General features: G+C 50.9%; 8 protein-coding genes across 40 annotated transcripts; 1 reads left to right on the top strand and 7 right to left on the bottom strand.

Moving 5' to 3' along the window:
• Positions 1-13,819: 13,819 nt before the first annotated feature.
• On the bottom strand, positions 13,820-32,849 carry LOC129210861 (uncharacterized). Its single transcript, XM_054837164.1, has 9 exons — positions 32,770-32,849; positions 31,496-31,568; positions 25,997-26,258; positions 17,049-17,094; positions 16,703-16,915; positions 16,202-16,378; positions 14,927-15,081; positions 14,628-14,707; positions 13,820-14,265 (listed from the first exon to the last, which is right to left on the bottom strand). The coding sequence occupies exons 1-9, from the start codon at positions 32,847-32,849 to the stop codon at positions 14,050-14,052; spliced, it is 1,302 nt and encodes a 433-aa protein (XP_054693139.1). The 3' UTR covers positions 13,820-14,049.
• A 15,460-nt stretch (positions 32,850-48,309) lies between these two features.
• On the bottom strand, positions 48,310-65,862 carry KIF23 (kinesin family member 23). 6 transcript variants are annotated; one of them, XM_054837467.1, is made up of 24 exons: positions 65,744-65,862; positions 65,548-65,617; positions 65,294-65,422; positions 63,788-63,893; positions 62,978-63,114; positions 62,199-62,308; positions 61,438-61,608; positions 60,455-60,496; positions 59,897-60,009; positions 59,631-59,752; positions 58,928-59,030; positions 58,517-58,596; positions 58,307-58,426; positions 57,589-57,748; positions 56,966-57,133; positions 56,580-56,737; positions 56,028-56,201; positions 55,147-55,326; positions 54,468-54,773; positions 52,336-52,566; positions 51,212-51,294; positions 50,847-50,928; positions 50,655-50,725; positions 48,316-49,112 (listed from the first exon to the last, which is right to left on the bottom strand). In XM_054837467.1, the coding sequence occupies exons 1-24, from the start codon at positions 65,752-65,754 to the stop codon at positions 49,097-49,099; spliced, it is 2,943 nt and encodes a 980-aa protein (XP_054693442.1). In that variant the 5' UTR covers positions 65,755-65,862; the 3' UTR covers positions 48,316-49,096. The 6 variants fall into 6 exon arrangements, with proteins under 6 accessions (XP_054693445.1, XP_054693442.1, XP_054693443.1 ...); XM_054837468.1 differs by having other exon boundaries at positions 65,548-65,614; XM_054837470.1 differs by lacking the exon at positions 54,468-54,773 and having other exon boundaries at positions 48,310-49,112.
• A 1,652-nt stretch (positions 65,863-67,514) lies between these two features.
• Positions 67,515-82,563, bottom strand: PAQR5 (progestin and adipoQ receptor family member 5). Of its 5 annotated transcripts, XM_054837359.1 has the most exons (10): positions 82,353-82,370; positions 81,858-81,935; positions 79,392-79,444; positions 78,804-79,022; positions 78,404-78,531; positions 78,068-78,273; positions 77,163-77,289; positions 71,782-71,878; positions 71,103-71,244; positions 67,515-70,095 (listed from the first exon to the last, which is right to left on the bottom strand). In XM_054837359.1, the coding sequence occupies exons 4-10, from the start codon at positions 78,852-78,854 to the stop codon at positions 69,848-69,850; spliced, it is 999 nt and encodes a 332-aa protein (XP_054693334.1). In that variant the 5' UTR covers positions 78,855-79,022; positions 79,392-79,444; positions 81,858-81,935; positions 82,353-82,370; the 3' UTR covers positions 67,515-69,847. The 5 variants fall into 5 exon arrangements, with proteins under 5 accessions (XP_054693334.1, XP_054693333.1, XP_054693330.1 ...); XM_054837358.1 differs by lacking the exon at positions 81,858-81,935 and having other exon boundaries at positions 82,353-82,563; XM_054837355.1 differs by lacking the exon at positions 81,858-81,935 and having other exon boundaries at positions 82,349-82,408.
• Positions 82,564-90,436: 7,873 nt separating this feature from the next.
• Positions 90,437-147,061, bottom strand: GLCE (glucuronic acid epimerase). Of its 13 annotated transcripts, none has more exons than XM_054837032.1 (6): positions 146,974-147,061; positions 129,800-130,025; positions 128,433-128,532; positions 100,902-101,464; positions 97,279-97,524; positions 90,437-94,324 (listed from the first exon to the last, which is right to left on the bottom strand). In XM_054837032.1, the coding sequence occupies exons 4-6, from the start codon at positions 101,449-101,451 to the stop codon at positions 93,300-93,302; spliced, it is 1,821 nt and encodes a 606-aa protein (XP_054693007.1). In that variant the 5' UTR covers positions 101,452-101,464; positions 128,433-128,532; positions 129,800-130,025; positions 146,974-147,061; the 3' UTR covers positions 90,437-93,299. The 13 variants fall into 13 exon arrangements, with proteins under 13 accessions (XP_054693007.1, XP_054693009.1, XP_054693005.1 ...); XM_054837034.1 differs by lacking the exon at positions 146,974-147,061 and adding an exon at positions 145,674-145,717; XM_054837030.1 differs by lacking the exons at positions 128,433-128,532; positions 129,800-130,025; positions 146,974-147,061 and adding an exon at positions 145,674-145,769 and having other exon boundaries at positions 90,437-92,716; positions 93,259-94,324.
• Positions 147,062-154,844: 7,783 nt separating this feature from the next.
• On the bottom strand, positions 154,845-203,491 carry NOX5 (NADPH oxidase 5). Of its 10 annotated transcripts, XM_054837302.1 has the most exons (19): positions 203,287-203,465; positions 202,181-202,291; positions 201,832-201,906; positions 164,310-164,440; positions 163,652-163,802; positions 162,608-162,818; positions 161,901-162,135; positions 161,690-161,692; positions 161,384-161,537; positions 160,303-160,478; positions 159,761-159,943; positions 158,913-159,045; positions 158,283-158,431; positions 156,852-156,896; positions 156,382-156,500; positions 155,877-155,961; positions 155,587-155,686; positions 155,272-155,438; positions 154,845-154,976 (listed from the first exon to the last, which is right to left on the bottom strand). In XM_054837302.1, exons 4-19 carry the CDS (start codon positions 164,427-164,429, stop codon positions 154,845-154,847), a joined length of 2,163 nt encoding a protein of 720 aa, XP_054693277.1. In that variant the 5' UTR covers positions 164,430-164,440; positions 201,832-201,906; positions 202,181-202,291; positions 203,287-203,465. The 10 variants fall into 10 exon arrangements, 1 of the variants encoding a protein (XP_054693277.1); XR_008578666.1 differs by lacking the exons at positions 154,845-154,976; positions 155,272-155,438; positions 155,587-155,686; ... (11 more) ...; positions 163,652-163,802; positions 164,310-164,440 and adding exons at positions 172,110-173,505; positions 173,853-173,991; positions 175,339-175,698; positions 175,812-177,368 and having other exon boundaries at positions 202,181-202,296; XR_008578664.1 differs by lacking the exons at positions 154,845-154,976; positions 155,272-155,438; positions 155,587-155,686; ... (11 more) ...; positions 163,652-163,802; positions 164,310-164,440 and adding exons at positions 172,110-173,505; positions 173,853-173,991; positions 175,339-177,368 and having other exon boundaries at positions 202,181-202,296.
• A 168-nt stretch (positions 203,492-203,659) lies between these two features.
• On the top strand, positions 203,660-226,360 carry ANP32A (acidic nuclear phosphoprotein 32 family member A). 3 transcript variants are annotated; one of them, XM_054837307.1, is made up of 8 exons: positions 203,660-203,869; positions 219,589-219,738; positions 219,888-220,010; positions 221,495-221,693; positions 221,900-221,998; positions 223,556-223,653; positions 224,676-224,736; positions 224,953-226,360. In XM_054837307.1, exons 1-8 carry the CDS (start codon positions 203,816-203,818, stop codon positions 225,012-225,014), a joined length of 846 nt encoding a protein of 281 aa, XP_054693282.1. In that variant the 5' UTR covers positions 203,660-203,815; the 3' UTR covers positions 225,015-226,360. The 3 variants fall into 3 exon arrangements, with proteins under 3 accessions (XP_054693282.1, XP_054693281.1, XP_054693280.1); XM_054837305.1 differs by lacking the exon at positions 203,660-203,869 and adding an exon at positions 214,946-215,466; XM_054837306.1 differs by lacking the exons at positions 203,660-203,869; positions 224,676-224,736; positions 224,953-226,360 and adding an exon at positions 214,631-215,466 and having other exon boundaries at positions 222,818-223,642.
• LOC129210924 (uncharacterized) lies at positions 204,010-205,700 on the bottom strand. The gene is made up of 2 exons (XM_054837304.1): positions 204,986-205,700; positions 204,010-204,405 (listed from the first exon to the last, which is right to left on the bottom strand). Exons 1-2 carry the CDS (start codon positions 205,669-205,671, stop codon positions 204,210-204,212), a joined length of 882 nt encoding a protein of 293 aa, XP_054693279.1. The 5' UTR covers positions 205,672-205,700; the 3' UTR covers positions 204,010-204,209.
• A 7,501-nt stretch (positions 226,361-233,861) lies between the features above and the next one.
• CORO2B (coronin 2B) lies at positions 233,862-273,239 on the bottom strand. The gene is made up of 14 exons (XM_054836353.1): positions 273,055-273,239; positions 271,689-271,778; positions 265,492-265,558; positions 256,300-256,500; positions 243,799-243,915; positions 239,015-239,164; positions 238,452-238,616; positions 237,774-237,890; positions 237,568-237,672; positions 237,323-237,419; positions 236,674-236,786; positions 235,863-235,953; positions 235,620-235,759; positions 233,862-235,102 (listed from the first exon to the last, which is right to left on the bottom strand). The coding sequence occupies exons 1-14, from the start codon at positions 273,066-273,068 to the stop codon at positions 234,971-234,973; spliced, it is 1,599 nt and encodes a 532-aa protein (XP_054692328.1). The 5' UTR covers positions 273,069-273,239; the 3' UTR covers positions 233,862-234,970.
• Positions 273,240-281,581: the final 8,342 nt, after the last annotated feature.

Genomic DNA, 281,581 nt, shown 5'->3' with positions numbered 1-281,581 from the left:
TTTGGGATGGGGAAGAGCTCTGGAGCAGCAAAATCACTCGTGGGTTGGGAAAAATGTCCCAGCTGGTGGGAGCTGTCACCCCCATAGCCGATATTTCCAGACTGTGCATTTCTGAAGATTTTTTATATATAAATTAATGCAGGAAAAGACATTTTAATGAAGAATTCTTTTTTCCCCCCTATAATTTCTGGACGTCTCTGAGATAAAATTTCAGTTTATAGAACAAACGAGTGTGCTCACACATTTACACACCGTCCCCCCCAAACCGCCCCCATCCCCGCAGCCGGCAGAGGCAAAACGGAGCCATCACTCCTCAGCCGGCTCCTCTGCAGCATCCCCTTCCCAGCGCTGCGGAGGTCACCCTGGGCAAGGACCTCTCTTTCCCGGTCCTAACCTCAGGGCAAGTGTCGGGCTGGGTGGATACATCAGCCGTGAAGATGGCTGCAGGATCAGGCCCCGCTCTGGAGCTTGTCCCCGGCACGGCCACGAGCTCGCAGGGCACGGCAAGGAGCAGCGGGGCAGGACAAAAATCTCAGCGTGGTTTTTCTCAATTAAAGTGTTTCACAACCGACTTCGGCAGGGCCGGGGTTTCGCCGTGAAGGCGGCGGCACAGCCCTCATCTCGAGAGCTCCGACGAGAGCTAATTAGCAGCTGCTCTGTTGTGCGACCCTCGGAAAGAGCACATTTGGGCAACACCAATGCACCTCGCCTGGTGAATGCAACCCAGACGCGGAGCCGGAGCAAAGCTCTTCCCGCTGGATGAGGGGCTGGGGGAGGATGGCAGGGGGGCTGCGGCTCCCGCGGGGTCTTACAGCCGCTCTCGAGGCCAGCTGAGTCACCTCTCGTCCTCTTGTGCAAGCTGCGCCCCAGCCAAATTGCAAAGTTCGGGGCAGAAATCGATGGGTGGCTTTCTGCCCAAGGCGTGCGCTCTGCCCGGCCAGGCACGACACGGAAACCCGCTTTGCTCTCACGGGTGCCCGGTGGCCTCCTCGCTCCTGCCTGCTGCACTTTCTCATGATCGATGGATGCTCAGCACCTCCTGAACCCAGAGCATCCAGGTTAATTGCTCCACAGTAAAACACCCTTTCCGTTCTCCAGGAAATGTGTTCTAAATGGTACGAAACGAGATGCAATGCTCCGGTTCACCTTGTTGTCTAGGAAGGTATCGCAGGAAGAAGCTGGTAAGGAAAATCAGACCCTATGCAGCTGATTTTCAACCTGCAAATTAGAGCAGTCTGGATATAAACTATAACAAAGTTCTCATTAGCGCGTCTGGGGCTGAGGTCAGGGGTTCCAGGTGAGTATTTCTTCCAAACCCATCCACGGGAGCCTCTGACCTGCGGTTCAGGGCACCTGCACCACCATCGAGGCATGCTGCGGGCTCAGGTGATGCTTCTCGCTCCTCCCTGGGACCCTGGGACATGCTGTGTGGGAACACGGGGCGTCACCTCGGCTTCCAAAGTAGCTGACTCCCAGCCCAAGCATCCCTCCATCCTCTGTACGCACGGCGTTGGAGCCAGCCCAGACGTCCCCCATGGAGCCAAAGCCCAGCAGCGGGGGCCACAGGGTGGGCTCAGCGGCTGTCGAAGCAATTCCCATCTCTCAGCTGCGTGGTTTGGGCTGAATTTCAAGGCCAGGAGCTACGCTGTTACATGCAAATCTTTCCACCTGACATTAACCTAAAAGGAGAGAGTTCATTCCAGGTCCCCAAAGCCCCAAATCTTGCAAAACTCTGAGCACTTAATACGTTAATCCGCTGCCGGGGGCTGTCCGGGCAGGCAGCGACACGGTGCCACTGCCGTCTGCTGCCACGCACCGCGCCGGCGGGGGCTTCTCCCGAGCTTTGGCTCCTTGGAACCTCCTGAGTTTTGTATCCCTGCGCGTGCATTTCTGCCGCGCGTGGCGCACGCGCGTGTCCGCATGTGGCAACTCTCCACGTACGCGCTGGCACGGCTCTGGGCAGCAGAAGGGCTGTTTCCAAGGCAGAGGGATGCTCAGGGCTCGCAGCCACGCCGAGCGCACGGTCCCACGGAGGAGAGCGGGCAGCTGCGGGTCCGGCGCGCACGGGGCCGAGAGCTGAGCTCGAACCCACGGGATTTCTGCAGGGAGGAAGGGGACGGGGGTCAGAAACACGAACGCCCCGAGGCCGTTTCAACACAGCGCTCACCCACGCACTGCAACAGCAGCGAGCCAGGATGCGATGCTGGCACCCTCGCACCTCTGCTGAAGGGCAGCGCGGGGGCTCATCCCGCTGTCACGGTCCCTTCGGATCTCTCAAATTTACAGGACAACGTACTCTGTGATTTGAACTTTATTTCACAAGCTCATTAAGAAATACAGCAAACAAACACGGCAAACGGGCTCAGTCCCCTTTGCCCACACCAGTCTATCACGTGAATTCATTTATTCACCGTTCAAGTCGTACGGTTTCATAACTTGCAACCCGTAACTGTCGATATCGTGCACCTACGCGCAAAAAAATAAAAAGAATTAGTTCCCCAGCCGGGGGTGAGGGTGCCCACCCTTCCTCCTCCGTCACGGTGCGGAAGTCCCCCGTATCACCCCGGGGAGCGCGGAAGCCTCCGCAGTCCAGCTGCCGTTGGATCGGCTTCAAAGGCTGTCGGGGTGAGCCGATGGTTTATACCTTCCAGCTCGGGGGTCTGCACCATTCCCACGAGTTACCAGATTCTGACGGAAGTGCCAGACAAAAGCTGCCGGCTGCAGGAGACGGCAAGGCGCGGGTGAGCACGGTGCGGTTGTTTTCCCCTACAAAAAGTGTTCTCTAAGTACCATTATCTAATATTTAGGAGCGCGCCGCAATAAACAAAGCGTTAGAGATGCGACTACACGTCGTGAGTATTGTTACTCTGTGCATTCAAAATGAAACGGCTGTTAGCTGGATAAAATATTGTTCTCTGCATCTTTTAGGTATTTTCTGCTCTCGATCAGAGCTCAATTAGGTTCCTTTCCCAGGGAAAACGACGCTTTGAGGCAGCGGAGCTGGAGCGCCTTACCTGCAAAGAGGAGCTCTTAGAATAATTGTCACTTATCACAAGGATATATTTGGTTACCAAAAAGGAAAACTGTGCGATTCGTTACCTGTCCCACTTATTCTCCTTCCACAATACGATGAATTAAAGATGAACTGTGCCGTTACAATCCGCCTCCCAGCCAGCACCACCCGGCTAGGAGGGGTGGTGTCACTTTTTGGGGACCCCTGTCCAGGGAGCGGGGACCAGCACGAAGGTGCTTCCATCCCCGGGCACGGCGCAGTCCCCGCTCGGGTCCCCGGCTCCCCACCGCGGGCTGGATCCTGCCTCTGGCCCACGGCCCCGCTCACGTCTGGGGCATCGGTGCTGGCCCGGCTCCCATCTCTGTCGGCTGCAGATGAAAAGCATCTCCTGGTTTTATGGAGGAGACTTGGGCCGATTTTTGGCTGGCCATCCCAGCCTGGCAGTCACTCCAGAAAAACATTTGGCTTCTATTGTTCCTCTTTGTTTCAAGCAGGAATTCAGATTTGCTTGGAGTCCTCCCAGTACTTTTCCTTTTTTTTTTTTTTTTTTTTGCGTTGTTTTCGAGTCAGGTGTTTTCCACCCCGATAACATCGCCCTGTTCGCTCCAAGATCACCTGCACAAACACGCTCTCAGCCCAAGGGGCAAGGTTCAAGAGTTGAAATCTGCACCGCTGTGTGCCCGCGAGCCTCAGCCAAACCCCAATTTGGTCCCTTCTAATTATCCCCCGCCATATTAACAGATAATAGCTGTACATTTAAGCAAATTATCTCAAATAAAAAGGGGACAATAATTACACTGTTTGTTTTTGCTTCTTTCATTGCTGGAATTATTCTCTGTTTGCCCAGAGTTAAATATTAGCGAGAACCTTTCTGCACTAATGTCTGCTCAGTTGCCTTTTACTGTTTAAAACCAGCAAGAGTCAGTAAAAGTTTGGGCAAATATTAGATTTGGCAGAGTTTGCTGTTTGTATCAGGAAACCGATTGGTGTTATTGATTGACAGATGTGACCAAATGTTTAGAAAGTCTGTCCTCTATTGGATTCTGCTAGGTGTTTCAGCAAACAGCCCTAATACAAGGCAAACAGAGTTATTGGAAGAAGTACCAGGCTGTGTTAGCACAGTAAACTGAGGGCTATGCAAACAGCTTAAAAGAATCTGGCCACCTTCATATAACCTTTGATGTAGGTATTGATCCTTCTGAAGGTGGCAAAAAGTTTGAACAGGGAGCAGATTGAGTGGGATCAGATATATATAAACACCGTCAGAATGTAAATGTTATCTTTAAGCTACACTGTCGGTTTGGTAATGGATGTCTGTTTGGAATTTATCTTCTTCCAAATCTCTAAATCCATGCAGCAATAAAAATTAATAATAACTTTTAGACAGACTGCCTCCTAAGTCTCTCTCTCCTCCCCGGCTAAGCACAGCATCAGGCATCTTTAATTCTTCTAAGCCGAGGACGGGGGCTTGCAGCGAGCAGGACCCGCGGCCTCGAGAGCTGCTGGCCCAGGGACGCGCTAACAGGGTGGCCCGTGGATGCCCTGGCGAGGTGGCCCCTGGATGCACCAAGGGGGTGGTACAACCTGGGGTGAACCCCACCTCCAGCAGGTTCCCGCAGGAGCCCCAGTTCAGCAGCGGTCTCCGTGCAGAGACAGCGCCGTGCCGTCGCACGGAGCCAGCTCTGCAGCCATCCCGCACGCTCTGTGGAGCAAACCGCCTCGGAAAAGGTATTTGAAGGCAAATTTGTCATGCAAAAAGGGGCAGACGGGGTGATGCCCCATCAGCACCAGCCAGGGCACAAAACCAGCACCACCCCAGCCTGCGGCCGGCTGCCCGTGGCGTTTCCCAGCCGGGACGCGCCGCCTTACGGACCCCCCCCTGCAGCCTCCTTCCAGCTCTCTGCATTATTGACCAAAGTGCCTGAAACAGCCACCCCGACCGCAGAGCGAGCGTCTCCCGCGGCTCCCGGAGGCCGGGCACCGGTCTGGCACGGCCGCCCGCGGTGGCAGCCCTGGCCCCGGTGCTGCACGCCGTGCTCTGCAGCGTGGGCTGCGCCAGCCGCGCGTTCGAGTTGCGCGTGCAATTACCCTGGTGCGGTATGCGGGGAGGTTTGCCGTGCACAAGTGACCATTCATGCATCCAAACACCATCTGTGGTGACAATTACCACAAGCACACATGTAATCAAGGTAATTACGCACACAAATTGGGCGTGTGATTGCATGGGCATTTCTATGATTTTTATTTTTTTTTTTTTAAGTTAGGCCTCTAAAAACTAAAATAGATTCTAAGTTATGTTTTAAATTATCTGCCCATCTGGCTATACTTGCAAATAATGACTGTTTATAGTGAGAGATATTAAACAGACGCTGCTGATAGATGGGTTAATCATTGCGAGAGAAGAAAAGGGATTGTTTTATGCCTGTGTATTGACCCACGATACACAGTAACTAATGACGGGTTTGAAGACAAACAGGTAACGACCAGCTTTTTGCTTTAGAAGTACCTTCTAATAAAAATTACAGTGTACACATTGTAAGAACGTATCTGATGAATCATTACTGCAGCACAGTGTAGCGATGGACTTAAATAAAGCCACGATTAATTATTAAACCCGAGCAGCGTACGTTTCCAATTGCACAAAACCCGGGAAGAGCTGGCAGAGCTCATGGCGTGCCAAGCCCTCGTGTTTTGGGAGGGTTTCCACGCTCAAAGCTTTGCCCACCCTCTGCTCCCAGGAGCTCCGCTCCTTGCTGTGCACCGTCACGGGTCGCATCCAGCTCCCTGAAACCACCGGGAAACTTTCCAGCGGCCCCAGGGAAAACCCAAGGCAGACGCAGTTTGACGAACGCGCCGTGCAAGTCAGATTTATGGCACTGTTTGAGCAGGGGTGACCCATCCTTGTCGTCTGAAAATGCCGCCGCAGAGCGATGGGCGAGGGCATCCCTGCCCCTTCCCCTCCTCCCGCTGAAGTGCTGCTGCTTCCCTTAGGAAGTGTCTGTTCTTCGCTGGCCAAGCAGAAGAACAAAGCGTGCAGTGTAATCAAAAAAGCCATTAGCACTGCCAGCTCTTAAGGCCAATTAACATTACTGTTTAATGCCAGGCCCTACTTAGGTAGCGCGCAGCAGCGCAGCGGGCTGCTCCAGTCACACCAGCTTATGAAACCAAGCATAAAGCAAAATGTCTCTGGAAGGAAACCCGATAATGCCTCTCCCCCGCTATCTCCTTCGGCAGCAGGAGCTAAGAACAAGACGATTTGCTATTAAAGCATCGGTAAGGTATTTCGGCGTGTGCTAAACCCCTTGCTGGGCTATCCAGACCAGTCCCTGTGCCGATGCTCCTGCAGCCGTGGGATCTGTGTCGGGACCCCCGATGCCTGGAGAAGAGCTCTCATCACCGGCCATCCAAACAGAACTTTGCTCCTCTCAGGAAATCACTTTCTGGGAGTTTCAAACCGAAGATGATAAAAGTTTTGAGCCAAACTGCTCAAACTAGGTGAGCGTTTTGCAACTGGTAGCTGGAGGAGAAGCGCGGAGCAATGGCCAGGAGCCGCATCACGGGGACCCCTTCTTCCCAATGTCCCCAGCAAAACCCTACGGCAAGCAGGAGAGTTTTGTCAGCGTGAAACGGTCAAGAGAGGTTCAGGATGTTTCAGGAAATGAGCTCAGCAGGGCACGGACACCACGAATGGGCAAAGGAAAAATGAGGAGCCACGAAACTCTGGCTCCAGCCATGGAAAAAGTCTAGTGGGACTCACAACACACGCGTGGTCTTCCTTGCTCCCGGCACGTCCCGTCACACGGCGTGAGCTCCCAGGGCTTTGGCTGATGTCTGAGGATGCGGGTGCTGGGAGCCGTCCTTCGGGTGCCGAGGAAGGACCTTGCAGGTTGGGCAGCAGGGAGGAAAATAAGGGAAATTTCCATGATTTGGAGTAAGAGCGAGCTGGGGACACCCCGGGAGGCACGTCAGGGAGCTTGGGGTACCTGCCAGGGCAGGGTGTGTTTTCACAGAGGGCTGCTGGGGTTTTAAGCACACTCACCTTAGGGGAGATGCCAGGTAAAGCGCAGCACCCATTGCTGCTGGGAGAGACGAGAGCGAGGAGGGAAGGAAGGAGGGAAGAAAAGACGCACTAGAAATACACTGCAGCAGCAGCCGGTAGCGAAACAGGAGCAAAGGTTGTCCTAGCATTTCTATTATAAATCCATTTTCCATGGGTTTAGTGTGTAACTAAGACAGACAGAAAAAGAATGTGTGCTGCACTGGATGATGCTCTTATGTTTCCTAATCTGGAGCAATTTTAAATCTCCCTGGCCATTTCGAGAGCAGCCATATAGCAAGAAAAACAAATAGAAGGCAGATTATTTAAATGCTTCCTTGGCGCAGTAAAGCCTCCAGAAAGTTCAGGCCATTTCCAGTGCTGCTGTCACGTGCGAACGTCTCCCTCGGCTCTGCTCCGTCTGTCCGCACCTCCCTGGCTGGTGGGACGGCTGCTGCCGGGCTGCTCCCGTCCTGCCCCGACGGCCCTCGTGCAGCCGGACAAAGCCAAGGGCAGCATTTTCGGTAGGACCTGGGAAGGTTGCCGGCCTCGCTCAGCATTCCTGGGACACACGGATGGCCACGCTCGTCTGTCTGCTGCCCTCCTGGACGGGCAGAGCTGCTGGAGCAGGACATGCCCTGCTGCAAAACCCAGGCGGGCACCGCGATGCAGCCCATGCAGGTGCCGAAATCAGGTTACTGCCTGCAACGGTGAATCGTGGTAAGCTTCTCCACGCGGTTACCCCGCTGGCATATGTGATTGTGGCAATTGCGCACGCAGATCAGCCGGCCAACTGTGCATGCATTTTGCTAGCAGAATTTGCATGGCTAATTCCCGGTGGATTCGAGGCAAGAGCAGTCCCAGGCGCCGGTGCTCAGTGCCACGGATGGTGCTGCCGCCCCACGCCGTCCCCAGCCCGAGCTCAGGCTCTCACCATAAGCCCTCACTTCTGGAGACACCAAAAGGGCAGAGAGAAGAGAAAAAACTTATCCACGTGCTGAAGCCGGTGTGGGATGCAGCCCGATGAGCATCATCTTTGTGCCCGGGGCCGGTGCGTTCCCAGCCGCACACACAGCATCCGCAAGTCACGAAACAGACAAGATGCTCCAATTCTGAAGGTTCATTTTCTTAACAAAGCTCAGAATGAATAGAAAATGGCAGGAGCCGCAGGAACCTATTTACCCTGAGAGAGATTGGGAAAGAAAGCAAAATGGCAGCAAATGAATTCAATCCGCTATAGAGTCTGCAATTGTTGCTTACAGCTGCCTTCCAAAAGGTAGCTGGTAATTACCCTGTTTTATCATATAACAACAACTTATTACTAGAATAATGAGTGAAAATAAGCAGCAGGAACACGTTGCTGGTTCCACGTCACGCTGCACTTGGCCGGCATTGTGCCGCGGCGTCAGGTTGAACCTACGGCACTTCAGTTATAATAGAACAATAATTTATTAATGCGCGCGCTTTATGTTCTCGAAATATCATACGTACATTGATTAACTCGTGTCTCATCTTGTCTGGCAACTAAATAAGTCTTTTAAATCTTGATTTTGCAGGTAAGCAGAGAGAGCAGGAGGGAAGGAACCTTCTGCTGCAGGAAAAGCCACCGGAGAGGCCGGTCCTTGGGAGAACAAGGACTAAACACGGCAAGTTTTACCGGCAGCGGGACGGGGGTTTAAAGACATTCACGGCATTATCCAGCCATGCCTAGCTTTGACATGAACACCGGCTCCCAACACCGCACCAGGAGCAGATGGAAGCAGACATCACCCCGAAACCACAGGGGTTTTTTTTGGGGGAAAACCCCCTCGTACCACTAACGTCGCAGGCAGGCGGAAAACCGAGAGCGGTTTCAGCGTTTCGCAGGTGAGGCTCTAACCGTGGCTCGCTTTCTTCCAGCGACACTCTTCGTCTGGCGGGCTAATTCTCCCAGAGCCATAAATAAAGCCACGGGGGACAGCTAAGTTAGGGTTTTACAGCGTAAGCTCCAAATTGCACATGCTACCAACTTCTATTAGTTTAGTCTCAAAACGTGACATTCCAGTAAAGCTCGGAGCGCGGGTAGCGCTTATCACCTCGAGGGGGGGAAAGAGAAGCTAAATTTACCTTTCTGTCTTTATTCACCTTCTCAATGCTTTCATTTTTAGCATCGCTGATTGATGCAGCACTGGCCCCTCCGGCTGCAAGGTGACGTGAAATCCCTCCCGAAAAATATTTCCCTTCAAAAGCAGCCGCTCCGTTTCACCGGAGGGACCCACCGTCATCCTCGTACACACAACCTGCACTCTCTTGCCAGGAATATAACCCCCTTTATATTTGCTTCTGTTAAAAAAAAAAAAAGAAAAGCAAAAAAAAAAGCATAACATCTGATTAGTTCCTGCTCATCCTAATTGTCAGACGGGGATGCTTTGGAGGGGGTTGGGGACCACCTTCATTTTGCTGTCGTGCCAGACGTGGCAAACTCGGGCACAACTGCAAAATTAAGACTGTTTCAAACTTTCCCACTTTGGGTAATTCATCACGCGCTCTCCGTTGGGTTATAAAATCAGGAAATCGTCTGAGCGAGCAGGAAACTGTGGAGCCACGCTTGCCTGGAGCGATGCAGGGGGGGTTCGTCCCCTGTCCCCCCCCAAACCAATTAATCAGATGGAGGGGACCCCACAGCCGCTGCCCTGTGCCTGAGCTGGCTGAAGCAACCCCCCGGCCCCCTCCTCCTGCCCACGGACGGGTTTCTACCAGTATTTACCAACGTTTATCACGCATTTCTTCGGGATACCGGGGTTCAGCTAGGATGCTTGCCACGGACAGTGAGTGCTGGGACAGATGGGGTTTTCTTTCTCCCCAAGACACCCTCTCCGTATGGATCGAGGTGCCAGGTCGAGTCTCCAGGGCAGGAACGCTGCAGCTGGCCCCACGGCGGCTCAGGCAGGACAAACCCCATGACTTTGGCCCAAATTTACCAAGAACTTCTGTTCCTGGGCTTCTCAGTGTAACCGTGGCCATCCTGGCCGGGGCACACGGACACACTTTGGGTGCAGCGGGGGTTTGCTCCTGCTCCTGCTCGCAGGACAGGGTCTGGGCAGAGCACCCCCCCCCGCCCTCCCGTGCGTCCCTCGGGAAAGGCTCAGCTATTGCTAATCGCATCGCCCATGTACGAACATCCCCAGGTGTGCTCTTCAGAAACCACTGCAGGCCCGAGGAGTCCTGAAAGCTCTGCAAGGCTGAAACCTTTTAAGAGGGGAAAATAACCCCATGCTCGCCCAGCCTCCTGCCCCCCGCCCCGGGGGGAGGACAGCGAAGGCACCGGGTGTGCAAAGCCACCACCGGCCATCACCCCCGAGCAGCCCGGCAGCCCCGACCCCAGCGGCTGGGTGCCCCCCCCCATGCCAACCGCTAATTGCACGCTGATTGATTATTCAGGCTCAGCACTGAACGTTTTCTGTGGGTCAAAGCTGGGCTGAAGAGTCTCAGCCCCGGAAGTTTTGAGCAAGGATGCTCACAGATGGTGGGTGCAGGATCCGTCCCTTGCACCGCTGGCCCCACAGGACCTCACCCCCCAAAGCTCATTTCATCCAGCGCTGGGCACGCCACCGTGCCCGGCCACACCAGGGGACGGCTAAGTGCCAGGCTGAGCTTTTTAAGTCAAATCTCCTTCCTTTTGTTACTTTTTTTGTTTTACTTCATGTCATAAATTCAAACATTTAGCGTACTTTTTGTGCTCCTATTAACGTGAGCATGTTTTTTAAAGGATTATATAATAATGCATATTTATGAGACAACCGTGAATCAAGAATACTGATATTTAAAAGATGCAATTATCTGTTAAAAGTTTGGCTTTATTTTCCTTCTAATGAATACAATGTTTTAAAGCAAGCTAATTGGCTTGCCAGTCATTTAGTTCAGTTGCCTGCTCATTACAACTCCTATATTTCCTTATAAGCAAATTTAAAAGCAGTCTGTTACTCCAGCTTTAAGTATTGGGCCTCCAAGGAATTAAATTTTTTTTTTTATACCATACAATAAAAATAATGCTTCCTAAACACTAGTGGCATCCTCATTAGATGAAACATCCCTTTGTTTTGATTGGGAAAGCCTGAATGTGAGATCAAAAGGAAAGGGGGAGAAAGTCTTTTATAGAAGCTGCTGCTAGAGAAGATAACGCATAACAAGTTCTAGTCTGAAACACAGGCTCACTAATTAATATTGTGAATTCAGCCAGAAACTGGCCTGTGCCTAAGATAAATTTCACCGTAGCGGGGTGAGTCGGGGATGCGCTGCGCTGTGCTTCGAGCAGCAGCTTCGTGCTCCGTCCCACGGGCAAGAAGAGTTCTGTAGGGACTGGCCAAACCACTGGCTTGGCCGGTGTGTTTGGAAGCAGGATTGGATTTAGCTTTATCAGTGGAAATTTGATTATTTAAGAGATTTTTTTTTTTTCCTCCCATTGAGTAATTACGTTCTGCTGAATTAGATTTCATTAAACAATGCAGTCTTGATGACAGAAACAAATGCATTATTAATTTTAAAATCTGCTAGCTATTTCATTCCATTTGCAATATCAATAAAGAGGTTTGTGGTGGAAAACCAAACACGGACGGATGGAGGCTCGGCCTGAAGGTCTCCATGGCAGGAGCGGTGGGTGCTGGAGCCCCCACGGAGGGGTGACGCCCAGACCCTCAAGTACCACGGATGCGTCTGGGGACCCCTCGTCCGCTCCTTGGGGGTGCTGCTGATGTTAGAGCTGGCTCAGCCAACCGATCCTCTCTGTCCCAAAGTGGCTGACGGATTGCACGGCCGCCCAGTTGTTCTTTCCGGAAATAGAGGAGCACAAATCATCGCTGCTATTTGCTCGGGCAAATCATTTTGCCATCACTTGAAGCCTTTAAATCAGGGCTGGGTGTCTCCATCAGCGCTCAACGCCCCGAGCACCGGCTGGAACGGAGGAAGGTGCAGGTGAGGGTTTCCTGTACGCCGCAGGTCGGCTGGGAGGTGCTAGCCGGACCCTGCGAGGTCTCAGCGCTCGTCGGCTGGAAATCGTTATCCTCCATGATTCCCATCAGCTGAGGCAGAGATCTCAAAACTGCTCGCGCTCCTCACCAGCCCCGCTCCCTCGCTGGGGGTACTTCAACATCCTCCCGTGCCCAGACCCCCGCGGTCCCACCAGAGCCGGCGGGATGCTCGGCGAGGTGTTGGCGTGGGCAGGCAGCCCCCGAGGCGGGCTGCAGGCAGGAGCGCAGGCAGGAACAGCCACAGGCACAGCCCGCTGCCGTCGGTCGGAGGTGAGAGGGATTCACTGGGCTAAATGAAAAGCTGCCAGCTTTTAGCAAAAGTCCAGCTCTTGAATTCAGCCCGTGCAAAAGGCCAGCTGTCGGGGATATCAGGCTCATCCCAAAGAGCTCTGAACATTTACAGATGCTGAGAGACACCCAGCGCTCCCCCATGCTCGTCACACTCCTCGGCAGCCCACTGCCGGCTTTTACCCCGAGGCAGCTCCCCCATCGCCTCTTTCGTACAAATAGTTACGCTTTTTGGACTGGCATCAGCAGCAGAGGATAAACGGAGCTTGCTCGAGAGCCCACGCATGAGAGAGGGCCGAGGGTTTGCTGGAAAGGGAACGCGCCCCGGTGTGAGCCAGGAGCCCCGTCCCAAGCAGACAGGGAGCAACGCTCGCGCTGGCTGCGGTTAGGGCAACATCCCGAACCCGTTAATTACCGCAGCCCACGTGTGAGATGCGTGAGCCCGCTCGCTTGCACTTGGCCGGGGTCAACGTCGCGCTGTATCAATCAACGCGCCTTCGTGCAATTAAAAAGCGGCAGAAAAAGCAGCGGGGGTTGGCTGGTGCTGCTGCTGCTGCTGCTGGCGACGGGCTCCGGGGAGGACGAGGGTTTCCCAAGGACGCAGCTTGCTCCTGAGCAGGGCTTTAAACCCAGGCGAGGTCTGCTCATCCACGGGCATCCCGCCCCGATCGTGTACCTTGAGACCCAACCTCTCTGCCCTACCTACGGACATCAGCATTCCTGGTAAAAGAACTATTTAAAAAAAAAAAAAAATCAAGACACTTAAATTACATATTAATTTGATTTTCCAGAAGGTTACTAGGAAATGTTTTCAATCAAGAAGTAAATTCAGATTGTAATAAAATATTACATAAATATTTACATCAGCCCTGGCTTTACTTTAAAAGGAGGGATTTTTTTTTCCCCTTGCACATGCTGCCAAAGTAGTTAGCTGGCAAGCCAGTGAAAAAACAAGGTCTGAGAGTCACTTTTTCCCCTAGCAGATCCATCACCGAGCGATCAGAAGGTTTATTTTTCCCATGTTTCCCCCAAATTCCACCATTTCCCTTCCTAAAAGATTCCATGTGTATCCCGAGCGCGCGGACGCCCAGGTAAGGCAGAGACATCAGCTATTTATACAAATTAGATGGGGGGGGGGGGAGGGAAAACGTCTTCAAAGCTGCAGCACATTAAAAGGAATTTATTAGATGTGTTGTGTGGGCAGGATGCCAGCTAAATTTAATATGGATCTATATACAAAGAAACTGTCTAGTTACACAGAATGAATATTTAATCATGCATGGATCAAGCAATTTCACAGAAGTAATTAAAAGCAGGCTTTGTTTATTGCTAAAAATTATAGCTACCCTATTGACCTGGTGCTGGAGTTCTTTTGCCATATTGAACATGTTACCTGCTGATATTATGTTATTAAATGGGGATTAAGACTATTTTTTTTTCCTTTGCAGATAAGAGCTCTTAAGCTATCTTGTCTGTTTGTGCACAGAGGGGGGGGGGGAAAGCCCCTCAGTGGCAAAAACAAGCCTGCATGAATTAGAAGGGTTAGGAAAACTCTCGTACCTATAAGGGGAAGGCAGAAAACGATGAATCAATTAAATACTCAATGGATTAGTTTGCTCCCAGGGGAGCAGCCGGGGTGGGGGGAGCAGAGCATCCCGAGGGACGAGCTTGACGCTGCTCGGCTGCGGGGGGGGGCATGCTGGGGGTCACGGCTGGGGACTCAATCCGGGGCAGAGCCAGGCAGAAGGATGCTCAACCGGGACATCCATCGGAGAGAACGGGTGGAAAACCAAACCCCACTTCTGCTGGAACGAGGGGTTTGTATCCCAGCCTCTCCCCGGCGCCGCGGGGAAGCCGGGGCTGTCGCCACTGTTTCTTATGGCTCGTTTGACATTAAATCCCGCTTCCACGTGCCGATGGCTCTGCATATCAAGCACACACCGTAGATTCGCTCTGAAGCAAACTGACAACCGGGGATTCGCTGCGTGGCCTTAAACGCTCCCGTATTGTCAGAAAGGCACGCTCCCAGCCCTAACTGTCCCCAAAACCCGGGTCGCTCTGACCTTGAGACCAGCCAGAGGAGCCAAAATCCTCCTCCAGTTTTGCTGAGCACCCGTGGGCACACGGCAGGACCGGGGCGGGGGGGGTTCCTCGCACAAGCGACGGCCGCTTTTGCTGGTACGGTTTCAAACAAGCGCGATAGCATCACCCGTAGCAGATCCCTCGGGCAGTGGGGAGCCAAAGAGCTGTCAGCTGAGCCTGGAGACAAGCAAATACTTCTTACCTGGAGGAAACCCTCTGGGGAGATCCGAGCCAGAATGGGCTGGAAACGGCCAGGTGCAGCCTGCGTGGTGCTTGCGATCCCTGGGGGGGGTAGGTCAAGAGAAGAAGTAAGAAATTCAGTGTTCCCAGGCACCTCCTCCTCCCCGAGCACAGGGCAGCTCACCAGTGCACGCTGACACCGCCGAGGGAGCAAACCCCTCGTTACTTAATGAGCCGCGTACTAAAGGGCCGTGTTCGGCGAGGGTGCCCGGTAATTAGCTGATGCGCAGGGTCCGTTTGGTCTCAAAGTCCTTGCCTTACCCTTTCCTCCTCCAGCATCTCTGCCTCGATGGAGTGTGAAGACCAGGACCTCCCCCAGCCCGTGGAAGAGGCTGGGGGCATCGATCCTGTGCCGGCTGGGCGCTGTGGCTTGGGGGTACGCGTGTTTGAGAGCAGACCGGTGACCCCGAGGGCTCCTGCAGGAAGAAATAACTTCAACATTTGCGCGTTAAGCACCCCAAGCAGTTTTGCAAAACTGATAGCTATAGACAAACCGCTCATTAAAGCAAAGCGGCTTTAACAAGCTTTAATATAAAACTGTCCCTTGGAATAATAACTTCATTTAAGAGCGTAAGAAAAATTAGGAGCCCAGGGTGCAAAGGGTTGGGGAAACAAATGAGGCAGGGGAAACACAAGCAGCAAGGAAACACGCCTGAGCGGAGAAGTCTCAAAAGCTGCCGGAGCCCACGGTGCCAGACACGAGGAGTTTCGGGCTCCTTGCAGCCCTCTGCACCTCTCCCCGGCTCCGCGCAGCCATTTCCCCTCTGACGAGCCGCTTGTAAGCTATTAGCAGATGAGGATATTACTATTTTACCCTTACTTTGCATAACTATAAATGACAGAGCAAATTGCCACTCTGTGAGAAAACAAGCCTGATGTATTTAAGCTGACAGCGTCTCTTTACATTATGATTATTTATAGTGCATTAGCACCGGGGCGGCTTCGCCAGGCAATACCCGGGGCCGGCAGCTCCCGACCCGCAGAGCGGCTCCTTATAACAATAAACTGCCGCCGCTTCCCAGAGTCTGCGAGAGTTCATGGAACAAAATAAAAGCCAGGGGTGATGACATTTATAAGCACTAAGATCTTAAAGACAGAAAAATTACTACCGCGGATGAAGGCTTTGAATCAAATTTTAATGAAAAGCTGGAATTCTGGCCAAGAGCTGCTTTGCCGGAATATTAAGAAAATTCACGCCCTTTACTGGATCAGTTTTTGCTATGGGACACTTAAAGACACTTCTAATTACATATGTGCATACATACAGATACATATATGCGTAGATGTGCGTATATATCTGCACACACACGGAAGGAAGACCGTGCATATATATACACACACACACATATATATATATATTTACATACACACATGAAGGGAGAGTTTCACTCTGTATTCGAACAGCATCTGTCTCAACATCAGCCCAGGACACAGCGCAGTCCAGCTGCCCCAGTGCTTGCCCAATAAATCCTTCTGGCCCGTCAGACCAGCTGCGGAACGAAACCGCGATGCTGTGCCTGACTGCTGGCTGCTCACCAGCCTTGTCCTCTCCGCGGTTTCCCCTCGCCTGCAAACGAAGGTGGGCTCGTTACAGCGCGCCTGGCTCTGCCCGGCTGCGGTTGCACGGCGATGCTGGAGGAGGTTGGTTGCTCCCGAGGGATGCAGGTAAAGAGCTGCCGTGGGGCACCCCAGCCGTGCGCCGAAGCTCCAAACCTAAATAAAACACCGTTAAAAGTCCCTTGGTGCCTGCTACCCTCCTTCACCGCTCTCTGTTCAGGCAGACAATTATCCTAACTGCTATCAATAATATTAACAGCGCCCTGAGCCCTGCCGCGCCGGCTCCCAGCTCCCAGCCCAGGCTTCCCTGCACCAGCACGACGCGGTACCGTGGGTGACATGCCGACACCTTCCCCATCGCCGCCGCCGAGCGATGGCTCTTGGCTAAGCAGGAGGTGACGCTGCGGCATTCCGCAGGGCGCTGGGCACCTTCCCGGGACGGAGGATGCTGCCAGCCAGCACCCTGCGCTGTGCCCAGACCTGCAATAGCTAAATGCCACCGCTCGTCCCCGGTGGGTGCGATACTGCTGAGTCGGCCGATGCGGCCTCACGAGGCAGCTCCACGGTGATGGAAGGAGAAGCTGGCGATGGTTCCTTCTCCCTGGGGCAAAGCGACTATCCTGCACCAGGATCCTTCCAGGGCTGACCCGCAGGTAGTTATCTTGTCTATCCCACGTGTTAACATTCGCTAATCTGCGCGTATGAAAGGGAACTCAAATCACAGAGCGTAATTAAGATGTGAATTCTGATGTGTAGGAAGAAAGGGTGGTGGGGCGGGGGGGGGGGGGGGGGGGGGAACATGGCCTCTCAAGGTCAAAAAACAAACCTAGACAAAAGTGTTATCTCCAGTGTTGCACAGCTGATTGCATCATCTGCATATGAAATGAAATATAATTAATATTTGTCATGCACAGACTGCTGCTGAACTCCCCTCACCCCCGCCCTCCCTTCTTCATTAATCTCCTAGTAACATCCAGAAAGTTGCATGTGGTAATAAAACACCAAGAACCCTCTCTAGTGATCTGAATTGGAGATAAATCTATTCTCTTGTCAGCAAGCCTAGAAGGCAGAAACTGTAACTTCCCCAGGAGTCAGCGACCTAGCTTGCAACAATTTGCTTAATTAGGAGAAAACAATATTTTTCACTAAATTGGGTGGCTAATGTATATCATTATAATCTGCCGAGGAAGTGGATTCGCCCTTATCCACCGTGCCAAGAAGACAGCTGAACGGTATATTTACCTAGAAAGTATCCCTCAGCCCTACGTTAAAGAGGATGAGAGACAAATTATACCTTCACGTTAATGGTTGATGATTCTCTTACCGCGTGTCTGGAGGCCTCTTAGGTCTTACTTCTCTAAGACATGAAACAATGATTTGTCCCAGGTATATTTTTCATCAACCCCATAAAAACTTCCAGTTGATGTTAATGGAGGAAGAGTTTATCTCCGATGGGTCCCAGGCAGGCTTATACCAAGGAAATGCCAAGTACCCATTAAACGATAAGACATAACAGGGCATGTGTTAGAGTGCAATAAAGACACACCGAGCTGAGTTACAGTGATTACGTTGCTCATTAGAAAAGCTCCTTTCAAGCGGCTTTACCCTGCAGATGGGTTTGGGGAGGAGCAGAGGGGGGGGTCGGTCCTGCACGGGTACACACAAGAGTTCCCCAACCCCCAGTTCTGCACGCACCAAAGCTCTTATTTACAGTAACGTCTCCCGCAAAGAAATCTCCAGCCCAGCTCGGCGCTGCCGGCCTCAGCTCCTCCGGGAGAGGGGAGCTGCACCCCAAGCGCCCGGGTGTCCAGAGACGCTGAAGACACACAAACCCCTGAGAGCCAGTGCAAGTGCTGAGCACACCAGAAATGCAGGGCTGGGAGCGGGTTATTTTAAAGGCCAAAATTAAATATACCATCACGACCAAATGCCCGTGGAGATTTTTGCACGGACCATCCGGCTGCTGGCTGGGTCCCGTTTGCCGTGCCGGAGCAAAGGCAATGCTCCCACGAGGGACCGTCCTGCCCCACGAGGGACCGCTCTGCCCATCGGCAGAGCTGTGCAGGAGCAGGGCAGAAGGCACGGGGCTGGGGGAGGGAGCATCGCAAAAACCTCCTCGGGTTTTTCAGCACGAAATCCTGAATTTCTTCGTGGATTTGTCTTGAGGTGAAGTTGAGCAGATCTCATTAATATTCCCTCGCCACCTCGAACCCGAGCACTGCCGATTTCTACCTTTCATGTGGTGCTCCCCGGTGTGGTGACTCCGCGCTAATTAGCAACCTTCCCCAGATGGATGCAAAAGCCAATTTTTTCCCAGACTGTGATTTTTCCACCTCCTCTGCCTTCGCTTCGCCACCACAACCCGCCCTCCCCTTGCACCTCCCCGAGCGCACGCTGGTGCACCTTCTCTCAAAGCGAAAAAGCCAAATTAAAACCAGACTCATACCCGAAAAATGTTAAAGACCTTGCGGGAAATTGGCAGGGGATGGAGCTACCCTGGGTCTGCCAGCTTCGCACAGCCCCAGACCTGGCGGCTTGCGGTGCTGTTTGCTGCACTGCATCTTGCCCACGTCTGGAGCCACAAGCTGAGTTTTGATCTGGTTTATTTAAGGCTGGGCCCAGATCTGAAGTTTCAGCTCAAGCCCTGGCTCTCACATAGCCCAATTCCACTACGTCTTTTCCTTCGCTTCTTACAACTTTTATTAGCCCAGCAAAAACAGTTGAGGCTTGGAAAGCACCAGCGTGTTCACCATGGCGCAGACCTCAGAGGAGACCACACTTCCCAAAAGTTTGCTTTTGACTGTAGCTTACAGCTCAGAAAACAGAGCCCAGCCTTTTCCAACTCATTTGCTAACTGCTCACTAAACCAGTCAAAACCCCATTTGCCGTCCCGTTTATACCAACTCCTTTTTTTTTTTTTTTTTTTTTTTTTTTAATGCCGCTTTCCTGCATTTACAGCCCGTACTGGTCTGATTTCACAGTGTGCGAGTGGGGTGCGTTGCTCTGGGGATGCTGGTGTTTCACCAGCGTTTTGCCGGCCTCTGGCTATTACCAAACCCCACCCCGGTGCGTCACTTACGGTGCTCGTTTTGGGCAGCACGCAAAAGCAGGGCTGGTTGCATGTAGAAAAAAATTCCCATGCTGGATATTCAAGGCCAAATTTGCACCCAGACCCGCTCCAGCCTCAGCTTTTAAACCCCCACCTTGCAGACACCGGGTGCTCACCAGCTGCGGTCACCCCGTCACCCCCAGGATGGAGCAAACCAAGCACAGGTCGTCTCCCCAAAACACAGCACGCACGCTGGCGTCAAATCTCCGCTGGAAAAGGAAAAAGCAGGGAAGGGAGGTGTCTGAGTTGCTCTCTCTGCAGAACTGAGACTGCCCAGGGCAGAGCAACCCAGAGTGAGCATCCTACAGGCAAATGTAAATGCGTCCTCCGTGTAATCGCTGGGGAAGGCGCTTTGGGCTCCGACAAGAACCTGCCGAGCGCTTGCAGGAAAGAATCTGGGGGTGCAATGGAGACCAGCTGATCCCGAGGCATCAGGAGCCTGTGGATGCAAGAGCAAGCAAACATCGTCCCGGGACATGTAAACAGGCGCCCATGCTGCGGGAAACGAGAGGTCGCCTGCCCACCCACCCACCCCCACGCTGCGCCCCGAGCTGACTGCAGGGAGCAGTCCCGGCGCACAGGGGCTGCAGCGCGGCAGGGGGATGCTCTGTTCCTTATGCGCACGGCATTTCAGACGAGAAACAGCAAACGTGCAGCTGCCGGCAGAAAGACGGAGGTGGCACAGCTGCGGCGAGCTGTCGGGCTGGGCGCGAGGTGAGCGGCGCTGCCAGCGGTGCCGGGATGGGGCACGGGGTGCAGGCAGGTCCTGCTGCCACGCGGGAGAAGGCGAGCAAGCTCATACACCTCTCTGTGCACGCTCACGGGGGAGCTCGCCCGAAGCTCTGTGCAAGGGCAGCCCTCTCCAAGCCTTTCCCCAGGGTCAGAATACCACCCCACGCAGCCCCGCCGCCTCCAAGCCTACTTGCTGTTGCACCGAACCACTTAGAAATAGCACGATGAGCTTCAGAGCCTTGGCGGGGACAGAAATTAAGGACTTCCCATCACAGGCTGGAGAGCGCATCTCTCTCATCCCGCCTGAAGTGGCTCAGAGAAGTTGCAACTAAAAGTCTCTCACGACAAGTGAGCACCATGCGGGTGTCATATTTGTGTAGGACTCTACGCCAAAGCCAAATCAGTCCCGAAAGGCCCCCCCATCCACGTACCCCACAGCCCATCTCCCAGCAGGTCCCAGAAGAGGCACCCGACCACCCCACACAGACCCTGCTCCCCACCGGCACCGACCTTCCAGGCTGCCCAGCTCCAACAGAATCGCCAAAATAGGATGAAACAAAAAGAAAATACGCAAGTTCAGGAGAGTTAGCGCGGAGATAAAGCAAAGGGAGACCAGGGGAGGGTTCATGCTTGGGGATAAGCGGTATAATCGGGAAGGAAATTGAAAAGGAATTCCTTGGAATACGGCGTGCTGCTAATGGGTTCCCTCTGCCCCGCCGGAGCAGAGCCTCTCCCCATCTGGATCCAATGCCAGTGTTATCCCAGCACGAGTATGTGTCAGAGACAGCAAACTGCGCCGAACCGCTTTGTTTTAGTGAGAGAACTGAGCTGCACTGGCAAAAATTCAATTGGAAATTAATGAAAGTGCTGGATCCCTCCAGGTTTAACTGCAGCTCGCGGGCGGACGTGCCGAGCCGACCGAGCAGCGCGGGTCAGCGGTGGGACACCGGCAGCGGGGGCTTCCAGCCGCTCTCGTGCCCCTGGAGCCCGGCCTTGCCGTGCACCCGCTGCCCCTCGGGAGCTGCCGGGGTCTGGGCTGAAGCGGCACCCGAAGGGGATGGCTGCGGCGGGACGGGTGCTGCGGGGATGGCTGCGGCGGGACGGGTGCCGAAGTCACCCCCAGAACTGCAGCCCGGTGCGATGCGTGCTGCCTGCAACGCCCGGGCTGGCAGGGACCGGCACGCTGCCGCGCAGACACTCGGGATCTGGGCAAAGCCGTGCCTCTGCCAGAGGTAGAGCCTTGGCATTTGCACAAGAGCAGCGCTTCTAGCAGTGAAATGGCCATTTTCCAGCATGCCATTATTTCTATTTTATAATGTTGCACAGCGGCCAAAGAATGGATCCGCGGAGTCTCTTTGGCACCAGGGAGGTTAACATTTTCCTCTTGGCACTTGCGCATTGATAGCTGTTAAGTGCGGGCTGCTCCTAGGCCAGAGATACGCCTTGCAATAAGCTCTTCCTTTACCATTTCAAAGCCTCGACAATGAGTATTACTTCCTGGCAATTCCCGTTCGCAGCCCAGTACGTGCTCTGCCTGTGAGACAATACTCTGGGAGCAGGAGAAGGCTCTTTGCTGGAGTCTTGTTGTCGTTGCTGCTTTTGTGGTGAAGGAGGAATTCATCTGCTGTTATATTTTCATCTCTTTGTCATCTGTTGGTATTGGAAAGCGTACTCCCCAGGCTTGCTGGACACCACATGAGCTAGTTAATGTTAATAAAAGATTAAATTAACTATGGGATCAGAAAGGCTTTCAAGAAACATATAACATTATATTAATCCCAGACATGCAGATTATTAAGCATATTACTGGATTTAAATATCGAATTGAAACTAGAGAAGGAAAAGGACCGTGCAATATCTGAACTATCCAAGCGTGCTCATTACCCGGAGAGGAAATAAATCCCCTCGGCCCCCAAAGCCCTTACCGCTGGAAGAGCAGGGGCCAGAGAGCTGCGCTCACAGCCAGTGTTGTGCAGGGAGAGCCCTTTGTCTGCCATTAGGCATCGATCCAGCCCTTAATGAGGTCAAGAGGAGGCTTTCCATGGGCTTCAGCAGCATTTGGAGCTGCTCCTTCCTAACAAATCCAAACCTAAGAACCCTTAGACAAGCGCAGCTTTGTCAGTGGGGCAATTAAACCCACGCCGGGAGCGGAGGAGCGCTGCACCGGCTGCTGCCACCAGCCCACCTCCCTGCAGATGGCCAAACCGAGGAGGACAAGCATCCTTCCTCCCTTTGCCCCGGGGCTGGCAGCCGTGGCCGGTGGAGAGCATCACGGAGAGCATCACAGAGAGCATCATGGAGAGCATCACGGAGGGCATCATGGAGAGCATCACGGAGAGCATCATGGAGAGCATCACGGAGGGCATCACCAAGAGAATCATGGAGAGCATCATGGAGGGCATCATGGAGAGCATCACGGAGAGCATCATGGAGAGCATCACGGAGGGCATCACCAAGAGAATCATGGAGAGCATCATGGAGGGCATCATGGAGAGCATCGTGGAGGGCATCACCAAGAGAATCATGGAGAGCATCGTGGAGAGCATCACGGAGGGCATCACCAAGAGAATCATGGAGAGCATCATGGAGGGCATCATGGAGAGCATCGTGGAGGGCATCACCAAGAGAATCATGGAGAGCATCGTGGAGAGCATTGTGGAGGGCATTGTGGAGGGCATCGTGGAGGGCATCACGGAGAGCATCACGGAGAGCATCACCAAGAGAATCATGGAGAGCATCACGGAGGGCATCATGGAGAGCATCATGGAGGGCATCATGGAGAGCATCGTGGAGGGCATCACCAAGAGAATCATGGAGAGCATCGTGGAGAGCATTGTGGAGAGCATCGTGGAGGGCATCACCAAGAGAATCATGGAGAGCATCGTGGAGAGCATTGTGGAGGGCATTGTGGAGGGCATCGTGGAGAGCATCACGGAGAGCATCATGGAGAGCATCGTGGAGAGCATCACGGAGAGCATCATGGAGGGCATCATGGAGGGCATCATGGAGAGCATCACGGAGGGCATCACCAAGAGAATCATGGAGAGCATCATGGAGGGCATCATGGAGAGCATCGTGGAGGGCATCACCAAGAGAATCATGGAGAGCATCATGGAGAGCATCGTGGAGGGCATTGTGGAGGGCATCGTGGAGGGCATCATGGAGAGCATCATGGAGAGCATCATGGAGGGCATCATGGAGAGCATCATGGAGAGCATCATGGAGAGCATTGTGGAGAGCATCGTGGAGGGCATCACCAAGAGAATCATGGAGAGCATCATGGAGAGCATCGTGGAGGGCATCATGGAGAGCATCATGGAGAGCATCACGGAGAACATCACAGAGGGCGTCACAGAGAGCATCACGGCAGCTCTGCAGGAGGAACGGGGCCGGGGCGAGCAGGAGGAGCTGTCGCGGGGATCTAGTTACAAACTCAGTCCCACGTTAGGAGCCAAATCTCGATACCGAAAAACTTCTAGTGCAAAACCAGCACGACGCAGCCCCAGTAAATAAATAAAAATGCAGCCCCAATAAATAATAAGTTTTATTTCTTCCTCTGGGCTCACCAGTGGCTCAGCCAGTGAAGCACCTGGCTCTGAGCACATGGCTGGCCCGACGCGAGGCCACCTCCAGATCTCCCCACACCTTGGGTTCCGGGGGGGAGAATATCCCACGGAAGGGTCAGAGAAAACATTGCCCAAATATCCACATTCACCCACATTTATGGCGTCCTGCCTTCCCTTCCTCATGGGCCACTGAAGTCAGGCAGTAGCCAAAAGCATCGCCGAGTGGCTTCTTTATTTTTGCTCCCTATTTTGGTTACGTCTGGTGCATAAAAGATATCCAGAATATTATTAATACACCAATTTTTCCCCGCTTATTGTCTCAAGCAGACAGGACGGAGGATAGAGCATTCGAGGCTGGATTTTTTGGGGTGCAAAAGAAGCCCAACGGAGTCAATAGGATGAAAGTGCGGAACATGCCAAGGCAGGAGGAGACACCTGGGCTGGCCAGACACATCTCACGCCGATTTTAACGCTGGAGGTGAGCGATCGTCTTCTCACGGCACTGGATCAGCGTGGCAATTCGCCTCTCCGGCAATGAAAAAATTAATGCTGTGAGCTGTAAATGAGCTGAAACTTGGTGGCGGTCCAGAAGATGGCTTTCCATCGTTTGCCTGTGATGGATTACTCGCACAACTAACAAACAAGCATCTAAACTCCTGTGCCACACTGACATCTTATGGAAAAAGCATTTGTTACAATTGCAGAGCCGCAAGAGCTGGAGAGGCACTTAAAGGACAGAATTTCAACGTAAAAACATAAATTTTGTTGCCCACCGTGTCCTAACAAAACTGTTTCTGTTTGCCGTGGTATAAGCTGTACAAAAATCAATGCAATTTCTCTGCAATTAAAGCAACACAAGTGAGAGCGTGAGCCCCCTCCCTGCTTGGCACAGCCTGGAGGAGGTCTCGTAGCTGCAAACCTAGCACTTAACCTCCAGCCTCACTTGTTTCCCTGATTTCATGGGGAAAAAAAAGCCTTTCGGCGCACTGAGCTCCACAGCAAGATACAAAATGAATTTGCTAGAAATTAATGAAGGAAGTGAGAGGGAATCTTGAGTTAGCGGGCACAAGATACCAACGTGCACATGGACCTTCGGCGCACTAAAGCGCGCTGGTGAACGGCTGCTTTCTCCTCCAGTGTGTAAAAAGACGAGTGTGTGCCAGCGGCATCGCCGGCACAGGGCAGAGCTGAACACCACCGTGCTGCCAGTTCACCCATCCCATTTCATAGCCAGGAGATTTTTACCGGGGAGCAGAAATAATCTCACTGCAAGTTATCGAGAAGCTTATCTGAACCTCTTAGACTGCTTTCAAGATCACCACTCGTGAGTAAACAGGAATAATTCACGGTGTTTAGCAAAATCGCTTAAACTAACCGTCACTGAGAGCAGCCATGCAGCTGGCAGATGAACCGAGGACGCGGCACCCGCGGGGGCACCCTGCCTAGCCTCCCTGCCAGCCCGCACCCCGTCAGGCCCAAGTGCTGACAAGCTTTAATGCCTTTCACCTCGGAGCCCCGTACGGCAGCCGGGCGCAGGGGTGCGGTGGGAGCGGGGACGAGCCCCCCACCTGCGGGCACCAAACCCCGGCGGGCGGCGGCAGAGATGAAGGGGCCTGGGGTGGGGGGTGATGGAGATGAGACCCGGAGGGGTGCTGGACTGATTTTTCCCTTCCTCCAAAGCACTGAGGGTTCAGACATCGTCATTTTTGGCACAGCGAACGCAGACAGTGCCAGCCTTTCCTCCGCGCCCCCCCCCCCCCCGCCCCAGCCACACAACCGCTGGCAGGACCCCAGTGCCCTCGCACCCTCGCTCCGTGCTGCCCGCACCCCCTTCACCGTCGCCGGCTGTTTCGGAGCGGGTGTCTGCGATCCTCCTCCCGGAGCAAGCCTGGCCCCTGCAGCCAACCCCGGGCTCACAGCAGATGGGTCTGGGGGCTCCCCAGCCCCCCCCGCATCGTGCACCCCCAGCCCCCCCCAGGCACCGGGGAGCCCTCCCTTGACAAACCCTCCTCCCAACAAAAGCTGGCAATAAAAGCTTTGCTAAAATCCTCAGCCAGCTCCAACATCACCTTTTTCTTTTTTTTTCCTTTTTTTTTTTTTTTTTTCTTTGCAAATGACTGCTGGGAATTAATCCTCCCCGTTACCTGCTGTGGCCACAAACAACGCCATCACAAGTGTCCTTCAGATAAGGTTGCTGCCACTTAATTAGCTAATATTTGCACAGCGGCGGGAAGACGTAGACAGCTTCCTCAGCGCTAAGCATCGCTATTAGGTGGGGGATGATCCGTCCCCGCTCGGCAGCGAGGAACCGCGGGTGGCTGCGCGCTCTGCCCGGGAAGGGTGCAGTCCCAGCAGAAAATCACCTACAGAAATGACACGCGTCCTCTCCAGAGGCTCTGCCCAGCCGCTCCCAGCACCACCGACCCACCACGATGCCGGTTAGAACTTCATTTCGGGGCCGATCCTGCAAATACGAGGAAGAAAGGAGCAGAGGGTGGGCAGCACCAGTGCTCTCGTGCACGGGGCCGTGCCCTCCTCCCGCAGCACCGGCTGTTCCTCCCCACCACACCACCGCTGCTTCCAGCGACCGTGGACTTTGTCCCCAAGCCGTTTCTTGCCTTTCCTTTCGCTACCGCCATGATAACGCTGCAGGCCAAAACTTGAGGAGACTGTAAACCCTGCGGAGGAAAGCTGCTTACGGCAAGGCAGTCATTAAAGGTATCCGTAACCTTCCCCAAATCGCAGGGAGAGCAACAGAAGAAGAGATAAATGTGCAGCAACGCTGAGGAACAGCGGTCACACAACCGGAGCATGAAACAGGATGGTGAGAAATCGGGGCTTTTCCCCTGCTTTAGCCCAGAAGGGAATATCTGGGACAAACTCACCGACTCTCCCACGTGCGCAGAGCTTTCTCGAGGGAGTCCCGTTCACCGGGGGCAGCGGCTGCTCCCCGCTCCCACGGGGCTCCCACGGGCCACAGCTTCAGAGCTTGGGTTGCGGCGCCTGCGGAGCGCTGAAGGAGCACAGAAATGTGGGTGCAAAAGCATAATTAGGCGATAATATTTTTAATAAGATATTTCAAAAGTTTGCTCCCGGCTCTCTGAGGTGGAAAGAGCTGTGCCGAGCACCACGCCGTGGGTTTCGCCCTCGGTTCAGCGGGATCTTGTTCTCGCGGGGAATTTCGGAGCGCTGAGCAAACGGATCTGGTTTTGGTTTTACGTAGCAGACAGCACCGGCGCGGGGCTGCCTCCAGCAGCTGCGAGCGCCGGGTTAACGAAGCCTCGCTGTAATTTATGCGCTGGTTTGAGAACCCACAGCCCTCGAGGGAGCACGTCAAATCCACATCATCTGCCAGAGTGCCAGATCTCGCCGCTGGATCCCTGCCGGGATCGCTGCTCAGTCGTATCCCCCCCCACCCCCTAACCCCCCTCCTGGGCTGCGACGGGGCGGTTTGAGGCCGATTCCTGGCCATCGCTGGGGAATTTCCGCATCCCGCATGAAACACACGTGGAGGGTTGTGGGGTTTTTTGGGGGGGGGGATGTCCTTTAAACGCGGTCAGCCCTTCACACGCCGCTTCGCACCAGCTCCTGTGATGGAGACAGCTCCGTGCGTCCAGCTGGCCCAGATGGAGCTCCCAAAACACCGCGGGGTCAGGGCAGCTCTCCCGCTGCCCTCCAGCTGCAGCGCGGCCGGCAGGACGCCTGCTTGGTGCAGGATGCTGAGTTTTGGGGAGAAGCGCCTCGTTCCTAGGGCTGTCACGCAGAAGATGAGCTGGGCTGCAGGCAGCCATGGCCAGCCAAGCCCAGAGCCGCGGCTGTGACACCTGGAGCCCTGCCGCCCCCGACACAACCCCCTTTCCCAAATCAATGAGGGGGTAAATCCGTGTCCATCCACCCCTGGCAAGCCTCCTCAGGTCTCGGCTCCAGCCCTGGCAAGGTGGGATGCGGACACTCATCCAGCCCAAAAGGCGGGAGAAAATAAAACACTTCCAGGTTTCCCCCCTGCTATGTTTTTCTCCTTTTCTTTTCTCTTTTCTCTTTTCTCTTTTCTCTTTTCTTTTCTTTTCTTTTCTTTTCTTTTCTTTTCTTTTCTTTTCTTTTCTTTTCTTTTCTTTTCTTTTCTTTTCTTTTTCCTTTTCTTTTCTTTTCTTTTCTTTTCTTTTCTTTTCTTTTCTTTTCTTTTCTTTTCTTTTCTTTTCTTTTCTTCTCTTTTCTTCTCTTTTCTTCTCTTTTCTTCTCTTTTCTTCTCTTTTCTTCTCTTTTCTTCTCTTTTCTTCTCTTTTCTTCTCTTTTCTTCTCTTTTCTTCTCTTTTCTCTTTTCTCTTTTCTCTTTTCTCTTCTCTTCTCTTCTCTTCTCTCTTCTTTTCTCTTCTTTTCTCTTCTTTTCTCTTCTTTTCTCTTCCTTTCTCTTCCTTTCTCTTCTTTTCTCTTCTTTTCTCTTCTTTTCTCTTTTCCTCTCCTCTCCTCTCCTCTCCTCCCCTTTCCCCTTTCCCCTTTCCCCTTTCCCCTTTCCCTTTCCCTTCCCTTCCCTATGTCCCAGCCCCGGCCAGCGCGGATCCCTTTGCAGTGACACTTTGCTTCATCCCGGTCTCTCGGCAGATCCAGATGGGCTCAGTGTTGACACATCTGGAGCTGTTTGCAGCACCCGGACGAGACTCCAAGGATAACGACAGTAATTCGGGGTGGCACGGATTAAACAGCAGCATCTCGCACCTCGGCTGCATCGAGGGAGTGGTGGGAACGTGCCCGGACTTAGGAGCACCTCTCCAGCACCCCTCCCTCGGCAGAGCGCCCGGCTGCCTCCCCGGATGGGCACACCAAGGGTTGGCGTTAACGTGCCGGCTGGGCGAGCGGTTCGGCAGGCGGCAGGACAAGCGGCCCCTTCTCCCCGTTCGCTTTTTACAGATTTCGCTTGGGCAAGGCGCTGGGTTAACACCACCGAGCTCTGCACCCCCCCCTCCCTGAGGCCGGCGAGGACCGGTGACAAAGGGCTTTGCGGTGCCGCCATGCGGAGCCCGAGGCGGCTGGGGAGGACAGGGCAGCTGCCCAAATCCTGCCTGTCCAGCCGGTAGCTCCCAGCTGCTGACACCTGGCTGTAGGTGATTAGCAGAAACCATCAGCCTTATTTCATGCATTTTAGCCAGACGCTGATGGCTTGAGGTCACAACCCCTGGCTAATGAGTGGCTTTGTGTGCCTGACCGATGCCCCGAAGCAATTAGTCCCTCACAATGCTCATTATTTCTATATGAAATGGATGCTGCATGAGTTTTCTTATTTTTGGCAGAATTTTCTCCCTGTAAAGCAAATAAGCGTGCCGGTATTTACCAAAAGCATTCCCGAGCGCCGTGCCCCCGGCGTGGCTGTGGCTCTACCTTGACGGAGAGCCAGCATCGCTTGGGGCTGCCCCATCTCTCTTCCCTGGAAACCCTGGGAGAGGTTTTCAGCTCAAACCCCACGACCGTGAGCAGCCCTGGCACGGACGGCCGTGGAGCCTGCAACCTCTCTGCCAGGGACGGGGCGAGAGCAGCACGGGAGAGCTATAACCCAAATGGCAATGCAGACCCCAAAAAGCCATTATTTATCTCCTCGGGTAGGCTGTGCTTTGCTAGCACTTCTCATCATCTCTAACCTTCAGCTGAAACACTGCAACATCTATTTATAAGACCCGGGGACTGTAAAAACTTAAATTCAAGCCCTGGAGCAGCTCAGCCAAGTCAACCACCGAATGCATTAGCACCTCCCTCGCAGCCAGACCACACAAGCCCAGGCTGGCAGCGTCTCCCCGGCCCATAACCTGCCGACCACACACCCCCCACCAAAAAGGCCACGCTGGCTGCGGGGCGGGAATCGCTCCCCTGGGCTGGAGATGCAGCACCGTGAACCCAGGAGCACCCCGAGGAGCCCTGCGCCCTCCGAAAGGGACCTGCCGCCAGGAGCACCGCGCAGCCGATGCAAACCAGCCCGAGCACCGAGCACCCGGGTGCTGCTCCCACGGGGAGGTGTCCCTCCAAAGCACGACTCCCCGCTGGGCTTTTTTAGCGCGGGGGCATACTTATCGGCTTGCATTTTATATGAGATTGCGCTCCTTCAATGTCCTTTAAAGCACTTGCCGTCTGATTCGGAAGGGAGACTTGAAATAAAAATTAAAAGGCAAACAAAACCAGTGTCTCCACTTAAAAGCCCTTTAAAGGCTTGGAAATGATTAATGTGTTTAAACTATAAACTGTAGCTGTTTTAAGAGGAGATAAATACAAGATCAAGACTTCTGACTACACAAACAGTGCGAAAGCGTAAGTAAACAGCCGTGACAAGTTTAGCACTCTCATGGAGACGGAGTTCTGCAGAGAACGCGTGTGCTCGGTGCCACCGCGGCAGGATTTAAAGAGGAAGCATCAGGCCGACACCAACAAGAGCGACGTGCGATGGAGCCTTTCCCTTGCCAGCCGCACCGCGCAGGGTCCGAGCACCCTGCTCACCCGGGGGTCTGGGGTGGCGAGGCAGCTGGAGGTGGTTTCCAGCGACAAGCGAACGGGGCAGCAAGACCCCCCGCTCGTTAGCAAAGCTGCAGAGCTGTTGGCAGAGCAGGGCTGGCACGGTGCTTCCCAATGTGCCTGGGGCAGACGGTCGATGGACAACGTGCGTGGCACGGTCCCCGCATCTATCTCAAGGCAGACAGTTCCTCTCCCAGCTCCCCAGGATGGGAAAATGTTGCAGCGCCGAGATTAGCGGAACTTCTGCCCGAAGAGTCATTGCCATCGCTCGCCAGCTTCTCCTTGCAAATCCACCCAGGCCAGCGCTGCCTGCCTCAGCCCTGCTCCAGACCTCGCCAGCGCTCGTTCTGCCCAGCCCAGACAAAACCGGGACCGGGGTGAGGGAGGGAAGCCGCCGTCTGCCCCCCCGGCAGGGACGCTCGCCACGAGCCGTGGGCTGCGCCAGGCCGGCACGGGGCTGGGAGGGCAGGAGGTAATGGGGGCGGCCGGCAGCACGTCCCCTTTCCGATGGGGCCACGATGGCAGAGCTGCAGCGCGCAGATGCATTGGAACGTGTCGCAAAGCAGCTGCCACGGCCGCTCGTCACCTCCGCCATCCAACAACAGCACCACGAGCCAGGGAAGTCCGATGCAGGACTGGTGGACGGGAGGAGATGTGCTGGGAGGGACAGGCAGAAGCCTGTGAGCCGTGCCAGGAACACGACCCCGTGTCCCCAGGAACAAAACACGTTCGCAGTGGCACCGGTTGGTCTGGTTTGTATTCAACTACAGGCACCTGAGATGGAAAACCGTGTGCCTCTCCCCCACAGCCCTGGGGGGACCCCACTGCTCTCCTCCCCAGCCCGGCGAGCAAGAAATCTTCCCTCCAGCTTTGGCAGATGGCGAAATACTCTATAAGAGGAAGAAGGAAAAGAAGCAATAACAAAGCCATCTCTGCCACAGATGAGTAAAGATCCTTGAACTCCCTCCAGAAAGAGGCATCGCGTCCTCCACGGCAGCTTGCAGCGCTCTGCCTGGCAGCTGAACTCCGAGCCCGCTCCTGAATCATCCGAATTGCATTAGCACCAGCTCCCTTGCTGCCCATCTCGTTTGATAATTGAGAGCTGTGCCCTGGCAACTCCGGGATTTACATTCCTGCCTTGCTCAGTATCCCGGCACAGAGATGCCATTTTGTCCCTGGAGCCGCCGTGCTGAGCCGCTCGCAGGGGCAATCCTCCGTACCCTTCCCACCACCAGATTTCCCTTCAGGCCTTGAAATCAATTTTTCCCTTTGACATGTGAAGAACTCCTCACCCTCTTCCCCCCGCCCAGGAGAAGCACTGGAGCTGCTCCATTCAGCGCAGCCTGCTCCCCACACCTGCCACCCAAGCCTCACCATTTGGAGGTCCCCGTCTGCCGTACCCCGGCTCCCCGGTTTGTTGTGTCTTTCTTGGTGATCCAAGACAGAGCTGCAGGGACAAAGAAAAGGCACAAAACATAAAGGCCATCAGATCTGAGCGCGGAGAAACTCCTTTATCAGCTTTATCCTATAGAGCAGGAGCAAAAGATGAAGACAGAGCCCATACTGGGAACCCCGGTACGACTTCTTCCATGCAACGCAGCGACATCCCCAAACGAGCCCAGTGGGAACATTTTTGGGAAGCAGGGAATGTGCACGCACGCACATGGGTGCAGGGAAGGGGCTGACGGTGATGCCCCTCGCTGTGCAGCAGGAATAATTGTGTGAGCAAGGTGGGAAGGAGGGGAGGGGAAGGGAAGGGAAGGGAAGGGAAGGGAAGGGAAGGGAAGGGAAGGGAAGGGAAGGGAAGGGAAGGGAAGGGAAGGGAAGGGAAGGGAAGGGAAGGGAAGGGAAGGGAAGGGAAGGGAAGGGAAGGGAAGGGAAGGGAAGGGAAGGGAAGGGAAGGGAAGGGAAGGGAAGGGAAGGGAAGGGAAGCAAACATCAGAGAGTGGGAAGCAAAGTGATGCGTAGGACTTTTCTGCTGAAAGATTCATGTTGAGTTCAATGGGCCATTTAGCAGGTAACTGTCACTTCAAACAACATGGATTATTCAGACAACAGGAGACAAGCCAGGGTAATGCTGCTCATAATCCTGTGTATGTTCAAACACTTTGACGGCTAGATAAATAGACTATTTAATTAAACCAACAAGTCATCGTTTATTTTCACATCACAATAGGTTAAATGACTTTTTATTCCCTTTTTCCATATCAACAGAGCAGACTTTTTGGTAATAAAAGCTAAACTCTAATTAACAGCTGGTGTGGTTGTACTTGGCAGCATTGTGAGTAATTCAGTACAAAGCAAACACATTTACTATAAATGGCTTTTGATTGCAGAGACCAAGGTAATGGATGTTTTGCGAGCGGGTGCCAGCTACCGCCTGGTTATTGTTTCAGCAGCCTTGCGACAGGACCAGGGACGAGGTGAGAGCGGGCATCCTCCTGGCCAGGAAGATGGAAGTGGGAAAACATCTAAAGGATTTATAAACAGACCCTGGGACGGGGGCAGCACCCATGGGTGCTGCTGAAACGCCTCTCAGGGAAGGCAGCCAGACCCCCTCCGACCACGGTGGGGTTTCAGGAGGAGCCCCCCCCGGCAGGAGGGTCCTGTTAAGAAACGGAAAGACGAGGGTGAGCGATCGTCCCAACCTGCCCATGGGCGCCCGGTGCCGCCTCACGCCAGCCCCGTCCCCTGGGGCTCGCCCAGCGGGCAGGATGGCATCCCCCATGGCCCCGGGGTGCTCCCATCCGCTCTCTGCAGCCGGAGGAACAGCCTGCTGCTGCTGCTGCTGCAAATCGACAAACGCCACTCAGGGATGGGATATAAAATCTGCCCAGCTCATCATTTCCTATCATAACCTCTTTCCCCCCCCCCCCCTCCTTTTAAATCAGCGCTGCTTTAATAAGCGGCTTGCTGCTGGTAGTGCCAGCGAGGAAGGGGCTAATGCTGTCAGCACGGGAAAATAAATGGCGTGTCAGCGGCTTCACCTGCCAGCAGCGTGATTTGCAGCGCTCCTCACACCTTGCAACCCCGCCAGCCCCGAGGTTTATCTAGGCACGCTGTCGGCCACGTCTACCCCCTTTTAATGTTTTTCATTATTTATGCAGAAATATTGACAACAGCTTGAAGTCCCTGACCATAAAAATTATTTAAAATCAATCTCTCATGCTTCACTTACTGATTTCCCATTTAAACGGTCTCTCTGGTGATTTAAATACCGCATCCTCATCCAGGCCTCCGTATCGATCCGCTGCTGGGATGGAGCGGTCCCCACGCCCGGCAGAGCGTGCCCCAGTGCACCCCGGCTGGTAGGAGAGGGACTGGGACCCCCACGATTTGTCCCCCCATAAGGTGGCAGCTCCCCTATAAGACACAAGCAGATTTTCTCAAATTAAAATGGAGGGAAAGTTTATTCCGAGATGTTCTAGCAGGCTTTGACCTCCGAACTGAGGAGCAGGCGTGGAGGAGAGATGGAGGGAGCTACGCGTGCTCTGCAAAACGGGGTCTGGGTCACCTCCAGAGTAGCTGCCGCTGCGATCGGGCTGGGAAGCTGCTTTGGGGACGGATTTACTGCAGTGCTGGGGAGGCAGCGCTGGTGTTTTGCCATCCCTCGCACCCCTTCTCCAGTGCCCTCAGTGCACTTGGCCAGCTCCAGTTGCTGGAAGGAAACCGGGAGCTGAGAAACCAACAGCATTGAGTTAAGGACTCTTCAGCTGGACGTCAAATTGTGACCCAATGGAAAGAACCAGCCTCTGTTTCCGACGGCAGCGTGAGAGCGGAGCGGCGGGTGGCCCCGCTCGCTTGGGAGAGGGGGCGCAGGGATGCGAAGCCCCTCCAGAACAAGGCAGCAGCCCCGTGGGGAACCCAGGCGCAGCCCGGGGGCGTTTGCTCTCGGCCTCGAGCAACATTTAAGCCTTGCACAAAGAGCGGGAGGGCTCGGTCTGGAGCGGGGTCTCGCCCGGGCTCCGTGCCTTGCACAAACATGCCGTGCTCACGCCATCATCGGCAGCCCATCGCTTTCGGGAGCCGCGGTGCCCAGACCCCCATGTCGTGCACCGAGGGGGCTCACGCAGCATCGCGCCGGGACCTGCTGCGTTATGAGAGCGCTGCTGGCCTCCGCCAGGCTGCGATACCTGGAAAGCATCCAGCACGCAGGGACCCTGCGTATTAAACAAGGACTTGGGCATGAGAAAACCCTTTCTTTGAAAGCAAGAAAATATGCAGTGTTTTCCCTTGTTTTTACAGGGAACACGTAATCTGCTTATTTTGAGCAAGGCTGGTCACAGCAACAGCATAGCACAAACCCCCCCAGTCTCTGAACCCCCAAAACGCTCACTCCTGCCGTTCTGCCTACCTGAGCAAACCCAGGAGCCAGCAGCCCAGACCCCAGACAACCCCCCCTTTCCCGCGCCGAGAGCCCCCAGTACGTTTCGACCAGCTCTGGCTCTCCTAGAGGAAACCAGAAAGCTGAGAAAACCTGCAGCAGCTGAAGGGCCGCGTTCCGCTGGGACGCCACGGCGTAACCCGACGGAAACCCGGACCCCCTTTCCCGGCGGCAGCGGTGGGAATACTTTCCATCCCCTTTTGCTGGAAATACCTTGCCGAGGGCTGGAGGAGCAGCCAGGCAGGAGGGGAGCAACAAACCTGCCTGCTCCGGGAGCACGGGCACAGCCCCGGGCGTTATTTGGGCTCCTTGGAGACCTCTCGCCTTTGCTCCTTGCACGGGAGGCACCGCGGGCAGCCCCGGTTCCCAAGCGCTGCCCTCCCCAAGGCACTCGCTCCGCTCTCCTGGTGCCGGCGAGACCCTCCTGGGCAGCCGCCGTGGCCAGGCAGCCCTGGCTGGGACAAGGGCTCACCCACCCGACACGTTCCCCCTTACTGACACCAGAAAAGTCACCTTGATATTACAAGGAAGCCCCGGGGGGTTGCGGCGCAGGGAAGCGGCTGTCTCGCGTGCGCGTGGAGAGCTCTCGGCGCGGGAGCAGGGAACAAAAAGGACAAAACCGAGCGTGGAAAAGGACAGAACCGAGCAAGTTTGCCAAGCCGGCATTACCGGCCCATCTTCCACGGAAAGCACAGACATAGTGGCAGCCTCAGCCTGGCCTTCCTGCTCCGTTGGGACAAACCTATACGGTAGGGTTATTTTAACTCCCAGCATCTATTTGGGGGGAGAATGGGGGACAGATCCCCTGCCTGCACAATAATTATGGATGTTTGAAGCTCCGGTACCGTTTTGCTGGTGCCACACAGGGAGCTCCCCTCGCCCAGCCGCCCACTCCCCATCCCGGTAGGACACGGGGCCGAGCAGCATCGCTGCTGCCGCCGGGCAGAGCCCCCGCACCGCTGCAGCCGGGAGAGAGGGATTCGGCTCTGACGCCCACCGCTAACGGCGGAAGCCATTCTGGATGCCGTATTCGAACCCTTCATGAGCTTCCGCACGTCTCTGATAGGCAAGGTGCTTTTGAGCGGCACATCTTCTTCCCCATCCCTACGCCAGCAATAGGTTAGCTCATAAAATAACCAGTTATTTTAATTTCGGGCCGTGACCATGGGCTGGCAAGCCTGACTCCGCAAGGCAGAATGACTCCTGGGCCCTGCACACGTACCCGTGCTGACCACGTCTCCAGGACGGGCAGGTCGCCGCACGGGCTGCTTGCTTTTGCCACCCCGCCAAAACACGAGCTGCAGGAGCACAGCACGGTTCGGGACAACGAGGCGCAGATTTTTGCAAAGCCCCGCGAGCTGCAAAATCAGCCGGGATGTTATTTGATCATAAAGGTCCCGTTTCCAACGCGAACGTGGAAGCAGCTGGGTCCAGCGCACGCGACACGGCTCGCTGGGTCATACGGGATGGAGCCGCTCCAGGGTGAGCGGATTTGAGCAGCCTCGTCGGGGTATAATAGCAGCTTTGTGGGGAAATGGCTGGCAGGGCGTTTGGAGAGCCAGCCCCTGCAGCCGAGCCGCTCGGGCTGCGCGCTTGCCAGAGGTGAGCGAGCCAAGAATGCAACGGGCTGTATTAGACTTGTCATCGTGGCCGGTGCTGGGGAGCAACACGCCGTAAAGAGCCATCGCTTTTGGAAACGCTCGTTCCCGGCAGCTCTTTGGGGAAGCGCTACTGGTTCCCCCCCTGGCCCCGCTCCCGGTGCTCACCGGCGCGTAGGCGTCTGCCTCCACGGCTCCCCTGGAGCCCGCGGTACCGGCGTGCAGGGCAGGGGGCTGCACGGTGCCGGGAGGGACCTACAGCATCCCGGCCTGGGATGCAGCCGTGTAACGGAGGTGTGTCCTCCAAAGCCAGAGCAGTCACCTGGCGGATAAGGGGGTCGTGCTCCCACCAGGATAAGTCCCCAACCCCAGCTATCCTATAGCCGTGCCTATATAATCCCGCCGTACGTTACAGCGATGGCTTTGAAGGCGCGGGCTGCAGATGCACGGAGATCAGAGGGCGGCGTTAGGCGAAGCAAGAAGCCAACGGGCAGCGGCATCCGCCCTCAGCTCCCCCGGGAAGAGCTGGGGACCCGCGCAGGGCGGCGGGGGAAGCTGCTGCCCCGGACCGGGCAGGAGGGAGCATCCCCCGGGGTTTTGCCGCTTCGCTCCCCAGCCTTTCCCAAGGACCGGTCCGGTTCCTGCTGACCTTGGAGGCCGTGCAAAGGGGGAACATCATTTCGTGTGGCCGGCGTGGATTCCCTTCTTCCTGCTGAAGCGAGCTCTTATTTCTCTTGTCACCTTCCGTTTGCTCCCTCTGGTTTTGAAAACCTGCCAGGAGAGAATAAGGAACTGCATTCAGGGCAGATTACCCAACCTCAGAAAACAAGGCGATGCTTTTAGAGCCACATCCACTCTGCGGATGGTGAAAGGCAAACTCAACGATAAGAGTCAGCCCAGGGAAAGAAGGAAAAAAAAAAAAACCCAAACCCCAAAACCAAACCACCACCTGCATTTACTTTGTGTGACCTCTAGCTCCGACTATCGCTGGCGTAGAATAAATACAGAGGGGAGAGAAAAACACCGTGTCCTAAAACAAACAGCAAGGACAAGCTTGATGAGAGTATTTAAGCGGTTATTAGAGAGTGCTTGATTGCAAACCTTGTAGGAGCCCCACGGAGCATGTGATGTTTGTTTTACCAGCACTTAGCAGCTGTCCTGTTAAGGAAGAGAACAAAGTGTAGGTGTTATAAAGTCAATATTGTTACAAGGAGGCGTGTGACAAAGGGCCACCGAGCTGCAGCTCAATGAAATCACTCTCTCATCGGGTTTATACAGCTTAGCTGAAGTTTATATTATTTCCCCTGAATTATTTTTCCAGATGTGCATGACATAAAAGATTAAGATCGTAGGCCCAACATGATTATTCCCACTGATGAGATTAATGTGTGGGTTTGGGGTTTTGGGTTTTTTTTTTTTTTTTTAATCTTAACGAGGAGATGGATTTTTTTGGATTGAATCAAAAGTGTATTTTCACATGGTTTCACATCCCCCAAAGCAGCAGCCGTGCTCCAGGTGGGGAGCTGCTCTCCTCCTCCCTTCCTGTTTTTTCCCAATCCCAAGAAATTATCCTTTAAATTGAAATTTATCCTGTTTGTTGTTGCCCAGAGGTGAATCGAAAAGGAAAGGCCAAAAATCCCATTGGCATCTTCTTGAATAACTGGACTCTAAATAGCAACCTTCAGGAAAATTAAAAAAAAAACCCCAAAATAAAGGGGTTTTTTGCACCTGGGTCATTAAAGCGTTGAAGCTTCCAATTGCCGGGGGGCAGTCCTGGGGACAGACACCCCCGAGCCGCTACTCCACGGAGGGTTTTATTTTAACACTTGCTTTTCAATCGCCAAATTTTTGGTGGCCTGTGCCAGAAACGTTGACTTGCAGTAAAAAAAGACATATTCACAGGAACACCCATGCCAATAAAAATGGATCTTTTCCATTATGAAAATAATTCCTTATAAAATTATGATCCAAATCCTGTGGAAGAAACCTGCCCCCCCGCCCCAACTCGGACGTGGCCCCCCAGGCAGGGCTCCTGCTCCCAAAGCCCCCGGTCCCCGCGCTCACCCTGGAACCATTGCACAACACCCCGAAATAAAAAAGCACGGCCCGTATTTCCTGCTTCCTTCGCTGGGGCAGAGCCCTTCGAGTTTTATGTGTTTAAATTCTGCCCTGACGCCGCAGTCCCAGATTTGTGTTTTCAGGAGGAAGGATTAACTTCATCCTTATTGCGGCTATTAACCTCTGCCTGCGAGGACACCGGAGGTAAATGAGTAACTTCATTTCTTGGGTAACAAGAAAATACACAATACTGTCGCCAATGCACGCGGAGAAGTGATTTTCTTTCCATATGTGAGAGTAAATACTTTTTTTTTTTTTTTAAAAAACACACCGGATTATTTTTTTTAAAGGAGTTTCCCAGTTTGCAAATTTTCACATTTTTATTAGGCATGTGCATCCATCAGGGGCTTAGCCTCCACTCCAGCTCCACAGCCACGTTTTCTAATCCATAACTTATTTTTTCTCTTTATAAAACCAGAGGTGTCAAATCCAGACCTTGAGAGGAAGGGGGAAATCCAGGCTTGAGTCCTAATACCGCAGCCTGACCTCTCCGCCTGCATTTTACACCTCTGGAAATACCATCAGCTAAACCCTGCTTTTCCACTTAAGCCCCATTTAAAGATGAAACTGTCTATAAGCTTCGCTTAGAATAACACCAAGGCTTTTGCGATACCGGCTCTGCCTGGGGGCGGGTGGAGGCATCCCACCCCAACACATCCCTTGCACGTGCATCCCGCATCCCTCGGCCGTGCCGCCCTGGGTATCACGGAGCGGGCTTCGATGCAGCGAAGGGCACCGAGGCCTCGGGGCCGTGGGGCTGCAGGGAGCCCCTCCGAATGGCGGCGGGTGAGAAACCACAGCCCAAGAAAAGGGTCATTTGTTCTCGTCCGGGCTTTGCTGCATTTTCCTGCGGAGTCGGTCTCCCCCCGGCTCCGCAAATAGCAGCTCTGCCGTGTTTATAAAGGCAGTGTTGACATTTTGTTATAAACGGTAATGTCAATTTGATAAAGTTAATTACTTATTATTTGGAATCTAATTTGCATTGAAGGTTGAATTCATTAAAAAGCAGAACTTGTGTTTAAACAAGAGGTGTCGGGGGCAGCCAGGGGGATGCGGGAGCGGGCTGGCCCCGCGCCGCGATGGGCAGCTCCCCGTGCGTGCCGGGGATGGGGGGGGTCTGCTCCAGCCCCGCTGTCAGAGGGTTTATTAACACAACAGATGAAAGTATTAACGTACCAGAGCTAAGAATTCCCAATGCAATAATGCATTCGGATAGTCCGAGCTCAAGTAAATATTTACTTTGTCTTATTTTTCAACTGAATTTCTTAAAGCGGCTGAGGACTTGTGCTTTCCAACTCTGCTCTGGTTTCAAGTCCACAGCAAAACACCCTTCCTGTTCATACTAATTTTAATATCAGTATTATGTTTAAAATACTTTTATTATTGCAACTTTTTTTTTTTTTTGCATTGGTTCATTCCATCGGCATTTCTTCCAAACCTCGGAAACCCAGACCCTTGCAGAAGGCCCACCCTGCCAACAGCGCTCCTTGATTTCCAGCCACCTATCATCCCTCCATCTGACAGCCCGGAAAATATTCAAACCAGCTTATTTTAACATATCACATGCAGAAAAAGAAAACCCCCAGACCTGCTGGCCCCCAAGCCAGAGCCAAAGCCACACGCACTCACCTTCCTCTCTCTATCTACAGACAAAACCACATTTCCTAGCGAACCAGTTTTCTCCCCGACCCCTCTGCACTGCTTGGATACCGTTACCAGAGCCTGCAGCGCATCCACCCAAACGCCGCTCGACACCCATCTCTCTCTGCGTGCCTGCCTGGCAATAATTTGGGGGATGCTGGCCGGAGGACACAGCACAAAACCCGCGCAGCAAAGCCCGCTGCCAAATAAGCAGGTGCCTCTCCAAAACTCCCCAGGGCACCTTGGCAGGACCTGGCCGAGCCCCCCCAGCCCCGGGTCCCAGCCGTGCTGACAGCTCTCTGCTTTTTCTGCTCGCAGCCTTTCCCCCGCGCCGCCGGGCGCAGACATCTCCGTGTCTCGGGCGCTCTTATCCTCATCCCCTTGCACCGGCAGGCTCCGAGTCAACGCTACGCCGGATTTATTGTCAAAGCGATGGCTGCTGACATTTAAACCGTCCTGTTTCCCCTTTATCTCCTCGCCCTTTTGCATTGTAGCTTTTAGTCTGTAGCTCCACGCCAAGATCCTTTCGCCTCGTCGCATTGAGTCTGCAGCTCGCTAGAACAAACGCAGCCTGGCAGGTAAGGAGCAGGTGACAGTCGCTTCCACGTGACAAATACTGCCCAACGCACAAGGCTTAACAACCAATTAGTGCAAAGCAACCACACTTAATTAGGCATATTCATCAGTGCTGATCTCGAGGCAAGGTGCAGCTGTACCAGGGAGGGGGTAGGAGACAATTCACAGCATCACCCCCCCCCGCCAGAGCCTGGCCGGGGACCAGAGGAGGAGGATGCTCATCCAGGGACACCCTGCTTCCCTCCCAGCTCTCCGCTAGAGAGGTTTTCCCTTCGCCTGCTCCCTCCTCCTTCCACCCCCCACCCCGAGGAAGAGGAGACTCGATGGGTGCTGTGGGCAAAGGGTGCTGCGATTCACGCTTTGCGCCTCGGCCCTTGCCTCGGCTCGCTTAGCGCAAGGCGTGCTGGATGCGGGCAGCTTCAGGGCAGCTCGCTGGCACGCAAACCCCACCAACACCTCGTTAGCCAAATCGGGGCAAAATCCAGCTAGTTGGGTACGTGGAGCCACTTCCCTTCGCTCCTGCGTTTGTCCTTGTGCTCGCTGTCGTGGGTTTTAAACACCGATGGAGGATAACGGCGAGAAGAACGCCTCCCGCCCCGGCCGTCTCGCAGCTGCGTGCTGCCGAGGCTGCGGGACGCGAGGGGCAGCGTGCGCCAGTGTGAACACCAGCACCCCGCGCTTCGCCCCGGCCCCTCTGGCTGTCCCAGCGCCTTACACGCGCAGGATCGGCCCTTCCTGCACCGGCCAGGTGGGAGCATCAAAGGGCAACGCCTAACCGGCGATAGCTGCGCGGTGCCGGCAGCGCCGAATAGATCTCTCCCGCATCTCTGTCCTGTTCACGCGTGGAGAGGACTGCCGGTAAACGATGAAGCACAGCACGGAGGTCTTCCTCTGTTCATTTTTCCCAGCGTACCATGAGCACGCAGCATGGCAGGAGAAGGCAGGGTGCTCCAGAGCATCTCCAGCGTCCTCGTTAACCTCTCCCAGTGCTTTTCTAGCTGTCCTGCAAAGGCTGCATCCCCCGGTGCGGGGGGTCCCGGAGGTGTTTTGGGGCAGGCAGAGGGGCGGCGGTGGGAGCGGAGCCGGTGACAACGTGACCGAGCACCGTCCGCCACCCCGGGCTGCTCATGCATGGACCGGCGGCCACGTGGGACCCACGACACCGGTGGGACGGGGAGGCAGCCCCCACCAGTGCCGGCGCAAACCCCCGCGGGCTCAGGGAGGAGGGAGCGCAGCGAGGGGCCCGGCAGGACCCCCAGCCCCCCCGCTCTCCCCTTGCCGAGCAGAGGCTGCACGAACGGCTGCCGGGGCTCGGAGCGGCGCGAGGGAAAGGCTAGTCCAAGCCTGAGAAGCGAACAAACGGTTTAGAAACATTTCCAAGTGCAGCAGAAGGGCTGGTTCGCTTCGAAACGCAGCGGGATACAAGATTTACTAGGCAAAGCTGATGTTACTTACTGTACGTGTTCTCTGTAAAGGTTAAAGCTCTGCGAGCCAACACGGGTTTAGGGGCTTCGCCGTGACCCGCTGCTCCACATGCTCATTTAATTTAATTTCTCTGGCTTTTGTCTGCAGAACACCTTCTACCCCTTTCAACAGTAAAAAGCCAAAAGCCCAAAGCTAATATTTATGCCTTGGATCTCCTTGATGATGCAATCTAGTAACAAATCACTACTTAAATAATCCAGCCATTTAATCATCCAGAAATGTGTAGAAATAAGAGGATTAGCCTTCTATCCTAGGGAATTGTATTTTACAGGCTCTAGGTTTTTTCCTAATAAAACAACAAGAGCAGCTCGTGGTATTTTAAAAATAAATCCAAGCATCCAAAGCTCCAGAACAACCGAGCTGGTGGGACAGGAGGAGACTTCTCCGCTACCAGCTAAAACTCCTCGCTCACTAATTAAAGAGTTCTCATCTGAACCGCAGGTTAAATGATGTGTTTAACTCTTGCACGCCCGGTCTAGGGAAGCTAAGGTGAATTCTTTGCAGGGGCAAGCCGGGAATCAGCCTGCTGCCTTTCCCGGGGAGCTCACTGGGGTGACCCAACGGTGCCAGCACTATCCCTGCCCTGGGTCACCTCTCTGGCCAAGGCAAAGGACACACATCCATCCTGCAGAAAACAACTGCTGTTCCCCACCATCACCCTTTTGCTCGTCTTTTTACAGGCTCTTGGTCCGCAAAGCTGACTATAATCAGAGACAATATAATTTTAGCATGTGGGTGGATTATTTTTAACAGCATCTGAACTCAACATAAATCAAGGCAGACATTGGAGACAAATGCTATTTCTGGGAAGCACAGAGCAGCTCCTTGGAAAAGATCGTTACCTATATGTCATTCAGGCTGCCGAAGCAGGTCCTGCCCGAAGGAGGATTGCCACCAGTGCTGCACATAAACATCTGCCCTGTTTACAAGGAGGGATAAAGCCCCGTCCTTGGAACGCAGCCGCTGCCGAGTTGTCGCAGACACCGGCCGTTTTTCACATCAGCCGCCCTCCCCAGTAAGATAAACACTTTTGCCTGAAGCAGTAAGGTTCAAGGTGGTTCTCATCATCTGCAAGCCCCCGGCCGCTGCTCCCAGCGTTGTCCCCGCACAGCACCACTCCGCTCTGCCAGCACCGGCTGTGCCACGTGCCCGCGGCTCATCTGCTGCCCTGATTTCGTGAGGGGTGCTCGTGCCTGCCAGGATTATTGCTTATAATTATTCACGCCGGGCTGTATTGGGTTTGCGTGGCAAGGTCTTGGTAGCAGAGGGGGCTACAGGGGTGGCTTCTGCGAGAAGCTGCCAGAAGCTTCCCCCGTGGCCAATGGCTCCAAGAGGGACCTGCTGCTGGCCAAGCCCATCAGTGGTGGTGGTGGTGCCTCTGGGATAACAGAGTTCAGAAGGGGCGGGGGGGAAAACCCCATGTACCACCAGGAGCAATTGCAGCCAGGGAGAGGAGTGAGAAGATGGGAGAGGAACAGCTCTGCAGACACCAGGGTCAGTGCAGAAGGAGGGGGAGGAGGTTCTCCAGGTGTCAGACCAGGGGATTCCCCTGCAGCCCGTGGTGAAGACCATGGTGAGGCAGGCTGTCCTCCTGGAGCCCATGGAGGATGATGGTGGAGCAGAGGTTCCACCTGCAGCCCATGGAGGACCCCACTCTGGAGCAGGTGGAGACACCTGAAGGAGGCTGTGACCCTGTGGGAAGCCCACGCTGGAGCAGGGAGGAGTATGAGGAGTCCTCCCCTGAGGAGGAAGGAGCAGCAGAGACATCGTGTGATGAACTGACCACAACCCCCATTCCCCATCTCCCTGGAGAGACATGGGGAGTGAAGTTGGGTCTAGGAAGAAAGGAGGGGTGATGGGAAATTAAGATTTGGGTTTATTTCTCATTATCCTACTCTGATTTGCTTGGCTATAAATTAATTTTTCCCAAATCAAGTCTGTTTTGCCCGTGATGGTAATTGGCGAGTGATCTCTCCCTGTCCTTATCTCCACCCAGGAGCCTTTCGTTGTATTTTCTCCAAAAACTCCAATTTTAATTCCTTTGGACACTCTAAAGCTTATTGCTGCAAACTCTTAAGAGTCAGTTTTGATCCCTCGTACCACTCTCAGTCCATCACCATGGATGCAGCTGGGGGAGATGGATGCCACCCCACCACGGACCACCCCAGGCCAGCAAGCAGTGCCTGCACCACAGAGCCACAGACAGGCCACACGCTCGGCAGAAATCAGGGCTGGACACGAGAGAGGAGACCACAAAATAAAGTGGAAAATAGAAAACAGTTCACTGAAAGCGTATTAAAGGCAAAAATAATCACTAAAAAGTGAGCGCATCCCAAGCACGCGGTAGTGGGCGTTCTCTGATCCCAGCCTGTGTTTTGGGGGATGCGGTGTCCGGAGCCAGATGAACTCCTGCATCCCTGTTAGGCACTGAGCGATGTCTGATGGGGACAGCAGCAGAACCCTGGATCGTACGCCCGAGGCCAGTACCCACCCTGCAGCCCACAGTGCCTGCCCAGCACGCAGGCAGGACGACGCAGCAGCACCCCGCTCCCCGCTCTGCCCCCCCGTGCCTTCAGGCGGCCGTACGTGGCAGACACGGCCAAAGCAGAGATGTGCTGCAACGACTTCCAAGCAAAACTTGACTCCCGCCCCTGCCAGCCCCCAACAGTCAGGGTTTTGGCCATGCCTTTATCCCTCTCCGCAAGCAGCTTCCACCAGCAGCACGGGAGGACGAGCAGACTGACAGTCCCCGATAGCGAGGCCGGGCTGAGAACAGCTGTAGCCGTCGGGGTCAGGGTCGGAGCACGTCAGCAAGCAAGTGTGAAGCACGCACAGGAGCTGCCAGGTCCAAAAGCAAACAGGCTCCTCCGTATCAGCTTTTTCCTGCCCTGCTCCCTGGCAGCCTGCCTAGCGCGCAGCCCGGGGTCAGCCAGAACGCTTTTCACAGCGGCAGGGTGCAGGCACCCTTCGCAAAGCGCTTGGCAAGAGCGGCGAGGGGGGCAGTAAAACCCCGCTAACTTCACGGGGAAGAGTCCGGCTAATCCTACAGGCTTCTGGTACTTACACCCTGCACCGTGACTCGCTGCCGCGGAGGGGCAGAACGGGACCTGGAGGAAGATGGGTGTCCTGAACTGTCGGAACCTGTCTCGACCCGTTTTTGATGGCAGATTTTGGAACGGCCCCAGCTCAAGAACAGCTCTACTGTGATTTCAAGGCTGAGCCTGCGTATCGTCCTTCTGCTTTTCATTACTCAGCAGAGGCTGCAGCCAATTAATGCCAAGAACGTCCAAGCAACACAGGCAACAGAATCCAGAGCCTTCACCTTTTGCCAGTAGGAAACTCTGACGACTCAGAGCTGGCAGGAGGATCGGGCAGCGTTAGCTGCAGCTTTCAGCCTGCCGTGGTAGGAATTTGTTACCTCAAAAGGTAAACATGAATTCAGTTCAGTATTCCTGACAAATGCTGGCTTGCTAAGAAACTAAAGGATAAGCAAACTGACTGAGATTCTTCTCTGACATCAGGCTTGCGCACCAAGCAGGGCATCCGCTGCTCGGCAGCTCGCTCTCCCCGAGAGCGGCAGCTGACTGGGTGTGCTGAAATTCTGCAGGCTTCCAGCTACACGAACCAGAAATCGCAGAAACAAGGCTCACAACAAAGGCACTGCAGAGCTGTTTTCACCAGCCTTTGCAGAACAGCGTGATGCATCACGCCGGAGCATGGTATGATCCCGTTGGCCGACGGAAGGGACTGGCAGAAACAAGAAGGACCTGCGGTGAACCCTGTTTAAATGAAGAAACTCAGTAATCACATAAATTATCGTGCCTTTGGTTGCTTTGTTTCCACACACAGCTGAACTCTCCTCAGCAACAGGTTCAAGGAGCAAACCGAGCCCCAGCCCTCCACCCTCCAGGCAAACATTCCCGCTGCCGACAGCGAGTGAGACCCCAAGATGCCCTTGGCTCTAGAGACCCTGCTCTGTTAATTGCTCTAGCCCAATTAAATTGCTCTACCGGGCAAAAACAAATCCAGGGCTAAACCACCCAAAATCTTGCCCGCTAGAAACTTGAACTTTGAGTTATTGCATAGGGCGACTTCCTTACCCGCTCTCGGGAAGCGTTAGCTGCAATCAGTGCAAAGCTCAAGGGAAAAAGAAAGGAAGGTATACATGCACTGCAAAGAAAGGAGGGGAAAAAAAAAAAAGCTTAATTTCCAAAGATGAAAATTTCCCCTCAAGGCCCACTTGCTTCGAAGAGGCTTTTCCCTCCTCCCTGGCAGCAGACTGGTGGGAGCCGGCTCTGGCCGCCATCGAGCAGGCGGGCTCGTTCAGCTATTTCAGAGGAGCGTTGGTACAGGCAACCCTCCTACTGCGTGCTGCTGTTTGTTTTAACGCTTCCCACTGAATGTCAACGGAGACTAAAGAACGGCAAGTACACAAAGATACCCACAATAAATGCCAGCCCTTGTTAGCTGAATAAATTGTGTGCTTAGCTGAGTCTTAGAGGAATCTTTGCAGAGTAAACACTGCCAGTACTATGTGCGAGAGTAAATATGTGAAGAAGACGCAAAGACACGAAGAACGACTTCAGAGGAATGTGATTGAGTGGCACCGAACGCAGCTCTGCCGATGGAAAAGCGTCGCTAGGCCTGGGCCGGGAAACTGCACGCGATGGGCACGCTGAGCAACTCCTGCCGCAGGAGCCCCCGTGCCTTCTCCTTCCTCCCAGAGAGCCCAACTCCTCGTCCAAGTTCCTTTTCTTTCCAAACACGAACACGGGACAGCTTGCAAAGCTCGTTCTCGCTCATTAGGTTTCAGTCTTTAAAGTTATCTATGCCGCCCATCGCAGGAGGTAGTAATAGCATCTGAGTAATTAAAGACATCACGAAGACGGGAGGGAGGTGCAGCGCGGTTGTGTTGGCTGCGCGGGGTGATGACTAGCCAAGACTTCAGGCCACGTTGAGTAGCCCAGCCTGCACCCTACCCTAAATTCTGCTCAGAGGCACAACACAACACGTTTAGCTCAGCGATAGTCCTCAAGGGCAATTGAGGCACATGGAGAACAAGTCACAGACTCGAGACAAGTTGTTACCTGGCAAGGACAGTTATCGTCCTCAGCAAGGTCTTCTATTGCGCTTTTGATTAACCTTTATAATAGGACAAGGCGGCTGCAGCAACTGTTTTCTTTGTGCTTAACAGCTTTCTCCTTCAAAACAAGAGCAAAGCTCTTGCAAAACTTTATGTGTTAAAATACAGAACTTGGCAAGGACTGAGGAATAAACACTTTGGCCACGCAGCCTTTGCTAACAGTGATTTAAAACCAGCATTTTGAGAGCTAATTCAGAACGGCTTTCACCTCGCTTTTGAAGTGACCCAAATGAAGCCACATTCTGTAGCTAAAAATCTTCCTTTACAAAGTCCTGAATATCAGTTTCTCACATCCCCCTCCCACGTTCCCCCCCGTAACACTTCCAATATGACTTCGGCTGACAACAGGATGATGGAATCCAAACCCAAGAGCTCACCCAGGCCCTGATGGTGGCTATTTCACTCCACCTAGTGGCATCAGCTCACCAGGCAGCTCCAGCAGCGCCGCTTCCCACCACTCCATCACCCAACTGCACAGGCTTTGCCTGTCGAGCTCATGTTCACGGACACCTCTCAAACCCACCTGTTTCTTCAGGCTGGTTCCACCTCTGCTTGTAGCTTTTTGGATCAGGACTTCGTTTCCCAGACCAAGGTGGGAAGCTTCTGAAACCATTGAGCAGCACTGCCTGTGCCAGACAACAGAATAACGATGCTCTGCCTCGTGCTCTCACAAGGGGATTAGGATCAAGGCTGCTCTTTGCTATAGGCGAACGCCAAGATCACCACAGAGGACACTGCTCGCGCCAGCCACTCCTGCTGCTCTACAGCTCGCTGCTCCAGCTGTGGGCCTACGAGACCCGCGGAATAGTGGTGGTTCTTTACAATATAAGCCTTTCTGTGGACCATCTGAAAATAATTTGTTTACAGCAGCTATGAACAGGCATTCATACTGGTCACTTTTTTCCTTAAAAAAAAAAAACAAACTAGGGGATTTTTTTTTTTTTAAGTACTTGGTAAGAAAAGCTTTTTTTCCTATGCTGGAAAAAGCTCAAAGCTTCAACATCTTTTAACAAGACAGTCACTCACTCAAAACGGAACCAACTGCCCTCAAAAGCAATTTGCAGACATGAAGGTTAGCTTGTCCAAAACATATCTTGAGATCCAAGCAGATCCCTTGGTTTAAGCTTCAGAAGAAGCCCAAAAGGTGCATTCATTCACAGCTCTTTGCACAAGCTGCGATGCTTACACCTCAGTTTCTGCAGCTTAGCATACCCCTAAGTGACAAGAACATGGTTTGTAAGAGCCATTGAATAAAAGTATTTATTTTAACATGTTTGCAGAGCCACACACACAAAGTTCTCACCATATCTGTGAGCAAATTACCCTTTTACCCCTTATCTACAGATGTAAAACATTTAATTATTTACTTGCACTACGAAATAAAGTAGGTCTGATGTCAAGTCACCGTTACTCATCATACCAGAATTCTTGCTTCGTTACTATGAAGGTCTGAAGATTGAAATGTTTTCACAAGCTGATTTGCATATTAAATAATCAAAGGTAATTCTTTCAAGAAGAAATCCACATTACCAAGCTGTTGCTAGTTATAATAAAATATGAAACGGCATAGAAACACTCTTAAAGTGCGTTACTGCATCTAAATAAATAGCAGCATTTATGCCTCTTCAAAACAGAGGACCTGATGAGGAAGGGATAGTGACAAGAATGGAAGGATTTTGCACTATAAAATGAAAAAAGCTGAAAAAAATACACAAGGCAAAAGCCTTGTGTCATTAGTCTATAAAGATACAGCTTAATAACAAGAGCTTCATACATATGAGACAGGAGTTCCCCAAGTGCAGAGGACACAATGGCAGAACCCCCGACGCCAACAGACGACATACGCACCCACACGTATGCTTCTTTGGATGGCACAAAGTATCTCCCATTTAACCAGTGCCTAGCACAGGCCGTTGTAATAATATAAGCCTGTAGTGATAACAAAGCAGTTTATCAAGTTTATCACTGGCAGCAGATATTACATCAGTCTGATAAAATCAAGAGGATTTCAACGCAGTAGTACATCAAGTTCATGGCTTTCTTCGCCTAAAAAAGACAAAAAGCCACAAACAACTTTCAGATTTGACGCAGCAGCAGCTTTCCTTAGCAGTAGTCAATAGCCTGTTCACCTATTCTGCTGTATGCAGAAGTTTCACATCTCATTATGCTAAGAAGTGCTACAATTAGCACAAGAAAACTCAAGAGCTTATTTATCAAGAAACAGTTGTCTTGTGCTTTCTTTTCTAAATAGCTGTGAGCTTAAACCAAAGTTTTATTTCAGTTATTAAGTAAGTTTAAATAAATACAAGCTCCATAAATACATGGGCAAACTAAAGGATTTACTACGATATTACAAGGCTGTAGCAAGGCTGCAAGTAACAGCAGGCGCCTTGAGCAGGTTCCAGTTTCTAATAAGAGATGTAATAAAGCGCATGATGAAAGGCACACATTTGTTACCTTATCTGAGAGGGGGTTTGGATTACTGATTTCAGATGCTCTCCAAAATACCCTTCCACCATCGCTCTAAAGCGGCAATCAGTTTAGTTGATTTTGGCTTCACAGAAGCCTCTTTACCTCTCCAGCCCTCTCTCCTGCCTGTAAACGTGACTGGCAGAACTGCACGTTTTCTTCCCCTGAGCTGGAAAGGTGACTTCCACAGCGCTGCCAGCAAATATCCAAACCTGGATATTGAGTTCTGTTCTGTAACGCCTAGCTTAACAAAACTATCTTATCTGAAGCATTTGTCAGCGCAGTGTTCTGTTAGATGCGGGGCTCAGGCATTGGGCACTAGCCTTACAAACTGCAGGATCATTTAGATTTTTTGCTAGAAATTGGGACTTCTGATTTGGTAGTTTGCATTTGTGTGCGACTGCCACTGATCCCACCACATTAAAGAAGGATAAGACAGCCCTGAAGAATTCAGACTGTTATCTATGCATTTGAAAAAGAGGAACGTTTCTTCTAGCATGGCTAGAGCCCATGCTTCCTTAGCAGGCACCTCGACAGTTACCCAGCAAGTAGCAGCAGGAATATTAGCTATGTTCAAGTTTACCAGGAGGTATATCCTACAGTCACCTCAGCTCCCTCCTCCCTATACCATACTGAAATTGTAACCTTGTTTAGCTTAAATTTATCTAAAGATACAAAAGTGAGTATTCTTTACTACATCAGCACCTGACAAAGGCTAGGGGGGCAGAAGAAGGAATACAGCTTAGTACTTTGTCCCTGCCATCCCTAATCCTATGCCTCTCTGGGACTGCTAAGCACCCTACAGTTCCCAGCTTTTTACAGTCAAAATAGCACAAGATCAAACCTGACGTTCTGCTCACTGCACAGAATGCCAGAGTTTTACCCAGAAGACAAGTCAATAATTCTGCTTAGTGTCTTCTACAGATCTAGCCTGTCACCAGTTTCCAACACCGAATAAGCCTGCTTATCTTACAGTATTAAGGAGGTGTGCACCCCAAACCTGAAGCAGGAAGGGCAGCAAGGTCAAGGGGGGAAAAAAGTTAAAAAAGTTTATCTCACTTTAGATGTTATCGGGACAGAGAATGCAACATCCCCACTACAAAGGAGAGATGAACTTACTTGGGCTGAGCATGATGCTGATACCCAGGTCCAAGAGCTGATCCTGCCCTCATCTCCACTGCCACAGAACACTGAGAAGACATGGAAAAATCAGTCTCTATTGCTAACCCCTGCCCCAGCTATCAGCATTACCCCAAATCCTCATCCAGATCAAGCATTAGATGCCCCCCCCCCACTTTGTTTATAGCTTACTCTGGTTTCTACATCAGTCCATTCAGATTCTGCAGCATCCTCGGCTGGGTCAGGATTGGAAGGTGATGATCTTCGCTTTCGACTGGAAGAGAAGTATATGGAAAACCACGTTACAAGTGTCATGTATTTTGGCAGATTCTCATACACAAGAGAATACATTTTATACTTACTAAACAAATACTTTGCTCTCAGCAGCAGACCAGCCTTAAAAGCAGCTACAGCATCTATAAGCCTCTCCAAATTACTTTTATGTGACTTCAGGTTAAGATGCAAAAAGGTTTTGTTCAATCATTTGGACCAGAATCAGGCACTATTAGAGTTACATATTGCCAACAGTGTCAGAACCCCAAATTAAGACAACTCACCCAGTTGGAGATTCTTGCTTCAGAGTCTCTATCTCCGTGAATTGCACAGCCTGTCCACCACCTCTGGTTTTGAAAACATCCCCCTGGAAACCAAAAGCAGTGAACAAGGTACAGTCGCGACGTCAGTATGATGGCTACAGTGCCAGTTTTCACATGAAAACTTCAGCGCTTACAAACATCATTTCCTTGCACAAATACACTCTCCTCCATTACAGATCTTCTCTTATTACACACAGGACAATAAAGAGCGAACACCATCTACCCTGATGGCCACACAAGATATCCACAGAGCAGTCACTACGATGGCAGATATTTCTGTATGATAACGATGATTAAGTAATACTACAGAAATCATGCCATAGGCTTAATCTCAATAGCTCCATTCCTCAGCATGAACACATATGTCTGTCAGCTATGCAAGGCTTTGCTTTTGGAAACATCGCTGGAACCTACAAGGTTACCTTACAGGAGCGAGGGCCTTTTTAGAACTCAAAAAAAAAAAAAAAAAAAAGACAATATTAGAAGGCCCATGACTGTAGGAAAAATGAACCAAAAGCTTCTTGCTACAAATTACAAAAATAGCTCTCAGTTTGCCTTTGGTAAGTACAGTCAGTGTTTTGGGACAGAAACATTACGAGCATTGAAAGCCTAGGCTGTCTCACCAACCTGTTTGTCAGTCGACTACTAGAAATTATGTCCCAGAGCATTAGAGCATCCATCGCTGCAGCAAGCTCACTCATACCGCTAGTGGAAATTGAATAACATCACTCCGACAAGACTGACTCCGCAAGATTAGCTGCAGCCACAAGTCTAAAACTTTCACTACAAATGGATTATTGCATTTTAGTAGAGGAAAAAAATGTAATTGCTTTCAACAAAAACGATGACTGAGACAACCAAGCTTGTAGTGGTTTATACGAAGTATTGACAAAGTTCAAGAAAAGCATTTTCAGACTCTGGAAGCTGCCTTGAATCCAACTGCACAAAACCTTCAAATCAAATCTCTCAGCAGATGGAGTCAAACGTACCCTTTCGCAAGCCAGTAGGCCTGCAGCACAAATACATTGCCAGAAATCGGTTTTGACAGGGTTAGCACGAGTTTACGACGAAGGCATTTGCTTTACCTTAATTAGCTTGGTTTCAATCTCCCCATCAGAGGCTAGCTCCTGGTGCGTCAGCATATACTTGTCACACTTAGCTAGTGCCTTTTCACTGGCAGCCGCTACTGTGATGGCATGAGGGACATGCGGCTGCATGACTGTTTCAGTGGGCAGATTAGAAGGTGGCTTATGATCTACCCATCTCTCCCCAGCTGAGCGCGACCGTCTGTGTCTGAGGCGAACTGGAGGTGCATTCTGATCAGAGTGGAAGAGAATCAGAAGAGATCAGCACACAGTAAATCTCTCAGGATAGCGTTAGTAGAAGTGAACTTTGCAGGTCTGGTTAAGATGTGTTTGTACAGAGACCAAAGCTTTGTTCCTAAAGTCTTTCAGAGTGCATCCTGAAAGGCATCGTTACCAAGAGCCTGCATAAAATTATCAATGGATTATTTCTGTGCCAATTCCTATTTCTTGTAAATTTTAGCTAAGCGTTATCCAATCTATTGCATTCCATGCCTAGTAAAGTTTCCTCAAGGAGGACATCGTTATGTTTGATAATGCTCCTCCCAAGTTTCCAAATCAAAATGGATTGCTATGAACATATTAACCAACCAGGAAAGAGAAAATTGATGTTTCCATGGATGCATTCATGGATCAAAATGTATTTTTGAGGTAGCAAAGCAAGCAGACTGAGTATGGATTTCCAACATCTCTAAAGGATGCAAGACCTCCTAACTCCTCCGAGTGAATAGAGCAGAGGAAGCATCCCCTGTCCTAGCGCTATTGCTTTGGAACGCAGCTGTTGGAAATCCATGAGAAATGGTTGGAGTTCATCTATTTTTATTTTACGAACATGAACACAGTTGTCAGTTGCTCAGGGAAATCAGAAAAAACATCTGGAAACTTGTTTAAAAACTTGGGTGCCTTCAAGATCTTTGAATGGGCTTTTGAAAGAGTATTTGCAGACTCTCTCTGTTCCATTTACACACTAATTTTAGAGACCTCTGAATCATGGTGAGGTTACACAACCCAAACCTAAGAATGCGAATTCCATCTGCTGTGTTCTCAGATGATGAGCATCAATTCGGATTTGACCAATCGACATGAGATTGGCTGTACCCTTTACAGATAAGCCTCTTACAAGTTTAAAGCAGCTCTTAAAAGTTAAACATATATAGGGACATGCAGCTTTCAGCAAAAATCTTCCATTAAATAAAAAAAAGAAGAAAGAATTTCAATACCCACCTCCCCCCCTTTTAGCGGGCAAGTACTTATTTCTGTTGATGGTTTTTTTGAAACAATTGTGCCACAGTACCTTGGAAGTTACATTCCAAGGAGAAGGCACGCTACTACTGGTCACGTTTTACTCTGCTGACAGAAGTTTATGTATTAGTTAATTGGAATAGCATTTGCTTAAAAGCACGTCCTTGACTTCATGGAGCTGGCTAACACCAGGAATTTTGAAAACACTACTGAATATGAATCATACCACGATAAACTTTCCTCCTCTCAAGAAGCTCTCTCAAGAGGCTGGGGTTGTACAATTCTCTTCGATTTACCTGAGCCACTGCAATAACATGAGACACACACCACCGATACAAATATTTGCACGCAGCGGTTTAATTAAAAAAAAAGTCTCCCACCTGTAAGCAAAGCCCCCAGTTTTAATGCAGATGTGAAAGTTAGGGAAGACTATTCTAAGAGAGTTAAAGTTAGTCACAAAAGTGAGATGTTTGTCCAAGCGCTATTTCCAGTAAACATTTGCAGATACGGCTCATAAGACCACCTTTTAAGCTGGCCAAACGACTATGGCAAATTGCAGGCTGCAAGATAGATTTGAGGAGACAGACACAAGTTAGCACACAAGGACATTTATAGCTAAAGAAAAAGTCTAGCTAGTTCAGAGTACCTTACAAGTGCTATCTGCGCGCCAGCGAGAAATACACACGCTGCTTTTAAGGAGTTTCTAAATGTCAAGTTAAGAAGTCAAAGAGAAGGAGTAGTGAGATTCAGTTTGGAAACAGAACTGTCCTATGAGAAATACATTTAGGGGAAAACTCCAACCTGCATTAGGTGTGCTCAGAGAGCAGCTGTAATGAGCTTTTGAGCCAGACTAAGCAACACTACATTAAGCTTGCGACAGGAGCAGCACTAACCCTGCAGCATTGATCCTCTTCTATTTCTAGCTCATCTCTACGCCTGGGAACCTCAACGACTCCAGTCCAGCACATCCCTCGCCTTCTGTCTGAGGAGTTATAGTCTCTACTTTGTTCTGGTTCTTGTTGTCTACTCCTTGCATTAGAAATGCCACTGGTATGCTTGTGCGAAGGGGTTTTCTGCTCCCATTCCATAACACAGGATGCCACAGAAATGCTGCTACAAGAATTAGAACGTCTGTGCACCTGCGGGTTGCTCACGAGCCGCTGGCTGCTAGGGACCTGAGCGGTAAAGTTACTAGAAGGCTAGAGAGAACGGGAAAGAAGTTAGTGAACGTATAGAACTGTCAACTTTCAGGCAATAAAACAATGAACACTGACAATGTGCAGAGTGCCAATTCAGCTATTCAGGATTATTGTTTTGGAGAGGTATTGTGTTGCAGTGACAGCATTAAGAATCAGGCATTCTTCCAATATGAGTATCATTAGAAGGTAGAAGCACGAGTAAAGAGCACTGATAAATACAACAGGAGATGGAGAACTCAAAGCAAGTTTAAGTTATCCAAAATCTGTGCTTAGGAACTATTTTCTAGCCACTAAAGAGAAGTGGCCTGCACTTTAGTTCATTCTCATAAATACGCTTTTCCCTGTATCAAGAAGTGTTTTAAAGGCAACTTACAGGTACCGGTGAAGGAGACACTGATCTCTGAACAGGCTTCTCTCGATCTCTCTCCCGCGAAGGCCTCTCTGGCTTTTCATTTTTTGGTTCGGTAACAATGGCCTTCAGTTGCTTCAGTTTTTCATCTTTGACCCAAAGTTTGTTCTGCATCTCCAGCTGCTTCGCTGCTACACGACGCTCCTACAAAGACAAGCAAGGAAAAGCATGAAGTACCTTACACAAAAGCACGAGTAATTGTGCTGAGAGTTTGAAGGGAATTACATATTCCACGTGGAATGAAGTTCTGCCCCACTGAGATACAAGCTGTTGGAAATAATGACGTATCAAGCTAAAGAACAACTTTCCAGATTACAAAACAGTTCCACATTTAATGCCATAACCATTTTGCTTCCTAAATTATGACGAACAGGAGCACGTCTAACCATACTTCTATAAGTGATCCTGAAGCAGTAAACAGTCCTGCAGTAGTACAAATTAATCCCTCAGATTTCCTTTCCTTATTGCTTGTCAAGTGCAAATCCAAGCAAGAGTTTACATGAGGATAAAGGGGAAACCCCAACATTCGGCTTCTGCTGACAACCGACAGAACAAGAGAACCACTCCTTAGGGTGCCACAAACCCAAAAGAACAAACTCTAGGTATTGAAATGAAGTGACCGAGTGCTTAAGGGAGCTGCTTTAGCTTGCTGCTAGTCCTTGAGGTCTTTATCATACCATACTACATTTATAGAAGTTAAGTTCAAAGCGTCTGTTCGAGCCCATAATTAAAAACCAAAACACGTCTCCATTCTTAATGCCACTGCCACATAAAAACCCTCACAAAACCAAGCCCCCTCACATTGCTCCACTACACATTTCTAATAGATACGTTAGCATACTTACACACTCCTTCTCCCATTTCATAGTTGTTTCTGCCACCATGCCTTGCAATCGTGCCTCCAACCTACGCTTGTCAGAAGCCTGACGTTGCAATTTCTGGCTCTTGCTTTCTAGTTCTTGCTGAAGATTACGCTTGTCTTCTTCATAGATTGTCGCAGTTTTCTCCAAAATCTCAATCTGGAGGAGGAGAGGAAGGACTTGGCTATGCTTCTTAGAAGTGCAACCATCTAAGTCCAGAACTGCTAGTTATCTTTGATTAACATACAATAGAATATATTACCTGTTGTACAAATACACCCAGATAAATAGTCCACATTCCAAAATGTTTCAGAGATTTTACAACTTTCTTATAAGTTGCCCATCTTAATGTAAAAGAAAAGCCTCACCTCATAAGAAAGCCAAAGAGCTAAAAGCGTTCAGTAAAGTTCCCCACAAAATACTTTTAATCTTGTTTCTAATATCCATCTTTCAAGCAACTTCTGTGTCCCATTTGGCAAGCTTCTTGACATCAGGAAATGTATTTTGTGCTCAGCTTTAGACAATGAAAAAACTGACCTTGTATTCCAAAGTTTTAATTTTCTTTTCCAGGCGTTCTAGCTCCATTTTCTGTCCTGTTATTGTTTTCTCTTTTTCAGACAGTTTTCCTTGAATATAGTTTTCCTTGGATACAACACTGGAGTCAAATTCTTGCAGCATCGTTTTAAATGCAAGCACTGCAAGACAATCAATATATTTTATCTTCTCACCCTCTCTCCATAATATCAAAAGCCGTTCTGTTTTTCTCCTACCAATTTAATGCTACCAGCTCTTTCATTACCTCAAAACAGGTTTAAATGATCAACCTAGACAAGATACGTATTTGATGTTGGTACAGAAGAGATCCCTTGAGTAGTAACATGGGTGCCAAAAATCTAGCTCCGCACTGATGTTCAAATTCTTACCGTTTTTGGCAAACTCCTCTGACAACATTTGTCGTAGTTTATGGCGTTTTTCCAGGACTTCAATAAGCTTTGGAAGTGTTTGATCATCATTAACATCCAATAGCTCACACGAAGGCAATGGAGGAAAGTTCTGCAAAAACATTTCTGAAACAGATTGCTCTTCCCTTTCTGTAAGATTTAAAGACAAAAAAATCTGTCAGCGAGCTACAGAACAGAAATATTCCATTTGACAATGCACAGCCACAGATCATTCATTCCACAGTATCATGCAGCAGACAGAACTTAGAATAATTAATGAGAACTAGAAGTTTTCAGAAGAGATGACAGTGTTGAGATTAAGTGTGACAACCTTGATTCATGGCTTTACAATACCTCCAGGCAACTCTTGATTTCTAAAGTAGGCCTTAAGCGTACAAAAATATCAAAGTATCATCTGCAGCACAATTTCCTTTCAGGAGCTGCAATAATGGCCCCACGAATTCAACTCATCGCCAATAACGAGTAACAGTTAAGTGAAATTCCTTTCGCACTTTCAAGGCTCAAATAATTTGTTTTAAAATAGCCTTCAACTCCTAACAGAAAAAAACCCCTGCACTGTAATCACCTAGCACTCTGGTATTTACCTCCATTTATCGGGCCACCCCGCATCTCCAATTTCCGTGAGAGCTCCTCTCGGAAGGCCTGATTCCTAAAGCGCCGTCCTGGCGTTAAGCCGCAGAGCGGTCTATCCACAGGTCTGGCCACTTCAACTTCCTGGGTCATTTCTGCAAAGCGCATGACTTGCTACAAAAGAACAAAAGCAAGCTTAGCAACAAAACTAACCAGAAGCAGTCCAATGCAAGTTTGACAGTGTTATTTTATGTCAATAAAAGTATTAGAGGAGACATTATCAAGCGATAATCTCAAATAGTTTCCAACTAGATAGCTTGTGATCCTGAAGCAGAGCATCCAGAAGCCTTCCCAGTAACACCACCCAACATTAGCCCCCAGGAACCATGAAACCAACTGTGCAGAGAGATGAAGTTTTTGCAAGTACGGTCACAGTAGGGATGAAGCACCTAGATGTGGCTATCTGGACTTCTGTAAGTAGAGAAGCCTTGCCTATTTTACAGGCAAGTAGCAGTTGTGCCCTCCACATCTTATTTTTCCTCTTAAAAATTACATTTGCCCTGCAATATTGTATTTGATTACCTGAAGTGCCCAAGCCACAAAAATTATCATTCCTCTCATCTACTAAAGAAGTACAAGAATTCAGTAACAAGCTTGGGGGGGGGGGGGGGGGGGGGGGGGGGGGAAGAAAAAATAATGGGGGGAAATGAGGTAAGATCTGCAAGAAGTTACCAAGCTTTCCTCGTAGTCCTCGGCTTTAGGATTAACGCACACTATCATACGCACTTTTCCTTCACCGTCAAAATAGTTCTTGAAAAGATGAGTCAGTTTGGAATCTCTGTATGGAACCATCTTAAAATAAAGTACATGAAAGATCTAGTAAGCTTTCATTACACCAGATCTTCATCAAACCAAATGATAATGAGATAATGGGTTGCATACCTTATTTGTTCCATACATCTGGTTTTCCCGTAGAACTTCAATACATGTTCTTAACGTCATTAGCGACTGATTAATATTACCTTAAAAAAACCCCAAAAGACAAAAACACCTGTAAGCAACTATTTGGATCACATTCCCAAATTATTTAGCAGTTTACTTAAGAACAAATTGCCCGGACTTAAGTTATATTTGTTACAGATAACTGCTCTAATGAACAGAAAGAATCAGAGCTAAGTGCTACTGAAAACTTGTGGTTTACCAAACTGGAGGATTTAAGGTCAGCAAATCAGACAACTGAACATCATAACAGAACACTTCAATTCTTCCTACGATGTCTTTACTAGGAGACAAGGCTACTACGAGCATATACTAGCACATAAAATCACCAGGCTGTCTAAGGGTGGTACATACCTGCTTCTCGCAACCTGTTCCCTTCAGCTTTTGTTCTGTTAGTTCTTTCGCTTCCAGCCAGATCAACCAAGGACAGCTGGCTTAAAGTGATCTGCTCTTTCTCCTATTACAGAAAACAAATTACATTAGGCTAATGATTAGCGCTATATTCCTTCTAATGCGGTGGAACATCCCACCCCCCAAACCTAAACCAGCATGCACACTTTAAAATAACGTGGTGTGCCTTTAAATAAAGTCTGAGGGTGTTTTTATAGCACTTAATGCAAGAAGATGTGCACCACTAGCTTTTCTTGTGAATAAGTTTAGCAGATCCCTTCTGTCTTGGGCCACAAGTTGTGGATAACAAATTGTTATCCACAAGCTGGATGTAACAACTGCACTCATTCAAATCCTCCAAACTTAACAGTTTTTGCGCAAAAGAAGCAGAGGTAAAAACCAAAGGAATAAGCAGCCTCACTCTGTTTTAATGCCCAACTTTCATTACAAAAAGGTGACTAATTCTGTTCAAAGACTCGAAATTTGGTAATTTTGATTTCCTTCAAAAGGAAATTGCTGACTAGCAAGACGTGTACACTCAAGACACGGTAACTGCATCGGCAAGCCATGCTGCAAGGCTCACCACCTCTCCTAACACACCTCCAAGCATACACACACACACACACACCCCCCAAGTTCTCCTTTAACAGCCTGCCGCAGTATTCACCTGCAGCACGTTATCTCCATCTGCATCCAGGGGCGCCTGAGCCAACTTTATAATAAAAACACTGTGAGAGCGACTAGATTCTCGATTCAGCTGAGTGTTTGCAATACGCCTCTTCTTTTGACCTGTTTAGAAGAAAAACAATCCCTCTAAGCCCCTGTTTTATTTAACAGACTTGCTACGTGGCAAAGCCAATTCTATTTTCAGCATGGTAGTGTAAAGGATTACACATACATATTGAATTCAAGAAGTTAAAATATAAGATTTACCTCTCCAAAACACTTCAAAAGCTTCTTCTGTAGATTTCACCTCTACTTCTGTGCATCCTGTGACATACATGTTGTGATTCTGGTCCTCACGAAGTATTTTGGATTGTGGAGGTCTTAAGGACAGGGAGGAAATAGAACAACAAAAAAAGAAACACTAAAATTGAGTGGATGTTTATGCACAACAATACATTGTGTCATGCAAATTTTCTTTTGTTTAAGTACAAAATTCAGACTGAATTTGTCAATTATCCATACAGCAGATGGAAGAGGAAGTACAAGTACATGGACACACATTCAGCCAAGATTAGTTACACTTCAGCTACTGCTTTAATTTAGAGCTACATTTAATTGCAATTCTTACTGGAAATCATGGGTTTGGATGGCAGCTATTGTTTTTCTACATGCATACGCTCATACAGAAGCAAGATGGCTTCAACAGCGTTCTATATTCGCTAGTAAAGCAAGAAGAGATAGGGAGTCAGTCTGATTTTATTTTCTGCTTCTACTGAAAGAAAATTTTGCTTTTCAATACTGGGAATAATACGCTTATGCACATACATAAAGTCACCATTTCGCACAGGAGTGTTGCAATTGTTCCACCTACCAAAAAAACAGGGTTAAAAAATATTAAGTCATTCAGCTTGTGTCAAATCTTTTTATATATAATACACTGTAGCTTCCATAAATGGAAATAACCCAAGATTCTTTGTAGGCTGATTTTTGGACATAAGCACAATACTAAACCAAATAATTTTGTTGTTCTTTAAAAAGCATTCACAGACATTTGAACCCTTTTCAAACCAGTACCCTGGAGCAGCTCTTGATGCTTCAGAGTAATGGCTCGTTTTGCTCTAGTTAGTCTTTGTAAATCAGCCAACTCTTTAATTAACACATGTACCTATGGATATGTGTAGGGTTTTCTTTAATGCATTTAGAATTAAAAAAGAAACCATATTCAAAGTTTAATTTGCAGACTTTTCCTGAAGGTCCTAAGATTTATCAATTTTAGAAATCAGCCAAGCACACACCTTTCCAAAGAACACCCAGAACTTCATTTATGAGACTATTCATTTCTGTTTCTATGGAAATGATTGGCATCCAGTGAAATAATATGTAGACTTGCATTAACTGTAAAGCAACAACAAAATAGCAACTTTCTCCCAATACACTGTTTCCAGGGAAAAAAATAAGTGTAAGCTATGGAATGGCTTACTCGCCCAGTTGCAGCAGTCACCTGCTAGGAACAGCATGAATAGACTTGGAATCTCAGTGGGATACAACACACTGCCTAACTAATTAAATATTTGCTTATTAATCTCCCATTATAATGAGGAAGGGAGCACCAAGTCTTAGCAGCAACAGAACAACCATCAGTACTTGGCACACTTAAGAACTATCATCTGGAGTCCTCGGCCATCGCCTTTTTTACATGATTTTTTAAGGGACTCCCATGAATTGAGCCAGACTTGCTACATCTACAGCTCCAAAGACTCCCACAAAAGCATAACTGAAATAGGAGTAATGATATTTATAAAACTAACTTTGGTTTTATAGCATCAAAGGGAGTTTCCTCCAAGAGGTCATATATGTAGTTGTTGTAGATCTCAATATAGGAGACAAAGACACTGTAGACATTATCTTCATCAACTTCTTCCACTTTGCAGTGATCTTGCATATTGATCATATCAGCAAATTCTGGATCTATTTGTCGCCTGTTGAACACACACAATAAATGATTTAACAGAGCACCCACAGCCAGCTAACGTGTCAGATGGCGACTATACAGTTAAAAAGCAAGTCTACTGACAGACAGCATGATTTGAGTACGAAGTGCTCGCACTATCAATTGATGACAACACATCCAGTCACATTATATTAAAACAAGCACTCTGAAAAGTAGATAAACTTTCATCTGACACCGCTGTACTCAGCTGCAGCAAGAAATGCCTTGCAAAATTCCTGGATAGTCAACAATCCTACCTTCCATTCAGCAATCTCACTATTTTGCTAAATATCCCCAAGTTTAACTTCACAGTAGTCCTACTCGGTGAAGTCACAGCATTTTACTCATGGGTTAACAGGTACAAAAAAAATAGACTTCTGTTGCCTGATTCTCAGTCTTCTAATCTAAATAATTAATTATGCAATTGATCAAACCATACAAAAATATCCTAGCTTTCCATTAATATTGTCCTTCCTTTTTCAAGGGAAGGATAAAGAGACCAAGGCAAGTTAAAACCACAATTTCAGAATAACATTTACATTAACTAAAGTCATCCTGCATGTTACAATAGGTACTTACTTGCCAGATGGAGTTTTTGGAACAGGCATGGCATCTCTTTTCTGGCGCTCTAATAGAGCATCTACTTCACACTGAACATCCACACCATTCTTGTCATCGAGCTTAAAAACCTGAGCAGTGAATATGTTTAGACAATATGATGACAAACACTAGAGAACATAAGGTGAAGGCCAGCAAAACAAATTATTTGATCAAGCTGTCTAGCAACCAGCAAATACCACGCCCCTCACTAACACTCGATCTGCTGGCTAATGCAAAGCAGATCTGACAGAAAACACTATTTCCCAGATAACAGTATTTCACAAAAGCTCCCCAGCTAGCATGCTACCAAGGAAAAGACTTCCAGTATTATTGCAAATATAGTTAGATACCAAAAATCCAGAGACTTCTGACCACAAGAAAAGCCTCACATCATGCCTGATATTCTTTTAGATACGGTTTCCTGCGGCTTTCGCATCTTGTGGTGAGATTTCATTCCGTAACTCAGAAAGCTTCCTCTTTCCTTTTTTATTGTTTTAAAAAAGTTAATTAAAGAATGAGCGATAATTATAAGGATGGCCAGACCATACATCTTCATGAAATGTCCATCCTAGGTACCACACCTGCTTCCTTGGCCCTGCTCTTCAGATCTCATGGGAGAGGGGTTTTCTTGGTTGGTTTTCTTATTAAAGTGCTCCAGTCACGTGACCGGGCAGGAGATAAACACTTAGAACATTTTATTTAGCGTTTTTAGGCTGTTATAAGCAATAGCGTGGAGAATTCAGTGCAAAACTACTCACAAATCGCTTGGCCTGGAACGGTCCTATGCTGTTGAAGATCATATCCAAACAGCGCGGGAGAAGCCCTCCATCACCAGGAGATCCTGTCATGGTGTGCGTTTTCCCACTGCCTGTCACACCGTATGTAAACAGGAGACCTAGGAGCGACAGGAAAATGGTGTAATCATGCTTGCTGTCGCAAAAAAAAGTTGTTAGAATCACACATCCTGTCTTTCTTGGGTCAAATGTATTTGGAAGAAACAATGACTCGAACAGTTAACAGTAAGTTATTGCAGCCCAGCAAAAGCCACCGTCATCGGTAGTGTTTGCATTGCCCACTGACAGCCACTTCAACTCTCTGGGAAGAGCACATTTGGGAGCCACTAAGTTGCAGGTGTAGAAGCCTGATTTGTTACCACTGTTACCAAGGAGTCTGACATAAGCCAGATACTTCAAGGACCAACACCACGATACCAAGCCATGCCCAGGAGCTCAAGCCCTACAAATTGATTTATTTCTGTAGTCATTCTTTAGGTGGAAAAGTCATCCTATTCTGCAGAAAAATGCTTTTCCAGTTAATGGGGTACAAAAAGATTAGACCTTGACACAAGTAACATGCACATCATAACAAAGGTAAACAGGTTTCAAAGTAATGAAAGGCAAGAAGAGCTCCCAAGGATGTTGTATAGAGGAGCTATTCTCATTGCAAACAAGGTACGCACGTTTTTACCTTGACAAGCTAAGAAAACTTGAGACATATGAACTCATAGCAATACAAGAAACTGTATGGTAGACATACAGAAAAGTGGTAGAGAACAAATACTTGCTCACCATTTTTCCCACGAATGAGATCTTCCACTAGAGGTTTAGCCACCACATCAAAAAGCTTCTTCTGAACAACAAGGGTGCCAAACACTTCTTTAAATGAATACTGCGTCTGAAGAAAAGAGAATACACCATCCTAAACCTTACCTTTCCCTGTCCAGAAGTCCATTGCGTCAAAGCGCTTCATTGTTTCATACCTTTCCATCAGGTACCAGAATGATAAAGATTCTACTTTAGGATTATACCAATGTTTGAACATGGGCAGTTGCTCCAATGTAGCTATTCTGAGAACAAGATGTGCATAAGGAGGACAGCAACTGTTTCATTTTCACAGAGCTTAAGTCCAGAAACAACCAGAAGGATCACAAAGCCTGACCTCCCAGCAACTGGAGGGTCTCACAATTTACAGCTTCAAGCTCCAATGGTCATCTACGCAAGAACTGAGCAAAGGAGCACCCACAATGGCCAAAGTTGACTTGTTCTGGCGTTTAATCATTTTGGTTTAAGTTTGTGTCTTTTTCCAGTTTAGCCTCTGTTTCCAGTCATAGCTTTTCAATATACTGTTTTTTTTTAATGAACCTGGTCACTTTTCAATCAAAACATCTGCTTACATAAGCATTTGAATTTTTCATTTTTTTAGCGAGGCTTGTTTACCAAACTTTTAATTAATCTTTGCCTGTTTTCTTTAAGCCTTTGAAGGTTCCTTTATGTACTTCCTGTAAGAATTTCCCATACTGAAAACAGAAACAAAGTATTCTACATCCCAACTAACCTTCTTTCTTAATTTTTTTTTGGTAGAAACACTATGACCTTCTTATTTAGAGTTAGGGCACTGTGTTGAGAACCTGCAGTTGACTGTTTCACTACCAAACCACGATCAGCGCTACAGTACTCTGGCTCCTCATTCTGTACGCATGACCTACACCCTCCTGCTCTAGGTGTATCGATCAAGTAACAACATGAACGGCTTTGTGACCTGCTACCCACCTTTCTACACTTGGTGACATTTCACCACTTTGGAGAGATAACCTACAGCTTCCCCCCCCCCGTACACATTACATAAATAGGGAAATACTGCTTTTTGCCCAACTTAAATTTGAGATAAATCAACTGTTGATTCATGTTTGGTTTAGCTGAGAGTCGGTTTCTTTCAATTAGTCCTACATGAAGTAGTCCTTCAAGCTAAATATTTGCCAGCTTTGCTTTCACTCCTTTTACTCCTCTCCTCCACCCTGCAGAAGTGGTGTTCTCATACATGGAGGACATTTGATGGCTAAGGCAATTCTGCATTTTTTTTGCTCTAGGTAGTTTTCCTGTTTTGAAAAGCTCACCAGCTATCCAGGCACTGCTCAGTTGCAGAGACCCCGCAAGCCAGCGGAAAACACGGACAGCAGGGAAAAGGCCTTTGATCCCTAATTCCAGGCAGCCCCTGCAGCCGTGCTCGGCTCCAAGGCGGAGGGCACGGGCGCGGATTTCCCCACCGCCCCCCGCCGCCTCTCCCCAGGCCGTTACCTCCCGGTATTCCCCGTTGCGGAATATTCTGTATCCGTCGGGCGGGTGGATCTGCACCGTGGTCTCGTTGATCACCTCGATGCAGCACTCCTGGTCCGGGCGGCTGAGCGGCCGCACCCTGCAGTACACCTGGGGGAGGGGGACACCGGGCCCGCCGCCGCTCAGAGCGGCCCCGAAGCGCGGCAGCAGGCCGAGCCCCGGCCGCCCCCCCCTCCCCTCCCCGCCCCGGCCGGGCCCGGCGGCCCCGCACTCACCCCCACGGGGTCCTTCAGGCTGGGGTTGGACGGCTTCTTCAGCGCCGGCCTCCGCGGCGTCTTGGCCCTACTGGGAGAAGCGGGGAGGCGTGAGGGGCGGCCCCGCGGGACCGGGCCGGGCCGGGCGGACCCAGGCCTCACAGCCGGGCAGAGGCGAGGAAGGGGGGGGGGGGGGGGGAAGAACGGGACGACTTACGCCGCCTTCATGTCGCGGGGGGCCGCTGCGGCGGGCGGGGCCGTGTATCGCGATCGAGGCGGGCGGTGCAGCGACAACACCCGAGCTCCGCGCTGCCTCCGGCCGGTGACCCGCGCGCTACGCTGTGATTCAAATCTAACCAATCAGCGCGCGCGGCACCTCGAGCGTCACCGCGCAGCGTGCCGTTACGCAGCGCGACGCCGTCCGCACCTCCTCGGGGTGCGGCCTGTAAGCGTTGCCATGGCGACGCCAACGGCCGCGGCCCGGAGAGCGGGCGCCCCCTGCTGGGCCCGGCGGACCCGGGGATGGGGAGGCGCCGGCGGGGGCCGATCCCGGGTACCGGGCACCGGGCCCGGAGGGAGCGAGCGAGCGGCCGGGACCCCTGAGGCCTCGCTGCGGCCTGTGGCGAGCCCCGGGACCGGGCCGGATGTGGAGCACACGCTGGGGTGGGCCCAGAGCCGGGCCTGGGGCCTGCAGCAGCGCGATGGGCTGAGGCCTCGGGTGCCCCGCAGGCCGGGGGACACCGGGCAGGGAGCCGGACGCCTGGAGCGTCTGTTTAGTGTGAATAAAGATGGGGGCCCGGGAAGAGAGGTGTTCGCTGTGCCAGGGCCGCTGCCTGCCCGGGGTACGGGAGTTATTCCTGGCCTGGAGGGAGAGCGTCGTGGTGGGAAATGGGGAAACGGCGGTGGAGGGAGAAGTAAGTTGGATTTTAACCCTGGCTGGCAGCTCTGAAGGCCTCCAGTGGGTTGAACTCGATCTCGCTTAAACCACAGATGCCGGTCAATTCTCAGTTTTAGTGGAAGTGAACTAAATCGAGTAAGCTTACCACCTGAAGGGGAAAAAAGAAAAAAAAAAAAAGACATCCCAACAAGCTGTCTTTTATTTTTTACCGTGACCGCTACCAGAAGAAACCAGTGTCCTGGGCCAACCTTCACTTCTTAAACAGTCTTTTAAAAGACGTGGAAACAGGCAGATCTCTTAATGTTCTCGTAAGGCAGATGAAGGATACAAACGGTCAGAACTGAACCCGCCTGCCCAGGAGCAGAAGCAGAGCCCCCCGTGCAGTCCCACCGTCACAGCCGACCTTGCCCTGCACCCTAAAACTGGTAAGAGGGAGCTGCCACCCTAAAAACCAGTCTGAATTCCCAAAGCCCTGGGAACTAGCGGATAAAAGCGCCTGAAGCTGCACTTGCAGCAGAAAACACTGACCACTGCGGCAGCGTCTCGCTTCTCGTCGATCCCAGACTGCTTAGGACTTAATAAATTAAACCCATCGCACCGATACCCACCTGGGAAATGATACACACAGGGCGAGGGAGAGCAGAGCTCGGTATCATCACGGGAGGAAAGATGATGGTTTAACAAATGAGCTAACGATTCCCACACCAGACTCCTGGTACAGAACCCGACGACGAGGCCTGCCTCGCCGGGGACGTGCTCCCAAAGACAGTCCTGACTCCCGCTACCACCGTCAAACCCTCATTCCAGCTTATTCAAATCCGCGTTGTGCGTTATACTCCTCTGGAAGAAGACCTGTGTCTTTTGGATGAAGCGCTATTCAGGAATATTTACATTCACCTTTTCCCTTGACCCAAAGGAACTCGACAGACCTAAGAATCTGCTGTATATCTGCTTGGTTCATCAGCGCAGTCAGACCTCCTTGGCTGAGGAGCAGATGAGTGATGTTCTCTGGGATTTGGCCATAAAATGAATAGTTTTGTTTGTGACTTGCTCTGGATTGGGCACGGACACACAACAAAACAGCACGTTCCAGCAAATAACTATCCTGTATTATTTACTCGTAACAATTTGATGCAGAGTTTTTATTTACGTGACTAAAATTTAGTACATCATTGAATAGCTTTTTGAAGGCCTGTCTCCAGCTGAACAAGAAATCTGGCTGAGCTGTGCTACTTCAAGATCAAACATTGACTGGTTTAGTGTGTGAAGTACGTACCAGACTACGGGTCTGTGCAAAGCACTACAGGATCCAGAGGGATTAGGGTAGTGTATAATACGGTGTTACATTTTTTAATGCGGTTTTCCTACAGATAATTTCACCTGAAGAGGACAAGCGGACTTCCCAAACTCAAAAGTTAAACAACCAAGAAAAAATGTATAATGATTCATGTAAATTTTACAGACCCTTAAATCGTGTCTTGCGCGCAGAGCCAGATTCCTTTCCAGTCACGCGAGTACACAAGGTAAATAAGCTTTGCAATTATCAGCAATTATCTCTGAAGTGATTCATTTTCACAGACAGTACTTTTATGAAACTATACAAATCAGGTTAGCGTGTATCAGTGCGATAGTTATATTAGTTTTCTTTTTAATGAAATAAAACTGTTGAATAAACAATTGTGTTCCAGTGCTTATAAATATTAATATAAATCTTGGTCAGCTTTCAAAAGAAAGCTATTTTTCAAAAGACTTATTTGTCCCATAATATATTTAACGAGCCGTTGTATTGTCACTCAAAAGTGCATCAATTATACCTTGAGAGAGGTAATTATACACAAAACAAATTACACACCCGTATGATTATCAAGAAGCTTGATAACATTCCCTAGCAGTAATCTTTGCATCGCGCGTTCCTATACCTCCCGCGTGGTATTAGGCAAATCCAGCGTGAGAGCCTCGGTGGCCGGAGCCCCCAGTCGAGCCCTCCCCACGAGCTGCCTCCCCCCCGCCCGCACCAGGCTGGTACCTCCAGGCTCTGCTCAGGGCTCTCCGCTTCCCCTTGTAGGATCCAGCCGCCACAGAGCAGAGCAAAGCGAGGAGCAGCGGCCGGAGCACGGGGCGATTGCTGGGAGAGCAGAGGTCCAACCCTGGAAATGCCTTAAAATGACACGGGTTTGTGGGTTTGACCCCCTGCATTACCAGCTCAGCTGTTCTGCATCCTGCCTTTCGGCCGACTGCGTGCATCTCCACGTGGCTCAGGCTCCTGCTTCTTGCTCAGCCGATGCTTCATTCTCCCTGGACACCCCCATCCTACTCACTCCCAAGAAGAAAAACATTCTGTGCGAGCGGGACCAGAAACGGGAGAGGTTCGGAGGTGACGGCTGTAGCATCAGTCATCCCTCAGACCAAGGGTCCTGCCTCAGCAACCGCGGGGAGAGGATCCCTCGACGAGGCAGCCGGGAATTCCTCAGCACCCTCAGCAAGGTGTCAAACACCTTTTCTGAACAGCCCGGCTGCCCGTGGGCGGCTTCGCACCCCTGTTAAACGCTCGGTACAAAACAGCGCTTGGCAGGAAGCCCTGTCGTCACCGCACGGGTATTTCTCCCTCCGTTAACGTTTGATGCCACAAACGAGGTTAGAGAAGGAGCCCAGGTGGGAGTACAGGACGGAGGTCCTGGGGCAAGGAGGGAGCTCGGCTCTCCCATGGGAGTTAATTTCCCAGGACTTACCTATGCACCGGAATCAGACAAAAAACCCCCGCTATTCTGGAGGAGCGTCCCATGGAGAGTTCTTCTAGAGTAAGTCTTTCTGGGTAACGATTAAAAATAGCTGAATTTAAAACACAGGCAAACTCTAGTCTCTCTGAATCCCACATCCGTCAGGCACTTGGGTTTAGCGTAAGGCAGTGTACCACGGATCTCTGAGGTTTTAATCCCCTAAATAATGCCACTTTCAAGGTGAAAACCTTAGTTAAGGAGCCCCTGGGAGCGCCCTTGCTCGTGCCTTCACCAAGGAGTCCTGGCTATCGGTCTGAGCTGATGACAAGGACATCTGTGCCACCAGCGGACCAGTGTTACCCACGTTCACTCGCCCCCCCCGATTCCTCCGTAAGGCAGACCTGATGAATGCCTATTGCTTTGGAAAGTATTAGCACTTATCTCCCTTTTGCAGAAAAAAAGTTAAGATTATTTGAAATATTTCTTGTGGTGAAATAGCAACTTGATTAAAAGCATATCATAACCTGTTCCCAGCTTTAAAGCTCTATGTACAAAACCCAGTGCAATATGTTTCGCTCCTGAGAAAATTTTAAATAAGCATTTTCTCAGAGAGCGTAGGTGAATAAACTCCTCCTCGTCCATGCCAGACCCTTACTGTTTAGGGTCTCTCCCGTGGAGCAGCATGAATACTATCTAGACCTGAAGCCTAATGCCCGTGCAGTTTTTCTCTCTGCAGAGGCTCCGGCATGAAGCGCAGGGACATCGAGCAGAGCCCGATGACAGCCAGGCTCACGGCCACGCAGATGCCCATGGACCCGAGGGTCTGCAGGGAGGAGGGGACCAGCGGGGCGGGCAGGAGCCGGTCATGGCGCTCGGCCATGTCCATCGTGATGGCCTCCATCTGGAAGTGCGTCCCGATGATCCCACAGACGTGGAAGACTTGGTGGCTGTGCCCTGCAACAAAGCCAAAAGCACTCACCGAGAAACTCTTTAAAACAGCGCCGGGAGGGCTCAGCAGACCTTCTGCATGGCATCCATTGCCTCCACAGCTTCACAGGCTGGGGGGGTTGGAAGGGACCTCTGGAGATCATCTCATCCAACCCCCTGCTAGAGCAGGATCACTCAGAGCAGGTCGCACAGGATTGTGTCCGGGGGGTTTGAATCTCTCCAGAGAAGGAGACTCCACAACCTCTCTGGGCAGCCTGTCCCAGGGCTCGGTCACCCGCAGAGGGAAGAAGTTTCTCCTCATGTTCAGATGGAACTCCCTGAGTTCCAGTTTGTGCCCGTTGCCCCTTGTCCTGTCACTGGGCACCGCTGAGAAGAGTCTGGCCCCATCCTCGTGACACCCACCCTTTAGATATTGATAACCATTGATGAGATCCCCTCTCAGCCTTCTCTTCTCCAGGCCAACCAGCCCCGGCTCTCTCAGCCTTTCCTCGTACGAGAGATGCTCCAGGCCCCTCCTCATCCTCGCAGCCCTCGGCTGGACTCTCCCCAGTAGTTCCCTGTCTTTCTTCTCCGGGCATCACATTTTTAAATATTTATTCTACTAATTTTTGTGGCTTTTATCATTGCGCCATCAGAGCACAGAGATCTTCCTTTCCAAAAACCCAGCCGGCCGTAACGGCAGCGAGGGATGCGCAGCTGGCTGCCGCCGTCCCGGCACACGCGCGGTGCTAAGGAGCTCCGTGCTCGTGCACGGCGTGGCGGGAGCAGGGAAAACCCTGATGCGGCCAGGACCTCTCCTCGGAGGCTGCTCCCGCGCTGCGTTTTGGAAACGGCACGCTTCTGGAGCTGTTCCCGCTTGACCTAGGCAGGACTGCTGTATCTCATACGTAAAACCACATCTCAGATTGCCAGCGGGGAATATATTATAACCTCTGGGAGTCACTCAGGCATTAACGCGCTTTCTTCCTGAAAATAATGCGAAAACAATGCCAACTCACCCTTCCGGCACTCACCTATATAATCAAAGTGTCCCGGCGCAAGTCTCTCGGGCAGGTGGCTGGCGAAGATGAAGCAGGTGAGGAAGGCGAAGATGGTGTGCTTGTAGTGGACCAGGATGGCAGCCTCCGTGCAGCTCTCCGCCGCGCACAGGTAGAACTGCGGCAGCAGAGAGGTGTCCACGCAGGGGTAGCGTGCAAGGGAAAGAGGGGAACAACACGTTTCTAAGGCAGGCAGCGCCGTTCCCCGAGCCCCCCGTCATCTCTGGCCGCCCACCACCCCACAACAGGGCACGGGGTGCAGGACCCAGGGCTCAATACGAGTGCTGTCACCTCCATTTCATGCAAATCTCAGCCCCGCACCTCCTGTCCTTAGACCTCCCTGCAGCAAAACTCCCGCCCCGCTCCAGTTTAGGGACTGGAAAACTCGCAGCTTTCAAAGGCAGTAACTTTCCAGCACGGACAAAGCGCGGAGCTTTGCAGTGGAAGGAATCTGCCTAGCAATAGGTGCAGGAAAAAACAACCAAATCTCTTTTCCTGCCAGAGTTTGTTTTCCTTTTTTTAAAAAAAAAAAAAAAAAAAAAAAGGCTGGCATATTTTCCCAAATATTTTCAGACTGAGATGAAGCAGCTGATATTTCCAACCCCGCAGCAAGCAAACGTCTCGGTGCTGGGAGCATGGGCCGTGGGAGACGTACCCTGTAGAAGAGAGGGATGCTGTCGAAGAGGTACGGGTACACAAAGGCCAGCGTGCGGGAAGCCTTGCTGAACCTGGGGTGCTCCACCTCCAGAAACCTAGAGGAAAACAGGGAAGGTGTTTCGCAGGGCACAGCGCGGCGGGTTAGGCTCACGTAAGCACCGGATTCTGTTTGCTGGGGACTGTGTGGTTGCAGTGTATAGACTGCGCATACGTCCGTCCCACGGCTGCCCGCGGGTTCAGCCAGAGCGGCGCGGGTTTTGTCTGCTGGCGGTGTTAAAGCTGCGCCCACCCTCGGCTCATGTGGTGGGACCTTCCCGGGCTGAACCCTGAGCTGGGGGAGGAAGGATTTAGGGGCTCTGCCCTGTTCTCTGCTCTGGCTCTCGCGGTGCGGCTCTGCGGCTCTGGAAACAACCGTTTTTACACCATCCTGGCGCGGCTGATTTTGCTTCTTTGACCATTGCTCGTTAGCCATCGGCAGCCAGAACAGAGCTGGTCTTCAGACAGCTGCTGCCCCTGCAGTTGTTTTTAACTGAGTTTTCACTCTGGGTTTTAAATCCAAGCTTTCCGGGCACGGCAATCACAAGGATAATACATCTGCCTTGGTTTGGAAGGCTCTGTAGGTAATGCAGCATTCCGGCTGTGATTGTCACCGTTCGTTAATTAAGCTGTATTGCAGCTGACGTTTGAAATGCATGAAACGTCGCAGCATCCTTCTTTTTTACACCCTGCCAAGACTTTGCGATTGTCGTTTCAGAGAATGCGTGCAGAGAGTTACTGAAATCACAAAGTAAATTAATTTAACAAGTTACTTTTTAATGACATCACCATCATACGGGAAGAAGCAGCCTGTTGGTTAGAATCATACCATATATTCTGGACAGGGACTAAGAGTCTGCATTTTGTTCCCCAGGAAATCGTGCTGCTGAAATGTAGGACACACTCCATAGCTGAAATCATGAAAGAATTGACCACCCAAGTCCCCAAAAAACCATTATAAAAACTGGGGCTGGGTCGCAAGCCGTGTGCCGAGCCCCCAGCCTGCTCTTGCCGCGCAGGGAACACGACTCAAAGGAAACGTGGAGACGGAAAGCCCAGGGGAGCCGCACCACGCACGGCCAACGCGCCCCACGCCAAGCCCTGCCCCTCCGGCCGTGGGGTAGCGGGGAGGCGGCAGGGTGGGCGTCGGGATGCTCCCGACCCCGGGGGAGGCTCCGGCAGCATCACCCTGCCCTCCCGCCGCAGCCACGGGAGCTCCAGACCGGGAACAGAAAAGCTCTGCCTCCGGTGCCTCCCCGCTGGGAAAGACCAACTTTTACAGGTTTTTAACCCAATGTGGAAACAGCAGGATTCACCTGAGCAGAACTACAACAGACCTTCCCCCAAACAGGAGGGCTCTGTCGATATGACCCGAAATACGGCTGAAACCCCAACAATTCAACTTACGCTCAAGAGCCACGAACTGCGTAAGGGCTCTCACCTCGCTCCTCCGCGGTTTGGCCTCCCACCGTGGCTGGTGGCTTGCTCGGAAGACATGACCATGATGCTGAAGATGCCTCCTGCTCCATTTCCTCCCGCACTTCTGCATGATTCCTGCTACGTTTTCCTACCGTGGTTTCACCTGCCCGGTGCTGTACTCCCATCCCGCTCCACCCTTGCCACACGTATTCCCACTCCTCCGGCCACGTACCGATCCAACCTGCTCTCCTCTGTTGCCAAAACAGCCCCCACCCCGCAGCCTGGGCGCACGGCCGGGCGCAGGGTAACCCCGGGGACGGTGCCCTGCTCACAGGGGACAAGTGAGATGCAGCAGGGTTCAAGCGTACTCTGTTCTCCTCCTGAAAACCCCCTACAGGTTCTTCTGCTTTCGCGGGGATGTCCGCAGGGAGATGCCAAATCCTCAGGCATGAAAGAAACCTTTTGTGCGGCTGCCCATCCTGCCCGGGGGGGAGGGATGCAGTCGGACGCGCTCTGTTTCGGTGTGCCAGGGGTATCTAGCATCACGTAAAGGATAAACGCACTTATTTCGGTCCGTCTGCACGTGTTGCCCTGTTTGGCAATTCAATGTTCCTTGGCCGAAGGAGGCAAAACCCAACCAACCAAAAATCTTACTGCTGACTCATCAGTCAGCCATCTAGGGGTGGAAAATGTTCCTGAGAAGCTGATTAAATTTGGTGCAGTAGCTTAGCAGATGCCTTTCTTCAGACACCCCGCTGCAAGTCCCTGCCTTCATCACCTCGCCGCATCCTCCTCTGCATTACCCCAAACTCCCCTTGACCTTCCCGGGCCGCGTCAAGATGCCGAGCATCCTCTGCCGCTGCGTTTGGCCACGGTGCAGAAGACCACCAGCCGGGTTCAGGTAGCCCGGCGCTGACAGCAGGAACCACTCCGCAGCGGCCAGCCGTGCCGCTCGCCCGGCCCCTCGCGTGACCCCGGCCCCAGGCAGCCACGCACCCTCCCGGCTCCCGGAGACAGCCCTGCCCGGGGTGCGGTTGGCGGAGCAGCCCTGACAGCGTTGCTGCGAGCGGGGCAGGAGCAGGGCTGCCCGGGCAGGTCCCCTCCAACCGCTCCCGGCTCGGTAGCATCGCCGCCCATTGCATAATTCGGTTTCGGGTCCGCTCCCATCTGACCCCCCACGCCGGCTCGGTGGGACGTTCGGGCTGCTGTGACTCAGCCGAGGGTGACGCCGAAGCGAAGGCGATCGGGGAGCAGCGCCCTGCGGTAGGAAACGGGGTGGCCCAGGCACCGGCGGCCTCACGGGGGGTCTCGGGGGCGGCGAGCCCCACCGCCTCCCCATCCCCGACCCGCCGGCCGTGGCTCAGGCACCCGGGGTGCACGCCCGGCACGAGCCCCTGCCACGAACCAGGGAAGCGCCGGAGCAGAGGCGGGTACAAAACCGTGCACCCTCGTCCTCTGCCAGCCGCAGCCTGCGAGGGAAGAGCGAGGAGAGAGACAGACGGACGGGGGCACGGACAGGGCGACACGCAGCCGAGACGCTCATGCACGGGCGTGCAGAGGGGCACGGGGTGCGGGCAGCTAACGCGCTCCAAGGAGGTGACCGGGTGCGCGCAGGGTGCGGTGGTGAGTTACGGGGGGGCTCGTTCTCTGCTCAGCACCACGGGGGTGAGCCAGCACCACTGCTGCGGTGCATCCAGCGTTGCTGCTCACCCGGGGATGCTTTGTTGATCTTTTGATTTTTAAGCCTACATTTGGTGGGTTTACCGCTTCGCTAACGCATAGCGTCCTGAGACGACAGGAACTGCTGTTCTATCCCGTAACGATAGCTGCAGGTTTTTCACTTAACTGTACTTACAGTTTTGTCGTAGAGAGATGCTGACAATTTAAATTTGCAGATCGAGAATTTTTTTAAACAATCCAAATTAATCTGGACCTGATCTCAAGCTGCTGATATTTCCTAAGCGTTATCTTCGAGCGGTAAGTACTAGGATTAGCAGGCGGTCAGTAAGCTTCGTTTGCTAAGCCCATCTAACGAGACAATAAAGAGATGCACGAGACAAAAATAAGAGAGGGAAAAGAGACAAAAAGAAAGAGAAAAAAATGAGGAATATAAGGAAAAAATACCAAGCCCCAACTGGGATCATCCACTGAGCGATCCAGGAGAGATCCTTGAGTTTGCAGTACTGCGCAGTAATACCAAGGACAGGTCCACATCTTCCACCCCAGGGACTTACTCCAGGGAGTAACCCACAGACCAGAAGGCGAGTAAACCCTCCCATACTCAACAGACACTTAAATGAGCCAAATTTGCAGGATCCATAAGGAATAGTGAGGGCTTAGCAGGTCCCTCTGAGGAAGACACGGCGGTGCTCAGCACCATCCCACCCCGCTGCAGCCCCTCTCGCGCAGCAGAGCCGGCCGGGCAGCGTGATTTCTCCGTGCCGAGCGTGCCGGGACGTGGGAGCATCTTCCTCCCCGCCGAGGCAGCAGCATCGAACGCAGCCCTGTGCCGGGAGGGCCCCGGGGGTGGGGGGGGGGAACCCCCCAGGGTTACGTGATGCTGCAACAGGCGACCACGTGCCAAAGAGCAACCACATGCCAAAGACACCCCGAAATACAAAGACACCCTGAAATACAAGGAAAGAATAATGCCAAACAGTGCACACCACTTGTGAGAACAGGAATCGTAGGTTTTGCAAAGCAAGCTGCGTGTTGTCGCAGTGACGGACGCGAGCGCTTTACAAACCCAGCCTTCAGGGAGGTATCTACCACAAATTAAATAAAAACCCATCCAGAGACCTAGCACGGCATGTATTGCTGGAAATCAGCCGAGTCGCTCAGACATCTGAGTTATCCCAAACAAATTGTCTAACGCCGTTCAGGAACAAAATACCGCGCACGCGATGCTGCTCATGCTTTAAAAATGATGCGGTCGGCTGCAAGAATGTTGAGGTTCCTCCTCTGCAAGTCTGTTATACACACATAGAAACACACGCACATAGAAACACACGCACACAGAAACACACGCACACATAGAAACACACGCATAGAAACACACGCACATAGAAACACACGCACATAGAAACACACACATAGAAACACACGCACATAGAAACACACGCACACAGAAACACACGCACACATAGAAACACACGCATAGAAACACACGCACATAGAAACACACGCACATAGAAACACGCACATAGAAACACACGCACATAGAAACACACACTCACAAACACACGCACAAACACACTCACATAGAAACACACGCACATAGAAACACGCACATAGAAACACGCACATAGAAACGCACGCACATAGAAACACACACTCACAAACACACGCACATAGAAACACACACTCACAAACACACGCACATAGAAACACACGCACATAGAAACACGCACGCACATAGAAACACACACTCACAAACACACGCACATAGAAACACACACTCACAAACACACGCACATAGAAACACACGCACATAGAAACACGCACGCACACACACAGCCCTTTGGCTGCTACGTGCCTTTGGCAGGACCGTGCTCCCGTTTCAACCCAAGCGCACGTTTAACCGTTGGGGGCACGGGAGCCCAGCCCTTTCTGCAGGCTGTGTGCGACAAACCGCAGCCCAGAGACGGTGCTGGGGGCGGGCGTCCTCCTGCCAGGCACGCGCCACGCAACGATACCTTTCCGACTTCCACAAATTAAAGCCACCTCAGTTGTTTTGCACTTTTTACCATCAAACTCTCCTTGTGCCAACATGCAACACATCTCCCAAACCAAAAATCCCCCTTTCCCCTTCCTGAACTTAAGGCTCTTATTGTTACGACACAGCCTGTAATTGAAAAACCTTTATTAATAATACTAATTACTGATTCTGCTGTAGCAATCGTGGCAGGTAACGCAGGAGCTTACCTGGAGTAGCAGGACAGACTGGTGCTAACGACGGTGTTAAACACCGCGATGGGGACGTAGCAGTGGTGGAACGTGCTGTCGACCCATTCTGCAGGGAAGATGTACGCCGAGTACGCCAGCGCAGACCCTGGAAGCGCAGGAGGTGCCCGGTTAGCCCGGCACTGGGCGTTGGGCGCTCTCGGGAAAGGGAGATGGGAATTCGGGTAGACGAGGAGGTAAATAGCTGCGGGGAGCATCCGGCAGCCGTCCTGCCAGCCAGCCCCTGCAAACACCTCGCCGTGAGCAGCCGGAGGCGCGTTGTGCCCTGAGAAGACCCCGGCTGCTGCTGCCCACCCTGGGTTTGCACCCCGGTGAGCTGCCACCGCCTTCACTGACAGCGTTTGCTTTTAATGTGGGTTTTTTGCTTTATTCTGTTCAGTACAAACACCAAAGCGCATCGCGCAGCCAGGCCTCCATCCCAGGGCTGCCCAGTACGAAACTCAGCCTCAAATTATTATTTGTGGCGGTGTCAGAGATGCTTCACGGTCCCTCTCAAGTGCCAGGCTGCAGGGAGGAGGAGGAGGAGGAAGAGGAAGAAGAGGTGGAGGAGAAGGAGAAGGAGAAGGAGAAGAAGGAGAAGGAGAAGGAGAAGGAGGAGAAGGAGGAGGAGGAGGAGAAGGAGAAGGAGGAGGAGGAGGGGGAGGAGGAGGAAGAGGAAGAAGAGGTGGAGGAGAAGGAGGAGGAGGAGGAGGAGAAACTCCACACAAGCAGCTGCCGTTTCTGCCTGTCCCATGGGTACGAGCCGTCTGAGCACCCGGGGGTCCAGCCCCGTCCCTGCTGCCTCCCTGTGCTTCGGGTCCTGCTGCGCTGGGGGGTGCTGGGGACGGGCACCCCACCGAGACCTCTGCCAACCTGCCCGTCCTTACCCAAGCTGTACATGCTGAGAGCCGCGTAATCGAAGAAGTAGCAGATGTGCCGGGCGCGGGTGGACATGGTGCTGAAGGTGTGGGCGCAGCTGGAGGCGAGGGGGTAGATGCAGCACGTCAGCAGGTAGGCGAGGAGCGGCCAGGCGTGGGGGTCCTCCCGGCCCCCCGGGCCCCGCAGCTGCCCCACCAGCGTCCACACGAAGTACCTGTGGGGTGGAGGAAGGTGAGCATCGCACCCCTGGGTGCTCCCCGTCCCCGCTCCCGCAGCCTTGCTCCCACCGCAGAGACCCGCCGCCTCCTCCCCCGGATGCTGAAGACCCAGGACACGGTACCTACCAGGCAGGCACAAAATGCGTCCAGATATTTAGGGTCTCATTCGTCATCTGGAAGACGCTGAGGAGGCAGTCTGCTGCCGAGCTTCTGGGGGGGCGATACCCAAAGAGGATCCCCTGCTCCCGGTACCCCTGCAAGGCAAAGACGGGCACCAGTGGCAGTCGGAGGAGAAGGAAGGACAAACCGGAGGAGGAGGAAGGAAGGAAGGTTGCCAAAAGGAAGGTGCCCATAATTCAGGACCCAGGACCCTGCTGCGAGGACAGAGCCGTGTCCCCCCAGGGGAGGTGGTCCCGGGGAGGGGCCGAGCTCGCTGGGGATGGCCACCCCAGCACCCTGCTCCCGTCTGTCACCTCCCCAAACCCCGCCGAGCCTCGAGCTTAGGGAGGAAAAGCTCCTCTCTGACCTTAGGCACTTGGTTGATGCTGAGCAGCCGGGGTAGCTTGAGGCTCAGCATCGCTCCGGCTCCGAGGGATGTTTTCGGCTGGGCTTCCCTGGGGACGAGCCCCCGCGCTGCCTCACGCCCCGCCTGGCCGCATCTCACCGCGCTGGGGAAGCGATGGGACGGGGACGGGGCTGCCCCGTGACGGCCGAAGTGACGCTCCCCGGGTGCAGGATGCGTGACCTGGGGGAGACGAGCATTTGTGGGGACGTGGCACAGTGTCCCCATGCAGGGTCCCAAACCCACGCATGGCAAATGGGGATGTTGGGACCCCCTCCCCACCACCCAGGGGGAGAAGGACAGCGTGTCCCTGTGCCCACCACCCAGAGGGACTGGAAGTCCCTGTCATCACCCCAACAGAGCCAGGGGTGATGCGGGAACAGCGTCCACGTCTCCGGAGTACCCCGAGGTCGCACAGAAAACCCTGGGCATGGGCTGGGGAGGACGCAGGGTCCCAGGCAGCGCCCGGGCTGGTTCATTGCTGCCCGCTGCCCACGGGGCATCCCAGTGCCACGGTGCAGCCCCTCCGGCCCCAACGTCCCCGTCTCTTACCCACTGACCGCTTTGGCAGTGCCGCCTCTCCCCCCTCCGCCTCCACCTCCAATCTGCGAAATAAAGGTGAAAAAAAAATAATTATCCCCTGCGCCCTCCTGCGAGGGACCGCCTGGCCCGGGGCGAGCCGGGTGAGAAGGAGCGCGAGGCTCGGCGTGCCGGGTCAGCTGGGTCGCACGGGCGTGAGAACCAACGCACTGGTCCCCCCCCCGGTTTCTGAGAGCTGTCTGCGACCCTCCGGCCCACGGAGCCACAAGAAGGAGCCTCCGCAGCCTCCTGAGCACCGCTCCTGTGGCGGCACTTCGGCTGCCTCAGCCATCCCATAATTTCACACCGGGACACACCGAGATTCAGCCTTCAGCGCGCCTTGCCGGAGCTGCGCAGAGGCTTGCCGGTCCCAAACGAACCCCTCTGCTGCCCTTTCCCGGCCCCTGGCATTGCCCTTCAACTTCCCCTTCTCTTCCTCCCCGCCCGTACTCTACCTCTCTGCGCGGCCGAGCAGCTCCGGTGCAAAACCGACACGGGCAAAATGCCGTGGGGCACCGTGCGCGGGGAGCACCGGGAGAGAGGGAGGTGGCTGGGAGGCGGTTAACAGAAGGGAAAAAATTAACGAGGCAAGAGAGCAATAAACCTGACATAAAATAAAATTGGAAATGCCTTTAGTTAAAGATTAGGATTAAATCAGGAGCTTTTTCTTGGCTGTTGCAGTGCAGGCGTGCTGCCTCCAAGCTACGCGGAGGCTACGGCCCCCCGCGATCCCCTCGGTATTCCTGCACCGCTCCGTGCTGGAAGGGGGGGCCTTATCCCTGCCGTGGCTTCCAGAGCCTCGGGACCCAGCTGGAGGGCAGGGAGTGCGGGCAGGGAGTGCGGGCAGGGAGCCGTTGGTTATTTGCGTGCTCCAGAAACGAAGGGCAGCCCGGCACAGGGCTCTGCCTTTTCCCATCCCCGCCGCACGTCTGATAGAAACACAAATGAGGGCAACGATGGGATGGCGCAAAACTCATGTGTCTCATCCGGGTGAAGCCGAGGAAGCAGCGCAGGCTCTTCACAAAGGCACGCCGCGGGGTGCGGGAGCCCTGATTTTGGACGGGGGCCCCGAGCCGGGCGCGCTCGGTGCAGCCCACGCGTGGAGCAGGCAGCCGGTCCCCCGCACGCACCCCGCACCGGCGCCGCATCTGCGGAAGGATGTGGGAAGCACCGGGCCCGGGCTTAACGAAGAGCTTGTATTTTTAAGAGCAAAATGAGTCACCGGAGCTGCGGGGTGCAGCAGCAGCCCGGGCACACCCTGCAGTCCCGTGTTTTCCTCCTCCTTCGGCTGACTTTTTCCACCCCGGAGCACTGCTCCCGTGGCAGCGGCGTGGGACGAGGGACGGGGGCACATGGCAGCCGTGACCCCTGCGAACGGCTCCTTTGCAAACAGCAGGTTACAAACTCTGCAGGAGCACCCAGCTGGCTGCAAACACACCTCTTCCTCCTCCTCCTCCTCCTCACCCCCCTATGGCCGTGCACGAGGCCCCGTGGGGATGCCAGGCACTGCAGGCTGCAGGTCCAGCTCGGGAGCCTTCGGTTTGTGCCGCATTCACCGGGGGAAGGTTCCTGCCCGGCACCGGCTTTCGCCCTTAACGGCTGCGGTTTGTCTGTGCCGAGAGGAGCCCCGACACGTCCCCTGTCACCGTCCCTCCGCCGCGGGTCCGGACTTGGCTCCAGCGAGCGTGGCTGCAGCAGCTCCCCCCCACCATGGCTCTCCCACCACAGCCGGCGTGCGGCCGGTGTCTTTCGATGGAGGGGAAAATATTTTAGCCGTTAATTATTAACTTCTATGACTTTCTTACGACGGCGCAAGGAGAGAGACTAGTTGGACTGTAAAACAAGCGGCTGGGCTCCTTTGAGTGCTCAGCACCGGAGTCAGCAGCGTGGGACATGCCAAGACCTTTTCCAGCAGAACAACAGAGGCTTTGTAGGAGGCTGTTACTGCTGCGGGTGGCTGCTGGTATCTGCTCGGGATCTGAGACGAGCAGGCAGCCCCGAGCGTACGCGTAAGCTTAAGGCTTTCCAAAATCAGTGCGTTTCAGGCACGTGCTCGAGCTCTTTGCCAGACCCAGCGCTTTCATCCATCCTCCTCGGGGGACGGACGCGTCTCGGCGCCTCATCCCGCTCCTAAAACGCCACCGAGTGAAACTTCCATAAATTCTGCAAACGATCAGCGCGGCCACGAGCTGCCGGTGCCGTGGGAGGGCAGGGAAAAGCACCGTGCTGCCGGCCCCACCGCGCCGTCCCCATCCCGCGCAGCTCTTTCCCACCTTCATCTTTTCACGGCGCGTCTGAAAAACTCCCAGCCTCCCGGCACGACCCACACGCCAGCTCGTGTCGTGCAAACCCTCGGCGTCCCCCCGGGCAGGGGGGGGAAGCGTGAAAAGCAACAAGCCGAAATGATTCAGGGGAAAAAGCAGAGCGGCCGGTACTTACGGCGCTGCTCCCGGGAGCGGGGCTGGGTCGGATGCTGCGTTATCGCCGGCGCTGGCTCCGGGTAACCGTATTACTCATCTGTGTACAAACACAGCCCACATGGCCGAGCCACGCTGGAAGCCCGGCTGGGGCGTAGGCAAGGCAGGCGAGCGGGCTGGGGCAGGTTTGCCAAAGCCGGCAGCCCGGCAGGAAGGGCAGGGAGGCTCTGCCGAGAGCCCCGCTCGCTGCCCGCACCCCGCGGGATGGTCCCCGCACCCCGGCTGGGCTCTGGGGAGAGGAGGGGGGGAAGGACACGGCGGAGGTCAGCCCCGCCGGCTGCTTTCCCAGATTAGGAGCAAATTAATTCTGGCTCGTCTTTTAGTGAAACAGGAAAAAGGCAAGAAAATAAAACCGGAAATAACTGTGGCCAAACACTCTCAGATCGTGCTCTGGATTAGCTTCAGCCGGGCTGCAAGGAAGTGGAATAAGGGCAGGAAAAAATATTAACGTACAGACCTCCCTGTGCATCTTCAGCTCCCGGGCCCCTCCGCTTTGGCACCGGAAAACACCCGAAACTTGCTCAACTGTCTCCAAGGAGACTGCGAAGTTAAAACCCTCCCGCAGACGAAGAGGGAGGTGCTCCCAAACTGGAGAGAGTTCTTACATCATTCCCGGCTGGACGGAGGACCGCAGCCGGCCGGGCGATGGGGGTCGGTCCCAGCGGCTCTCCCCACGCCTGCGCTGGGTTTTCAGCGCGTTTCCCCTTCTCCTCCCCCATAAAGCCTCTATTTTTACTGCGGCCGTTGGTAACGTCTTTCACAATATTTGAATAGAGCCGTAGATTGAGGACCGCAAGTCTCCGGAGAGGTTTGTGCGGGTGCTGCTCCTGTGTTACTGGGCAGTTGGAACCAGTGGGTCCAGTAATGAATTCCTTAACGAAGCGACCACCGTGCAGACGGCCAGATCCCACCAGCAACACCAAAACCCCACGGCCACAACCTCCGCTGCCACGAAAAGCATCGCCAGCGGCAAACGGGAGCCGGGGCAGCACAGGGGTGAGGCGGGGGACGATGGTGCCGTGGCAGGGATGAGCCGGGGATGCGGGGACGGCCGCGTGCCAGCCAAAGCTGATGCTCACGGCGTGAGCCCACGCAGGGCTGCGTTTACAAACAGCCCTTTTATTTGGCTGGAGAAAGTAAAGCTGTCCCTGGGCAGCACAAGGAAGACAATTTCATCCCAGCTCTGCTTGGAAGAGGGGCTGTGTCGTGGATAACCGGGCGCCTCTGGGTCACCCATAGCTCCCGCAGTATTTCCCCCCCGCTCCCTTGCCAGCAAATTGGCACAAAACGCGGATTTGCTTTGGGGGCACGGGGCGGGTGAGGCCACGGCCGGGCTGGGAACACGCACGTCCGCATCCAGCTGCGGGGCAGGGGACAGCTCGGCTCCCGGGGCACGTTGTCACTGACTTCATCCCCCCGCGGCCCCCGTCCCCGCAGGGCTACGGGCCAGGAGAGCGGCGAGCCGGAGGAAAACGCTGCCTCTCTGCCCACCCCACGCTGTTGGCATTGAGCGTGTGGTTTAAACCATCTCCAGGGCTTCTGCCTCTTTTCTCCTCCAAACCGTTGCCTGCAGGGACCGAGATGCAGATTTACTCCACTCACCCCCTCGCCTGCCCGGGTTTATGAGCCACGGCCGGTCAAATGAGCTGGAAAGGATGAAGTCTGCTGCTGCACCGTAATAAAACCATGAAATGCTTTAAAATGACTCCTGGTTGGTTTTACGCCATCATTGACACAAACCCATCAAATAATCCATCCGCATTTATTTGCACTGGCGGCTCGTGCACCGGCAGCAGCCCTGCCTGGCAGCGGCCGAGAGATTTATATCCGAGTACTTCGACCCCGCTTTGGGCACGACCTCCAGCCCAGCAGGACTTTTCTTCCCAGCGCCGTGCCCGTGTCCAAGCAGCCTGGGAAACCTCGTGTTTCCAAACCGGTGTTTTCAGCTCCCATGCAACCGGAGCAACGAGTTTCAAACCGGTGGAAACTTCCCAGCACCGAACGGCTGAACCCCAGCTATGGTTTTTGCAGCAAAATAGGAACCGAGCTGAAATACAACCGTGTGAGCAGGACGTCCCGGGGGTCTGGAAACCAGCAGTGAGCACGAACCGGCCGAGAGCTTCTGCTGGCTCTCGTTCCTGGGGGCAAAGTGCTGGGCAAAGGCACTTGCAGCGGGGAAGCTCCGGGCTGCACGGCTGAGCTGCCTCCCAGCACGCTGTGCTCTGGGTAAAGGCCTTGCCGGCACGGCGACAAGCTGCCGGAGCAGCCGCACCTTCGGTGAAGGTCTGTGCAACCCCAAATCCCACGGGGATAACGTGCAAGTGGGACATCCAGCCCCGCATCGGCGCAAGGGCCCGGGCAGCTCTAACGGGGAGCCGGAGCTGCGGCGCTCGGCATCCCGACCGCTCTCCCTGAGCCTCGCCGCCGCAGGCGTTTGCCGAGAGCTGGCCAGGATGCAGCAAGCGTCCCCAGCGGCACCAAGCTCCGCTCCAGCCTCCGGCGAGGTTCACGGCTGCTGCCACAGCCCGGCTCCCCAGCACCCACCAAGGGTGTAAAAACCCGGGGTACGTGCACGGCTGCCCCTGCAGATGCGCACGTCCACCTCCCAGCTGTGCAACCCCCAGATGTGCCCCTGCACCCCCGTGCGGATGTGACCACCCCCCCTGCACAGCCCGGGGACGGCCACCACCCCACCACCCCCCCCGAGGGGCAGAGGCCGTGCCGTGGGTTCCAGCGCTCATCCCACCCGTGGTCACAGCTGCACCCCCCCACGCTCACCAGCACAGCGCACTCGGGTTTTAATCGTTCTCTGGTTTTTATTTGACTTACACCTGGGCAGCAGGAGCGTAAAGGTGACTTTTCCCAGCTGGCCGTACCCCAGAACACCGCGTGTGTTTGCTGATCTGCGAACAAACATCCGCCCTCAAAAAAAAGGACTCAGTGGGAGCTGCAGGACCCAACGTCACCCCCGGAGCTGCCCGTAAAGCCCTGCCAGCCCCCGGGGAGAGCCACGGCAGGCTGCCGCACACCCCCGACCCTGGAACCTGCAGGCTGAGCTCCAGATTTCAGGCCAAGTCCAGCTTTAGGGCTGAGCCCAGATTTCAGGCTAAGTCCAGCTTTAGGGCTGAGCCCAGATTTCAGGCTAAGTCCAGCTTTAGGGCTGAGCCCAGATTTTAGGCTAAGTCCAGCTTTAGGGCTGAGCCCAGCTTCTCGGTCAGCTCGGAGCAGCCGCGGCAGGCAGAGTCCGGCCCTTGCAAGGATGCACGTGGACCACGCTCCCGCCACCCCAACTCTGTCCAGGTCGGACGCACACGGGGGTGATGGCAATGTGCTCTGACCAAATGGTTCTTCTGTCTTTTTTTTATTCCTTAAATTAACTGGGGAGTCTGGGCGGGGACTTTCCCAAAATTTCTGTCGAGGGGTGAACACCGAGCGGGGAAGGGTTCGCCCTGCAGTTACCCACGCTGAGACGTTGAAGCACGTGAAAGCCGTTGCACGGCTGGACCGAGCATCCCTGGTCCTGCAGCCATCAGGGGCCGGTGCTGAGCCCCTGTGCTGGATCCAGGGGGGTTGCCGCAGCCAGAGGGAGCCTGGTCTCCCACCCTCCCCGCAGAGGGGACCTTGTCAGGGCAGCGGGGCTCATCCCTTCCCCCCTGGGCAGTCACCCAGAGATGAGCCGCTGCTGCCTCCTCTCCGTGGCCGCGGGACTCCCCAAGCCGCCTCCGAACCCCGCAGCATCGCAGCGGAGCCGCTAACGGGAGGTGCAAAGGGAGAACTGGTTAATATTTAATTTAGCCCCAAGCCCGCATGTTTAATTACGCACATTTAATTCTCCACCGTGTTATTCATGGTCCACCGCAAGCGCCGTCTCTTCAGTGCAAACCCCGCCGGGGGGCCGACCCGGCACGTTCAGCTCCCGTAGCCCTGCAGGGTCCGATCCTGCCGTGCCCGAGCGCCAGGCAGAGCTGCTCAGCACGTGTGGGTGCCCACGGAGGACGAGGGCCCCCGCTGCAACCTCTGCCCGCGCCGCCTGCACTTCGGCAGCATCGTCTTCACAGCAGGCGTTGCTGCAGCCCCGGCCGGCGCTGCCGGGCACGAGCACAGTGCAAATACCAACACGGAACAATTCACAAGGTGACAAGTGCAGAATAGGAAAACAAGGGTTTATTCTGCTGGTCCGAGTTGTTTTTTCCCCATAAAAGGGAGTTAGCTGTCCATAAAGTCAGTTGTTGTGAGCTGGAGCTATTCTAAGTGGAGACAATCAGTTGTTCCAGACCTTGTGCTAGTTCAGAGCAAAGCGGAGCCGAGCTCATGATGCGCCTGACTTGCAGAATTGCAAAACGCCCGTAGGTGACCCGGGGCTGGCGCAGGGGCTGCGGCACGTCCCACGGCCCCCGGCTTTGGTGGGTGCTATTGCCACGTGCTGCCAGCGGGACTCGCACACGTGAGCGGGTCCCCGAGTGCACCCCGAGCCCCGCTGGCTCTGGCAGACCTCTGCTGCGGTCAGGGCCACAAAAGGCTTTGCAGAAACCGTTGCAAGAACGGGGCAGGATGGGCACAAGCGGGCGGCGCTCACAAGCCGAGCACGATCCCTGCCATGCCCGCTCCCCCGCCGGGCAGGGAAAGCTGGGGCGAGAGGGGCCGGGGGCTTTGCTGCGGGATGGGATGGCTGGAGGAACAGCACTGCACCAGCGCTCAGAAACACCAACCCAAACTTTAGAAAATTTTAAAATCATCTAAAAAAAAAAAAAAAGAAAAAGAAAACAAGATCATCGTCATCAGCTCCACCACCGCTGTCAGCGCCTGTTGTGTGAGCAGAGGAGAAGCCCCGCTGCGGCCCCTTAACCTTTGGGGACCCCCACCCTCGTGTCCGGACCCGCCGTCTCCCAGCCTCCCCCCACCTGAGGAGCTGGGGGTCTCACTGCAGGGGGGGGCTGTGTCCCCACGGGTCACCGCAGCCCGGGAGGTGCCTGTGGAGCAGCTCTGGCTTCATCCCAGCGTTCTCCCCCTCCTCCTGCACCAGCACCCCTTCCCCACCTCCTGCATCCCAACGGAGACCCTGGGAGCACCGAGGTGGCTGACCCTGGATGGAAAAAGGGGGGGCTGGCCAAAATCCCCACCCCGGCACATCCCGGGCAGGGAGCAGGGACCCCCGCTCCCTCGGCCCCCACACGCAGCCGGCCCCGGCTGCTGGCACAGCCCAGCTCATGCAACACATTTCTGGCGCCAGCCTGCCCTAATTAATATTTTTAATTACAAAATGAATATGCTGACACGTTCTGCTTACAGGGCGCGTGAGATGGAGGGATGTGTCAGTGCTGACATTACTGTAAATGTTTTTGGAGGAGGTGGGGGTATGACAGCCCCAGCCAGGAGCAGGGATGCTGCGGGGAGAGGGAGGAGGGCAGCTGCGGAAAACCATCGGGGAGGCAAGGGGAAGCGGGCGCCCAGGAGGAGCCGCTCCACGGGAGAGGAGCCAAACCCTCGCTGGAGCGTTGGGACTCCACGGGGAAAACCACCCCCGGCCCTTCCTCGCCGTCCCTGGCACCCTCCTCCCCATCGCTTCCCCGGAGCTTCACGCGCTGCTCTGCCTGCCCGTGGCACCCGTGGGCGCAGCTGGATACGGCCCCGCTCCGCGCAGCCCGGGCCCCGTGCATTACAGACAGCAATAGCCAGTATTAATATTTAATTCTCTGTAAGCAGCTCATCTCTCGGTTAAGCACCCAGCAGCCAGTCCCGCGGTCCCCGGGCAGAGGGAAATGGCATTTACCACCAGCTGCTTCTGCTGACATTTGATTGTTCAAACAAGGCCCAGGGAAAACAAAAAGCTACAGTGAACTATCGGAGCATTTAATAAGATCCAGCCAAGCCCTGCGAGCGCTTGGGATAAAGACAGGATTTTAATAAAAAGGCTTCTTTATGATCAAATTAATGGGTTAGTATTCCCCACCCAAGCGATGCCATTTGGATTTTTTTTTTCCTCCCTCTCCCAGTAATGGGCTTTGCAGAAACAAGTCTTTGTAGATGTTCCCGCACACGAGCGGCTGAAGGTGCCGGGAGGTGCCCGGGGGGGCCCCGGCTGATTCGGTACCTTCGAGGGCACCGTGCAAAGGGCAGTTCGATATCCCACCGGGAAAAGGGCCAGTGCCCGCAGGGTCCCTCCAGAGGGGCTGGGAGCAGAGCGGGGTGCTGGGGGGAGCAGAGCAGGGTCTCAGCTCACACCGCCATGGGACACAGCCAGCCCCGAGCCCTCGCAGCATCCTCAGCGGTGCCGAAGCCGGCGCATGCACCACGAGCCTCTTCCCAAGCATCCTCAAAGCCTCTTTTCACATCCAGAAAGGTTCGGCCGAGATTTCGCTGGCAAACAGGCACCTGGCCCCGGGAAGCGTGTCCGTGCACCGTTTATGTCTCCCAGCGCAGGTAAAGAAGCTGCCGCCTCCTTCGCTGGAGCCCTGCTGCCCGGGGAAACCGCTCCGTGCATCAGCGCCGTCTCTTGCATTTCCCCGTCAGGGCGACAGAAAGCCACTGAAGTGCGGTGAATCCATTTGGAAGGGAGCGCCTTGGGGCGATGGCATCCCTTCGGCTCAGGAAGGCAGTCAGAGCGGGCTTCTAAACGGAAAACGCTTCAGAGCAGCATTTCTGCTGATGGGGGGGGGCCGGGAGGTGCAGGGGGTGAGGGATGGAGCCGCAGCGGGATGGTGCAGGAGGGAAGCTGTACGTGGAGCTTTTTCCCCATGAGCAAATACTATTAATCTAGACTAATCTAGGAAAACAACAAAAAAACCCAACAGAGGGATATCTCACCTTCACCACCACCAAGAGCACGACCTGGCACCAGCATCTGCACACGCCGAGGGCGAGAGCAGAACCTCAAGTGCTCAAGGCCGGGCCAAGGCTCCTGCTTCTTCCCACCCTTGGCACCAGAAGCCTGACCTTGCTGTAATCAGCCATCAGATATTTTATGCCGCCTCCTCAGGGACAGCGACAGCGACAGCGAGTCCCCAGCAGCAGGTTGTCGGTGGGCACCCAAGCGCACCGAGAAATGAAGGTGTACTCCCAGCACGAGGTGTCACCAGCTCCCGGGGCTCGGTGACACCTCGGAAGGAGCGGTGGATGACCGGCCTCACGCGGCAGGAGATGCCCAGGACCCATCCGTCGGTCCCGGCGGGTGCAGACGGACAGACTGCCCTTGCCCACACCGACTCTGCAGCGGGTGCTCCAGGACGATTCCTCCGCTCGAGGCCAGCAGCACGGTGGGGTCTGACCCCTTCCAACCACGGCAGGCACCTGCACGCCTCCTCTCCAGGATGGGAAACGCACGAGCAGGAGCAGAACCCCTCCACTCGCTCGTTAGCGGTCATTACCCGCTAACACAAGGTGCTCCATCCCGTTGACCTTCGGTTCAACCCAAGGCGACTTACTCGGCAAGTCGCTTCGAGATACAAACCCAACAAGATGAGCTCTTAAAATATTTAATGTCCTAAAGATTCAAGCTGGCGAGCGCCAGGACGTCTCTCAACATTTGCACTTCCCCATTGCCAAACTCCACCTTGTTTAACAGGCTGGAACACCGAGGGCTTGGCATTTCAATAGCTCCTGCCCGTTTGGGAAGAGATTAGTAAAGTACAGAAGCAGCTATTTAACATTCAGGAAGTGCAGCGCATGCATGGGAGTTATCAGTCACTCCAGGCAGATGGCAAATGTATCTCCTTTCACCACAAACTGAGCAGCAAACATTCAAATTCATCACCAAGACAGCATATTTAAATCCACTTCTATTTTCAATTCATACGTTTTTAACAAACTGCTAAGTAATGAAAATCAATATTTTCACCCAAGCAGCCGGGAGACGGTCCTGAAGCTCTGCCCGGCTGCGCAGGATTTGCTCGGTGCATTTCGGTCGCGCAAAAATTATTCGCGACCAAGTCAAACGTGGCATCCTGGGTGCAGGTCACGTTTCCAGCCAAGGAGGCACCGACTTCCAAACGCCCGGCCCCGATTTAACGGCACTTCTGCATCGAGGGGGGAAGCGTCGCTTCAGGCACGGAGTGGCTAAGGCAGAGGTGACCTCGATCCCAATTTTTTGGGGGGAATTTTGATAGGACTTGCACATTTTTAGCTGAAAACCAGAGTTGAGACGGGTGCATTGCTTGTGCATGACAAGCAACCTCAGCCGCGCCACGTGTCGTCTTTGTTAGGGTAGGTCATTTTTAGGGACCAGTCAGTTAAAATTGTTATGTAATAAAAATCACAGAAGTTCAAAATGAGCAGAAATAACTTGTACCAGTAACATACGGCGTGACCTTTACCTGAGCAGACAGAGAACATAGATCTGTGGTCCTTACCTCAAATCAGCAAACTCTTAACTGTTGGGAAAAAAAAGAAAAAAAAGAACGTTTTATACCTTGCTTAGAATAAAAACCTTCCAGGATTCCCTACGAGGCGACATCTCAAGCCCACCAAGACGATTCTTCCTCAGAGCTCATCTGCCACCACACGCAGGGCAGAAGGTACCGACCGAAATAATGAAGACGCCCCATGTTTGTCTTAAGATAAAAAAAATTTATTTTACAGTCTTATAAAGCAGCTTTACATTAAGCACAAACGTTGATCCATTTACTTCGTATATAAACATAGTAGAACCTTTCCCTCTGCAAAAAGTCACGTCTCGCTGTATATAAAACTAACATGTGCACATTGTGCTTAAACTGCAAAGTCTGTACAGCTTTACAAAGGACTACCCTTTACAAGAGCATCCTGTAAACAATTTATTGCATATTTAACACATGGTGTATGTCCCACATGTAAAAAAAAAAAAAAAAAAAGTAGAAAAAATAAAGTACAATTACAAGGTGAACGAAAATAGCAGCTTTCAGTGAATGTCTTGCACAATGGCCGAGAAAAACCGGCGCTGCCACTCCTGTACAGTTGTGCTTGTGTCACTGGTTTGCATATACCCACGCGCACTGTGTTTCGATGAAGTCTATGTACAGTAAGCCTCGTGGAAAGGCCAAACAGATCTTAGTCCCTAAGACCTTTGTCAGTTTGAAGACCGAAAACAAACAAATGAAACCCAACTTATGTGAATTCGATGAAGTTACGGGCACCAACGTCCAACAATCCTCTTCCACTGCACAATTCAATTAAAAAAAAGTAACAGGAGAAGCCCCCACGCTAAGTCTCCCGGGTTCTACAACCTCGGATGGTGGTTGGTTTAATTTCCACGTGTGCTAAGGCCAACGGAAACACGATGGGAGATGTTAAGGACAAGGTGGTCTGACAGGACCAGCAGCGTTGGCATGGCCAACCTGCGCTCCGGAGCTCACCCATCCAACGGCTGAAAGATCAGCGACACTGCGATTTTTAACTCAAAATTTTTCAATTTTCAATAATTAAAAAAAAAGAGGAAATTGTGGCCTCCGTAAGGCACCGATACCATCTCTTCAGCAGTACCCAAAGAGTCTCTCCAGATTCTCCAAATCTAAAATGGGCAAAAGATGGAGGAAACACGCAGGAAAAAGATGTTTCTGTATTTGCGGTAAGGACCAGTCGTTTGTAAAGGAAGCACGTTTTTCTGGGGTTTGTGTGTGCGCTCGCGCGTCTGTGTATACACGTGTACGTAAAAAAAATAAAATAATTCACCTCTGCTACCTTTGGTATTGAAATTTCTCCTGTGACATCCACTTTTCATATTGATCGATATGATCGTAGCATGCGTTTGCAAAGATCAAGTAATTACAAAGTTGTTTCAAATATCTGCAAGAAATAGAAAAAGCATCAAAAAAATAGAGAAAAGAAAAAAAATAAAAAAAATCAAGATGCATATTGTCCTTGTGCCCAGCTTTTTTGTAATTTGAATGAGCTCTGTCCTCAGAACGATCATCTTAAGCTTAACCCCCCACCTACACGTACAACGTGGAACAGGATCAGTGGAAAAACCCCAGAGCCAGAGCGTCGTTCCCCTGCCGGCACGCTCCCGGTGGGGACTCTGCAGCAAACACCAGCATGCCTCAACAGAGCCGATAACCCCGTATTTGCTACGCTACCAAACTAACCACCCCTGATCTCATGATGCAATCGCTCGGTTTGACTCCTCTGGATCAACCAGGATGCTACACGCCGAGAAGGCAGGGTAACGGTGGGGGGAAAGGATGGATCAACAGGAAAAAGAAACCGCCTGGTTTCCTCTGCATTACAACCGTGCAGCGAAAGCGTTTTGGGTTCGGACGCGTGTGTTCGGTTATTGCACGAGTACCCTCGCTCGCTCGGCAGAGCCACGAAGACAAAGCACACCCAAGAAGCCAGTGCTGGAGATGTTAATGACCCCTTATGCGATGAGTAAGAAGACAGTAGGCAGAGGTGAAACTCAGTATTAAAGCACAGGTGGAGCTGGAAAGCCCTCTGGGGTAATTTTAATTTTTAAAATGCTTGATATACTCAAGCAGGTTAAAAATGAAAGTCACCATAGGAAAACCTTAATTAATTCCAATTGAATTTCCTGCACGCTACTCAAAATGAGCTCCACATCACACTCGGGAATTCAAGACAAGTCTCCCAAAGAATGAAGTTGCCAAAGCTTACAGAAACCTCTCAGATGTAATTAAACAATACGGTATAAAACATCAGGCTCCACGACGAGAGATTCCAGCTACCAGGGAGGAGGCGACACCAGCAAACCTGACGGGCGATGGTAAATTTGGCTTTACAAAAAGGGGGTGGCGTGGCTGCGGGCTCTGCGCAGTCCGTGAGCCCCACCGAGTTGTGCTTACGTGACGTGACTCTGAAGCCTGCACGCCGTCCGCGTGTTTTCCGTCCACGCATCTGTAAAGAAACCATACAGCTCAAGGATCTCCATACAGAGAATTGAAGGGGAGGGGGGGGGAAGTGTGTTTTTCACCCCAAGAAAAGAATCCGTGTAAAAAGAAACACCTTTAAAAAGATACACTGTCCTCTACCCAGGCTACAAGTAAATACACGTTTACGGCGTTACACCACATGATCTGTTACGCTGTTCCAACATATACACATATAACTCCATTTTCAAAGAGGCCACAGACTAACTTTTCAGGCAAGTGCTGGACTTCAGAGACCTGTATGGCTTCTGCAAATACTTTCCTACTAAAAGGAAAAGAAAAAAAAAAAAAACCCAAACCCAAAACCATCCCCAAACTCAGGAGCACAAAGGGGTTTTGCTTCGTGCAGTTTCGCTGTGGAGCACTAAGGACAGGCGAAGTTCCCGAATCCAACCCATCGGACCCAAATATTTTCACACTGGAATGCAATGATTTCTGGAGATCAGTTTTAAGGATCACTTCTTTGAAACAGTCCGTAAAAAATTTCGGATGCAACCTTTGAAACCGTACCTCCGCGAGGCAGCAGGACCAGGGGAGTTTGGTTGTAAGCTCTAGTTGTGCTTTGCCCGGCCGCCTCGCAGGTAGCTCTTCCACCTCTTGACGAACTCTTTGAAGATGGGAGACTCATCTATGGTGCTGAGGAGCTGGAGCTGGTTGATGTGGGTGGTGTGATAGTCCCATCGCGCCAGGTTGGGAGCGGTGCCGAGCATGAAGTGCCGCAGGTCGTAGATGGTCCCTGAGCCGGTGTCGTAGAGGGGAAGCATGGCCTTCAGGGACTCCATGCCCCGCTCGTAGAGCACCCGCGCCTCCTTCCCCAGCTTCTCCCCGGCTGTTTCTTTCAAGTCATACAACCCGATTAAGGAGTACATGAAACCGTTGAGCACGAAGGAGCTGGGCGAGGTCGGGTACTCCTCGTACCAGTCGTGCCGGTTCATGAAGACGGCTTTCACCCCGCGCTGCTCCGACAGCAGCTTGTACGGCGCCGTCGCCCGCAGAGCCGAGCTGAGGAACGCGTGGTCCTTCGTCAGCAGGTATGCCCGCACCAGCGTTGAGATGGCCTGTCCTTGCGCCATGGCCGAGTACCAGCCCGGGTCCAAGGACTTAAATCCTTCCCCCAGCTTCCTCGTCACCATGATGGGCCAGCCGCCCCTCTCGTCCTGGTTCCTCACCAGCCAGTTGCTGGCAGCAAAAAAGGCCGCCATGTGAGCGGTGGCCGAGATGGTGACGTTATCGAGGAAGCCTCTTCCCTTCGCTACCAACCTCACCACTCTCTTGGGCATGATTTTGGTCTGCTTCACAGCTTTCGTGTTCGAGAGGCCGACGCCTTTCCGCAGGTCGGTCACCAGGTCCCTGGTGAGGGTGCTCCAGCTAGTCCTGGCACCGATGCCGTAGTAGATGTCTCGGTCCTTGAAAGCGATGAGCTGGGTGTTGGAGACGTAGTGCACGGTGAAGAGCTGGTTCTTCTCTGTCGTCTCGAGAACCACCGAAACGCTCCCGTTCGTTACAAACTTGAGATCAAAAGAAATAATAAAATCTCGGGTGTTCCCAAGCTGCAGAGATACTCCCTCGGTATTTTCTGCAAAACAAACAAACAAACAAACCCTCGTTCAGTGGTAAAGCACTCACTTCTCCAAAGCATTTCAGCTACGGAGCGCAGCTTCCAGAGGTAACCCCTCTTACCAGGCAGGATCCAAAAGCTTTTAGGGCAGCCCATCAATAATTCAACCATCCTTTCTGCGCGCTACCATATATTATTTAATTAAGCATAAAAGTAAATCCATGAGCAAAGGCTGGCTCCCGCAGCACCGGGGAGAACTCGTTTGCATCCTGCATGAACACGCTGCAGCACTTTGCTGCGGAGCAGAAGTGCCAGGGGCTCAATCAATGGCTTTATCGGATGCTCCTGGTACCTGATTGATCATGGAATCATAGCATCATAGAATCTTTAAGGTTGGAAAAGACCTCAAGGATCATCAAGTCCAACCGTCAACCCAACACCGCCGTGTCTACTAGACCATGTCCCAAAGTGCCACGTCTACACGGTTTTTGAACACCTCCAGGGACAGTGACTCCACCACCTCTCTGGGCAGCCTGTTCCAATGCCTGACCACTCTTTTGGTGAAGAACTTTTTTCCTAATATTCAACCCAAACCTCCCCTGGAGCAACTTGAGGCCATTTCCTCTTGTCCTATCACTTGTTGCTTGGGAGAAGAGACCAAGACCTACCTCACCACAACCTCCTTTCAGGTAGTTGTAGAGAGCAACTGTGATGGAGGGGTGCGAGGGACACCAGAGGACCTGGGGTAAGGGACAGGGCCACCAATGGGGAAGGCTTCCTGCTGCCTAAGAACTGCCCTAAGAACGTAGATGCTGCGTGATTTTTCTCTTCTGTAATTCAAAACATAAACCAACAACCACCCTTTTCGTTCCAAACTGAAAATTTCACTCTGCAGAAAAGACACCAAAAAACGTGGCGTCACGTGAGCAGTTGCATTTCTGAATAAAGCTCCACTTTCAGCAAAAATAAAGCTGGAAGTGCCGAGAAGCGGGTTATTTAGGATCCCCTCAGGACTAATATTTAAATCTGCGACTTTTTTCTTTCCCAACCTGACAGTTCCAACAACCAGTGTGCTGATTAGTTTAATGGGGGAAGAAAAAAAAGAGAAAAGAATATAGAAAGACTAACGCCTTAAAGTATTTATTAACCTCTCCATTGGCAAAACTCAGTCAAATTAAAAAAATAAAAGAAACAAAGCTCCTAGGCAATACCACATAATGAAATTCAGTGTTCTCTCGCAGGCTAGATTTTAAAATGTAAAATCAACTCCTCCCCAAACCCCCATACTAGAGGATCAAAGGGCTAATTAGTTTGTAAGGCTGTGTGCAAATCCTGTAGCTCTGAAGGCACAGAGGGATGAGAAACACTTAAAGACAGTCATCTTAAATTAACGGCTTTCCACAGAATAAAATTCTCCCGCGCGAGGCAATTGTTTCCTTCCTGCTCCTTCTCCACGTGTCGAACACCCCAAAAACCTTTTTACGTGCAGCCAACGAGTGACGGTTGCAGATTTCCTGCACAGCGGAGGCTCTTCCCCATCTCCCAAAGGAAACTACGGCATTTTGCAATGTCTTGGGTTGTAAGGTGCTATCGTACAGCGCCTAGTCTTTTGACTGAATGTCACATTTTCCAGTCTTTTAAAGTAAAAGCTTCACTCCTTTGAGTTTTGGAGATCAGCATCTGCTTCGGGAGAAGAAAGCGAGCGCTTTGTTACACAACATTTTGCCCCTGCGAAAAATCTAATTAAAAAACCCCACTCGCAATTCCTGTCAAGTAAGTTTTATGGTTCCTTGTAAATAACTGCTTGTGTGATAACGAAGGGAATTATAATGGAGGGGGGGGAAAGAAAGAGTTTTAAGAAGCGAAGGAGAACTAAAGGCCGCCCGTTGTTTGCACTGCCTTAAGTGCCTATAAATCCATTACTTAAGGCCATCTAAGACGAGTGGATGCGTACCACGGCCTTCGAGCCCCGCAGATTACTCTGCCATCAATAAAGGATGAGGAGAGAATACATAGCAGATCTTTTAGCCTTTCCTCTCCCCGTATTTATCTACTACAAAGACACAAGAGTGTTCGACAATTTTTTCCCTACAGACCCAGGCCTAAGGTGCCAACTGAAAATTACTTCATTGTCTTTTTAAGTAATGGACTCATTAATTCTAATGGGTATTGATTGAGGAAAAATACATTATGTCCTTATTAATGAGCCTGTCCTAGCACAAAGGAAACTCTCGCATGAAATAATAAATTTCCCTGCTAAGTATGAAACAGAACACGGTTAAATTGAGGCGACAGCAACGAAACGCATCTTGCACGTCTGCGGGTGAAGGGGAGCCCGTACGCAGTCCCCCAGATTCTCACCGTCCCATCCCCGTCCCCCCCGAGTCCTCTGCGAATCCCTGCGCAGCACGTGGGCAGCCGCTCCCTCTTCCCGCCTCGGCTACGGCACCTTGGGTTAACCAGAACTAAGTTCTCAGATTTTGCAAAACCAGTTGCATCCCAGTGAAGAGATCCCGGGTCCAACCAGACAGCTGCACGTGCTACGCCTGCTCCGGGCTGAAAATAGACCTTATCTATCATCTGTCAACATCTGCTTATCACACGTCAGTGCTATTTCCCAGGCTTCACAACTGGTGCCATTTGGTTTTTATTTTTTTTTTTTTGCTTCTATTTTGAAACAGAAGCTGAAAGGCTCAGGAAACGTGACTGTAGCTTCTCATTGCCCTCCACGCATACATCCACTCGCTTTTTCATTAAAAGAATGCTGAAAAAGCAGTGAGGGAGAGAAAACGGAAGAGAAGAAAAACTCCACAGGTACAGAAATGAGATGACAGCTCAGGTGAGACGTTAAGGATGGGAAGTCACGCAGGATAAATGAAAACGCATTAATCCCAGCAAGTTAAAGCTCCCCTGATACCATCTGTGCAAATTAACGGACGTGGCTTACCTGCCACACATTTAGGATAACCCACCTGGAGCGACAAACTGTTTGACGCTCGTGAACTTGGCTTTATCGGACACCGTGGACAGAGAGCAGCCTTTCGGCACCGTCCAGTCCACGGACCTGCCGGTTTTGTCCTTCTCTTCGGCCGTCTCGTACACCTCGATGTGAGGCGGTTTCTCCGTCAGGTTTTTGCTGTAGTGACTTAACCCGTACTGTGCGATCTGGATGGGGTAGAAATAGCCTTGAGGTCCCCACTGCGTGGATAACGGCACACCTACGAGAGAAAGAAAATGAGTATTTTATCGGCACATTTTCAAAAACCACTCCTCCTCCGTACCCCGTCACTCCTTTACTTCTGGCAAATGATATTTCTAGGCTTCACCATTAGTTGGAGCGGAGGAAAGTGCTGCTGAAGGAGTGAATTGCTCCCACTTACACTGAGATCCGTCACTAGTCAGAACTAAGCAGATGTGAGTGGCAGAGAAGTCCTTATCATGGCCTTCCATACGTTCTCATTTAATTGTTTACTGAAGCATCATACTTATTTTAAAATACATTTAAAACGCCCTAACGGATTTTCCCCCCCCTACCCCAGAGACCACTAAATCTCCAAACGACGTTACATCTCACACAATCCCTTTAACGCCACATAAATCTTTGCAAATTAAGCGTATGTGTTATTACTAGATTTTGGTAAGAGTTATTCAATGCTAAAAGAGCAATTTACCCCGCATCCACAAATCTGCTCCAACGACCCTGGCTCCCCTAGGAGCATTACAAGCGCAGTCTGAAGCGGTTGGCGGCAGAAACCAGCCGGGCTCTCCATGCAATACCAGAATATGTCCCAGTCCTTCCACCCAAAGCTGCCCCTTGCCTTCAGAGCTACTGCTCCAGCCCAGCCCGCCCTGGGATTAACCCTCCGCACGCGACTCCCTGTCCCAAAAGCTGGCAGCCACGCAGGACAGCACGCTTCTCACCCTTAATTTAGGGTTAGGGTGATTTTAGATTTAAAAGTCTGCACCGACCAGAAGAATCCCCTGGAGTACCAAGCAGGAAGATCACAAAGAATGTCTTCTGTAGCCTGATGGATTGGATTTCACATGCAAAACCTGTTGTACAAGCTCAGAGAATGTCCTATAGCCGTGCTCGATATAAAACTTCCACCCTCCGTTATGATCGTTAGCAGAGAAGCACCGGCAGAAAGCTCCAGGCTCTCCTCTGCCCGTCCTTCACCAGCTCCCTGGAGCTGCAGCCTCAGGTTTTGGGTGGAAAACCCCTGTGTCATAAACCGCCTGTTGCATCATCATGAAAACAAACTGTGTGGAGGAGACTTATTCATACCCATACCTCCGTAAGCAAGCAAAACACACCATGCTTAAGATACAGATAAAACCAGGATTCTTCTAAAGTCCCGAGTTTTACTTGAAACAGATTCCCAACCTCTAAATATGAATCCAAAGTGGGAATATATCATCGTGACCCTCTTGCAGGAAACCAAGGATATTTAGCACTGTAAACCTTTGCACATATGTAAGGAAAGAAAAAGGAAGATGAAAATAAACAAGTTTGAACTTGCGCCATCTGCTATAAAAAAATCTGCTATAGAGCTTGAGAGAAATCTGCTATAAGAGCTTTACTTGAAATTTATACAAGATGACACGATTGAATTCTCCAGGTCATAGGACATAACAACACATTAACCCTGCAGAAAGAGAGAAGGTGAAAATATAACACGAGGGTTTTTTCATCATACAGCAATATGAGAATCTCTAGGGCTGGAATGATGCAAGGCAAGAGCCTGAAACTGCCTGAAAACGTGTTTTAATATTAAAATCCCTTCCCTGCAAACTACAACTATTTCTCTTCTCCGACCTGTTTGCTGGATGCCAATAACTCTGTTGCCTTTACAAAACCCAGGCTCTGGCACGTCGTCTCACGATGACAGCTCTTAAATCACACGCTGCAAAAAAGCAAGGTTTCTAGATAAATAACCACATTGTCGAGCATTAAACTCGCTGGGCTCTCGAGGTTTAAGCAGAGAGCAGTTACGCACCGCACCTCGCGCACACGTCTGGCAAGGCAGGAGGCTGCAGAATCGGTCCTGATTCTCAATTAGTTCCTACTGAATTTCAGCTTTTTGCTGAAAACCATCACAAGAACTGCAGGGTATGGTTGCAAGGGGCATCTCGCGCATCTTCCACATGTCCTACAAAGACCGGTGGGGCTCCAAGCTCTACGTCCAAGCCCATCCCCAACAAGAAAAGCAGCACCTGTGGTATTATTCACATTCACAAGCTGTATTTAATCAGCGATGACCATAGCAATTAGAAAGGAAAGCCATCTCCTCAGCCTCTCCCAGTCGATGTAAACCCTGAGCAGGGCAATGTGTAGCGGGTGTGTAGTTACCAGGATGCATTTGCACCTTCAGGAGAACCCTGGATGTCAGAGCCCTGTTTCTCTTCCTTGGCAGATGGAATGAGGACAAAAGTTTAAAAAAAATAATTAAAATGTGAAAGGAACCTTAAAAAAAAAAAAGGCCTGGTATACCCTATGCATTTGTTTATGTGAATCCTTTACAGACAAATTAATTGCATGACAAATGAAGTGCATGACACGCCAGCTTCCTGCCATGACCATATCATGGGAAGAGCTCACATCAACACAGCAGAGCATCACCGACCGCTGAGATGCATGAAAATTAATGTATTTTATTCCTTAAGTGAAAGTTGGTCTTTAATTTATGAGGGGTCATAGTGTCATATTCTATAATAGTTTTATCAAGTCATTAATTTTTTAATATGAAACCCGACAAGAATTTTTTGCGATCAAATCTTTGCCGAGACATGGGAAGACCTTGCGTCCTAATTAGCGATTGCATGGTTTAGCAAAAGTGCAAACTGGAAAGGTTTTACCGTAGATTAATTTTATCCAGGGACGCTTCAACGGCTGGAGAGCTTTTTGATCCTTCAGCAGTTTGCCGAAACCTCCTCACCTTGCTTTTGCAGGACGAGGCGATGCCCTGCCTGCCCCGGTGACGCCAATTTTACCCGTCCCCGTGCATGGGACGAGCTTTGGCGAGAGCTAATCCCCCACTGCTGGGGAAAACCCTCCCCGCTTGCTCTGGAGCAGCCCAGCGGGGAAGGTTTGACTGCTGTAGCTCCAGCACTACCCCAGCAACGTGAGGAGACGGGATGTCGTTAAACCTGACGACAAAACCCCAAATATTAAGCTGCCCGCGAGCGGCTGGGCTGTTCCACAGGCGCCGGCAGCGCTGTTTGGCTCAGAGCGTGGAGCCGTATCTGTGCCCACGGGGAAGCGGGACCAGGCTTTGTTGTTTAATTTTATATTTTAAAATATTTTTGGCTCCCTGACAGAGATGACAAGCGTCAACGACAAGGCCAAAACCTGACAGCAGCACTGTAAGAGAAGCATCCCGGCACCTCCGGAGTTTGCTGCGACCAGTAAAACCCGAGATGCAGGATGGGAGCTGGTAAACCTGGCACGGAGCAGACTGCGCATGATTTCTCAGAGTAAGTGGGTTTTCTCGACAGCATCACAACAAAATTAAGAACACTTTGCATCTCAAATGATGGCAGCAAATTTTAAGAGCATTTCAACTATTAAAAAAACCCAAAAACACTCAACACAAACCTTCAACACCACTTATGCACTTCACTCTGTCTCGAACCTCTACGTTGTAGCCCTCGAAGGACATGAAGACCCCGTCGGGGTGGTAAGGTGCTCGCTGTGTGTATACTTTGGAGTAGCTATGAGAGAATTCAAACCTGTCATAACCATCGTACTGAGCAATTTTCCCATAAACCTCAAAGTATTTCTCTACCCAGCTGAACGGCAGGAAGACTTCGTTGCCTTCCCTCCTCCCTTTAACGGTGTGCTCGTCATTGATCAGACAGTCAATCTCCTCGTACTTCAGCCCCGGGGCTTTGTTGCCGTTGAAGCCTCCCGCGACGGGGGGAGCCTTCTGCTGCTCCTGGGGCGATGCCTCCTCGCTCTGCTGCCGGGCCAGGTCGCTCTCGGAGGCGGCGGCAGCTCCTCGGCGTTCGAGGCCGGCGAGGCTGCGGGGAAACGGGCCGGCTCTGTCGGAGGAGCATCGGTTCCAGAGCAGCACCGTCACCAGGGTGAAGAGGGCGCAGATGATGATTAGAGTCTTGTAGTTGACCCGAGCTGCCAAGCAACGCATATTCACACCATACCTGCAAAACAGAGAGGGGAGGAGGTTTGCAAGTGGCGGTGCTTAAAGCTGGAGCTGTCGGTTCTGCTAATTCAGAGCATCGCCACGCGCGCACCACGATGGTGTTCGGTGGGAAGGCGACAGGCGGGGGCACCTAGAAGAAAATTTGGATTTTTTTTTTCTCTAGCTCTCCGTAAGCAACGAGATGGAATGTACCAAGTCACGATTCACCTTCTGGCTGCGACAACAGATTGTTTCACCAAATGCAAAGGACACAAAGAAACGTCAGTGATCGCGGGGCAACCATTTCTAAATGAAAAGCTTGATGCTAACAAAGATACTCAGCAAGTGCTGGGAATCAGCGAACAAACTCTCACTGGCCTCAGGGCACAGGAGAAAAAGAAATCCTCAGCAGAATGCAACCACCACCTACCCAGCACCACGAAAGAGGGATTTCCAACAAAACAGCCCTACAATCAAAACCTGAAGCCTAGAAATACTCAAAGTTCATGCAGCTGAAATCACTGACGTATCTACATAAAACCAGATGGCTATTTTTGCCTTTTTTTTAAAAGCACGAGCTATAAACGTTTTCTGAGATGAAAACTCAACATTCAAGGCTTTATCGCCCCTCAAATGCACTTTTAAAATGATAACATGCATGAGGAGGAGCAGGTGGGCTGGTAGCAGAGGATGTTCCAGAGCCCCGGCAGGGACAGTGCCAGCGGCCCCGAGCCAGGAGCATCCTGAGGAACCAAAGTTGGGACTGGGAAAGCACGGGACTGCCCCTGGGGACAGGACCTCCACGGACGCGCTCGGGGGCTCACGTGTCCTGCTGCCCCAGCAGAAGGCAGAAACTATGCAACACCTCTCCTGGGATTTTCTTTTTTTTTTTTTTTCCTGCAAGATTAACCTCTTGCTGCAGGAAGCATGCTCCACCACCACCATTACAGCTGAGCAGCATGGAAATAAATGCAGAAGTTGAAGTGATTTAAGCACGTTTGCTCACAAGACCCTACTTTTGCTGAGGACTGAAGTCCTTCACTTCAAACAAACGACACTCACGTTTTTCAAATGCGCAGGAATATTTAAGATACACTTCATAAAATTGTTATTAAACAGAAGTTTAATTTCGCCTGCCCAATAAGCTGCGGTATCAGAGCCGCTGAGTTAAGTTTTTAAACCCTTTTGCCCCATCTGACATCCCGGGGGCCGCTCGTGCCGCCCCAGACACGCCAGGATGCTCCAGCAGCGCTGGACCAGCGGCGATTTCAACAAGGTGCTCCAGAAACGGCTGCAGATACTGCAGGTATTCTGCTGACAGGCAGGAGTTAACCACACAGCAATTAAAAGGAGTTTCACCTCGAGTCTGTCCCCCCCTCTGCCTTTTTTAAATGGAAATAATCAATTATCTCTCACCAGTTTTATGCTTCCATACTGTAAGCACCATCTGGTCATTTAAAACTGGACTTTAAAAGATAAGTGTCTTATTTTCTGAAAGCCCAGTTTACAACAAGCTTTTAGAGAACATAAATTTATATATAATTGTATTTTTATGGAAATGCTAGCATAAGAATAAATCCAATTTTCTGCATCAGCAGATAATTTTTAGTGATGATGCTTTCAGGATGACCTCAACAAATATGCTCTGCTCTTTTTATACAAAGGGATAATTCACTTTTTAATAGGGAATGACATTCCTGACACACCTCACCCCTACCTATAAAACTCAAAATTAATTAAGCCATCTGGATTACCGGGGGATGGCAAGAAAGGGAAGGGGAAACACCATCACCACACTTTTTACATCCCTATTACCCCATGCCCGTTACTCCACGGTTTTAAACAGATTCCATAGCTGCGAGAAGGTCCTGGCTACGCCATTCTACACAGCTTTTATTTTATTTGGGTTCTGCTGCCTTTGGCAGTGGAGAATTTGGAGCGGTGCAACGCGTTCCCGATGCTCGCCCCGCAGCTCCCGAGAAGAGCAGGAGACGCTGCAGGTCAGGTCCATCCCGGCAACGCTGCCGAACTATTTAGGTTTTATGAACTATAAATGAACTGAAGAGGACTCAAAGGAAAACGGAGTATTTTCAGAGAACCGTCGCGTTAAGTCTCACCAGTCACTGAAAAAAAAAAAATCTAGAAATGTCAGTGCAGCAGGGAGGCTTATTCCATGTTAAATGGATAGAGGGATTTTTATTCAACTGCAGAAAAAAAGAATTCAGAATTTCGACAGTAGAAAGAACAATTTAAACCCACAAAGGGGCTGTGTTAAATTGGTTTATTCCCTTGCTGCTCTTATGAAAAGGATTTCATCATACCATACTGAAAAGATTTAAGGAGTACAACACGGGAAAGAAGTTTTAAGGTGTGAAGTAATAGATCCACGAGGCCCACGTTTGTTTTCTCCTCATTTTGCAGGATGACACACCTAGCCGCTCTAACATCTTGCTCTTTATCATAAAAGTCTATCCTTCTCCCTCAAGTAATACTGCAGCTACAGGTTTTAAAGGGCAAATACTTCTCAGAAGTCTGGCTAAAATTCCTTTAATTCCTATGCTGAATTACCGGCTGCAGCAGAGCGATGCACTCCTCTTATTTACAGCTGGGACCCCTACCCGCATCAGCCTACAGCGACAATAATCTAGAAGTTAATACTTGCTTAGTTTTACACTGTTTACATATACATAGTTGCTGTACACATCATTATAGAAATGCTAATTAAAATGCAATGAAATAGCATTTCTTGCAGAGTGAACGGCTCGTTTTAAATGTATCCCAAGACAGGGATGCAATTAGAGAAACTTATTTTGCCAATTCAAGTCAGGCGTCATGGCTTCTGAAACAGTTTTTAATAAAAAGAACAACTGGGTTAAACAAAAATAAAATCCTGATACTGCTGCTTTATTAATGATCCCTGGAAAAAGGACAATCTTGGTATTCCGTGCTGTGAATTAGGAATCCACAGTCCCAGTTGTGTATCTGAGAATGACAGATTCAGTTCTGGTACTCAGTTCTTACATAAAACCGAATTATTCCCATTCTAAAAATATATATGTCTCTCTCTCTTAGGAAGTCATTTATAAGTCTGGGTTTTTTGGTCTACAAAACTATGTTGAATACATTAAAAGTAAGAATTTCTCTGAAGTCCATGCTATTGCCAGGTTTCTGTGTACTCAAGAGAAAAATTATACACACATAAGTATTTCTCTGTGTGTGTGTGTGTGTGTGTATATATATATATAAAATAACCATCTCCTTTGATCAATGCCTGCATCAGCCCAAACACTAATTCTCCAGCTCATCACTTCGCTCCCTTCCAGGTGTAGGAATTAACCGGGGAGCTACCATTTTGCATTCCTTTGGTTTTCCAAGAACCATCACAAGATAACTATTCCAATGAACCGTCCCAGTTCCGTTCAGATCTCTCAGTGGGAGTCACACAGGAGCGTTAATCTGAAAATGTTAAATTACAGCAGTTGCTACATCACATCCTCCTCTGTTAGAGATCAATTTCCATTGCAGAAATGATGAGACGGATGCAGCCCCGAACCCTTCCTGCAGCGCTGTTCGTACCCACGCTGCCGCATCTGCCAAAGGTCTTGAGGCTGAGCCCAGTCTGAACTCATCCGACCGCTGACGCTTCATTAGCTTCTGTCCTTTGGTTTTCTTTTTTCAAAGTTTATATTAACATTAAATTATCCTTCGGCATTATACAATATTGCATTTTATATAACGTAACGACGATTGTATTTGCTGTCAAAAAACAGTCAGAGGACTCTTTCTTTTTGAAAATCCTGAGATGACAGAGCAAAGTCTCAAGCACAGGAGCGAAGATGCCTTCCCTTCACCATCACTGCACTCTACACAAAATACCAAACACCCGGCGAACAGGACAGCCCTTGAATTAGTCTGGACAACTCCGGAAGCAAAAAGGAAAAGCTAAAAGCAGAATGAAATCTAGAAAGGGAAGAATAGGAACTTCTCTAGTAAACCCTACAGAAAGCTGAAGCGACGAAGCCGTGGTTCCTCGGAAAAGCAAGATCCCTGCCGTTTCTGGGAAATTTGTGAGGGTTTTATGGAACGGCATTTTCCCAAAAGCTCAGCCACTCCCCACTGAAGCTGTTTTAACGTATGTCTTCTTGCTCGTTGTCCTCCCAGCCCCAAAGCAGTGCTGCTGCTGCATCCTCATCATCTGAAACTTAGTGTGAGCAGGAACTGGTGTGATCTCCTGCACTCCTTCCCAAGCGAAGATGGACACGCTTAAGATAAATTAATTTTCATACCGTATTTTCAAAACAGAGCTAAAATAATTAGCTTACAATTCCTGTTATGCAGTTTCCCTTTTCCCTGCCCTTACACAAGAGTAAAATGCAATTTCTTTTCTTGCTGAAAGCTCGTAAACCCAGCAACAGAAACACTGGACATGCTTTGTTGGAGAGCACGGTGTGATGAGAGCTGGAGGAGAGGATGGACACAAGTCCCAGGCAGGAAGGCTCGGCACGGGATCCCTCCTGGTGCTTCGCTCATCGTTGCTCAGCTGCAAAGCCCAAGATGAACGCGAGAGGCTTCTCTCTTGGATATCACATCGATTTAGGCCATTTGTAAATCCAGCAGGCAACGCTGTGGTCGTTTTGTGCACGGCTGCGTTTGTAAGCAATACTCTCCAGGAAGCCCTCAGGGTATTTTCTAGGTGGGAAGATACAGCTCCCCAGGCTGGGAAGAGGGGCAAAGGCAGGATGCACTCCAAAAAGCACTCCTGCTCTCCCAGTCTTAATTGATGTGATGTGGTGAATTCATTTTAAACCACACGGTGCGGAAGCAAGTAACCTGCAGTGATTCTCAGACTTACCATCCCCATCTTGTTTCAGAAAGTGAGATTTAGTTTTTGCAGAAGGGCCGAGATTGCAGTGCTGCTGCCCACAATAGCATTTTATCTCCCGCACTTGCACCGAGGGTCTGGGCTTCCATAACCGAAGCGTATTTCAGATGGAACTGGAACACTCTGCTGCGAGGAGGACCCCGAAGCAGCGGCATGGTCCTGCTGCCCAGAGCCCTTCTGAAAAAACACACCTTTGGGTGTTTTTCGAGCCTCCCTGGCACTCAGAGTTAAAAAAGAAAGACTATTAAAACAGCGTCACGTTCTGACACTGGACACAACACTTTGCATAACGGCTGATGCATTTTACCCAGGCCAGAGGCGAGAATTGTGTAAAGCTTTCTCCCAGCTCCCAAAGGTCCCATCCGTGCAGGTTACCGGTGACGCTGCGGTGACAGCGACGGCAGGATGAATGCAGACAGGAATACTGCTGCCAGCCTCGTGCTTGTACTTATTTTTAACCATCATGCCCATTTCACCTGGGTGACACAGATACAAACTGCGCCTTCAAATAAGCGTGTGATACGAGCTGCCGGTGGCTACTTCAGTGCTGTTGCTTTTTTGTTCCCGTTGCATGGATCAGCTTTTAATAAACCAGATCAATGATTCTCCAATCAACAGAGACGACTTCACATTGAACTTGAATTAAAAGTCCCAGAGGATGCATCCTGTGCAGCACAAGCCTGACTTCCACGGTTCTGCAACCACCCTACTAGCACGAGCAAAGAGCACAAAGCGTTTTAAGTTGGTTAAAAATACTAGACGCCTTCCTGAACAAATAACTGAGTAAGGGCTCAAGAAACCACATCACAAAGTACATTTCCCAAGAACACGGAGGCTGGCAGCAAGTTAAAGCGTGCGTATTTAAATTCTCTGTGTTTAAACAATAATCAAAAGTAAGTTGCCCGCTGAGTCTCAGAGGTCTCCGAATAGTCTAACACATCAGCTCTGTGTTTGCTCGGTAGGAAGAAAGAGAGTATTTTTACTTAAGACCAGGGATTTCTGCTGAATAGCGATAAGCTACCTATTTACTTTGAAGCCTCTATGCCAGACTAAGCTATTTAGTAGAGAGAAAAAAACCAACCCTGAACACTGACTGCCAATCTGAGATACGTTAAACTCAATATTTAAAGAAAAGATGTACCGCACAATTTAACAAAATAAAGCAACAAGACTAGAACTTCAGTATATACCCAGACCCAAAAGTTACACTCAATTACACACGAACCTCAGACAGAATTTTTTTCCCCATTTCCTGTTTATTACACACAGCAAAATACTACCTAGGCTGGTCATGACAGCGTTATATAATAGAAAAAACAAAGAACTCCGGAATTGTTTTCGATAACTGTGGAAAATTCTTTTTCATAATTGTAATGACATCAAAAATTTCAGATCCTTTGCCAAGGCTTACTTATGTCTTAAAATGTGCTATTTATGAATCAGCTGACTTCCCGACAGCTCCGCATTTCCCAAACACATTTTACCTGTGTCCTCAATCTCCTCGGGCATACTTCCCATAACCTGCTTCACGATGGATTTGCTTCCCCACTACGATACAAACTAGCACCGTTCTGCAAAATACTGGACTTCGGGATGTTACGCTTCGAGAAAAACCATTAAAAATACTCTGGCAATACGTACAATTTCTCAGAACGCTAACCTGGGCGAGCTGGTTTCAACAGCCAAGCCTAACTTCTAATATTGTAGTTATACTTGATTTGCACAGAGCCTGTATTCAGTTTGTATTTTAATACATAGCGCATTGTCGAGATTGCTTGTTTTTTCCTGAAGTGCTCGGAAATTCCAAACAGACTGTACAAACAGAAACGAATGCATCCACCAGAACTGAATCTAGATTACCAGCCTCTCCAGCGGCTCTTTAGCACAGATTTACTAGCTAATCCTCGCTGCTTCCAGTGCTCCATCTGTGGACGATTAGAGAGAGATCTAAAATATAAAGTGAAAAAGCCGTATCCAGCAGTTCATCCTACAGTTTTCCAGTCCAATTAGAGCTTAATACAGTTTTATTTGTATCAACACATCTATTACTAAGCATCAGCAAAATCTGTGGCTATATAACAGTTAATTCAAAAAGTCAAAGTACTTTTCTCTGGCTACTGATGTTATCACTTCTTATTAGAAACTGAGATTTGCATCTGATTTCAGCAGCGGGGCATTCAGTGCCGATATCTGTGCAGCCACACAATTTGTAATATTTTCAAAGGGGTTTAGCTGCTGCCTTGAGACACGTAGGGAGCGAGTGCACACCATCCGCTCTGGGCAGGCGTATGTTTCTCCGCACGCACGACAGTGAACCCAAGTTAGAGCAAACTGCTTCCTCACGCAAGAGCAGGATTTTAGCGACACACAGGCCTCTGACTGCCACACAATTGGGAATGTTTTATGATCTAAAATTGGAAAATAAATTGTAAAATTGGAAAAAAAACTTGCACAATTCATTGCAATGAAGTGGACAAGTTGCTTCAAGACTGGCCAGGGCGCTGGATAACCAAGTCTAAGCCATGCTTTCAACAGGAGGTGGGGCTAGATGATCTCTAGACATCCCCTGCAACCTCAGCTTCCCCATCAACCCACAGTAAGACGCACAACTCCAAGCAGGCGCGTTGATGAAGTCAACAGAAAACACGAGATGTGTTTACATTGGTCCTACAAACCAAGCACTGGTATTCTTTCTCAACTCCTGTGCGTGCTGCACACTTGGAAAAGCATTTGTCGGCCTGGATGAAATTTAAAAAAAAAAATAAAAAAAATCGATTATAGCTCAAAGAGTAATTGTCATCTAAACTAGATAGAAAAAAATATTTTTTCTAAGATGCTAGGCAGGCATTCCCTTGGCCCGCATTGCAAACGATGGCTTTATCCCCATTTCTTTGCACAATGTACGCGTTCGGACCAGCTGGCCAGCCCCAGCCGCTGCCAAGGCTCTCGGGCACCGCAGAGACTAGCAAGGCACCTCTGCTCTTCTAGTAAATCCAGTAGAGATTATGACCACAAAACTTTGCAGATGAAGTTACTTGTGTATCATACTTTTATGCCATGTCAGGAAAACCAGTTAGTAGGGACTGCTGCTGTAATTATGAGCCCATTTATCGTACGGTCTAATCTACTTGCTTTCCAGATGGATTAAGCTATTAAACCCCTCGCTAATGGCACAAACAATAACTCCAAAAACTAGCTGCTGCTTACGGAGGCATTACACCGCCTCTTTCCAAGCTATCAAGTATTATATTGTTACTACGCAGGTTAATGAAGCAAAAGATGAAACCATTTCATCAGTCTCCCTTATATTTAGGCTTCGAAAGCAATGCCCCAGCAAGTCTCAAGACAGCGGCACTCAGGCTGTCACAAGCCCCTGAGGACGAGCCCCGCAGCGTTATTTCAGGGAGCTGGGCTCTCTTCGGGCAGGAGCAGAGAGCCCACCGCAGCGCTGCCTCTGCAGCACCCCAGTCCCTTTCCAAAGCAGTCCTCTGGATGGCCCTCGCTCTGGCCATCACTTGCCTCTCCTGGACATTGCTGCTACCACATTCAGCTCAAATCTCTTTTCAATTAGCTCTACCTTTCTGACAGCACATCCGACCGTCGAGGAAACGCCAGCTGGGAGGGGAAGCAGGGCAGCGTACGCAGCCATCATCTCAGGCTTTTGAGGGCATCGGGTTGGGGGCTGAGGAGCTCCCACCGAACAACCCCGGTGACCCGGGTGAGCGACCCGGGTGAGGTTTAGCAACTTTAAGCAGTAACTGAACTGTCAGTTCTGTTTTACAGCAATCCTGGGACCTACGGGGAAAAATATCTGCAATGCCAACTGTGTTTAACTTCCAGGAGCTAGCACGGGTACGTGCTCTGCTTGCACCGCCAGGCATAGGCGTTCAAGCTGCAGCAACGCTTTATTGCCTTCCTAGAACAACGTAAAATGTGTCATTCCAACTATTTGTCTTTGTAAAGTAAAAACACAACACCAAATCAAACAGAGGAAGCCCCATACGCCTTTTTCTTTACGGTGCTGCTTGGTGAGATGTGATGAGTGGACTGTCAGGAAAGGTCTCACTGTGGGTTAATCATTCGGAGCAAGCAAAAAACACCTAAGTAAGGCGACTGCAGGCAGCACGTGCTACTTTGTGGACACAGACATATCGTCTACTCACTCCCACCGTGCAGCCTGGCTGGCGAGAACAAGCAATGAGATCGTTTTGTTTCTCTGGATCATTAGTAACTTCCTTGTAACAAGGCATCTGATCACAGCCCTGAAGAAGAAAAAGCAGACTTCACATCAAGAAAGTAGGAGTGAGCACATGTCCTTCCTCACTCTCCCTCAACTCCTGTCTCCCCCCTGCAGCAGCTGGTGGGTCCTGGGGAGCTGGGCACCCATGGGTGCTGCTTCAGCTCCCCCCATCCAGAAAGGGTAAGGCAGGGGCACCGCAGGGGACGACAGCCAGCCAGCTTGCACACGAAGTGTTCAAACAACTCGAATCCTCAGCTGCAATGAGTACAAGTAATCAGAAAGGCTCGTACGTAATGGATTATTTCCATTAGTAAGCCACGTGTTTTTACCTGAGTGCGAAGTCTGCAATGCTAGCTTGCTTATCATTTTTGTCCTTAAAAACAACCTCCGCAGTATCTCTGTTACAGCTTCTCCAGTCCTGCAGCCTCCATACAGGTCACATTTCATCAGCAGCGCTGGCAACTATTACATCATTGTGTCAGCTCCTAATTGCTACTGGCTTATTAAAAAAGAGAAGCATTTTATACTCATGATGGAGAGTGGCAAAACTTTCAATGAATCTAAATCCCTATCCCCACTCCGCTCTGGCGGCACTTCTCTTGCACATGTTACACGAGTGCTGGTACCTGCTCTCGCTGAACAGCACTATGGTTTTCACTGCAACTATCTGCCTTTCCCAAAATACAAGCATTTGAGCCCAGTTATTTTTGTCCAAAAGTTACTTTAACTGCTTCTTGGAATGAGTGCGATACAGAACACATAACAGCTACAATTACAGCTGCGATCCTCACAACACATCATATCCCCAAACACCCACGTACCAGCTGTTACGCAGAATAATTGTGAAAATGTACTAACATACCAAGAACACACGTTTTTGGCAGCACTGCCTCAAAGGGACCGATACGCTGATTTACATCCTAAGACAACTTTGCTGACAGACAGCCTCCAGTACCTGCTGGCTGGTTAATTATAACCTTTATCTTAAAGGTGGGAAGGTATTTTACATTTAAGCCACGGTCAAGGAATAGTCAAATTATAAGGAAAAGAAAGATAACACATTTAAAGAGTAACATAGCCCATGCTTTATAAGCAGATGGATAATGTTCAGCCCAGCACTGAAAGCGCAGGCATCCCATGTACATGCCGTGGGGACAGGGGGGATGGGGGGGACCCCAGCTGAAGCCGCTGCCACCCCAGCTGCATAGCTGTCTGGAAACTCATTACTCAGATTTGAGGGTTCTGCTGGAGGCCAGCACGTAAAGCCAAATTTCTTTAACGCAAAGACTGATCCAGTACAGCGGCAGTAATTTAAATTTGGATCGTGCCACTGGAGAGAAGATAAGCCACGTAACTCATGGTCTATTTAGCCCTGAAAAGTCAGAACATATCTACTTTGGAAATCCCTTTCTGCAGCTTAAGATTATGCATGAACATCTTTAAGGTTGGTAAGACAAAAAAAAAAAAAAAAGCTATCAAACCTACACTCCTGGAGTAAAGCTTGGAGGGTCTTCTAGGGAAAAAAACCCTGCTTTTCAAGCCACAGACACAAGATTTCCAACCTAATTCTGGGCTGGATTTATGAATCATACAAAAACTGCCAGCGTTTAAGGTGCACAGACCACAACAACACAGGACAAAGCATCACGAGGTTATATATCTTGTCTATGATTTCTCACAACAGAACTTAAATAACAGCATCAACCCTCTGCTTAACAAAGCAGCTTCAACAAAACAAAAAAGCTATGACTTCTCGTACCCAGCCTGATATTACTGCCCGCTTCAGGACAAGTTTTGCATGTCAGACAGGGCTACCCCGATCCCGCTGCGGGAAGTCATCGGGGTCCCTCACTTACTGCTTCCCTGTCTCTGTTGAAAACGTACATTGGATGAACTAAAATGCAAAGCCTGAAGCCTTTTTTCCCTCATTTTGGAAAAAAAAAGAGGGCACTATCAAAAATCCCCTCTCCACCAGGGCCGAGGAGCTGCCTGGCTGCTGGCGCAGAGCATCGCTTCCCTTTGCACAAGTGGATGTGTTTTCCCTGGAAACGAACAGAAAGTGAAGACATAACCTAGGATCTTTACTGGCTTACCAGAAATGGTTGAAAGTTGTCTCACCCAGTTACGTACACATTAGTAACTACATTCTGCAACTAAATTCTTCCACCAAATGACATGACCCCGTCGCCCAGGCGCGACAGCAAGCCAGCTGCCGTTGATATCTCCTCCTCCTCCTCCTCCGCTTTCCTAATAAATTGGGAAATAACGGCTGTAAGTATCAAGCGGCCAAAGCAGCATGAGTTTCCTTCATTCTGAAAAAACACGTTTATCTGTTTTGCTCTCAGCATATGGTCTGAGAGAGCTTTTACGTGAAAAGGAAAACCCTTTACCCCGGTGCCACGAGGCAGCCCAGCCCAGGGACCCCGACCACGTCAGACCTGTTGACTCCCCTTGCCACCACAAAGCCCCACGTTCGCTTTGTGCTTCTCATTCCTTCCCTACCAGCCCCCCTCTACGAGTTTCCACTAAAAAAATCCTGATTATTTAGAATATCACCATTTTCTTCCTGCCATTAAGCAGCCTGCTATGCAACGTGCATTTTAGTGGGATAGACGGAGCGGTGTTTTCTTTCCCGACAGGGTTTTGTGGACAGTAACAGAGCGGAGAGAGATGCAGGCACTTCTGCTGCCAACTCATTACAACGCCTACAAGAATTTAATACAAAGTGTGCTCCAAATTACAGCTCGGACAGCTGGCAAGTATTTGGCGTGCCTGCTCACATGCAACCTTCAAATAAAAATAGAAGAACCCTTCTAGTCTGAACACTGCTGCTATTTAAAAGGAGCGGGCAGGAGACTTGGGAGAGTACGCACACCTCACCCTAAAAATTACGTGGTTCCTATCAAGCAGATGAAGTTTAAAAACGGGGTCCAACATCTTCACGAGAGCATGTTTTTGTGTGGCAATCGCTAGCGAGTTTCATGTCATTTCTGCAGTTAATCACGACTTATCTTCCAGTAAGCGACAGATACATGTGGCAGCGCTGCATGAACCAGTGTCGCGCGGTAAATGCAGCCGCAATGCCCTCGTGCACTAAGCGCTCCCCTGAAAGCTCAAATCCCTGCAAAGCCCCAACCCCCCCCCCCCCCCAGTTTTGGTTCACAGTTTATTACTGGCATAAACCGTACTCTTACATACGCTGAAGGCGCAGTTTCACGGGCTTTTTCTTTCGCTGTGCAAAAAGCAGAGGTTAAGGGAGTAACACTGCTTATAGCAGAGAAATAAATAAATCTGGTTTAAGTTAGAGGAACTGGCTAAAAATGCCTCATTTCTCTTGCTTAGCAAACCCTGGCACTCCATACAGATGGTTCTCCGGGAAGGAGTTACTAATGGTAGTTATTCGATTGCAGAATTAAGGTTTCAGCTAAATTTTGCTGCTCCACCAACTAAATATTTCTAAAGAGAATGACCTGGGCAACAATAAGAAATGCTACTTAAAAATTTTATTAAAAAGATTTTGCCAGGAAGTTTTGAAGCTTTGATTAGAATTGCTTTCACGGGTATTTTCTCCTAGTTTGCCCTTAGAAAACCCCCCCTGAAAACCCTTTCCCTCAAAGTACATCCTGTGACACACGAGCAGTGGCTGAACCCCAGTATCGGTACACACGAGGTGAGCAGCAATACAAACATAAAGTTTTCCGTAGGTGCTGGTTTGAACAACGCCGCGAGGACAGAGGCCCAGGTGAGGGGCACCTCTGGGCTCCCCCCCAGCCTGGCTGCAGGAACCAGCGCTTCCTAAAGAGCCGTACACGAAAGTATACGCACCAGGTGACGGCATCCGAGCTGGAGGTAACGGGAAGAGGGTCGAGGAAGAGCAAAGTCCCGGGTCTCCAATCCACGAGACGTCTATTTCTGGGGAGAGGAGCTGCGTTTCTTTCTCTAACCCTTTAAATCAAGCTCCGTCTGGCGCTTCATTCTCCAAATAACAGTCCGTCCCAGCAGAGTTTATGTTTAGACTCTGGCATTAACCCTGGCAAATGTATTTGGAAACCTTCCGTTTCTAGATTTTTTCATATTCAGCACGCCAGAGATTCCTCGGAGGCGGCAGCGCTGGGTACTGGGGAGACCAAGATAATGTACAAATCCTGGTTTTATTGAAGTTCACCACAAAGGCTGAGCTAGCTTTTACATCAGGCACAACAGTAACTTTAATGCTGGTGTGGGGTTTGGTTTTTTTTTAATACAGCCCATGAATGCATATAGGCATGTAATAAGGCATAAGATAGAGATAGCCTTTTATTTTACCTTTTTTTATCCTACTTTTCATCTCCTTAGAAGAGCTGATGAAAAAGGAGGGCAGAATAAAATTAGAAGTGATATAAAAACATGCTGAAAGCTACTTGATAGCAAACTGCTTTGGCCGTGAATTATTCTGTGTAGCTATGACAGTGAATTATTTATTTTTAAGTACAGGAGGTGATTACTATAAACATCCAATAGACCAAAAAAAAAAAAAAAACCTCCCAGTGAAAGGAAAGGTCAGAATGATTGCTGAGAAGAGATAGAACGTTTTCAGGGAAGACTTCTCTCTTCAGGAAGAGACGCAGGTCAGTAAAGTGCAAAGAACTGTTGCGTGGGGAGAGATGGAATATTTTCGTCCGTGGCTCCTGTGTTCTGCTGATTTCTGAGATTCCTTCGGTTCTTTGCTTCCAACAAAACTGGGATGCACACCTGCAATTATTACAGGCTTGTATGTCCAACACTGAACCTAACGCAGGCTTGGCAGGATTTGTAGCTTTAAAATTCTAGCAAACAAAATATAATTTGATCAGTCAAATCTTTGTGAGAAACAGCACTGCAAAATATTCAGACTTCTTATTCAGGGGAGCAGAGCCCTGGTGCAGGGTCAGAACCACAGGCAGGGACCTGGCTGGGGGACGCCACGTGCCCATCTGTTCTCCAGCTCTGTCCGGGAAGGCCACGTCTAAGTTTAAATAGTTTTGCCAGTTGAAGCAAACAACAGACTTCATTCTTAAAGACAGCAGGAAATACCAGACATTAAAATTCTACTGTAGTGCCAAATTCTTCATTTTTGTGACTTTTTTTACGCCTGTCCCTGCTTGAAAAATAAATTCACATTTTACAAGCATTCTACCCCAATATTTTTAGCGTCAGGATCTCATTTCTTCTAGCATTTGTAGACAGGAGTTACTTCCTCCGTGATGTAAGCCTACACTTTTTAAAGCAAACACAAACAAGCCGAAGAAACAACCCCACCCCATCGGGAACAAAGTCCCAAAGGTGTGTTTTATTTGACCAAGAGTTGCATCAAACTAGATTAAGGTGCAGCATTTTCACAGGCAAGGATGGGCACTGTGCACAAGCCCAGGAAGCGACTGCTCCTGGAGATCGCCAGCTAAAGCATCAAGTGGGAGGGCAGACAGCACGGTCTGCGGGACTTTCCTGTTTCTGTTCAGTGTTTTCAATGTGGTTATTGTCCCCATCATCCAGTAAATCTGCAAAGCTAGGAAAGCATTGCAACTATGGTGGAAAACAGGGTAATGCTTAATAAACTAAGAAAGTGGTCTGGAGAAGAAAAATTCAACAAATGCAAGGTATTCAGACAGGACTAACCAATGGCACAAGCTGTCCCACTGAACAGGATGGCTTTGGGGCTGGTTTTTTGTTTGGGGATTTTTTTAAAAGTACCGAGGGGTTATGTGGCATTGCAAATTAACCTCCAGCAGGCTGTCACGACACAGATCACAACAGGACGGCTATACACATGGAAACAGTTTACAGGTTAGAAGACAGGAAGTAACCCCTCTGCTCTGCTCAGCGTTTCTGGATGCAGCCAGAACCCCGACGCGTTTGGGGTACCGCTCCAGGAGGGCACAGTGGGTTCAGAGAGCAGAGCAGGGACCGACCCAGACCCCGCTGGGCAAAGGCACGTTCCCCAGCACCCTCGCCCAGGGCTCAGCCATACCACAGCTCTACACACACTCCAGTGCCTGGATATCTAAACCCGTGGTTACAAACAAACTTTTTAAAAAAATGGAATATTTACGTCATCTCCTGGAGCAACTGACTTAATTTCATTGCAGTCTAATGGACTTCAACTTTAAGGGGTTTGTCCTAAGGAGAGGCAGCCTTACAGAAGTGCATCCATGCAGCCCCTACAGAAACTCCTTTTTTCATGTCATCCGCTAGTAAAGAGGTAGCAATTGTGTTGAAATACGAAAAAAAACATTTCACTGTGCTTGACAACATTTAGAAGCAGTTAATGGAGGATAGATGTTACAATAATGGCTCTATTCAGTTTGTTTAACAGCTTAAAGTGGAAGCTTGTAAAGTTGCTTTTTGTACTGGGGCAAAAAAAGGTCTGCATACATTCTGGTGGCCACATCTTCCAGTTTGGGTTTTAGAATTTAGGTTAACTCACGCTTAACCTAACAAAAAAGTCGTAGCAATTGATTAAACTCTCAAACTCTCTTCCAAAGGAAATTTCCCTTCTCTAGCTCAACCTCAAGACACAGTCATTCAATCCTGAAAAAGAACAGAGCCTTAGCCTTTCAAGAGGGGAAAAAAAAAGGGGGGGGGGAACCCATTTGACTTCATCTGGAACATAAGAGATGGAAGTGAGAAAGCAGCTCCCAAAGTGTCATGTATTTTCTACTGGTCTGTCTCTGGGCATCAAGCCCAGGACCTGCCCTGCTAGCTCACGGATGCCACTTTCGTGGGATCACAAGACCGAGTCTGATTTTGCTCCCTCCTGCCACGGCCGCGTGATCAGGAGGGACCACTCTGCCCCTACTGCAACGAGGGGGCGTTGGATATTGCTCTCCAGAGCGGCTGCTCTCAGCGGGTCCCCAAGGCCCTTGCAAAAGGGGGACCGATGGTTTCTCCTCTGCACGGTCAGCCCTCCCAGGGGGTCCCGCGGCAGGAAGCCACCCGTCCTCCCACGCACAGGACCTCGATCCCTTGGAGGGAGCTGGAGGGACAGCTGTGCTGAATTGCTTCTCACAGGCTAGAAAAACAGATGAAATCACTCCAAACTCCTTGGATTCACCACAGATTCAGAAGATGAGGCTTGAGTAATTTCCATTTGGATAGAAAAGGCTTTTGATAAGGTTCACGTGCAGGAGGCAGCTCTTTGCCTGCATGCAAAATCCTCGGTTTGCTCTGAAAGATGAGTAGCGTCTCAATGAAGTTTGCACAGTCCCTCCCATCACACCCCCGCTCCCTATGCAATAACTGTACTAAGTGCTGGACCAGTGAAGTCATAGCCATAAAAAGAGTTCCTAAACCCTGGATGTCATAAACTTACACAAATATCCTGACTATACACAACAGTTCTTCCTTATGAAACTCTGTTCTCCACTAGCCTTTTAAGACTCCTCCCCACTTCCAGCTCAATAATTAGGGGACTGAAGATGTCTTGACTGCAGCTTCTTATATTCAGGAAAGAAAAGAATTTACGAGGAGACAATGCTTAGCTCCAAATGCAGATTTACAGTCAATGTTAATCCAGAGGGAGTCTCTAACGATCTTCTTTGGCTCCACTTCTCAAGATAGATTTTTAGCTGTTCTTCCTGTTGCAATACACCAAATGATAATCTTCTAATAGGATACTCGCTGTTCTTTTAAAAAGTGGCACTCAAATTTCTTCAACCTCTAATTGCTGAACAACACACAGAACAGAAACCTGCAACTCGAACTCATTGCTCTTGACAACATCATCCTTCTGCTTTTCTGCTTGGGATCAGCCTCTTGCAAAACCCCCTAGAGTCAACCGGAGTGTCTAGCGAGACCATTAAACAAAAGACACAGACAACAGCTGCTTCATGTGTTTCGAGGGAAATAACTGGCAGTGGAATAAGCTCGATCCTAACAAGCACAGACTGGTTTTGGTCTGTGGCTACGCGCTGGTTTCTATTTCCTCTCCGGGCTCTTAGTTTGATTGGATTAACTTTAGCTGCAGGCTCTCCAGCAATACTCCCAGTTGGATTTCCACATTAAAAAAATGTGGGATGGGGGTTTTGGAGCTGGGATTCGGCTGGGATTGCAGGGCTAATACCGTCAGTGCTAGGAGGACAGGCTGGGCTGAACATGGCACAGCCATCGGGTAAAGATTCTGCTCAAGTATGCTGGGGTGCCCCTACAGCAAACATGGGGTCTTTATTTCAGCATACAAGGAGCTGCTGTCAATAAATTCTCCCAACTTACTCTTCTCCCTAAATGCTTCTGACCATCCCAGATTAGCTGAGCTCAAGACCTGGCTGTCAGCCATGCTTGACAGAACACTTTTGGATTCGGTTTGTGCCCATCCAAACCCTTGCACCTATCACACCATTATCACCCAGCACCACAGGACTGGTAACCTGGCGCTGAATCTCCTCTGCTTTTTAAAATACCAAATACTTCTAAAAAAGTGAGTATTGGGGGAGAAAATTACTCCTTTGACCCAAAATACCATTTCACTGGGAGCAGGATCACGCTCAGCGATGCTCTACCCTTTTTCCCAGGCCAGCAGGCAGTTTGTTTTAAGAAAAGCCGTATCACAGAACAAACCCTCAAGGAAATCAGCACACATTTTTAATCTCTGACTCGTCAGCTCCATTTATTATAGACTTTTTATTGGCTTGCAACTTGCCATGCAAGTTAATCGAAACGCTGTGGGATGCTGGTGGAGACACGGTGACGGGAACAGACCAATTTTACCACCACAGACTGCAGATGTGCACGACTTCAGCTAAGCATCTTTGCTTCCTGACCTTTCTCTGCACCACCACCCCAACCCGAAGTTTTTTTCTCCTACTCCCTCCTCGCATCTTGTTTTACACAAATTAACCTACGGGAGTTTTGTTACAGACCTCAGGAAGAACACAATTTCACTTCTAGATTGTAAGTTTTCACCACATGCCTGTACGACAGTCGCTGCCCAAAGCCTGCGAGCAATTCCCCCATCCCAGCAGGGAACGGAGATGGCGGCGGCCGTATCCACATAACCAGGTTCCTGCTGAAGCCCAGACAGGCACCGGCCCAGAGCTGCTGCAGACAAAGTCCTCCTAGCTCCCTGTCAGTAGGGCAGAAGAGTTAAATTACACCTCGATACTTACACCAAATACTTTGAGTAGCCCTGTTTAAATCAGCAAAGATGCAGACAATACCCTTGGAAGATGGGGACATTTCCACAGGAGCCATGCAATGTAAATCCTCAGAATCCCAAGATTTACCTACTACGTCTTATAGAATTCCATTTATGAAAAAACCAGCTATTAACATGAAACAAGCAGGATAAAGGCTTAAAGGATAAGTTCTCTTATTCAATTGTTTTCCTGCAAAAAGAGGCCACAATTCCCTCCGTCTCCCCCGGTGCTTTGGGTAAAAGGGAATGATTTGCGATAGGCGTGTGGTCTTTGATCACTACTCCAAGACTGAATCTAATGGACCGTAAACTACCAACCTCTCCCATCTCAATAAATAATGTATGAATATGTGTTCATACAAACACACACATATAAAGCATTGGGACAGCAAGTCAGAACCACCAGGAAAACACTCTATTCCAAAACAGGTTAAATCGTCACCACTTTATGCATCTGTTCCTGTTGCTAAAAGAAACTCAGTTTTGTGGTTTACCTGGTTTTTTCCAATGCAAATTCTGCTCTGCAGAAGTAGGAGTCGATTTTTCTATTTTAGATAAACTGCTGTGAAACATCAACAAGCCCAGCACCTCCTCTCCCCCGTAAAAGTAGGCAGCATGGCTACCACAAGCTTAATAGCAAGGAAAATTTCAAAATAAGGAACAAACAGGAAGGATGCAATCAAGTTAGCTATTTTGGGGAGAAGCAAAGCAAACTTCAAGAAGCTTTAAGAACAGCCTAAAATTTAAGTAAGTCCAATATAATTCAGGATTCCTTCATTACAAAGTATCTCCAAAATGATCGGCATATGCAAAAATTCAATTTGCAAGCAAAACACCCCAAGCCAACCCAAACCCTTTTCACAACAATTCCGAAGATGAACCCCGACTCCAAGGATGCTCCTATGCTTAACTCCAGATCAGCACGCTCGACCCTCCAAGTGTGACTTCAAGCCAACAAGGCGTCTATGACTAAACTGATGCGCTTCCCCCCCCCCCAAATGCACACGTTTACCAATGGCAAAAAGCGTTGTCTTAAGACACCAGGGCAGAAACTTAAACCCCCCTGCGGAGGATATTCCCCACAGCAAAGATACAAGTTACAAACACTCAAACTGAAGAGAAAATACCGATGCAGGAAGGTTCCCGAGCAATCCAGTTACACAACGAGCACTGACCTGCTCCCTCCTCTCCACACCGTCTATTCTAAGCCAAGAAACATGCAACTCACTGATGGAGGAAGAAGAGGAGATGAGCCAATTAAATATTACCTCCTGAGCTGAAATACTTTTGTTTAGATTTCCTAGAAGACCTTTTATTGTTAAAGCAAGAGAGAGCACGTTTTGCAGCAGCAGTTCCTACAAGTGCTCATCTAAATACAAACTGCACTACTTTTACCTGTTTTTACATTAGTATGAATATCTGGGTTTACTGCACATATTTCAGGAAAAGATATAGTATTTCCAGTTTTAAACCGGCAGTAGAATATTTGAATATCTTGGTTCAGCAGTGTTTGATGTTAACTCCTGCTGATTCACAGCGAACAACCAGCACTATTCGCTACATCCCAAACCAGCAAAAATTACAGATGCTCAGGTCACCAGAAGCCACTCTATAGAGACCAGAAGTCTCTATTCCGCAAATAATTAGAGAGGTTAAATTTGAAGTGTTTTAAGATTTGAATACCTTTGGCCTCTTTGGATGAGGAAGGGAAATATCTTTACCAAAAATACAAGAAAACACAATTGTTTGACCCCAGGTAAATACATTGAGAATGAAGGCTCCGGTATTCAGGAAGCTTAAGGAAGTCTCCACGTGATGAAGGCTCACTCAGCAGGTTCCCTTTTAGAGACGTAATGAACATCATCGTAGTTCTGACGCTCAGCTAAGTTCCACAAATGGGAAATTCAGATGAGAGCACTGGGAAACAGCACGAGCTGATCTCAAAGCCTTACTGTCCACTGAACGCAGAGAGGAAAACTTCAATACTCGAGAAGACTGTGACACTCGGCACGCACCCCACCAGTTTGCCCTGGCTCCCTGCTCGCCGATGTGCAAGATGATGAACACAAGAAATGCAGAGTTGAAAGAAGAAGAACCACCACGAAGCGAGGAGAGCTTTATCAATCTATCTATCTACAAACATAACGATTGCTTTATAGACAAGTTATGTCTATCCTACAATGAGGTCATTAATCTAATGAAAATATATCAAGAAAAAATGTGTCGAGACTGACGATGATACTATACCTCATCATTAATCTTGACCATGTAACATCGCTCCAGGCAAAAGAGTTATTAAGATGAAGACACTTAAATCACTCTACAGATGGAACTCATCACGCCACCGTAAAAATGGTTTATTAGCAACACGCTTCAAAGCATTAGCTGAAATTTTATAACAAGTTATTTAGTAGGTATTTAATATTCGCTGTGGCTTTATTGTTGCATCTTAGTTATTTTAAAAAAGTTTGTATTATTAACGATGAGTCTGCCACTGACAAATGTAGCACTGCAAGCATAATTTTCTCACAAGTGGGCTTTTTGTGGCGTGTTTTTCTTTTGAGCAACTGGCAATGGCATTGCCAAAAAATTCTGCAAACACACAAAGATCCAGTTAGCAATTAAGCATTGACAATAGTTTTGCTGATTATATTGTATATGCTGAACACATTCAGCAATATGCATTGCAGCAAGAGACTGCATATACAGACGGGATAAAGTGATTCATAGCGCTTCTGTGCTAGCAGCTTTACTGAAAATTTAAATAAAAAGAATTTTCAAAGTAAACATTTTAAGCAGAAACGTAAGCATTTAGTATTCTATGCATATATAAGCATTTCTATTTTACATGTTACAAGCATTTCTATTCTATGCATTATAAGCATTGACTAATAATGCAAATAGAGCGGTTTTGACTTCTTTCCTAGCGTCGCTGATAAGTTTCAGAAAAGATGGTGCCTGGAAGATACCAAGTAAAGGCACAGAAAGCTAAAACTACTGGTTACGTGTGCCCTTTGCATTGCTGACACCACCGGTTGCAGGGAACACCACAAAGCAGGAGGGTTCCTGATATTCGGGAGGAGGAGATGTCAATGCAGTCTTCCCACCACATCGTACAGCCACAGGCAGACAGGACTGTGGGCTGCCATGCCGTCACTCCGCCACGGAAAACACGTGGATTGATATAAAATTTGTTAACATTGATGTAAGTTACTGCAGACCGATGGGTTTGATCCAAAAGCATTTCCATTTTAGCTGAAGCTAGCACTGCGTTACAGGAAACGCGCTTGTAAGGCTTAATGCTGTTAGATGGATGCGAAGACAAAGTATTTGTTTGTGAGCATGATGTACAAAATGCCATTAGCAAAGCTGCCAGAGAGAACGCTAATGCCATATTCATCTCAAAGAAACTGTCGGTGGCTGTATCTGCCTATTCAAGTGGTTGGTCGTTCTCAAAAGTCACTTGCAGAAGACAAGGGAAACCCAATTATGGAAAATAGCAATATCTTTGTCAAAAAACAGCCAGCAATTAAGTCTCCCCTACACACGGAAACATGTACTAAAGCTAATTATTGTACATCGGTCAATGTAATTGCAACTCAAATGCAACATGGTCCACGTAATTAGTTGGCACTAATGGAAACCTCATAGTGCAACAAATGTACTAAAACACTCTGCGTCGAGAGTATTTCCTTGCAGTACCAGGATCTTGTCAAATTTAAGAAGCATTTTGCCAAAAAGATGACGGATGGATATTCCCCCACTTCCCCAATACCAACATCTGGAGTGACTGGGGTCCTCACACCTAACGGAAGGTGCCCAGTTGCTAGAAGGTGCCCCGTGCTCCAGTTGCAGCCTGTGCATGCCCCAGCCCAGAGAAAGGGGGTTAGATGTAACCCTTGCCATTGAAAAACTGCTTACACAACTCCAGGATAGTCTCAGAGAGGGCATGGCGACATTTCTCAGCCTTCAGCTGGCTACTGGGCCAGTTTCACTTTGATTTATACCGCTTGGCGATGCTCAGAGATCCTCTGCCAAGGCAGGAACAGCAGGAAGATAAAGGAAGATTTGCAGCTGCAGCAAGTGCGGGATCTCCCCCCGTCAGGACACCCAGAGCATTATTAACTCCTCGGGCGATGAGAACACAGTGGCAGGATTTAACAAGCATCTCTGCAGCACCTGGTACCTACTAAAGCACAAAAAGAACCGCGTGCTTATGAAAGACTGCACTTTAAAAGCCCAGAATGTTGAGCAGAAAGCAAACTCTATTTTGTTGCAAAGTTTCACAGAATTAGTAATTAGTGTTAGTTAACTATTAAGTGATTTTACCCCTTCTGCCAAGTGTATTTCTCCAAGAAAAGAAAATAGTTTCACCTTTTCTGAAGACATGGTTGAAAGACCAGTTTTTGACTGCAATGGCAGACCTTCTTCCGATGACGGAGGACTAAATGCTAGGCTGGGTGCAGCACGTAACCGTGCCCAGCCCGGCAAATAAAGGTCAGCGTGCACCTGGTACCATCTCAGTGACCAGCAGACACACGTTACCCTACGAGCCAAGTCTGCAAGCAAACAGCACAACAGAGATTTTATAGGAGAAATGCTGAGTTTACTACAAAAATTCTTTGTGAGGCAAGTTTTTCTCAGAGCAAATGGCCATCACGCTCCTTTGTAAAGGAGATTATTTGCAGCTGGTTATTTGCAGGTTCCAACAGCTGTAAGTCAGTTTAACATTTTGTCTGGTTTTGTTTTAGTTGCAGATACCTGCCCAGTTCCTCAGTGGTTTTGAGCTTGTAATCTAACATCACCGCTTACCCACCAGTAATATGCTCTGGCCTAATAAATGAGTGGTTGGACACACATTTAGTGACTTATTTCAAGTAGGTATGAATTAACCAAACCACCTTTTTGCCATCTGCTTGCAAAAAACAAATTCCCACATTAGGGTAATAAAATATGGTGATGTGACATTTCCCCAGTAGCTACAGAAAGGCGTGCTTGGGCACAGCCCCCGCAACACAGCCCATCTCACCTCCGTGGGGAAACGACACAAAATACACCGAATTTGTGGAAATTTCCAAACAGAAGCTGGTCCTTTGGGGAAAAAAACCAAACCACCCTGCTGGGGAAGCGGCTCTGGATGTGCCAATCTAGACTCCACCACGATCGTAAAATACGGAGGAGGAAGGGAAAGCTTACGCATCTGTTTCCAGCAAGGGAACTAGGTCACTGGAGAAGCAATTAAGAGGCTCGCTGCAACGATCTCCTTCCACCCCGCCACGGTGCATCGTATCCCAGAAGCGCCCGATGAGCCGGGAGGCGGCCGCACAGCAGTGCCAGCACCAGGACGGTTGCAGGACTGAACCGAATTCAGAACAACCTTCAGAAATGCCAGGTTTTCAGATGCTGCTAGTTAAAAGTTAGCTGAAGGCTTAATTAACACAAAGCAGAAATATAAACCGAAAAGCTTAAAGCTCCAGCACCTGCGTTTTACTGAGGGGGCTGATAGAGGGGATCTTAAACTTCAGCAGTGCCCTCGATGCACAGGCTCAGTTATTTAAATAGATGATAGATCAAGCAACCTAGAAAGACTTCATCCTAATTACTGCAGCTGAATAGTTCCCACTGAAGCAGGAGTAGAATAAGAAACCATCACAGAATTATTACAGAAAAAGCTAATTTAACAGCCAGCTCTGGAAACATTATTTGAGGCCATTGACAAGGATGAGAAGACTTCACAGAAGGGCATCAGCCTCCAAAAATAATCTAGAATGCCCTTGCTGCTTTGGAAAGGCAATATCAAGCTGGAGATGTTACGTGAAAGACAGACTGATGAAGAAGTCGAAGACACAACCTGACATCCACGGGCATATTTACCACGAGGGTGCAGCCAACGGGTTACTCCTGTCTGTAGTAACCTAGCAGTAGTGAGCAAGACGAGTGAATGCCAGGCAAAACATTCTGTTTTCACCAATATTGTAAAAGTTTCTTTAAGAAGTTGTACCCGCAAACCCCCACGTCCCCCACTGCCAGGAACAGAGCATTCTCCTAAACTTTCTGTCCAACAGCGCTTCAATATTCAAGCAGAAAAATAAAATTAATACTAACCTATTTTCTTCTGGATGCTACAGACTCCCTTTTTCATCTAGAAATTCAATGCATTCACTCTTCATTCTCTTTCAATCTCACCAACGGCCTATCAATTATTACTTTATATTGCAGGGCATCCAGAGGCTCCAGCCAGGGTCGAGGCAATGCGCTAGAACAGAGACACCAGCTCCAGAAAGCTTCTCAGTCCTGGTCTACCAAAATACCCTTTCAGTGGATGCTAAAACACTCCCTGTTTGTATAAAATAAACTGCTCAGTCTGTGTCAATAACTTCTCTTCTGCTGCTCCCCCAGCAGATTAACTATCAGTCCACCCCGATCTTCTCCTTCACCATATTAACTGATGCAATGTCGTTTAAAACTTATTAAATACAGCAATATACCAAACTTGAAAATTTGAATAATTCATGAAGGCAAAAAAAAATAATTTTTTTGCAAACAGCATTTTTTCATCTACCATCTTCCCCTGTATTTATTTAAACCAATACTGAACTTGGGGGCAATTAATATCCAATCCAGTTCTAACAGCAGCAAAATAATTTTTAGCATCTCCTTCAAACCACTGTTTCATACCATCCATCACTTACAGGAAAACACAATCAAGACAGGAGTCTATGAATAACTCTGCTTTTTCTCCAGGATTCAATCTAGACTGCTTCTAAATATGTATAATGCCTAGACTACATTAACACATTAAAGCTTTGTAGAGTGCCATCAGTGCTTCTGCAGCTTAATTTCATCTGTCCCTCACAATTCAGATCTTCAACTACTTTCATCCTAAAGGAAAAAAAAAAAAAAAATCACTCCACTTTAAACATAAAAACTCATGATGCTCACACAAGCAGATTGCTAAGCATGTTTAAGAGGATATATATTTAAAATCTGGCAGCAAAACTTTATTCCCCTACTGAACAGGAGTATTCTCTCAGATTCTATTGCCTTGATGTTAATAAAAAGCATATTCTACGATCAGTTAAGCTTGAAGAAGTCTGGGAAACATGATGAGTTTGACAAGTCAAACAATTTGGGAGTAGACTTGGAGAATATAGCAAGTAATAGAAGAGAGAACATTTTAAGCAACTGATAAAAAACCCCCACCACAAGGGATTCAGTGTGTTTGTTTTCTACTCCAGCTGCACAAAGGATAGAAAGGCGCAGCGCAGTAACACAAAATGGATGCTTTTTTGCAAACACCACCTTAATTTCCAAACAAGTTCGTCCATCCACTTAAAAATTCATTTCCTACTTCTGATGGAAGATTTTAATTGCTAACACAGATGCTCTTTTCTGCTCATTCAAAAGTAACGAGAGAATTTTAAGATATTCTGTGCCCGAGACAGTCCTGCTGCACAAAGTAATTGGAAATGACAGATCACATACACCAGTGCAGGCTTGACGTTCGTGCATCGAGTTCTGACATAAACCTCAGCAGATTCACAGGAGTACTCACCCCAAGCTAAACGAATTCAGCAGCAAAAGTCTGAAAAATAAAACTTACCAGTTTCAGATTAAGCACACGAGAGCAGCATGTATTAATTATTGGGCGGTAGTTTAAAGTTTCCTTTAATCATTTTGAAATGCTTTGAAATCACTTGTCTGCTATAGCAGCTCCAAAAGAGCTTTTATCTTTCAGCTGTAACACAGGAGGCACACTGGAAACCCCAGACAAGATTTTCTACCTTCCAGTTTTGGCATCTCTCCTTTTGAATTAGGTTTCCTAAAGTTGTGCACAGCAAGATATACCACAAATAGTAAAGAGACTGTTTAAGTAAAAAGAAACCCCACTAAATTTAATACGTGGAAAAACTTCTACTTGAAGATTAGAGTTGCAGAAAGCCAAGCTTCAGTTTAATACATGTATTTTATGTAGTATCCCAAAGCCTCTATGCAAGTACAACAGGTTAAAAACCCTGCCGCCTCTTTGCTACCCAGCTCATGCTTACAGCATGGATAATTATCATTAACGTACTTCTCACAGAAAAAACAAACAGCCGGGCTAATAGCATGCAGACCTGTTCTCACACACCACCTTACCTGGAATAATTCACCATTGATACTTAGAAGCACTCACCCTGGAGTAATTGATGGATTCCATGGTAACATAACTACAGCTCGCCAAGCCTCACCTTTCAGCACGTTCATGCAACTACTACCTCTCTGAAGTGAGATTTTCACCACCTCCACCCTATCCACCCCCCACCCCCACCCCCCCCACAGCATCCTTCAGAAGTTACCGTGCTTACTTACCATCCAAACGGGGAAAATTAAAAACCTCTGAAAATTAGGTTTTAGGCATGACAGCCCTTCAGCTGTACAACAAAACCAACCGGCTCATCTCTGCCCGAGCACCGCAAACCAGGCGGCGGAGTCCCGGCGCTAGGCAACCTGCTTCCCTTCCTCCGGGCAGGCTGGACCAGGTTATCGCCAGGACCCCCGGAACTCACAGAGCCATATGTCTTCTGCAGCTGCAAGTTATTACACTGGACGAACGTTAACCATTTAGGCATCGACAGCAGGCTAAACGTTTTAAAGGTATTACAGAAACACCAGCCCGAGAGCAAAGAGAATACAGATATTAAGCAGGGAAGAGGGAGAATCTGCTCCTTTCTTACCTTAAGCAAAGGGAGGTCTCTGAATTCTAATGCATCTCAGATTTTTCGACTTCAAAAATATGTTGGTTGGTGATTTAAAGTGATTTCCCTCTCCGATTTCCTACAGGGGAGATGTGGAGAGAAAAAAAAGGAAAAAAAAAAGGAGAAATTGAAGTACTCAAGGATCTGCAACAGCCATCGGAGTTGAATTTTTCCCCCTCTATCTGTAAAAATCCTCTTATTCAGTCCTGTCTGCTTTTAAGACAGCACTGCTGACGAATTTCAAGGCTCAGCTCTTGACATGCAGAATCACTGAAGGATCAAGAGCATAAATGTCACTTCCTCTAGGCAGCACATCAACTGCAAAGGAGCCTAATCTGCTCTCCCACCACAATCCTACCAACTGAAGAGTAAATCCTGACATCTGCCTCATGCAGAGCTTTCATTAAACGTTTCTGAAGAATTCCAATTTAAAGCCCCTATCTAAAGGACCCCAGTTTTAGCTAAACCATTATGTAGTTTCACTTGAGAAACTGCACAAGTGGAAGAATATAAACTGAAAAGCTAATAAAACAGAAGTCAAAGACTAACCTTGAAACAAATTACAGCTGGCTACATCTGAGCGCTAGCAGAGGCTCTGGAATTATTAAATGAGCTTCAGAAGAGATTTAACTAACCAAATTCCACTGCAATGCCTTATTTATGGTATGTGTGCTGGACCCAAAATATTTGCTAAGGTTTTTCCATCTCCTTTATTGCTTTTGCATGTTTCCTAATCAAATCCAACAGGCACAAAACCTACAGAGGCTGGAAGATTTTTTTTTTTTTTTAACAGGCCTAAAGTTCCTTAAAATAGAAATTAGCTGTCATGAACACAACATCCTAAATACATACTATATGTGGATTAAACAGAAATCAGGGCACCAGCATCGACTTGAAACACCATATAATTAACTCCTAAAATGGCATTTTAATGGTCTCTGCCCTTCCTCGACTTGGCAATAGCGTGTATAATTACTCTCTTATTAGCTCTCTGCATCCTTTCCTCACACTCCCAATTTAAAATTAAACAAAAACTCTTCTGTTGGAGTTTGCCTTGAAGAAGTCTTGTTTTAAAAGGATTACCCGTCGCTAAAAGCAAACTGGATTCCATCAAAGGAGGCTTATTCGTGCACTTGAAGTCTATTTCTTTAGGGATCTAACACACACCTGGATCTTTTAAAAATCTATTTGAATTTTTTTACTGAATTAGCTCAATAAAGTAAATTTTATCACCCATTAAAATTTATGCCAACGCAACTTGAGCCTGCACGGTGTTTCTTCCTATAATCCTCTCGCTGGAGGCTCAATTTAATAAACAAAGGCAGCTCTAATAATTCAAATCTTACTTTCAAAGATGTGATGTGCCTGTCAGAAGCTTTCTGCAACATAGTCAGTACATTTCTTCAGTCTCTCTCCAAGGCTTTGCATACGTTTAAGCCTGCGTCTTGCCTTTTGAATGCTGATAACTACTGTGTTTCTTTTCTCCCCTTTAAAGGATTAAACGCAGCCACACAGACATTTTTATTAGTGCATCATGCACCATTAAATTGTCAGCTTGTCTTCCACGATTCTCTTTAAAAAAAAAAAAAAAGCGGCCTTGAAAACATCTTTACAACAAAATACTCATTTTCTTGGCACTTATTTATAAACTGAAGCAAACAAAGCCAAAACCCGACCAACAAAGCACCGCATGTATTTTCCTTACAGCCAGGTGCAGAAGATGAGAACCACTCCACACACAACATGTATTTTTAAAGACCGCACGGTATGTTCACAGAACATCTACCAGAAAGCCCTTCACTTGGCTCCCCCGAGAGATTTCTTTTTATTATTGAAGAGTTCACCCTATTGCCTTCAAGTGCTGAGAACTCTCCCATTTTGCACTCTGGTCATATGAGAAACAACCCCTGGAGAAGAAATACAAGTTTTTAACAGCAGAAAGCAGTGGTATTTTTGCCCGAGACAGTCCTCCATACACACAGGATGGTGCCAACACAACCTCTATGTACCCCACGCCAAGAAGATGACCGCTTAGGATTCTCTGCAGTTACTTCCTAAGGGTGCTCTGGATTTTTAATACCTCCCTTATTTTTTTGTTCAGTATTTCTATCTAGGAGTGAATCGGCTCTGTTTCATACACTGCAGCTTCCTTCTCTCAAACTCCAACCTACCGCTGACAGTGCCCAAAATTTCCTTCAACAGGGCTGTGCCTTGGCACAATTTTCAACCAGCCTGGCAGCCCGAACTTGAGAAAAAACAGCCAGCCCTGCAGAAATTCGGTTCCTGCCCAAATCCTACCCGTTTAGAAGATTCTGCCCATTAAAATTTTTTACCCTGTGTCTCACGACCAAGTTTTAAAAGAAATCACCATGTCTGACTTAGGAGGCACAAGGCCCGTTGCCGCTTTAGATTTGCTCCTTCCTTCTGTTTTTCAGCACAGGCAGCAGAACTATCCCTGCATCTCTTCACCGAGGAGAATTCCTCTCTAAAATACTGGTAAAATTCCAGAAACTGTTGTAGTCCTGTTCAATGCTGATGCAGAGATCGGTGCTGGGCAAAGGTCTTCTTGCTCCCCAGATGGGCAGGACCGGGCTGGTTCGTTACAACAGGTCAGCACAGAATAAACGAGGAGCATCCCTGCAACAGCTTGGTCACAGTCAGGAGAGTCAATCTGGCCAAGTTGGGTTTCTGTCTGCTCCTGGCTTGCGGAAGGAACAGCTGCAAAGCCTGGAAATAAACCCAGGAGACCGCCTGAAGGCTGAGCACGAAGCAGCCAAGCAGGTGCGTTACCCGTTTCTCTCGCAAGGCGAGAGGCAGCTCATGCAAACAGCTTGCACCAGGGGCTAGATGAGGGCATCGCTCCAACAGCGATGAAATATCCGCCGGTACCTTCAGAAGAAGGATGAAGATCTTGACACAGTCACATTCAGCCAGCTCTGCAAGGACGGCGGGAGCCGGGGGGTGAGAGGAAAGAAAAGGAGAAGGCACAAGTGAGGGATGTGTCCCCTCTCCCAAGGCATGGAGAGCAGCTATCTTCTGTTCAGAGGAGCCCAAAGCCATGCTGGGAGCAGCAGCCCAAGGTGCTGGCTGCCTCAGGAGGCACCTCAGCGGAAAATCAGCTGACTTGCAGGTTGAAGGCAAAATTCACATATACATAGTTGCACATTTCTCAAGAGCTTTTATGAATACATGCATAAAATGAAAGATTTCTAACTATCAGCAGAGACAAGTTTTTGCTCTCTGGTCCAAGCCATCTGCCTCATTTTAAGCCTTGCTCCACTCAGCTTCATTTCTCCAAACTCAGCTTCAGCGCTGAAACAATGCTTTGGATTCCTTTCGTTAGATTTCTGAAATTATAGCGATTCCCGCATGGTTTGGTAAGTCATTAATACATGTACCAGGCGATTAGAAGCCTTTGCTTGCAACCTGCAATTTCAGCACAACCCCAGCAGCGTTATCAGATAACGTGTTAATAACCTGCTGGGGCTAAATACCGTGCTACAGCAATAGGTACGTGCTGGTTTCAAAACAAAGAGCAGAGCACGCAGATTTTACACAATCAATTCCAAACTCCTGACTGAAGTTGAAATCCTGTTTCTAGATACAGGCTAACGCTTTATAGAACACGTGGGAATGCAATACCCTAAAACACAATTAAAACAGCAAGGATGTGCTATGGTTTTTTATTATTATTATTTTTTTACTATTAATTTTTTTTTTTTTATTTAAAGAAGGACTACTCTTAACTGCCCACAGCTTGCCTTAGGGGGAACAGCATTTCCAGTGGCAGGGTAAGGTCGGACAACAGCCTAACTCCAGCTTTTGCACAAAGTTTTAAGATGCTCCCTGGAGAGAACCTCACATCCAAGAACAAGACTTTTCCATCCTTGATAATGAAAGTTTTGATTGTGGGCAAAGCTAACGGACACGTTAATGAAAGCTGGAGGAGACAAGTATTCAGCTTGCCCAGGAAGGACTTGCAATAGAAGCAAGAGGATCATGTCCCAGAGCTGTCAGGATACATCCCAAAGAGATGGTCCAAACCCAGTTTAACTAATTTTGTCCATATTACTCTCATGAATCCACCAAAACAACATTTTCTCTTTATGCCCAGATAGGAAGATTTTATTTCCGTTCTATTACACAGAACGGTAAAACCTCATATTTTCCTTTGGTGATCTAGAAAACTGAATTTTGCGAGTTTTTTCTAAAGCCCAAAATTATTGAGAGAAGGAAAAAAAAAAAATCTCCACTCTGCTTCCAGCTGTTGCACATTTCTGACACCGAGCCACATCTACAGCCAGGACGCACAATTCCTCCTCCGAGCTGTGTTTTAACTTTTTCCCATCTGAGTCAAGAATCCGACGGGTTCAAGTTACACAGCTCCGATCAGGCACCTGCCGCGGCCATAAACCCCCGAGATCTGAATTTCTGCTCTCGTGCAATGCCCGTTGTCAACACGGCTCCTCTAAATGCGTTGTGTCCATCCACTGAGACAGAGAGGGATGGTTTGTTTTGGTTTTTTTTTCCATAATTCAGCATTTCTGTCGCCACCCAGAGATACAGGATGGCGGTACGGATGGTCAGAAGAGCAATGTGGAAGCTGCAACCTGATGTCTCAGGTAAGATGCCAAAGGCCAGCAAAGACCCAGGGTGTTAAGGTCATGTATCGGCCTGCTAGAAGAGGGCAGAGGAGAAAAGGTGCAGGCACGGCAGCCTGCTTTCAGTGCCCTGAACACACCAAGTTTCACACTGACATTTGTCATTTATTAAGAGTGCTTTTCAATTTAAATAAGGTGGTTAAAAGGATAGCACCCAATTAACTGCTCAGTAGGAGGACGGTATTAATATTCATGAAACATTCAAAGCAGACGTGGGATTCTTAATTGTCTGAACCCACATGCAACAAAGCTGCACTAATACTGTACCATCCCCCCAATATTTTAAAAAAAATCCCTATTCATTTTGGTAGCTGACTTGGGTTCCGTTCTCATTTTTGCCCATTTAAACACCAGTGTTCAGCTTTACCCAACTCTATTCCTGGTGAGAGGGGAATTTTCAGTCCTGTAGAAAGAGGAACCAGTCTGACTCAAGCCCACGGGGTTAAACCCGACTAACCCAGGCGCTGGCTGTTGCAGCAAGTCCCTCAATTTGAGCCACAGAGGCAGTAAAGCCGTCCTTCCCCAAGTGCTGCCATTCCAGTGTTCAATCCCAACACGGCTGGTTTTTCTGACTGCAATGTAGTACAAAGTGGCTATTTAGAGTAAAAAAGTGTCCATTTAAGATTGATCTCCTTGTCCTACAAGGGTTGTAAATAATAGGGTTAAAAAAAAAAACCCCAAAACACTGAGATTAAATTATTTTGGAGACAGTTCTGGGCTTAACGCAGAGGATCTGCCTGCCTCTGGTCCCCGAAGCAGAGCAGGAGCTCCCGCAGCTCCCCGAGCAGGGCAAACCTCCGCCGAACAGAAGCGGCATTGTAAGCTTCGCTCTTGCAGCTGCACTGGTTTTATCGGCGTCTCGTTTTCCATCCCCGTCAGACTCACAAGCCTCCCCGGGCAGCCCCAGCCAGCAAGAGCGGGTTGCCAGGGGCTCGGCGCAGACTGCTGTTCCCCATCTAGATAAACATTAAGCTTGCAATGCAGAACGGTGGAATAAGAATTTTTTTAAAGCACGTCCCAAGGGAAACGATTGCAAATAGCAGGAGACTGAATTGTACCTGGATACCGAGGGGGGTGTTTGCGATACCAAACATCATGCAGGACCTGCTGCAATCCAAACTTCATCCCTGGAAGGAGAGGAGCGGGTGCCAGCAGAGGGCACTCGGATGCCAAGAGAGAACAAACCCACCGCGTGCGGGGATGGGGATGGCTCAGCCACCACCTCCATGGACCCGGAGAGTAGAGCATTGCCTTTAGTCCTCAAGCAAATGCAACACATTCGATCCAAGGTCTAATTTTCAGCTTTCCTCCAGCCACAGCAAAACGCCTCTGCTGCCAACTCCTGTTTTGAAGGGTCTCTGCAATCCCACGCGTTGGGCGCGGGTGGGTTTGCTTTGACAGCAAAGACCAGAGAATAAGAAACCCCCCTCCAGTCCCCGAGGAGTCTCTCCACTTTGGGAAACTGTTTAAGGGGAAATGTGCATTACTGTCAGTCATGCCAGCTGTTAAAATAAGGAGAAAGCAATGTCACAAGTCAAGCCAAGTGTCTTATTAGATACTTCTTGTGCTGCAACATTCTGCAAAGAAAGCTTAAATCTTCTCGGAGAATTGGCCAACTTTATAGCAGCAAAATTTGGAAGTCACTGTCAAGCAGGCAAGGAACTTGTTAACAGTCCCGTGAGTATTAAAATGCAGTGTATCACAAGCCACATATCAGCAAGATAACCGCCATTTGCTCAAATGGAAACTGGATCTAAGGACTAAAACCCCAAGGACCAGTTTCAATTGCAGTTACTTGGGGAGGAAAAAAAAGTTTTATTGTTCCTTCTGGAGCAAGAAGCATTTTACCACAGAGTATTAGAGATGGTCATTTTAAAGTAGTTGTCCCAGGAAGGATTAAGCCCACAGTTACAGGATACATCTCCAAGCAAAAGCGACAAGCTGTACAGCTTGGATTGTGCACAGTATAAAATATGTGGGATGAGAACTGCATGCTATATAACCCATGTCAGGGAAAATGCAAATGTTTACATGTACTATAAAAAGGGGGAAGATTGATAGTTGTATTTTTTCATTTTCATAGGTGTACAAACTTATATGTAAGACAGGTTTTTAGGATCACACAGGTGGACTTAAGGCAAAATCAGAACACTTGGTTGAGAGTCTACAAAACCAAAATCCTGTGTGCTGCTCCACATGCACCTTGCAAGCACTGTACCCCCAGCAAACGCTGAGAGTAAAGCTGCCTGGTCCAGGGCTTGACCATCTCAAACACCCAGGTTTTCCAGGCACTGAACAGACCAATGTTTGACCTCCTGATACTGTGCCCTTTTTTAGAAACACACGTGTCAGGAGGTGAAGCAATTTCATAAGCGTCAGAGAAATGCAGCATCACCTTAAGTCTTCTGAACATGAAAAATGGCCATCAAAATGTGGCAGTTGTGCGAATAACCTGTAAGCTTTCATTTTCCCAAGCCACCAATACCATAAAGTGTAAAAAAAAAATAAATATGTATTTAGGTCAGAGACTTGAGAATTATATCTTTAAAAAGGTGAGGGCCTGATAAATCTCACTGCTGCAAGAAAGCCAATTTTTGCAAATAGCTAAAAAACGTGTCACAATTATGCATTACTATACAGCCTGCAGTGTTGTGGCAGCCTATTTGCATATCTATTACTCCATAAATTTTATAGTCCACAAATACCAAGAATACTTTACTGTTACTGAACGCCGATGCCAAGACTTGCCTTTCTAAGAAAACTTGGAACGGTGCAAAATCCTTTGTCTAAAGCAAAACATTCACTGCTGGCTCTGTGTCCCACTCAGCTTAAAGTTTAATAACAAATTCACCTTCTATATATATATAATACTTCTGTAAGATATAAGGTGCCAAATATTTACTTCTAGATGTAGTTCAAAGATCAAATATGAGTTTAAGGACTAGATGTGGATTGTGACCAACTTTCATCACAGAATCCCAGATTGATTTGGGTTGGAAGCCCTCTTCACCAGCTTTTATTTTCTCCACGTTATAACAATAGGAATACATAACCTCCTGTCTAGAGCAGTAACAAACTATGCATTTAGTGATACGAAAGCCCTCTATTGAAACACCTACGGAAATAAGACCCGTGACTATTGAGGCAGACATTAAATCCAAAATCATGCCTTTTCTCACATCTGTCCATTCCCACCTCTAAGCAAGGTGCTGACCCTACTCCTACCGATGACCGTTCAAGGTTTTTGATACTGCACGTCAAAAATGTATACATTTTGATATAAGGCAATTTCCCTACCAGAGGTAAGCAAATATACACCTTTCAGTAACTACAGAGGGTTAAGCACTAGGGCATGAGCATACCTCCCCTCTTTTCTTCCAGTGCGATGTTACTTTGTATATAATGCAAAGGAGTCCAAGTGTTGCGTTAAGTTTTCCATAATTCTTCACTTTTCACGATAACAGAATAGAAGCAGTTCTTTTAAAAGTCTAATTCCCCGTCAGGCTTAATATGAACATTCTCTGAGAGTGCAGTTCATGCTTAAAAACAGGCATTAAACAGCTAAAACATTTGATGTTTGGAAACAAAGTTACCCATCTGCCAAGGGTTTTGGAAGCATTACATACCACGAAAGATTTTCTGTTCTAAAACTATTTAATGTTAAAGAAAAAAATCTCCAGACATGCAAAGCTTAAAGCTTAAAAATAATCCTTTCCACTTACTTCTAGTTCTCCCTTGCTAAAGCATTTGTTTACTGTGAAGCACCAGTTTTCTGTTGCAAACAGCCACCCATCACATAAGATTGAGTATTTTGATCCACCTTACCTCTACAAAATAATGGCATTCATAAATTAATCATAACACTTAAAAATAACTGACCTACTTTGCTTGGCCACCTAGGATTCACTGTGAGCAAGCATCCAAGCTACAAATTACCACCGTGCCAATGGAAGTGTGAAGGTACTGCACATCAAGCTGAGCTTTTGTGGCACGTTGCCGCACAACCTGCGCTGTGTGCGCGCTTAGCTGCCTTCAAAACGCTGCTGCGGGGGCTTGCCAAGCCTCCCAGAGTGAAGGTCCAGTTCCCTCCATCGGGTTTTCTCAAACAGAAGTGCTACGGTCTGGCTGCTCCTGGCATCAGTGGCACGCTCTTACGCACCAGAGGTACTTGAAGCTTCAGCTACAGAGCAGGGATTTGCAGAAAGCTTGCTGTCTGCTGAGGGAAGCACTGAAAATAGCTTAAAAGAAGATAAATAACACATCCCCTGGTTGCGATGCACCCGTGAAGGTGTGGCTGGAAGTCATGCCCAAGAGCAGGTTGCAGGGAGCAGCCTCGCTGGGGAGCGAAGGCAACGTGCTTGGGGTGAGAAATAGCCTGGTGCCTGCAAGGCCACAGGCATCAAGTCGTGTTTTCCTGCAAGCTAAAGGGCAGCGGTACGTCTGTAACACCACGCACCGAGTGCCAGGGGTCCTGCTCTGTCCCAGCTACAATCTTAACCTTTTCTAATCCTGAAACCCTGCTGGCTTTGTTACTGCTCGCATATGGCTGAGCAGGATGAAGCTCTTCCTCCCACCTACCCAAAAGCAAGTAGCTTTTCCGACAGTTTAACTTCCTGGGAAATTCAGATTTTTCTGGAAGAATACTCAGTGCATGGAAAATATAGCAAAACCCACTAAGATGTGGAGGAAGGTGGCTGCCATCGTGCAAAGCATGCAGATCTCCGTCACCTCGGTTCTGGGGCTGGCAATAGAATCGAGATTTTATCTAAACTCACCTTCTGTACACAGCTCCAGTGCAAATTCATCGTGCAGGCAAGGAAAAAGCTACTCAAACCCAGTTATTACATGAAACAGAGCTGCACAACTCTATTTAAGAATAGATTAAAAGAATCACAACAATTCCAATTATACTATGCATCTTCCTTGTTCTTCCACAGATGCCTCAACCTTCATTTTCCTCATCTGTAGAGCAACCACAGTGCTGTACACATCGTTCAGGACATTTCTATTATCAACCAGCAGACAACCTCACAAGCCTAGGGAAAGTTATTTCCAGCAGTTTCTGTGGCTGTGTTCCTGTGGTTGGGATAGCTGCTCACAGCCAGCGGCACCAAAGCAAACCCCGGGGACGCACCGGCGGAGACGGCAAGTCCCTGGGTGTGCACAGGCAGCCCTGCCTGCACGTGTCTTTTCCCTTCGAGTACCACCAGACGGTCCCAGAGCACCACTGGATCCCACCGACAACCACGCATCACCAAAACACTTGCCTTCTTTGCAGTTATGCGACCTATTTTGGTTTCTCAGCTATATGGAGAAACAGTATGTATGTGTGTGTGTGTGTATATATATATATATATAAAAACCCCAAAACAAAACCCCAAACCAAACCACATAGACAAAATTACTTCTCCCTTACTGCAGCAGATGCTCTGATCTCATTTGTTGACATTTATCATTAGGAAGAGAGACATCTGAAAGCCCTGCTAGGAGAGGAAAGCTTCTTAGGGTTTTTAAGAAAGCCGACATTAAACAGCAGGGATGGCAAGAGCCGATTAGTCCTTCAGCTTGAGATACACAGTACAGTTAACACAATTTTATTTGTTTCAAAGAACTTAACAAAATCAGCTAAGACAACATAACCAGCAGCCTTCTGTATTCAACTTCGCATTCAGGTACCTTTTTAACGGGAGCGCTTGATGAATAAATACATCTTGAAATCATAGCTCAACTTTCCAAAACACAAAGTCGACATTTTTAACAATATATGCTAAAGAAAAAATTTTTTCTGCTTGTCAAAAAGCAGAAACGTGAATCAAATGGGCATAGACATGTACATGCGCACACACACACACACAAAAAAAAAAGAGGTATTTTCAAAGTCCCCTCTGCTTCAAACCACAAGCCGGAATCCTATTTTCAGAAGAACGTGTTGATTTGACAGAGGCTTCTGGGGACATATGACATCTTCTCTCTCTCTCTAAAGTTTCAAGACACTCAGCAGCTAAACACATCCAGGTCAGCTCACTAACTGGTTGCAAGCACAAACCTTGCTCTTAAACAGTCAGCTCTAAGCAATTTAACAATTAATCCTAATATCTGTTCAAATGCTGGTTAAACCAAATCATTAGAAATAAAATGAAGCCAACAACAGCTTCTCAGGGAAAATATGAACAAAAAAAAAAGTAAAAGCAAATATTGTGTGGAGGTTACCTGGACTGGATAACCTTCAGGTCCATTTAAACAACAACTCTATCTAAAAATGTGGCAAATACCATAAGCATTCAAAAATTAAATGGAGATACCAACCGCCCGCAGATCTGAAAGCTCCAGGTGCTTTGTGGGAACGTATCCCCCCATAAGCAACAAGTGCTGCCCTTGTAGGGCATGATTTTTAAAGATGATTGTCTTGCCACAGTGTCCTTTGCAGCCAGGATGGCACTGAATGCCTGCAGCCGAGCTAACAGGCTGTTAACGAAGCAGGGTAGGAAGCGTGGGGGACATTCCCCCATTTCGACTGACAGATAAAAACAATTTTTTATTTCTTCAAGTGGTTTTTTCAGGAATTAATTGGTATCTTTTGGTATTGTTTGAGAGGATTTCTATGGGAAATTCAAATACTCATTAAATATAATAACTGGTAAAATAAGCTCATTCTGTTCAGATTCAGGCTTTTTTCTATAAGAGAAGGAAAACAGCAAAAATACTTCTTCAGGAAAACCACACCCAGAAAGAAACAGGGAAATCATTTCACTTTCAACATGGAAACCAAAGTTTAAGCGGAACAAAAGTGGCTTTTCAAGCACCACACACGCTTACCGAAGGCAAGGTCAACCTTTGGTGTCTCCAAGATTGAGAAGTGCAAATAAAGATCCCGAGTTTTCAACTCCAAGGGAAGCCCCACGGCCTCACCGGCTCTAAAAGCTCCTGATAAACTGCCTTTGTTTCAAAACTTTCTGGAATTTCCTGCATACCTTAATGCAATTAAAAAGAGGAAAAGAAACGCACCAACAGCCCCGTTTCCTGTGCTAGACCAGCTCGGGGACACTCCTATCTAACGTCCCTGTTCAGAAGGCTTCGCGCTGAAGCACACACAGCCTAAATCGAACTCACAAGCACCCTACGAGGGACACAGAAAAAACTCTAATCCTCTGGAATAGACAATGTTTCACGGCAAGAAACAGGACAGAAAACAGTGAGCTCCAATGAAGCCCCTTTAGAAGCTAAACCAAGTGCTGACCTTCCTAGTTCCCACCACGTCCAAGAAGATCAAATGCTCTACCACCAAGCCGAGCTCAGTTCAGCTCTGGTTCTTACCTCGCTTTTTTGTGGGTCTATGCATTAGCCCCAAAACCCAGCGGATGCGGGTCACCACCACTCCTGTTCGCAGAGCACGTGCTGAGCTGCGGTGCCTCCCCAGCACCTTCTCCACTTGGACCTGCTAGACATGGAAACCCTTCGCTCAAGTCAGCTTCATTGGGCAGACTTTGCTCCTTAATCCAAATCACCTATGCGTGTGTCTCAACCTGGATCCAAACTACATGAACGCTTGCTGAAGTTTAATAAAATCTTACCTGCTATTTTATATATTCTTACGCTAATATTGCTGTGGAAAGCCCATTTGAAAAGAACCTTGATCAAACAGAAACCTTATTGTTCTCAACCTTACCAAGGCTGGCAGGAGATACATTTTAAAGCTCAAGCTAAAAGGGGTTTTGAGGATTTTTTTTTTTTTTTTTTTTTTGAGTGGCTAATCTTACTGCTTAGCACTTACAGTTGCTTCAGAAAATTCTGTGTTAAGGTTTTTACTATAATGAAATAGGGAATATATTATTCCTGAAAGCGCTGAGATTCAACGTTCCAAAGTCTCTATCTTTATGGTGGATATTTCACGGGCAGCAACACAGGTAATTCCCTGAACACCTTAATTTCCAAAAGCGCGACTTTAGACAACAATAAATTCTAACTCCTGAAAACATGGCCAAACCAATTTATTTTGTGATCAACAAGCTACATGTAATCCAGAGTCTGTAAATCAGATTTTATAAAGTGACACCAGCCAACCGGTTCCCATATCAGGGGACACCAGCTGATCTTCAACTCTAATAATACAAGCAATATAAATGAGGAAAAAAGAAAAGGTGGCATACTTGAGATAAGACACTAATTAAAAGCTCATTTCCTTTGGAATTAGCAGTGAGCTTTCTTTAGAAGGATCTCATTACCATGCATTTTATCTGTCACCTTCAATATTTCAAATTCAATATTAACATTTAAAACACAGTTCAGAAGCTACGCGCGGTTTTCAAGTAAACTTTGTTAAATATTAGCTAGATCATTACAAAGTCTCTCTATCCTGCCGCAGGTTTGAGCGCTGCTTCACCCAGATTAAAAGCAAGCGCCGAGGCTCACCTGTGGCTCAGTTGGCAAGCACAGCACAAAATTTGGTGGCCACGAAGGCGAGGAGGGATTAAAACGCCGGCAGCATGCCACATTCCAGCACCGTCAAGACACCGTGAAGGAGCAGGAAGTAAAAAGGATGCCAAGAGCAGATGAGGTGAAAAAAACAGAAGGAAAAGCTGCAACTGTGGAGCACAGGGCGGGAATCAACAAAATAGCGAGTGCTGATAGGAAAGTAAATTTACATTTCATTCTAGAAACGCTACGTGTAAATCCAGCGTAACTACAGAAAAGCTCAAGTTGCATTAGGCTTATTTGCATGAGCAAATATTCCTGAAATACAAGCGTTTATTCCCCAAATTTTATTTAGAAGCATAAGAATTATAGTGTTACGGGGGGGGGGGGGGGGGGGGGGGAAGGAAAAATCACAAAATGGCAATACTGTGAAAAGGGGAACATCTTCCGACATTTTAGGTCTGCAGCACAAGGCTAAACTGATGAGTCAACTTGCTTTGAAAACCAGCAGAAATTAGATCTTAAAGTTTTGACTGCGGCTCAGACATGAAAGCTAGTTCATTAAAAACATACCCAAATACTAAAGTAACCAGTTTAAGAAACACCGCAAGTAGATGCCTTTTAATCTTACGGCTCAAACCTTCAGAGAAAGATAGCTACTTTCAATGTAACCTCAGTGAAATCCAACTTATTACTTCCTTTTTCTTACCAAAGGAGTAGAGATCCTGAACAGGAGGAAAGAAGAAAAACACTGACGATCATTAGGCTCACGTTACAACAGTACTGTAGGCGACCATTGCCACTCCCGCCGAATATTATTTTGGGGGGGCTTTTGGGTTTTTGGTTTTGTTTTTGTGGGGGGTTTTGTGGGGGGTTTTTTTGTTTGGTTGGTTGGGTTTTTTTACATATTTTACCTATTTCTCTGAAGCAGTCATCCAAGACCTCTTGTTTACTGCAGCACATACACTAGCCGGTGACTAGCACACCTCTTGTTTTCCCTGCTGGAGTAGCACTAAAGACTCAGCATTACAAATGTGAGCGCTATTGTTAAAGAATCAATTGGACAATGAAAGAGCTAAGGACACTTGTCTTACAGAAAATTACTGTCAAATGCTGCCAGACCCAGCTTTCCCTCTTTCTGGGCCACCAGCCAGATACTAATCATTTCAGGTCCCTACTAATTTTTAGCTGTGTAACACGCTGCGTGATACAAAAGGGGCAGCTTCATCCAGGCGGTGCTTTAGGATACTTTTATCATTAAAAAAAAGAAGAAACTGCTACTATCCCAAATGTAGACAGTGACATTATTACCTGCTGAAAAGTTAAAGGATTTCCCGAGGCACCACCTGAAGGGACACGTGCCAGAATCTCCTTATTAAAGCGAGTCTTCCTACCTTATTAGAGCTCAATGTCAAAAGCCATTCCGCAAGCCGGGCAGATAAAATAGTCGTAGAAGTTACGCCTCATCTTGGCAAGAAGGCATTTGCCTTTTTAAAAAGGTACAAAGAGACCCGGATAATCGAGATGCCTTTGACCTCAATTATATTTATCGATCACCAACTCTTATCGGAAGGGTTAGCGGCTCACTGAAGCGAAAACAACGTCTTCAAATAAACATCGAGCGTGGTATTTCACCCAGATTTCACAACTATGCCAAAGAATGTCTTAGTAGGGCAAGATGCCTCTACAGATATATTAAATATTGTTAAGGCTTGTTACAGCTGGCCAAGTTTAGAGGTACATAACAGCCTGAAAAACCCTTCTTGCTTGGCCAGCTCTAACCAGGAGAACTATTAACTACTGGCAACTCCTGTATCTAATGGACCAAGCCAAAAGGCTTAAAAGCCAAACACGCTTTCTGGGTCTGAGGTGCTGCACTCCCCCGAAGCCAATCAGCATCATGTGGAAGAACCGGAGGATCACGCTCCTGTATGTACACTGATCCTCTTCCTCTGCCTGGGAAGCTGTGAAGTATTTGCCTTTGCAACATTAAAATTTTGCTTTGAGGCATAATATATTAGCTGAAACTTTGCATCATGATACTGCTGTCACACATCCTTCTTACGACTTTCAAGACGGGCAGAAGCAGAACAGCCCACAGACACTCAAACCTATCTGCAACTACAGCACAAGCACATCTTATTTCTGTTCTCCTGACCTTGCCTTGCAATGAAGTGCCCAAAATCTCTTTCATTGCAAGAGATCTTCCACAATCTCACATGCAAGGTCCGCAGCAGATGATCTGCATGCTGTATTTTGAAAGAAGACACCGTACGTATGATCCTGGAGCGTACTGTCCTCATTATCCAAGTATTCACCTGCACTCACTCCAGCTCTTACAAAAAACACAGCTATTATTTTAATTTTCCCCATTCCCAGACAGCATGTCGATGAGGTTTTTCTCCTCTTCACACTGTTCAAGTGGGTGTGAATTCCAGAAGGCAAAATGAAGAGCACATATAGGCCATGTCTCTTTGAATTAAGTCCCGTTAAGGAGGGTGCCTGTTCCCATACTAACATACCTCCACCACAAAAGTCACTTAGCCGCAGCCTTCCTAACAAAGATAATTTCATCTTGTCACACCTGCTACAGCGCTCGCTTGGAGCACGCAGTGATCCTCCACGTGAAGAGGTTTACAGGTGGCTGTTACTTCGCTGATTCCAGAAACACTGGGAAACCTGCGGTTTGCCGGGACAGAAGCAGTGTCAGAGCTTGGTTTGACAAGTTCGATGCGTCTTAAGCTCCCAGTGAAAAACTAAAGTATAAGAAAGTATTCTGGGCTGAGTTTAGCTTTACGGACACCTGACTAAGCATCTCAGCCTCACTGCGAGTGCCTTCACGTCGTTCTTGCTACACCTCCACATCTCGGGTGCAGACACAAATGCACGCAAAACTCCTTGACGGAGCAGAAGAGCACCATGCCTCAGCGGAGACAACCCAGCACCTGACTGGGCCGCTTCAGCATTTTCCCCAGGTATGTATTATTTTCCCCAGGTATGTATTATTTTCCCCAGGTATGTATTCAGACAAGCCACCTGAGCAGCGTCTGTCATTCCGTACCGGGCACCGACAACCTCTGAAGACACTCGCACCTAGCAGAAGCTAGGTTGGATGTCACGATTAAACACAAATCCTCGTTATCCTGCACGCCTACCCAGATACCGTACACAAACCGTGTCGCATCTCGCCAGGTAACACCCCCAATTGCGCTGCTGAGGCCACGCAGGCAGCTGTGCCTCCCCTCCAAGAAACACCCCGGGGTTTCACCAGGACGGGGAGGCCCCAATTAGCGCAATTACTGCTTCTAGACTTTGGTTCACCTTGAATTGGAGGTTCTCCAGGCAGGATTCTCGGCGCTGGAATCCCGCTGGCTGCAAACCGCAGGGCTCCTCCGCGCCCCCCTGCACGCCCGCGCCCCCCGCGCTCTCCTCACCAGGCTGAGGGAAATCCCAAACCTCCTAACTCGGGCAGAGCACGCCCGGGCACCGGCGCCACGGGGCGAGGCCGGCCGGCCCCGGCTCCCTCCCCAGCCCAGCCGGGCAGCCGCAGGATGACACAACCCGCCGCTCAGAGCGCCCCGAGGCTGCGGCTACCGGCGACCCGCTGAGGGAAGAGGGGGCCGCGGGGGGCCCGCCTGGGGCTGGGGAGGGGGGCGCGGGGCCGCGGCTCCTGCGGAGGGGCGGTGAGAGGCCTGCCGGGGGGGAAGGGGGGGGAAGCGGAGTGGCGCCGGGCCCCCCCACGGGCTGAGGGGGCGCGGAGCGGCGGGAGGCCGGGCCGGTTCCTACCTGCGGGGGCGCGGGCCTCGCAGGCGGCGGAACCCCAGCGCCGGGGAGGCGGGGGCGCACGGAGGAGCCGCGCCGCGCCCCGCCTTCCCGCCTTCCCGCCAATGGGAGCGCGGGGGGCGGGGCGCGCCGAAGGCCCTGGCCAATGGGAGCGCGCGGCGCGGGGCGCGCGGCGCGCCGTGACAGCGGCGCCGGCGGGGCGGGGAGCGGCGGGCGGGAGGGGCCGCTGCACCGAGGGCACCGGCCCCGCGGCGGGGCCGCTCCCGCCCCTCCCGTCCACCCGGCCGGCAGCCCTTACGCCGCCCCCGCTCCGTTCCCCCTCAGCCACGGCCTCACCCCACCCCAGCCACGGGCGCGCCCCTACCTGCGCGGTGCCGCCGACATGGGTGGTGGGCGGGGCCGGGCAGGGCGGGGCGGGGCGGGCGGCGGAGCCTCCCGGGGAGCGGCAGCGCTCAGCGGCCGCGGCGGAACCCCAGCGCCGGGGGCGGGGGGGGGGGGGTGAGCGGGCGGCCCGGCCCCGCCCCTACTTCCCGCGAGAACGACGGGCGTGGGCGGGGCCTGCCGCCGGCCAATGGGGTGCGCGGAGACGGGGGCGGGCCTACCGGGCGTGGGGGCGCTACCTATTGGCTGCGCGTCGCCCCGCCCCTTGGCAGCGCGCACGTGGCGTGGCGTGGCGCGGCGCGGGGCGGGGCGGGGGGCGGTCGGCGCCGCCTGGGTGCGATCGCGGCGGCCCCGGTTGCGATCGCGCCGTGACGGTCGGGTTTGAGTGGAACGGGGGGGGTGTCATTAAAACGCTCTGTGAGTTTTTTAGCAACCCTGGAGAGAAGCGCTGACCTGCCGTCGGGCGCTGGGTTTCCTGCTGAGGCCGTGAGGGCCCTACCTCGCCCCCCCCCCCCCGCGGAACGACCCGGCCGTGGGGGTCGGCCCTCCGGTCTCCGAACACCCGCACGGTTCGCGTTTTCCCGGTGCCGCTGCGCTTCCCTTGCCTCGTTCTCTCCCCGAGCGTGACGGTGATTACTTACAGCTGAACTCTTACGTGTGACGACATCGCCCGCTTGCCCCGTTGCTGTGACGTCGGAGGACGCGCTACCCGCCGCGTGCCGCAGTCCTTTGCGTCCTCGGGGACACCCGAGGCAGAGCGCTCCGGGCTCTCCCCGCAGAAGCGAACCGGACGCCGTTTCCCCGTGGCTGCTGTTGGCCTTTGGCAGCGGGTTCTGCCCAGCGCGTGGCTCAGCGCCGCGCGCGTCCCGCCCAGATGGGTTCACACGCCCTCGCACGCCGCTCCTCGTGAACCCCTCCGTGGCGTTTTGCACCCTTGCCCTCAGGACAGCGGTTTTGCTGCTCCGCTCTCCCCTTCCCCTGCACCCACGCTCCGGCCTCGAGGGCTGATTTCCCCCAAAATTCAACCACCGGCTCCAAAAAGCCTTGGCCCAAGCGCTGGCGCTGCGACAGCGTGGGCCAGATCTCGGAGCAGGGAGACGAAACTGCTCCGGGAACAGCTCGGTGCTTCTCGGGCGCGTGGGCCGATCCTTCATCTTCTCCCGTGCAAACACGAGAGAGCCCCGGCGCCCGGCGTGCGAGGTCTGGGAGAGAAGCAGCGGCGGAACGGGGAGGGGGGGGGACGTGTGTGTCGCTTGCTGCGTGACTGGGGTGCGAGAACGTACGTATAAAAAGCGCAGAACTGGCTGCCCGACCCCTGGTTACGTTGCACGAGCTGGTGAAGGTCGCGTGCCGCGGGGGCTTCTCAAACGTCGGGATTCCGGTGGCTTTGCAAAGCAGGAATAGTCTGAAAGGAATTATTCTTTTAGCTCGGCCCCAAGATTGTTTCCATGGCAATAAACACACGTACACACCCCGCTCCTTTGTCTGAGTTATTCGTTAGTCTTACTTGTCACGCGCCGTGAAAACAAAATCATAGGGTAAGATGCAAAGAGATTTTAAGATAATGAAAGGTTATTGCCTTCCGCTGCTCCTCTTTGTGCGCGGAGGGAGCGTGCGACCGGAGCCGGCCGCGCCGAGAAATTTCCATTGCAAATGAGTTCGAAATCCCACCGATGCTTTTACGTACTTTGGAGGATGTAATAGGTGGAGCAGAATACGTCCTTCTGCTTTCACGTGAGAAGTTCTGGAAGTGCTGTACAGGAGGTATCGTTAAATGAAAAAAAAAATTAAATGACAGTTTGTTAAAACACAACAGTAAAAATGAGGTGTTTGGGGTGAACTCCAAGGCCCCTTTCTGCCTGCCCCACGCCGGCGTGACGGCGCGTCGGCTCCCCTGGCTCGGGGAGGTGCTGTGGGGAGCCCGTCCAAGAGCAAAGAGTGTCCCCAGAGGGTGCTGCACAGACGTACCGCCCGTGCTCTCGTTCCGGCACGCGATAAAGGATTTCAGCACGGGGCCCGTCTACTGTAATGCATTTAAATAGAGCTTAAAAGACACGGTTCGCATGCTAGCGTAAAAAAATTTACATTGCAATTATTATCTTGTTCCAGATTAGCTGCTGTGCTCTGTCTGCGAAATCCTTTATTTCCTCCAGCCCGGTATCGAGCCCGGTTATTCTCCTTTCAGCCTCCTCCTGCGCTGGGCTCTAAGCTGATGATTCATGTATTAATACGTGGTTATTAGATGACTCCTCTACCTCCACTGCTGCTATCTGTCTCTGGCAATGGAAGGAGGAAATGAATTCTTAAAAACCTCAGGAACAAATAGTCCGTGCGCGGAGATCAATCCCGCTCCCGCTGACGTCAATGGAAACATTTCCATCGGCTGCAATAGGGGCAGAATTAGTCCCATATATCAGAGATTAGCTTGATGTGTAACCTCGCAAAACTCCACGTAGCTGAAGGCGGAAAGCTGTACCTGTTAAAAGTAACTCGTGGGAATTAAGTGACTGTCAAAGAGATTTCTCTTTCGGGGGAAAAAAGCCAGCTTTTGGGGCTGTTGGCTGTGAACGGGGGCTGCCCGTGACATGGGGAGCATCCCAGCCCCGCTCAGCCGCTGCCTGCGCCGAGACCCCCAGCTCTTCAAGTGGGGCTGTAACGAGTTATTGCTTTTTACTATTTTAATCTTTTAAATATTAATTTAATAATTTAATTAAATTTTTTCATATTGCTCTGATGGCTGCAGCAGACCCCCTCGCCCCCCCCCCGCCGCAGGACGGTCCCCTGCAGGGAATCCCCCGCTTTCAAAACAGCTTTTACCGCCTGAAAGGAAGAACTTCGTTTCACTCCGACCTTACCAGCGTGGCCGCACACATTGAAGTGGTCGCGCTGGGCGTTAGCAGCGGGCGGAAGGGAAAGCCCCAAATATCCTCTTCTTACCCCCGGCACCCCCTGCCCCTCAGTCCCCAGCTCCCCCAGTTTGGGACCAGTTGTGCTTTGTCCCGTCCCTGCACAACATTCACAGCCAAACTCCCGGCTCTGGAGCATCTCCCTCCCCTGCCCTGCCTGGCGGAGGGAACGACAAGACCCAGAAATCACCACCGGTCCTTCGTTTCCCTAATTGGAAGCCACCAGCTAATGAGATATCATCCAAGCAAAATATTAGGAGTCGCGTAATAATTATATCAATGAAATCAACAACAATTTAACAGCAAAGGTTAATTACATTTATTTAAAAATCTGATAGACAAAATGATGCTCAAACAGTTGGGCAGACTAATTGAAAGCTAATGTTGCTCCTAAATTGAATTTCAAATGAATTTTACATCCATAGTTCATTTTGCTAATTTCATTCCCTGTATCCTGTAATTTGTTGGCAGTGATTGATTACTTAAGTGAATAATATCTATGTACCAGGACCATTTAGTAATAGAATATGCCAAGTGCGATCCTGCTGTTAATAAATACAGTTTCTTTAAGGTTTCCCTCTCTGTCTGGATTTCACAGGAGCAGGGACGCGGTGCCGGGGGAGCAAAGGGCTTTTGCCAGCCGTAAGCTCCTATTTTCCTAAGTTTCTTCTCACCAACAGGTTGTAAAAACCTTCCTGTGCTGCCGGCAGCTGCCCGTCGCAGCAGTACTGATACAGCGCCGCTCCTCAAACCCTCATTGTCATTCGTCAACGGATGAAAATTTATACATTGAGGGTTTGACGGGCAATATTCCACAGGCGATATTCCGTGCAAGAGCCTGCGTGCCCTCACCCAACCCTCTCCAGCCTGAAACCCAGCGCCGAGCCCCGGTCCGGCACTGTGGACCCCTGATATCCCGATGCCGAGACCCGATGTCCTGAGGCTCAACCGTCACTCAAACCCCATCGGCAGGAGCAGCGGCTCGACAGCAGAGCCCCAACAAATGCCGCTGCCTCTTCTCGGCATCTTTGAAGCATCCGCTGCTGCAAGATGTATGCAATTATATCTTAATAAAATTTTAATACAGGGAATTATGCACTTTGCATCCAACCAACAATTAGCTGTTGCTATGCTACAGCCAGAGTGTAATCACAATAACGAAGCCAGCCAAGGGAAGGCATTAATCAGGAGGTATATCATTATCCAGCCTCACCCCCTGCCTCCCCAGCTCCTGATTCGGAGCCTCCTGTTGCTTTAACATGAAAAACAACCCCAAAACAAGGTGCACCCCAGGCTTGGAGGGAGCAGCCCCTTCTGTGGGCACCGTTTCCCATCCCAGCTGTGGCTTGGTTTGACCGAGGAGCTGAAGCTGCCCGTACCCCACCGTGCGGGCAGGCTGCCGACACATCGCCCCCGCTCCAGCATCGAAACCCCACGAGCAGCAGCAATTCCCACCCCCCCCCTCCAATTTTCACATCTTTTAATCATTTATTCCTGGGAACCAAAGGAAACATCCGACGAACCGGAGATGCGGGGGGGGGGGGGGAAATGGCAGCTGACGGAGCTTCTGCGGATGGAAGGGGAAGAAATTCATTAATTTTTCATCACCGTGGCTGGGACGTGAGCAGCTCAGTATTCATCATGTCAGCAGTGACCTTGATGCTGCCTCCATCCCCCCCCCTCTTTGGAGAGCGTTTTTCCCCACCATCTGCTGAGCGTCAGCCTGCCCTCCTGCCCACCAGCGATGGAAAACACTCTGGGGTGGGAGCAAGTGCAGGCAGGAGGGTAGAGCAGGCAGGGAGCAGGCAGCTGAAAGCCTGCAAGATGCTCGGGCAGCAAAACTACCTCCTGCAACGTGCGCTTCCCCCCCCCCCCGCCTCCGGCACGTTGCAAGCCTCGAAACAAGGAAAAGCACCCAAATTCCTCCCGACGACCCATATGCACGACTGCAAAAGGCCAGCGGTGTGCGTGCTGGCGGGCAGCTCGCCAGTGGCAGAGAGGCCACGCGACACGGCTCGGTGTCCCCAAACATCGATGCTTTCCTCGAAAGGGAAAAGAAAAATCAAAGCCCACCCGGCTTGCAAGAGCCTCCCGTTTTTTGAAAGCGCGGCTGCGTGCTTCCCGCCAAGGTGGCATCGCCGTTTCTCGGGTGCGTTGCGTGATTTCTCCCCAAAAAATCCCTCTGCTTTGAGCGCCATGATGCTCAAAAAGAGCTAAATCTGCTTTTTTTTGCCTTTTTTTTTTTTTTTTTTGGAGATGCTGCAAGCAGCGGAGCGCTTCGACACCCTGCAATTCAGCGGGGATGCGGAATGAAAATGATTATCAGCAGACGCATAATGATTCATTCTGTTTATAATTGCTTCGAAATGTAGGGAGAATGGGGAGATGTAATTAACTCTTCTTTATGATTGAGATGAGCGTGTTTTCCTTGGCCATGTGATGCTGCCACGCACAGCCACGTGTTGGGTTTTTTGGGGTTTTTTTTCTGGCATCTTTGGTGATGTGAAAGCATGGATGTATGCACATGAACGGGGTCAATCCGGCAGCGTAGCTGAAAGATATCCCTAAAATACCGTCACTCCGTGTGCAGGGTGGGGGGGTATTTATTTCCCTGCAAGCCCCGGGAGGCTCCAGCTGTCCTGGTTTTCCCTCGGACATTGCAAGCAGGATCTTACAGCATCCCCCGATCGAAACAGCCCCCTTAATTACGGCGCATGGGCTGCCCTTGCGGCGATGCCGGTAAACGGGCGCCCTGGTCCGTGCCCCAGAGGATCAACCCACGGGTTCGGGGTCACGTCCAGGCTCCGTTTCACAGCGTGGGTCTCTAGCAAAGACCCTGAGCGGGTTTAGTTTCCTCGGATGAAGCTTGGAAGGGACACGGAGGCGCGATGGGGAGCGCAGAGCCGAGGAGGCTCTTGGCGGAGCGGGCTGAAGCTGGAGAATACGTGGTCAGAGGGATGCGGTGGGATGGAGAGGAAAGGGGAGCCCCTCTCCCACGCTGGCACCGCCGGAGGAGCTCGGTTCAGTGAGCCGCCTTACATTTCCATCCTGCCGCTAATTGAGGAGGCGAGGAGCCCCCATTAGCCAGGGTTAAGAAAAATTGACACTTGACTTTGGGATCTTCACCTCATTCTGCATGTTCCCGGGGCCCTGAGAGCTCCCTGCTGTCTCTCCATCCGTCACGCGTCAGCCCTGGACGTCACCCAGAGGGCATCATTACCCGACCCATCTATCACGCTGTCTGAAGCAGATTCAGCCACACAGTTCATGTCGTGGCCCCACGTCAAACCATTTCTCCTCTCTGGCTCCAGGTTTCACCGTATCGCTGGAGCCGATCGCGCAGCCCAGCTCCTCGCTGCCTCCCGAACCAGCTGCAGATTTAGGCTCAGTGACAAAGGCAGCGGTCCCTGTGCCAGCATCCCCCCAGGTCTGGGGTGATGCCGGTGGAGCGGGCTGACAGCACGGCACAGGGGGTCCCGGTGTCACCCACGAACCCTGCCACCCCCCTGCAGCTCGCCCGCCCCATCCCCTCGTGCAGGAGGGGCCATGGCAGGGGCTCGCTGGGGTCGTAAGGGAAACGGTGGCACCGTCCCGGGCTTCCCGCTGTGTGGATGCCTTCCTACGGCTGCCGTGGCGAGGGCAAGGCTTTTCTGGGGGGACCAAGTACTCGCGGGCAAACGCACAGGCAGAACAAGGAGCGCTGGAAGCAGTGACCCGGGGCGGATGCTTGGTCGGCTCTGGAAGGCAGCGGGGTTCGAGCATCAAATCCCGGCCAAAACGGCCCAGGCAAGGAGGAGGGAGGGAGCAGGAGGGAAGCAAAGCTGCGGATGGGGCGAGTGCCGCGGGGCAGGATGAGGCACTGCGCCTTGCCCAGGGCACGCCGACGGCCACCCCAGCCGGGCTGGCAGGCTGTGCTGGGCTCTCGCGCCCCTCCAGCCACGCCAGCCAGCACCCACTCTGCACAGCAGGTAGCCCAGGGACCGCAGGGTGCCACACGCTTTCCTCCGCCGCGGGCTCCCACCGCACCGAGGGGTGCGATCCTGCCCCGCGGCACGGCCGGATGCTCGGAGCCTTCCCAGGATGCGGGTCCCTCAGCACCCACGCTGTGCGGTGCCGTGCCCGGGATGCACGGGCTCTGCGGGATGGCACACCGTGCCGGCGGCGGGCGGCTGCTCCGGCTCTGGACTAGACTTTGCTTTCCCCACGGGTGACTTTGCCATCAGATGAGTGTCTCATCTACATTAATCTTTCCTTTTTATTTTTTTACACAAAAGCACCAGCGTATTGCACAGGCGGGCCATAAAGGGCCGTATAAATCAGCCAGGCAAGGCAGCTTCACACGAGCATTTATTTTGAACATTGATGGGTCCCCACAGGCCACCGCTGCTGCCAGTGCCACTGGCCACGCGTGGGGGCATCCCCGCACCCCAGGGGCCGGTGTTTTGGAGGTGACCCCATCCCACCAGCCATCGCGAGGCGGGGGGGCTGTGCTGGGCCCCCTCGGCACCACCAAAATACCTGTTTTCCTGGTGCAAAAAGAGGCAAAACCTCCTCCTGCGCTGCAAACCGGGGCTGGGGTGGGACGGGGGGGGGTTGGCTGCCACATTATTTGCCTTTGCAGAAGAACGTTCGGTGCCCTCCGGAACGGAGCAGCCGGAGCTGCTGGGCTGCCCCGGGGTGCGGGGCCGGGGCGGGCAGCGGGCGGGCAGCGGGCGGGCAGGGGCTGCGGCAGCTCTGGCCTCGGGCAGGGGGCCGGGGGGGGCCGGAGGGGGCCGGGGGGGGCCGGGGAGGGCCGGGGGGGGCCAGGCCAGCGCAGCCCCAGCCCCGGGCGGCCGGCACGGCCCCGGTTGCCGAGTCTGCAGTGCCCTCCTGTGGGCACCGCTCCGCCGGGACCCGCGGGACCCGCCACCCCGGAGCGCTGCGGGGTGCCCCGGGACACCCATCTCTTCCTGCCCCGGGATAACACCCATCTCCTGCCCCGGGACACCCATCTCCCGCCCAGGGACACCCATCTCCTCCTGCCCCGGGATAACACCCATCTCCTGCCCCGGGATAACACCCATCTCCTGCCCCGGGACACCCATCTCCTCCTGCCCCGGGACACCCATCATCTCCAGCCCCGGGATAACACCCATCTCCTGCCCCGGGACACCCATCTCCTCCTGCCCCGGGACACCCATCATCTCCAGCCCCGGGATAACACCCATCTCCCGCCCAGGGACACCCATCATCTCCCGCCCCGGGAAACCCATCATCTCCTGCCTCGGGACACCCATCTTCTCCTGCCCGGGACACCCACCTCCTGCCCCAGGATAACACCCATCTCCTGCCCCGGGACACCCATCTCCTGCCCAGGGACACCCATCATCTCCAGCCCCTGGGACACCCATCTCCTGCCCCAGGATAACACCCATCTCCTGCCCCGGGACACCCATCTCCCGCCCTGGGACACCCATCTTCTCCCGCCCCGGGACACCCATCATCTCCCGCCCCGGGACACCCACCATCTCCTGCCCTGGGACACCCATCATCTCCCGCCCTGGGACACCCATCATCTCCTGCCCTGGGACACCCATCATCTCCCGCCCCGGGACACCCATCACCTCCTGCCCAGGGACACCCATCATCTCCTGCCCAGGGACACCCATCACCTCCCGCCCAGGGACACCCATCACCTCCTGCCCAGGGACACCCATCATCTCCCGCCCCGGGACACCCATCATCTCCTGCCCTGGGACACCCATCATCTCCTGCCCTGGGGACACCCATCATCTCCTGCCCTGGGACACCCATCTCCTGCCCTGGGACACCCATCATCTCCAGCCCTGGGGACACCCATCATCTCCTGCCCTGGGACACCCATCATCTCCTGCCCCAGGACAACACCCATCTCCTCCCCCCCAAAGGGCTCCAGCACCCTGTCCCCTCCATCCCAAAGCCCTGGAAGGTGATGCAGGACCCTGTCCCCTCCATCCCGAAGTGCTTGGGGACACTGGTCCTTTCCCCCTCAGAACCCCTGCACAGATGCTCCAGGACACCCCAAATGGCTGCAAGACCCCGTCCCCTCCACCCCAAAGCCCCATGGCCCGGCCCAGCCCCTTCCCCTCCCTGTGCCTTGCTCACCATGCATCCCACCCTCCCCAGCCCTGACCAGAGCCAACGCGGGCGGCGCAGCAGGATCTGGCTGCTGGAGCCCATCACCCCACATCAGGGCTGACAGGGGCAGGCAGGGAGGCAAGGGCTGTTGGTCAGAAGTTTTCTTTGAAGAAGCGGAAGCCGAAGTGCTCGCAGTGCGCCCTGATGACTTTGGCAAGCACCGGGGAGCCGCAGAAGAAGACCTGGACTTTCCCTTTCTTCTCCTCTGCCACCTTCCCAAAGACCTAGGGCACAGGCGAAAGGAGGAGAGGAGGTGGTGGGGCAGCCAGCCCGGGGACGGCGGGATCCCTGCCTGCTTCGGCAGCCGCTGCCCGGCACAACTCGGCTTCCCCGAGCCCCCTCGGCACTTGCTTTCCCGCAGGAGGGAGAAGCTTCCCCAGATCTGGATATCCCGGTGCATCCTCCCACCTGAATCGGGGCTCTCCCATGGTGCCCCCCTCAAAGAGCAGGTTCAGGGGACGTGGCTCCCTTCCCGTGAGCATGATTTTGGCAGCGGGGCAGGGCAGGGCCAGCCCTCACCTTGGCCCAGTCGGGGCGGCCGGGCTGGGTCCTGGTCCGCAGCCCCGTGATGGAGTCCTTCTGCTCCTTGGCGGCCAGCAGGTCCAGGGCCATCTGCAGCCCGATGGCCTTCATGTCGTTCTTGCTGAGGGCCGATGTCATGTACATGTGCATCTCCAAAAACCGCCCTGGGCATTCGAGGGGAGCCCAGCTGCAGACGGGGGGTCCAGCCCCGCACTGTGCCCCCCCTCAGGGCACGGGGGGGCGATGCCAAGCCCGGGGCTGGGCGCTGCCGGGTCGGGGGGCTGTGCTGGCCAGCCCCTACCTCCCGCTCACCTCCCGGCTCCTGCTCAGCCTGCTCCATTTCCAGCTTGGTTAGCAGGCTGACGAACCACTCAAAGTGCTTCTGGTCCCGGTTTACCCAGATGAAGTCAACCTGAAAGGACACGGCAGGTTCCACTTCGGAGCTGGCAGGCAGCACAGGGGCCAAATCCAGCCACCCACCCCCAGACCTCCCGGACCGGGAAGGGATGCCCGGGGGCTCTCTGCTGCTGGGAGCCTGCAGCCCTCCTGCCCCTGTGCCCAGGGCAAAACTTCATCTCACGTCCCCCTCCGCCTGCTCCTACCTTCCTGAGCGTCATCTCCTCGTCCCGCAGGTCCTCGCACCACGAGTAGTGGCAGCTGGGGCAGCTCTGCTTTCGCCGGCGGTACCTGCACGGGCAGACGCAGTTCTGCCTGCCCCTGCCTGCCCCTGCCTGCCCCACCGCCCAGCCCCCTCAGACCCCAGCAGAGCTTTGCAGGGAGACCCCGAGCACCCATTCCTCTGGTGCACGCCCGTGCTGCAACCTCCTGCCAGCGGGATTCCTGCAGCAGAAGTCCCCAGGGGGAAGCCTGGCACCGAGCGAGGACCCAGCTGTGGCTCTGGTGGCCACGTGTTCCGAAGCCCAAGAATTGGGGAGCAGCCACGATGGGTGCTGCCCCATGGTGCTCGTCCCACAGAGAGAGAGAGGTGTCGGAGGACGGGTCTACCATGGCATACATCACGTCTCGCGCCTCCCAAAACCACGTCAGAGCTTGTACGGGGGGTCTGCTGGGGGTCTGCTGAGCTGCTGCTACGGCACCGACCTGTACATGATGCTCTGCAGGATGGAGGCAAAGGGGGTGATGCCGATGCCCGCGCCGATGAGCACGGCATGCTCCGAGGTGAAGATCCTCCGCGTCGGGGTCCCGTAGGGGCCGTCGATGTAGCACTAGGAGAGACGAGAAATGGGGAGAGATCCAGCAGCCCGTGGGTGCCAAAACAACCCTAAGGCTGCGAACAGGAGCAGGGCTAGTGCACGAGGTGCACTGCAGGCTCCTGGAGCCCAGGGAGAATTTGGGGTCTTCTGTGGGAGTTTTATGGGAGCGAAGGAAGAGGAGGATGGGGTGGGCAGAAGCACAAAGCCCTCCAGCAGCGCAGGGTTTGCATCAGCCCCGGGTGCGACCCCCTGTGCACGGGGGCACACGCGTGGGGTGGCGGGGCACACGCGTGGGTCCCCCCCCGGGGATGCTGAGCGCAGCTCCGCTCACCGGAGCCGGGCGAGGACTGAGGCATCCCTCACCTTGGTGCTGCAGAGCCGACGGGTCTCGCCTGGCCCGGCGGAGACCTGCAAGGTGAAGAGAGCAGTGACCTTCTCCTCCTCCCCACCCTTAAGGAACTGACATTAAACCCGCTTGTTCCTTGGGTTTGCTTTTTGGGTGTTCTTTTTCCAGCTGGGTTTACTGGGCTGGGTTTATCCGGGCTGGGTTTATCCAGGCTGTACACGCTTCCAGCTGCATCCCTTGGTCAGAGCCAGGGCGCTGCTCGAGCCAAGCCCAGCGCAGTGTCCGCGCTTCTGGTGGGACGTCCCACCAACGTCCAATGCCAGGAACGTGTCACCTGGTGACGTTACCTGGATCGCAATCGGTTTGAGTACTGATTAAAAAAGCAATTTTCCAAATCCCCGCGCAGGTTGGGGGGTGAATAAGAGGTTTCCAAGAACCGCGATGGCCCGGGCGGTGGGAGCAGGCGCGAGGAACCGCTCCTCCCCTGGGGACGGGTAAGGGCATAAGGGTGACAGGGAGAGAAACTCATTAAAACCAGCACATGTAAGTTCGTTATCTGCAAAGGCTGCTCCTCCAGCCCAGACAGAATCAATATCCTGAGAGCTTGTCGTGTCGGAGGATAAAAGCCGCTACCGGTGGCTCTCAGCATCCTGGCGTTGCCACGATTTGTATCCCCGAAGTTTCTTTTAAAAAGAGGTTTTTAACGAGCTTTGGCCCACTTGGGATGGAAGCGATGCTTCCCCTCGCGTCTCCAGGTTGGTCCTCTGGCCTTGGTTGTGTTGACGAGAGCGGAGCCCCCCCTCCCCGCCCCGCAGGCACCGGGGGCTCTGCCTCTGCCCCCCCCAGGAGCACGGGGGTCTCGGCGGCGCTGGGCGAGGGTGGGAGATGGTGCTCACCCCCCCCGCCGAAGGGTCCTCCTCTCCTGGGGCGGCAGCGCCGGTGGCTTTGTACGACGTCAGCTGAACGGCTCCGTCCTCACCGGTGGCCACGGCCCCCCCCTTGGAGCCGCCTCTGCTGCAGAGCCCTTCCTGGAAGCCAAGGCCAAGGCATCAGCGGCTGCTGTGCTCACAGGCACCTGATGCCGCGTCCGTCGGGGTCGGACGGCGGGACGCGAATTCCTCCGAGGCTGCACAAGCACCGCGCAGGGAATGTGCACGACGAGAGACACCCCAGCACCCAGCCTGGTGCTGAAAACTGGGGTGACCCCGGGGGGGACGCTCAGCAGAGACCATCGGGCCCCCGCCTGTCCTCACCGCTTCGCTTTTTTGGAGCTTGACGGGGACAGACCTTCTGGCAGAGCCCTCCACACGTGCCGGACGAGGACATCGGCTCGAGAAACCCACAGGCACGTGGGGGGGGGGGGGGGTCCTCAGCTCGGCAAACATCCGCCGGCCAGCAGCATTTTAAGGTCTAAGCTCTGCATTTGGTGAAAGCTGAGCCCCGTCCGCACCAACCTGCGCCCAGCGCCGGCATCTCTTCTCCCTCAGGCTCCTGCTGAGCGGTTTCGGCTCCAGGCTGGGCGGTTCGGGCTGCTGGAAGTATTCGTACAGCTTGGTGGTCCACTGGCCCAGCGCCCTGATGTGCAGCCAGAGGGTCTCTGCGGGACAAAGGGGAGCAGCGCGTGGGCATCCTACGTCAGGAACTGCCCTGCAGCCCCGGCACGGCCCCGGCGACCCGGCAGCAATCCCCACCGACGTCCGTCGTGTCAGCCCAGGGTTTGCAGCAGGGGACTGGGTTTGCTCTAAGAGCTGGGTGAAGCCCAAATCCCAAACCTTGGGCACCCGTGGAGGCGGGTAGGGCATTCGGGTGCCAATCGTCCCCACACCTTGCTTGAAATAACCCGAGTGCCTGTTTGTACGCGGCGTTTATGTAGGGGCAGAGCTGGAGGCAGGTGAAGGAGGCACGCCTGACCACACGCTGCTCGTGGGCAGGGACCACTCTTTGCACGCCCCTCCGAGGGGATCCAGCCGCTCGGATGGGGCTTGTATGATGCAAAACATCACCCCGGCGATGCAAAACAACATCCCAGTGATGCAAAACATCCCGGCGATGCAAAACGAGGAAGGATCTGCCATCACCTTGCTGCTCGGGAGCGCTGCTGATGGTGAAGGGGTGCCACTCGTAGGTGGCGATGGCCGGGACGTTCAGGTAGACGTAGTCTCCGGGCTTGTAGTGGAAAAACTGCGGTCTCTGGATCACCAGGTGAGTCACCTGGAGGAAAGGGAGACCAGAAGAGCTGGGAGCATCCAGCTGGCACGTCACGCTGGTCGGTCTCTGCCAGGGTGGTCTCTCTGCAGCCCACGAGCACCCGGGTTTGTGCTGCCCGTTTTAAACAGCGGCCGGCACGAGATGGATTTACAGATTTGACCTAAGAAAGGGGTTTATTCTCCTGTTCACTGCCCAGCTGCGCTATCAAACAAAAACCTCAGTTAGGGCTGGCCTCGAACAACAATTTTTTTTTAAGAAACTAAGAGTCAAAGCAGTTTTCATTTTGTCTCAGTTGTTCTGTAAGTTTAGATTTTATTTTTTTTTACTTGAAAACTAGGCAAAAATTCTAAATGAAAAAAATAATGGCTTGAAAACGAAGAAATTGCTTTCATCTCTTGCTGCAAACACTCACCAACGCAGCCCAAAGCAACCCAAACCTGCGCCTTTTCCATATAAGCTTTTCATCGCGCCCTGTCCCACCCACGCGTGGCCGGGGGAGCATCCCCCTTCCAGCACACCCCCCCTCCGTGCCCCCCCCTTCTCCCCTGCACCGAATACCCAGCATGGTCACCTGCAAAGTGCTTTTCCCCAAACTGTAAAAGGCTTTGCAAGTATTAAAGGGATATTTCTGCAAGCTGCAGCATCTTTATTCCCACTCTCAGAAGAGGAGGGGGCCAGGGGGGTGGGAAGGGGTGCGGACACCCCCGCGGGTGCAGACCTTGGAGGGGAGCAGGTTGACCTCCACGATGCGCAGCCCCCCGGCACGTCGCCTGGCCAAGCCAAGCACCTTCTCCAGCACGAAGAGGCAGCCAGGAACCACAAACCACTTCCAGAAGTGGGGGCCGTGGAGGATGAGGAGGGTCCAGACGGAGATGTAGGAGAGGTGGGTCCAGTAGAAGACCTGCGGGCAGGGAGCGGGGGGTACGGGGGGGGGCACTGAGCATGGGCTGGCAATGGTGGAGCCAAACGGTGCCTTGCGGCACGGCCGTGCCGGGGTGTCCCAGCAGGCAAAGGCAGCCCAAATGACGCAGAAAAGCACGGAAACCCCAAAACTGCGAATCTGAGGCGTGTGGGGGTGCCCAAGGGAGGTATCGGGGGGGCCCCCACAACGGGTCAAGAGCTCTCCCCCACCCATGGGGCAGCCCCCAGATAGGCACCCCCCCACCGGACCCTCACCCCGGTCCCCCCGCTCCCTGGGACGGAGCAGCTTTGGGCACCGCTGGGGTTTCCCAAATCGCGCGGGGCCGTGGCGGGACCCACCTCGAAGTGTCCGCTCCGTCGCACGCAGGGGCTGGAGAAGGCGAGCATGGCGGCCAGCAGCCCCTGGAGCGCCAGCCCCGTCTGCGAGGCCGTGCCCCCCAGGCCCCCCACGCCGGGCCGTGCCGACAGGAGGTACTCGGCGAGGGCATGGCGCCCATCCTGCCGCGCCAGCCGGCCTGGGCACACGTACGGTCGGGACGGGGCGCGGGGCACCCGCAGCACCCACCCGCTGCGCACCCAAATTCCTGCTGCACCCACCCAACTGTTGCCAATTATTTTTTTTTTTAACTAAGAAGCACCCGAGTGCTTTGCTCGGACATTTTGAAAAACGCAGCGTTCCTCCTTTCCAGAGCTCGTTCGGGGGCTCAGCGTTGTTGCAAGGGGGACATTTTGCACGAGGGTGGGTAGCGCAAGCAGAACGATGCCCCTGAGCTGAGTGTGCAGCCCTGGCACCCCGCCATGGGGTGAGGGGGGCCGTGGGGCGCAGACCCCACTCGGGAGCTGCGTGGGGAGACCGGGAGCCCTTCGCTGCCCGGCTGGAAGCCGCTAGAGGGGGATAACAGACAGCGCACAGACTGTGCGGCACCGAACGCGCCTTCCAGCTGCCTGCACCCTGCCTGCACCCTGCCTGCACCCTGCCTGCAGCCTCTCAGCCCGACCCCCCCGGGCATGTGCACCCCCCCTCCATGCCTGGCATCGCCCTCCCTGGGACATGTGCACCCCCCAGAAATGTGCGTCCCCCCCGGGACACAGGCACCCCCTCCCCGGGACATCCGTAACCTCGCTGGGACATGAGCATCCCACCCCGCGGGACATCTGCAACCCCCCCCGGGACACATGCACCCCCTCCCCGGGACACGAGCACCCCCCCAGCACATGAGCACCCCCCCAGGACATGAGCATCCCCCCACGGGGCTCAGTCCGGGCCCCTGCAGCTTTTCCTCGGTGCAGTGTGGGTGATGCCCCCTGCACCCAGGGGTGTTTTCCACTTTAGCAGAAGGGGGGAACCCACCGCAGCGTGTCGTCTGAGATAAACCCCCGGCAGCCGAAGGGCCCCCCCCGCCCGGGAGCCCCCACTTACTGAAGTTGGCGACGTGGGCGCCGGTGTGAAGGGCTGCCAGCGCCAGCACCACGTACCCCACGAGCTGGTGGAAAACAACGTGCTGGTCCAGCGGCACAACCTTGGCGATGGGGGTAGCTCGCAGCCAGGTCAGGCACCTCCGCAGCATCAGCACCTCCGGGAGAGGGAGAGGGGCAGTCGGAGATGTTGGGGGCTCTGGAGCCAGCTCCCCGCTAATACAAGGTATCAGCCTGGAGAGCACCCAGAGGCAGAAATCCAGGAGCCATCTGCAGGGTGCCAGGAGTGCCCTTGTCCCAAAGAGCTCACAGCCTTCCTAACCTGTTATTTACATCTAATTATTTAGAGGAGACAGCCCGGTCCCACAACTCCAAAAGTCCACAGGCTCCAGTTACCGCCCTCCAAAGAGCCCCTGGCACCGGGATAAGGTCCCAGTGTAAACGTGACCGTAAATAGCCCCGGTGACCATCACCCCGCGCACCCCGCGAGCTCAGCATCCCTCCTGGGACCCGGCACTCACTGCGAGGAGGGCACAGTTGAAGTTCAGGCACTGCCCGCAGCCCCGGGCCACCGCCACCCACCCGCCGAGGCCGGCGTGCCGCAGGGCGGCCAGGGAGAAGAGCAGGAGGTTGAGGCCGGCGTAGCCCCCCAGGAAGGCGAGCGTGCTGCGGTGGTTGTGCCAGTACGCCCGGGTCAGGCAGCGCGGCCGGCAGCTCCTCTCCGCGGGCGGTGGGGGCTTCAGCCAGCTCGCTGCGCTGGGAGCAAAGGCAGCGGATTTCGTCCGGAGAAAGGGGGAAGCTGGGGCAGTCCCGCACCCAGGCTGGCACCCATTCCTGCATCTGAGCTGTGCACCCAGCGTGGCATCATCCCTGCAGCCATCCCTGCATCCGAGTCCTGCACCCAGCACAGCACCCATCCCTGCACCCATCCCAGCACCGTCCCTGCACTCATCCCAGCACCATCCCTGCATCCAAGCTCTGCATCTATCCCAACACCATCCTGCACCCACCCAAGCCCAAGCCCTGCATCCAAGCCCTGCACCCAGCCTGGCACCATAAGGCACTCGAGTCGCTCCCAGTGCTGGCCAAGGGCCTTGTGGTCCGGGATCCCCTGGGAGCCTCACGAGCATAAATCCCATGCTTTTTCCCCCATGCAGGAGGGAAAAGGTGCTCACAAGGGAACCCGCAGCCCCGCGGAGCTGTCGCAGGGACCCACCGACCCAGCTACCTGATGGTCAGGTTCTCCATGACATCTGGGAAACTCTCCAGCTCCTCCCTGAGCTCCTCGAAGGTGATGGAGCCGCTGTGGTCCTTGTCGGCAGCCTCGAAGAGAGCCAGGGTGAGGTCTCCCAGCCGCTCCTCGGGCAGGGCTATCGCGCTCTCCCGCAGGCACCACCGCAGCACCACGCGCAGCTCGTCCGGGTCGATGGAGCCGCTGCCTGCGCGGGGCGAACGGGCACCGCGGCGGGTCAGAGCAGGGACCCCGATACGCCGCAGCGCCCTGACAGCCCCGTGGTTCTACCTTCATCTTGCTCCTTCACTGCAGCAGTTGCCTCCCTCCCTCTTTGGGAGGAAACAGTGCCCAGCCAGAGCACGACCGTGCCCGTTGCTTATAAATTAACTGGGTTTTTTAACAAAAAAGTGACCTAATCGGCAGTTTACCTGCAGCAGCCGCGTTGTCGCTCAGCTGGCAGAGCTCGGCGCTAGCACAGCCGCGCTCCTCCGGCAGCCAGGCACGAGAGCGAACCAGGTGGGCAAGAGGCTCGGCTCAGCTCCTCAGCCAGCATTTTATGCCCAAGCAGGTCAGAACAGGAAAAGCAGCTCAAGAGGAACTTTGCTTTTGTTATCGCCAGCTTCCCCAGCCCACGGAGGAAGGCGACAGTGTGCTGGGACCCCCGAGTATCAACGGGATTAAGAGTTGACATTTGAGTGGCGCGGAGACCGCTCCTCTCCACGGCCAGGAGTGAAAGCGTTTCGTGGGAAATCCTGACGTGCGGCTGGTTTAATTGCAGGCTTTCAGATGGATTTTTGATGCTTCATGACGGGACAAAGGCAGCAGCACTATGCCAGACAGACGCTTACCTTTAACGAAGATCCAGCAGTGAAGACCATCCTACACTACCACCCAACCTGAGAGGGGACATGACACCAGCACCGATGCCGAGCGGCGATGCCGGCACTTGGATGCTCAGAGGAGAGCCGTGCTGCCTTGCAAATCCCAACGTGGTTCAAAAAAAGAAAAAAAAAAAAAATCTATTTTTCATCATCTTACCATCCACGTCGTAAACTTGGAAGAGGAATCTCAGCTTGTCTGTCTCGTTCCCGTGGACGAGCAGGCTCAGGGATTTCAGCAGCTCCTCCAAACTAATGGTCCCACTCCCGTCCGAGTCGAACAGCGCGAAGAACCTCTCGGCGAAGAAGGACTGCGGGGAGGGGGACAAACGCTCTCACACGGCGGTGGGATGCTCTCCACCGGCCGAAGCCTGATGCTACAAACAAAGTTCTCACCGCCGGCAATGGGAATTGCTCGGCAAAAGCTGAAAGTCGTGGGGACAGCCCAAAAACGGGAGGGAGGAACGGAGGCTGCTGTTTTGCAGGGGTGTGTTGGCACCGCAGACGGAGGGGGCTGCCCTGGGGATGCAGGGCTGGACGGGGCGGCAGGCAGCTGGGAGGGAATATTCGCTGGGAATATTCGCTGGGAATAGCCAAGCGTGTTCAAAGGCAGACTGCGGATGGTTAATCTGTGTTTTCCACTCCTGCTTGCTGCAGAGCGCCGCCAGGTTTCTCTCCCCCTCCCTCACACGATGTCAAGCAATTCTATTTTGAAGCTTAATTTTCTCAAGGTACAATCAGAGACCACAGCTCGGTGTCGGGCTGCCGGTGCCGCCCCGAGAAGGGACCCCGCGCCCCGGCCCCGTGGGACCGCTCACCTCCTTCACTTGGAGAGCGGTTTTGAACTCTTCCAAGTCGATTTCCTTGTCCTCCCCCGCGATGCTCCCGAACTGCTTCGTCACCCACCGCAGCCACTCGGCATCCTCGGCCGCGCTCATGGTGCGGGTACCTGCGGGAGGGCGCAGCGCAGGATGGGCCCCTGGGAACCCCCCTGTAGCCTTCAAAAATCTGCTTTTTTACTGTTCCCACTGTGCTTTCACCACCCACAGACCCCCCCCCAGCCTCGCGCCCGGCTCGCTGGGGCAGGACGGGGCATCCCTCGCCGGGTCCCGCAGCAGCCGCGCCGCCCGCCCTGGGCTGAGCCGGGACCCGGGCAGCCACGACGGCTGCGGTGATGATACCTGTCTGAGGAGCTGCATCACACACAACCCCAAATTTCCATGTACTGAAGAAACGAGCTGCTGAGTCCTATTGGTACCTGCTGCGCAGGTGCAGGAGGTGCCATTAGTACTAATAAGGGGTAACTCCTTCCCTCTGGCCCTTTCCTCCCAAGGCAACTCAGAAGATGCTGCTGTTTGAGCCGCCCCGTGCCCGCACGCCCCGTGCGTGACTCTCGGTTGCTTTCGTGGACCTGGATTACCAAGCACCGACACACGAGGTGATAAGAGAGATGCCCCCGTGAAGCATCTGGCACCTCCCTGGTCTTGCTTTGCCCTCGCAGGAGCCGACATCCCCGCAGGGACCGTGCAGCCGAGTCCTGTGCTGATCAGGGATGGCCAAAAGGGAGAAATAACCCCGTCCAAAAAAAAAAAAAAAAAAAAATCTGCAGCTTGCCTGTGCTGCAGGAGGACCGTGGGGCTCACACGGCCACCACGACCCGCCAGCAGGAGCAGAGCATCCTCCGTCCGTGACCCGTTCTCATGCTGCCATCCCCTCCTGGAGACAGAGCCCACGGCTCAGCCCACCGGGGCTGCGGAGGAAGGAAAGTTTCCCGCCCCGCTCCCCATCAGTCCTGCGCAGTCTCCTGCTCTTTCGTCTCCTGCTCTCAAGCCTCCGGAGCCCGTCCGTCAGGTTAGCCAGGTACATCAGGTGCAAGTCCCGGGGCTGCCCGGGCCCCTTTAATCGCCCCAGCGTGAGCAGCGTCCCGACGTGTTTCACGGCACGCACTCGGCGAGGCTCATCCTCTTGTTACGCCCACACCTTAATCCTAGGAGTTCCCCCACTTTTGAGAGCTCAGTTTTGCAGACTGAACTGTTCCCAGACCCTTTCAGCTCCCAGCGACAGGGAGGTGCCGCTCCTCCGTCGAGCCGGGATGGAAGGAGGCGGCAGCAGCAAGATGCTCTGGGGTTTCCCTTTGCAAACAAAAGGGGAGCGGGGAGATGGGAAACTTTGCTCCCTGCGGGCACTCGGCCCTCTCTGCCCCCCCCCTCCTCTCCTGGCTGGTCCTCGGCCCCGTCCCCCTCCCCACCTCCTTCTCCAGACCTCCGCGCCCCCCACGCTTCTGTCAGATCTGTCAGCAGTTCGCCGGCAGAGCCCAAAATTACCGCCGGCTCTCATTATCTGGGGAAACCAAGAGAAAAATCAACAGAGAGGCGCCGCAGCCAACGAGCCCTTTTAACAACGCTGAACCAGCCGAATTGCCCCAAGCCCCTTTCTCCGTCCTCCTCAAACGGCTCCTGGGGGACACAGAACGGGGGTCTCGGCAGGAGGACACGGTGCTCCCCGGGAGAACAGGCAGCGACGGAACGCGTTTGGGCAACGCAGCCGGAAACAAGGCGCAAAGTTCTGCTCCCGTCCCAGGTCTCTCCTCGTCCCTCTCCTCCTTCACTCCGGGTTTAGTTTATCGTCTCTCCTGTCTTACAATCACGTAGCTGCAGCCCGGTTCTTCTGTTGCCGCCTGGTATTTAACGTGTAGCTGATCACAGCTGTTGTACGTTATTCTTTTAATTTCCTTTATTTTCTATTTCTCGCGCCATTAAGCAGTCTAACCCTGGGAAGCGTGCGCCCTGCAAAACCCCACAAAGAGCTCGTATTCACCCGGCGCTTCGACCCTTATTTACTGGCCATCAGGAACACACGGGGAAGTGTCTTTTTCATACTGCAACCTTTATTCCCTTTTGAACAAATCCTACTTGTACGGCACTAAACCGTGACTAAATTGGGGAGGAGGTTGCCATGGGAATGTCAGAACCAGAAAGCAGGTAGTAAACCATTTCTGCTTTACTACTCCGGCTGATGTCACGGCCGCTCCGGGCAGTAAACAAGCAAGGAAGCAGGGAGACGTTTTGTACGCTAAGCGGCAGAGTTTCGCTTCGTCGCCAGAGCCGAGGCAGCCGATCCCAGCTGGGAAACTCCCTTGCTCTATCTACTTACTCATTTAAAAGTTTTCTGGGCTGGCGCGGTGAGGTTTGTACAAAACTCCCGCTCTGGCTCCGCGGGAACTGCCCGGGGGACCAAGGCTCGTGCTGCACAAAGACCTGACGTCAGGAGCATCCACAGCCTCCCTGCTCCTACCTTACCGACCGGGTGTCACCGTGACGTACGCCCCACACGCCGACTGCGAAAAAACGAGGAGAAGCGAGCGGCGTCCGACAGAACGTACAGGAAACCCTACGCGCTGCCCCGCAGTCGGCACCTTTTCCCTCCTCCAGGCTCGGTATCGTGACGGAAAGCAGCAGGAAACACAAAAAGCATCTCCCTGGGACACGACGGAGTCGTTCCTCACGCAGGGGCTTATTTCCCAAACCGCGCCAAGGCTTTAATGTGAAAAGGTGCCGGAACGGTATTGCAGTAAGCAGATTTTAGGAAAGTAGACAAAGATAGGGATAACGATTTTAATCCACCTAAGAGCTGAGAAATAGGTGCTGCAGACGCCGCCTGCTACTGAGCTTCGCTGCAACGTAACGCAGTTTCGAGGGGGTTATTCTCCCTGTTTCCCAGTGCAGCAGTGTTTCTGCTCAGCTGTGTGTATTTTACATGAAGTTGCAGCTTTCCCTGCTGGCATCCAGCAGAAACCAGGCACAAATTCTGAACTGAAACTGTCAATTCACGATCCAGATAAATTCACGTTAAAGCTGTGGCGATCCAAGGGCATGCAGCCGTTCACAGGGGAAACTAAAACATAAATCATCTTTGAGTATGGGCTGGATCTTACACACACAAGCCCCCCTTTATACTCGGAGTATTTCCACCATACAAACACGCTGCAGACACCTAAAATAAAAGAGACCTTAAATTTGCTAATACGACTTAATAAACCGTGGTCAGGCCGTTACAAAAAGAACATAAAGTATTATATTCAGACATTCGACGTTGCACGGGGGGATACCGGATTATTCACTCCCCTTGGAGTTGGCGCATGTACCAGCACAGGTCGGTTTTATTTCAGTTCTTGTCTTAAATTCCTCGTGTAAGTTTATGAAAATAAGCCTGAGGGGTCAATCTCTCAAGAAAAGCACTTCTGTTTTCTCCGCCTGCAGAGATTCCCCTCTCAGGCTTTCACAGACGACCACAAACCCCGAGTTTTTGCACTGCGCTGGAACGTACGAAGGTAACCCAAGCCACGCGAGCTAGACTGAAGACAAGGACCCAGTTCTACGAAAACCTAGAGTGGAGCCCAATGCAAGCTGCTTGCATTTAAATTGCTAATTAAAACTACTTTCTAGAGTCAAATTATGCAACCGTAAAATTTTACGGGACGGTGCCTCAACTGCCAAGACCAAAATCAAACGTACGAACTCACTCAATGGTCTCAGAATCGGCACGACACCCGAGGATGAGGAGCAGCTAACGCTCCAGGAGCAGAGCAAGGCTCATGCCTGCGTAAACGAAGAGGCTGTAATTAGTACAGAAGAGGTACATCCCTGTAATATTGCTGGGCAATAATTTAGGCAAGAAGCAACTTTGAAACGTGCCCCCGCCTTCCTGAGTCACTTCTTCAAAGGCAACATCCCCACTAACGGCGCTTGGAAATCGAGAGGCGGTAGGACGGGAAACCTCGCGTTTGGTGGGAGGGAGGGCAGGGAGCATCCCGCTGCGGGAGGAGGGGGCACAGGTAACGGCGTCTCTGCACCAGGAAGAAACTCGCCCGGCCCGGGGCTTTGGGTGGCCTCAAGACAGCCAAGCCATCAGCCGGGACTTTAACTTATTCATTAGCAACTTTAGTTTTGGCGCGTTTTGATTCGGATAGCTCTCGTCCCCCAAACACGGAGGCTTTCGTGCCCCGATGGGTTAAGCACAGCAGGAAGAGCAGAGCTGGTCGGTGCCATCCCAACCCTGGGGGCATTCGGTGCCATCCCAACGCCGCGGGCATTCGGTGCCATCCCAATGTCGCGGCATTCGGTGCCATCCCAACGCCGCGGGCATTTGGTCCCATCCCAACCCTGGGGGCATTCGGTGCCATCCCAACGCCGCGGGCATTTGGTCCCATCCCAACCCTGGGGGCATTTGGTGCCATCCCAACGCCGCGGGCATTTGGTCCCATCCCAACCCTGGGGGCATTTGGTCCCATCCCAACGCCGGGGGCATTTGGTCCCATCCCAACGTCGGGGGCATTCGGCCCCTGCTATTTCCCCAACGCTTCAGCACCTGCAGTCACATCACGTCGGAAACTCCCGACTCCCGATCCCTTGGGATCCAGAGCAATGGGGTCCCCTCTCTTTGCACGACTTTTTAAGCCCCCAAACCAGCAGCGAGCTAAAATTATGTATCAGGAATCTCAATTTTTTTACAGGATCTGGTTTGTGACCTCAGGGCATTTGATGTCGGTCGTTCTGGGAGAATTCTGATGGGTTCTGATGGCACCTTGCTGCTCCCAAACGGAGAGGGAGCGGCCGTGTCCTGCACTCCTGAAAAACGTCATCTGCTGAAAATACCCCAAACTACGTCAGGCTTAACGCAGCGGCACCTGCTTGATCACAGTATTAACCAAACCCCGCTTTGGCGTCGACTTTTGAAGGGAGAACGGGGATAATAATATCAGCGTGTTCGCTCAGCGCTCAGGTTCAGGTAAAGACAAGCAAAGAGGAAATGCGTACAGACACGGGAGAAATAACGTGTTTACAAATTTATCAATTAGATTTGAGAAATGAATCTCTTTTACATGGAGAGTAATTCTGATAATTAATTTTTTTTACTACTATCCAAAAATTTCAGAGGAAATAAAATTTAAATAATTGTCCGCCAGTACAATTTAGTGTTTCTCTCATGTTAAAAATATGCACGAAAGCACCAGGATTTAGGTGCTGTGCTCCATTTCTTTTCTTACAACTAAGTTAAACATACTTTATCACTTCATGATTCCACAAACTGTAATCCGCAATGGATAATCTAAATACTCCAAGCACAATGAATACAAAATTATAACTGGCCAATACGTATCAATCTAAAGAATTGTCCTCAAAATATTTTATTTCCTTTTTTAAAAAAAAAAACCCAATCAAGCTGATTTTGTATTTACCAACTATCAGACTATTCGCATTAAGGCCAGAAATGATGTCTGTATTAACAAATCATGCAGCTTATGTCTACAAATACTGAAGTCTGCTCAGCTTTTACACAAAGGTTTCTACAAAGCAGAAAACTCGGAGATGTCTAAATTATATTAAAAGCAGAAAAAAAAAAAAAATCTTTCCTTGAAGAATGGTCTACTCTAACATTCTGAATTCTTAAACCCACCGTAAATCAGACGTTGGATACAGCTTTCGTCCCCGTTTATTCAAAGATCCAGCGCTGTTCAGCCAGCTGTGGATTCCAGTCGCAGCGGCTGGACCACGGAGATGCGTGTCCTTTTAAAGGTTTCAGCTACGTCAGCCCTGGGAAAGCTTTTCACGTCAAATAAATAAGGGATTTCAAGCGAAGCATTAAGGAGCATCTGGTGGTGACATTTCCATAATTACCTAGCTGTTTCACAACTGCTTTGAAAGTGGCTTGTGGGTCCTAAATACCCTGAAAAGCAGAAGGGAGCATGTGGCTCCTCAAAGGCAGGTTGTGGTGAATTTGGGGTATTCCGAAGCATCGAGCTACTGAAAAAATAGACAAAGTGTTTTGAAACCAGAAAAACTGATCTCGGCCGCCCTCAGCCTGGGGAGGAAGAGCACTCAGCACCCACGGCTCAAATCGGGTACGACAGGGCGACGCGGTCCCGTTCGGATCCTGCCGCAATCCCCAGGGTTTGATGCGACAGCCCCATTCACCGACTTGGCGAACCGGACGCTCGTCCCATGTTCCGTACGTATTTCAAACTCCCGTAGAGGAGATAGCACACCACGTGCACATCCCGTGCACGCGTCAGTGACGTTTGCTGATGTCGTGGAGGTTGTTTCCGTGTTGCATCCAAACCGTGCAAGCTCAGAAGGGAATCTTTCCTCGGGTCTTGCAGAAAGTCTTACAAACAATTTACTACCGCCGACAGGCACGAGTCCCGGCGCGTTATGTCCACAAACTTGTGCCAGAAGAGCGGCACTCCAACGTTCTGAGGGTGCTGTGGTTTTGTTAAATACCTCTCTTTACCAAAACACACGTCTTTTAGCCTATATTGATACAAGCGTGTGCAAATAAGGCACCTGTCCTGAAAGCACGAGACCCTCCAAAATCCTGCGCTTAAAATTGCCTGAAGAGTTCTAATCTTTCTCAAGACTGCCTGCTTACCCTTGATAAGTAAAATACTTGTAATTCATAGAACCCCAGCCTGGTTTGGGTGGGCAGGGACCTCCCAGCCCACCCAGTGCCACCCCTGCCACGGGCAGGGACACCCTCCACTAGCCCAGCTTGCCCAAAGCCCCATCCAACCTGGCCTTGAACCCTGCCAGGGAGCCAGGGGCAGCCACAGCTTCTCTGGGCACCCTGTGCCAGGGCCTCAGCACCCTCACAGGGAAGGATTTCTGCCTCACATCCCATCTCCATCTCCCCTCCTGCAGCTTCAGGCCATTCCCCTTGGCCTGGCACTCCCTGCCCTTGGCACCAGCCCCTCTCCAGCTTTCGTGAAGCAGAAAAGCTAGAGAGTTTAATAAACGTAGTGAGAACTGAATACTTGCACAAAACCCGGTGGTTCAGAGTACTGTATTCAGTATTCATTATTTTCCTGCCTCAAAGTTTCAGTGAATTATTAGCTTTCATGAATTATTAACTTCAAACAAGCAACATCAATAATAATAAATGAAAAATCAAAGCTGCCAACAATTTATAAATAAACTGCGTACTGAAAATTCACTTGTTTTAAGTAAAAACTCATGCAACTGCTCCCCACAATCAAAAAAATCATTTGTTTATGTGTAGTTCTAAGTAGAAAAGCAGAAAAAATTAACTGTAATTGCTCCTACAAGAGGAGACAAATGAGATTTCAGATTCCTTATCCAGTCTATTCCAAAACTTTCCCACGACAGTTCAGTTCTGACCCCACCGGTTTTAGGTTCCGTCTTCATTACTAGGATTGTCTGTATTTATGAACCCTGTCACACAGTCGTAAGAATCTGAATTCCATTGCTTTCTGTGATGCTTTTTGCTATCTCCACATCGCATTTTTATTTCTTGGCATCACTTTTGCATACATTAGACGTCAATGTTCTAAAGCCAACACCCTATTGTTTTTAATTTTCAACAGGCAGAAAACATTTTAACTAATACACCAAATTTATGAAATAATGACTATACTGGAAAGTTAGAAATAGATTTTAAAATTAAATATAAAATATAATTGTTTTCTTTACTTGGTATTCAAATACCAAGAACGTGCACGTGTACTTGTCTGACTACAAGCCTCGTGTCATTATGGTATGAACCCATTTTTAATGGAAAAAGCAACGATGGATAGTGAGCTAAAAGACATGCAAGCGAACAGATTTTCTTTCAAAGCATCTTTATGTCAAAAACCCTAAAACTCCCATTTTCAGCATTTAAGCCATGCAGACAACTATGTTTCACGAAAGAACGATATTTGACAGAAGCCTTCCAAGACTTTAACGAGAACCCAAAGAAAATCCAAATAAACAGAAATAGTACAGAGCTCCAAAAATCTGGCAACTAGCAGCAGAAAATGTAAATATTGCATGGTACTATTTTTAAGCAAGAACATATTTTCCAATGATGAAATCTAAATTGGAATATGTCCACACACACACAAAAATTTGGAGAAATTATCGGAGCCAATTTATTATTGTGCCATTAGTGTAGAACATCGAGTGTATTCTAAAAATAGGAGTGACTTGAGTTGTCGTCTCTTATACACACGTATGAAACACAGTAACTTTGGAAAAGCCCACTGAACGTTACTCGTTATTTGACTATGGTCCAATTTATCCCTGTCACATACCAGATGTGAGAAAAAACATTTTAAAATGGTAACTTTTAAGTACTGGGATAAACACAGTTATATCTTGTTTGGGTGCCTGACAAATCTGAAGATCGATGTTTTAAACCTCAAGGAAAGACACTGACAATATTCCAGATATTAGTATTTAACTATTTTTAGAGTGTTTTCGCCATTCTTAAAAGCTGGAATTTTTTTCTCAACATAACTGTCAATTTTCATATTTAATTGAGGACTAAAATCATAAAGCAGGTTGATAAAAGATCTTCTTTTCCTGGTTTCAGTTGAGCTCTTTCCTAAACCTAGTGGACAGCGAGATGGAGAGGGAGAAGTGGAGGAAGCGTTACAAAAATTATACAGTTGCTCTCAGAAATTCTCTACTTCTTTTCCAGCGCTTAAGCTTTTGCTACCTAGAGTCCAGCATGCTGGTAAGTTCTGGGTTTTCAAACTTAATTGTGATATTTAACATTCCGTTTTTTTTTAAAACAGTCTTCAAAGATTTCATTAAATCCATTTATTAACTGATCAAGAGTCTTACTTTTCACTTTTGCAGGAGCAGTTTGGAATATTAAGGCTAGCTCTTTCAGTGCTGTTGTCAGCTGAGTAGAACACATAAAACTACAGAAATATCTGGGTCAGTTTGGAGTGTCAGAACTGATGGCGTGGTAGATGGAGTAGGTTTTCTTGTCATTGAGACGTTTTCTAGGTGGTTGGTTTTTTTTTTTTTTTTTTGCTTTTTAACATGTTTCCTGTATACTTTTAAGCAAAGAGCATCAATGGTATGATGAAGAGTGGGCGTAGTGGCTGAAAGCTGAGCTGGCGTGCCCTGCGTGGGCACGTTTCGCATTACTTGCCGCAGAGTGTCCACGAGGCTCTTTGGGGTTTCCTCTTCTTCTGCTTTTCTGTCCTAGAGGGAGTTGTTTGAGATGCTGCGAAAGAGAATTAAAGAGCTTTTAAGCTGTACGTTCATGCAAACGTCAGATGTACATTTGCTACACCCACCCTTGAGTCAACATCACAAGTAACATAAACTTTAGCACAAATGCACTTTCGTTAGAATAATTATAATCTTCCTATTTACAGAAAATCCATTTGTTTTGCGGTATTAGATGGTAGCCCTGCTTTCTTGAACGGATGCATAACGCAGCGAATCCTCCGGTTCACTCTGTCCCTGCAGCGAAATGGGAGTTTTTTCCACGCCGCTCCTGAAAGCCGCAGTTTTTATGCCCTAACGAGCATGGGAAACGTGCATGGGATGCCTTCCTCAAGGGCTTACCCGTTTGAAAAAGGTCCTACCGCTGAGCAGGCAGCTGGACTGCGGATCGTTGCCGTGCAGGGCAAGTTCTTGCCGTGGACTGTCGCACCGTGTCTACAGCTGAAATCGCAGTAGATGAGGATGGGTGATGCACCTTCATCTGTCAAACACAAAACTAACTTTAACCACAGCAGGACTGGCAGCTCATCGAAGTGACGATGTTCATCGCCGTATCATCGCACTGAATTTTTTAGGTTCAAATTAAGACAAACTACTGTAAAAAAACTGGGGTGGAAGGAGACAACTTTAATTAAAACATTATGCCTAGGGAGGCCTGGAAACTCAAAGTTAAGGCTACTATTTTTAGTAAAGAAGCAACCAAAAAAACCCTCCAGTATATTTGTGAATATACTCTTTACAATGCTCGCAACTCATAAATTTGCTTCTCCTCTAGATGCACTACATGGGGGAGAACATAGGATTTTTCAAGTTGAAAAATGTCGAAATCCAACTTGCAAATGAACACTTTCAACTGAACACTTTGCTTTCCTACCTTTCTCCCTTGGAAAAAAATTACAGCAGGTAGATTCTAAATAGGTACCTGGTCTGCATGTTGAAATGCAAGAAATATCTGCACAAACTTCCACACGTGCAAACCTTTAAATACGAATTAATGTACATTCAGGCCTAAAAGCCTCATGTAAGGCCAGTGGCCCTACACGGATACAGTATATTCTTTTATCGTTAGACTCAGTATTTTTGAACAGTACAGCACAATGAAGAAAGTACAACTTTTGAAGAGTACAGTTAGACTATGAAAAAGCACCGTGCATTCTTTAAAATTACTTGCATCTCAGAAGCAGCAAAGTTTCTCCACCCAGAACTATTCTAAAGTACTGAACCAAGCTGGTCATCACTAACAACGATAAAATTCACAGCATATCACAAACTTTTGAAAAACATGGAAACCGCGTTATTATGTTTGAAAAACGCAGTATCAGAAAAGAACATTATGATTATTGTTCCTACATCATCATTAAAATCCTAGCACTGGAATAGTGTGACATATCAAACCTAAGTGACATATTATAAGAACTGCCACTTGGGGAAATTAATCCTCTTCACTAGGAGCAAATTAGCGTCTTTATGAAGGGTTCTACCTTGCAAATTTTGAAATGAAATGCACGCAAGTCTTTCCATACCGGGAACCTTTTGTCTCCCTTGACATTGCTCCCCTAAAAAATCAACAGGAAAGCATCCTAACAGTTTCAAGAACAGAAAAATTTGGCTTATCATATACACCAAAACAGCGAGTAATTAATGAAAAAAGTCTTTGGCTTTAAGGCAAAGGAAAAAGAAATGAGATGCATTACACTGATGAGAAGTACGCCAGAATGTGGCTAATCATACCTATCGGGGATGAGGAAGATCCTTCCCTCTCTCACACTATTTGAGCACAAACACAAATAAATACCCCCATGATCCAAAGCCCCCTCATTAAAATTACCTTTACAGGTTTCACATTCCTGAAATTATGCTGCAACGCTAAAAGAATGAAAAATTTTTAGAAACAGAATCAGTCGCTCAGCACAAACACAAGCAACGTGACCTCAATTTGATACACAGGCTTGAATTTGCTGTTCTCTGTACTTTATCATCTTCTGCTCTGAACAGAAGTTGCCATGTCATAAGCAGTTCTGGTGAAGGAAAGCTGCACCGCTCTATTGTGAAAGAACAGAAGAGAGCGCGCTCTTTTTTACAGCTAGGTTTCTTTTGTTGCAATGAGTCCTCTGAAACTTGTACGGATTTTTTTCTGAAACACAGATTCCCTTCCAAAGCTGGAATTTGCTTCGGAGGATCAGAACCTCTAAAACCAAAGAGAAAATGAATTATTTTCCCATGCAGCACCTTAATAAAGATATTATATTGCAGCATCCCACCTTATGACTCAATGCAGTCTAACCGCTTCCAATTACTGACCTTCTGGAGGACAGGCCACATCTCCGTGCCTCGTGCCACGCTGCCCTCATCATCCCCCAGGTACATATTTGAAAGCGTTCAAACATTCACAAAAGTTCCAAGGTTTATTTTGGGGGAATTGACTTCCACCTTACACAATCAGTTCATCCTAACTGTTTCAGAGCCAGTTCGAAATAAAGTCGCAATTTGCCTGTATGGCACTGCGTGAGTACAGAAAACCTCACTGGTCCCTCCTGAGCAACACAAAAGAGCAGCTTTGGAAAAAAATACATGAAAGGTAATATAAAAATGAGATCTGATCTTCTACTTCTAGATAAAGGAGCTATGCAAGTTTCCACCTCAGCTATTAAATAACTTGCACAGCAGAACAGGGCCAGCATGCGTTCATACAACCGCTTCTACGATGTGATCATTACAACGGCTACGTTACTATCTAGAGCATTTAAAAACTGCACTTCAGTAAGGCTCCAAAATTAAAAAGACACACAAAGGGAAAAATGTCAAAGACAATATTGAACCGTGAAGCTTAATAGTAAGGCTGTGTTGCAGTAACCACTCAACCTAAAATACTTCAAATTATTTCCTAATTCTATGTTTTTCTGAGACAGACAATGTAAAATAGTAAGAATTTCACAGTTAAAGCCTTCATGGTTTATCAGGAACCAAAAGCTAGGAAACAGAGCTGCAAACACAACTAACCGTTATAAAATCAAATTAAAATGTTACACATTTACTTGCTAAAAGGGGTGTGTGATTTTTTGCTGAAAGAGTGCAAATAAACTTCTGGCTTTCTCCTGTCTTTTGTGAGGCTTCACAATACCTCAACGTGTACAGAATAAAAATATTCTATAACTTTTTCAGCTAAAACCTCATCTGCAGAACAGCATCTGCACAAGCAATCATGTTTGGAGCAAGGCTGAAACCACAAAAGAAAAAAGATTTGACAACAAAGAGCTTTCCTCACACGGTCTGTTCTCTTTTACGGAGACCTTCATGGAGTGCTCACGATAGCACCAAGTTTTCTAATTTCATCATTTAGATGAACAATCTTAATGACTAAAAATTAACCTGAGAACAGGGGGAAAAAAATTGCAGCTATCCCAAGCAATGGGAGAATGTGAAAATCCCAGGGATCTCAAAGGGTTTACGATGGCGAAAGCACACCCATCGATCCATTTTGTCTGTGAAACTGCCAAAAAACCCCATCCCCAAACCTGCTCTGTAATCCAGAAGATGGAAAGCCTCTCCGGTTCCTACACTGCGATTTGTCATCTCTGGAGGACAGATGTAAATTGGAAAGAGAGGAAGAGGACCAGGGCTGTCAAGAAAAATATTGATTTGTACTCAGCTGTCTTCTCGAACGTTTCCTCCAAACCTCCCCAGAATAGCAATGCGTGCAGGAGCAGGAGGCCCATCGGCTGTGACTTGACACCGCGTCCTCGTGCCCGTCGGCTCCCCAGAAACGGCAGTCACCGGCCCACGAAAGACGCCGACGGACTAAACGCTGTCAGCTGGGAACTCAAAGGCATAGCGATCATATGGACCCATTTCTTAAATCTGTAAAGAAAAAAGGTATTTCCCCTCCTCCGTATCATCAGAAAACATTTATAAATGCCACCACCAAGTACACTGCCAACTGAATAGAAATATTATAAACTTTGGTGGTGTCTGCAAGTGCCTTCTGCTCTTTCCAAATGTTCCTTACGCCCCAGTTAGCAACAGTCCTACAACTTCTACCGCGATGGGAACAGCGTATGTAAAGGAGGAAAGGTTTTGGGTAAGAGACGCCCTTTAACAGGTTTATCTTGCATCGCCTTCAGGTACAAGTAGTGTTTTAACAGTCTATTCAGGTAGACGTTTGTGGAGACAATGTAAAAGTTTTATTACTATACAAGAGGCAAAGCCTAGTATTATTTTTCTATCTGTACAATTTTCTGTAGTGGCTGAACATTTAAAATATATATTCCGGAAAAAGGTACACAGAGGACTGTGAAAAAGCCATAGATTTACTCTAGCTCATTGAATCTCTGAGCAAGAACATAAAGTTTTTTTGTCTTCTCAAACAACCCATTGCTCAGCAAACAATCAAAGGGAAAAAGGTGTTTTATGCAGCATGACTAACACGAGCAACGGCTTCCCGCAGGCACGCGTACAATTAACCACCGGGCAGAGCCCTCTGTACAACCAGGAATCTCAAATCTCTTCTGTGCCCGTTCCTTTCGAAGCTCAGAGAGCGATAGCTATGGAAGGATGTGCGCTCGGACTGGAATAAACTCAGGAGCTTTCCCCGGGTCGGTAAGAGCGGTCGTGGACGCGTCCCCCCCTCCTCGGCTGCCCTGTCCATCGGGCAGCAGCAGCGGGCTGAACTCCAAGTCACGCATCTGACATCATCGTTCTTGATAAATTCTTGATTTAAGCAAGAAGAGGAGTCTTGATACGAGTTATCGTTTCCATCGACAATAGACTAAGGCACTATTACTGAGCAAACGCCTGCGGTTTGGGGCACAACCAGCGAAACAAGCTTTGAAACCAGAGAATAATCTGAAGGAAGCGGTAGAAAACGCAATGAAGAAAATGAAATTTTAAAGCAACGTTAGTCACGGGAGATGACGACCGTGGGGAGAAGACGGGCCAGTCACTCATTGCTTCGCGCTCGGCCTCGCTTGGTGGCAGAAAAGCTCAAGCAGTGACACCAGATTGCTACTTTAAGCACTGCAGAAGAGCTATTTCAGCTTGCCACTTCCCTAAATACTTGAACGTTATGTTCCTCCAGGCCCCTCGTGATGCAATGGAGTAACAACCCTTAACCTATAACTGACAGGACGTAAATATATTTTTTATAAGCACGCAAAAGCTACGTGGCTTCTAGGCACTTACAATCCCCTTTTACAAAGAAGTGTGGGGAAACACTGAGAAGAATATATCTAAGGTCACTACCTTCAGTAGTATAATGATAGTCTCTTTAAATTTTTTTTTGGTATTTGGAATGTTAATTTGGGGAGGAATTGTATGTGTAGCCAAGCAGGTCAGCATCCCCCTTATGGATAACTCTAACGCTTCCTTTCTGTTTTTCCATGCTCGGTGCCATGAATAAAACACGGCACAAACCACGACGGTTCTGAAAACAGGGATGTGAGCTCAGGACCAGCTCCCCAGTAAATTGGTGACTGCTTGCGGAAGGGGCTGCTGCACTGCCCTTGGGAAAACCTCAGACCGGCGGGATTTTGGGTGAAAAAAAGGAAAAAAGCACACCCTAGCCCTGGGCAGCTCGGTGCTGGGAAAATCATCGGTCACCCAGCGCCGGGTGGCAGCAGCCCTGGCCCTGCTCTCGGTCTCATCGAGCATCCCCTTCCCAGCGGCTGGACCCACGCAGGGCACCGCGACACGGCCAGCCTGGACCATCGGGATGGAGGATGCAGGTGTGCCTTCACCACCCGCTGAAAAAATGAATAAAGTCCATTTAAATGCTGGCGCTCTGGGGGTTCTCTGCTATCACGAGTGAAACACCATAAAACCAAACCGTTTTTAGGATGCAGGATGCAAATATGAAATTACTGCAATCACAACTCGCTGCAATTAGGGCAGAGAAATACGCAGCGGCAGCCAGGATGCACAGCCAGCAATAACTAACCGCTTCCACTGTACCACCGGTGCCTGCTGATACAGGCTATGCCCTTCAGAAACACCCCAGGCAAACCACCTACGCACCCTCCTGACCCCGAGGTACTTTTTACTGTGCTTTTGCAGGGACTTTGGTCAAGGGGTCGAAATAACCCTGCTACCTGTAGGTAGCACGGCTGGGGTTGCCATGTCCCGGCAGTGCGTGCTAGGGACGTGATGGGCGATCCGGGGGACCCGACATCAGCTTTGTGCTGCAGCTTCTGCCGTGGATGAAACCATCCAGGTCCTGCTCCCCAAAAAACTGAGCTGAACGGGGGGGTACAGGACTGACGAGGGCGTGCAGAGGCAGAGAGGTCCGTGCACGCACCCACACCGGACCCCTTGACCAAGGGACTGATGGCAGCGTTAGTTGGTTACACGCTGATTTACTTCTCTCTTGCTCGTAAGTATGTTAAAAGAATCAAATGATATTGCCCATTGTTAGCCACTGCTTTTAAAGTGATTGTTCTGGTTAACGCTTCCTCTAGGAAATAAGAGGGTGAATTAGAGGTGGCTGCAAACTGTATCAAATTGAGAATGATTCAGTGCAGCAATAATCCAGCTATTAACCTTATCCACAGCCGCTTGCTAAGGAAGATCCTGAAAGAATTCTGAACCAACAAGTGGCAGCAAGAAGAGCCTGGGATTGCTTGTTCCAACTTCTGCTAGCAATATTCCCCCGGTTAAACAGGATAACACATCTGAAACGGTTAAATAAGATAACAGTACTGAACGGTTAGATAAGGTAACGCATCTGAAATATGAGGAATAAACTCCTTGTCATTTAAAGATGTCAGAGAAACCAGTTTCACGCAGAGTGCCCTGGAGCATTTTTCTCTACAGACCACCACCACGTTATCGCCTTTCGGAAAGGGACCCCATTAGCACACTCCAGGAAAAAGCTCTCCGCTCCTTTGCGACCTCTGTAAAGAAGCCACATCAGTCTGTCCAACTTTACGGGCACTTTTCACCACCTGTGGCACGAAACAACAGACAGCAACAGGGAAGGACAGAAATACAAGAAAATTATGCGCATCCCCTGATATGAAGGGGAAAAAAAATTGCCATGATGAAAATGAGTTGCTATGCATGACAGACCTTAAGTTTCACTATTGCCATGGGTGAGAAGGCATCCAAAAGGTGTTAAAATTAAACTTTCTACTTGATGGTCTCAGCAAGTTTGGTCCAGAGGAGTTAGCACATCACAGATACGGCCACTCCTCAAGCAGCAGTAACTGCAGCGGGGTCCTTCGGCTGAGAATGTCGGGCTTGCGTTGCCTAAGGAAAAACGGACTGCGAGCATTTATATTTAAAGAACGGTGGGAATAAAATCTGGGAGACATTAGCAGCAACTGACAGAAAAGAAAGCGGTCTGTGTGTACTGGAAAAGATGTAATCTGCACTGAAACCTGGCCGCGACTGAACGCCTGGCTTCTCCCACTGAGGAGCTATTTCTGGGCTTGGAAAGAAATCCTCTAGAGGGAGTCAGAAAATTGTTTAAAGGATTTTTTTTTTCCCTTTCAGTCTGATAGTATCAAAAGACCAAGGGACCACGAGCCATTCCACAAAGAAAAATAGTAATTAAAGAACTTCGCTTCGTTACACGAGGAATATTTAGAGCACAGCAAAAGGCTCCTACAGCAAACAGAAACGTTTGCACACACAGAGGCACAGGCGCTGGTGCAGCAAACCGCCGACCAAAGGGGAATCTGCCTCTCCAGGGAACTTCAAAGAAAGACATTTTCACCTGTCAAAGAGATTTTTTTTTTGGAAATAAAATCCATGCAAGGCAGAAGAGCTTTAGGGATGAAAGCCTTGCAGTGCCAGTGCCCGGGGGAGAGCAGCTGGAGCAAAGCGGAGGGTCGGCCCGCCAAGGTCAGGGCTGTCGGAGCGGGGAGATGCGGCATCGAGAGCTGGGAGCATCAGCACTTCCGAGTTCCTGGTTCGGCCACCAGATACCGAACTGGAGTAAATATTTAATTAGAGAGCAGTATGGCCAACGTAGCATCACTGTTTGCTTGTGGAAGTAGTTTAAATAATTTTAAATGGGAAAGAGAATTTCAGCCCTTTAAAAATTACAGCCCTTGTACATCACTGGGGGAAATGCAATCTTTTTTGTTTGTTTTCCCCCAAAAAAAAAGTTATGAGCAATTTCATTATATCCAGAATTTATTATCCACAGGTTGACAGGACACTTTTAACCTATTACAAAATTTATGGTTGTGATTTCAATAGCACTCTGTAGCTGTTTATGCGAATAGTCCCACAAAAATTAATGGAAATGCATGTGTGAAAAAGGGATTTCTGTTCCAGGAAAACACTAGATTTTCTTGGGTTTGTTTTTGGAAAAAAAAAAAATCTGAATCGGGATAAAAAGTCTATATTGCAAAACTAACACAATGAAAAACACATGGGAAAAGGAAAGTTTTCTTTTAGATCTTCAAAACCAATTTACTAGAACATTTCTTTCACTTTGATGCCTGCATTTCCAAATGGAGGAGAAAACAGACTGGCCCAGCTACCAGTCTGCAGCGTCTGAGGCACCGCTGGGGCGAGGGAGGTCCTGTGCTAAAACTGCTGAAACAAGAACCACTCCAAAAGTATCAAAAATAGTAACATCTGACATCGGAAAAATCAAACAAGCCCCTTTACGCTATCAAATATAAAATGAGGTGGGAAAGGCAAACCAAAACATGATTTCAATTTTTAATGATTTTTTTCCCCCCAAACGTTACTAAAACATCAACACATTTATTTCAAAAACCAGATGCTTTAATAGGAAACTTCTATCCAAACATTTCTGCCCATTCCAGTTTAGTCCCTAAACCAAACCAGTGAGAACTTGACCCCGAGAGGTTCTGCTACCAGCAGAGCAGTTGAAGATGGCATCCACTCCAGACAAGACTGGACTTTTCACTGCATTCCTCCCAAAAGAAAATTTCTTTTTGTTGAGAGCGTTGGCAGCTCAGGCTCTGCCCTACCTTTCCGTTCAGTTAAAATACAGCTTGTTTGGAAATGCAGGCTCATCCCCTGAGACAAGTCTCACCCAGAGAAGACTCAGGCTTGACCCCGCTGCCAGGTGGCAGCAGCACACGGAGTAGAGCGGCACTGCCAGGGGCTGGAGATGGCCCCACTTCCACAGGGTCTACGGAACAGGAACACAGAAGGGAAAGGCTAACTCTGATATTTAACGCTGGGAACGTCACACCGGGGGCTGCGGGTTGTCAGATTACCTCTGCATGCAGAGAGGTAAGCTTAGGGACTGCCCTGCTGTGGTGGGACTCATCCTCTTGTTCCTCCTCGAAGGCATCCAGAGAACCCCCAACCTTGCTTGCTTGAAATTCATAGACTCCTAGAACGGTTTGGGTTGGAAGGGACCTCCCAGCCCACCCAGTGCCACCCCTGCCATGGGCAGGGACACCCTCCACTAGCCCAGGTTGCCCAAAGCCCCATCCAACCTGGCCTTGAACACTGCCAGGGATGTTACAGCCCCTGGTCCCTCAAACAAAATCCCCAAAACAACAACAAAAAACAAACAACGAAACCAAACGAAAACCCCAAAAGCCCCCAAAACCCAAACCAAACCTACACCCACTTTTTACTAAAGCGTTTTGTTCCAACTACTCGGTTTCCTCTAAAGGGAAAGAATATTATGATGCATCTTACAAAACACATCCCACCTTTGTAGTTCTGTATAATTAGCAAAAGTAAGGGTTTGTCTCCGCACAGATTTTGTACCAACCCAACTAACTACATTTGTTTGGAAACAAATACAGTTAATTCATAAAACTTGCTAGTATCAGTGTAATTATATTAGTATAAACTTATTGGTATAGTTCATGAAATCACTTTACTATGCTTAAATGCATGCATAATTGTGCTTAAACCAGCTCTAAATTTGACAAACATATGCCTGACATTTTTAAAGTGCTAGTAAAGAGTATGTTCAAATGAACCCCTTAGAGATCTCAAATCTAAATTAGGAATCTGAGATAACAGGAACACAGAGATGGCATTAAGTTCCAGAAAATACATTCAGGCCTCAAGTCTAACAATTTGCCAATACCCAAAATTTCTTGCAGCTCTGCTTGCTGTTCGGCGTTACAGAGTATTCTGTGTTGATGAACACAAGAATTTGTGAGGAAACGGGTTTCCTGGGTCACAGAGGGGGTCCACAGGCAGCCGGTCACCCCCAGCAGCTGCCGCACCCTGCCAGACTCCCCACTGGTTTGTTCCACCAAACCATTAGAATTTATTTTCTCTTTTCCCCCCCCCGCTACTTGACTATGCTGGTGACTGCTACTAAGCAAGCTGCTAATGTCTCTGAATGCAAAAGACACTCTCGGAGAGCCAGCTTTGGCCAAAACAGAGATAAAAGGACAGACACAGACGTGTCCTAGAGCAAGTCCAAGTGCAGGGCCACAAAGATGATTTAGGGACTGGAGCATCATCCGTACAAGAGAGAGGTGGGACTCTTCAGCCTGGAGAAGAGAAGGCTCAGGGAGGTCTTGCCAGTGTGTACAATAAATACCTTCTGGGAGGGAATGAAGGTGAGGGAGCCAGACTGTTCTCAGTAGTGAGAGTTGCCTCTTGCACTGGTACAAATTTAAAAAATATATGGAAGTGTCATCTCAGTACAAAACCCCACTTTCTTTGTTTTTTACGGTGAGGGTGCTCAGACACTGGAGCAGGGTGCTCAGAGAGGAGGTACAGTCTCCAAACCTAACTTGATGTGGTTCTGGACAACCTGCTGCAGTTGACCCTGTTTCAGCAGGAGTCGGACTTGTTGATCTCAAGAGGTTCCTTCCAACTTAAACGATTCTGTGACGAGTCCCATCGGTGACTTTTGTGCAATTCAAAAACTCCACTGAGAAAAAAACCTAATGAAAAAATCTCCAACCATTATCAAGTTCCTGTGCATTGCTCAGACAAAAATAACCCAAGGGGGGACAAACACCTTCTGGTCAGCAGTGCTGGCTCCACTAGAGACAACCTAGTGATTTATCTGTCAATACCACATTGGCTGGCTACGGACTCGCGGCCGGAGAGGCGGCAGCAGTGAATGCACGTAAATGCTGTGGAGCCACGAAGCAAGATCTGCGACAGAGAAAACTCATTCTGGACATCCTCAACTTCTCTTATTGCAGACCTACAGCACTTCCCAGGCGGGGTCAGCTGGCTAATCCCCAAACTGGCATTTGTTGCATGGGTTTTCTCAATACATAAATAAATAAATGACATAAAGAAGCGTGTTGTTCTGCCTCAGCCCCTTGCTCAGTGCCACTGGGTATAGATCCGTTCCCATCTTTACACAAGCCTGCAGCAGCCAGCTGGAACTCGCCAGCGTGAGGGACGCAGTGCAATCGCACATCTCTTTGATAGGGCCGTCTCTGCTTTGGGGGTGGGAGGGGAATCAAGGAAATGTCTGGTATGAAACAAGAAGCATCACAGGGACCGTTCACTTTGAGCTTAAGTCCCAAATTTCCATTACCCCTGATACAACGTGCAACATGGTAATTGCAGACACATGGCACACCTCCACCACAGTGATCCATGAGATGGCTTACCAGAACCATGACTACCCGTTTCGAAACATCACCAGGCTGTTTGGCTATCCCAGTACTTAAAATACCTTAATCATCAGGTATCTATAGGCTACAGGCACTCCGCTCTCCCAACTGCAGCTGAAATGCAAAATGCTTAATGCAAATACCGAGACCCTGAGATGGGTTCCAAACGTGGTTGCACTCTAGGAACTTCTGAGTAGTTTTTTCATGCATGGCACCTCCAGGAATGAGGATCTTAAGTACCTGGAAGTCTTTGGACAACAGAAACAGCCTATAGAACAGACACACAGCTAAAGGGAAAGTCAGTCTACTCAAAGAAAATAATCCAAATTGATTCATTTGGGGGAAAGATTAAAAAAGTTTGTTCGGTGGTTTGTGGTTTGTTTTTTTTCCAGGTTGTGAATTTTCTTTACATACCCTAAAAACAAAAGGAGAAGTGTAACTCATTACATTTTGTTTAAAAGGAAAAAAAAAATAATCCTGCCTGCTGAGATCTTACATTGGATTCTGAGGTTTTCCTTCCCGTGGGGAACAGATAGTCAGAATCTGAGAGAGATGGTAGCAAAATTTGCTCTGCAAAGGAAATTGCTTTACTACAGGTGGCTTAAAATTACCAGGTTTCTATTTATGTTCATTAACTCAAATACCTGGGGAGAATTAATGTTGGCTGAGACTTCAAATCCCTGCCCTTTCAAGCACGGGTTTCCAAAGCTGACATCTTTCCAAACCCCCCATCTCTGGGTTATCCACAATCTCCCAACAGGAGAGAAGAGAACAACAAAAAAAAAAAAAAGGCAAGCCATATTTCTGAAAAGATCAAGAGGATTTCTTTTCCATCCTGCTTTTTAGGCATCATGGAAAATATTTTAAAAAAAAAATAACATTACAAACCACTTCTCCCCGTTCTGCTATATGCTACAAGCAGGAACAACAGCTTTTTGAGAAATATCCATAGAAATAATAGACCACAAAGGAATGAGAGCACTGGAAATAACAGAAACAAAGAACAAAAGAAATTCCAAAGTTTGCTACTTACCTGATTTCCCAGCCACCAGTTGTCGTTGTTCCCCAACACCCCCCCCCCCCCCCGCCCCAATCTGAAGGTCTGCATCTTAACCAGCTAAAAGCTATTAAACAGTCAGAGAATTAGCTTTGGACCCATGTGTATATTAGAACATCTGAAGGGAAATTAGGCAAATAATCACTTTTTATTCAGAAGCCTAACTCAATTTTAATATTAGAAGAGTACTACTTACTTCCAGTCCCACCAGTTTTCCCAGAATCTCCACCCCATTAAACTTGCTTGGCAAGATACTGACTGACAACACATTTCCCCAATGAAAGGCAAGTTAAGAATCACTTGATCATCGGCATTCTTTGGCAGCCTGTTCCCGAGAGCGTTTCACAGCCTGCCGAGGCGTCTGGGAGCTGATTAATGCTTCCTTAGGTATTACACACGCCTGATCTATACTGGTAACTCCTTTTGGGGACATGAGGCTGCAAAGTCACATCTGGAGAACTCTTAATGTTCCACATAGATTGCTCAAACACCCTGTTCCTTCTGTTTGCTCCTATTGGAGTGCCTTGGCTAGTCACTCCTGTCTAGTATCTGCCAAAGATCAGTATCAGTGGAATAGTAAACTTTGTAGAAGGCGATTCTAAATAATATTACTTTTGGATTTTCTAACAATAACATTACATAATAGCGAAGCCAGTTATTTCTGCTGAGGAAAAACACATCTGCAAATCATGGGGCACTGGTAAAAAGAAATTTCAATACAAAAGCCTTAGGAACATACTTGTATAAAATAACATTAAAGACAGAAATGCCTTTCTTTTACGCATATTTCATAGCATATGAATCCCTCCTGGTCCGAACTCGTGTAGTGTAAGGGCTTTACCTTATTACTTCCTTCCACTTCTTAAAATCAGGTATAGCTAACAAAACTTATGCTGTGCTCTATGCACATAGCCCATAGGCAAAAGACAAAACACAGTCTGTTTTGGGATATATGCTTACTAAATGCATGAAAGATTAACAAACTCTGTTTCTAGAAGTCCAGAGATGCAGAATTCCAGAAACATAAGACAATTCCAAGACATAAGACAAGACCCTGGAAACCACAGTGGATATGGCCAGCAAAATGGTAATGCTAACAAAGCGCTGCTGTAACACACTTTTTGTTGGGCAACATGCTAAAAGCACTTTAACACAGATGACATTCACCAGACAGCCACAGTCATCCACACAGAGAGAAGACTATTTTTTTGTTGTTTTTGGAATATCTGACTGTGTATCTTAGGCAATGGTATCATTTCAGTGCTAAGTTACGGCCACACTGACAGCCAAGTCACATATACTTACCTCGAGGTGAGAAGGTTAAATACATTGCGGCACTTCACGGCTGTTGTGTGAAAGGCTGTTGTCTAGACATAGATTTAATGGCCATTCTTCTACCTTGAAGGAAAGGCTAAAATGTATTCTCTGCTATTAATGAAGAAATAAGAAGCAGGTATGCTCATCACACCAAAAAAAGCTTCATAATGCAAGCTAGTGGTAGGTTAACCCAAAACCAGCCCTTTATCAGCTCCACCAGATTAGCAACGGGCTTCCACTCTGCTACTCACTGTTACAGGACGTTCCCTGCAAGTTCAGTTCTGACATAAAAAGACTACTGGACCTCAATAACCAGCAGGTAGCGGGATCCGCCTCCCTCATTTCAACACTGTCCCAGCGTCAATCTCACAACAGCAGCACATTTTCCTTACCGCAAGGTTTGGTTCTTGGGGAGAGCAGGCAAGGAGGGCAACGGTACGGCTGAAGCCTGCTTGCAGCCCCGTTCGAGTACTGCAATCCCCCAGGTCTGCACAACGCAATTCCGTTCAGGTTGTTTTACCTGGTCTGCCTAAGCAGTCATCTCTCTGTTGTTGTTTGAGGCTCTGAACGGGGTGGCCTGGTTCATTCAAAGCCTGTTTCCGAAGACTCCTCAACACATTACTGTGCTTGCTGACCTTCACTTGCTCAGGAGCCTACTGCATCTGAAGATGACATGGCCCAGTTTTGGTCATGGTGATACCGAGGACGCGGACCCCGCTCCTTCTGCTCTGCTTTCCCTTGGCACAGCTCCTTCCAGTCCTCTAGAAACGACCTGGAAATCCTCAAACAGGAACTGGTCTCCTGCTGAAATGATGGTACCTGTCAAAATGCAGACCTGGGCTTTTCCTCATCCTGTTGTTGTCTACTGTCCTTGTGGGATGGAAATCCCTAAAAGGTACCAGTACAGGCTAGCAACAGGGGACTGTTTGACTTTAGGATTGCCCCACTGAAAGAAACCAGGATGGACAGTAAACTACAACTCACTGAGGGACCCCCTGGAAAATGATGGCATCTTGCAAGGATCTTGGAGGTGATCAAAGTCTCGCCAAAGAAACTGTAAAATTATAAAAGGACAGATCTACTTAATCATTGCGGTGAGATGGACTTGCCTGTATCAAAGCCTCAATAAAACATTAAGGATCTGACTGGCCTAAACAGAGGGATTGCCGAGGAGATCCACGAGGACAGCAACGCTAAGGATCTCAAGAGCGTTTCTTCCCCAATTTCAACACTTTAACCAGCAATTAAACCCAAGGCTTTCTGTATATGTGATCAACGGTGCTGTAAACATGTGGTTTCCCACCCTCTGTCAGGCTCCAAATTAGCTGCAGGGGGATTCTCTCCAAACAGGATCAGGCCACGAGAAAAAGTGGCCAGCACCAAGTACAGGAGACAGTTCTTGACAGAGGAAACAATATATGCATGCATCTAATCAAGACTTAAGGGGAGTGCCTACACTTTTTAATTAAAACACTAATGAGCTTAACGTATAGGATTCAGTAATAGGACCTTTTGGCAGGAATCTAAAGGATACCCCTAAAAAAAAAAAAAAAAAAGGAAAAAGGCAAAACATGTTCTGTAGGTACTTCTACACTCCTATCACTCCTTTACTGTGGGCTTTTTTTTGGGGTGGAGTTTAGACATTTCTGGAGAGTCCAACATTGCTCTATGACTATAAAGTGTATTTGAGATAGAAGCAGCCCTTTGCAGGAAAAACCCCAAACAACAAAAGCCAACATTCAAGTAGCATCTTCTTTTGCTTAAATTCATCTCCTACCCTTAGCTTTAAGGCCCACCCGTGTTCCCCTTGCATCCAGAGATGCTGAGTAAAGACGCATTCTGAGTATTCACAGAAGGAAGGTGGAAAGCTGGAACAAGTTGAAGAGTAAATCAAGGGGAAGATATTTTGCTGGTGTCTGTGAAAACCAGAAGTTGGTGAGCCACCATTTTCATTTCAGAAGAACAAAAATCCACCTTTAGTACTCACCCCTAGCTAGTAAATAATCCATCAGAATCCCTCCATCTTACTGCACAGAATAAAAACACAAAGGGGACTTGCTTATAGCATTGGACTGTCCTTGTACTAATTCTTTTCCTGGTACTAGAACTTACCTTTAGTTACCTGTATGCAGAGATGTATCTTCAAATATATATATATATATATATATATGACCATGCGTATTAGAGTGTTTGAAAAGTTCACAAACATAATTAATACAAAACGCTCAAGTCATTCGACTTCTCATTTGTACGGTCGCTTGTCGTGAACTTGCGTGCAAATGAGATGTATGCCTGGTAAAACGAGTACAGCTCATCTGCGCCCACAGCAGCTCAGTTTGCACGGATGGTCATTGCATGCAGCATGCACGCAGCTCTACATACCTGCGCACACTCCCTCAGCCCTGCTGATTTTCAGAACCTGATCCTGTAAGTCTATTTCCCCAGATGAACACCCACATTTCTTTATAAGCACACACTCTCGTTCATGCTAGCTGGCATTCCTGTGTTTTCCGATGCCCATAGTAAGAAACCCCATAACCACCAAGTGAATTTTCTTTTTTATCTGTTTTCACACAAATTAATTCAAGTTTTGAATGCCTGACTGACCTGTGGAACAGCCTTGGAAAAAACCAGAGGGTGGCCACAGAATTTCCACATACAGAAACAATATTTGAAAATGCAACTCTACTTGTTTTGCCCGTATTGCAGCGATTTCTAGAACTCTCAACTAGTAGAAGAACTTAAAATGCTAATAAACCACAAACATCCAGTTCCTATGGTTTTCCACTCATGAGGCTGAGATAGAAAAGCAAATGTTTAAGGAACAATGACAGAAAGAGTACATTTTTAAGGCTGCTGTAAAAACAGTAGAAGTAGATGTAAGAAAATAAACAAGGTTATATCATTTTGTATTTTCAAGAAAGAAACTATTCATGAAGTATGGAGGAAAAGCAGAAGAATGCATTTTATTCCTCCCCTCATGGGGCTTTTAAATATACACAACATATCACAAGCTCTGGGAATTTTCAAAGAGAAAAACGCAGCACATAAGCAGTAACAACGTTCAGAGCCTCTGAATATTTCCCTAGATCATCTCCAAGCACACATTCCAGCGTAAAGATCTGTGCTTTGAGCTTCATTCAGAAGACACGCGGAATGCTGAGGCACTTTGTACAGCTATTATCCGAAAAGTCTGACCCCGCAACAAATGACACTATAGAAGAAAGCTAAATTATCAAAACTTTATTTCAGCATTGTATGCTCAACAGGGTGTTTTGCATATCTGACTAAGCAGCCAATTTGCTGCTAGGTAAGCAAAGAATTTCTGATCCTGTTTGTACAACACTGAACTCTAGCACACAGAGGGTGAACTGTGAATATTCTGTGAAGCTCATTTGATTAAATCACTTACTATTTTTGTAACAGCATTTCTGTAAAGGAAAAGCACTTCCATTCAGCATAAATGTCACTTAAACAGAAATGAAAATACATGATCCATATGAAGAAAAACAAACATATAGGGCCTAGCCACCCTGTTTCTTTTTGAAGTGAAGTCTTTTTATGCTTAGCAGATGACAAATCCTTTTGGCATATTCAAGGTTTAATATCCACCACTTAGTCCTAGGTTTTGCTTTCGTCACATTTAAAAGAAAATAACACGTCATTTCCCAAGGCCTAGAACAGTAGTACTGCACACAATATGGATAGTGATTAATAACAAGAAATCCTTCCTCTCCTTTTCTACCCAGACCTTTTCTGTCCCCTCCAGTCTGAAAATCCTTGTAAGATTTGCTGGGTCCAGTATTGGCAGTTTGCTCCTCACCCATCGCAGCACTCTGGTATCGTGTGGATGGGAAAAACCAATTTCAGCCACTTGGCCTCTAGACTTGCTCTTCAAAATACCATCCGATACACTTACGCTTCTTTATGTCGTCTCTGAGGTTCAAGGTTCAGCAATGAAGCCTGGATCCCTCGCGTTGTAAGTGACGCCCAGCATGAAATAGATTAGAATAGCAGAAATATAACTGTTCTTGTTAGCAAAGAACAAGTCCAGAGAAGAACAGCTAAGATCATCTTTGTAACATATCTCATCAAGAACATAGGCACTTTAGAAAAATGAAGGCTGAAAAGGGATGAAATTCCTCCCTCTACATACCTAAGGGATAAGTACCAGAGAAGCAATGCTATTTGATCTAACAGATATTGCGACTACAAGGATACAGCCAAACCACCACGAAAGAATTAGATGGCTTATATCCACCAGAGGCTTTTGAACAGCCTCAGCATCTTCTCCAGTTCCATTTCCAGTCCAAGGCCACGCAACTTCCTCATGCTGATCACACTTCCCTCGAGGAACAGTTTTTCCTTGACATATTGACCATCCAGACCGAGACCCTTGTTGAGGAAAAAACTGCAGCTACTTATTATTACTGCCACTTCAATCACATAAATACCGGACTGAAAGAACGAGCCAAAGAACTCCACAGAAAAGAATCTAATGGTTACAGAGAAATTACAAGGTGAACACGAGTCAACAGTGTTTATTTTGACAGCAGCGCTGCACTTTATGGAGATCAAAGACAAATAGAACCCAGGTCTGAGCCAGAGTACAGCACCCAGCTTTGGAATGTTGTGCCTTAATAAAGAGGTGTACCTAATACAGACTACGTTCAGAAAGCCAGTAAGAACAACTAGATGTTCAGCAAACAACCTACAAGGAAGGGCTGAAGAAAAAGAGGAGGCTGGCCTGACAAAAAAGACTACAAAGACTGCAAGTACTTTATTTCAAGTGTTTTTAAAAAAGAAAATAAAAGGGAAAAAAAAAAAGAAATACCTTATTTTCTGTTCAGAGGCTGTAGAAGAAATAGGCTTACACTGCAGCAAGGAAGATTCAGGTTAGATGTTATGACCAGCAAGGATGGCAAGGTACCGGAGTAAATTACTGGGGAGCAGAGACTTCAGTGTTACTTACTTCCATGAGCAGCCCACATAAACATCTGTTAGGAAGAAAGTTATGTGAGGCTGACTCTGCCCTGAGAGGAAGTATGGACTACATGGCCTTCTGTACTTATGAGTCAATGTTTGATTATTTCATGTTCTATCGCTATTTATTTCTTTTACTATAATGTCTATAAAGTCTCGCCACCGACTCATGTCAACTCCTGGGACAGGATAAAATTCCGCAAGGGGCACAAAAAGAAACTAATAGGCAACAAGAGGATAGACAGGCAGGGAGGCCCAAAGAAACAGCAAGACAACACTGACAGTCCCAACGGTACGTCAACAGGTAACTCTCAAGACATTTGCAGTCATCATAGTAAAGGAAAATTAAGGGTTGTTCAGGAGAAGGGGTTGTTTATGGGATACTCCTCCTTCTGTGACAATAATGGCTTCAAATGCGACAGGCAGACTATGGAGGCTGGCACATTGCATCAAGCAAAACTGGTGGCTATGGTGAGGCGATGAGAAACAGGGCAGTGCGGGATCTGAGATAAGGAAGAATACTTCCCACTGACAGCGAGAGAGCAGAGCAAAGGAAAGAGACGAAATGCCAAACCACTACCCCGTACGAAGCTCTTCGCAGCATCGCTTTGTGTGGATGTAACACATGATGAAATTTGTCAAGTTAGAGAAAACAGGATTGGAAGAAGCGATTAATTAGATGATGACATTTTGTGTAAGTTTTCCATGGGCAGATGGCCAAGGATCTCATTATTTAAGATGTCATGCAGAAAGAAATATGGAAGTTTAGACAACCCTACTCAGAGTTAGAGAAAAATCTTATTTCAAAGATGATGCCCAATTTGAATTTGTGTGATAAACAGATAAGGCTGTCTCATCTGCCACGACTAGGACAGCAAAGGAAGACTGTCAGAGGAAGAGAATCTCCAGTTTAACTGTGCGATGAGGGAACTGAATCCTCATTTACACAGACACTTTCAGAAAGACAAAATGAGATTTTAAATAGTGACAGAAAACAGAACTAGGTAACATGAGAACTGGTATGACCACTAGTTCCATGCTTACACAAAGTGAGAGACAGAGGAAGCAAGACGACGCCTGCGGTCTTTGATTACATACAGAAAACAAAGAGGGACAAACACAACATAGTAAGGAAGCACCTAGGAAGGTGAGAAAAGAGGTGGTGGCAACCAGCTGCGGATGCCATGGGAAAACAGAAGTCCAAGAGCACGACTGCTATTGGCAGAAACAAGATGACCAAGAAAATTTCTGCTTCTAGATAGTGGAGAATCTTGGTCCTCTTGGTGGGGAATAAACATGCTTATGTTGGCTTTGCACCCCATTGTATGTTGTAAAGTGATCTGTGCCAATGGATTTAAGAAAATCAGACATCATAACCTCTTCTGCTTTGAGATAAAGGTCAGGTTTTGACTTGAACATCACTAATGTCGAGTCATGAATCACAACCTCAAATGACTTATCATCTACAAACGGATGTTACAAGATCATCCGTCTCAAGATGGACCGGCTGACTGAGCCATTTACTGAATTTAGTTGTGATGTGACATGTTAACCCCCAACGCTCGCACACTTGTCCACAGAAAACACCCAGGCTTTCTTGTTTTCCAGGGGACTGTTTTCATCTGCAATTTTATGGAAGGCTGAGGTACCACATAAACCTCAAGCAGTAAAACAGGGGGGTACAACAGCAAACTTTAAAATGCATTACATCTATCTGGAGGGCTAGGAACAAGACAATCACATCATCATTTATATATTCCTACAAACTAAAGCAAAATCTTTTGTTCAGATCACAGAACTCAGCTGTGTCAATTGAATTGCTCTGATTGAACTAATTGAATTTCAATTGCTTAAGTCTGGTTTTGAACAGTTTTGTATGACAGTCAAAAGACTGAAGACTTCCTTTAGAAATGGCAGTGTGTGTGGGGAGGGACAACAAATGATTTGGCTGTTACCCAGAAAATAACAAATGAGTAATGTATTTCACTGGAAGAGCATACCAAGGTTTATCTTTTGGTCGAGGCCTCCATTTACTAGTGGTGCATGAAGCACTCCTGTTTTAGGGTCCTCTTTCCATGAGAAAGGAGGTAGGGACCCCCGCTCTGCAGAGTACTGAAGTAAAACTGGATGTTACTTATCAAAGTCCTCCTTCACCCCCATAGCTACTATTATGTCAGCAGACACGAAACCTACTTGAACTACAGCTTTACAGACAGACTGCGTGGGCTACTTTTAAAACTCCTGCTTTTGCCACCCAGAAACTCCATGCCCACCTAGGAGGGAAAACACCACAACGTGGCCACAAGAGGATTAAGAGTCTCAATTATTTCCAGAAAAACATTTATTTAATTAAATTTTAATTAAATGCCAGACTAGATCTCATGGCTGATGTCTACCAGCAGCTTCCGTACAAACTTGCTGATTGTTCTTTATTCTCACTGCAGAAGCGGAATTGTAAGCGGCTTATGAGCCAAAACCAAAGCGCTCACGAAGCCAATGGCAACAATTCCAGCAACCCCACGAGCCAGGCCACCGCGGCCAGTACGCGCTCAACCTCCTATTCAGCATCAAGCCATTACGCTTATTCCAGTGCATCACTTCCACTTTAAAGGCATCAATTGTGCAGGCATGCAAGAACCCTGCTTTGTAACTTTCTAAAAAGGCCCATCTACTTTTATCTTTAAAATTAATCTGGTTTTGATAATAACTTCTACGCTAGAGTTTGCTTCCTTCCCCCTTCATTCCATCTCTGAATAAAGCAAGCATCCACGTATTCTAGCACAAGTCAAGGCTCCTTCAATTTGTTAAATTAACTTTTCCTTTTCTTCCTCAGCATCTTAAAAGTAGCTGCATTTATTTTGATAACTGGGCATAAAAAATGGCAGAAGACACACCATGCACTTGAAGACTAGCCCACATGTCTTGGTACTTTTGGGTGGACAGAGGGGTAACTCTGCTGTCAGTTTGGATTTAGAAGTTCTGATCAATCTAGGTTTCCCTAGATTTCCTATCCCATAGGTATTATTCATAGTTGTCAATCCATTGGCTGGCTTTGTCTCTGCCTTGATGAGGTTTTGACCCATTACAACAATTGCAAAATCCTCTTTCAGAGCGCTGGCTAAAACAGGAGTTTCATGTCCTGTCGCCACCTGTGATCAACCTCAGAGTTTAACAATGGAATTATTTATGTAATTGGGCAAAAAAAAGCAATGGATGTACAATGCGCCATACATTTGGCAGAAAAATTAACTAGTCAGCAGAGAAACTAAAGGATTATTAAACTCTACTTGTTAACCTACTTGGGAGTCTGTGAAGACCTAATTGTTGAGGAAAACACTCTGGGATGAGCTGATCTTTTACACCAGCTGAAACTGTAGTTTTCATTTTAGAACTAGAACTATTTTTATTTCATTAGCTTCAAAAGGTGATTATTTAGATTTTTTAAAAAAATAATCAGTTTTTACCCTGCTTTCTGTATTGGAAAGAGGTTCAAAGATGGCACAGAAAAAGGATTAAGCTTCAATTTTCAGGCTTGGGGTTTTCATTGTTAAGAAAAATAATATCCACAACCTCCAGGCAAAAATAAATTTTGTAGAGAATCTTAATTTTTAATGGCATTTTCAAAATTGCTGTGTGACTCTCATTCCTTAAACTGACAGACATCTATGACAAAGAAAATATGTGATATACCTGCCACAAAAAAGATCACTTTATTAGGGCTGAGCCCCGATGCATATATATATACATGCCAGACATGTAAGCTACAGAACTACACTATTTACTATCGCTCTGTTTGCAGTCAGGAGGTGCTTAAGAGGAGTACAGGGAGTCTCTTCTTGCCCTATAGTAGAGTTCAATCCTACAGTACGACTGAATTTAGGTCAGTAGGAATTGTACCATAACAGTGAGCAGGGGCAGCAGTCAGGGATGCTCACAGAACGCTTTCACGAAATAACTAACAATCTTGTGATAACTTCATATACTGGAACTTCCGATTCCCTCTTCACCTCGTTGCTGAATCAAGCCACAAAAGCCTTTGCTCAAGAATGCCAAAGAAGCTGTAGGAGGTAAGTTGTTAAGAAACAGGACGTGGAAATGACAGAAGTGAAGCACTGGGCAGATGAGAGGTTAAGAACAAACCTGGAAATTCTTTGAAGAGGATAAGAAAGACTGAATAAAATCAGGAAGGTTGTGTGTGTGTGTTGCAATATTCTCTTAAATAGGAGAGAATAATTATTTCCACTGCACAGATGAAATTTTATGATCTGCTAATGCAGATGTTGGGGCTAGGCAGGGCTATAAAAATCAGAGTCCCTGAATTCCAGATCCATCTCGGACACTAGACTGACCTTTGGCAATTCACTTTAAGACTTTTAAATGGAAACTGCACTTACTGACTGCTAGAATAGTGATGTTTGATGACACATGCTAGTGAGAGAAGACAATGTGTTGGGGTTAGTATTTCAGAAGTCCCCCCACTTTCCAGTAAAAGATTTTCTCATTTGAACTAGTATTTATACTAAAAGGAAGCCCCGGCTCTAGCAGAACACTCCTTATCCCTCGTCCCCCCAAATTTTTTAAGAGCTCCTCACTCCAAATTCCATTTTGGATCAAATCTGAAATGATTCATTCAACATAACTGGAAACAAATACTAATAAATGAAACATATGACCTACAGTTTAAGGAATGGCAAATAGAAAGTATTACCACAGAGAGAAGTAGAAAAGTGCTATTTATTACAATACTGAAGCAAATGCATTTATTACTGAAATAAAACCTTGTGTAACGGAAGTGCAAAAATAGAAGGTGTTTAAGGGTTGGGGTTTTTTCTTGGCTGAATTCAACAGGTTTTCCCCGTTATCAGAGTAATTCAGTCCCTCTGAATCCCTGTCCTTTCACTATTATTTACAGAAAACACGAAACAAAATGTTACCACCTCCAATTCTAAAAGTTTAGCCCAGCCTAAAGACTTTAGGAAATCCTGTGAAGCTTTGGTGTCAGTCTGAAACCTAGCAGAAACAGCTCCATCCACGTACGCCAGTCTGAAGTTGGCAAGTGGAACAAGGTATTACACTTCTGCTGCTCCCATCTTTACCACTTATACTACGACCAATAGAGCATTGGACACACAGATTATTTTTTTTTTTTTTTTTTTTTTTTAGTACTGGCAGAAGTTACTACAGCAGCTGCACTGGAAATTACACTAGTAACTATGTCCCATGAATCACATTCCTCTTGAAGTCCCCTGCCCAAGAACTGTCCTCACTTTCATCTTCACTACTTAAACTGTCAGACTTGAAAGCTCCCACATCCATGGCAGCAAGTTTGGTACAATACGCTCTTTCTACAGCAGGTGCTTCTTATTTTCAGTGTAAGAAAGAAATGCACTCTGTTCTTCTTCAGTAAATCAAAACCTAATAATTCTGTAAAGCCTAAAAACTACATCTCCTTTTTTCTCCCCCAGAAAAGAGCAGAACTGGTCAAATACTCCTAAAAGTTTTCATAAAGCCCTAGTGCAATAGTAAGGCTGCTGTACTTTCAACTACATTCACGCTGCTGGTGTGCAGGCCTTGTAAAAACCTGACATCATGAGCTTGTTCCTTTAAGTAACTGAGACAAACAGCTATTAAAAAACAAAACAAAAACCAAAACTACACCAAACCACCTTTCTATTTATCCCAACACACAGAGATTTGACAAGAATTTCCAAATTTTCTATTTTAAATAGAGTCCTCCAAATGTCTCTTGCCATTTTCAGGAACAGCTAAATCAGTCCTGCAAACTCTTGTTAATAAATTTCATTTTATACAGTTTCATTTTGATATCACTCTTCACTGTATTTTCCACCTTAGTTACCAGATACATTAACACACATTTTTAAGCTTTGAATTTTGGTATGTATCCTTCTTAAACTTTTTGTACTAAAATTGCCATTTTTCTTTCCTCCCTCTGATTTTGTGTTTTATTCTGCCATACCACAGCTGAGTTTATCAGCTTTTTTTACAGGAACTGTATCAGAATTCCTTTAGAATCCCTAAAGTTCTTTTCCTACTTCTGTGTTGACCCACTCACAGATTTATGACAGGCTAAAAAAAAAAGTAATGCTGATTTCCCACCCTCTCTCCTGTCACATGTCTAACAACTTACTGTATTTTGATTCTCTGTGAACTACCCAGGAAAGCCGCATGGCCAGCTCATTTGAATTCAAAGTTATTCTATTTCTTCAATTTAGGATTTTTTCACTTCCATGTTACACGCGCATTTCCCCCCTAAATTATCCTGAATGTCTGTCTAGTAATTAAGCTAATACATAATATTTCTGGCTTACAATGTCTAATTCATGAAATTTTACAAAAGTTCTGAAGTTGATCACGGACAGGACAGCTTGTAAAAGGACAACCAAGCAGTAAGAATGACTGAATATTCAGTTATGAAATAGGTAATATGTTTTATAAGCCACTGGAACTGAACAATCATTTTCCATTTGTTGAATCCCATAGAGTAAAATGAAGTATCAAAACCATAAAAAAAGCACTTATTTGTAATGATGTCATCCTACTTTCATAATAAAATGATTAATGCTCCAGAAAAGAAATACAAAGAAATTTGCTAGTTTACATGAGGAATTGCCTGGTTATCTAAAGAACACAGATGAAAAAACTTAATGAGTACTCTTAAGTATCCTTTTCACAAAAAGAGACAATTCGCAGTGCATCTCCTGGTTAAAAAACAAACAAACAAAATCCCTCCAAAACAAATCTAAACCCTGTCCTAAAAGCCCACCAACTACGACAACCAGTTTTGGTAAGAAATAAAAAAATATATTTGACAAATAGAAACATGAGGGGGGATGGCATACTGCAAAAGACTTGCAGAAAACTATTTAAACCATTTTACAAACTGGTGTACAAGTCATGGAAGGTTTACAGGTGTATATATTGATCATCCTATTCCTGTAGACCAGCAAAAATGTGTGAAACAATTTCTTCCCTTGTTTTGTTAATCATGAATTTCTAGGCTCTACTGGTATGCCTGATATTGTGCAAATAAAAAGGGAAATAACATCCTACACTCAACTCTGGGGAAAAAAAAAGCTAGTTTTGAGACATACCAGAAGCATTCACCTCTTCTCCTTATTTGCTAACTTAAAACAGTTGCTTCCCATTCTATACATTGCTTTGAATAACATTTCTTCATTTCTTGTCTGAACTTCCCAGTTGAGTATCAATCTATTACTTAAAATCACTGCTAGAAAGCAGAATATTTTGACACAAATGTGGAGTATTCTCAAGCAATTAATGCAGAAACCAACGGGAATCACTCATAAGCCAGAGCAATTATACGCCGGCCCCAGAAGCAAGCACTGATAAACATATTGTTTTGAACTTGGCCAACTCCCTCAAAGAGCTGATTACATTTAAAAAAATGAGCAAATAACAGCAGACAAGAACTCTTCTGGGTTTAGACTTGACCACTCAGTTTACACCTTGCTAACCACTACTGGGAGAGATTTAAACAACTGAACAACAGACAGAAGGCACAGCACCAACATCCAAGCCTCTTAGAACGGTAGTAAGCTCCAGAGCTTATTCATCCAACATCTTGAGCTCCTCCTCTTTTTTTTTTTTTTTTTCATTCTATAGCACTCTTCTATTGATTTTAAGGGTCTTGAAGGGTAAAATTGTGCTGTCAGAAAATTTATATTTTTGTCCCTTTTCCCCGGAATTCCTGGATACCAGCAATCAATACGGTTCTAAAAATCCCCTTAGTGACCAATACTCCAGCTATGCTGGGGGGTGGGGAAGTTAAGGGCGGGAAGAGGGACAATTTTAGAACAGAATTTTCTCTTTCCAGTTACCCTATCTACATGCACAGAAATGGCTGAAGATGTTACACAAAACATGAAGGAATGCATTGTCTAGATGCAGCAGGGACAAACAAGATACCAGCAGATCTACAAAGGAGTATTATAAGCCACAAAAAACAATCAGTGGCTCATTTCAGCAAATGCTCAGCTACCCAATTTTACAGGCATAGAACACAGCAGGATTTCCCACATGATGCATATGCTTAATGTACAGGAGCCCTTCGTATGAAACTTGTGTCAATATAAGGCTGAAGTATTCATGTTAACCAAAAAGAAAAGAAAGAAAAAAAAAAAAGGAAAGAAGAGAAACATGGAGAACCACCCATAACAAAAAATAAACTATGGATGAAGTCACCTAAATGGCCAAATTGCAGTTACAGTAAATAGTTTTTAAAGCTAGATCAGAAGATACCTGAAAGATAATCACAGAGAAGCACATAAAAACCTAACTCAGGCTCAGTCATAACCGAAGAGCTTCTACAGCGAGTGTTTGCAGTATTTTAGATTTTGGCCCAGGACTCTGACACGTGATCACCTTCAACATGCAAACCTGTATTTAGAATTTCTTTTTCATACAGTTAACAACAGATTACTTTGAGCAATGAAGAAATTGGACAAATATGTGAACCATGTACAAAAATCAAACATCAACTGTAGCGATTACAGCGATTACTCACAATACTAACTTCTTTGTACTTGAGCTTTAAAAACCAGAACACACAGATAAGAACGGAGAGTATTTTGATCTTCCAGCAGGACAGTGACCAGGGATCCTACAGAGCAGTTTCCCGCCACGGTAAGCAGGGCTCAGACCACTTTCGCTGCTCTGCTCTGTTAAGGACTCTGACAAGACAGGATTCCATACACTGTGTCAGTACGCGGTATTTCTAATCAATGACATCCGTAACAGATAGTTGACAGCTTTATTCATAGAAACACATAATAAAAATTCCCCAGCTAAGACTTAGTATTGCTCCATCAAAATCTAAGTTTCTTCCCCTACTATGAAGGGAACAGAACCAGATCCTTAGTTTAAGTGGCATAATCACATTCATTTTAAAGCTGATTTGTTTTTTTTTTTTAATCCTAAAAGTATTAGTCAGTCTAGTGACCAGATTTTTTTGTTGCTGTTTGTTTCAGAAAAGCTGTACTCTGCAAAGATGTTTTTTAACCTTTATTTACCGTTGTGATAGGACGCTTAGATATTTGGACTGTGCAACATTTCCATTCATTTTTAGCTCTCCAAACAGTTCTCAAGACTTCTCAAACTCTTGCAACACAAACAGCATGTACATGAACGGGGCAGAGGGGAAATCAACAGCTATAAACATTTAACTTTGGTTTTGAACTTTGAATAAGTTTACCCCAATAGCTTGGAGGGGGGCATTTTATGCAACTTTATATAATTAGAACATAAACTACATTCTTTCTTCTGAGAAAACAAAGGGAAAAGAAAAATTATCTCTGTATTCTCAGAAACTTTTTTTTTAAATATTACATTGCTTTAGTTTATACTTATAGACACTTTGTTTCCGTGATTAAAGTTCTTTTCCAAAGGTCTTCACCTGTGCCATGAAAACAAATTCCAGACCAAACCTTCCTTTGTGAAGCCTCAGCTCAGGGGCCACCTTTGTTCACACCTGTAAAGGAGAATTTAGAACAGAGCTAAAATAAAATTCACCCTAAACCACAAGTCCTAAATGCTTTGTAAAGTTTATATTCCAGAACTACTGCAGTAACTTCTATTATGTTGAAACTGGTGCCACAGAACAATAAAGTGACTTGTCCATGCCACAGACAAAACTGAAATCCAATGGCTCTAACAGTGAAATCATAACGAGCCCCTAAACCATCACAAAAACATTAACCTGCTGCAGAATACTAGTGGTACCTACTATAAGTTACACTTTTTACCTTAAGCTGGATCCAGCTTGACCTTCCTCCCAGCTCGCACCCTCTCAACAGAACTTGTGCATTCATTACAGTTTATCCGCAGACGACGCAGGTAAAAGAACTATCTCCATCCTGCACTGCAAAATAAGACAGTTTTTTCCACCAATTCCCATCTTTTTTGTTGATAGAGAATATCTAATGTTTCAAATGTTTCAAACAAAGCTTAGTTATTTTTACAGCCCCTTCTTTTCAACCATCCGAGGTGAAGGCAAGGTTAACAAGTCCACAGAACTCCAGTGACTTTGCACAAAGGGACGAGCAGGAATCTCACTAAGCGAACAAAGCCCGTTTTACCTATCATCTGCTACACCCAACGCAACAGTCCCCTGCGTTTGATAAAACCAGTTACAAGTACACAGAGACAGGCAAGCGTGGGGTTTTGCCACCGCCAGAACACTAGTGGATCCAATACCTGATGCAGATAGCTAGCCCTGCCAGGACATATTTGGCACCTCGTTTCAGCGGTCTGCCTGGCAAAAGATACAGGAGAATCTACCTCCTATTGGCAACACGGGCCCTGCCCCACCACTTCATCCAACAACTGGACGTAACAGCAAGAGCAGGTTTCCAAGAGACCAGCGAGGCTTCTGGTGACACTTGCATTCAGAGCAGCTACAAGCATCTCTTCCCAGAGAGGGAACCGACCGACTCGGGACTTCTTTGCACAAGCAACGCCTCCCCGTCCTCCCTCTCTCTGCCCAGAGCCCTCAGCAGCCCCTTCACCCAAAGAGGAGGACCCCGAGCGGCAACACCCCGCGCTGACCGAGCGCCCCCCCGCCCGGCACAAGCGGCACCGGCACCCTCCGCGCCCTCCTGCCGCGGGGACGCCGCCGAGGGCGGGCAGGGCCCGGCGGGGCTCCCCGGCAAGGCAAGGCAGGGCGGTTTGGCCTCCCCTCACGGCCGGCGCCGCCGCTGAGGAGATCGGCGCCCCTCCCCCGCGCGCCGGTCCGCCCGCCCTCCCCTCCCTCCCCCCTTCGCCTCGCGCTCTCCCCGCCCCCCCCTCCGCCGCCGGCGGCCCGCGCGCCATTCCTCGCGCTCCGCCGCCCCTCAGCCGCCCCGCTCCGCACCTTTCCCTCCCTCCTGGCTGCGCGCCCCTGCCCGGGCGGCTCCGGCTCTAGCGCCGCTCCCCGCCCCGCGCCTCGGCGCCTCCCCCAGGATCCGGCAGGCGGGGGAGCGGAGCGGGGCGGGGGGAGAAGAAGGCAGAGCGCACCCCATCCCCACCGCGGAGCCGCCGCCGCTCCTTCCCCATCAGCCACCAGCACGGAATGATCCTCCGCTCCCAGCCGGGCTGTCCCCCTGGCCGGCTTCGCCGCTCCCCCATTGGCTTCCACCGCCCCTTGCCCGCCCCATTGGCTCCGGTCTCGCGTTGAGGCGCCGCGGTTGGCGGGGACGGACGTCAATCAGGCCGGAGCCCCCGGGAGCGCCCGCCTCCGCAGTTATCAGGTTAGTGTTCGCCGCGGTGCTGGGGCTCGGGATTCCGAGCGGAGCTGGTTGAGCCCTCAAAGTCCCTCACCGCGCTGGCTTTGGGGGGGTCTGCATCGGTGTCACTGCACGAGCGGAGCCGGGGACAGCGAGCGCCTCCCGCCAGCCACGGACATGGACATGAAGAAAAGGATCCACTTAGAGCTGCGGAACAGGACGCCCTCAGATGTAAGCAATGCAAAAAAAAAAAAAATAAAAATCCATCCCACATTTTTTTTTTTTGGGGGTGGTGGTGGTGTGTGCGGGGGGAAGTGCATCCCAACCCCGCGGGGCTCGGGGGGCAGCGGCGGCGGCGGGGGGGCGGCGGGGCCGCTGCTGCCCTTGAGGTGCCTACCTGTGTGTGTGTGTGTGTGGCTGTGCACCCCAATTTGGGGGTGCCCGAAGGCGCACGCGTTGTGGTCTGGGGGAGAAACTAGAGGCTGCTCCTGACTCTGCCGGTGTGCGATGCCTTCGGGGGGGCTCGCCGTGCATTAAATAAAAATAAGTTGGTGCTCCTCTCTTGGCGTGTTTAGTTCGCAAATATTTGTACTGGGTGCTGGGCAGGGAGAGGCAGACAGGGACTGCGAGTGAGTTGCAAATGGTTTAGTTTAAAGTGCGTCTTCATTTCTTTGCAGTGATCAGGCAAGAGAGACTGGGGAGCCATATTTGTAACTTTGTAGTCCTCATGAACGCGCCCTTTCTCTCTCTCTCCCTCTCTCCAGATGCTGAGAAGATAAAAGAAAAGAATTTTAAACCAATGCTTAGCGTTTTTGGCGATCGGGTATCGCCGCCGGTAGCGCGAGCGTTGAATAAAAAAAATATTGCAAGAAATAAACGCACTCTCCACCCCCTCCATCCCCACACACACGCACACGCACAAAAAGGCTGGATGTGTGCGTGTGCGTGTTTTTCTCCCCCCCCCTCCTTCCCCCTTCCCCCGGGGCCGGACTTCAGGTTGTTGTTCCGCGTCTCGCGGAATAAACGAGAGAGAGAAAAACTTTGTCAGGACAAAAAAAAAAAGGGGGGGGGGAACCCCAAAACCCAACCAACACCCCAAAAGAGTCGGCGGCGGGGGGTGCTCGGAGGCAGGCGGGGCCCCGGGCCCGCTCCGGCGGGGCGCGAACTCGGGGCGCAGGGAGGCGGAGGGCAGCGGCGGGGAAGCCCCCTCCCCTCCCTCCCCGCCCCGCCATCCCCCGGCGGGGCCCGCTGTTGCCGCCGCCAGGCCCTTGCATAATGGCCGGGGAGGGCGAGGTGTGCGCCGGCCCCGCCGCGGAAGGGGAACGGGAAGAAGGGGGGAGAACGTACCTCTCCGGGGGCGCTGGGGGGAGGGCGGAGGCAAGGCGGCGGGACGCGGTCCCGCGGCTTTTCGGTGGCCAAGCGCGGTGTCCGAGGGACAAAGGCGGGCAGGTCGATGTAACCTGCTCTTTAAAGTTTAAAAACTCCTGGGCGAGGAGGAGGAGGAGGAGGACGACGGGGAGAGGGGGGAGGGCTACCGCCGCGGCACACGCCGCCGTGCCCGGCGGGCGGTGAGGTGCGGCCTGGCCCGGCCCGGCCCTGCGCGGCCCGCGGGGGCTCATTGTTCGGGCACGGGGGGCACAATGAGGCGAGCGGGGCCGGCGGGCGAGCGCCCTCCCCGCGCCGCTCCCGGCCCCGCGCTGGCAGCGCCACACCGCAAGTAGGACGCGGCGCCATGTTTTTTTTCTCCCCCCCCCCCTTCTCCTCTTCCTCCTCCTCCTCCTCCTCCTCTTCAGCTGCGGCGAAGGGAACCGTCGGGCGCGGGCGGCGGCCTTGCCCGCCCCGCCGGGCCGTGAGGGGAGCCCCGCCGCCCCGGCCCGCCCCGCCGCCGGCTCTCGGTTCTGGCAGGCCCAAGGGGAGCGGCGGTGTGTGGAAGTGCGACATGAGGCGTTGGCGGAGGGGGCCTTCCCGCCGGCACTGCGGCGGCGGGGCCGGGCGGCGGCGGCGGAGGGGCGCCCGGGCGCCCTCTCCGACATGACTGCCAGCCGCCGGGGCTGCCATTTTGTCGCCGAGCGCGGGGCGGGAGGAGGCTCGTGTCGACCGCAGCGGGACGAGCCAGGAGGGTAACACGCCGCCGTCGTCCCTCCCCCTTTATTATTATTGGTTTTAATTTTTATTTTTTTTAGTTGATCTCGCGGGTGTCGTTCCGTGTGTGTGTGTGGGGGGTGTTAGGGGGAGGCCGCCTTCCCGCCCCCGGCCTGCCGCGGGGACCGGGCCCCACCGGGCCGGCAGCGCCACCGCACCTGCCTGCCCCGCCCCGGCAGCGCCCGCCCGGGCGGGAGCGGGGCCGGGCCGGGGGAGCCCTGAGGCGGCCTGAGGTGCCCCGGCCGCCCCCCCCGGGCAGGGAGTGCGGCCCTGGGAATACGCCTTCTTCCTGGGCAGGGCCCTGCGGGAAGGTAGGTGCTGCTTTTGGGGCTCCTTTCCTTTTTTTTTTTTTTTTAAATATATATTTTTTAAAAAATTACTTTTTGGCCTTTTCCCCCTAGTTTTGGTCGATTTGACTGTCACTCCTACTGCTGGAGGCTTATTCACCATTTTAAACACAGACCTACGGATTAAAGACTTGATCCAAAGTGTATTGGCTATAAACTGGACCTCCCCCCCCACACACACGTTTGGATTTTGTTCAGTTTTTGCTCTGTTCTGGCTTATGCCAAAGAAAGTTGAGTGAGCTCTGATCTGGTGGGGGTTTGTTTTTCCTCAGTAACTCAGAAATCTTCAGCAGTTAGTTGTAAAACAAGGTTTATTTAACCCGTCGCTTTTTCTTTTTACCTGCTCAGCCTTTAACTCTGTCAATGAGTGACGTGTATCTGTCCTCCCAAGGTAGCGAAGGAGATCACCTCTGTTATAAAGCCAAATCTTTCTGGTTTCATACGAAGAGGGATAGAGATGCCATTTGGGAATGCTGTACTGTTTAGAGCCTACTTTGTAAAGCCATCGATTACAGATGTGTGCTTTTTTGTCATGAAGAATTAACTGTATGGTTTGAAGTCTGTTTCCCTAAAATAAAATTCAGCTAAATCCAGCTGGTGCTGTAGGTAAAATACTTGCAAGTGGGCTTTAGGAGCGATTTTAATGCCAATGTCATTTATTTATGGATTTTAGTAAGTCTTTGGGCATGAACAGGACAGTTCTGTGAATTGTTTTCATTAGTCTCTGCTTTGATAAATAGGCAGTATTTCTCCTCCTTCTGTGGGGGATCATTGTTTTCAAACTTCTAAGTGTAATGTAAATAAATCTTGGTGAAAATAACGCTGAATATACTTGTTTTGGAGCTTCTGCCCTATATGCGCTTAAGTTTTGCGGCACATCTATTTAATATGTCTTGTTATCAGAATGTGCAGGATCAAAACTTTTTCTAAATCAGAGTTAGATAAGAGGATGTTGATAAGGTGCTGTGGTTCTTTCTGAGCCTGTATTATTACTTTACAGTCTGATCTGACTAACGCGGTTCTTGTGTAGAATACTGTGTGCTGCTGTGCAGCTGAGCTAGCTACTTTGAGCTGTTAAGTCATATAATCCTATAAGGTTACACGTTGACTAACAAAACATGATATAAATGCCCTGAAGTGGATTGTATGGGAGCCTTTTCTTCCTTTTCTTCCCCAGTCTCTTTTTTGTTGTTGTACTTATTTTTTTTAAATCTCCCTCCATTTTTATATGAATTCAGTGTTGGTGAGAGGTCTGGGGTTTTGGTGCTTGAAACTTGTTTTTTTCTGTGTTGTACAGCCAGAGTTGAGCTTGTGCATCTACTTTCTGCCCAGATATTTCAACTTTTTATCCCATTATATTTAATAGTCACTTACAGTAGTGTACTTGCTGCAGCCTTTGTCACTTTGCTTGTCTTATCAGCGTGGTTTTCTGTTATAATTAACTGCCTGCTAGAAATGGGCCAGGTACAATTATTTTACGTGGGTTTTCTCCAGAACCATGATCCAGTAGTGGTGTAACTCCTGACCTTGTAGAGGGGGTGCTCACCTGAGCTTGATTTTGGCCACTCTTGTTCAATTCCCATCGTAAACTCATTAGGAAAATGCAAAGATTGTGAAATAAGCTCAGTACTTAAAGGTTCTTCCCAGCCCTGTGACGTGGAGGAAGGGTTTTGAAATTATGCGCAAAACTCATCTTCCCTGGTTCGGCGCTGCCACGCCATTTCATTTAGTCTGAGGGCTTAGTGCTTTATCAGCTCAAAATTGTGACAGTGATAAAATACTGACTGTAACATGGGGTATTTCTTACAGTTCTTCTGTTGCACTTCAAAACTTACTTGACAGTCTGATTTCTCTCTGGTTTTCTGTGGATTTTAACACTGAAGGGAAACACAGTGCAAGCATCTATACAAAGTGTTCTTTCAAATGAAGAATATAAATAAAAAGGCTCTTTTCCCCAAGCTAGTTCCTTGTTGTGGTACTTGCAAGAACAGTAAAGAGTTTAAAGTGACAGACGTCACTTCAAAGACCTGCGTTTAAAAGAAATGGTCTTGCGTATGGGTGCACGTACATAATTTTTTACTTTCTGCAGGCTGAACCACCTCGAAATGGGCAGGGGATGTACTCTAGGTTTGAAACAAAGTGGGGTATGGTTGTGTCTGGGGAGGCATGAGTTCAGCATGTACAAATGCTGTGCGGCGTCTGCAGATTACCATGGATTTTTGCAGACTTGTATCACTTAACCACTTCTGTAGCTGGTAGCAGGGTGTAGATGTACAAAGAAGGAGCTTTTTTTTTTTTGCTTTTCTTTTTCCTGACTTCCCAAGTTTGTATAACAGCTAGTTTTCATGGCTCTGAATTTCCAGGTGCAAACCTCTAAAATGAGTATCCTGATGAATCGATGGATGGATGCTTGTTTTGGAGGGACTGCAGCCCACAAAAGTCAGGCCGGAGGACAGGTGTGATGCGTGAGCTGCCCTCACTGAAATTTAGACTAGTTTCACAGCTGGCTACTGGGCTGACCTGGGATATATTTGGGAAATTCTCTTCTGTTTACCTGCACCAAGTTTTAAGCATATGAAAGGAACTATGAACGTAGAATTGAAAACCAGTATATGGATCTAAAACTGGTTGCCTGATTTTCCCATTTTTCTGTGGTGCTGCTAGAAAGTAGCAATGGTAGATTTTTATTTTTTTAACCCTCAACTCTTGTGAATTCCCTTTTGACCACCAGTATGTAAAGTGCAGTCACAAAATTTTCTGTATTATTCAAGTTTGTGTCCAAATACTGTTTTGGTAAAGATGTATTAAGAGAAGTAGGTGGGGTTTAGATGATTTAATTGTATTGTAGTCCATCAAGAAATGCATCTCCTGAAGAAACAAGGGTTCTTGTCCTGCCCACCAAATGAAACAAGTTGTTGAAACGGGGGGGGGGGGAGAGAAAAAAAATGCAAAACTTCTTAGTACAAACCCTCTAGGGTTAAGCCTAGCTGTTATAATCCATCCTGGCAGCAGGATTTGTGTGTTATATATCAATGAATAGGATATACCTTTCTGCTGTTCCGCTCTAAATGTACACCAAAAACTCCTGAACGTTTCAAGGTACCACTAATCACATGCAGGGATTTAGGACTTTTAAAATATTTTGTCTCTTACAGTATTTAAAAGACCGTATTATCTACATCAGTGATGCATCTTTAAATGTACATTGAATGGTGGCACAAATATCAGTGGCTGTTTTCTTAAATACTTACATCCCGTAAGGCCGGTGTTGACTGATTCTTCCCATTTCATTCATTCTATGGATTACTCCCCCTATCCTCCTGCCGTAAAGGTATCGGTAAGTTAGAGAAGCCTGAAAATGAAGAACTGGACCTGTGAAACGCGCGTGGGTGCTATGTCTCGAATGTTTTCTGAATTATTTAAAAGTCAGGGAGGGTTATGGCAGTAGTTGTGGTTTGCACACCAGAATTCCAGGCGCCTCTGGGATCCCGGCGCCGTTGTCTCGTGCAGGGAAAGGAGGAAGGGAGGTTCTCTCCTTGCCACCCGCCGAGGCAAGCCGCCTCGCCATTCGTGGAGCGCATGACGGCTTTCGGCAGTCTTGATTGACAAACGGCTCAGCTCCATGAACCAAACTCTCTGTCTGCAGCAAGGTACAAGTCTCAAGTGGGAATAGAGAGCAGTGATGTTTTTGTTGTGCTTTGGAGTGATGGACACTTCTCAGCTATTTATGTGACACTACTGGACTTGTTCTGCATATAATTTTTTTCCTGTCTCCTCTCTTGCTCAGCTGTCCTTCAGACAAAATAGCTAGTAAATACGTAGTCTGTATTTTTTGACTAGGTTGCTAAAATCAGTCCTGAAGCCCTTGCATGTGTAAGCATGACCTTTGAAATACTTCCAAAAAAGCCTCAGTGGTTTGCCTTCATGCCGCTGTGTAAAAGTTGTGCTCTCTATTGGAGCGCTCATTTGTCCATCGACTTGGTCTATCGAACACTTTCCCTTCAAAGCCATAAAAAAAAAAAAAGCTAGGAAAAGCTTATCTCTTGCAAGTCTGATTTGCCAGTGCATTCTACAGCAGCTGACATCTTCAGAGACTGCTTTCTCTAATAAATATGCAGCTCTGGAAATCAGTCTTAATTTAAATGCAGTGCTTCTTTTTTTATGTATGTCTCTACATCAGGCCTTTGATGCTGAGGGCAATTTGGAGTACGTGCAACTGAACAAACTAAGCGGTTCAGCTAAATGCTTCAAATTTCTAACTGAAGAATTTTCAAATTAAAGGTGCAATGCAATCTTATGTTTTGCTTCTGTTTATTTAATAATAGCTGGCAGTGAATGAAAAGCACTTTGGATGTGGTATCAGGCACTCTGTTTCTCAAATAGAGAGAAACTGAGACATGGAGCTGAAGTGACCTGTGCAAAGCCAGCCACCCCAGCCGGGAGCAGAGCAAAGTGCTATGCCATCTGTAGAAAAGGGAGAAGCAAGCAACATTAATGTGAATGTTAAAAAGCATTTAATGCAAAGATCAATTTAATCACTTATGTATTTGAAACAGTCCATCTAAAGAAATATTTGGAGTTTTTACAGAGTTATGCTGCTAATAGTAGAAACAAAACTGAAAACTAGCTCTATGCTTTTGAATGAAACAGCTTTCCGTGTCCTTAAAGCATGTTCTCGATTTATTAATTGGTGTGTTGCTTATGCATGTGGCTATACTGACCCTTGTAAATGTGTGAAAGTGTATTTATGTGACTCAAGGGGTGTCTTGGTTGGGAGGGTGTTTTTTGAGAAAGACAAGGGTAGATTATTCTTTCTGGAAGTTTTTTAGTACTGGAGATGCCTTGTAATTAGATAGGAGTGTAAGACATAGTCAGAATTGCCAAGGCTCTTCACCCTTCTGCCACTTACGTATTTCACTTGGACCTTTAGTTTCTCATAGAACAGAGCAAAGGGATGTAAAACTAGTTGGAGCCATGTGTATTGCTCTCGGGGTTTATAGCTATGCTATGTAAAAGAGAGTAGAAAAAGTAAATGTATTGATACTGAGCCAGATTTTTCTTGAGCTATGCAGGCAGCCTTAAGCTGTCTCTGAACACAGCAGCTTTGATTTAAAAAAAAAAACAACAACAACAAAAAAAAAGAAAAACAACCGCACAACAACCAACCAACCAAAACAATAAAATTTTCCTGTCTCTCCTCCCCTGCTCCTTTCCTTTTGCCATGTCCCCCGTACATGCAGAGCGGCCAGCAAAAAGGGGACACTAACTGGGCTTGTCCTTGTGGGAGTTAAACAGAGCCCAGCTTGAGCGGGGTTTAAAAGGTGGCTTTAAACCACTATTTTACTGCAGCACTTTGAACTGGGTTACAGCGATTTAACAAGCTGCTTGAGGCCAGCCTGTAACAGATGTCCACAGAGATGTCTGTGTTGTCACTGGATCACTCTTGGTCCCTAAACAAATGTTTTCATGCAATTCCTTGGTTGAACCCTCGTCCGGAGTAAATCCAAGTTTCTTCATCATGCAATTGTTGGCTCAACTAAATGGGAAGCTCTTGCTAGGGTGTAGTCTACATGTACGGAGTAAACCTGTATGAGAACCATGGCGCTATAGGTCAAAGACAGCAGTATTGGGATCTGTGCACATCCATGTGCATTGGTGCTTGTAGTGAAAAATATGAGAGGCACTAAAACTGTATCGGCGTGGTGCTGGCAGTTCAGTTTTGGGCTTCTGAAACCCTCTGCTGAAGTGTTCAGCGGTATTTGTGGGAGGTTCCGAGAAAGAGATGCAGAAGAGGAATTCTAATATGATGGTTTGACAGCATTATGTCATTTTGAGAAACCCCAGATGAATTTTGAGGTCCAGTAGTAGTTTCGTGTGATCTTGTTGCAAGAATCTGGAGTTCCAGCTCGGTTGAATGGGTATGAAATAGGCAAAACAGCTGGAAGCGGAGCGGGTTGCTGTTGAACCAGGCTGCACTGGAAGCTGTTTTGCCCAGCAGTTGTGAATTGCTTGGTACAAAGGGGCCAGTTGCAGAGCGCTGGTGGAAGGGATACCTATGGTCGGGTGTGGGGACGGTCCCTGGGGGAAATCCCACAAACTTGAGCCCAAACAGCATTGAAGTCCCAACAGGTGCCCGGTGTTCAGCCGTGGGGAGGCTCTGCGCTTCTACCTGGTGTCCGTAACGGTGGTAACAGAACACTGCTCAAAATTGCAAGGTATAGGCATCAATCCCATCCAGTCTCTTCCCAGCCATCAGTCACTGCCGCTGCTAATGGGATTCTCAAGTACTCTGCCTGCTAGGTGTCTTGCCCGTATCTCAAGGGAAGTGGTTTCTGTTATGTGGCCGTTTTTTGTGCAGCATTTCTCCCGGCCCCTGGATTTGCAGATTCTTTGCCCAGTGCAGCAATGACCAGAGCCTATGCAAGGTAAATGGTCCTCAACTACCTAGTTTGACATGTGCTGCAGGTGAGTCACATCTATGTATCTCATCTCAGATAGTCAGAGCCTTGAAGGGATGTATCAAAATCCAAAATCACATTTTGATTTGGTAAGGAAAAACACTTCACTGCTGTCACTCGCAGTTGGTATCTGTGAGCTTTGTTCTGGTTTGCTTTTTACTTGTGCGTCTTGGGGGAGGAAGAGGATGTCAACACTATTGGCGTTGTCCCTTCCCTGCTAAATTTAATTCTGTTTGGGGCTCGATCCTCATCCCCCAGCATCTCCACCAGGTGATGCTGAGCTGCCCAGGAGCAGCAGCTGAGGATTGTCCCGTAGAAGGGGAATCCCCCGTGGCACCAAGCCAGTGCAGCCGGTGTGGTGCCTGGCACCTGCCTGCCTCCCCTCCCCTGCCTCCCTCCCCTCCTCTGCCTCGGTCCCCTCCCCTCCCCTGCCTGCCTTCTTGCCTGCAGGCAGCACGCCAGAGGTAGGAGGGGGGCACAGCCCGAACGGGCAGTGCTCTGGCAAGCCTGGAAAGGCTGAAGAGCTCTTGAGGTGTGTCTTAATTGATGTACAGCAGCCCAGTAGCTGCTTTGATTTGGGCTAGAGATTATTCTGTGCTCCACTGTCTCTCCCCGTTTTCCACCAGGAGCAGAACTTCACGTAGCCTGGCTCTGCTGTGTGTTTGTATCACAGGGTGTCCTAACCTGGCTGAAGATCTGTCTTGTACGAAGGTAGTAAATGGCAGGTGGTGCTATCTTTATTAAGAAAAAAATGAAATAAATCAGTTCTTCAGGTTTGGTGGTCATCATAGAGCCGAAATTGTGTTGTGTCTTTGAGCCTTCAGAGCAGCTTCATTAGCCCAAGGTATTAAGTAGAGTGTTCGTTCAAGCATTTGGTGGCCTAGTCGCATTCCAGATAGCATCTGAAATGGAAATTCATGCAACGTTTATCTCCTGTGGTAGTAACTTTGGGGGAAGCTTGTAACATGAGCATGGAGAAAGTCATATCCTTACCATCACTGTGGAGCTAAGCATGAATGAGGGGCTCCTGCAAGACTTGGGCGTTACCTTGAGCCTTCCCCAACCCACGCCTTCCCCAGCAAATGAGGACGTCGTCACTCTGAAGGGCTGGCTTTTCTTAAACTTTGCTGCACAAATTGAGTGGAATAGAAGCCTAAGGAGATCCATTTCTGCTCGAGGATCCCCAAATCTGCGTGAGTTCAGATCTAGAAAACAGTACAAGAACTAGGAGGACATAACCCTTGGCAGTCAGGTTCCAGCAGACAGCGATGGTCATTCTTTGCTGTGGAGCAACACGAGGCTTGGCATGGACCATGCAGGCTTTTGAGACTAAAGAACTCCCAAAGACAGAAACCCAAGTGTCTTGAAGACGTGTTTGTGCATCTGGGAGAGAAAAAAACTGTCTCTACCTTCAAAAGTATTTTGGACTTTGCTTCCACTTACCACAACAAGCTTCCCTTGCTCTCCGCTCCCTTCTTTCCACAGCTCTGCCCTCCTCCAAGTGAAGTTTCCAGTGGGTTAAGAGGTATGAAGGACTTCTCTCAGTGCTCCCCTGGATCATTTGGTTGGGAGCAGTGCAAGACCGAGTTAACACCCTCGTCTTTACCTGCTTTTTTTGATAAAAGTGCCACATAGTGGGATATTCCTGGCCTAGGGGTACCATATGCGACGTACACTTCAAAAGCATCTGGTCCATTGTGCTGAAAATAAGATGTTACAGCCTTGCTGTTCCTGCTTGTAAAGCCAGCAGAATGGTATTTGTACTTGTAAATTTTCCTTTTATCTTTTGAAATTACATTCACAGCTGTGTCCTTCTGTCACCTTGTTAAGCCTTCAGTTACAGACTGGGATCTGGGAACTTAGTCCCAAGTTCATGGAGCTCCCTGTCCATGGGTTCTAGGCTTTCTGAAGTGGAGACTTTGCCTTTTTACCTGGAAATGTAGATTAAAGGTTTAGGTGATAACATCTGCAGCTTAATGGTTGTCTGTGTGTAATTATATTCTGTTAATTGTGTGTGTGTTGATAACTTGAGAGCATGGTCCCTTCCAGAGCAGCAGCCTGCGCTGGGAAAGCGAGGCAGGGGATGGTCTGCTGGGTACCGTGCACAGCGCGTGTCCCAGATGGTACTTGCGATGACTGCCATGAAACCGGTGGCTGCTGACACGTTGTTGCCCGTACTTACCCTAGGAATAGGTTGGAGCCTCGCAGTACACCCCACGGCTATATTAAGGATGTTGTATATGCAGTTGGGAACACAGCTTAATGCCGTAACCATACTAGGAAACAGATAAGAGTCCCTGGTTATCAAGCAGGCAGTAATGTAGAGTGTGACGTCATGAAGAGATATAGGGGATGCAGTAATCCACAGTTAACAGCGCAGCATGCGTTAACAGGGATGTGATGTCATGTGCTGAAAGCGTCTGGGACTATCAGAAATAGAAACCGGGATGACCACAGGAGGACAGGCCCAATGTGCGTGGTCTGAAGAGTTTGTTGGAGAAGCAGCAATCTACTTGCTTACGTATGCCTGCTGAAAACTGAGGACTGCTACCAGCAAACCACAGAGCAACGCTTGTGCAGAAGTACGCGGCCAGCCAGGAAGCACCTGCTTGAGCAGATGGCACCCACTGAATGGGGGAGAGAGGCAGCAGAGCCCCGAAACCCCCGGGAACGCAGCGGCCGGGGCAGAACGGCCGGCTGGGCAAGAAACGCTTGGCAGTTGAAGCTGTACGATGTGGAGTATCCCAACCCAAGCACCTGATGGTGCCTTATCATAAATGCTATCGAAGAGGTGGTTATGTTCTACGGGAACCAACCTAACCACCTGCTTGTTAGGTTTTCTGCTAGACCTTCACCTGCGGGTGCTCTCTTAGCTGTTTGGGTAAGTATTGAGGGGTTGTTTATGGTGGTTGGTTACCTATGGCATGTTGCTCTTCCACTGTTTCTCACTGTGTAGCAGGTTTTTGGGAGAGGGAGGAAAGATAAGTACAGCTGGAGTGGTCTGTCTTATACCAGTACTTAACTTGTATTAGTACTTACTCCAATTAGTGCCTTGATTTGCCTATGCGTTGTGGCGTAGACGCTGATAGGGTTGACCGTCTACAACTTCTGCGAGTCAGATCTTGTCTTTGATGCAGCTAAACACAGATTAGCTGAGGACACTTATTCCCTTAGCCTTAGCCTGTCTCTCCAAATGTGTTCAGATTTTCCTCCCTAATTCTGACTGCTCATCGACGTGTCTGTAGTACTACGGACTGCAGCGTGGTACCACTGAATTGGTTCAGACCAGCTGAGGCCCGCTCATCTCGTTCGGGTATATAACAAGACTCAGACAGGGTGCTCGCCCAGGCTACTCGTATCAGGCAAACATTTATTCTGTGTTTTGGTGACAGAATATGAGTAAAGAGATGTAAAAATTGTCGTGTTACTCTGTGTTTTCAGGGAAGTTCGGTGGATGTTTGGAGAGTGATTCAGGAGCTGGAATTTTCCTTCAGATTACAAAGCCTTCTGAAAAACAAGTGAGGAAGAGGTTTTTTAGTCCTTCTGTCATACTTTTGTGGTAGTGAGCTGTTTGAGACGGAATGTAGCTTTACTAAGGTCACCTTTCCACTTCTCCCTCGCTATATCCTGACACAGTTAAGTCAAGGCTGTAGTGTGCCTGGATGAGGCCCAGCATCCTCCCAGGGGGGCTAAGGTTTGAGAGGAGACCTCTGTGCGGCAGCCAGCGCCTTGGAAAAGTGCCTCGTTAATAACCCGGAGGGGCCTTGGAGAGCAGAGCCCTGTCCTGGGGTGGGGGGACGGCGCTGCCTCCCCCGGGTAATTGCAAAACAGCGAGTTCTTGAGGAGGAGATAGCAAGTCGGAGTGGAAGGGGAGGAGAAGTGGGATGCACAGGGCTGCAGGCTGGGAGGCTATGGGCGAAGAGCTGCGGGTGATTTTAATACTTGTAAAAACTATAAGCTGGTGGTAGTTTCTACTGCTTGTAGTGTATGTGAGAGAATTGGGTACGATGCAGCAGTGAGTGCGCACGTGGCAGTGAAGTTGGGAGAAGCCCCACAAGCCCTGTTCATCCTCCTTTTGCACATGTGTGTTTTCTACAGGATTCTTAAATCTCTTAGAACATAAAGCCATCTGAATTTTGACTTGAATTTAGTTGTGTGGAGTCACGTTCTTTCAGCAGCGATTCAGTGCGTTCGTATACCTCCGACCACATAAGCACTGAAATTACATTGCTGCGGTTGCACTTCTGGAGCGTTAGGAGCCTGTGTTCTGCTCTTCGATTCCTTTCTACCACTTGCAAACCTGGCTGGTTTTATTCAATGATAGCTTCCTCATGGAGTTGTTCTAACCCTACCTTTCCCAGTATCTTGGTACTGGGCGCAGCGAAGAAGAGAGCGTTGCAGTTCTGTATCGAAGCTTTCTGAAAAGCAGAGGGCAAACAGCAGTCTTGCCCTAAAAAGAACAAACTAAGAGTAGAAGCCAGTTGGCTCTTCTGCCACCATATTAAAGGGTTTTTCTTCTGCATCCATGGCTATTTCCAGCTCCCCCTCACATCTGTTCTCTATCCCCAAGGAAGCTTTGTCCAATTCCCCATTCGCCTCTTCTCTATCCCTCCCTTGGGGCGGATGAAGGGCTGTCCCACCTCCTGGCGGGGGGTTGAGGGCAGATGCCACTTCTTTCTCAGTGTGAGGTTTAGGTGCTGTTTCGCTCTGTGCCTTTGGTCGCTGCGCAGCTCAAAGCCCGAGCTGACCCTAAATGCGCTGGCTGCTGTGGTTGCGAGCATCTTCCCTCCTGAACTCCCTCTCGCCTTGCTTCATCCTCCTACGTGTGCTCTCGCAAACTTCCTTTGCAAAGAGGGTAAGGCAAAAGATGACCTCCAGGCTCTCCAGCCATACACCAGCGTGCCATGGTCGGCACCACGGCACTTTCCTTTGCCCTCCTGGCTCCGGAACGTGTCCGTAGATGGGTGCTGTCTGGGATGAGCCACCTCGCTGGCCGAGGGAGATAACGGGGCAGGCAGGGGCTGGTGAGCAAGGACACAGATAGGAGGGAGTGTAGCTGCTGTCGGTCTGGGGTGGGGCTTCCTTTATTGTACTTTTTTTTTACTTTTTTTTTTTTTTTTTTTTTTTTTGGCGGGAGCTCTGTGTGTGTGTGAAGCAGATGACTGAGAAAACTGTGTTTGTCCCCGAACTGATCTCACTGGAGGATCCTGATACTTAAATACTGTCACAGTAAGAAGATAGGCATGTTTGCCTTTAAAATGGCTTTCCTGCTGTCCAAATTTCAGAGCAAAGAGGGGTCTTTGTAGTTTGTTTGTTGGGTTTTGGGCTCCCCCCGCAGTGGAACAGATGTATGTGGGATCAGGAGCATTTGACTCGATCTTTGGTTTCTTCTAACCAGCCTAAAAGTCTTCTGGAAGACTTTTGTGTAGTCATTCCCTATCATAATTCTTCTAGGAAAATTGTAGAGTCTTGGAAAATGTATTTCCTGTCTAACGCTGATCCTCCTACTCTCAATGAATCACTTGTACTCTCATGTTGCTTTGGGCTGGCTTCCCTATTGACTTCAGCCTGGGATTTAATTAGAAATCTAGGGATGTTATTTGGAGCTATAAAACTACATAGGATTCTTCTCTGTGCAGCGGGATTACAGTAATAAAAAAAAAAATTTAAGAAAATTAAATATTTGCATATTAACTGTCCTTGGTGTGAACTGAAGAGTTACTTCGTGTTTCTGCATACACTGCTCTCGCAGGTTCCTTTTATCCCATCCTCAGCGTAAAGCAGCACAGCCTCCCTTTCCAAACCCAAAACCAAACCTCATGCATGGGATGGGGTGTGCAGTGCATGCAAAGGATGGGTTTTCCTAGGTATTGTATAGGGGAGAAATAACCCCCAGAAATTCTCTGTCCTGGATGTTCCCCGCATGGGTGGACCCTTCCTGGGAGTCCCAGTCCTTGGTGGTAGAGCTTCCCCAGCGCCCAGGAAAACCCATGCTGGCTACTAAGGGACGTGAGTCCCGCAAGGCTGACCTGCCTTTAGGGTGAAAAGGAGCAGTTTTATTCAAGGTGGAGTGTATTTAGTGTCTCTTTTGCATTGATGCTCTTGTTTTGTACCCACTGAAGATAGCACCTGCAGAAAGAGCGGTGCCCCGTTTAAAACCAACACCAAAACCCTGCGGGCTGTAACTTGCTGTACGCGCCGGCGGGGCTGCCCAGCTCTGGCTGTCGGGCAGGTCTGCGCTGCTCGGGCCCCTGGGGACGTTATCTCTGCCTCTCCCTTCGAGCCTCCCTGCTGCAACAGGGCGAGGGAGATAAGGGGTACGCTGCTGCCGCAGCAGCTCTGCTCGCTGCACCTCCCCTGCCAGCATCGTCTGACACATCCCTTGCAATTCCCCTAGAAAGGAGTTGCCTCCGTGGAGAAGATCTTCCCCTAAAGTACCATCACACTACTCTGATGAGGAGGGGCGAGGGTGGACCTGGTTTAGTAGTGCCTGCTTCAGGTTTCAGGAGTCTCTGAGCAGACAACGATGTCTCCACGCTTGAAAAGCTCCAGTAATGTTTGAATGCGGAGAAAAGCTATTTTAACAACTGATGATAGCTTGTAACAGCACACGGCTTGTACGGAGTGTCAAAGTTGTAGGTTAGTTTAAAAATAAGTAGATTGCCTTCATGTTTTTTAGAGTGCTTGTTGCTTGCGTTTACTAAAGACGATGCTAATTCTAACAAGCCAAATCGGTTAAGCCAGGATTAATGTTTTTGAACTGTTTACATTGTTTATAGAACAACACCAAGGTGGGCAGTTGAAGCAAAGCCAAATGTCTGTGTTTCTGAAACACTGCTAACCATGCGAGCTAAAGTAGGGATCAGATGCTGAAAATAAACTTTCATATACTCCCCACTTTACTGGAATACCTTTCATTTTTGCCTGATCCTTAACTTGTGAGTGAAATCTTTATCCTCCACACAGAACGTCTTATACACATCTTGCATTGTTCTTTTTCCAGGTTAAAGAACTGGTTCTTGACAACTGTAGGTCATACGAAGGCAAAATCGAAGGCCTCACAGATGAGTTTGAAGAGCTGGAATTCTTAAGTACAATCAACGTAGGCTTAACCTCAGTTGCAAACTTACCAAAGTTAAACAAACTTAAGAAGGTAAATAAAATGTCCTGTGCCATATCCCTCCCTCTTTGCACTATATCGAATGTAAAATAGTCATTTGTCTGAAAACGTAATTTAGCTGGCGAAACTGCTTTGTGATACGTGTTTGCACTAAAAACTCAAGATGTTTACGTGCCTTCCAGCTCGAGCTAAGCGACAACAGAATCTCAGGAGGACTGGAAGTGTTGGCAGAAAAGTGTCCGAACCTCACGCATCTAAATCTAAGCGGCAACAAAATAAAAGACCTCGGTACAATAGAACCGCTGGTAAGTTGATGCGGTACAGGGTGAAACCAAACCCTGCTTTGTGATGAGCAGAGGTATTTCAGGCTTGGAAAGTCCAAAGCAACTTGCAGAGGAGTGTCTCGGGTGCTTATCTGTCAGTCCAGGTTGCAGAGGGGCTCGGGCTGTGCCCCGGGCTGTGCCCTGGGCTGTGCCGGCAGCGTGAGCGGCTGCTTCCCTCTAGCGGCTGCTGCTCCAGGGTCAGGCTCTCCCCACGGGTGCTGCGGGGAGCACCACGGCTTTCCACCCTGGCCTGGGCCGCGGGGCCGTCTGCCGGACTCTCTGCTTGAGCTCGGTGTGTTTTCCCCGAAGCCTTGGCTCAGAAGTCACCGGGCACTGCTGCCGCCCGGGGGTGCAGTGCATGCTGGTGGTGGTCGGGGCCGGCGGCTGCACCGAGTGTCTCTGTGCTGGGTTTGCTCGCTGTGGCTGGGCAGGGGCTGCTGAGCCTCTGACTTGTTCCAGCTGGCTTCCATTACCTCTCCTGTCATTATACTCCTTATTTCAAGTGCTGAGTTCAAGTTTGTCAGGTTGTGGTTCCAAAAAGCATCCAAGTGTCAATTCTGGTGGTGCTGTTTTCTAGTTTTTGGTTTGTGCACCCTTTGCTCTCCAAGAAATGAAGAGTTTTGGCTCATGCTTATTTCCTAAATACTTGCTCTTAAAATGTCTGAAGGAGCGGTTCTCACGTGAGTCCATCTTGGATCTCCTTTCCCCCAGCAGAAAGGGAGAGCAGAACAGTTACACTCATGTAGCAAACAGATGAGAGAGGGGATTGTAACTGCTCCCAGTTTCAGGCTGTTTTCTTGATGTCACGTTGGTCTACACGCTAAACTCCAGAGGGGAAATACTTCGTAAGACTTGATGCAAATCCTCAACTGCTTGTGCTATTATTGTTAGTATTTCAAAGTGCTGTAGGCAATGCAGGCCCCCTCCTCAAAAAAAAAAAAAAACAAACCAGGAATTGAATTTCTGTTCAATTTCTTAGCCTTCTTTTATTTTTCCAAAGGTTAAGGTACAGTCATTAAATCTCCTAAAATCTCTATTAGCAAAAATTCTTGTGTCCAAAGAGTAGTCTGTGACTTCTTACGTTGAAATTAGTAGTTTAAATATACCTGACTGCTGGCTCCACTATCTTGCCTTGCACTTTTACGATCACTGACTGTACTATAATTTATTCTTAGCTTGGCCCCTCGCACCACGTGTGATTTTACACCACGACCCCTTTTCAAACTTCAGTCTTCTACTTGCGAGATGCTGAACTTGAGAGAGAGCATTTTCCGCTCTCAGACACCGAAGCAGCAGTGGCCAAGCAGTGCAGGTTTCTGTTCCACGCCAATTTAGTAGGCAGAGACCAAAATGAGCCTTTTGTCACGGGAAGCTCTTGAGCACGTTAACTCTAGCTGCTGTGGCATTCTCTGCTCCGTAGAGAATTCTTGTAACACTGAACTTCAGAGACTTTTCTTTCCTTGCAGAAAAAGTTAGAAAACCTGAAGAGTCTAGATCTTTTCAATTGCGAGGTAACCAACTTGAACGATTATAGAGAAAACGTATTCAAGCTCCTCCCGCAACTCACATACCTCGATGGCTACGATCGGGACGACAAAGAAGCACCGGACTCTGATGCAGAGGGCTACGTGGAGGGCTTAGACGACGAGGAGGAGGATGAAGATGGTATGTGAATTGTGCTACTTAGTGTATGTAAGTTAAAAGATCGATATGCTGCCTAGTACATTTTGCTTCCAGCTCTGACTTGTTGGCAAGAGAAGGGTGTTCTCAGCAGCTCCTTCCTGACTGATGTAAAGGAGAAGTACCTCAGTGTCCTCTGAAGGAACGAGGGGAAAGGAGATGGGCAGGGCCTGAAAGAGCTACTTTCTCAGTCTTATCTCTAGTGAAAGATCGGGATGACAAAGAAGCACCGGACTCTGATGCAGAGGGCTACGTGGAGGGCTTAGACGACGAGGAGGAAGATGAAGATGGTATGTGAATTTGTGCTACTCGGTGTATGTAAGTCGTAAGATTGATATGTTGCGTGGTACATCTTACTTCCAGCTCTGACGTGCTGGCAGGAGAAGGGTGTCCTCAGCAGCTCCTTCCGACCGATGTAAAGCAGAAGTACCTCGGTGTCCTCTGAGGGAACGAGGGGAAAGGAGAGGGCCTGAAAGCGCTGCTTTCTCAGCCTTACCTCTGGTGGAAGGTGGGGAGTGAAAGGGTGGTAGAAGAAAGGGGCCAAGAGGAGCAGTAGGACACTGAAAGAGTTCAGGGAACAGTAAACCTCAGGGGGTGAGGACAGAAGGGAGAAATGGGTAAGAGAGGACAGCATGCACACGCTATAGTTTTCCAGGAACCATACAAACAGGGAAGTAGGAACATTTGAGCAGACCCTGATGGAGAAGGGTAGGGTGGAAAACCAGAATGCCCATAGAAAAACCATAGCTGTGTCAAGGAAATAAGTAAAGGAGCCAAGGCATTAATAGGAGGTTGTAGCTACTCCATGAAGACAAAGGGAACTGGTTGGGATCAGGCAGAAGAGAGGAGAGTGTGTGTATTGAAGTCTGCCAGGGGCAAGCTCTGTGAAAGGCACTAACGAAGCAACAAGAAACTTTTTAGTGTTAGGAGAGTGCATGGTGGGTCCCGCTGTGCTGTAGGTGCCACTCTGCCTCCCCGGCAGTCTGCGCTCGGAGGCATCGCTCTACCGGTCGGATGAGTATCCAGCTGAGTTGGGGGAATTTGCTAGACTCTTCAAACCCAGCTGCGCAGCAAAAGCAGAATAGCTGGACTTGCACTTTTCCCTCGAGTGCTGAATGTGAGCGCTGGCGAGAGGGGCGAGCGCTGCAGCAGCGCCTGGCAGAGTGGTGCCTTCAGCCAGCGGCACGCAGGTTCCGACGGGTTCTCCTCATCAGAGCACAAGTCTGAGTCTGCATTCACCTGCATGGAAAAGCTCCAAAACACCATTCCTGCAGCATGGAAAACAAATTTCTGGTTTGTTGCTTGGGCTAGTTGCATTTAATCTCTTTCCTCTTGAAGAGAGATTGCAAACCCCTAAGATGGATTGTGTGTGACCCTTTTGTATTGCTCTGGCAGTGAGGGGTGTCCCTTAGGGAGGGTTCCCAGTGCATGGTTGGCTTGTAAAGTTTAGCTGTATCGCTGGTGGGAGCAGATGGACGCTTGCAGATGAAGAGCAGCGAGTTTCCCACGGGCTCAAAAATGCGTATTGGTAGTGGGAACTGGAGCAGCTGAAGCTAAAGCAGTCCCAAGGCTGCTGTGACTTACTGTCAAGGTCCCTGCAGCCCTAGAGCAGCTCAGACCACGGGTGCAGCTGCCACGCTACGCTGTCGCTAGGCTAGAGAGGCACAGGACCACATCTAGCCCTGTCTAGCAGCTGGAGAGCCGCCTTGCGTTCTGTACTGCCCTTAAGCAATGCTGGCAGTTTGCTCCTTGTCTCGATAGGAGGGCACGTCTCAGGTGGCAATGTTGGGGAGGGGGGGAAAGTAAACTTTAAATGTCTGAGTGGTTAATCTTGTTTGACTGTATAGAAGAAGAGTATGATGATGATGCTCAGGTAGTAGAAGACGAAGAAGATGAGGAGGAGGAGGAGGAAGGAGAAGAGGAGGATGTGAGCGGAGAAGAGGAGGTAAGGGTTTATGCAGTTAATAATGGGTGCGGAGTGGGAATAGTTGGGTGAGAAATGGACCAAATAGTGGAGGCTTTCAGTACTTGAAGCATGTGCTTCCATTTTTACTTGAGAAGCATCGCGGCAGGGTGGCTTTGAGGCATGCCTGTCTATGAGCCAGCTGCCATCTAGTGACCATTGACATGAAATCATCCTGTTTATTGGGCTGATGTCAAAAACACTTTTGGGAACGTCCGCAGACCTCGTTTGTGGCGCCTTTGAAAGGCTGGCATCGCAGCTTCCGTACAGATGAGAGAGTGCTACCTGAATTACTGACCCTGTGCTTTCAGAGTGAGGTTCCTCCTTGGGCACGTACCTTGTGATTCCTCGGGGTGCTTAACTTGTTCGCGTAGTCCAGCTCCTGTGTGTAGGGTGTGCTGAGCCAGTCCGAGTCTGCTGAGACTTTGCTGTTAGCACAACCACCGGGAATGGGGCTAAAATTTGACTGCAGGAGGTTGTATTGTCTGTCCTCTGGCCAAACAGTCTTAGATGCTTAACTGCCACTCCTGAATGGTTGGTCAGCCTCTTCTCGAAGCCAACAGCAGCTCCTCGGGCTCTGGAGATGGCTCTTCGTGTTTTACATCTGTTTACCCCCAGAACACGTGCATTCTCCTACTGACCAGTCAAGTGTTACTAAGCTCAGGATACCATAACAAAATTTGCAGCTACATATCAGTGTGAAGTATAAAACCATTTTCTCGCTGAAGACGTGAAGCTAGAAGTGGCTGCTGTGATTGCCTGTGATTTTCTGCCATGAAAATATAACGGGCCGGAGGCCAGTTATACTGTAGCAAAAAACTGCACTTATATATAAGTGCATGGGAAGTGTCTGCCTTTTTGTTTGCTTTTTGTTTAAGATGCTTCAAGGACTTTCTGTTGTAAAATGCTGTTGCCAAATTGTGAAAGGTCCTGTACTGAAAGCGACTTTTCTAATCCTTCCGTTTTTTTGTTTGTGTTTTTTTTTTTTTTTTTTAAAAATCCAGGAGGATGAAGAAGGCTACAACGACGGTGAGGTAGATGACGATGAAGATGAAGAAGAGCCCGGTATGGCAGCAATCCAGTTTTTGCTAGAGATAAAAAAATAATAGTATTTTTTTTTAAAAAGTAAAATACCATTTTTGAAAGGCAGGCTCATGTTTGTATTCCTGCTCCTTTGATAGCAAGCCAGTTGCCAAAGTAGAAGCTTGTTGAACTTGTTGTTCAACTTGTCAGCAGCGTGAGGGAGCACTCATATAATTCAAGTTGTGTTTTATTTTCTAGATGAAGAACGGGGACAGAAGAGAAAACGAGAACCTGAAGACGAAGGGGATGAAGACGACTAAACTGAAAAACCTATTTTGAAAATTTCCTATTGTGATTTGACTGTTTTTACCCTGTATTTCCCCTCCCCACACCCCAACCTTTTTTTTTTCTTTTTTCTTTTTTTTTTTTTTTCTGATTGTAATGTTGCTGTGGGAACGAGAGGGAGAAGCAGACTGGGTGGGCAAGGGAATAAAATACTATTTTTACTGCCACTCCTCCTCCTATTCATTTTAAATTTTTTCTTTTTGTCCCTCTCTTAGTCCCTGTAACTGCAATAGTAAGTATAAACCAAGTGGTAATTTGTTTCTTATTATTGGAGTGGATAGTTTGACATCTTTAAAAAAAAAAAAAATACAAAAAAGTTTAAGATCAGTGGATGATACCCCAAATACACATATTCTGTTCTGAGACAGCTGAATAGCGTTGGTTGTTGGGATTTTTCCACCGCTGCCAGTCACTAAATACCATGGTAAGCATTTTTTTGGGGGATGCTGCAAATTTAGGCAAAGCATCCCTCCACAGCAACAGGGGTGAGAATGGCATATTGATAAAGTGATTTCTTTGTTGCCTGTCCGTGAATGACTGCCATTTTCAGCCAACGCTTTCCCTGCTTTTGTAGGTACCTTTTCTTTTGCTGTTTGTAAATAGTGACCAAATGTTTTTGTTGGGTTTTTTTTTGGGGTGTTCCTTTGGATCTGGTTTGTGGGGTGAATTTGCAATCCCCCCCTTCCCTGCCCTGTGTGTTGTGTGTTTTCCTTTCTGTTTGTTTTTGGGGTTGGTTTGTTTTTGGTTTTTGTTTTTGTTTTTTTTGGCTAGGGTATAGCCAATACACTGAAAATGGCAGGCATTTAAATATATATATAAATATATATAAAAAGTGTTCCTAATTCCTGAGTTACTAGTGAAATGAATTTGACAATTGTAATAAAAAAATGTTTCAACCCTTTTAAATAAGGTGTGTACTATTTTGGTCTGTAATATATAACACCTAGTCAATTTTAAGTGATGAGAAACTACTTCCACTTGTGCTATATACTTTGAAAATTTTTACAAACCTAAATACAGGAGGCAGTTCAGCATGTAGGGTAGGAGGTTTCTTTTCATACACTCAAGCACGAGATACTAATACAAAATTGTATTTTCTTACCTAGTGGAAGTCAGTAAAATGACTGAAAATACCTAGTGAATGTACAGTTTTACTTTCATATCCCTCTTTAAAATAGCTTTAGAAGTGACTTGTATTTCCTAGTCAATATTTCATCTGTATAAATACATTTGCAACAGTTTTTTTTTCCCAGAAGAGCCAAACTTTGAGTTTTATGTCTGTTTGTCATTGATGAATTTCAATAAATCTTTTTATACAATTTTTCTGTGGCTTATTTGAGTAAAATGGGCCACTGGGAAGGAATCGCATAGCTTTTTAAAAAGGCATTTACTAAGCTATTCTGGTAAATTCCCCGATATTTTTAGTAGCTCGATGATACGTTTTGCTCCATAAAAACTACTCTTAGCCACGGTTGGGCGAAACCAAGGGAGAGGTTGTGGCTTTAATGCAAATAACGGTACGCCATTTTTCTGTCAAAATGAGGGTTTCTTCTGTGTTGCCAACGTGATTATTGCAGTTAAGCACGTTCATTTCTACTGTTTAATCCTGTCCCTATTTATCCAGGCCCAGAAGAAAGAAGCCTTGATTTCCTCCGTCCGTGCTGTGGGTCGGTGTGCGAGTTCTGGGTTAAGTATATCTAGGAGCTGCGGTGCGTCGCGTGGTCACGCTGTGACTTAATGCCAGTCCAGGGCTATGTCTCCGCGTTGTCCTCCCGTGTGATGCGCGTTAAAGGTGCACGGCGTAGCAGGTAGCATGTACTGTATCCTTAAAAAAAGCTGCTGTGCCGTGCCAGAGCGTGGGAAGCTGTGCAACATCCCGTATTGCTCCTTCTTAACTGGATCTTTTTGGAAAAAAAAGAATGTGGGGGTTTTTTTGTAGATGGGAAACTACACTGTCCTGAAGTGTTTGTGTAGGGTGGGGGGATTGGTTCGGTTGGGGTTTTTAAGAGGAAATCCAAGTGGGCAAAGTGCTCCGTCCCCAACCGGGAGCTGCTGCTGGGAAACCGAAACCAGGAACGGCCAGGGCCAGCGGCAGGGCCAGCAGCTCCACCGCCACAACCCCAACAGAGCCCAGCTTAGTCTAGGACTTCAGTTTGGCTTTATACTGGGAAACTCGGTTTTCCAAAGACCCAGCTGTTGGAAGGAATTGGCAGCAACCGGCCCTGACCCTTCCTGCACGACGAGCCTCTGCAGCAACTGAGGATGCTCAGGTGAACGTCCCCTTTGCACGCAGAAGATGCAGCAATACCAGGCTCATGCGGTGATGCCGAAGTGACGTTTGGTTTAAGCTTTGTCACCCCTGGGCTCTAGCAAGCTGCTGCTGGCTTGCAAAGCAGTTTTTCCTCTTGCCCTGGAAGCGTTCAGAAACCCTCCAGCTCCTCGCCCCGTGTAAGCAGTGAGTGGCCCCGGTGTCATTTCAGTAACTTCTCTGTACTGTTAATTGTTTCAGAGCTTTCTTAGGAATTGATCAGGTTTCTCAAAGAAAACGGCAGCAGTAAGGCCTTTGCTCCCCGTGCCCAGCATTTCCTGCTCTCCCTGTGAAGCAGAGTCCCGCTCCCTGGTGAGGTGCGCGGGGAGGAAGGGGGGAGGCAGGCGTCCGACGAACGGCAAGGCTTTGACCCCCTGTGCTGCGAGGGGGAAACGCAGCGACTTCTGCCTGCCTGCTGCCACTGAAAACGCAAATGAGGTTTGCCCAAAGTGGGTAATTTCATAGTTAGTTCATATTTTGTAGTATAGAAGTACAGCCCTGTCGTGCTGAGAACCAAGGGCTTGTTTTCCCAAGCACTCTGTGCGCACAGAAATGCTGGCTAAACATACTTAGCAACTTCTCGACTCTTGGAAAAAACCCAAACCCCAGTATTTTATAACAGTTCAACAGGAAAACCCAGGTAGAAATACTGTCAGAAATGAGTAACGGGAGAGTTCAGCTCGTTCACGTGCCAAGTTTTTGTGTCGCTTTGCTCTCGGTTTGCCTTTTAACTACCCGGTCGTGTGAAGAGCCGGGGTCGTGCAGCAGTCTGGGGCTGATAGAGCTGCCGGGGCCGTGGGGACGGAGCCTGGCCTTTTCCAGGTGCCCAAACCATTCCCTTCTGTGCGCTCATCTATACGTCTTAGCGTGAAACCTGTTTTACCTGGAACTTGTCGGGTGCTGGGGGAAGCCGCTCCTTCATGGAGAAGCAGAGCTCTCCCCGGACTGCTGTTTGATAGAAATCCCACGAGCGTATTCCTGGGGTGCTTTGTTTTGCCTTGCGGTCCTGAGCCTGTTCTGAAGCTCAGACCCCCTAAAACATCCTGCTGGGGCTCTCCAGCCTTGTCCGTGTCCCCTCTTCGCTACCAGAACCTCTCTCCTGCATCGCTCGGGGTTGTGCAGCGCCTGCCAATGAGCGTATGCAAGCCGGGAACAAGATGCTCTCGGCCAGAATTGTTGCGTGCCAAGCTGGACGTATGGGGATTGCAAATCCATACGGTCTTGATAACATAATGGCCTGGGCGTCTGCGTTTCTGGCACCTGTCAGGATGGCTTCTGCGTGGCCGATTTGATAATGCTTTCTTGTACCTGTACTATTGGTGGTGGTTAAAGCAAGGGCATGGCACTCTGGTGAAGGTCAGGAAGGCTTTCTAAGCCCAAATAATTGTCAACGTTACCCAATTATACAGGAGAAGGGTGATAGTTGGGGTAAAGCCATTCCTTCATCCTATCGCCCGAGGTGGGGGCAGGCACTTGCTCGGCCACGTTTATATTCCTGATCATTTTACGTTGATATTTGGATAAATTGGGGGGGGCAAATCCGCTGGTGTGTAGCCAGATGTAACAGCTGGGCATCCTGGCCACAACTGGATCCCTAAACCAGCGATAAGTCTAGGCTTAGCCCGCCCTGTGATGCTTCAGTTGGTATTAAATCACTGCCCCGGTGCTCTGCGGGGCCATCCCTGCTTCGACCAGCATCTCTCAGAGCTGCCTTTAACGGTACGTGATGTTTCAGTAAGAACGCATCGCCCCGTGCTGAAATTTAGAAATCTCTGATGGCGACAGACTTCAGCCCTGGGAGCGGGACGGCCGAGGATTCTCAGGTCCCAACATGAAGGGAAGAAACGTACTGCAGAGTACTGAAAAACTGCGACTTGGTTAAGGATCCAGCTGCGTGGAGTCCATCCTGATGGGAAATGAACTGTTCCTAAGCTTTCCAGAGGTCACATCAGCTTCGGGTTGTGAAGTTAAGGTGCCAGCAGACCTACGGCAGCAGCTGGGCAGAGGTTTGGGCTGGCAGCAGCCGTTTCTGCAGCCGGGGACGATGCCCCAGCGCTGGGTTTGCAGGGGTGGGAGCCCCCCCCCCGCAGCTGTGTGTCCTGCCAGCCCCCCTGCACCGCGACCGCTGGCCTGGCTCCGGCAGAAAGAAGCGGGCAGCCCGGGAACGGGCCGAGGGAGCTGCACGCTGGCTGAAGGCTGACGGCAGGTAGGTGCGAGGGAAGGACGGCGCTGCTCTCCCTGGGCTTCCTGCCTCCCCGCTCTCTTCTGCTCTTGCAAATAATTCCTCTTGCCTCCCAAAACGGATCTGGGAAAGCTCCCCATCTCTTTTCCGCTCTGCTGCGTGCTGACGAACGCCCGCTTTTTGCAGCAGCGGGTGAAGCAATCAATCGCCCTGCGCAGCCCACGGCATCGCTTGCAGCAGCCCTCGCCCTTCTCCCAGGCGCGGTCCTGGTAGCAGCAGCAGCAGCGGCAGCAGCCCCGATTCACCGCTGCACGAATCGCCACGGGAGGACGGAAATACGCGGCTGCTCCTTTGCTTCATGCGCTGGGCAAGGGGATGGTGGGGGGGATTAACGGTGTCTGGGGGTAAGCACAGGGTGGGACAAGGGCTGGAGTCGTGGTTGGGGAGCTGCAGTGAGAACCTCGCCGCTTTCTCTGCCTGAGCATCTCACAGCTTCACAGGCTGGGGGGGTTGGAAGGGACCTCTGGAGATCATCTCATCCAACCCCCTGCTAGAGCAGGATCACCCAGAGCAGGTCGCACAGGATTGTGTCCGGGGGGTTTGAATCTCTCCAGAGAAGGAGACTCCACAACCTCTCTGGGCAGCCTGTCCCAGGGCTCGGTCACCCGCAGAGGGAAGAAGTTTCTCCTCATGTTCAGATGGAACTCCCTGAGTTCCAGTTTGTGCCCGTTGCCCCTTGTCCTGTCACTGGGCACCGCTGAGAAGAGTCTGGCCCCATCCTCGTGGCACCCACCCTTTAGATATTGATAACCATTGATGAGATCCCCTCTCAGCCTTCTCTTCTCCAGGCCAACCAGCCCCGGCTCTCTCAGCCTTTCCTCGTACCAGAGATGCTCCAGGCCCCTCCTCATCCTCGCAGCCCTCGGCTGGACTCTCCCCAGTAGTTCCCTGTCTGTCTGGAACTGGGGAGCCCAGACCTGGGCACAATATTCCAGATGTGGCCTCACCAGGGCAGAACCTCCCGTTAGCTCCTGCTGGTGCCGCTCCAAATGCGTTTTGATCGCTGTTCTGTTTAGCCCGGCACTTCTCGCTTGGTCCGGATAACATCACCGTGTGTCTTTTCTGCCGTCAGCTGGTGGTTGTCACTGCCGGTTTCGCTCCTGCCCGGAGCCAATAAAAACCCAGCGAAGAACTTTTTGGCAAGACTTTAACGCTTTCTGTTTGGAGCTTTTATTTTTCCATTACGCTTGGACGCTTGGCACTTGCCAAAACGTGCGCGGAGAAGGGAGGCGGCAGCAGAGGTAGCACCAGGCGAGCGTCTCACCCGGGACATCCTCCCGTGAGGGAGCACCTTGCTCCAACCATTACAGCTTTGCTATAATTGCTAAATTTACTGTCATTTTCTAGCAGGCAGTAGGGCAGGCGACGGGGTGTTTCTGTGCTGAGCCGTTACGGATGCTGCGGAACATCTGGAGTGGCCACATCTGGCTGAAGCGGGTACGTCGGACCTCGCGGGCAGGTTGATGTGGCACATGGCACGTGCCCGGTGCTCACCAGGATGCCCAGAGAAGCGGCCATCCCCTGCACAAATCCTGCTGCGGTTTCAGCTCCCTTTCAGCACCACGTTCCCCTTTCGGTATTTGAAAGCCCCCGGGAGGGGATGGGAAAGTCAGATTGCAGGGATCTCGCTTTGGGTCAGAAGGCAGCAGTGCATAATTTTTAAAAATGCACTAAATTTTTAAAAATTTCCAAGTTTTTTTGCTGTGAGGGGGTCAAGGTGCCATAGCTGGAGCTGCTGAACCAGGAGGGACCAAGTTCTACAATTTTAAGGATGTCAGAAAAAGGAGGGACCAGCAGCATCCTCACTAAATTGATGGGAAACTCCCATTTAATTAAAATAAAACCCGTAGTGGCTTCTCCTCTGCGTGTGCTTACTTTTAGATTTCAGAAACCAGATCTTGTATCTTCATCTATAAATTCAGGTTTGGTTTTTTTTTTGTTGTTGTTTGTTTGTTTTAAATCACCAGTCCTCTTTTCAAGTAAACGCTCACAAAATGTTGGAAAACGGAGAATTAACAATAATCCTGCAGCTCGGAAGCGTACGAGGAGGCCAAGCCTCAAACAAAGCAAAACCTCCAGGAAGCTGAAAGTAGGTCAGGGTGGTAAGGATGAGCACAGAGGGATGGCATGAATATGGAGGGAGGGGGAAAAATGGGGAAGAAATCGCCCCATGGCCGTGCTTGAAGAAGGAAGGGGCTGTCTGCTACAGCCGGCTGAGATTTTTAAGCCTTTTTCCTTAAAACCTGGTGTCCCTAAAGAGGTCAGCTGTGATGGGGAGGTAATTGCCATTAGCAGCAGTACAGGGTGAGACCTCAGCCCGGGGTTAGATGGGGACAGCTTGGGAAATGCTGCAGGTAAAGGAGATGTTTGTGAATTATTGAGGCTGGATAAAGTTCCCGGAGGGGGCCCGGAGAGCGAGGGATCATCTCTGCTAACGCGGCAGGACCAGGGAGCAGCCGGGAGGCTTTGAAGACACTGTAACGCTTGTCTGCGAGGATGGGGAGGGGGGGAGAAGCTGAGACCTTACAGACTCATTAGTCTTATTTAGACCCTGGAAAATACTGCAAACAGCCCAGGAGCATCTAACAAACCCCACAGCGGCACCGCAGGCTCAGCAAGAGCAAAGGGCAGGGACGCGGGGCAGCGCAGGAGCTCGTCTCACCGTTCCCAAGTAGGATGAGGGGTGCTGCAGCCGTGCAGGATTGCACCCAGCTGCACCGGGCCCCCGCTCCGCGGTCGAGTCATAAGGTTGCAGCAGTGCGGGGAGCTCAGTGCTAAAATTGGATGTATCGAGTGCCCCAAAAATGGGTCTTTCTGCTTTAAATAGCACCCAGATGGTACAGGAGGAAACGGTGGGAAAAGCTGGAGCTGTTACTGCGCGGGGAGGGTGGGAGGAAAGGTGCAAGGAGAGGAGCAGCGAGATCCTCGGGAAGGGTTTGCCCTGAAACTGCACAACCGCGTCTCGAGCTGGAGATTTTTGGCGAATCCCAAAGGTTTTGGGAGCTCCGTGAGCACGCGTCGCAAATGTACGCTGCTCGCCAAAGCCCACCTGGAGCCGTCCCGCGGGGCCGCATCCTGCACCGGTCACCTCCGTGCCCCGAGATGTCCCCCTCACCTGCGACAGAGGCAGCAACCGTCGCTAGATTTGTGCTGATGTTTGCAGATATGCTAATTGGCTCATTAATCATCGCCACCCCCGGCCGTAATTGGGCTCATTTCGCATCGATTCAAGGGGCTTTGAGGAAACATTGGCTCTTCCCTTACAAGAGATAATTTAGTGCAATAAGTCCCAACACAACCCTTTAAATAAGGCTGTAGGACATAAATAACCTCAGACAGGACCAAGCCGAGAGGTGCTTAAGTAGTGGTTTCTCCTTCCAAATACAAGACGTGATAAACCCAGGAACCTCCAGCCCTGACACCAAACGGTAACTCGTTCCTCAACACCAGAAAATGAAGGAAATAAAGCTTAAAGCTCTGTTTCCATCGCAGCATCCCTTGCTCGTGCACGTCCAGGGAGCCAGGGCAGCCGCAGAACCGCCGCGTTTACCTGCAAATTTGGAGCCAGTCTTGGCAAAGGGGGCTTATAAAAACCTGGGGACGCTCTTTAGCGGGGCCCGTAGCGCAGGGACAAGGGGGAATGGTTTTGAGCTAAAAGAGGGGAGGTTCAGGCTGGATGTTATAAGGAAGAAAGTTTTTACGCTGAGGGTGGTGAGGCACCGGCCCAGGTTGCCCAGAGAGGTGGTGGATGCCCCATCCCTGGAGACACTCCAGGTCAGGTTGGACGGGGCTCTGAGCATCCCGACCTGGTTGCAGACGTCCCTGCTCATGGCAGGGGGTTGGACTAGATGGGCTTGACAGGTCCCTTCCACCCCAAACCATTACGTGATTCATCTTTAGCTGCTTCCCCCCAGCAAATTGCCTCCAGCGAGCATCTCCCCGCTCCGAGCCGCTCGCCCAAGCTGGGTGCCCGCTGCCCTTGCACAGGAGCCCAAAGCAGCCCAGCCCGGGGCTGTTCCCATCACCTCCTTCCCTGCGCAATCGTGCCGCGCACCCAAGCCCCGTGCAGCCATCCCACAGCATCGAGCCGAGCCTCCGGCCAGCATCGCCGGGACCCCGCAGCCCGGGGGGCAGAGCTGCAGTGCAAGCAGAGGACACCTTGCGCACACCCAAAAACGCCTCCTCGGGTCCCACCACCATCTCTCGGGTGGGGGCCGGCGCTCGTGCACGGCCCCTCGGCGAAGAAAGGAAGGAGCGGGGCGAGGTTTTGGTATCTTGAAAACATTTTATTTCATCGCTATTCCGTGGTAGCATAAATAATAGGCAATGACAGCACATGGAACCAAGAGGGGGAAGCAGCGGGAGCGGGGCACAATGTAAATTAACAGAGAGGAGAAACTGTTGCACTGGTGGTGCTGGGCAGGTCGGCAACTCGATTTAGTGAAAATAGACATATATATAGGTAAACTAGCAGTATTTGGTGTCGTTCCCTGTGCCACAGGCCTAATCCACAAAAACCCTGTGATTGTACACGCGTGCGGAGCCCATCGAGCACCCGCACAGCTCCAGCACACGCCGGGTCCATCCCTCGGGGCAGCGTCATGTCTCTGCCCGGGGACCCTGGGGCGAGCGGGGTGGCATCCTCCCCCCGTCCCCGTGGCACCAGCGTGCATCCCAGCGGAAAGGAGGAGGGCGAGTGCCTTTTTGCAGAGGTGGAGGGAGCCAAAAAAATCCCTCTCCAGTTAGGAAATGCAGCCTCTTTTTATTTTTTTTTTTTTTAATGTAAAGAAGGATAGCGGTGTGTGTGCACGGATGCACGCACACACGTGGAGCAGCTCCCTTCCCCAGGCTGTAGCCCCGGGACATTCCCAGGCTGCTCCCGCCAAAGCCCGGCCCGTGCCGGAGCCTGCCCGGCTGTGCCACAGCCGCTGCCACGGGAAGGGTCCCCGGCTCCCGCCGCGGCAGCGTGCTTTTGTGAATTAAACCCTTCCCGCACCCCGTTCCAGTTCTGCACCCGCTGTCACATTTTTGCATAGGAAAAAAAAAAAAAAATTAATAGCAACGAAGCATCGCGCTTTCCTGGGGAGTCGCCGCCGCCTCGGCTTCCCCGTGCCGGTTAATCCCGACGGAGGGGATGCTGCTCGTCTACTTACTCCAAGACCGTGGCCGGGGCAGACGGACGCCCCAGCCGCCTCTCATGCAGTAGCTCTCGGTTATAGCGGGTTTAGTGCTAGACACGACTAGGAGGACGTATTTCCAGTTAGCGAGTGGGCTCTTGGCAGGTCACTTGATTTCTGGCTCATATTCTGTGTAAGTGGATACAATAAAATTAAAGAGCGAGTATAAACAAAGAAAGTTTATTTATAAAACGTCCCTGGAAGTTAATTATTCTTCGGGCTGTTACGTAAGTTTTTTAACTCCAGCTGTAGCTGTCGGATCCGTATGTCTTTCTGCGAGAGCTCGTCTTTCAGCCGCCGGATCTCGTCCTGCTGCCGGAAGAACATCCGAAGGAGCTGGAAGGGAAGGAGGGAGCTGGGGGGGACCGCGCCAGCCGCTCGCCCCCGGGGCTTCGCGCTCCTGCCAGCCCCCGGAGCCGCGCTGGGGCCGTTTCATAACTCGGCTGCTTTTGCAACGCGACTTCGTCTGCCGTGCTGCTCGCTCGGATTTAATTTTTCACCCTCCAGCTCGGGGACACCTGACGCGTGCAATCTGCAAACTCGACTCCAGCAAAACAAATTCCTTCCAGGATCAAGTGCTGATGTTTCCCCAGCACCTCTCTACGTTGTTCCCGGAGAAGGATTTTAACGAACAAAAATTTTGGAGCTTAACGCTGCTTCTTTCGGGTGCTCTGTGGTTAACACGGAGCGGGATGCTTCGAGCCATAGGGAAACACAGTGCACTTGAGTTTGGGAGTACAAGCAGAGACCTGCAGAGCGGTGGCTTTCCAGGCTGCACCCAGAAAATGTCCCCCCCAGCCAGAGACCGTCCCCTCCCATCCCCGTGCCCCACGCCGGGGCCGCGCTGCTCTACCTCGTTCTCCGTCCGGGGCGGCACGTTCTCCAGCAGGTCTATGCCGTTAACGACGACGCTCTTCTTCTCCCTCACCGGTGCCTTAAAGACGATTTTGGATGTCTTCTTGTAGCCCTCCTTCAGCGACATCAGGATGGGATCTGAGCGGTGCAGAGCACGGGAGGGGGTCAGGGGATGCTGCAGCCCCATCCTGTTTTCGGGGGGGTCCATCCCGCCCACCCAGCGCGGCGCCGGTGACCTTACCTCTGTTCACCCCGCTCAGCCATTCATCCGGCGTGAGAGCTGGCTCCGTACCCGGAGTCATCGGGTAAATGTCCTCTTGGTACGTCTCCGACTACAGACACGGGGAAAGAAAAGCAACCGCCTCCGTCAACCCGCTCACCATTTTAACCACACGTCGCAAGGTGCTGCAAATGGCTGCGCTCGCTCCTTTGGCACGCAGCGACGCAGCCGCCCAGGGCACGCGGGGAAGTGACACGCTGGTGTTTGCACGTTGAAACGCCAGCGCTGCCAGCTCAGGGCACACGCAGCCCATCTGGGACGTGGTGCCCGGCCGCCGGTGGCAGAGAGGAGGGACCGGAGCAGGATGAGCGGCTGCTGAGCTGCGGCCGAGCCCGGGACCAGCTCCTCCACGCAGCCCCGGCCAGCAGCTGGGTGTGCTTCCAGCCGCAGACGGTGCTGCGAAGGCAAATGCCAAACCCTGCTCCAGCTCCGAGGTATTTTTTACTAGAAACAGCCCCCAAACCTCGGGCGAGACAGGCCCCCTGTTACCTGTCGCACCGGACCAAGCCGATTCTGCACAAAACAATCGCATCAAGGCCAGGAGCAACGCAGTGGTGCGTTTCCTAAAACCATTCCCGTTAAGCCCCGGGTAACCCCCCCGGGAATCCCACCCCTGGGAAGTGTAACGACGGGTGCAAAGAGACCCAGCCTGGTCAGCAAAGCGGCGCAAGCAGGGGCAGCTCCACCACGCCGGCCCCGCTTCGGGCACCCCCGGACGCCGCTCACCCCCACTGGCCTGGCCCCGTGCCCCGGGGTGCGGTGAGGGACTCACCCTCCTCGGCACGATCATGGAGATGGGTTCGATCAGCCCCTTGAGGGTGACAAGCTTGTAGAAACGGAAGACCTCGCAGGCCGACACGTCCAGCCCGTGCTTCGGCATCACCCCTGCGGAGGAGGCGCAGACGGTAACTCCCGGGTGCTGCAAACCCCGGGCGGCCGCCTGGGACCCATCCGCATCCCCGGCACAGAGGACCCCAAAAGCTCCTTGCTCTGCATTAGGAGCCCCAGGCCCTTGCTGAATGAATCCCTGCTGTCACCCTGGGGACCTGGGGCACAGAGCTGAGCCACACCGGGGGCGCTTGCAGGGACATTGGGAAAGGGATGAGCAGCTTTTATTCAGGACAAATCACAGCAATCAGTGACGGGTGTCCCCTGGTGATGCCGCGGCACGTGTGACAGCAGGAAGGGTGTCACCAGGCGTGTGCCTGGCCAGGACCCGGCCCCGGCTCAGCTGTATCACTGCGGGAAGGACAGCAGCGCCGTGCCGACACTGCCCTGCAAGTACCGCAGCCCCGCAATGATGCTCCAGAGCCGGCACAGCACCCGCCAAACCCATTTGCCCGCGGCATTTAATTAAGCACCTTCCATCATCTACTTTTTGCACGTCCAGAGCGAAGGCTGAGCAGCACAGCCATCCTTACCCAGTCCTTTTTGCGGCGCCGGGGAGCGAAACTCCATGAGATAACTCAAGTAGGGCTTTTCCGAGCCGATCTCGTAGTAGCGAATGTTGCCGTCACCCTGGAGCGAGCGCAGGGAAGAGCGACGGCTTAGTGCTTTGGCAAAGGTGAGGTTGAATAAAGACCGTGATAACGACCCCCAGCACCCCGTCCTTGGGAAATGCTGGGGGGACACGGGCCAGGGATGCTGCAGCCCCCGCAGCCCGTACCTTGCCAGCCAAGTACAGCATGTGAGTGTCGGCGTCGTAGAAAGGGAAGAGGAGACCCGACAGCCCGTCGATCTCCTCCTCTATCAGGGGCATGGACAGGTCTTCCTGCGCAACAGGAAAAAGCATCTTATTAACCAAGCTGTCCCGACGCTGGTGCTCAGCGGGGGTCCTGGTGGGCGACGGAACGGGGGGGTCCGGGCACCCACCTGGTCCCAGAGGGCGATCTGCCGCGTGTTCCAGCGCGACACCCCCGTCGTCAGCAGCCGCTTCGTGCTGCCCAGGAAGACCACCCGGTTGACGCGGTGGTTCTTGCAGCTGGCCTCCTGCAAGACAGGAGCGCGCTCGCCGGCAGCCCCCCGCCCCGGGAAGGTACCCCCACCTGCTGCCCCCCCCCCAGTGCCTCTCCCGCCTCGTCCCGGTGAAACGCCGGCTCGGTGTCGGCGGGGCGGCAGACACAGCGGAGGTACCGCGATTCAGCGCCTGTCCTCTGGGCAAATCAAAAATGCCCATTTTCCTGAATATTAGGTATCACCTTTACTGAGAAACCACCGTCTTCCTCCAAACTGCAGCTCTTCCTAGAACTTTCTGCACTCCCTCCTAATTTCTACTATTTTCCACAAATCCTCAATTAATAAAAGAATAAAAGCCTCCAACTCCTGTGCCTGGGATGACGCCGAGCCCTCCCCATCACCTCCACCTAATTAAAACAACCAGCCCCTCCCCACGTCAGAGAATTACCTGCACACCCCAGCACACACAAAACATCGTATCACGAGTACGTACAGGATCTTGCAAATATGTGACGCATTTCAGTAGGATTCCTCCCCAAGATCTCATTTCTAACCCCCCCCATCCCGTGCAGCACCCCGGCACGAGCGCCGCACCTGCAGGACCCTGCCGGAACGCGGCTCCACGACCCGCAGCTTCTTGTCCTTGCAGGTGGTGGCCAGGAGGCTGCCGTCGGTGTTGAAGGACATGCAGAGGATGACGTCCGTGTGGCAGTCGATCATCTTCACCGGCTCCCCGATGTCCAGGTTCCAGATGAGGACCTGTGGGACGGGGGGGAGGCTGCCCTGGCATCTCCACTCCTGGAGACTCCCCCACCCCTCCTGCAACCTCCACATCTGCTCCGGGCATCTTAATATCCGCTATTTTGGCTGAAATTGCCCCCTCATCACCTACAGAGCCCCCTTCCCTCCTCCCAGGGCTGCCCCGCAGCTTCCGCTTGTGCAAAACCAACGCGGTCGTTGTGACTGGGTGCAAGCCCCTTGCACAAGGGAAGGGGCCGTCTGCTCCAGACGTGGGGGGTCACTTGCTTCCAGCCGGCCGGATCCTGCCCTGGCTGCACGCGGGTGCCCCCCCACCCGTACCCCGGGCAGGGAAAGCCTTTGACAGGGCGGCCCCGGGCAGTGGACGAGCGTGAGGAGCGGGGCCAGGCAGGGCTCACCTTGTAGTCATAGCCGGCGCTGAAGAGGATGTTGTTGGTGGTGGGGTGCCACTCAACGAGGCCGACGCGCCGGCTGTGCCCGTACAGCTCCAGGACGGCCTCTGTCATGTTCCTCTTCAGGCCGCCCTCGGGGATCTCCCAGATCCGCACCTGCGGGACGGGACGGGTGTCGGGAAGGGTCTGGGACCCCCGGGAGGACCCTGGCACCCGCCATGGGGGGCTCTGAGCTGCTGAATCCCTGCAGCGCCCCAATGCCAGCGGCCTCATCCTGCACCCTAATGGGTGTCCTGGGGCTGATCCGGTCCCCTGTGAGGGCAGGGGGAAGCACGGAGAGCCCACCCCATCGGACCAGCAAGCACTGGGGGGAAAGGGGAGCCCAAAAACCGGCAGCAGTTTCACCCCTGGAATGTGGGTGCCAAGGAGAAGGACCCGATGCAGCCGACGCAGCGCTCCTGGGGGAGCAGGGCCAGGGGAGAACCCTCCCCAGCTGCCATCAGCCTGGCCAGGAGCTGCCGCCCGCCCAGCGGGGAGAACCTGGGTGAAAAACAAGCCAGAAAAACCTCTGCGGGGAAGGGGCTTGCTGAACAAAAGGAGGCGATGCACTGGGACAGAATAAGCCTTCTATAGCGTCTCTTCTCCAATTAAACAGCTCCAGATAACGCTATCAAAGAGCGGTTAGGGATGCTTTCATCTCCGCAGCAGGTCACCGGCATGAAGCCGAAGTGACATGTCACATTTATCCACCCCCTCTTCGGTCCGCTCTGCGCCTGAGCACCCTGCGCCCGTCCGAGCAGCAAGACCTGGGTCCTGCCCGGGTCCTGCCCGCTCCTCCCCGCGGCTCCCAGAGCCCCTCAAACCCCGCAGCGTCCGGTGGTGCCTCCACGTCCCCAGGGGTCAGGCGAGAGATGAAACCACTGAGCTTTGCGCTCTCATCCCCTCCCCACGGCGAGCTGCCCTGGCCAGCACACTCATCCCTCCTGGAGCCTTCATCCCAGCTCTGATACCAGTTGCAGACGCGCGGCAACACCTCTTAGTAATTAAAAAAGCCAAGCCATACGGATGCAGCACACAGCCTGCGCAGGTCCTTTCGCCTCCTCCACCAGCATCTCGAAAGAAGAGCTCACCTTTGGGCAGACGCAGTGGCCGGGGCGGTGCTGCCCCAACGAACGTCGCCGAGTTGAAATAAAGCTTTTCCAAAATGTAGGGAATATCGGGGAGGCTGCTGCCTGGGGAGGGACCACCCTGCCGCCCCTTCAGCCGCTTCTCCCTCTCTTGACCAGCACCCACAAGGGTCACCCCATCCAGCCCGGGGGCTGAGCTACAGCCTGGGGGCGGGTGGGGGGGGGGCAAAAATTCATTTGCAATATTGCAGTGAAAAAATCTGCATAAGGATGGACGGGTGGAGCAGAGAGTTTTCTGCCTGAGCCTGCACGTTCAGAGGCGGGAGACGCTGCTCTCCGGGTCGCGCGGTGTGCGGAGGAAACGGCGCTACGAGAGACACGCAGCGAAGAGGCCGGTTTGGCTCGGAGAGATGATTCCGAGAGCATCAGTGGTTTTCAAAAAAAGGCACAACGCGAGCAACGAGCAACACAACCCTGATCGCCGGCTGTCAAAGGAACCGGTTACGAAAGCGGTGGGTTACGAAACGGCTGTTACCAAACCTCCGGCTGCGCCTCGCTCCAGCGATCTGCACGCACGAGGGCTCCGAGCGAGCTCTGCACGCCGGGAGGTGCCTGCTGCACGCTCGCTGCTCGGGGGATGTGCCGTCAAACCCGGGGGGACACAGGGAAACCTTCATGCGCTGAGCTGCGATGCCCGGGCTCCTGCATCCTCGGGCTCTGCTCAAAGAGGAGCTACCTCTTGCCTTTCGCCGTGCAGGGAGCCTGACGGACGGTTATTTAATGCGTCCTGCATCCGTGCTCAGCTGGGAATCATCGCTGGGGCTCTGCGGCACGGCGTCACCTCTGCGGTCTGCTCCTAACGGAGCGGCATCATTCCTTGAGTCTTGCAAAAAAAAAAGGGGGTGAGTGCCCGGGACGGGCTATTTTGGGCAGGTTTCCCCATTGCCACGGTCACTGCGACCTGAAAACAGACGTGTCGGAATAGTAACGCCGTTCTGCTGCCAGTATAGGCATCGCTGGAGCTAACCCAAAACTCCAGCACTGGGTTTCACAACCTCATCCCATCCTGGGATGGAAACGATGCTTTTGGGAAATTATCGTTAAAAACCAGAGGAACAGCCCTACTCTCCCCATGACACCAGGGAGAGCAGCCAGGGTGGGACGCAGCCCGTGAAACCAGAACCTTCCTCTCCCAACCCATCCTAAGAAACCTCCTTGACACAATTTTCCCTGAAACGCGCCTTTCCCCAAAGAAGGATCCTGCAAAGAAGACGCCGTGCTGCAGACTCCCCCCTCTAGCTCTGCACGCCGCATCAGCTCGCTGCGCCCGCGTGCACAGAGCGCCCCGGCACAAGGAAACGCGGAGCCTGAAACGCCCACAGAGATTGGATAATTCCCCTTTTAATCTTCCCGCTCGGTTCGTCCTGCCCTTTAAAAGCTCCTTCCCAAAAAGCCTTCGCAGCATTTCAGCAGCTCACAGCCTCGGCGGGGACCAGGAACTCCAAGCTCAGCCCTGACGCTAATTGTCCCACAAGGACGAATAATGAATTAATGGTCCCGGTGCCCCAAGGGAGAACATCAGGTGAGGACAGACAGCTTTATCTGAGCGGGGACAGACAGGTACGGATGGATACAGGTTTGATAGCGAGGGAGTAATTCCAGGAGGGGTTTCAAGCAGAGCGATAGCCCGGGTGGGCTGCAGGAGACGGCTCTCCGGCGAGGCAGCGTCAAACCGCGGCCGTTAACGTCGGGTGCTGCCGAGCCGTAAAATCCTCGTCACCCCCTGGGAGAGGGTAAACGCGCGGCGATGCCCCGGGGACAAGGCTGCACACGCCGTCCTCTCCGCGTAGGGCACAACGGAGGAAAGACGCTCGCAGCAGGTCCTCCGTGTCTCCCGTGGCAGCGGTGTCCCCTGCCTATATATATAGGCACATATATATATATATATATATATAATGCAAATACTCTGTTTTCTGCAGCTCGACTCCACGAGGGCCTGGGCATCCTCTCTTTTTGATCAAGACCATTGGCCAGAACCTCATCAGACCTCCTGGGAGCGAGCAGCGAGAGCCCGAAGCTGCAGGACCTGCCCACGGGCAGCACCCCAGATGTGGGGTGGCACCCAGAGCCACGAGCCCACCCGGCTGTGGGGCTGCTCCCCTCCAACTTCGGGGGGGGGAACCCCCCCCAACAGACAGCCTCGGGGCAATTAACTTAATTTCCCAGGTTTAACGATGGCTCACAAAGTCTTCCCACTACCCTCCCTCCCAGCACCTCCTATTCCCCAGCGACTGTATATAAAAGGTTATTATTTAAAGTGGGAAACAGCTCACCATGATTCATGGTCATGATCTGAATTTCCCCCCCCCCCCACTCAATATCTTCCTTGACAAGCTTTCAGCTAATAAAAAATGCCAATATACTGAACCGAAGGAGAGGATGAGACATTGGGTGACGATACAGTGAAACGCTAAGGATCAGGCGAGGCAGATTTGTAACTGGTTAAAAACTGGGTCACCCCAAAGCCCAGCTTCCGCCGTGCAGAATGGGTGATGGTTTCTGATCTTCTCCCTTGTACAACGGCTTTTTTTCCTTTACGATACAGCCCTTGGGATGGATTTGTTTGTGTACAGAAAATAAAAAGGAGGAGGAAGATTCAAATAACAGCTACGTAAAGATGATCTGATTCATTATCCCCCAGCCTGCAAAACTGCCTTTTGCTCGTATCACTTGATGCATCAGACCACGAGAGCAGTTGCAGCCCCTGCGGTCCCTGACAGCAAGAAGGTTTAATAATAGCATTGCTGTTGGGCTTGGGAAAAAAAAAAAAAAAGAAAAAAAAAATACGAAAAAGACCTTGTTGTGCACAGCTGTACGGCTTATCTGCAGCGGGGGGAGGCAGAAAGAGCAGCGCTGTGACGATAAGTGACAGCGGGGACAGCAGAGGAGCTGGGCACCGGCCACAGCCCCTGCACCACCGACACAGGACCGGGGATCGGCACAATTTGCCTATTGCTCTGCATCGACCTCCCCGGTCCTGAGGCTGCTGAGCCATCACCCACCCGCTGTGCCACTGCCAGCCCCTTCCCCACACCTCCGGGTGTATAAACCAACCGTGTCCTGGGCTGCATCCCCAGCAGCGCGACCAGCAGGTCGAGGGGGGGGGATTGTCCCTCTGGTGAGACCCCCCTGCAGTGCTGCGTCCAGCTCGGGGGTCCCCAGGACAAGAAGGACATGGAGCTGTTGGAGCGAGTCCAGAGGAGGCCATGGAGATGATCAGGGGGCTGGAGCACCTCTGCTATGGAGACAGGCTGAGAGAGTTGGGGTGGTTCAGCCAGGGGCTCCAGGAAAGCTGGAGAGGGGCTGGAGAGGGAAATCCTTCCCTGTGAGGGTGCTGAGGCCCTGGCACAGGGTGCCCAGAGAAGCTGTGGCTGCCCCTGGCTCCCTGGCAGGGTTCAAGGCCAGGTTGGATGGGGCTTTGGGCAACCTGGGCTAGTGGAGGGGGTCCCTGCCCATGGCAGGGGTGGCACTGGGTGGGCTCTGAGGTCCCTTCCAACCAAACCAGGCTGGGGTTCTATGAATTAAAGACAGGAGGGTACATGGAGTTGCACAATTGTGGCCGCTCACCCCCAGGAGGTGCCAGCCCAAAGCATCCCAGCTCACCGAGGTGTCTTCGGAGCACGACGCGATGATGTTCTCAATGAAGGGATTCCACTTGATGTCCAGCACATTGCCCTGGTGACCACAGACTTTGGGGTAGTTTGGTTCGATCCGGCCTGTCTGTGATTTAAAATAAACCAAAAAAAAGGAGAAAAAAAAAAGAGAAAAAAATTAAAACTTAATGATAAACTTGGTCTTCTTAAGGCTGGAGCCTTGATAGGGGAGAGAGCTCCATAGCTCACGCTGGGATGGGGCTTTTGGCCAGAGGAGACACCCAGCCAAGTCAGGGATTGGTTTTACCTCGTTAATATTCCCTGATCCACGTATGAGAAGGGGTTTCTGCAAACACAGCCCCGTGGGGCTGCCCACCCCCGGGGAGGGGGCACCACCAGCTGGGGAGCTCCCTAGGAAATCTTTGTGTGACCATCAGAAACCACGGGCAAAGGGGCTGGAAGGGACTGGAGAGGCTCCGACCCGATCAGCCATCAGACCTTGCACGAAGCACTTGGTACTTTCCTCCCAAACTTTGGCAGCAACGTTGAGCAAGGTGTGCACGCGTACTCTGCAAGAGAAATCCCCAGTGGCTTTGGGGTCACCAACACTCTTGCTTAACGACGGTAATGACCTAACCGTGACACCACTGGATGGGATCCTTCCACACAGATGGAAACCCTTGCAAGACTTTTAGGGACGGTCTGGTCCTGACATCCCAGGAGAGCGAGGACCTGCAGAGCTCTGCAGCAGGGGACGGTGCACAGCACTCGGCACGGTCTCCTGTGAAGGCTCCCGTTGCAGGTGGGCTGCAGGAACCCCTGCTCCTTGCAGGGACCTTGCAGGGACCTTGCAGGGACCTTGCAGGGTGCCTTCGCAGCCGGCCACCCCACCGCCCTTCCTTCTCCTGTGCCGGCTCCTTGCCGCAGCCCGGAGGTGGTGGCACGCTTCGGAGTGTGCAAACTAACTAGGTCAGCACGACACAGCCCCTAAATATTTCATAGCCCTTCCAGCACTGACCTTTCCACACATCGAGCTCCTGGCTCCATTTAACGCGAACAAAGAAAGGCACCGAGGATAACGCTGCGGTTTTACCATCCGCAGCTAAGGGCAACGGCCAGGAGTGCTCCGGGCAGCCGGATCAGGCCCAGGGACTCACCCCGGCACCTTCCTTGCTGGGAAGGTTTATTTCCATTCATTTGCTCCTGGGGAGACACAGCTGCTAATTGCTGTGGTGACTCGCAGCTCCGGTGAACGCCAGCCGGAGCATCGCGGGATACACGGGCAGAACGTGGGATGCACGGGCAGAACGTGGGATGCATGGATAGAGCATGGAATGCGTGGGCAGAGCATGGGTTGCACAGGCAGAGCACGGGATGCACAGGCAGAGTGTGGGATGCACGGGCAGAGCATGGGATGCACGGGCAGAGTGCGGGATGCACCCAGATTCGATCAGGCAGCGATGGAGGGGCATGGTGGTGCAGAAAACCATCGCACGAGGCACTGAGAAACACGGGCAAAAATGGACCATGTCCAGCAGGAACCGCACCAAGTGACCCGAGAGCACAACCCAGCGCGTCTCAGGGCTCTGCAGGGGCTGCCCAGCAAAAACACAACCCCCCCCGAGCCTGCTTTCTCAATTCTTAAACTATTCTTCAAATTGCTACAGCAGCTCTAAGTCACCCCTCGGACACGGCCCATATATAAGATGAGAACTAGGCTGGCCTTAAACCACCGGGGACGCAGTTATATGGGTCATTTCAGTTATCGAGGTAAAGGAAAAAGAAATAGGCTCCTGCTCTCGCTGCCTTCACGAACACATGAACACACGGACACGTCCAGCTCCATCCCTGCCTGGGTAACGGGGTCACTGGCAGTCGTTCCCCTCTGCCCCTCGATGCAGGCTCTCACAAACACTCATTAATTCCCCGTTAGCCGGTCTGTGATGAGCACTTAACGCAAGACTGATTTCCGACTCGTGAGCCTCTTCCTAATTAGGGCACGTTATACAAATTCCCTACCCGTATGGTGCAGGGTTCGTTTTCCCTTTGGGGGTTGATACCCACCGGTGTGATTTTAACCTCCATTAGGGCCAATTTCAGGGGCGTCAGGGCAGGGACGGATGGAAGAGCCGGGATGGGGCCATCTCCTCCTTTGGCTGCCAACAGCATCACTGGGGCTCGCTCAGAGAGCCTAAATTTGATCATTCTGCCCATCAGCAATAAGCTGGCTCAGATCTGAGCTGCCACGTCAGCCCCAGACCCTTAACTGCCTCCTGCCAGCGCTGATGCATTTTCCTCCCTGCATTTACCCGGCAGCTTTGCCCCGGGTAAGCACCGGTGATCAACGTACACAACGCTTCTGACATTATCGAGCAGCTGAAAGGGCGTTTTCCTGGTTAACGCCCCAGACTTGGGGTTTATTAGTGCTATTATAAATCAGTTCCGGTTTTTAGGGATAAAACCAAGCAAAGTGACATTCTGACAGTTTTGCCAGGGTGACCCAAACCTCTGGCGATGCCACGGCCAGAGGGACGGTCCCCTGATCCCCCCATCCTGGTCCCCTGAGTGCCCCCAGCCCCTCATTCCCCCTCCTGCCTCCCAGGATACTTTTCTTTGCCGAGATTACATCAAGCACTACTGCAAACACTGGAGCACCCCGTAGGAAGGGCAATGCATTTAAGTACGCATCACCCATGGATTTTAAATTTTCCCTTTACTCGGTGGCAAGACAGCCCCTTGGGAAGTCCCTGTCCTGCATGGCGGGGGGCGATGGCCCCCAGCATCTCCGGGATCCCCCTTGCACGCCAAGATCTCCGTGCTGGAAGCCAACGGTCCCCAGGAAAAGCAAAGTCCAAGGAGGAGCATCAACTGACCAAGTGCTGAGAGTACATGTGCCACAACACAAGGGAAATCATTAGAGAGGGCAAGCCCTTCACTTAAATAAAAAATAAAGTCTTTCCGATGCAGAGCCTAGAAAACAGCTCTGATCAAAAAGTTAGTTTTCCAGTAAATCGAAATTTCCAAAGGAGTGGAGGGGAAGATTTAGGAAAATGGTGCTTTTGATTAAAAGCATCCTGATGCCCAAACCCAGCATTCACATTCAGTAGGTGTTTCCTCGGGGACACACGGAGCCCCAGGAGGGGCTGTTTGTCCCGACGGATGCTCGGGACATGGGGCGAGAGCTGCCCCTGGCCTGGGGAGACCCACAGAGCCCTCGGGTCAGCTGCTGCCTTCACCCAAACTCCACTGCAAAAGTCATGCCATGAAGAGTTAGGATGAAAAAAAAAAAAAATCTGATTTTTTTACATTAAGTTTTCCCATTAAATAAAAATAATTCTGCAATATCGGTGCTTCGTTAGCACACGAAGCTCTGCCTCCCGGTGCCACCCAGCGACCCTCCTGTGAATTAATGGGATGCAAAGCACAGCTTTATCGGTTATTAAGTACCCTAGCAGACATCGCTTACCCAAACAGCTCGGATTATCTAGTTTCCCCCCTATTTTCATATTTGCATTGGCATGACATTATTAACACACTGTCTAGAGTAGAAATTCATGCAGCAGCTGTTAAATTCCAGGCGGACAGACCTTTTAACGGCACAAGTTAATATGCAATCACTTTAATTTTGAGCAACCAGCCGAGTGATTTCCTTTGCAAAGTAGATTTGATGGGTTTTGTCAAAATTCATTAGGCTTTCAAAAGGAAAAAACAGAGTTTGGTTACTAGGGGTAGTTTCTGCCCAAGAAATCAGGAGTTTTGATTAAAATTAGTTGAATGCAGCCAGCACGCAGGAGCTGCCCCGGTGCCCGCAGCAAGGGACAGTCCCTGTGCAAGAGCAGCGGTGGGTTGTGCCCATGCACAGGGCACCTGGAAGGAGCCGAATAAAGGAAATTAAAAAAAAAATAAAAAAAATTCAAAGATCAGGGGTTCGGGCCATAGCTTCCCATTTAGTCATTCTTTGAGGGACCTTGCCAGCAGCCGTGCATTAGGCTGCGGTGAATCCTAATCGCCGGATCCCCGACCCTGGCCGGGGGAAGCTCAGTGACCCAGATACCAGCTCTTTAGCAAGAGCCGTGGCTCTGCGGGCTCCAGCAGCTCTGATGTTTTCCACAGCACGGGCTGGAAGGAGCGCTTGGAAAGGAGAAAGTTGTTTCTATTATGTCTTGGGGAGAAAGGACAATGCTTTTCACCAGGTTCCCCGGAACCACAACCCCAAAACGTTTCCAAACCCTCATGTTTCCTATGAAGCTCCACGAGGATGGCAAAAAACCTTTATTCAACTCCACCCTCAAACCTAATCCTGCACGGAAGACTTTACAGAACCAATAGCAGCATCCACCCGGCATCGATGCCAGCACCTCCAGTGCCCGTCCCTGGGTGAGAAACCTCCCCGAGGAAGGAGCACCCACCGCCAGCCCCAGGGAGACCACCCTTCCCCACCCGCAGCTCCCCCCAGATGCTCCCAAATCCCTTAGCGGCTTTTAGAGGGGGATCAGGGAAGCGCTGCCCGAGGCGTAGGGGATTTACAGGGTTTCCCAGGAAATCCTTGAGTACACACAAGTCTCCAGTGGCTGAGATTAAGAGTAAATACATTTACTGCCGTCTTTTTAAAGGTCTCTCCTACTCGAGGAGGAAATTACAGATTTCCCTGACCCGGGGCAGATCCCCAGTGATTTTGGTAGGAGGGAAGGTCGCTGCAGGTGAACTGATCTTCATTAGGAACCAAGTCAAACGGGACCAGCACAAGAAAGAGAGAAATCGGGCAAACCCTCGGCAGGGACCCAGAAAACCCGTCGCCACGATGCGCTGCCAGCACCGGCGGGTTGCACATCTCCCCACGAGACAGCGGGGACTGGCCCCGGCTGAGAGCCCACGGGAAGGGGGAGGCAAGAGGAGGGCTGCAGGCACAGCTGGGCATCACATCTGCAACACGAGCTATTAAAGCAACGAACGGTGAGAGCTTGAACGCGAAGGGACGGGTTACTGGGCAGCGCAGGTGTCGCACCAAGAGACAGCACTTGCTGCCCCAGTCACTCGCACAAATAATTCCCCAGGGAAATTCCCGTGTGCAGGTGGAAGGATGCTGCTGCTGGAGGTGTTTCTCTCCAACAACTGAATAAGGACAGATGCCCCAAGCCCTTCTCCAATTTTTCTGCACTGCCCAGCAGCCTCCCTTCTGCCAGGACGCTCATCCAGCCTCCAGCGGCTGCAAACCTCCAGGCAGCAGCGATCGCATGGCCCCAGCTTGGCCAGAGCCAGCCAAGGCCGAGGAGGTTGGGCACCCACACGTGTTCCAGCAGGATCATCCCCCGGAGGGATGGGGCACACAACTGACCCGGCTGGAAGCTGCTCCAGGGATTCTCAGTAATATAAATCCATAAAAAAACGCCAAAGAAATCCATGGACATGATATTGGTCATCAAAGCATCAGTTCCAGGCACTGGAAATGCCTGAACGTGCATCTGGGCGCTGCAGAGAGCAACCTGGTTATCGCGAACACGCTGCCGAGCTTCCTGACCGCTCCTGTGAATGAGAGCAGTAAAAGTAAAACGCTAAGCTGGCGCTCGCTTGGCTTTCGAGTAAACAAATCCTAAGGCTCCGCTCACGTTCTGGCACCTCTGAGTGAAGAAGCTGTTTAGCCAGATGTGCACCTCCAGGAAAACAACACAAGGCAGAACTGCCGCCCCTTTTCCCAGCCTCTAACACCTGGGAAACTCCCACGGGGAGGTGAGGGAGATGGAGATGTGCTCTCTGCATCCTCCAGCACCTGCCAAAAGAGCCCTTGTGTTCTTTAAACAAGTGGGAATACGCAGGGGTGTGCAGAGCCAGGCAGGATTCTGCCTAGTCCTGTGGATTTTATTGCCCGTGCATCTCCCACCCCCTTGGGTCCACGGGCACCTTCCCCAGCGTCGCCCCGGGGCGAGGGGAGAAGGGGAAAGCCGGAAAGGCTGCAGTCCAAGCAGGTTTTAGCGACCATCCTCTGCAGAGCGAGCACTCTTAGCCATCCCCTCCCCTGGCAGAAGCTGCCCCCCCCGTGCAGCCCCAGCAGCGGTGCAGCCGGACGGCGTCTCTGCCGCAGCCCCCCCTTCGCGCCACGCTCCTGGAGCAGACATCACCACTCTCCGTGCCTCAGTTTCCCCAGGAGGGATGATGCTATCACTCTCTCTGGCAAACTCCTTGTTGAGGGGTGCTTTCGGATAAACGGTCCCAGATTTACCAGGTTACTAGCCGTAAAAAATTACATCGATTTATAGATGACTTTTTTTGTTATACAACTGAGCCGTGCAAGTCAAAGCAGGGAAAGAAATGAGCACTGTTTAATGCCATTTGTGCCAGGATGAAGGTTTGAGTATCAGTTACTCCCCTCGTGTGGATTTAAATACTATTAAATTAAATGAAAATACTGTTGTGGGCTGTCAGCATCCCATCTTCTGCCCAGCCATCCAGCAGCCCCCCCGGTGCAGAGCCGCTCCAGCCACGCCGGACCCTGCAGCCCTAAAACCCGCAAAGCAACGCGCCCGGCAGCTTTCGACAAACAATTTGCACAGATTAAAACCCCGAAGCCTTGCTGCAGAGGTATTTGTCTGCACCATAAAAGCAGTAGCCAGGCTCAGGCTTGTTAATTAAAAAGACAAAAGCCCGTATAATGCACCTGTTAAATTGGATTATGGAACACTAAAAATAAATCCATGTTTATTGGTAACAAAAAGCCACTTTTCCCCAGCCAGGACGGGGTTTCTCTCCATTTTAACCGGCAGAGGGGGCAGGCAATTGCAGGCAGGGCTGCACTGCCCTGGCCCAGGCAAAGCCGAGCTCTCGCTTCCCCAGGCTCGACCCCAGGCTTTAGTGCGGCAGCATTAGCGGGGGCAAAAATCCGTATTTCCCCTCCCAAGCACCCACGTTTTCAAACGTTGTTTCCTCCTCTGATCCACCACCAGCTCTCAGGGCAGCTTTAAAATTTTACACCGACGCTTTTTGATTGATCCAGGTGCTTAAAACCAGCCAGATCCCAGGTCTGGGCTTCCCACGGGGAACATCTGGACAAATGCAGGGACAGCAGGTTGTCCTCCGAGGTGGAACAGTAATGCTGAAGTGTCAGCTTTTTTGTAAGCCTCAGGTCTCTCTTTTTTTCTGGCCAACTCTAAGTAAAAGGAGGTGTCCCCTGCAGACTAAAATCAGATAGAGAAAAACTCCCAGAAAACAACAAAAAAAACCCCCATAGCACAGCCCAAGGCAGTCTCCTGTGCCCTGCATTTAAAGGTATAAAAGCTCCAAGGATGTGAAAATTGGTTCATAGCACAGAGAAATAGAGGAAATTCTCTATTTTTTTTTCCTGCAGAAAACCTCCCAGTACTTTGAAGCACAGCAGGAACGCAGCCGTGTGATGAGCTTGCCCGTTCTTTGCCCAGCAACTCAGCGTCCCCACCGAGGGGGGGCAACGCACGGGGGGTCCCTGGGGCGATGCCATCAGCACGCAGGCAGAGCAGATGCCACCGGGACCTTGAGCCAAGACGAGCCGTCCCAGAGCCAGGGCAGGTTGCCCGGGGCACGCAGCCCGCTCCTCCCGCTCGCCAGCTGCCACACAGCTGGCAGCATGGTACCCACGCAGGTTCCTGCCGCTGATCCAACACAGACGAGCGACAGCAGCACCGCGCTTCGTGCCACAGGGGCTGCTCCGCTGGGGCATCCCCTTGTGCTGGGTAACGAAGGGAGAGGCGATACCTGCAAACGGCTCCCGGCGGCACAGCTCAGGCTCTGCCCAAACCCTGTCCCTGCTCCCCGGGGCTGCTGCGGAGGTTTGGGACCTGCGTGGGGTCTGTCACCTCCGTGGGTCTGTCACCTGCGTGGGTCTGTCACCTCTGTGGGTCTGTCACCTGCGTGGGGTCTGTCACCTCCGTGGGTCTGTCACCTGCGTGGGGTCTGTCACCTGCGTGGGGTCTGTCACCTCTGTGGGTCTGTCACCTGCGTGGGGTCTGTCACCTGCGTGGGGTCTGTCACCTCTGTGGGTCTGTCACCTGCTTGGGGTCTGTCACCTCTGTGGGGTCTGTCACCTCCGTGGGTCTGTCACCTCTGTGGGTCTGTCACCAGCGTGGGGTCTGTCACCTGCGTGGGGTCTGTCACCTCTGTGGGTCTGTCACCTGCTTGGGGTCTGTCACCTCTGTGGGGTCTGTCACCTCCGTGGGTCTGTCACCTCCGTGGGTCTGTCACCTGCGTGGGGTCTGTCACCTCCGTGGGTCTGTCACCTGCGTGGGGTCTGTCACCTGCGTGGGGTCTGTCACCTCCGTGGGTCTGTCACCTGCGTGGGGTCTGTCACCTGCGTGGGGTCTGTCACCTCCGTGGGTCTGTCACCTGCTTGGGGTCTGTCACCTCTGTGGGTCTGTCACCTCTGTGGGTCTGTCACCTGCGTGGGGTCTGTCACCTCCGTGGGTCTGTCACCTCCGTGGGCTGCCCCCACTCCAGGCAGGCTTGTACGGCAGCTCACCTGCCCCCACAGCAGCAGCAATGGGTATCAACACCCACGGGGACACGGGGGGGCTCAGTCCCCCTGCCAGCCCCCCAGGGACCCCCCTGCTCTGCGCACCAGGCACCCAGCACCAGCACAGCCCCCCACCCCCAGCAGCCCTGCTCTGCGCAGGGTCCTGCCCCACGCTCAGCCCCTCTCTGCCCCCCCCCAGCGCAGCCACAACAGGCAGCACTGCCATGAACAACAGCTTTGGACTTCAGCTTCCTACGGGTAAACAGAGACTCCCCTTTCCTGCTCGCAGCTTCCTTCAGCCGTGCAGGCAGATAACATTGTCTGAGCGTGGAAAACACGCTCCTCATCCCCTACACAAACAAAACCCCTCCTGTCGCAGCATGAGCGACGCCAACCACCCTTCTCCTGCAAAAAGCTGCCCTAAGGGGCCCCTGCGGCATCCCACAGCCACCCCAACAAGCTGCATGACAGCACCCCACCCCAGAGCTGCTCCCAGCACCCTCCTCACCCCCAGCCTGGATTATACGCGGCCAAGTCCACCCAGCACCGCTGAGAGGGATCCGCACGCTGCTGGAGCTTGTTCGTCCCCAGCCCAAAGGCAGCGAAGCCCCGGTGCTGCCCAAAGCACCCAGGCTCTCCGAGCCTCCTTGGTGCTGGTTGTTGCAGGTGAGCTGCAGCACAAACACACTAGGTTTTGGGGGTTTGGGGTTTTTTTTTTAATTTTTTTAAATTTTTTAAATTTTTTTTTTTTAATTTAATAACTGCTGTCCTGGCCCTGGGACTGGGAGGAGAGCGGCTCTCGGGCTTCAAGGCTGCAAACGCAGCATCTTCAAAAAGCACCATGTATTTTATCCCTTCCTCGGCCGGTGCGCTTCAGGGTTCCCCATGCATCTGGATAGGGCTAAAGCACTTGGGGGACTAAACAGCCCCAAGCTGAAAACAACATTTTAGGGATGGACCCCCCCCGGGAGGGGGAGAAGGGGTGCTCCTGGGGCTGCACGGCCCCATCCCGGCTCTGGGGTCACACCGGGATGCGAGAGCCATGGCTTTCCTTTCGGAGGAACAGAAATGCTTCATCGCCACCCATAAAAGCCTGGGAATGCCACGAAATGCACCCTGGAGTGTTTGAAAGCCTCGGGGGGTGAAGGCTCCTCCACGGGTGACTCTGTGCTGTTGGGTCCATTGATGGCAACGCTGCATTTCGGCGTTGGCGGAAAGGGACGTGCGGCACTGGGGAAAACGCTGCCGTTTGGGCTGTAAAATCTCCCCTCTCAGATTCTCCCAATTACGCGCATGCTCTGCTAAAAAAAATGCAGCCACACCAATCCTGACGTTTCTGGGATTTTTGCACAGATTTTTTTTAAAAACGGAGCCCAAATCCTGACTTCCCTATAATTTCACGGGTCCTTCCCGCTCAGCCCCTCTCTGTCCACGCGTCCCTTCGCACGGCGGAGCACGAGGGACGGCTGGCGGGGGCACGGCCGGTGCTGGCAGCGTGTCCAGAGCGGATGGCGCAGACGGTCCGTGCTGGATCACAGACGGGGATGTAATTGCACCGAGCTGCTCTCCTGCAGCACCCGAGCAGGATGGGCTTTTGCTCGTGGTGACGGAGCTCAATTCGTTATTGCTGACTCAAAAATACGTGGCTATTTTTGGCATTTCCGGGTGAAACCTGGACCGAATCCTTCTGTTGCTACAGTTTGGGGAGCAAATCGTCATCTTCTCGAGCCTCAGCCCCAGCATCAGCGCACAAGCTCTCCTTCGCCCGCTCTCCGGGGATATTCCTAGCACAAAACCTTTGCGGTACTGGGGAGAGGCCAATTCCCAGGGGCCAAAGCTCCAGAATTTGGGATCCTGCCCCAGCTCTGCTGTAGCTTGGGGCAGAGGGACAGGCTCGGGGAGGCTGGGGAAACAAAACGCAGCCGTGCTCCATTTTTCCAGCCTCGGCAGAAGTGGTTACGCATCCACTTGGTCGCTACGTAAATACACAAGGAAGGGGCATTTCTGATGTGCAGGCAGAGGAACATATGGCCCAGCGTATGCAAATGCATTGTCACTCGAAGCGTAAAGCAGAGGGGTTTCTGGTGAACATTTCTGAGCAGAACAGAGGGCAGAAATGTTAAAAAAAAAAAAAAAAGATGGCAGCAAATCAAATCCTGACTAGATCTGCAGTATCTAGGTTACCTTAATTATGTTCGGCTAAATATGGATGCCAATTAATTAGAGGGCTGCTGATTTCCAAAGAAAATTAGTTTACTCTTAATAAGCTAATCAGTCCCTATTTAAAAAAAATAATGAAATTATTAGATTGTACAAAGGCGTGTGCAGCCACTTGACACGGAGTGCCGAGGTTTGCTCCGGCTGGGATTTATTGGGTGCAATATTGCCGGGGATTTCCGCACGGGGCTGACGATCCCTTCGGAACAGGTTGCAAACGGCATCGCGCTCCCTCTGCTTTTGTCCCACTGGGACCAGGCTACATTTTCCAGGGGAAAAAAAAAAAAAAAAAAAAAAAAAGGGTAATTTGCTGGCAATATTGAGTTATTAGCTCAGGATTTAGGACCACGAGTAAGTGGTGTGTAGATGGCCATCCTCCCAGCTCGGGCTCGGTGGCGTGGGGAGGGAGGCAGAGATGGGGCTGGAGCGCTCTGAGTGCTCAGACAAAGCTCTGAATATTTTTTGAATATTAATGAGAGTCAAGCTGCGCGCTGCAATTAAAACGCTGATTATAATTTCTTCCATCTGTAGCTGATTCTACTCCAGAAATTAAAGAAAAATTCAGGAGATGTGAATGTTACATGGGGAAAGTGCCTAAGAATGCCAGGGGGTGGGGAGACGGGAGGCTGGGGGGGGCTCGGAGGGGAGCGCTGCTCCAGCTCCTTCCCGGCTGGAAAACCCGGCGGGTTTGGCACTGCAACTTTGCTGCCCGGGAGCCTGCGAGACAACCACCGTCTCCCCACGCATGCCGTGTGTCTTCACACGTGGTGCGTCTCCAAGTTACAAGGTGCATCCTTAAGGGGAGCGAGCGCAGCTCCTCCGACGCCAAAAATGCTCCCGAGAATGGGGGACACGGAGCCCCGCGTCCCCTCCTGCAGCCCAAGAGCCGCGGGACAAGGGCAGGATGCTCAGGGATGGGATGCGGGTACCAGCTCAGAGCTGCCGGCCCAGCCACTGGAGCAGCGGCGGGAGAGCGGCAGCAGCAGTGCGACCGTGGTACCCCGCAGCGGTGCCCTGCGCTCAAGTTTCTGGAGCAAAGCAAAGCAAAGGTAATATTTATTTCACGTTCAAGGTCGCTGCCGCCCAGCTTTTCCTCCAAGAGACTCGGCTCTGCGTCTGCCGCGGGGACGGGTGCTCGGCCAGCAGCCACGGCTGCGCACCAAGCGCGGTCCCACGGGGCGGCTTCTGAAGTGTCAGCTGAATTTACGGGAGTTTAAAATTGCATGAGCGAGAGATGTGCGGATTCGCGGGGGTACTCATGCAGAGAGCCGCGGGAAGTCTCAGCTGGGGAAGCAAAAGCACAGCGCCGTGGGGTCTTGCAACAGGAAAACGGGGTGCGCAGCCGTGTTCTCCCTCGCAGACTGTCTGGGGCATCAAATTTGAGGGCTGAGATTATATGGACAAGCTGAAATAAAGGGCAAGGACCTGCTAGCTGCCTGGCAGGACAAGGGGCTCCACGGGGACTCCCCTGATTTCTGGACTGTGTCAGTGAAATACCGGGGTCACAAACCCGAGTGGCCTCAGCCGCTGCGCAGGGGCAGGGTGGAGATGTGCCCGGCGCCCAGCACGTGCTCACTGAGAGATGCCAAAAAGGCTTTTAACAAACGTTTCGTTCTCTTCCGAAAGAAAAATCTCGATTCACTAAGGCAGCTCTAAATCCTCCCTTCCCCATGCAAGAAAACCCCAGTAAAGGACAGCGAAGGCTTCGACACATCCCGCTGCAGGGAAGGATTCCCGGGATGGAGCGTGCATCCGCACACCCGCGCTTAGGGACCGGCTCCGGATCAGCGTCGCCTCCGCCGGGTCCAAACCTCTTACCTGCTCGAGGGGGATGACGAGGAAGGAGCCCCCGCCGGCGCTCTCCGTCACGATGGCGAGGAAGCGGGCGTTGACGGCGCAGAAGTGGTTGTCGTGGACGTTCTTGGTGATGGGGATGCCGTCGAAGCAGTGCTCCCGGCTCGCCACCTTCCCGTAGACGTTCCGAAACTTGGAGCTGCGGTACTGCGGGCGCCATGACATCTGCGGGGCAAAGGCAGAGGGCTTAGTCTTCCACCAACACCCCACCCGGGCTGTTTCCCAGTTGCTTTCCAGTTTCCAACCCGTGCTGCAATAGGGATTTGGCCTGACGAGGCACAGCAGTCACAGGGCAGCCTGGATCTGCAAATATAACACCCCTGAAAAAATGTGAGATGTCTCCCTGGTGCGAGGGACAGCTCAGAGAAGGCATTAAGAGGCTCGCCGCTGTTGCAAAATTTAAGCTGATCTCCTTTTCAGCGTGAACTGCTTATCTAGAACACACAGCGCTACTACTTCATGCGCATCTGACAAATGAATTCAGGCTTTTAATGCGATGGCTTGGAAATGGATTGGTCTGGACCACATGAAAGCGTGCGCCAGGGCAGGAGAAGAGCACTTAGGCAGGGAGTGAGCATCGCAGAGCTGGGACGCGTTGCCTTCAGCTGTCTCAGCTTATTTTGCAACGGTTTCCCCGCGTGGGCTAACCCATAGCATCGCGGGAGCACTTGCCGCAGGCTGGCTGTCATTGCCCCCGACAGTGAGATGCTCCCAGGGATCCCACCAGCTGATCCCGGCGGATCAGGGATCCCAAGGACCCACCAGCTCATCCTGTTCCCCAGAGCAAGTCCAAACGCTGCAGGTACGTGCACAGAAATAAGTGCACTTTTGCTTGTCCTCACTACTTTGCTTTTTCTAAGTAAAAAAAAAAAAAAAAAAAGACTGCTTTTTTAATATCAGTCTTCTTTGGAACAGTTCTTATGGTAGCACAAGTGCTCACGATAAAATCTATGAAGCTTTAAAGCACTTTGAGCGTGCAGAAAAGCGTAAGCGTTTCAGCCACCTTGGAGCAACACGAGTACTCGGCTCTACCCAAACACGCGGCAATCGCACGCCTGAGGGCTCGCAGCCGCTCACGTCTTCATAACCAGCATCTATGGACCAAAGGGTGAGAGCGGGTACTTAAATAGCGGGCCATCCGCTGAGAGCATCTCTCGGCGAGGGGCGACGCCAGAGAAACGCGCCGGTGGCGGCTCTAACCCTGAGTAACTCCCGCCGAGTCCCTGCTTCGCCCCAAATTCAACGCCACGGGCACGCGGTTGGGAGCACGGCGTGTCTGAGCAGCACCTCCCGAATTTGAACGGGGAATGGCTGCAGGCAGCGGCGTTTCCATCTCTAACTCTCACGAGCGAGCCCAACGGCAGGATGAAGTCACGGCCGCGGGGCAAAAGGCAGAGCGAGGAGCAGCAGAACCTGCACCGCGCATCACAGGGCTGACGTCGAGGGACGCGTTGCAGTGACCTCGTGCGAGCAGAGCCCCGCTGCGCCCGTATCCCTCGCAGCATCCGACGCCCTGCCTGCAGCAAACCTGCGAGGGGCTGCCTGAGACCCCGCTGCCCTGACCCCGCACCCAAAATCCCGGCCGGATTTCCCAGCCCACCAGTGGCACCTATGCCGGGAGCATCCTTCCGAGGATGCACGGCAACGCAGGGCTGCACGTTTGCCGCGGAGGAGGTGCTGTCGGCAAACCCCAGGCTGCAAGGAAAAAGGCCACAGATCCGTTGAGGATTTAACCCGACATGAGAGCAGAGAGACTTTTTTGGCTGGAAAGGTTTCTGCTCTGAAAAAAAAATGCAGACTCACGTCCAACAAAGCACTGGGAAACTTTGCCAAACCTACCCAAGCGGTCGGAGCCAGGCAGGGCGAGGAAAAACACCCCGACCGCAGCTTGAGGAGTGGCTTTCAAGAGTTTCACTAAATCTTAACATTTTCTTTTGTCAGAACAGAAGAGTTTTCATGGTGAAGTTAAAATTTTTATAGTGTTAAAAAATAGCAGAAAAATGTATTTCGATATTTTTTAAGCTCTCAATTTGCTCCGTGACGCCGGGACTTTGACTTCACTCTCGTTTCGGCCATCCGTGCCCCTCTGCTCCAGACCTATTGCAAAAAAAACCCCCAAATTCTATCAAAAGGGCCATTTGCTCAATCCTTCCCCCACTAAACTTTTCAGATGCTTCGTAGCGTATCCCCACACAGGAGAAAACCCACGGACCCCCCTGCAGAAACCCCTCCGGCCACACAGGGGTAGCAGACAAGGGGCTCCCAATATTTTCTGTCATCCAGAAATTCAGCTTAACGAGTCGCTGCCAAACAAACCGCCAGCACCAAGGAGCTCCAAGCAGCCCACAAATGTGTTTTTACCCTCAACGTGGATCCTCACACGTGTGCTATGGATGCTCCCTTCCCACCACGGACCCCAGCTGCGAGGGCGATGCTGCTTCCAGGACCTCAGCACTTCTACATCTCTTTTTTTCCAGCCCTCCCTGTTTTATTCTTTCACCAACAAACTGGGCAAGTCTCCACTCAGCCTCCGCCGCTCCGGGAGGAAGCAATAAACTCAAGTGCCTGTTTCGCTGGAGAAATCCAGAGTTTCTTTTCTTTAACCTCAAGCAGGATTTCCTGTAAACAGCATCACATCACCCCACAGCCCCGGGGATGCAGACAGCCCGGAAACGCCGGCAAAATCCCTGGCAAGGGGCAAGGGGCTGCCCACAGCCGGCATTGTGCGGCGGGTGGCTCCCGGCCGGGCTCTTTCCTCCAGATTTCTGGTTTTGGCAGCCGGCGAAGGCTTTCCCACACCAGAAATAGCTCCCCGTGCCGCGTGGGAGAGCCGGGGACCTTGGGGGGGTCACGGGGGTCCCAGCCCCACCAGCTGCGGGGAGCATCAGCCCTCAGATGGAGCTCGGCGCCGGGTGCTGCGGCGCAGGAGGAGCAGGGAAAAGCAGCTGATGGGACAGTTTTGCACCGATGGGGGATTTTGGGTTGAAAAATAAAAAGCTGAGCATCCTTTGCTCCTTGGCCTGGCTCGGAAGCAGGCTGCTCCTGCCGGTGCTCTGCCCTGTCGCTGGAGCAAGCTGCTCAAGGGCTGGGCGGGCAGGAAAAGTCTGCTTGGAAAACACCTTGTGTCTGCTCCTTCGGCAGGTGGCTTTGCCAGAGGTCGTGTTCTCCGGCATCCCGGGGAAAGCGGCGTCCTGCTCGGCAAAGCTGTGCGCACCTCCGGGTTTGGCACGTGGACGGAGGTGCTGCCGGCACCGGCGGGATCTGCCCACCCTGGGCTGCCACGCTCGGCCTGAACCCCTTTCCCCGTGGAGCCCACGGGGCTGCAGCAGGCATTGCCCACAAATAAAAACCGAGAAATATTTTCTGGCCGAGGAAAAAAAATCACCGTTTTCCCATTGCATTATCCGATTGGGGTGGTTTTGTGAGCGATGTTTCAATTCTGGACTGATGAAAACTTGGAGTTTCCAAGCAGATGCCAGCTTGATTTTTCCATTTAATTTTATTATTTATTTCTCCATTTATTTTCCCCACCTATATATATTTAAACCTTCTCTTTGATGCTAGTGTCATCTCATGGGGCTTCCAAGCATCCAGGGGATGGGGGAAGCAGCAGGAGCCCTTTGGTTTCCACTGGCAGCCCATGGTGGCTGTGGCACTGAGCCCATGGCAGTGACGCCGGGGACACCACAGCTCCGATCCGGAAAGATTTCCCCGGTGCCCGGCTGCTCCCGAAGGATGCGGACAACAGCACGAGCCGACACGCAAGGCCACCAAGGGACTTTAGGGATGCCAGGAGGAAGAAAGTCGAGGAAAACCCAACGTGCAAAGGGTGATGCACCACCCTTGTGCTGCAAACACGGCTGCCGACGGGTTGCGCGTGGGAAGCCTTCCCAGCAAAATACACGGTTGCACAAGAAATACCATTTTGTGATGGAAAACTGTTGAAAACCACTCAAATTTTCTAGCCAGGAGGATGAAAATCTCTTATCCCGCAGGGTCTGCAATCCAGGCTAAAGGGAGAGTTTCAAGTGGGAAATAGTTTTGTTATTTACTTATTTATTTCCCCCCCGTGTGCTGTTTTGCAGAGTCCGTCGCTCCCCGGGGTTTCCGGGCTCGGAGGGGGCACGCTGGAGTTCGGCGCTGGACAAACATCCTATTTCCTGGCCGAGCCAGCGAAGGCTTTTGAAGATGAGGAGGGGATGGAGAGGAGGGGGGATGCCGGGATGCTTCAGACACCGGCGGGACGCAGCTCAGCGCTCTCCTCCAGCACCGAGTATTCTGCAGGTGGTGCCGGGGAGGAAAAGAGCCCCTTCCCCAAAGGAGCTGGACTCGGGCAAGACAAAGCAGGAGAGGAAAGGCTGGAAAAAGCGACCCAGCCGCGCTGCGCTCCCCCACCGGCCCCTCTGCCCTTCGCTTCCTCCCGGGGGCACGGCGACGGCTTTGCACGGGTGTTTGCACGCGGAGACCGAAATGTCTCATGTCCCACGGGGTGTGGGGACGGGTGGCCGTGACCTGGCCGTGGTGGCATCGTTATGGGAAGCCCTGCATGTGCCAGGGGACGGGGATCTTCCCCAAAACGTCAAGAGAAACGTTGCATTTGCTGTCTTCCCCTTGAATGTAAACCCTTGCTCCATCTGCATTTCAGCAACCGTGGAAATGAACGACATTTCAAACTCTTGGGGGTTTTGTTCCAAATTTCTTTTCCTTTTTCTCCTCGCTTACAAGCTATATGCGGCGTTTTGACTTAAAGTTTGCAAAATTGTGCCTGTTCAGAACCTATCGTTCTCATTGCAAATTATTTCCCCCCTGCGAATACCCTTCTCTCTGCTCTAGAACAGAGAAATGAAAAAACCTAAACTCGGGGTGAATTCAGGGATGCTTGTGAGCTCTCCGGGAAGATGAAGGATGCCGGAAGACAAAAGAATCCTGCTAATTTTAGCTCCTGGTGCTGCTTGCCCTGGTGCACTTGCGTGAAGCCGCAGATGTCCCTGGAGCCCCGGTCAGCCCCGGCTCAGATCAGACTCGATGCGATGTGCCACATCCAGCCATTCTGGAAGTTATTATCCAAAGCATTTGCAATCCTTCACGATATAATTTTTATGAAACTTGCTTTTTTGAGTAATTCTCTACATTCCGTTGAGGCTAATGGGCATTTTTATTTTTCCATCACCTCGCTCTCAATGGCTCAGAGGCATTAAAACAATATTATCGATTTATTGGAGTCATTTCCATCCACCTCCAGAACTGGACTAATGTACCACCATTTCCAAGGTTCACTCTAGCTCTGCATTATTCTTGGACTCCGGTTTTTCCTTTCATTGCAAAACTCCTCCCTTGTTTTGAGTCGAGCAGAACTTAACAGGAAAAATGAGAATACTATAAAGCACTTTGAAGCGAGGCAATAAAATAAAATAAATCACATCCCCAATCACGACATTCAGCAGCAACATTAACCTCAGGAAACAAGCAGCAGCAGAGAAATTCCCCGCTCCGCTCCGGTGTTGTTAAGCTCATTGCAATCTTTTATTTATTTAAGTGCTTGAGGGGAAGAGCGTGTCCCAAAATCCCGAGCTGGAAGGTGGAAATCTCTTTGGCAACAACAGTTAGAGCAGAAAATGGGTGCAGAGCCCAGAGCAGGGATACAGGTCAGTGCCGAGCATCTCTCTCCCCGTCCTCCCCTACCCCTGGTCCCCCCAGCAGCCCCGGGGAGGGGCAGAAGGCAGCCCCGGGGAGGGGAGGGCCGGGCAGCGCTGCCATCCCGCTCCTCCTCTCCAAACAAAAGAACAAAGCGGCTCATTGAGGTTTCATAATCGGAGCGACGATATCTGCCACTGCCGGGCGGCCGTGCCAAGCCCGGCACCTAGGCTGGGGGGAACATCCCTCGTTTAGCAAAAATATTTCATTGAAGGAGAAACACAGAGGAGCGTTGGATTGTTTCGCGTCGGTTTTGGTGCTGGTCCTCCAAAGCAGAGAAAAACACACAGACCTGGAGGTGGGGAAAGACCCCGGGGACAAGATTCTAGGCAAGGAGCCCGGCGTTTGCAGCGCTGGGTGAAGCCTGCCGTGCTCCCTGGCACCTTGGCAGAGTTGCATTAATATCTCGCTCTGCCCCTGCTCCACCGCAAAAGCAGTTACGGGGAGAAGGCGGACAGGAGCATGCGAGGTAGGTCGATTAGCAAGAGATTTTTCCGTACACGACAGGGCTGGATTAAGGCGACGATGCTGGGGAGCGGCTGCAGCCCCGTAGCAGGGAAGGGACGGGCAGGGAAGTTTTCCTCTCCGAGAGTGCGAACTGGTCTGCGCGTGGAGGTTGCGGAGAGCTGCCTGCCCTCTTTTTCCCCATCTATCCCGGGAGCTGCAATATTGCATCACGTATCACAGGGCTGACACATAGGCAAGAAATGGGGGCATCCGCCCGAGCGGCGCGGGGAGCTCCCCGGGACGAGGAGCAAAGCAACCCTGCGGCTGCGGAGGGGTCAGAGCTGCCCCGTCCCGGCCAGCCTGCGAGCTCCTGCTCCTTGCAGGCTGGGGAAATAAGCTTTTAAGTGGGCGTTTCGGGCTTCTGTTCGGTTTTACAGCAGAGAGTGACTTCAGGAGCAATTGTGTTTAAAAATAAAACTAAATGACTTTTTGTTTTGCGGGTTTTTCTCTAGGATGGAGGACTGGTACTCGTCCTGCAGCCCCCGTCAGCCGGGCAGAGCAGATCTGACCCGCACGTCCCCGCAGCACAGGCAAATCCCCCAGGGACCTGGGAACGGCACTGCCCTTCGCCTGGGGAAAAAAAAAAATAAAGGAACCAAGAAGCGAAAGCCAGCCCCTCTTTGGAGGCTTTTCTGATCTGCTGGCAGCTCCAGCCTCTGCCTACCAGCAGCAGCAGGACACAGCTCTTGTCTCAATGTGTTTATTTTTAAATGCATCTTTTCAAGCATCGGGAGTCTTGGCAACAGCAGCCGGGAGGGAGAGCTTGCGCAAAGAGCCCCTGATGCTGCAACAGGCAGTTACACAGCACAGTGGGCTGTAATCCCTAAAAAAAAAAAAAAAATATCTGTATATCCTGCGTACGGCGCCGTTTAATCTGCCTCAATCGCGAAAGCTTTCAGTGAAATGAATTTCCGTTTTCAAGCAGTAGTTTTGGGGGGTTGGCAATACCCTCCCTGCCCCCGAACCCTTTCAAGGGTGGCACCTGCAGCAGCTCTTGGGGTTACCCCGATGGCACGGAGCGTCTCCCGTGGCCTCAGAGAGGTTTTTAATGGGAAACCAGCGCTCTTTCGTCGTAACCGCCTGACTTTTTGTTCTGCCCATGGTTAAGTGTCAGGGTTATGGCTGACCAGCAAGAAAAAAGATATTTGCATGAAGAAATGTGTTGGGAAAGGGAAATCCAACACTCATTTTTTTTGCCTAGAAAATCTGGGGCTTTCAGGAAGGGTTTCGTGGCACTCCAGGAGACAGTGCCTTTCCAAAATCACATTATTCCCTTTTTTTCATGCCTCCTCCCGGCGCAGGCAGAGGTTCTGGCGAGCATTCTGCATCTGGGGCTTTCTGGTTAAAGTCAAGGCACGGTTTTGTGTGAAGAAAACCAAATACAACTGCAACCCACCCGCTCGTTGCCCCTGAGCCCCGCTCGCGTGAGGTTATTATTTTCCCTCTCTCCTCTCCGGAGCCAACACGTTGCCTGAGCATCCCTGGGAGCTGCTGGGCAGAAATAATTTTCCATCGGAAAGGTCAGCGGTGCTCGAGTTTGACATTTCAAGTATCGATCAGCCATTAAGGCAACAAAGTGTTACTGGGCAAAAACAAGAGCTGCTTTTGGGCAGGTCTTCACCCAGGAGATGAGTTCATTTCTAGGAAGCACAGGGCTGCCCCATCCCCCCCATGCCCTTGCCCAGGGACGCTTCTCACAGCTCCCACGCGAAGCAAGCGGGGAAGAAATCATCAGAATAGCTCACCGGAGCTTCTCGTAGAGGAAAAAAACCACTGCGAGACTCGCTGCTATGCCACGCTCCCGAGCACGCTGCCACGTGCCTTCCAGGACAGAGTCATCGTCCCCAAAGTCTCCGCGATGGGGGCACAACCCTGCTCCGGTCCTGACGCTCCTCCGCACCCCGTGAGCATCAGCACTGGGGGATTTAGGAGCCTCGTGGCCGAGGGGGGATTAAAGCCCTTCCCAAAGGACGTGGTACACGTGGGCCAGGGATTTGGGGAGGGGGGGGGCAGCAGGTCCCGCAACAGCCGGCGCAGCGCCAGGATGAGCAGGGCTGTGCTCAGACCCTAAATCTGCTGGCAAACAGCAAAACACCGTCCGGTGGGGGAGCCCCCGCAAAGCCACTTCCCTGCACCGACCCCCTCCCCGCTCGCTTTGCTTGAGCAAAACCAACATTTTTTTCCTCTCGGAGGGGAAAAGGCACAAGCAGGAGCTGGCAGAGCCGCTCGCGGGCTGCGGCAGGACGATGCCACCCCGAGACGCGTCCTGCTCAGGCTCCTCCGGACACGGAGGATGGGATCTGCTCAGTGCATGCCCGGTGGTTAGCAAAGCATTTATGGAGGATTTATGCTGCTGGAATTCACTCCCTAAAGAAAAGCTTGAAATTAAACAGCTATATTTTTATAAGATACCCAGCATTGCCAGAATTAGTCATCAAATGCTTATTGTTCCATGCACATTAGGTTAGAGCCAAACAAATGCTGATTTTAATCTCTCCAGTACTCTAATGCTCTGATGCTTCTCAATTCAACCTTGAAAACGGCTTTTGTTCACATTAATGGCTTTCATGCTAACGAGGCTCGGTAAGATTTAACATTTAGGCACATCCCGTTCTTCATTTTAATAACAATTCCGCCACAGAGAGCAACACATGTTCGCAGTGTGCAGGCACAATTCAGCCACCAAACGTGTCTGAAAGTCCAGATTCAGCATTGCTGCAGGATTGATGCTTCGGCCGGGGCACCCGGGCGCGTTTGCAGCCCGAGCTTGACTTAAAAGCAGACGGGCTAAGAAATGCCGAGTCTCCAGTGCAAATTAAGTGGTTTCTCTTTTGTGCCAAGGGACCTTCAGAGCAGAGCCAGCCAGTTGGGCTCTTGCCTTGCTTGGGCTCAGCTGCTGTTTCTATGCATCTCTCTGTCCCAGCCTTATTAAAATGCCCTGCGCGGGACACTCACCAGGCTGCCGTGCTTGCTTCCCAGCACGCTAGACTTGTGGAGGTCTCTCATTGACTCGACAAGAGCTCTGTGCAGAGAGGGAAAGCAAAAACATTCAATTCACCATCCCGGGAGGCTGAGATAAAACACACAAACCCTTCCTGCCTCTCCGCGCCGCGGCGTTGGGTGCTACGTGGCAGGATCCGACCCCCGCGGGGCTGCGCCCGGGCAGTTTCTGCACGAGCCGGAGCATCGCCGGCGGCAGGGCACGAGGCTGAGCCCCACGAGCCGCCGGCAGCAGCCATCACGCCGACCCCGGTGTCCTCCTCCCCGGTGACTGCCAGCCCCGTTTAGGATAATTATGCATCGCCGCCTACCTTCTTCTAGAGAATAAAGTAATTCCAACACAAATAGTTTTTGCTCCTGAGACCGTTAGCAAATGGAGGCATTGACGTACACGGCACATTACCTGACTCATGCACAGCTGACGTGCTCATTAACCCGTCCAGAAGCCCCGGGATCGGCAGCAGGATGGAAAGCACCATCTATTCACACGCCCAGGTAAAGTCTGTCGGCGAGTCAGCTGCTTGCTCAGAGCCCCCAAAGCACCAGCGTGGGCACGACCGCCCCTCGCCTGTCGCAGCCAGGGCAGGATCCGGCCCCAAACCCTGCACGGGGACGATGGGACGTGGCAGCGGGGCCGCAGCGGCTGCGACAGGCGAGGGACTGGTCCACGCAGCCCCCGCAGGGCAGCCCCTTCCTTGGGGAAACACTTTTTTGCTGGATATTTTCAGTGCAACCAGCTTTTGCAAGCACCAGAAATGCCCTCAGCCGCAGGGAAAAGCCATTTTGCACGCTGCCACCGAGCAAACTTTAAAAATGGTGCAATTTCAAAGGCTTCGATTTTAGAATTGTGCTTCTCTGCAAGAAGCACTTGCTTGATCTTTGAAAAAAGGCAGATTGCATGAAATCCAGCGCAGGCTGATGGACGCAGCTCGTTGACGCGTTCCCAGCCTGTGTCCCCCCCAAGGAGCAGCCCCAGGCATCGGGGACGGCGGGCAGAGCCCCGCACACCCGTAGCAGCACAGCAGCGAAGACGATCAGAGCCCCGAAACCAAGTCCTGCCCGCCTGAGAAAGTTCCAGGGGCGGGAGAGGAAGAAGGGGGTTGATAGTTGTATGAGGTCGGTTCGGGATTATATATTGACCACTAAACCAGCAGATTATGGGTATTTATGAGACAGGCAAAACTGCATGTGCCGTTACAGGATAACTACGTCCATAGTGAAGAATAAAGGTCCCCATTGAGCCTCCATGCAGCTGTTATGGTTTGGATGGCTCGGTAGTTTTGACTCCAAGATAACATCAGCAGTGCTGTGAGACCTCATGCCATCACCAGCCTGAAGCTGCTTTTTCTTTTAGACCAAGTTTTTCCATGCATGTTTTGATCTCTCAGTAAAAAAATTCTTATACATATCCCAAATTAGTTATAAACGTTCAAGCACAGAGAAAAGAGTCTCCTTGGGAAGAAGCTTATTTCCAGGCCCTGAGATGGGTTTGATCCCCATGAAAAGCTGAAGGCTGATAAGCAATTGCACAAGTTTTGCTTTATTTGCGGGGTGCCGCAGCGGGCAGAGCTCAGCAGCCTGCAGAGCCGTGGGCACACTGGTCCCCCCCCCGAGGCAGCATCCCTTGCCACTGGTCCCCCCCCGAGGCAGCATCCCTCTCCACTGGTCCCCCCCCCCCCCCCGAGGCAGCATCCCTCGCCGCGATGCACACCCACGGCAGGCTGAGGTGCCATCGGCCCCTCTTCTCCCAGGGGGAGAGGTGAATCAGCCATGCCGGGAGAGGGTCCCCCTGCTCCTGCGTCACCCCACCGGCTCCGTTTTCACGGGCTGCTGCCAGGACCCAGTGCTGGAGCGGCTGTCCCACGGCTCGTGCGCATTCGTACCACCGATGAGGGACCCCGTCTCCCCCGGCCCCCCCAGCCCTTTACACATGTGCAGTCCACGGAGCAGGGGAGAGCCCTTCAGCCTGCTCTTGACAACGTTTTGGGGACCCAAATCCTACAGCAACCCGCAAAGCTCCTTGTTTTCTCCTTATTTATGCATCATGGCTGATGGCACAAACAGCTGGAGCGGCAGAGGGAAGCTGAGTGAACGGCTTCAGCTCTGCACCCAGCCGCAGGAAACACCTTTGGGCTCTAATAAACACCGGAATAAATGGACTGAGCAGGGGCCTCAAAAGAGAGCACGTTCCTATAGAACGGGCTGTCATCTTCCCGTCCCCTCCGTCCCGCTGGGCTTCACCCTGCCCGGCGTAGCTGCGCAGCAGCAGTGGGGGCGAGCGCACAAACCGCATATCAAAGCTAAAAACTCTGCCGGGGGGCAGGGGGGAAAAGCAGAGGTGGCTGGGGGTCGGTGTGGGGTGTAGCTCGGGTCTCACCCATACAGCACCCGCTGCCAGCACCCTGCCCGCAGCAGCCGCCCGGCTCACAGGCTGCTCCGTGGCAGGGGACGCTGCCAGCCCATCGGGCCGTACGCTGGCACGTCGGACATCCGCAGCGCGGGCTCAGCAGAGCCCCCAGAGCACACGCTGCGTTGAGGTTGCATAAAAAACCAGACTTGGGGTTTGATGCTGAATTCACTGTGCCCTTACCCGTGGGGTTTCGCATTTGCCTGTTTGCTCTAGGGAATGATGAGATGATGGATTTAATTGCCTTGCAGGGCAGGACCCGACACAGCCCGGCTGCCCCTTCGTGAGCAGGCTGGCACCATCTGCTTGTGCTGCACCCCAGGGAAGTGCCCCCCACCGTGGAACCTTTCCCCCCCGGGCAGAGACGGCAGCGGAGGGGGATGAACCCTGCCGACACCGAGCCCAACGGCGAGATCCAAGAGCTGCAGGAGCAGTGGCAGCGCTCGAGGGGTGCTTTTGGGCTGCCCCACGCTCAGCCGTGACCAGAGGAGCAGCACCAGGGCTGCCGTGAAGCCCCGTGGGGTGATGGCCCCCCGCGAGGAGGTCACACTCAGGTGGGCAGGCGGGAGCCTGGGCATCCCCTGGGCTCGCTCTGCCCCTCGTGCCCGCAGCCCAGAGCCCTGCCTGAGCAGCCCAGCGAAGGGGCGAGGGACAGCAGTGCGTTGGGATGCTCCGAAAGGCGGTTTCCAAGGTTGTGGTGCAAATCCAGAATTCCCCGCATCAGCTTCGCCCTGCGCCGGCCCTCCAGCACCTCGGCGGGTGCCCTGCAGCAGCTGACACCGACAGGACGAGCAGCGCCCTGCGCCCAGGAACAACGCTACGATTCGATGTATGATGCTGGGATGGTATTGGCACTGGGGCAGTGTCCTGGCGGAGGAGAGACCGGGAACACCAGGCAGTCCTACAGCCCAGGGCAGAGCTCCCAAGGGGCTGAGACCCCCCCCCCCGCAGCACAGCGCTGCTCTGATTTGGTCCCCCCCAAGTGGGGCTGAGCTGCCAAGAGCCAGAGCAGATCTCTGCTTCTGCACCCGTTGGGGCAGTGGGTGCACCCCAGCTCCCCGACAGCAACTGGAGTGGGGGGGGGGGGGCCTCAAGATGGGATTTTGGGCAGGCACGGTTCTCTTTGGCAAAGCCACTTGTCCCTAGTGCACAGACAAGGAGAAGAGGCAAAGAGAGCTCCGTGGTTATCCAACTTGTGAAGAGCAGTAGACTGATTTTACAAATATTAAGGATTAATCCCATTAACACGGTCTAAACAAAGGACAAAAGACAGATGAATGTTTCTGAAGCGATATCTGCCAGCTGAGGTTTTTTCCAGCCTGGAAGGAAGTGACAGGGATTTCCCTGGAGTTCAACTTTTCAATGATTTCTTCTTCCTAGAGACCCCTGACTGCCTGGGAAGAGCCTCTCCTCTTCCCAAGCCGCTGGGAAAAAAGCACCGAGCGAGGCCAGATGTCTCCTGGCCATGGGGCCGGGCTGTCACCACGAGTCCCCATCCCTCCCTGGCCACGGTGCTGCTTCCCACCCGCCCCGGGCACTTCACATGGTCCCACCGATGTCACGCGCTGCTCGGAAACGATGCAAAAAGCATCCCTGGCACCTGCATTTGCGGTGCCGGCAGGGGTCCTGTTTTGGACCATTTTTCCCCCAGAAAACCTTCCGGGGGAGGCAAACCAAACCTCTCCTGGGCCTGTGTGCTGAGAAGAAACACAGATCTCACGCTCGTCAATAAACTGTGTAAACAAGCACAATTTTCCTCCCACTCTGTTTCCCAACTCCTTCCCACCCCACGAAGCCGGCGGAAACATCCTGATGAAGCACAAAGCGTTTCTGGTCCCCAGAGCTGCCCTGGGTCACTGACCACAAGATTTTACCCTCCTCCCTCCTCCGGCTTCTTGGAATAATGTTTCCTTGAGGGCAAAAATATTGCATGCTTTTTTTTTTTTTTTTTTTTTTTTAACTTGAGAGATTTTTAGGAAACTCAGAGAGGGAAAAAAAGTCTCTTTTCACTTGTTGGGATGAGCGGGTAACCGAGTCAGGCGCTCGTCCATGAGCATCATTTCACATCACATCACACGTCATCAAGAAGATTGAGTCAAGAGACCTGGTTACGAGAGGGTTTTTTTCCAGCAGTTTTAAGCAGAATAAGTGGGGCTGCCTGTATAACAAGAGAAAGTCTCCTGGGGGAGGGCACCATAAATCCAACCCCTCCTAAACTCACCTGCTTTTTAACTGCAAAGAAGTGAAAAGCCGCGTGCACGGGTACTAAAGGGCCGGGGGACGGTGGGGAGCAGGGCGGCTGCCAGACCCACGGGTAAGAAACTGCTTGGGAAGATGCCATGGGGTGGGTGAGGGTAAAAAAATCAGGGCAAAAAGGACTGCTGGGAGCACTAACATTTCTACTTTTGTGACAGCCTGAATAAAATCCTTGCTAAGCCCCAGCTTTGTACGGGACATGAACCACAGAAACTTATTTATCCTGGCAAACAGGACTTTTCTAAGGCAGGGAGACAGTGCACGGGTGAGTGGCCCAGACGTCTCTCCCTCACTTGCTGTTTTCCACCCAAAACCCTCAAAATGCTCCCCGGGAACAAGCACCCCGGGGTGCTCCTCGGGGCATGGGGCAGCATCCCGGGCTCCCAGCGGCTCCTTTCCCCTCCCAGCCGCTCCCGCACGGAGCCATTCGCTCCTGGACAGCTTACAAAACCGCAAGAGTTTTTTGGAAGTTTATCCCAGTTGGGGGCAAAACTTTTCCAAAGGAGAAGAAGGAAAAGGAAAAAAAAAAAAAAAAAAAGAGAGAGAAGAAAAACAAACACTATCTTCTAAATATTTCAGGCTTCAGAAACCCGTTTCCTGGCCAGCGCGAGGAAGTGCCAGAGACTGGGTGGATGAAGGTCACAGGACAGCCGGGGCCGGGATGCGGGAGGCACCGACCCCCCCGCTGCCAGCCCGCGCGGTGCCCGCGGGGAGCTGGAGCCCGGACAAGCCCTGCCTTGTCTGCCGGCTCCCAGGAAGGGGGAAACCATCCACAGAAGCGAAACGGAGACTTGTTATTCAGGCAGAAAGCAGAGCGCAGGGAACTCGGGGAGGAACATTTGCAATATTCCTCCCCTGCCCCGCGATGCCCGTGCATTCGCCAGAGCCTCAAATCTCGCCTTTTCCCTATTTTTCCTTCTATTTTAGCACACAATGCTCTAGAATCCACTTAATATAATTATGAGAGCAGCCCAAGTGACTCTCTTTGCCAGAGGTTCGTAGTGAACCGACCCGGAGCTGTGAACCCCCCGGGAAGGCGCAGGAGCCGGCGTCCCACAGGCTGAGCCCGCCCGAGATGCTCGCTGCACCCCACGGCCTCTCCCACGTTCACCCCAGCAATGTTTCTGTACATTCGGCTTTTTGGCCGCTTGTTTAAAGGACTCGGCATTTCCACAAGGTCTGAGTCTTCCACGGACCTGCTCTCAGCTGATGTACGGAGCTTCTTTGCGGTACGGGGTCAGATTTTGGGGGAGGAGAGCTGCGGAAGCTGCTGCACTCCTCTTGATAAAAATTGCTTTTTTTTCCCCATGCAACCGCCTGCCCAGCTATCTGCAGAGCAACTGGGGACGGGCGAGAGGGGCTGCTGGTGGCAGACCCCCACCCTGGGCACAGCACCACGTCCCTGGGCTGTTTCCATCCCCCTCCGATCCCCCCCCTCTGGGGCCGCCCCGGGGTCCGTGGGGGTGCAGGCACAGCGCGGGGTCCTCACCTGCCCTGCTCTGCTCCACGGGCTCGTCGGGCGCCTCCTGACACCCAGGAACGGATGCGGGGCTCAGGGAAAAGCAGGTGCTCCTCGGCCCTGGAAGAAAGGGAAACCCTTTGGTTACAGCAGCACCGCTGCTGCCTGCCCCAGCACCCCCCGGGTAGGAAGCCCGCCCCTCGGCTTGGCCACACGCACTGAAGCCACGGTGGGTGCCAACAGGTACCGGGGTGCAGCCAGCGGTGCAGTGCGGCTGCGGGCAGCTAATTCCTACTGACATCAGGATTGGCTCCAGCCACCCCGCCCCGGCTCTCATCGCCAGCCCCCAGCCCCGAACGGCAAAACTCCTGCTTGTCGCAGCTGCGAGCAGGGGTGCGATAGCGTGGGCTGAGCAATCCCTCCTTCACCGGTGGGGACATCGAGCCCCAAAGCACCCGGTGCAGAGGCTCTGGGTGCCGGCAGCTGGCACAGGGATGGCCCCATCCTGCCCGCAGCCATGGAACCCCCCAGCACCACGGCCACGCTCCCGGTGCCACTGGCATGAATGGGTCAGGATGTGGCCCTCATCGCTCTGGAGCCCCCCCCCAGCCCTGCGAGGGCCGGCGTGCCTCAGGGCGGGCACGCAGAGAGGGTCCTGTGCACGGACAGAGAGACCATTATTCTCTGGGGAATTTAGAGCAGCTATTGTACAGGCGGAGAGCCGGGATGCTCAGAGCAGAAGGCAACCAGGGCTGGGCTGTCGGAAGGGACGGCCACGGCTTCAAAGGGACCCTCATCCCTGCATCGTTGATGGGTCGGGCTTCGGCGACAGCCCCAGCACCCCTGCACCCCGGGAACCAGCCCTTGAGGTCCTTCCCATTGCCCAAACCAAGCAGCATTAACCCTGTGACAGCGATGCCCGGCGCTGGCATCCCTCAGTCCCCGACACAGGCACACGCACGTCCCCGGGCTGGCCCCAGCAGCTTCCCCGCCTGTGCCACAGCGCTTTTTGGCTGGAGCACGGCTATTCCCGACCCTTCGGCACAGGAGGCGGGTGCGGATTTTTCCATAAGGCCCGACAGCTTGAGGGATTCGCACAGCGGGTTGTCAGCAGAAGAAACCACCGTTCTGAGAGGGGAAAATCCGGGTCCGCATCCTGGCGGGAGGATGGGGGCTGCGGTCGGCACCCGGACAGGGAGAGCAGCACGTTGCAGCTTGCAGGCACAGCTCCCGTCCCGGTGCTGAGCAGGAGCAGGCACTTCCTCGGCCGTGCTTTTAAGTGAGCATGGAGCAACAGGTTGGAAAGACTCATTTTTGGTGCAGCGAGGCGGCCGGCACCCTGCCCTGCTCGCGGCTGCCCAGGTTTCCCATCAAGCAGGGTCCCTGTCGTGCTCACCAGCTGCGTGCCATAGCGGGACCCCAATCCGGGCTCGGCTCTGAAGGGTTTAACCCTATTTCTCTGCTCTCAGCAACTCAGGCGATGTCTCGGCTGCTCCAGCACTGCCCCAGCACAGCCTCTCCCCGGGCGGTTTTGCTCCTGGGGCTTTTCACGGCGATGCTCGAGGCTCTGCAGACCAACTCCGGCCGGAGCGCCGCAGCGAGGGAGCTTTGCCAGCAGCTTCGCGATGAACAAAGGAGCGCAGGATTTCTGGGAGCCGAGCTTGGCGCTGGTCCCCTCCCAGCCCGGGAACGATGGGATTCACAGATTTGTGGGGGACTCTAGCAGCTGGCTCCGTCACGTAGATTTTGCCTGCTGCCAGATTTGGATAATTACACACTGACTCGGGAGATAGGAATCCAGGATTCGACTCCTTTGAGCTCTTTTCTAGCTGGGTAATGAATTGAACTATTCATCATTTGATAAAATTTCCATGAAAAGAAGAAGGGGGGGGGGGCATTTGCAGGGTATGAATTACAGCGCCCAGCGAGCCTGCTGGCCACAGACGGGCCATATTAAAGCGCCAGATTAATGCTGCATTGAATCACAATTAAAACTCATTAAAAAGCCGCAGGCCAGACAAGTTGCCTTTGATGAGAGTAATACTTCTTGAAACGGGGAGCTTCCATTTTTAGCCTCAAAGCAGCCCGTTATGCTCGTTTCCAACCCCCAGAAATCCCACCAAAGCTAAAGATCAGTGAACATCGTCCCTGTTGGAGACAAGGGGACTCGTTCCGTACTTTATTAACAGTTCAGTACTTGTTCCAGCCCAGCTGGTAAGCAACGTAACCTCCTTATCCCCCTCCAGTCGTGGCACCGCGCACCCTTACGTGATGTCCACCCACCGGGTGCTGCAAAGCAGCTCCTCCAGAAGAGCCACCGTCCCTCTCTACCTGCCTCGGAAATCCATTTTGCACAATCACTTATTTATGAGCAGCGTCTGCCTGGGCAGCCCAAACGAGCGAGGCTTTTCCAACTGCCACACTGCTGATCCCTAACTAAAAATACACGGCAGCTTCGATTTTAAGGCAGCAAGAGGCAGAGAAAGCCCTGCACCCCCTGCACCCTCCGTGGGTTGTTTCTGCTTTTACTGCTGCCTCCGCGCCCCTCTCGCTGTGACACTCGGTCCTGCGTGGGGACCTGGCCCCGCTCCCCGGTGCACAGCCCTGGCTGGGTTAAAGGAGCCCAACTGATCCGAACACCATAAGCAAAACCCCATGCAGTGATAAATCCCGTTAATCTATTTGCTAGAGATGTTGGTTAGCTTGCACCCAATCCATTAGCATGAGTTTTATTAGTATTATTTGGAGTCGTTTCCCAAGCATCAGAGCACACGCAGCGCTTCATCGCATTCCTTTTTAGCAAACCACCTAGAGAAGACTTCACCCAATATTTCTCCAGAAATAAAGTCAAGCTGTGCTGTCCAAAGCCTAATTTCTGCAAAGCCATTTTCCCTGATACCATGGCCCAGTGCCTTCACTCAAGCTTCCTATTGATTGATCCACTATCAGCTTTTCATGGGATCAGCGTTTGCCCCAGACACTCTAAATCTGCCCTTACCGCCCGAGGCAGGGGACATCAGGAACGGCAATTTCGGCTGCCGTGGTCACGGCGTTGTAACCGTAACCTCCCCGTCAAGGGCCTACGTGGTAATTACTATTTACCCGCGTTAGGGCATCATTTATTTACCGCGTTTGATCACGACAGGCCATAGTTGCAATTTCCTCTCTGGGTTTTGGTTTTGGCTCTATCTGCTCGCTGCACTATGAGGATGAGCCGTTATCTAGGCGGCGTGGCTTGATGACTAATGCCAATTAATAGATAATAAAGCCAGAGGAGACCATAGGATAATTCAGACTAATGTACGCCGTGGGACCTCCCAGATGGCATCCTCTTTTAAACTGCGTCTTTTTTGAAAAACCTCCAATCATTTAAAAACTATATTCCCCAAATTAACACGCCCCCAGGCCCCCACTAACTCGTGTTCATGGTTAATTATATTTAGGGCTTTGGAAACAGCCTCCGGTGATGGGTGGGAGCTGGAAGCACCATTGGCATACCAAGGGACTTCTGCCGTGCCTCCGCCTGCCAAAACACACCCAGCACAAGCCCTGCTCGGAGGCTAAATCTGTCTGGCCCTTCCCTGACCACAGGATTCCCACTTGTGTATCCCCAAAGTTCCCATTACCTTTTCGATGGCAAATAAATCCAGAGAACCCAGCCGTGGGTTCTTTCCTCCCGCTCCTGTTCTCCATCCTGTGACTCACATCCCTTCTCTCCCGAGCCCCACGCTGCCCGCCCGCCATCAGCCCGGCTTCGTGTTCTTCCTGCTCGCTGTGTAAAGCAGAAAGTCATCCGGGGTGAGGAATTATTCACCCAGCCCCGGTAAACCACAGCCGCCGAGCAATTCCCTGTTTGCCATGAGAGCCGGGCCTGTCGGCACTGTTTGCTTACTGCTTTTGCAAGCAGATTTGTTCAGCTTCGGAACACGGACCCTTTCCTTTACACATAATGCATTAGGGCTGCTTTTCTGTTTGCAAGCAACAGACACCAAACCCGAGCCCCAGACCCTCGCAGGACCAGCTGATCTACAGCAGGGGGGAAGTTGTCCCTGATTCCTACGGCATCTTCTCAGCTGAAGGCCACCACCTCGGCGGCTCTAATTGCGGAGCCTGGAGAAAGCCTTGGCCAGGCAGAGCTGATGTGGCATGGCACGGCACGGCACGGCACGGCATGGCACGGCATGCCATGCCGTGCCATGCCGTGCCGTGCCGTGCCGTGCCGTGCCATGCCACGCCATGCAATCACGCCAGGGAAGTGTCACAGAGTTTGGGCAGATCCCCGAGAGTGGGGCATGGGCTCTTTTCACATTCCAATCGGTCCTTCTGCATCCTATTTATAACCTGTTTAAACCCTCCCCGGTAGCAAACTCCCCCAAAAGAGTGAGGTCTGGGGGTGCGCTGCGGCTGCTTGCATTTCTTCTGTGGGAGGGAAGGGGGTGGCTTGGGACACGGATGCAACCAGCTTGTTTCACATACTGACAGCAGATATTTCTGCCCCCTCCTTGCCTTCCCCCAGCCCCCCCCCACACCCCAGAAAAAGCTTTTTTCGCCTCCCCATGCCTCAGGCTGGCGCTGGGACGGCTCTGCCTGGTGTTAGGCAGCCAGGCTTGATTTTCAAAACAATTTTCTTCTAAGGACGAATTGCTCAGGACTATTTGCAAAGTTTGTAAAACCCTACCCGTGGCTCCTGTTTCCAGCACCACCTGGGACGCAGCCCCAGCGTGGGAGGAGTTGTTGCAGAAACGCCGTACATGCCTGTCTCTGGCAGCACTGGGAGCTGTGGGCTTTACTGGTTTTAGTTAGACACCTGCTGCTGGGCAGGATGCAAAGACCCCAGAAGTCCTCCAGGACTCTGCCCTTCATCTGCCCCACTGAGGGAACACACGCACGATTCCCGGTCCCCAAAGTCCCCCATTCCCCCAGCTTTGGGTCACCAAACCCTTCCCCGAGTCCCCACCTCGCACTGACTCCTAGCAGCCAAAAACACACAGAAAAAGCATCTCCTCTCCCACGGGAGCTCATACCGCTTTCTTTTTCCCCCACCACATCAGCCTGGGCCGTGCGTGCCAGCCTCGCGCCCAGGGAAGGACCGGTGAGTGAAGGACATGTTCACCACCCCGGTGCTGGGATCCGTGCCCCGGCTTGACTGGGAAGACCCCAGCACCGATGCTGTGGCAGGCCAGGAGCCTGCTCTTGGGTTTTCTTTAGCTTGCATCAGGATAGTCCATATTGCAGGAAATTACATCTATAGGGTGTATTAGAGCTTTACAGCGCTTTAGCGAAAGCGTACTTGGTGCACGTGACCTAGAACTTCCCAGTTTACACCTCCATTCCCTGCACATTAACAGCAGAGTCCTTCCCCGTCTTACTGAAGGGGCTTCCCTGACAGCCCTGCAGCCTTTTCTCAGCGTAGCTCTGAATAAATCTATTTGCACTCAGAAAAAAAATCTGTTAATGAGCACTACAAATTAGTCAGCCTGGCTTAAAACTGTGACACTTGATATCAGTGAGTTATAGTTCTTTTAACCCAACTGCCCTTTCGGGACCATCCATCCATCCTTCTCTCAGCACCCAGACGAGCTGGAAATGCACTTTTTCTTGAACAGAGGTGCTGCTGGGTTGGTCGAGCTGGCAGGGACTGTGGGACGGCACAATGCCGCACAAGGCACACAGAACAGCAAATGCAAATGCTGGTGACCGCCCAGCAAAAGCCAAGCAGGCAAAATGCAAGTTATTTGCTAAGGACAAAGACGGGAGAGAGTGATTCCTCCCCAGCAGCACCCTCACTGGGGAGCCTGGGCACACACCAGCGTCGGTGCTGGAGCTGCTTCAGGTTTTTGGGTGTCCCCAGCATGCTCATGCCAAGACGTGTGCTCCCGCTGCGTGTCCCCTCCCACCGGGGAGGCCAGCAACATTTGGGGCAAAAGGCAGCAAACAGACCAAAGCCACTGCTTCCCTCCCCGGACACGTCCCGCCTCAGGGCTCAGAGGACCACAACAGCTTCAGTCCTATTTGCTTCCACTCTGCATGCACCAAGTTAGTTATCCAGCGCCGTGCCCAACGCCCCAGCAAGTCTGTGCCATGTCTCCGTGAGCCGTGCCACAGCCCGGATCAGCGGCGTGGCACCAAACACCCGCAGGGACCCCATCAGTCCCATTCCCGGGACGGCAATTGCAGCCTGCTGAGACCCTTCCAGCTACGGCCAGACCCTGCCCGCCGCAGGGCCAGGCAGTCCTTTCCTCGAGGGGCTTCCCAAGGCAGGGGGGCTGCTGTTTCCCCTCGAGTGTATGAACCGTTAGGCTCATCAGCACGATCACATCCTTGTGTTGGGGTCACAGAGTAAGCGGGAGGACTTGGGCCAAGCAGGTCCATGCAGCTTGGACCACTCTGCTCCCAAAGTCTCGTGGCTCCCACCGTCCGGAGGCGGCCCCTTTCCTCTGGACACTGCCATATCATGCCATTTCATGCACTAATTCAGCAGGATGCTGTGTGCTCTGGACCACCCCGGTGGCAGTGTCCCCCTGGCCGCAGGAGCCTGACCCGCGGAAGGATGGGGCAAGCAGGAGGTGATGAACTCGGCTCCCAGGCACGAGTGATCGTGGGGATGGGGAGAAATGGGAAATAGTCCTCAGAAAGCAAAACCTTCCCCTCCGCAGCACTGGGAGAGCCGAGCTCCAAGGCCGATCCGGCAAATTTGGGGGACCGAAGCGGCTCCACATTGCTCCCGGCTCCCAGCAGCTCTGCTCGGGGAGGGTTCGCTCTGCCGCCACCCAGCCCCTTCCACCCCGCAGCCCCCCCATCCCGCTCCTTAATCCCCCCAGCCCCATTCCCGAGGTCTTTCCCCCCCCCAGACAAGCCGGCAGCCACCTGTGGAGGTCTGGGCAGCATCTGCCGAGCGGCGCAGAAAGCGGCTTATAGCGGGGTCCGCCCGCGGGGGATGCTCAGCCCCCCCCCCCGGCCCTCCCGGCACGGCTGCTCCAAGGGTTAAAAATGCAGCACAGCTCCGAGCTGGAGGGGCCGAGCAAGCGGGAGACGCGAGGAAATCAAATGAATACAATGAAATAAAATAGATAAAACGCAGCAACCTGGGCGGGGGGGAGCGGGGAGGGGGGGAGGCGGTGGCCGGGTCCCGCTCCGCAGCCCCCAGCGCGGCACCTTGCGGGCAGGGGGCCGGGGGGGACCCCGCATCCGAGCCGGGGAGGGCAGGTCCTTACCTTGGTGACAGTCATGCGGGAAGTCGCGGAGGGGTGAGGAAGCTCCGCGGGCGGCGGGGGGGGGGGGGGGGGGGGGTGAGGGGGAGCGGGAGATGCGCAGAGGAGGGGGGAGGAAACGAGGAGAAAAAAAATACAAAATAAAGAAGAAAAAAAGGACGCCGGGAGGGGTGAGGGAGGCTGCTGCTGCGTTTTCCCCGCAGAGGAGCGGCCGCAGCAGAGCGGGGAGCCCGCAGCCCTCCGCGCCCGCCCGGGCCAGCAGCCGAAGCGGTCGGTCCTCGGCGCGGCGGCGGCGGTGATGTCAGCCCGCGCCGCGGTGACGGAGCAGCCGCCTCCCGCGCGGGGAGGGGGGGGAGCGGGGCAGGCAGGGGCAGGCAGGGAGGCCAGCCAAGGAGGGGAGGGGGTGAGCGGGCCGCGGTTCCGGGGAGAAAAGGCCATTTTTTAACTCTTTGCCACCCCGAGTTGCCCTTCCCGGGGGCAGGAGCCGGGCAGGCACCTGCTGCCGCCCCAATCCCGCCCCCCCCGGGGATGCTCAGGGGGATGGCGGCCGCCCAGGAGGGGCCTCCCTGCACACAGTCGGTCACCGAGATCCAGTGGTGACCAGTAAGACCAGTGCGTATACACTGGGAGGGCAATAGCTGTCCTCTCTCCAAGGCAATAAAACTAAACGCGGGTTCCTGGGCACTGACCAGACGACGGGCTGCGTCACCAGCTTCTGCAGGGTGATTGCAGCCAAGGCACATATTTTATCATCGCCTTTCTGCAGCAGGATGTGCTGCAGGGTTCGCACGGTGCTGCCTGGTCCCTCCCGGCTGGGCGTCGGGTCCTATAGCATCCATAACCATCCACCCATGCGCTTGTTTCCCTTCACATACAAGGTGATCTTTTTTTTTTTTTCCTTCTATTATAAACAGTGACAAGTGACAACACCAGAGACCACTGCTTTGTCCCAGAGCTGTCATTCCCATTTTCTAGGCGAATGAAGAGTGGCCCAGACTGGAGGTAGCACTCGGATGCTCGGGGTTACTCAGGACTCCGGTGTCACCACGCGGCTGGGTGCCCGGGTACCTCCACAGACCAACAGCTGCTACGAGGTCACCGTTGCAGGAATAACATCTGTGTAATTTTATCCCGCTTCCTCTTCTCACCACCGAGCAAACCAACCTCTTAATGGCACTGATTCCAAATAAATTTAGGGGTACTGGGTACCAGGAGGCACTGAAGCATCCCGGCTAGCCATGGCCTGTGTCACCAGGCCTTGCACCCTTGCACCCCCTTGCACCAGCCACGAAACACAGGTGTTTTTTTCACATTTTTAAAGTTCCCTGTCATTGGAGATGAGAAAAGCAATACTTAGAAGCAATACTTAGAAAATGTGGCATTTTAGCTCATTGTCGCCTGGTTACATGGGAATGAAAGAGCAGGCACAGAATTAGATTAGATGTTGCACCAACTTACTTTATTGTTGCTGAATTAAAACTACTTGAGGCCACTACCAAATGCATTTCCAATTCCCCTTAAAGAAAAGCACTCTGCCAATAAACAAAGGATTTCCTTTTTATAAGGAGATTATTCAGCCAAGAGTCTGATGAAAGATTACTGGGTTTTATTCTAGTGCCCAGCCTTCCCATAAAATATCAGTGGATCTGATAACAAGTGAACAACGAGAGTTGTAAAAAAAATGTCTGTCCTCTGATATTCTTCGAAAAATCAACTCTGTTTTTAAAGATAAACCATGTGTCATGGACTGGACTGGAAACTATGAGAAAGGTTAATGCAATTAATGTAGAGTTAATGACATTAGCCAGCAGAAGCAGCCACCTCTAATTCCCGAACCACCCAGCGATGACCTCTTCCCAACAAAAACCCCCTTTTCCCAGGAGCTGGTGACAGAAGCAGGAGGCTCAATGCGGACAGAGATGATGCTTAAAACTAAACAGTGCTTGGGAGGTGACCGAGACGGGGGACACCGAGGCCCAGATAAGGGAGAAACCAATCTCTTGCAAAGCCTTAGAGGAGCTGCCGAGCCCCAGCCGCTGCTGATCCTGCGGTGGAAGCAGCAGCGCCCGGGGCCGCTGCACCTCCTGTGCTCCTCTGCAGCCGCTGGGATTAATTAGCACCAATTAGCTGATTGAAACAACTTGCTTGGAGCAGCAAACTGGGACAGCTGGTGAAGGTAGGGTGAGAAGGGAAAGGCTGCTGGGAAGGCACGCGTTGCTGGGTGGCTCCTGGGGGCCTGATCCTGCTGAGGGAGGGAGGCTGCAGCCGCGTGGCCTCTCCATGTCGCGCTAAACCCCAGCATCCCTCAAACCCCAAATGCTGCTGCTGGGGGGAGCCCAGAAATGTTGGGAAAAGGGCTGGAACCCCTTTCGGGGCAGCGCACAGAGCAGGGAGAGCTGGGGGAGCCAGTGCAGCCCCGTCAGCCGAGAGATGGGATGCTGGGGTGGCTCAGCCCTTGCTCGGGTGGGAATGGGGGGGTTTTGCAGCGAAGGGGAAGCCGCAGCCGCGCTGGCCCCGCTGAGCACGGGGCAATTCCCTGCCCTGAGTGCCTGGGCTGCAGCTGCCCCCCAGCAATGCTGCGGACTGAGGGCACCCACTGCACCACCTCTGCACAAGTCCCAGCAGAAAATGAGATCGATGGGTGCGCGGGGTGCTGCTGAGAGCTGGCGGGGGTGAACGCGCCCTTAGCTTTGTCCCGTGGCTGGGAAAATA

This window comes from Grus americana, chromosome 10 (genome assembly GCF_028858705.1).
Source record: "Grus americana isolate bGruAme1 chromosome 10, bGruAme1.mat, whole genome shotgun sequence".
In the NCBI taxonomy this organism is placed as follows: domain Eukaryota; kingdom Metazoa; phylum Chordata; class Aves; order Gruiformes; family Gruidae; genus Grus; species Grus americana.
This window is presented reverse-complemented; position numbering and strand designations above follow the sequence as displayed.

Coding starts and splice junctions, on each gene's coding strand:
- LOC129210924 (XM_054837304.1), bottom strand. CDS start 205,671: ATGTCGGAGAGGGCGCCCGGGCGCCCCTCCGCCGCCGCCGCCCGGCCC. Junction 204,406..204,985: donor CCCCCAGCGCCCCCGGAGAG/GTACGTTCTCCC, acceptor TTATCTTCTCAG/CATCTGGAGAGAGGGAGAGA.
- PAQR5 (XM_054837355.1), bottom strand. Junction 79,023..79,391: donor ACTGCCAAAGCGGTCAGTGG/GTAAGAGACGGG, acceptor CGTCTCCCCCAG/GTCACGCATCCTGCACCCGG. Junction 71,879..77,162: donor AGTCTGTCCTGCTACTCCAG/GTAAGCTCCTGC, acceptor GTTTTCCTCTAG/GTTTCTGGAGGTGGAGCACC.
- CORO2B (XM_054836353.1), bottom strand. Junction 237,420..237,567: donor TGCTGTACTTGGCTGGCAAG/GTACGGGCTGCG, acceptor CGCTCGCTCCAG/GGTGACGGCAACATTCGCTA. Junction 235,954..236,673: donor CCATGATCGTGCCGAGGAGG/GTGAGTCCCTCA, acceptor CCGTGTCTGTAG/TCGGAGACGTACCAAGAGGA.
- ANP32A (XM_054837305.1), top strand. CDS start 215,383: ATGTTCTACGGGAACCAACCTAACCACCTGCTTGTTAGGTTTTCTGCT. Junction 219,739..219,887: donor AGTTAAACAAACTTAAGAAG/GTAAATAAAATG, acceptor CGTGCCTTCCAG/CTCGAGCTAAGCGACAACAG. Junction 220,011..221,494: donor TCGGTACAATAGAACCGCTG/GTAAGTTGATGC, acceptor CTTTCCTTGCAG/AAAAAGTTAGAAAACCTGAA.
- GLCE (XM_054837029.1), bottom strand. CDS start 145,693: ATGTCGGCGGCACCGCGCAG. Junction 101,465..145,673: donor ATGTCGGCGGCACCGCGCAG/GTAGGGGCGCGC, acceptor TCTGTTTTGCAG/GTATGGTGTGAATATGCGTT. Junction 94,325..97,278: donor CAAACAGTTTGTCGCTCCAG/GTGGGTTATCCT, acceptor TTTGTTTTGCAG/AAAATACCGAGGGAGTATCT.
- NOX5 (XM_054837302.1), bottom strand. CDS start 164,429: ATGAGCGCGGCCGAGGATGCCGAGTGGCTGCGGTGGGTGACGAAGCAG. Junction 159,046..159,760: donor TCAACCTGCTCCCCTCCAAG/GTCTGCACCCGC, acceptor CCTTTCCTCCAG/GTGACTCACCTGGTGATCCA. Junction 155,962..156,381: donor TCCATCCTGCAGAGCATCAT/GTACAGGTCGGT, acceptor CTGCCCGTGCAG/GTACCGCCGGCGAAAGCAGA.
- KIF23 (XM_054837467.1), bottom strand. Junction 56,738..56,965: donor AGAGGAGTTTGCCAAAAACG/GTAAGAATTTGA, acceptor ATTGTCTTGCAG/TGCTTGCATTTAAAACGATG. Junction 54,774..55,146: donor TGTCTCCTTCACCGGTACCT/GTAAGTTGCCTT, acceptor CGTTCTCTCTAG/CCTTCTAGTAACTTTACCGC.
- LOC129210861 (XM_054837164.1), bottom strand. CDS start 32,849: ATGGGGGATGCCATCCTGCCCGCTGGGCGAGCCCCAGGGGACGGGGCT. Junction 16,379..16,702: donor GTGGCATTTAGCTATTGCAG/GTCTGGGCACAG, acceptor TGTTTTATTTAG/GTTTGGAGCTTCGGCGCACG. Junction 14,266..14,627: donor CCCCAGAGGGTTTCCTCCAG/GTAAGAAGTATT, acceptor CTTGATATGCAG/AGCCATCGGCACGTGGAAGC.